The sequence below is a fragment of the Hemiscyllium ocellatum genome, chromosome 47, assembly GCF_020745735.1.
Source record: "Hemiscyllium ocellatum isolate sHemOce1 chromosome 47, sHemOce1.pat.X.cur, whole genome shotgun sequence".
In the NCBI taxonomy this organism is placed as follows: Eukaryota; Metazoa; Chordata; class Chondrichthyes; order Orectolobiformes; family Hemiscylliidae; genus Hemiscyllium; species Hemiscyllium ocellatum.
The window spans coordinates 17,177,601-17,410,190 of record NC_083447.1 but is presented as its reverse complement, the minus strand read 5'-3'; the positions used below and the strand labels follow the sequence as shown (position 1 = coordinate 17,410,190).

The 232,590-nt window shown below is 47.0% G+C and overlaps 1 protein-coding gene across 1 annotated transcript; it reads left to right on the top strand.

Moving 5' to 3' along the window:
- Nucleotides 1-16,383: 16,383 nt before the first annotated feature.
- On the top strand, nucleotides 16,384-213,462 carry LOC132836640 (spectrin beta chain, non-erythrocytic 4-like). Its single transcript, XM_060856031.1, has 35 exons — nucleotides 16,384-16,531; nucleotides 18,706-18,857; nucleotides 21,774-21,947; nucleotides 22,463-22,554; nucleotides 24,092-24,172; nucleotides 28,515-28,630; nucleotides 29,649-29,761; nucleotides 31,244-31,431; nucleotides 34,292-34,409; nucleotides 37,256-37,414; nucleotides 39,169-39,471; nucleotides 60,707-60,857; nucleotides 62,564-63,434; nucleotides 64,887-65,024; nucleotides 65,855-66,611; nucleotides 67,812-68,014; nucleotides 72,754-72,844; nucleotides 93,905-94,051; nucleotides 121,666-121,929; nucleotides 122,718-122,942; nucleotides 124,652-124,741; nucleotides 126,399-126,677; nucleotides 129,755-129,885; nucleotides 134,426-134,630; nucleotides 152,084-152,458; nucleotides 156,806-157,050; nucleotides 159,524-159,662; nucleotides 171,297-171,381; nucleotides 173,475-173,671; nucleotides 176,802-177,226; nucleotides 180,240-180,297; nucleotides 181,755-182,041; nucleotides 210,370-210,543; nucleotides 211,004-211,046; nucleotides 213,125-213,462. Exons 1-35 carry the CDS (start codon nucleotides 16,384-16,386, stop codon nucleotides 213,287-213,289), a joined length of 7,389 nt encoding a protein of 2,462 aa, XP_060712014.1. The 3' UTR covers nucleotides 213,290-213,462.
- The last annotated feature ends 19,128 nt before the right edge of the window (nucleotides 213,463-232,590 follow it).

Below are 232,590 nucleotides of genomic sequence, written 5' to 3'. Positions count from 1 at the left end.
CATTTTTTTAAATATAGAATCCCAGTGTGGAAACAGGCCCTTCGAACCAACAAGTCCATACTGACCCTCCGAAGAGTAACCCACCCAGACCCATTCCCCTACCCTATATTTGCCCCGGATAATATGTACTCTACATATCCCTGAACACTGGGCAATTTAGCATGGCCAATTTACCTAATCTGCACATCTTGGACTCTGGGAGGAAACTGGAGCACCCAGAGGAAACCCACACAGTCACAGGGTGAATGTACAAACTCCACACAGACAATCGCTCGAGCTGGAATCAAACCCAGATTCTTGGCGCTGTGAGACAGCAGTGCTAACCACTGAGCCACTGTGCCGCCCTGGTTTTAAGATGAATGGTTTGAGGAAAAGGTTTCCCACCCAAAGGGTGGTTGGTATTTGGAGCTCTTTGGCTGAAAGAGTGAAGGTGTCAGCCCTCAAGAAATTCAAATAGTATTTAGATGAATACTTGATACAATACAAGGCCATGGGCCAAGTGTTGGAAAACGGGATTAGGGCAGATAGATTCTTGATGACTGGGCCAAAGGTCTCTTCCTGTGTTGCAAGGACGCTATGCCTATGACTCCCAATGAACACAATTCACAGGCAGTCAGACACCCAGAACAACAACAACTTGCATTTCTGGAGCACCTCTCGTGTGACAAATATTGTCAAGAGGGTGGTGCTGGAAAAACATAGGTCATGCAGCATCTGAGGAGCAGATGTTTTGGGCAAAAGTCCTTCATCAGGACTGAGCCTCATTTCTGATGAAGGGCTTTTGCCCTAAACGTCGATTCTCCTGCTCCTCAGATGCTGCCTGACCTGCTGTGCTTTTCCAGCACCACACTCTCGACTCTAACCTCAGCATCTGCAGTCCTCACTTTTGCTCTGACAAGTATAGTCACCTGGTGCTTCCCAGGTGGATAATAAAACAAAATTTGACAAGATCACAATGCAATGTTAGAGATAAGAGGTCAGAAGATTGCTCGAAGAGGTGATACTACAGTTGGGCAGATGTTGCCGGGCATGGAACGTTTGAGTTATAAAGAAAGGCTGGATAGACTGGGACTTCTTTCACTGGAGTGTAGGAGGTTAAGAGGCGACCTTATAAATGTTTATAAAATAATGAGTGGTATGGATAAGGTTAATGGTAGCCACCTTTTCCCTAGGATGGGAGTTTTCAAGACTAGGCGACACATTTTTAAGGCGAAAGGAGAGAGATTTAAAAAAGACTAAAATATTTGCCTCAGAGATTGGTTTGCATGTGGAATGAACTTCCTGAGAAAGTGGTGGATGTGGGTAAAAATACAACATGTAAAATACATTTGGAGAGGTACATGGACAGGAAAGGTTTGGAGGGATATGGGCCAGGAGCAGGCAGGTGGAAAAGGTTTAGTTCGGGATTATGGTCAGCATGGACTGGGTGGACTGAAGGGTCTGTTTTTGTGCTGTATGACTCGATGTGCAAACATCGGTGGGTGAAACCTCCCTTTCTATTTAAACTCAGCACACAATTAGGTACAGGTCACAAGGTCACTTCTAGCTTGAGGCTGCTAGAGGGAATCATCTTTACTTAACTTGATGGCCAATCAGCTTTCCTCATGCAATATAAATTGTTATTCCCTTAGAGATTGGGCATTCTCGTGATTCTGTCCCGATGATTGCAAGTTCAAAAGCCCTTTCTTTTATATTTACTTGTTACATTCTCCATCACCATGTCCTCTCTCCCCTCCCACAACTTGTGGGACCATCGATCCTTTCCAGTCTGGCAGTTAGATACACCATTGTTCTACTGTTCTTACATTCTGATCACTTAATCTGAACTGTTAGCATCCTTTCTCCCCCAGCACTCCTCCCCCAACTATTGCATAAATGCGGTCCCCTCCACACTTCACGTCAGCTCTGAGGAAGAGTCATCTAGACTCGAAACATTGCTTGCCCTCTCTCCATAGATGCTGCCTTAGCGGCTGTGATCTCCAGCATTTGTGACTGCTATATAGATTTCAGCACCCGCTATTTGCTCCTAGCCCTGACAATAGTAATTCTTTCTTGATTAGTGGTGCTGGAAGAACACAGCAGTTCAGGCAGCATCCAAAGTGCAGCGAAATCAACGTTTGGGGCAAAAGCCCTTCATCAGGAATAAAGACAGAGAGCCTGAAGTGTGGAGAGATAAGCTAGAGGAGGGTGGGGGTGGGGAGAAAGTAGCATAGAGTACAATAGGTGAGTGGGGAAGAGGATGAAGGTGATAGGTCAGGGAGGAGAGGGTGGAGTGGATAGTTGGAAAAGGAGCTAGGCAGGTAGGACAAGTCCAGACAAGTCATGGGGACAGTGCTGGGCTGGAAGTTTGGAACTAGGGTGAGGTGGGGGAAGGGGAAAATGAGGAAACTGTTGAAGTCCACATTGATACCGTGGGGTTGAAGTGTTCTGAGACAGAAGATGAGGCGTTCTTCCTCCAGGCGTCTGGTGGGGAGGGAGCGGCGGTGAAGGAGGCCCAGGACCTCCATGTCCTCGGCAATGTGGGAGGGGGAGTTGAAATGTTGGGCCACGGGGCGGTGTGGTTGATTGGTGCGGGTGTCCCGGAGATGTTCCCTAAAGCGCTCTGCTAGGAGGCGCCCAGTCTCCCCAATATAGAGGGACTGCACCGGGAGCAACGGATACAATAAATGATATTAGGGGATGGGCAGGTAAAACTTTGATGGATGTGGAAGGCTCCTTTAGGGCCTTGGATAGAGGTGAGGGAGGTGGTGTGGGCACAGGTTTTACAGTTCCTGCGGTGGCAGAGGAAAGTGCCAGGATAGGAGGGTGGGTTGTAGGGGGGCGTGGACATGACCAGGTAGTCACGGAGGGAACGGTCTTTGCGGAAGGCGAAAGGTGTGGGGAGGGAAATATATCCCTGGTGGTGGGGTCTTTTTGGAGGTGGCGGAAATGTTGGCGGATGATTTGGTTTATGCAAAGGTTTGTAGGGTGGAAGGTGAGCACCAGGGGTATTCTGTCCTTGTTACGGTTGGAGGGGTGGGGTCTGAGGGCGGAGGTGCGGGATGTGTACGAGATGCGTTGGAGGGCATCTTTAACCATGTGGGAAGGGAAATTGCGGTCTCTAAAGAAGGAGGCCATCTGGTGTGTTCTATGGTGGAACTGGTCCTCCTGGGAGCAGATACGGCGGAGGCGGAGGAATTGGGAATACGGGATGGCATTTTTGCAAGAGATAGGGTGGGAAGAGATGTAGTCCAGGTAGCTGTGGGAGTCGGTGGGTTTGTAAAAAATGTCAGTGTCAAGTCGGTCGTCATTAATGGAGATGGAGAGGTCCAGGAATGGGAGGGAGGTGTCAGAGATGGTCCAGGTAAATTTAAGGTCAGGGTGGAATGTGTTGGTGAAGTTGATGAATTGCTCAACCTCCTCGCGGGAGTACGAGGTGGCGCCAATGCAGACATCAATGTAGTGGAGGAAGAGGTGGGGAGTGGTGCCGGTGTAATTACGGAAGATCAACTGTACTACGTAGCCAACAAAGAGACAGGCATAGCTGGGGCCCATACATGTGCCCATGGCTACCCCTTTGGTCTGGAGCAAGTGGGAGGATTCGAAGGAGAAATTGTTAAGGGCAAAGACCAGTTCGGCCAAACGAATGAGTGTGTCAGTGGAAGGGTACTGTTGGGGACGTCTGGAGAGGAAAAAACAGAGGACTTGGAGGTCCTGGTCATGGTGGATGGAGGTGTAGAGGGATTGGATATCCATGGTGAAGATGAGGCATTGGGGGCCAGGGAAACGGAAGTCTTGGAGGAGGTGGGTGGTGTCTCGAACGTATGTGGGGCATTCCTGGACTAGGGGGGATAGGACAGTGTCGAGGTAGGTAGAGATGAGTTCAGTGGGGCAGGAGCATGCTGAGACAATGGGTCGGCCAGAGTGGTCAGGCTTGTGGATCTTGGGAAGGAAGTAGAACCGGGCAGTGCAGGGCTCCCGGACTATGAGGTTGGAAGCTGTGGGTGGGAGATCTCCTGGGTGGGTGGTCCCTTAGATTCCAGCTTTGCAGTTTTCTGATTCTAAATGACACACACAAACAGAGCTGTGGTGGAGTGGGTAATACTCCTTATTCTCACTGAGAAGGCTCTTGGTTCAAGTCTCACTTCAGGAGCTTGGGCCCAGAGTCCAGGCTCTTGCAGGTCAGAGATGGTACTTTTCACCCTGATCTTAAACCGAGCACTCCCAGCATCCTCTGGGTGGGAGAGAGCATGTGACACCGAGCCAAGGGTGGAGGTGGATGGTAAATTCTCCATGACAACCAACACCTAACCAAACATCAGATAGCTGTAGCCAGGAGTGTGTAAACTGGCTGAGAGAACTCCCACCCTCCAAATAGTTCACTACGGTTCTGATGAAGGGTCTTAACTTGAAATGTTAACTGTTTCCCTCTTTCTCTCCTCTTTCCACTTAGCTGCCAGACTGTGGGGGTTTGGGTACAGACTGCCTGGAAACGTGCTGGAGGCAGGTTCAATTGAGGCGTTCAAAACTTAGAATTAGGTTTTATTACCATGTGTACTCAAGTACAGGAGTACAGTGAAAGGTTTACACACAGTACATCTCAGGTACAAAGTGCCTGGTTGCAAATCTTAGATGTCAAAACAGATGAGGTAGTAAAATTGAGAAATAAAGAAAAAAAGCTGAACGTTCTACATTATAATTCTTCATAACATGTTAGGAAAATATAAAAATAAAGTTAAAAGGTAGACATTACAGTCCTACAGCCACTCTACGTGGAGGGGCATTCGATGACTATGGGGCAAAAATCAGGAGATTGGTACTAAGTAACAATGGCGCAGATGCAATGGGCTGAATGGTCTCCTCTGTTGAAACAGATCTGGTGATTCTTGCATGATTTTATTTCAGATTTCCATCAGCATTTCACTGATTCTCTTCTTTTTAAAAATTCATTCACATCACTGACAGAACCAAAGTTAAACATCACACAACACCAGGTTATACTCGACAGGTTTATTTGGAAGCACTAGCTTTCAGAGGACTGTTCCACAACCACCTGATGAAGGAGCAGCGCTCCAAAAAGCTTGTGCTTCCAAATAAACCTATCGGACTATAACCTGGTGTTGCGTGATTTTTAAACTTTGTCCACCCCAGTCCAACACCGGCATCTCCAAGCCACCCTGACAGAGCCAGATATTTATTGCCCATTCCAAAGCCCTTTCTGCAGGGAATGGGGCAGGTGTAGGGACCCTGCAGTGCGCATCGGGAAGGAATTCCAGGATTTGGACCCAGTGATGGCGAAGGAACGGGCATGTACAGGATTTGAGGTTTGCTGGTGAGGCTAGGAAACTTATTACCTATCTCTGATTGAGACAGTGAGGGTGAACTGTGTTTGCATTTCGCCGACAACCTCTTTGTAAGTAATGTCTCTGCCTCTGAGCTAGGACATTCAGGTTCAAATCTCACCTGCTCCAGGGGTGTGTCATAACATCACCGAGAGGAAAAGAAATGATAAAAAATAACTAACACTTGAGAAGTCCGCACTGTGCAAAAGTGGATAAAACAAGGCAGATCAGTATGTGCCCATTGCAGGTTTCACTGGTTTTATTCTTTCCAGGGTGTCCAAACAGATCATTCTACACAATCTTCTCGAATTGCTGTAGTGCTTGGGGGCTGTAGGACTGAGATGAGGAAAAAAATGTCTTCACCCAGAGAGTGGGGAGCCTGCGGAATTCCCTGCCACAGGAAGTGGCTGAATCCAAAACAAATGTTTTGGAGAAGGACAGTAGGGCGACAGAGATCAAAGCGTATGGGGGGAGAACGCGAGAACAGCGTTGGATGGTCAGCCAGGATCGTATTGCATGGTGGAGCAGGTTTGAAGGGCCGAATGGCCAACTCTCGCTCCTTCTTTCTGTGTAGGAGGATCCACGTTGCTGTAAGGACAGGACTTACACACTTAATGGTAGGGCCCTGAGGAGTGTTGCCAAATAAAGAGACCTCGGGGTGTCGGTGCATAGCTCCTTGAAAGTGGAGTCGCAGGTAGATAGGGTGGTGAAGGTGGTATTTGATACACCTGCCTTTATTGGACAGTGCATTGAGTACAGGAGTTGGGAGGTCATGTTGAGGCTGTACAGGACATTGGTTAGGCCACTTTTGGAATACTATGTTCAATTCTGGTCTCCCTGTTATAGGAAAGGTGTTACAAAACTTGAAAAGGTTCAGATAAGATTTACGAGGATGTTGCCAGGGTTGGAGGGTTTGAGCTACAGGGAGAGGCTGAACAGGCTGGGGCTGTTTCCCCTGGACTGTGGGAGGCTGAGGGGTGACCTTATGGAGGTGACTAAAATAATCGAGGGACATGGATAAGGTAAACAGACAAGATCTTTATCCCCAGGGTGGGGGGAGTGCAAAACTAGAGGGTATAGGTTGAAGGTGAGAGGGGAAAGATTTAAAAGGGATCTGAGAGGGCAATGTTTTCACACAGAGGGTGGAACGAGCTGGCAGAGGCAGTGGTGAGGAGGCTGGTACAATTACAGCATTTAAAAAGGCATCTGGATGGGTAGATTGATAGGAAGGGTTTGAGGGGGGAACATGGGCCAAGTGCTGGCAACATGGGGACTTGTATAATTTAGAGCTGAAAATGTGTTGCTGGAAAAGTGCAGCAGGTCAGGCAGGCAGCATCCAAGGAACAGGAAATTCGACGTTTCGGGCATAAGCCCTTCATCAGGAAACGTCAAATTTCCTGTTCCTTGGATGCTGCCTGACCTGCTGCGCTTTTCCAGCAACACATTTTCAGTTCTGATACTCCAGCATCGGCAGACCTCACTTTCTTCACTTGTATAATTTAAGCAAGCTGGAACGAGATGGACTCGAGGGGGAAGATCGAGTTCCAAGAACTCCGGCCCGGCACAAGCTTCGGGAGGGGGTTTGGGGTGGCGCTACATCAATGCAAGTCCTGACCCGTTCCGCTGCGATTCCCACCCCCTTTTATTCCGACTCGGAGAGAGTGCTGCTGATGCTGCGGGAGGCGTGTCTCTGTCTCTCTCTCTCCCTCCATCCCGTGTCTGTCTGGATCCCTCAGCCACATCGCGCAGGGAGCAGCAGGAGCAGAAGCCCCACTACCCCCCCGGACACCAGGCACTACCACTACCCCCCCCTCTCTCTCCGGGTGAGTCCCTTCGCCGCTTGCAGCTCGATGTCCATTGCTGGTCAGTGCATATCCCGGCTCCTGTAGCAGCAATCCCCCTCCCAGACCCCTGCTCTAACAAACAAAAAAAATTCCTTTCCTTTGAATGAAGGCTGGGTCCATTCAGCCCCTCCAGCCTGAATCCACCCCAATATACAGCCACCCCCCCCCCGGTAAATCCCCATTGTAAAAACTTCAATCTCCCTGCTGCATTCGGAGATTTCAGATTTCCACAGTCTCTGCAGCCAAGGTTGTATTATGTTTTTCTTTTGGGGGTGCTGGGCGAAGGAGAGAGGGGACTGCAGGAATTATGAAAGCAGGCAAGTTGTGCTGACCCTTCAGACATCCCTGGATAGGCCTCAGCTGGTCTGTGGAGGTTTGTGGGCACCATACTTTACAAAGGATGACAGGCCCGAGGTCTGGTGCCAATGAGGTTTACTCAAACGGTGTGTCGATCAGCCCCTTATATAGCTGCTCAGAATGGCACGGCATGCCTTCCCTTTGTGTGTGTGTGTGTGTGTGTGTGTGTTAGACTGGGCTGCTGTCTCATACACCCGTGTGTTTCATTCCCAGATTTGCAAGCAGTAATAAAAAAAATCCACAACCTGGCAAACAGCAAGGACGATAGCATCAGACTTCAGGAGAGACAGGGCACCTGGGTGTCAGATCATCGACTAGTCACTGTGCAGAAAGAGGCCATTTGGCCCATTGTGCATATCTTGGCTCACTGTCAGAGTTACTCCATGACTGCCCACGACCCTCCTTTTCCCACTAACCCTGCATCTTTCCGCACAACTGCCTGCTCCCTGACTGAAGACAGTCACTGAACTTAAGTTTGCGAACAAAGTTTGCATCTTTTGTCAAAGAAAAAAACAAACCAAAGAATTGCAGATGCTGAAAATTAAACATAAATTGCTGGAAAAACTCAGAAGGTCTGGCAGCATCCGTGGAGAGAGAAACAGTTAACATTTTGAAGGGTCACGGGACCCAAAACATTAACTCTGCTCTCTCTCCACAGACCTGCAACGTTTTCCCAGCAACTTCTGTTTGGTTTTTTTTACATTTTCATCATTCACTTTAAAGCTGGTGCCCTCAGTTTTTCAGCATCTCCAGGGTCCAGGCCATTGATGATTTTGAGAATCTCAGCTACCACCCTCCCTTCTCCAATCTCACCCATGAAAGTGAGACTTCAGTGAGGATGAATGAAGATATTGAGGCTCTGGTCAAGGAGGAGGAGGCATGCATCAGGTATAGACAACTGGGATCAAGTGAATCACGTGGGTATAGGGACATTCTTAAGACAGAAATCAGGAAGGCAAAAAGGGGATTAGAAGACAACGAGGAATTAAGGGTTACGGGGAGAATGTGGGTAAGTGGAGTTGAAATGCCCATCAGCCATGATTGAATGGTGGAGTGGACTCGATGGGCCGAATGGCCTTACTTCCACTCCTATGTGTTATGGTCTTATGGGATTAAGATAGCCTTGGCAATATCAGGTTAAGATAGGCAAAAGTGAGGACTGCAGATGTTGACGCCTCCTAGCAGAGCGCTTCAGGGAACATCTCCAGGACACCCACACCAATCAACCCCACTGCCCTGTGGCCCAACATTTCAACTCCCACTCCCACTCTGCCGAGGACATGCAGGTCCTGGGTCTCCTCCATCGCCACTCCCTCACCACCCAACGCCTGGAGGAAGAACGCCTCATCATCCGCCTCGGAACACCTCAACCCCAGGGCATCAATGTGGGACTTCCCCAATTTCCTCATTTCCCCTCCCCCCACCTTACCCCAGTTCCAAACTTCCAGCTCAGCACTGTCCTCATGACTTGTCCTACCTGCCTACTCCCTTCCCACCTGTCCACTCCACCCTCCTCTCTGACCCATCATCTCCATCCCCACCCCCATTCACCTATTGTACTCTTTGCTACCTTCTCCCCAGCCCCATCCCTCCCCCCATTTATCTCTCCACCCTGGAGGTTTCCCGCCTCCATTCCTATGAAGGGTTTTTGCCCAAAACATTGATTTTCTTGCTCCTCGGATGCTGCCTGACCTGCTGTGCTTTTCCAGCACCACTCATAATCCAAAGATACTCTAGAAGTACATTCAGAGGAAAACTGCATTTAGGGCCCCTTAAAGATGAACGAGGTCAACTGTGTGTGGAACCACAGGAGATGGGAGAGATACTAAACAAATATTTTATGTATTTATTGTGGAGAAAGACATGGAGGCTAGGGACTCAGGGAAATAAATACTGATGTCTTGAAAACAGTCCACATTACAGAACAGGGCATACTGGAGGTCCTAAAAAACATTAAGCTGGATACATCTCCAGGACCTGATCAAGTGTACCCCAGGACCATGTGGGAAGCTAGGGAAGAAACTAAGGGGCCCAAACCAGAAATATTTATATCTACAGGCATGGTTGAGGTGCCAGAAGACTGGAGAGTGGCTAACATTGTGCCTTTATTTTAAAATGTCTGAGGAGGATCCTGGGAACTATAGACTGGTGAGTCTGACCTCAGTGGTGGGTAATTTGTTGTTAGTGATTCTGAGAGATAAGGTTTGCATGCATTTGGAGGGGCAAGGACTGATTAGCAATAGTCAGCATGGCCTTGTGTGTGGGAAGCCATGTCTCACAAACTTGACTGAGTTTTGAGGGTGTGACCAAAACGACAGATGAGGGCAGTGCTGCAGATGGTGTTTACATGGACATTAATAAAGCTTTTGATAAGGTTCCGCATGGTAAATTGGTTAGTGAAGTTAGATCACATGGGATCCAGAGACAGCTTGCCAATTGAATACAAAATTGGCTTGACGCGAGGAGACAGAGGTTGACGGGGTGGAGTGTTGTTTCTCAGATTGGAGGCCTGTGACCAGTGGGGTTCTGCAGGGATTGGTGCTGGATCCATTGTTGTGTGTCATTTATATAAACAATTTGGATGAGAATTTAGGAGGCCTGGTTAGTAAGTTTGCAGATGATGTCAAAATCGGCTGCATAGTGGAAAGTAAAGGTGGTTATTAAAGATTTTGAAGAGATCTTGATCAACTGGGCCAATGGGCTGAGGAGTGGCAGATGGAGTTCAGTTCAGTTCAAATGGGAAGTATTGCATTTTGGTAAAACGAACAAGGGCAGAACTTATACAGTTACTGGTAGGGCCCTTGGGAGTGTTGTTAAACAGAGACATCTCGGGGTTCAGGTACATAATTCTTTGAAATTGCGTCATAGGTAGACTGCTGGTTAAGGAGGTGTTTAGCACGCTTGCCTTCATTGGGCAGATCTTGAATCTGGGATTTGGGACTTATTGCTGGGGTTGTACAGGATGTTGGTGAGGCCTCTTCTGGAGTACCGTGTCCAGTTCTGGTCACCCTGCTATCGGAAGGGGATTAATAAATTGGCAAGTGTTCAGAAGAGATTTACAAGGATGTTGCCAGGATTGGAGTTAAGGGGATGCTGGGACATTTTTTTTACTGGAATGTAGGAGGTTGAGGGGTGACCTTAGAGATTTGTAAAATCATGTGGGGTATAGATAGGGTGAATAGCCAAGGTCTTTTCCCACAGTGTAGGGGAGTTCAAAACTAGAGGGCACGGGTTTAAGGTTAGAGCAGAAAGATTTAAAAAGGGACCTGAGGGGCAAATGTTTCACAGAGAGGGTGGTTAGTTTGTGAAATGAACTGCCAGAGGAAGTAGTAGATGCAGGTACAGTTACAACATTTAAAGGACATTTGGATAAGTTCACAGATTGGAGGGGTTTGGAGGGATACGGATCAGATGCAGGCAGGTGTAGTTTACTTTGGAGAAACATAGTTGGCGTGGACTGGTTGAACCGAAGGGTCGTATGACACTGTGACATGCCACCTTTCTTGTCACCAGGAGAGAGATTCAAACAGTACCTTTTGGGGTTCTGAGTTATTGAATGATTACAGGCAGGATATCAGGGTGTTATACCCTTTAGCTGTAAACAGTAAGTCATTGTATTACTGTCTGTTCTGAGAATATTTGAACGCTGCCATTTTACAATTTGTTACTGGTTCCAAAGTGGGTTTACCAACTTGTGGCTGGATGTGTTTCTCAATGTCTCTCCTGCCCTTTCTCACACACTTCCCATTCTCAGGGCCACACTCTGAAGAGATTTATCTCACGGGATGTCTTTTGACCATCAACTTCCCTCCCCCAGTTGGCAGCCTTCTTAGAACCAAAGGGTGCGGCAAAACTGAAGCAGTGTCCCCTGGAGATTAATTCACAACTCCAGGGCACTCCTGAGAAATTCACAACCAACATCACTAAGTTACCATTAGACACTGCAAAGTTAAATCATTGCATCTTCAATATTCTACCCTTCTTCTCCCCCCCCCATAAAATTTTCTGCCCTTACTCACAGGAACCTACCTTGTTCTGGAATTTAGTGTACAGCAATATGAAACCAGAAGTAAAGACTACCTATGAGTCAAACTTTCTTTGGGAAACACAAGTTGCAATTGTAAAAGTCATGTGTTCAGATGTCACATGACTAAGCATCACTTGCAAAGATGTCATGTGATTAAACTTTCAGGAATGTGCCCAATCAGAGTTGGTCATGGAGTTTGTTGGGTCTGGACTGCAACTTGTAGAACAGATTGTGGTAGCTCTGAGCATTGGTGAGAAATATCCTGCCTTAATATTTTATACTGGGTTTGTTCAGTATTGCTGGTGGAATTTATATTCAAGTAATTAATCAGAAAAGCAAATCTCAGTGATGGTAACCATGAACCTATCCTTGATTATTATAAAACCCCATTGAAGTCACTAATATCCTTTAGGGAAGGAAATTAGGAGTAGGAGTAGGCCATTTTGCCCATCGAACCTCTACCTCGATGCCATGTTCTTGTTCTCCTCATACATGTCGATGCTTTTAGCTTCTAGATATCTGTCTGTTTCATTCAGAAATTTATCGAGTAACCTGGCCTGTACAGCTTTCTGCAGTAGAGAATTCCACAGGGACACCACACTCTGAGTGATGATTTTTTTCCTCATCTCAGTCCAATATGGCTGATTATATGTTCTGAGTCTGTGACCCCTTGTTCTGGTCCCTCGGCCGGGGGGAGTATAGAACATAGAACAATACAGCGCAGAACAGACCCTTCGGCCCTCGATGTTGTGCCGACCTGTGAACTATTCTCAGCTCGTTCCCCCACACTATCCCATCATCATCCATGTGCTTGTCCAAGGATTGATTAATTCTCCCTAATTTGGCTGAGTTAACTACATTGGCAGGTAGGGCATTCCACACCCTTATTACTCTCCGAGTAAAGAACCTGCCTCTGACATCTGTCTTAAATCTATCACCCCTCAATTTGTAGTTATGCCCCCCTCGTACATGTTGACGTCATCATCCTAGGAAAAAGATTTTCACTGTCTACCCTATCTAATCCTCTGATCATCTTGTATGTCTCAATCAAATCCCCTCTTAGCCGCCTTCTTTCCAATGAGAACAGAAATCCATCCTCTCCTCATGGGACAAACCTGCCATCCCAGAAAGCACTCTGCTTTGCCATCTTTCACCAGTAGGAGCATTCCACCTCCTACTTATTGTTGCTTCTCCGGAAGGATTGAATACCCTTTCGATGCTCAGTTCTTAGTCTTTGCCTACATCTCTGTCTCTGTAATCGCAGTGATTTTGTACTCCTTTACAACCATTTGCACTGTCAATTTGCCAATGTTGTTGTGAATCCTCTGTGCATTCAAATTTAGTAGTTTCAGACTTGACTTTTTAAAAATGTTTACTCTTCCTTTGTACCATGTGCCCCTCTGCTGTTGTTTCCTCCATTTTCCACTTTTGCTTTCTCCTTTTCAATTCCATTCTTGTTTCCCTCACTCTCGCCTCCTGAGGACACTGTAGTTAAAACCTTGCCCCACTCCACAGTACAAACAAACACCCCTGCTAGGGTGCGACCCCTCCAGCTTGTACAGAATCTATCTTCCCCAGAATCCGTCCCATTGCCTCAAGAATTTAAAATGCCTGCCTTTTAAACCTTCCCTAAAGCCACACCTTCAACAAGACTATTCCTGATCATGCTAGAACGTGGCACTGGGAGTAACTCTGAGATGGTTACCTTTGAGGCCCTGCTTTGTAATTTATATGCAAGCTTTCTCTATTCTGTTTACAGCAGCTCATCCCTATATTTAGGTGTGTGCTGGTACCAACATGGGCCATGACCTCTGGCAGTACTTCCTCCTCCTTCAGAATGTCCTGTAGCTGCTCAATGATAGCTTTGACCCTGTCAGTCGTAACATAAAATAACCTGTGATCACAGAAACCTCTGTCTGTTCCCCTCACAAGTGAATCTCCTATCACTCCTGCTCTGTTTGACTGTGCTAGTAAGGGGGAATGGCCCCATGGGTCTTCCCGCCTGGTGATTCTTCGGTGTCTATTGATCACCTGTTTCATTTCTGCCTCTGCAGTCAGACCACCTCGCTGATTGTGCTATCCATGAAGATCTCAGCTTTGCCGATCCTCCCCAGTTTGACTGCACCGGATATCAGTACTGGATAAGCGCGTTGAGAGTACGGTGCTGGAAAAGCGCAGCAGGTCAAACGAGGAGCAGGAGAATCAATGTTTCAGGCATAAGCCCTCCATCAGGAATGAGGCTATCTATCAGGAATGGAAAAAGGATGACCAATTTCCTTCCCTATGGGGCGTTAGTGTGCCCAATGGGATTTTACAACAATTGATGAAACAAAGAACACAGAGCAGTGCAGCATGGGAACAGGCCTTTCGGCCCACCTAGCCTTTCTAAACTGAAAACCTCTTGACATTGTCATATCCCTCTATTCCCTCCCTGTTCATATATCTGTCAAGATGCCTCTGCTTCCACCACCTCCTCCGCAGATATCACTCTTTGTGTAAAAAATTTTGCTTCTTATGTCTCCATTAACCCCCCCCCCCCCTTTTTTAGTTAAATGTCAGTCCCCTATAATTGACATTTCCACCCTGGGGAAAAAGTTTTCAACTATCCATGCCTCTGATAATCTTGTAACCTTCCATCAGCTCGCCCCTCATCCTTCGATGTTTGAGTGATAACAAAAACCAGGTTTGTCCAATCTCTCCTCATAGTTAATATCCTCCAAACGGGCAACATCCTGGTAAACAGTTTCTGCGCCCTCTCCAAAGCCTCCACATCCTTCTGGTAGTATGGTGACTGGAACTGTACACAATACAGAGGAACCTCGATTATCTGAAAGACGCGGGTGAGCAGTATTTCATTCGGTTAACCGAATTCTGGATAACTGATAGCTGGATAACATAGTTTAGCCGAACATCGGGACCCTGTGATCTTGCCGGATAATCCGATATTCGGATAATTGAATGCCGGATAATTGAGGTTCCTCTATATTCCAAATGTGGCCTCACTAATGTTCTATACAAATGGAACATGACTTGCCAACTTTTATTCTCTGTGACCCAAACAAGAGGGCAAACATGCCTTATGCCTTCTTGACCAACTTACCCACTTGTGTTGCCACTTTTAGGGAACTGTAGACCTGTATGTTTAGATCCCACTGTATGTTAATGCTACTAAGGGTTCGGCCATTTACTGTACACTTCCCTCCTGCAATAAACCTTCCAAAAAACACCACCGTGCGTTTGTCCAGATTAAGTTTCATCTGCCATTTCGCTGCCCAAGATACTGGCCTAATTTTTATCCTGCTGTATCCTCCTCACTGTCCACTGCTTTCCCCAGTCTTCGTGTCATCCACAGATTTACTGATCAGGCCATCTACCTTCTCATCCAAATCATTTATATATATATTGTATACAAATATATTTATATACGATATGGATATAGAATCCCTACTTTGTGGAAACAGGCCCTTCGGTCCAACACTGACCCTCCAAAGAGTAACCCACTCAGACCCATTCCCCTACTGCTCTACATTTACCCCAGACTAATACATAGAACCGATTTATATATATTATAAACAAGGGCGGCACGGTGGCACAGTGGTTAGCACTGCTGCCTCACAGCGCCAGGGACCCGGGTTCAATTCCTGCCTCAGGCGACTGACTGTGTGGAGTTTGCATGTTCTCCCCGTGTCTGCGTGGGTTTACTCCGGGTGCTCCGGTTTCCTCCCACAGTCCAAAGATGTGCGGGTCAGGTGAATTGGCCATGCTAAATTGCCCGTAGTGTTAGGTAAGGTGTATATGTAGGGGTATGGGTGGGTTGCGCTTCAGCGGGTCGGTGTGGACTTGTTGGGCCGAAGGGCCTGTTTCCACACTGTAAGTAATCTAATCAAAAAAAAAAGGTGGATGGGTGGGGGGGGTGGTGGTGGTGTGTGTGTCCCGGCACTGATTCCTGCAGAGTACCACTGGTCACAGTTCTCCATTTTGAAAAAAAACACCCTTCTATCACTACTCTCAGTCTTTGATGACTGAATCCATCTTACCTACTCACTGTGGATCCCATCTGACTTCACCTTCTGTATCAGCCTGCCATGAAAGACCTTGTCAAAGGCCTTGCTAAAGTCCACGTAGATAACATCTGTCACCCTACCCTCATCAATCATTTGTCACTACTTCAACAAAAGGAGGAAGTGAGGACTGCAGCTGTTGGAGATCAGAGTCGAGAGTGTGACGCTGGAAAAGCAGGCAGCATCCGAGGAGCAGGAGAATCGACGTTTCAGGCACAAGCCCTTCATCAGGAATGTCTATTTCAAAAAAACCCAATCAAGTTTATGAGACATGACCTGCACAACACCATGCAGCGTATTGCTAATCAATCCATATATTTTCAAATGTAGTTGCCGTCACAGAGATTTTATGAATTGGATTTAAATTCCAGTAACTGACCTGATGGGATTTGAACTCATGGCCTGGGGCCTGTGGGGTCCTAGTCTCATGATGTTACCACTATACCACCAACCCTCAGCCATCATCAATGAGAAGCTGGGTTGTCTCAGGTATAGTGAGTTTGCTGTTATTGTTTTATTGTAGTTGTTCTTTTCTCATTTGTTACCATGGTTACAGAGCACAAGTGATGGGCCTTTTATGGTGCAGTGGTAATATCTCTAGCTCTGAGACAGGAATCCAGATTGAGTCCCATCAGTTGCAGATGTGTGGAATGACATCCCTGGACAGGTCGATATAGAAAATATCTACATGGCATAACAGTGCCTTCGTTTTCTTTTCAGATTTCAAGCTTCCCACTTTTACCCAAGACATCTGACCTCTGAACCTTGACACCATGTCATCTACGGCCACTGACCTCGACAACATGGAGGTGCAGCGACAATACAAAGTGAGCAGTCGATGGGAGACCTCAGACAGTCAATGGGAAGAGGAGCACAGCACCTCCAAATTGTTTGAATCATCCAGGATCAAAGCCCTCGCTGGTGAGTCTTAACCGACTTAAACCTCATCAACTCACTCAGTAGGGACCCTCCTCTCCACAGTAACTGCCCCACTCACTACATGAAATGCCTCCCTCACTGCTGTAAAAGCCTCCTCTCCACAGTCAATGCCCCACATTCTTGAGCTGTTTCATCAATGACCTTCCTGCCATTATAAGGTCAGAGGTGAGGGCGTTCATTGAGGACTGCACAATGTTCAGCGCTTCTTCAGAAACTGAAGCAATCCGTGTCCAAATGCAGCAATACCCAATGGCATTGTGGGTCAACCAGCTGTAGCGAGACAAGATGGTAGCTCACCACCACCTTCTCAAGACGCAGCTAGGGATAGCCAGTAAATACAGGGCCGAGCCAACGGTGCCTCCATGTAGGAAGTGAAAATTGTTTATAGTAAAACTTTAATGTTCATTTCAGTCACTTTTCTCATTTTGGGTTTGTGAGTGTCATACCTTTGCAAGCTGAACTGACCATGAAAACTGGAATTTGCTGTTGAAAATCTATCCTCAGCCAATGGTGCGCTCCGAGGAGGTGACGTATGTATTCTGGCTGAGGAACAGGCAGAATGTCAGTGCCCCCTGGGAGGTTGAGGTGGTGGGGGTGGGAGGGGAATTACAAGGGAAAGGTGGGATTGGGCAGCTCACTGCCACTGGTGGGGTGGTTGGGGTGGGGGGAGGGCGTTTGGGAGGTGTAAACATGCTGGCAAGCTGACCCTCGCAATTGCCGCAGCATCCATCGACCCTTGGTGTCTTCTGTTTGTCGCTACACCCTCGGTATGAGCTCCTTGACCTTTGACATGGCCTGGGCTGGAATTAGAAATGCTGGTCCCTTTCGCTCCAGAGTTGATTGGAAGTGGGTGACCTTTGTATTGTGCAGCTGGGGCCTTCCGCAATGGGGATGGGGTGTTGATTTCTGGACGGGGTAAGGTTGAAACTAGTGTTTGTGCTAAAGTGTAGATTTGCAACAAAATTCTTGCAAATCTTCAAAAATCTTTCTGTCAGCAGTGGTATTGCCGGATTGTTAATGCAGAGACCCAGGTCATGTTCTGGGGAACTGGATTTGAACTCTGCCACACAGCAAATTGTAGAAATTGCATTCAATTTTTTAAAAAAGTCAGGAATTAAAGATCTAATGATGACCTTGAATTATTAGGAAAAGCCTATCTGGTTCACTAATGTCCTTTGGGGAAGGAAAAAGCCATCCTTACCAGGTCTGGCCTACATGTGACTCCATGTGGTTGACTCTTAACTGCCCTCTAGGCAATTAGGAATGGCCAATAAATGCTGACCCACCCAGCAATGCCCTCATCCTGAATGAATTAAACAAACGACATTAGCACATGTATATCTCAATCAGATAACACCAGCTCTGATTTTTTGGAGATTCCGACAGTTTCTGTCTAACCTTGTTCTCTTTGTCAGCTTTACATGCTGTGGTTATATCCGGACCCATTCCAACATTCCCAGGCATTGCTTGGTTATATGGTGGAGTGAAGTTCCCAACAGGGGAATGGCTCCTTAAGGAGCCTCAGCTTAACAGTCTCTTTGCCCTAGAGAGGGTGCAGATTCGAGGTGAGCCTTGTATAATCACTGAGGGAGTTACTCTGTGCTAATGGTGTGTGGAGAGGTACTAGGCTGTGATTTAACACCTTCACCTCTCCCTCCCTCTCCCTGCAACTTTCTGCCTTCCTCTCCCTCTCATTCCCTTTCCCTCTCTCTCTCTCCCCCCCCATCTCTCCCTCTCTCTCTATCCCCTTCTATGTCTCTGTCCTTCTCCCTCCCTGTATCTCTACCCCCTCTTTCCTTCTCCATCCCTCTCCCCTTTTTCTCTTTCTCCCTTTTTCTATCTGTCTCTCCCTCTCTCTCTGTCCCTCTCTCCCTCCCTCTTCTTATCTCTCCCTTTCTCTCTATCTGTTTCTCTCCCTCTCTGCCTCCTCTTCCTCTCTCTCTCTGTCTACTCTTGACACCGTCCTTCTCCCTCTCCCTCCTTTCCCTCTCTCCCTTTCCTCTCTTCCCCTTCCTCTTCCCCTCCTTCTCTCCTCTCCCTCTCTCCTGCTCTCCCTCCATGCCTCTGACCCACTCTGTCCATCTCTCTCTCTCTTCCTCTCTCTCTATTTCTCCCTCCCTCCCCTTTCGCCCCTCCACCCCCCACCGCCCCACCAGATGAGCGGGATGCTGTACAGAAGAAGACCTTTACCAAGTGGATGAATTCTCACCTGGCGCGGGTGATGTGTCGGGTCACAGATCTGTACGTGGACTTGCGTGATGGCTGCATACTGACCAAACTGCTGGAGGTTCTGTCGGGAGAGCAGCTGGTAATAGATCCACCTTCAGTCTTCCTGCCATTTACCGGGGGCCTGGTAACACCATGCAATCCATGGCAATCTATTAACCGCCACATCCACCGATTCTCCCTTATCTATTCTATTTGTTACATCTTCAGAAGAACCTAGTGGATTTGTGAAGGGCCTTTCATAATCTCAGAGTTAAAAATCACACAACACCAGCTTATAGTCCAACAGGTTTATTTGGAAGCACTAGCTTTTGGAGCGCTGCTCCTTCATGAAGGAGCGTCACTCCGAAAGCTAGTGCCTCCAAGTAAACCTGTTGGACTATAACCTGGTGTTATGTGATTTTTAACTTTGTACATTCCAGTTCAACACTGGCATTTCCAAATCATTCATAACCTCGTGCTGACTAAATGCTCTGCAAGTGTTCTGTTATCATATATTTTATAATAGACACTAGCATTTTCCCCTGAGCCAATGTTAGACAAAGTGCTCTATATTTCTTCAATTTATTCCTTTTTGTTTTAAATAGTGAGGCTATACTTAGCACCCGCCAGTCTGGAGGAACCACTTTGGAGCCCATTGGAGTTTAGAACATGCCTACCAGCAAGTCCAATATTTCCAGGGCCACTTCCTTGAATACTGTGGGATGTAGATTTTTCAGGCCCTTGGGATTTGTCTGCCTTTAGCCTCATGAATTTCTCTTATATCATTTTGTTACTAATACTGATTTTATTCAATTCTTTCTTCTCAGTAGATCTTGGCATTCTAAGATTTTTGGGAAATTACTTCTGTTCTCTTTTGTGAAGACACAACCCGAAAATGTGTTCAGTTCTTCTACCATTGCTTTGTTCCCCATTACAGTCACGTCCATTTCTGAGGATCGACATTTGTCTTCACTGATTGTTTCTTTTCGCATATTTATAGAAGCTTTTACAGTCAGTTTTTATGTTCCTGCAAGTTCACTTTCATACTCTGCTGTATGCTCTGTACTTCTTGATCAAATCTATTGTCGTTTTTTTTTGCTGAATTCTAAACTCAGGTTTGCTGTTTTTTCAGGCAATTTTATTTGTCTCCACTTTGGACTTAATACCACCCTGAATTGATTTTGCAAGCCATGGTTGAACCAACCTTCCTATTTCATTTTTGGGTTAGATGGGAATGAATAATTGTTGTAATTCATACATACATTCTTAAAATATTAGCCATTGTGTACCCATTTATGGCAGGGCTTTTAGAAACATTCTCCATTCCATTATCGCCAATTTGTACTTCATAACCTTTAGTTAGATTCAAGATCTTAGTTTTGGATTTAACTTCTTCACTCTCCATCTTAATGAACAATTCTATAATTTTATGATCGCTCTTCCCTAATACAGCAGGATTGTTAGTTAATGCTTTTTCATTGCACACAATACCTGGTCTAGAACAGCCTGCTCTCTAATTGGTTTCTCAATGTATTAGTCTAAAAAAACCATGAGGTCTTCACGCCAGGAAATCCTGCTTCATGGTGGTTTGGATAGTCCGATGTATATGTAAATTAAACTCACCCATGATTACAGTTGTAACCTGATTAATTGCATTTCTAATCTCCAGGCAGCATCTTGGTAAACCTCTTCTGAACCCTCTCCAAAGCCTTGACATCCTTCCTACAATGTAGTGACCAAAATTGAATGCAATACAAATCTCCTGTTTAATGCATTCTCTTACATCACGACTACTGCTTGGGGGCCTACAAATAATCTCCTTTGAGTTTTGGACCTCCACCTGTACAGTTTCTACGTCAAGGTTTTCTGAGCCAGTATCCTTCCTCATTAAAAACCGAAAGGCCTGCGGATGCTGGAAATCAGAAACAAAAACAGAAGTTGCTGGAAAAGCTCAGCAGGCCTGGCAACATCTGTGGGGAGAAGTCAGAGTTAATAGTTCAGGTCCAGTAACCTTTCCTCAGAAACTTGAGACCACTAGACCCTTCGTTTCTGAGGAAGGGTCACTGAACCTGAAATGTTAACTGTGATTTCTCTGCACAGATGCTGCTGGACCTGCTGAGCTTTTTCAGCGATTTCTGTTTTCAATTATTGCTCCTTTACTAACAATGCTCCCCCACCTCCTCTCCCTATATTTCTGTCCTTTCTAAGTGTTAAATACCTGGCAGATGTTCAGATCCCATCCTTAGTCTCACCCTGCTGCCATTGAGTCCTACAGCAGGGAGACAGGCCCTTCAGCCCAAACTGGTCCATGCCGACCAAAATGATCATGTTTCTGTAATTGTTCTGGATCAGAACAGTGTATGCCCATTGGCCTTGCTTGAAGAGCAAAAGGAAATCTCACTTCCCTCTGCCCTTGGAGGATTGTTATTTGTTGTTCTCTCTCTCTCTCTCTCTCTAGTTTACAGCTCACACCTGGTTGGCTCCAGGCCTATCTCTTCTGACACACTCAAAGCTGGCCTCTCACATTCCACCTTCTATAAACTTGAGGTCACCCAAAGCTCCTGTTTTTCTGTATCCTTCCTCACAACAAATCCTGTTCTCCCATCAGCCCTGTGCTCGCTGACTTAGACTAGCTCGTGGGTAAACAACTTGGAGTCACACAGTGCAGAAACAGACCCCTCGGTCTAACCTGCTCATTATGACCAAGTTCCCAATATAAGCTTATGTCACCTGCCTTCCTTTGGGCCATATCCCTCCAAAACCGCTAACGCCATTTCCTCTGGAAGTTCATTCCTCACACCAGCCACCCTGTGGAAAAAATATTTATTCTTTTAAAATCTTCCTCCTCTCAGCTCTAAAACATGTCCCCTAGTCTTGAAATCCCCCACCCGAGGGACACAACACCCACCATTCAACTTATCTACACCCCTCATGCTTTTTAGAAATGTCTATACAAGTTGTTGTTGGCCGTGTGTTAGTTCTGACGATGGTGTGCGATGGTGTTCCCCAACTGTAGCCCAAGCCGACACGGGGCCGGATGCGAATCCATTCCCTGGAGAATGTGGACAAGGCTCTACAGTTCCTGAAGGAGCAGCGTGTTCACCTGGAGAATGTGGGCTCGCACGACATCGTCGACGGAAACCACCGGCTCACTCTTGGCCTCATCTGGACCATTATCCTCCGTTTTCAGGTAACGGCTTCCAGGCAGACCTTGACCAAGGACCATCCTGGGCTGTTCGAGTCAGTGCCTGCTCTCTCGGGGAAAGATCTCCGATTAGGGGCAAGAGGGTGAGGGACAGAGAAAGGGGAGAAAAAGATTCTGAGGGTTCGGGAGAGTTAGTGAGAGAGGAGGATGTTTGGGGAGGAGGAGGAACTGAGAACTCGACAGTGGAGAGGATGTGTTTATGGCTGGGAGGTGCAGGAGGGTAAGGGATACAAAACAGAGGGGGGAGGGGGAAGGGTATCTGAGAAAGGGGAAGAGGAGGGGAGAGTACTTGTAGAGACTGAGAGTTGAAGAGTCCGGCGTGGGGGCGGGTGCTGGGTGGCAGGAGGTTTGAATTGGAGGAGGAGCTGGAACTAGGAATGGGGGCGAAGCTGAGAGTCAGAATAAATTGAGTGATTGGTGGGAGAGGGTCTCTGAGTGGAGAAGGGTCTGGGGCGGCCAAATTGGTCTTTCAGGCTCTTTTGCAGGTGTCTCTGCTTCAGATTCAGGTGATTAAAATCAACACAGAAGATAACCGCGAGACTCGCTCGGCCAAAGACGCTCTCCTGCTGTGGTGTCAGATGAAGACAGCTGGGTGAGTGATCATACTGACGGGGGTGGAGGCTGGAGGTCAGAGTGCATCGGCTGGGGGTCAGAGGGCAGACCAAATCTCTCTGTTCTTATTCAGTACAGGGCTGGTATTAGCCAGGATTGCAGTGATCAACTGCACGCTAGGAGCCTTCTTACCATTGTCTAAGATCCTGGGAGAGCTAGTCGGAATGGGTGTGAAGAAGATATTTCACTCACTGTTCAGTACACAGTGCTGCAGAAATGGCTCTTCACCATCTTTGAGGGACCCATGTGAAGCAAATGGTTGATCCCATTGAAAACAGGAAAATGAAAACTTGAACAGAAATTTATTGAATGACAGCAATGTGCTCCAGTTCCCACCTCCCCCCTCCCCTGCTGCCCCTCAGTCTCTGGAAATCCTTGAGCGAGGCAGTAGAAATGGGCACCCCCTCTCTGGAGACAACTGGGCTCAGAGGGAGGGAGAAGCGTGCTCTCTTTATACACTGATGGCAAGAGCAACGAGAATAAGCAAACCCATTGTTACAATACAATCAAGATCTTTAATGGAATTTAAGTTATAGTGTCCTTCCCAGTGTGAACAATGCACTGCAGCTCGCCCTGTGATGCCCTTGGGTCAGGTGGCTCAAGTGTACCAGCGAACACCTCTTTCCCCTCCAAGGGTACCTGGTCATGGACAAGAGAAGGGAAGCAGTCTGGGTGAGTGACCCCCCAATACTGCCTGGAACTGTTAAGTCTCTCTTTATATGTGCTCAAGGTACTTAATCAGCCAGTACCCTTCACCTTCCTATTGGTTCCAAGCCTCATCCAAATGTTCCTCTTGTTGAGGAAGGCACAGGATTAGTTTCCCCATGGAGGTATTTTTAACCAACCTGCTCAGCGATGTTTTGACGCACCTCTGTAGCAGGCAGGGCTTGAAACTGGACCAGAGGTATGGACACTACCACCACACCATAGGAATTTTCTGTTTCACCCCCTCACCCTGCCTCACTGGTGTGTTCTTAATCTTAACAGTACGCTGGACAGCCTGGTTTTTTTCTAGCTCCCCATCGTGATTTGGAGGGGCCGGGGTTGGACTGGGGTGGACAGAGTTGAAAACCTGGACCATAACCTGGTGTTGTGTGATGTTTCACCAGATCCACATCAGCTGCGTCAGCTCTCCCAGCACCTGTTTAAACCACAGCATTCCTGCCCTTCACCTCAAGCGAATGTACACTGATCACAGCAAGGGGGGGTGGGGGTCACGATAGTGTCTCCCCTCTTGCGCAGTCCTAGCCGTGTGAGTTACACTGCCAGTTTCTTTCAATTAGTAGGAGGCTTAGTGACAGAACACAGCGTCATCTACCTCGTCCTGAACCAACACACAGTGCTGCAGAAGCACCTCTTCATAGTTTTCAAGAAGCACATGAACAATAAGTGACCGAACCCCTATTAAAAGCAGAAAGTTTGATGTCTGTCGCAAACAGGATAATTAAGCAGTCTGCGCAGATCTAGACAAGGCCCAGCTAAATTGTTAAACGTATCTGTTCGATTATTGTCCTCAGATATCCCGGTGTGAATGTGCAGAACTTCACCAGCAGCTGGAGTGACGGGCTTGCATTTAATGCTCTCATCCACAAACACAGGTACACGTCTTTGCTTTGGGGGGGGACAGGACTCAGGGCTGGAGGCTGCTGGGATTAGATGTCTTGCGTATTGCATTCAGTTCTGGCCACCACATTACAGGAAGGATGTGGAGGCTTTGGAGAGGCCTGCAAAAAAGGTTTACCAGGGTGCTGCCTGGATTAGAGGGTAGGAGTGATAAGGAGAGGCTGGAAAAACTCAAGTTGTTTTCTCTGGAGCGGCAGAGGCTGAGGGGAGACTTGGTTGAAGTCTATGAAATTATGAGGTGCAGAGATAGGGTTGACAGAACCTTTATCCAAAGGTGAAATGTCTAATACTAAGGGGGCATGCATTTAAGGTGATAGCGGGCAAGTTCAAAGGTGATGTGAGGGGCAAGTTTTTTATGCAGAGAGTGTAGGAGTTTGGAACGTAATGCCAGGGGTGCTGGTGGAGGCAAATACATAGATAGGGGGCTTTTAGATCAGCGTATGAATACTTAAGGAATGGACCAAGGACAGGCAAAAGGGATTCATTAAATTTGGCGTCATGTTCAGCACAACATGATGGGCTGAAGGGCCTGATCCTGTGCTGTACTGTTCTATGTCCTGTGTCTTGAATCAGCAACCAGTCTCAGACAGCACCAGTATTCCCCCCCCCCCCCCCCCCAAACAATCGTTTCCAATCCCTGGGATGGGACTGCCATGGGATCAAGTGTTGAAAGTAAAAGACTGCAGAAGGTCCGAATCTAGAAACAAAAAGTGCTGGAGAAGCTCAGCAGGTCGTGCAGAGAGAAACAGAGTTAATATTTTCAATCGGGCGTGACTTTTCTTCAGAACTGTAAGGACTAGGAAAGTTGGTATTTTTTACACTTTTGGTAGAGGGTGAGGAATAATGGGGGCAGATGGTGACGCGGTTCAGTACAAAAGACCAATGGGGCTGTTACCAGCTGTGGAAGACACAAAGATGTAAAGTGGGTGTAACTCAAGGTGTGGAAGGGGGAGAATACATGCTGTCTACGAAGAACAAAGTAAACAATTCATAGCTTTAAAGAAACAGCCATCAGCTGTGATTAAATGGCAGAGTGGACTCAATGGGCCGAATGGCCTTGCTTCCACTCCATGTCTTATGGTCTTATGGCTTTGGTGGGGGGGGGGTAGAGGAGAAGAGAATGTAAGAGAATGTTTTATAAGGTAGTGGCACAGAGAGGGTTAACGTTGGAGCCTGTGTTCAGCTACACCCAACCTGACGATGACGTGGAATGAAAAGCTACATCCACAGATTAACTCACCGTGTTCCCGACAACACCTAACTTAGCAGGTCCCAGGGCAGAGTTGGACACCTGATCCCAATAACCAGGGACTGGGACTCGCTGTGTTTGGGTTGGTTTGGGGAGGGGGAGTTTTGCAGGTTTTGAGGTCCTGTTTGTTAGGGTGAAGGGATTGTCTGGGTGAGGAACAGCCCACATGGCTGTGATTTCTGTCTCTATCACTTCCGAATGTAGACATTTCAAACAAGCTATCTCAATATGGAGTGACGCACTATTGGAGCAGATGGGAATTGTGCCCAAGCCTTCTGGCTCAGAGGTATGGATACTACCTCTGAACCTTAAGAGCCCTTGACGTACAAATGTACCATGGAGCTGATTGCTATCATGTAAATAAAGGACATCTTGTTTAAGATGAGAGCCCTTTCTTGCCAAGGATCACTGGTGAATCTCATTCAGTGTAAACCAAATAGGTTCCTAAGCCAGAGCAAGAAAGGCGATTAGTTCTTTTTAACCAAAGTTCACCTCACTATCTTTTTCTTCCAATCTTTCCTTCTTCCTTGGTATTCACAAAGGAGAAGGACGTGATGGATGGTGAGTCTCGGGGGAGGTATGCTGATATTCTTGGGCATGTTGATATAAAAAAGGAAATATTGGGTGTTTTAAAAAGCATTAAGATTCAACACGTCACCAAGACCTGATGGGATCAATCCCAGAATGCTGAGGGAGGCCTGTGAAGAAATTGCTGCGGCCTTGTGGGAAATTTTTGTGTTTTTATTCACAGGAGCGATCCCAGTGCACTGGAGAAGAGCTAACCTTGTTCCTTTGTTTAAGAAGGGCAACAAGGCCTTCTATCAGTGGTATGAAACTTACTGGAGAAGATTCTTGGGGATAGGATTTACTCACATTTGGAAAAATAAGGACTGGTTAGTGATAGGTAATATGTATGAGGAAGATTGTGTCTCATAAAGTTTTTTATGAAGCGACAAGGATGATAGATGAGGGTAGGGTGGTAGATGTTGTCTATGTGGACCTTAGCAAAGCCTTTGACAAGGCCCCTCATGGCAGGCTGGTTTCACAAGCTGAAGTGACATGGGAACCGAGGTGAGCGGGTAAGATGGATACAGAGCTGGCTGGTGGTAAGTGCCTGAAATGTGCTGCTGGATACAATAGCAATACTTAAGAGGCATTTTCACAGACATAGGCAGCGAATAGAGAGGTACACACTGCGTCAAGGCATAAGATGTTTATTTTAGTAAGGCATCATGTGTCTCGGTAGACTGAAGGGCCTGTTCCAGTCCTGCACTGTTCGTTGTTCTTCTGTGTTCTTTGTTCCCACTCTCTCCATTTCCCACTCTCTCCTTTAGCCTTCTTCCTTTGCTTGTCTTTCTCTCTACCCCCTCTTTCCTTCTCCTTACCGCTCCTTCTCTCTGTCTAGTTTTCCCCCTCTCTGCTCTCCCATCTCTCTCTCTCTCTGTATGTTAATCAGCACATGGGTGAGCAGAGCTCCTGATCCTGTGAGATATGCAATGGAGCAAGGCCAATCACCTTGGCATTGAGAATAGGCATGGTGCCTGGGTTGACAGCCCTGTTTACAGCAGAGTTTTCTGTCTCCCCAGGGGAATGCTGGGTAGGCCGTATCCCCTCAGGGGGCACGCAGCGTTTCCCTTCACACGTCATAGTTAGTGTCTCCATAAGGGCCCATGTTGATGGTTCAGGATTTCAACAGCCCTTAAGTGTCTTTACAGTATTTCATTTTGTTTTTCACAATATTGAGTATTGTTAACGAGCCCACAATCTAGCGAGTTTTGAGAAGCTCAGGTTGAGGTTCTGGATGTAGGTTTAATCGCTGAGCTGGAAGGTCATTTCCAGATGTTTTGTTACCATATTAGGTAACATCTTCAGTGGGCCTCTGGACGGCTTCATCCTACATCCAAGCCCAGTATCTATTGCCCATCCCTTGATGCCCCTTGAGAAGTTGGGGGGTGAGCTGCCTTCTTGAACCACTGCAGTCCACCTGCTGTGGGTAGACCCACAATGCCCTCACGGAGGAAATTTCAAGATTTTGACCCAGCGACACTGAAGGAATGGTGATATATTTCCAAGTCAGGATGGTGAGTGTCTTGGAGAGGAACTTGCAGGGGGTGGTGTTCCCATGTGTCTGCTGCCGTTGTCCTTCTAGATGGAAGTGATTGTGGATTTGGAAGGTGCTGTCTGAGGATCTTTGGTGAATTTCGTGTCGATGGTACGTCCTGCTGCTACTGAGCGTCGGTGGTGGAGGGAGGGGATGTTGAAAGTGGTGGATGGGGTGCCAGTCAAGTGGAATCTGGGAGGTACTGATGAAAGGACAGATGGAGATGTCAGGAACACTGCTCACTGAGATACATGTTTGTCAGGAATATCACAGAGTCAGGGTTTGGCCAGCTCCTGACCCTGTCATCTCCACCAGATCAATGCCCCTGCCCTGTCCTGTCCTGAGGCACTGTAAGGAACCACTGAACCAATATATGGCCAAAGTGACCACAGCCAGAGTAAAAAATGAGGTCTGCAGATGCTGGAGATCACAGCTGCAAATGTGTTGCTGGTCAAAGCAACACATTTGCAGCTGTGATCTCCAGCATCTGCAGACCTCATTTTTTACTCGAAGATTTTAACCTACTGCGAATCCTCTTACAAGGATGCCTTCCTTGAAGAAGCTCTCTTCCTCCCTCTACAAGGATTTCAGTGAGTCCCTCTCTCACTGCACCCCCCAGGTCATCTCCTCTGCACAGAAACTCTTCAGCCACGTTCTCAAACAGACTCGTTACACCTCTCCGCCCCCACCCCACTCCGGCCTATCACCCTCACCTTGACCTCCTTCCACCTATCCCACCTCCATCGCCCCTCCCCCTAGTCCCTCCTCCCTACCTTTTATCTTAGCCTGCTTGGCTCTCTCTCTCTTATTCCTGATGAAGGGCTTATGCTCGAAACGTCGAATTCTCTATTCCTGAGATGCTGCCTGGCCTGCTGTGCACTGACCACAGCCAGAGCCAAGGTCACTCAGAGGTCTCGGTGTTTCATCCCTCGTGGTGTAATCATTTGGATTTTTGCCATTTTTTCAGGAGTGACCTCATTGACTTCGCCAAACTGCAGAAATCCAACACGACCTTTAACCTCCAGCAGGCATTTAATGTGGCTGAGCAGCAGCTGGGCGTGGCCAAGCTCCTGGATCCCGAAGGTAGAACCATGAGCCTCTTCGTGTCAGAGGGCATCCTGGGACATTACCTTGCCATTTGCTGGTTTCAGCCCGGTGGGAAATTGGCACCACAAGGGATTGTGTTTACTCCATTTGATGTCACACAGCAGAGACACTGACTGTCCAGTGACCATCAAGGCTGCTACTGATGTATACAATCTCATCCCTGTCTTGGGAATATTAGGTGGCGAATGTATACAGGGACCTTTACTCTGTAGCTAACCCCATGCTGTCCCTGAGCTGGGAGTGTTTGATAGGGACAGTGTAGAGGGAGCTTCACTCTGTATCTAACCCCATGTTGACCCTGTCCTGGGAGTGTTTAATGGGAACAGTGTACAGGGAGCATCACTCTGTATCTAACTCTGTGCTATCCCTGTCCTGGGAGTGTTTGATGGGAACAGTGAAGAGGGAGCTTTACTCTGGATCTAACCCTGTGCTGTCCCTGTCCTGGGAGTGTTTGATGGGGACAGTGTAGAGGGGGGTTTACTCTGTATCTAACCCTGTGATTCCCTCGCCTGGGAGTGTTTGCTGGGAACAGTGTAGAGAGAGCTTTACTCTGTGTCTAACCCTGTGCTGTCCCTGTCCTGGGAGTGTTTAATGGGGACAGTGTAGAGGGGGGTTTACTCTATCTAACCCCCTACTGTCCCTGTCCTGGTAGTGTTTGATGGGGGACAGTGTAGAGAAACTTTACTCTGTATCTAACCCCGTGCTGTCCCTGTCCTGCGAGTATTTGGTGCAGGGACAGTGTAGAGGCAGCTTTACCTGTATCTAACCCCGTGCTGTCCCTGTCCTGGGAGTGTTTAATGGGTTCAGTTTCGAGGGAGCTTCACTCTGTATCTAACCCCATGCTGTCCCTGTCCTGGGAGTGTTTAATGGGTTCTGTATCTAACCCCGTGCTGTCCCTGTCCTGGGAGTATTTGATGGGGACAGTGTACAGAGTTGTTGTGGTTTTGTATAACCCTACATGTCTGATGTTGGAAATGTTGAATCGTTCTGTTAGATGTGAACATGGAGAATCCCGATGAGAAGTCTATTGTCACCTATGTGGTCTCCTATTACCATTACTTCTCCAAGATGAAGGCCCTTGCAGTGGAAGGGAAGAGGATTGGAAAGGTAAGAGATGACTTTGTGATAAAACAAGGCAGGCCAAAGAGTTATTTATTGAATCTTTATTTTATTTTTCTGTATTCCTTTCATGTGATGGAGCCTGATTGACTGTGTTAGCATTTATTTTCAATCCCTAATTGTCCAGAGAACAGTTAAGGTTCAATCCCATTGCTGTGGGTCTGGAGTCATGTGTAGGCCAGACAGGGTAAGGATGGCAGATATCCCTCCCTGCTGAAGGACATGACTGAATCAGTTGCGGGGTTGTGGCATCTCACTTTATCTCATGACGCCTCTTTGTCTGTCAACTGTATCTCTATGTGTACCTTGCTATCTCATCGTCTGTCACTGTATCCCATGCCTGTATCCTACTGCCTGTCTCCCACTGTCCCGCGCTGTCCCCTCGCTGTCCCACGCTGTCCCTCACTGTCTCCCACTATGCTTCACCGTCCCTCACCGTCCCTCACCGTCCCTCACCGTCCCCCACCGTCCCTCACCGTCCCCCACCGTCCCCCACTGCCCCTCACCTCCCCCTCACCTCTCCCCCACTGTCCCCCACTGTCCCCCACTGTACCTTATCATCCCTCACTGTTACACACTGTCTCCCCCTGTACCTTACCATCCCTCACTGTCTCCCATTTTCACCCACTGTCTCCCATTGTCCTTCACTGTCCCTTGCTGCCCCTCGCTGCCTCTCGCTGTCCCTCGCTGCCCTCCACTGTGTCTCACTGTCCTCTACTGTCTCCTGCTGTCATCCACTGTCCCTCACTGTCACTCATTGCCTACCATTATCCCTCACTATCTATGACTAGCCTTGACTGTCTCTCACAGTCTTGTAGAACCATAGAGTCCTTACATTGTGGATGCAGGCCATTTTGTCCATCGAGTCCACTTCGACTCTCCGAAGAGCATCTCCCCCAGACTCAGTCCCCTACCCTATCCCTGAAACCCTGCATTCCCCATAGCTAACCCATCTACCTGTACATCCCCGGACACAATGGGTAATTCCCCATGGCTGATCCACCCTAACCTGCACATCTTTGGACTGTGGTAGGGAACAGGAGCACTCGGAGTAAACCCACGCAGACACGTGGAGAATGTACAAGCTCTCCCTGTACGTGTTCCTCTGCCTGTCTGTATCGAACCCTGTGCTGTCCCTGTCCTGGAAGTGTTTGGGAACGATGTAGAAAACCAAGGTGCTCCTTCTAACCAGGCCACCTGGACACTCAGCCGTTCCCCACATCCTCCTAACATCTGCTTGTGGATTTGGCCATCCTGTAACTCACCTGCCCTGGTGAAAGTTTTGTGATTGGATATTCTTTGTGGCTCAAGTCCGGTCCCCTGTTTCTGTCTCTTTCTGCCTTTCGACCTCTCTTTGTTGCACTCACCCTCAAATCCTTCCTTCTGTGTCTCTCTCCCCGCCCCACCATTTCTCTCTTTCTCTTTCTTTCTCTCTCTCTCTCTCTCTCTCTCTCTTTCTTTCCCTGCCAGGTCCTGGACAAGGTACTGGAGATTGAACAGATTATCTCGAGATATGAAACGTTGGCATCTGAGCTGCTGGAATGGATTGAGCAAACCATCGCTCTGATCAGCAATCAACGCTTCGCAAACTCATTAACTGGTGTTCAACAGCAACTACAAGCCTTCACGAACTACTGCACTGTGGAGAAACCTCTAAAGTAGGCATTGAATGTGAGCCAAATGTGGGTGGCATGGTGGTTCAGTGGTTAGCACTGCTGCCTCACAGTGCCAGAGATCCGGGTTCAATTCCCACCTCAGGCATGTCTGTGTGGGTTTCCTCCCACAGTCCAAGGATGTGCAGGTCAGGTGGATTGGCCATGCTAAATTGCCTATAGGTACATTAGTCAGAGGGAAATGGGTCTAGGTGGGTCTCTCTTCAGAGGGTCGGTGTGGACTGGTTGGGCCGAAGGGCCTGTTTCCACACTAAGTAAGTAATCTAATCAAATACACTTACTGGGTCCTTCATAGGTACAGGTGATCTGTTAGTGTCAATAGAAAGAATGTTTCTTTATACGTTCAGGGCTGTTATTGATTAGAATCCCCATCTATTGCCCATCCCTAGTTGCCTTTGAGAAGGTGGTAATGGGAAGTCGTGAATGTGGTGCTGGAAAAGCACAGCAGGTCAGGTAGCATCCGAGGAGCAGGAGAATTGACGTTTCAGGCAAAAGCCCTTTTTGAACTATCGGTGTCTACACATTGTAGGTAGACCCTCAGTGCCCTCACAGGAAGAGTTCCAAGATTTTGACCTAGTAACAGTGGAAGGAACGGTGATACATTTCCAAGTCAGGGTGGTGAGTGGCTTGGAGGGACACTTGGAAGTGGCTGTGTTCCCAAGTATCTACTGCCCTTATCCTTTTAAGGGGTAGAGATTGTGGCTTTGGAAGATATTGTCAAGGAGCCTTAATTTCTGCATCTCTTGGATGGTACACGCTGCTGCCACTGAGTGTTATTGGTGGAGGGAGTGGAAGTTTGTGGATGTGGTGAAAGTGAGGACTGCAAATGCTGGAGATCAGAGCTGAAAATGTGTTGCTGGAAAAGCGCAGCAGGTCAGGCAGCATCCAAAGAGCAGGATAATCGACGTTTTGGGCATGAGCCCTTCTTCAGGAATTCCTGAGGAAGGGCTATGCCCGAAACATTGATTCTCCTGCTCTTTGGATGCTGCCTGACCTGCTGCACTTTTCCAGCAACACATTTTCAGCTTTGTGGATGTGGTGCCAATCAAGCGGGGGCTGCTTTGTCCTGGATGGTTTTGAGTTCTTGTGTGTTGTTGAAGCTGCCCCCATCTACCCTCCAAAGAGCATCCCATCCAGACCCACTTCTCGACCCTATCCTTGTAACTTTGCATTCCTCATGGCCAATCCACCTAACCTGTACATCTTTGGACTGTGAGGTGAAACCAGAGCATCCAGAGGAAACCCATACTGACTTGGGGAGAATGTGCAAACTCCAAACAGTTGCTCAAGGCTGGATTCAAACCCAGGTGCTTGACGCTGTGAGGCAGCAGTGCTAACCACTGAGCCACCATAAAACTCTCATTCCCTGCCTGAGATGGCAGACAGGCTTTGGGGAGTCAGGAGGGAAGTTAGTCACCACAGTATTCCTTGCCTCTGACCTGCTGTTGTAGACACTATGTTAATGTTGGTGGTCCCGTTCAGTTTCTGGTCAATAATAATCCTCAGGATGTTGAAAGTGGGGAATTTGTTATAATCCCAACTGATGTTAATATTGGACCAATCATATCCCAGAGTGAAAGCTAGCTAGATGGGCGATACATGTCACTTCCAGCTTTGTTTACTATGGGATTCAAATCACTGAACATATTCACAAGAGGCTCCAAATGTACTTTGAACAAAGAACATAAAATTGTATTACACAGGAGAAAACAATATTGGACAATATAAAAACTGTTTGAAATGATCTAATTACAAATAGCAGAGAGAAAGATCCAATCTTTCACCCCAATAACAACCCCACAGAAACCCGAACCTCGTTGAGTGGTCAACTCGGTATCCATGCTGAAGCTCTTTGTTCAGCTATCACGGTCAAAAATCAGTCCCTTTTTGGCAAATTAGTACATTCATCCTGCCTTTGGCCGGGTCCCCAACCTCTGATCCGAGTTTTCCCCCTGACCCCGTTCCAGGCCGCGATGGGAATTGAGTCCCGAGTCTTGGGCTCACCAGTGGTGATGCTGTCCCTACCTCCCCTTGCACTGTGACCAGGCGATCGGAATTGGTGCCATTACCTGGACAATCGGTGGCCCAAAGTCAATGAGATTCCAGCCGAGGTAATGGGTTCTTGGTTTGCACACCTGAATGCCCTGCCTTGTAACCCTGCCTCAGAGCCAGGACTGATTCCAGATTCTCAGCCCCAGCTCGGAACCGACCATACCCCTATCTTCGCAACAGTCTGAGATGAAGCCACACTGCTCGTAATATTTGTTCCCAAGAAGGTACACAAACCTGCATTGTAGCTAAGATTCTGTACTCACCTCCCTGACATCCCAGTCTCAGCTTGTCTGCTGCTGTAATCCTCGCCCTGTTGCCTCCAAATTATTGGAACACATTCCAGGCTGCTCTTCCACATCGAGGCATTCCAAACCTCCGCTCCCTGTGTTTTACTCACCGTGAGATCTGTTCCACAGTGCTCCCACGTTGACCAGTGTTGGATTCCTGTCAGACAACACATTGAATTTGAAATCCGCTTCTCGTTTATCCAAACCCACCCTGTCTCTGCAGCCCCATGTCCCTCTGAGACGTCCCCCAATTCAGGATGCATGCTCATTCTGAAGGCTGCGATTTCCTTTCCCGAGCTCTGGAACCCCGTCTCTCAATCTCTCCGACTTCCTGAGTTTTCAGACAAGCATCAAACCGTGTCCCTCTGCCGGAACGTTCGGACACCCTGCCTCGGAGCTGTTCAGGTGACTCGGCGTCAGACTGCAATTGAATGTCAGGTGCCTTGGGATGTTACATTGTGTAACAGGTGCAACATCACTGGGAGTTCTTGTTGATTTCCTTTCAGGTTTGAGGAGAAGGGGAATCTGGAGGTTCTCCTCTTCACCATCCAGAGTAAACTTCGAGCGAACAACCAAAAGCTGTACGTACCCCGTGAAGGCAAACTGATCTCTGATATCAACAGGGTGAGTGATCATTGAGGACACTCCGTTTCCTTTTCACAGCATTGACTGAGCAAGGGCTCACTGACTCGATCCCCGTTTCCCAAAGTAACACACGAGGTGTCCCTAACCCTGTTACTCACAGTCACACACGGGGTGTCCCTCTCATTGTTACCCACAGTAACACACGGGGTGTCCCTGTCACTGTAACCCACAGTAACATACAGGGTGTCCCTCTCCCTGTTACCCACAGTAACACACAGGGTGTCCCTCTCATTGTTACCCACAGTAACACACAGGGTGTCCCTGTCACTTACCCACAGTAACACACAGGGTGTCCCTGTCACTTACCCATAGTAACACATAGGGTGTCCCTATCCCTGTTACCCACAGTAACACTCGGGCCGTCCCTGTCACTGTTGCCCACAGTAACATACAGAGTGTCCCTGTGACTGTTACTCACAGTAATACACAGGGTGTCCCTGTCACTGTTACCCACAGTAATATACGAGATATCCCTGTCTCGGTTACCCACAGTAACAGGGGGGGTGTCCCTATTCCTGTTACCCACAGTAACACTCGGTGTGTCCCTTTCCCTGTTACCCTCAGTAACACTCGGTGTGTCCCTTTCCCTGTTACCCTCAGTAACACTCGGTGTGTCCCTGTCCCTATTACCCACAGTAACACACGGGGTGTCCATGTCACTGTTACCCACAGTAACACACGGGGTGTCCCTGTCACTGTTACCCATAGTCACACACGGGGTGACCCTGTCACTGTTACCCACAGTCACACACGGGGTGTCCCTCTCCCTGTTACCTACAGTAACACACGGGGTGTCCCTATCCCTGTTACCCACAGTAACACTCAGGGTGTCCCTTTCCCTGTTACCCACGGTAACACATGGGGTATCGCTGTCCCTGTTCCACAGTCACACACGGGGTGTCTCTGTCCCTGTTACCCACAGTCACACACGGGGTGTCTCTGTCCCTGTTACCCACAGTAACACACAGGGTGTCCCTATACCTTTTACCGACAGTTACACACGGGGTGACCCTGTCCCTATTACCCACAGTAACACACGGGGTGTCCATGTCACTGTTACCCACAGTAACACACGGGGTGTCCATGTCACTGTTACCCACAGTAACACACAGGGTGACCCTGTCACTGTTACCCACAGTCACACACGGGGTGACCCTGTCACAGTTACCCACGGTCACAAACGGGGTGTCCCTGTCACTGTTTCCCACAGTCACACACGTGGGTGACCCTGTCACAGTTACCCACAGTAACACACGGGGTGTACCTCTCCCTGTTACCCACAGTAACACATGGGGCATCCCTATCCCTGTTAGCCACAGTAACACACGGGATGACCCTGTCACTGTTATTCACAGTAACACACGTGCTGTAACTCTCCCTGTTACCCACAGTAACACACGGGGTGTCCCTGTCACTTTTACACACAGTAACACACGGGGTGTCCCTACCCCTGTTATCCACAGTAACGCACAGGGTGTCCCTGTCACTGTTACCCACAGTAACATTCGGGGTGTTGCTTTCCCTGTTACCCACAATAACACATGGGGTGTCCCTTTCCCTGTTACCCACAGTAACACACGTGGTGTCCCTGTCCCTGTTACCCACAGTATCACACGTGGTGTCCCTGTCCCTGTCCCTGTTACCCACAGTAACACACGTGGTGTCCCTGTCCCTGTTACCCACAGTAACACACGTGGTGTCCCTGTCCCTGTTACCCACAGTATCACACGTGGTGTCCCTGTCCCTGTCCCTGTTACCCACAGTAACACACGTGGTGTCCCTGTCCCTGTTACCCACAGTAACACACGGGGTGACCCTGTCACTGTTACCCACAGTAACACACGGGGTGACCCTGTCACGGTTACCCACAGTAACACACGGGGTGACCCTGTCACTGTTACCCACAGTAACACACGGGGTGACCCTGTCACGGTTACCCACAGTAACACACGGGGTGTCCCTGTCACGGTTACCCACAGTAACACACGGGGTGACCCTGTCACGGTTACCCACAGTAACACACGGGGTGTCCCTGTCACTGTTATCAATTTTTAGAAAATGGCTGACTGCAGACCCCACTGTTCTTGTGAATGATGTTTGTTCTGTTGAGTTTATGACTGTGTTTGTCGAGGCCACTAGCATTGTTCACCATATTGACAGATGAAAGACTGTGCAAGGTTTAATTTAGTTTATCCGAATTTTGTTCAGAACTAAATTCAATTCTCCCCTGAATGGAGTTCACAGCAGTTCCGGAAAGTTCTGGGATGTTCCGGGAAGCAGTCTCCTCACTGTTAGGGTTTTGTTTCTGAATTTCCAAACCAGCAGAGTCTGCTCCAAAAGCTGCTGTTGATGAGAACCGAGGGGGTTTCAGGTCTTGATCTGTGAGAATTTGAGCAGACTGTCACTCTCCCTTGGTCCATCACACTGTCTCTCTCTCTCTCTCTCTCTCTCTCTCACACACATTGTGTTTGTTATTGTCTCTCACTGTGTTTCTTACTCTCTCTCTCTCTCTCTCATTGTCTCTCTCACGCTCACCGTGTTTATCACCCTTACTATCCTCTCTTGTCTCTCTGTCTGTCTGTCTATCTCTCTCTCTGACTCTTTCACTGTGGCTGGCTCTTTCACTGTCTCTTTTTGTCTCTCTCTGACTGTATTTCTCATTATCTCTGTCCCATGCATTCTTTTTGTCTCTTTCCCTCACTATCTCTCTCGCTACCTATCATGACCAGTCCCACTGTTTCCCACTCCCTCTCGGCAGTAATAGCACCTCCTGCTGGTGCTGATCTCTGTCTCACTTGTGTCCTGTTGTTGTTCTTCCTCCTGAGGCCTGGGAGAGACTGGAGAAGGCGGAGCATGAGCGTGAGGTGGCGTTGCGGAATGAGCTAATTCGGCAGGAGAAGCTCGAGCAATTGGCTCATCGGTTTGACCACAAGGCTGCCATGCGGGAGACCTGGCTGAACGAGAACCAGCGGCTCATCTCCCAGGTGGGATTCCTTGCCCTTCGGACCACCCGAACCCCTGTCCCCTGCTCCTTCTCCATCACCCTGTAACAGTGCTCCCCCTTTCCGATCCTGACCTTAATCACTGTGGAAATATCATTGCTGGAGCTGACATCACCAACCTTCCAGCAGCACCTTTCCAATCGATGCGCTGTGACAGGAAGAAATTCTCCTCATCTCTCACATGAGGGTTTTCTAATGACCTTAAATCTCCGTTCACTGCTCCGTGCCCTTGCTGGAAGGTTACAAAACCCTTCATCATTCTGCATGACATTTACCAAAGCTACCCTTCTGGGCTTTAATGAGAACGTTCACCAGCCTCTCAACATTTATTTATATTCATTCATGGCATGTGGGCATCGCTGGCTGGGCCCAGTATTTATTACCCCATCCCTAGTTGCCCCCTTGACAAGGTGAGGGTGAGCTGCCTTCTTGAACCGCTGCAGTACTCCTGCTGTGGGTAGATCTTAGGGAAGGAATTCCAGGATTTTGACCCAGCGGCAGCGAAGGAATGGAGATGTATTTCCAAGTCAGGATGGTGAGTGGTTCGGAGGGGAACATTTACTTGATGAAGGTGACAGTGAGGTGGTAATGTCACTGGATTGGTAATCAAGGAATGATGCTCTGTGAACATGAGCTGTCATGACATATGGTGGAATTTGAATTCAGTAAAAATTAAAATGTTGGCCTAATGTTAACCAGTGTCAATTATCATTAGAAAAAAAAATCTGGTTCACTAACTCCCTTTAGGGAGGGAAACCTGCTTTACCTGGTCTGGTGTACGTGACTCCAGTCCCACAGCAATGAGGTTGCATCTTAACTGCGCCCTGGGCATTAAATGCTGGTCTGGCCATCCTGTGGGTAAGAACTAAAAGCAGGAGTAGGCCATTCAGCCCCTTGAGCCTGCTCTCCGATCATGGCTGATCTCAGCTTGGCTTCAGCTCCACTTTCCTGCCCTGCTCTCCATCACCCTTCAATCCCTAACTGATTTAAAATCTCCTCCTTGAATGTATTCTCTGTTCCAGATGATGTACATTAAAAAGAAACTGATCACCTATCATTCAAGTGAATCTTTTTGAAGGGTTCCTTGCTGATGTATTCTCCCTCTGTTTCTGATCTGTGTTCATCTAACCCAAACCCCAACCTGTCCTGTCCCTTGTAAAGTTTTGTACCATTACCACAGCCTCCCCCATCCCAAGACCTCTCTGCACCTGCACTCTCGTTCTGACTGGACCATCTGGTTAATAGTGGCCCTCCTCATCGAGACACTGAGGAATGTTCGAGAACGGCTCCCACTCACACCTTTCTAACTCTGCTACCCTGCAAGGATGGATCTGTTGGGAAGTCTTCTTTTCCTTCGCTATTCTTTCACGGGGTGTGGGTGTGGCTAGCTAGGCCCAGTATTTATTACCCATCCCTAATCGCCCTGAGGGCAGTTAAGTGTCAATCACGTTGCTATGGGCCTGTAGTCACATGTTGGCCAGACCAGGTATGATTTCCTTCCCTAAAGAATATTGATGGGTTTTTGCGACAATCACCAGTGATCATTATTAGTTAATTAATACTAATTTTTAAAAAAATTAAATTCATATTTCACCATTTGCCCTCATGAGATTTGAACCTGTGTCCCTCAAGGATTACCCTGGGGCTCTGGATTGCCAGCCCAGTGATATTACCACTTGCCCACGCGCTGCCCTTACAAAGCTGCTTTCTGTAATCCTCTTCAATTCTCCCCTCAGGATAATTTTGGTTACGATCTCCCTGCGGTTGAGGCAGCGATGAAGAAACACGAGGCGATTGAGGCGGATGTGTCGTCATACAAGGAGCGAGTGCAGGTCATCACTGAGCTGGCTCTGGAGCTGGACTCGGAGAATTACTACGACATCAGGCGCATCACTGCTCAGAAAGATAACATTCTGCGGCTGTGGGGCTTCCTGGAGGAGACGCTGGCCGCTCGCAGGGCTCGGCTCGAACTCAACCTCTCGCTGCAGAAGACCTTCCAGGAGATGGTTCACATGATTGACTGGATGGAGGAGATGCAGGTGAGGAGGGCACTGCGTATATTCCCGACCATTGACCTTGTCCCTCCCCTATTCTCACCCCAAATCCCATCACTCCCCTCCCTGTTTCTCAGCGTCCTGTTTACTGTTCCCGATGCCTCTCTCTCATCTCAGACTCCGCCCCTCCCCTCCCAAACTCCACCCTTACCCCATCGCCCGTCCACTCCCACTTCCTGTTTTCCTATGTCTTGTTTCCTGACACCCTCTCCCATCTCAGTTTCAGCCTCCCCCATCAAACTCCACTTTACCCTCATCTCCCAACCACACCCACTCCCTGTTTTCCAATGTCCTGTTTCCCATTCCCTCCCAACTCCCTGTTACCTCCCTCCTATCCCAAGCTCATCCCCCCCTCCACCCTCAGCCCTGCCACCCCCAATCCCAGCCCACAGCAGCCTGCATTTATAGAGTCATAGAGATGTACAACATGGAAACAGACCCTTTGGTCCAACCCGTCCATGCCGATCAGATATCCCAACCCAATCTAGCCCCACCTGCCAGCACCCAGCCAATATCCCTCCAAACTCTTCCTATTCATATACCCATCCAAATGCCTCTTAAATGTTGCAATTGTACTAGCCTCCACCACATCCTGTGGCAGCTCATTCCATACACGTCTCACCCTCTGTGTGAAAAAGTTGCCCCTGAGGTCTCTTTTATATCTTTCCCCTCTCACCCTAAACCTATGCTCTCTAGTTCTGGACTCCCCAACCCCAGGGAAAAGACTTTGTCTATTTATCCTGTCCATACCCCTCATAATTTTGTAAACCTCTATAAGGTCACCCCTCAGCCTCCGACGCTCCAGGGAAAACAGCCCCGGCCTGTTCAGCCTCTCCCTGTAGCTCAGGTCCTCCAATCCTGGCAACATCTTTGTAAATCTTTTCTGAACCCTTTCAAGTTTCACAACATCTTTCCGATAGGATGGAGACCAGAATTGCACGCAATATTCCAACAGTGGCCTAACCAATGTCCTGTACAGCTGCAACATGACCTTCCAACTCCTGTACTCAATACTCTGACCAATAAAGGAAAGCATACCAAACGCCTTCTTCACTATCCTATCTACCTGCGACTCCACTTTCAAGGAGCTATGAACCTGCGCTCCAAGGTCTCTTTGTTCATCAACACTCCCTAGGACCTTACCATTAAGTGTATAAGTCCTGCTAAGGTTTGCTTTCCCAAAATGCAGCACCTCGCATTTATCTGAATTAAACTCCATCTGCCACTTCTCAGCCCATTGGCTCATCTGGTCCAGATCCTGCTGTAATCTGAGGTAACCCTCTTCGTTGTCCACTACATCTCCAATTTTAGTGTCATCTGCAAACTTACTAACTGTACCCCTTATGCTCGCATCCAAATCATTGATGTAAATGACAAAAAGTAGAGGACCCAGCACCGATCCTTGTGGCACTCCACTGGTCACAGGCCTCCAGTCTGAAAAACAACTCTCCACCACCGCCCTCTGTCTTCTACCTTTGAACCAGTTCTGTATCCAAATGGCTAGTTCTCCCTGTATTCCATGAAATCTAACCTTGCTAATCAGTTTCCCATGGGGAACCTTGTCAAACACCTTACTGAAGTCCATATAGATCACATCTACTGCGCTGCCCTCATCAATCTTCTTTGTTACTTCTTCAAAAAACTCAATCAAGTTTGTGAGAAATGATTTCCCACGCACAAAGCCATGTTGACTATCCCTAATCAGTCCTTGCCTTTCCAAATACATGTACATCCTGTCCCTCAGGATTCCCTCCAACAACTTGCCCACCACCGAGGTCAGGCTCACCGGTCTGTAGTTTCCTGGCTTGTCTTTACTGCCCTTCTTAAACGGTGGCACCACGTTAGCCAAACTCCGGTCTTCCGGCACCTCACCTGTGACTATCGATGATACAAATATCTCAGCAAGAGGCCCAGCAATCACTTCTCTAGCTTCCCACAGAGTTCTTGGGTACACCTGATCAGGTCCTGGGGATTTATCCATCTTTAACCGTTTCAAGACATCCAGCACTTCCTCCTCTGTAACCTGGACATTTTGCAAGATGTCACCATCTATTTCCCTACAGTCTATATCTTCCATATCCTTTTCCACAGTAAATACTGATGCAAAATATTCATTTAGTATCTCCCCCATATTCTGTGGCTCCACACAAAGGCTGCCTTGCTGATTTTTGAGGGGCCCTATTCTCTTCCTAGTTACCCTTTTGTCCTTAATATATTTGTAAAAACCTTTTGGATTCTCCAAAATTCTATTTGCCAAAGCTATCTCGTGTCCCTGTTTTGCCCTCCTGATTTCCCTCTTAAGTATACTCCTACTTTCTTTATACTCTTCTAAGGATTCAATCGATCTATCCTGTCTGTACCTGACATATGCTTCCTTCTTTTTCTTAACCAAACCCTCAATTTCTTCAGTCATCCAGCATTCCCTATAGCTACCAGCCTTCCCTTTCACCTTGACAGGAATATACTTTCTCTGGATTCTTGTTATTTTCCAGCCGTCCCTTTACCTGCGAACATCTGCCTCCAATCAGTTTTCAAAAGTTCTTGCCTAATACCATCAAAATTGGTCTTTCTCCAATTTAGAACTTCAACCTTTAGATCTAGTCTATCCTTTTCCATCACTATTTTAAAATGAATAGAATTATGGTCGCTCGTTCCAAAGTGCTCCCTCACTGACACCTCAGTCACCTGCCCTGCCTTATTTCACAAGAGTAGGTCAAGTTTTGCACCTTCTCTAGTAGGTACATCCACATACTGAATCAGAAAATTGTCTTGCATTGAAATAAATGCAGTTTAATTTATTAGTCCTACCTTGTCCCAGCCTGCGCTGACTGTTTGACTCACTTCTGTTCTCAGCTGTATCTGTCTCAAATCGATCTCTTTCCTCACTATCTCCCTGGGTCCCACTCCTCCCCCCCCACCACCTTACTGGTTTAAATCCTCCCAAGCAGTTCTAGCAAATTTCCCTGCCAGTATATTAGTCCTCTTCCAATTTAGGTACAATCTGTCCTTCTTGTACATGTCACTTCTACCCCAAAAGAGATTCCAATGATCCAAAAATGTGAATCCTTCTCCCATACACCAGCTCCTTAGCCAAGCATTCATCTGCTCTATCCTCCTATTCCTGCCCTCACTAGCTCATAGCACTGGGAGTAATCCAGATATTACTACCCTTGAGGACCTCCTTTTAAAATTTCTGCCTAACTCTCTGTAATCTCCATTCAGAGTCTCGACCTTTTCCCTTCCAGTGTCGTTGTATCCAATGTGGACAATGACCTCCTGCTGGCTCCTCTCCCCCGTGAGAACATTCTGCACCCTCCCTGAGACATCCTTGACCCTGGCACCAGGGAAACAACACACCATTCTGCTTTTTCTCTGCTGGCCACAGAAACGTCTGTCTGTACCTCTGACTACAGAATCCCCTAACACAATTGATCTCTTGGGAAGCCGACGTACCCCTCATTGCATTAGAGCCAGTCTCAATACCTGAAACTTAGCTGTTTATGCTACATTCCCCTGAGAATCCATCACCCCTACATTTTCCAAAACAGCATATCTGTTTGAAATGGGTACATCCACAAAAGACTCCTGTCCTAGGTACCGACCTCTTTCACCCTTCCTGGAGTTAACCCATCTATGTGACTGTATCTGAGACTTTCCCCCCTTCCTATAACTGCCATCCATCACATACTGTTGCTGTTGCAAATTCCTCATCGCTTCTATCTGTCTCTCCAACCGATCCACTCGATCTGATAAGATTTGCATCCAACAGCATTTATGGCAGATATAATCTGCAGTAACCCTTAAACTCTCTTTAAACTCCCACATCTGACAAGAAGTACATATCACTGCAAAGGCCATTTTTGCTCCTTTACAATTTACAGACCCAGAAAATAACACCGTCACATTCCTCTAGAAATACTGCCCCAGATTAAATTAATAGCTATGGCTTATATTTTAAGTTTAATCAAGAGACTTATCTCCAAAAACATATAATCAAGAAAGAACCCACTGTTCTCACTACTGCAGCCTTTCTCTTGGACAGACTTAAAACAACAATGAACTTATCTGATTCTGTGCTGTGAACTTCGCCCAACAGTTCCTCCAAGATTAGTTGTGAATTTCACTGTTTGTTAATTTTCCCAGATGCACTCCGATGTCTAACGATACACGAAATCAAACAGCAAAGGCAGTAACTGTGCAGGTTCTCTTCTTTAGCACTTTTCTTTTAAAGCAACACACCAATGTATTCACTGGAGCAGTAATCACAGAAAGGGTGAAGGGACTCAGTCAGGTGACCAGGAGCCGGCCAAAGGCATGGGTTTAATGAGGAGAGACAGGCAAAGGGATTTAAAATCTGATTGAAGATTTGTAGCTCGGGTATCCGTTGTTGTGGTTCTGCTCGCCGAGCTGGAAGTTTTTGCAGCAAAAACTTCCAGCTCGGCAAGCAGAACCACAACAACAGGCAAAGGGAGATATGGAGGTCTAGGAAGACTATACCAGTGGAGTAGTGGGAAAGGCACCAGCCGAGTAATCCTGAGGGCCTCGCTCATACTCTGAGACCATGGTTTAAATCCATAATCGGATGCTGGTGGGATTTAAATTTGACATCAAAAGTGTAAAGTTAGTCTTGAAAATGGTGACCATGATGACTAAGTAAAAAATGAGGTCTGCAGATGCTGGAGATCACAGCTGAAAATGTGTTGCTGGTCAAAGCACAGCAGGCCAGGCAGCATCTCAGGAATAGAGAATTCGACGTTTCGAGCATAAGCCCTTCATCAGGAATGAGAGAGAGTAGCCAAGCAGGCTAAGATAAAAGGTAGGGAGGAGGGACTTGGGGGAGGGGCGATGGAGGTGGGATAGGTGGAAGGAGGTCAAGGTGAGGGTGATAGGCCGGAGTGGGGTGGGGGCGGAGAGGTCAGGAAGAGGATTGCAGGTTAGGAGGGCGGTGCTGAGTTGAGGGAACCGACTGAGACAAGGTGGGGGGAGGGGAAATGAGGAAACTGGAGAAATCTGAATTCATACCTTGTGGTTGGAGGGTTCCCAGGCGGAAGATGAGGCGCTCCTCCTCCAGCCGTCATGTTGTTATGTTCTGCCGGTGGAGGAGTCCAAGGACCTGCATGTCCTCGGTGGAGTGGGAGGGGGAGTTAAAGTGTTGAGCCACGGGGTGGTTGGGTTGGTTGGTCCGGGCGTCCCAGAGGTGTTCTCTGAAGTGTTCCGCAAGTAAGCGGCCTGTCTCACCAATATAGAGGAGGCCACATCGGGTGCAGCGGATGCAATAGATGATGTGTGTGGAGGTACAGGTGAACTTGTGGCAGATATGGAAGGATCCCTTGGGGCCTTGGAGGGAAGTGAGTGTGGAGGTGTGGGCGCAAGTTTTACATTTCCTGCGGTTGCAGGGGAAGGTGCCGGGGGTGGAGGTTGGGTTGGTGGGGGGTGTGGATCTGACGAGGGAGTCACGAAGGGAGTGGTCCTTGCGGAACGCTGATAGGGGAGGGGAGGGAAATATATCCTTGGTGGTGGAAATGACGGCGGATGATACGTTGTATGCGGAGGTTGGTGGGGTGGTAGGTGAGAACCAGTGGGGTTCTGTCTTGGTGGCGGTTGGAGGAGCGGGGCTCAAGGGCGGAGGAGCGGGAAGTGGAGGAGATGCGGTGGAGGGCATCGTCAATCACGTCTAGGGGGAATCTGCGGTCCTTGAAGAAGGAGGCCATCTGGGCTGTGCGGTGTTGGAACTGGTCCTCCTGGGAGCAGATGCGGCGGAGACGAAGGAATTGGGAATATGGGATGGCGTTTTTGCAGGGGGCAGGGTGGGAGGAGGTGTAGTCTAGGTAGCTGTGGGAGTCAGTCAGTTTATAATAGATGTCTGTGTTGAGTCGGTCGCCCGAGATAGAGATGGAAAGGTCTAGGAAGGGGAGGGAGGAGTCTGAGACAGTCCAGGTGAATTTCAGGTCGGGATGGAAGGTGTTAGTAAAGTTGATGAACTGTTCAACCTCCTCGTGGGAGCACGAGGCAGCGCCGGCCCTGCCCCGGCCGACCCATTGTCTCAGCCTGCTCCTGCCCCACCGAACTCATCTCCTAATACCTCGACACGGTCCTGTCCCCTTTAGTCCAAGAACTCCCCACCTACGTTCGGGACACCACCCAAGCCCTCCACCTCCTCCAGGATTTTCGCTTCCCCGGTCCCCAACGCCTTATTTTCCCTATGGACATCCAGTCCCTGTACACCTCCAACCCCCATCACAAAGGACTCAAAGCCCTCCGCTTCTTCCTTTCCCGCCGCACCAACCAGTACCCTTCCACTGACACCCTCCTTCGACTGACTGAACTGGTCCTTACCCTGAATAACTTCTCTTTTCAATCCTCCCACTTCCTCCAAACTAAAGGAGTTGCCATGGGCACCCGCATGGGCCCCAGCTATGCCTGCCTCTTCGTAGGATATGTGGAACAGTACATCTTCCGCAACTACACTGGCACCACCCCCCACCTTTTCCTCCGCTACATCGATGACTGTATCGGCGCTGCCTCGTGCTCCCACGAGGAGGTTGAACAGTTCATCAACTTTACTAACAACTTCCATCCTGACCTGAAATTCACCTGGACTGTCTCAGACTCCTCCCTCCCCTTCCTAGACCTTTCCATCTCTATCTCGGGCGACCGACTCAACACAGACATCTATTATAAACCGACTGACTCCCACAGCTACCTGGACTACACCTCCTCCCACCCTGCCCCCTGCAAAAACGCCATCCCATATTCCCAATTCCTTCGTCTCCGCCGCATCTGCACCCAGGAGGACCAATTCCAACACCGCACAGCCCAGATGGCCTCCTTCTTCAAAGACCGCAGATTCCCCCCAGACGTGATCGACGATGCCCTCCACCGCATCTCCTCCACTTCCCGCTCCTCCGCCCTTGAGCCCCGCTCCTCCAACCGCCACCAAGACAGAACCCCACTGGTTCTCACCTACCACCCCACCAATCTCCGCATACAATGTATCATCCGCCGTCATTTCCGCCACCTCCAAACGGACCCCACCACCAAGGATATATTTCCCTCCCCTCCCCTATCAGCGTTCCGCAAGGACCACTCCCTTCGTGACTCCCTCGTCAGATCCACACCCCCCACCAACCCAACCTCCACCCCCGGCACCTTCCCCTGCAACCGCAGGAAATGTAAAACTTGCGCCCACACCTCCACACTCACTTCCCTCCAAGGCCCCAAGGGATCCTTCCATATCCGCCACAAATTCACCTGCACCTCCACACACATCATCTATTGCATCCGCTGCACCCGATGTGGCCTCCTCTATATTGGTGAGACAGGCCGCTTACTTGCGGAACGCTTCAGAGAACACCTCAGGGACGCCCGGACCAACCAACCCAACCACCCCGTGGCTCAACACTTTAACTCTCCCTCCCACTCCACCGAGGACATGCAGGTCCTTGGACTCCTCCACCGGCAGAACATAACAACATGACGGCTGGAGGAGGAGCGCCTCATCTTCCGCCTGGGAACCCTCCAACCACAAGGTATGAATTCAGATTTCTCCAGTTTCCTCATTTCCCCTCCCCCCACCTTGTCTCAGTCGGTTCCCTCAACTCAGCACCGCCCTCCTAACCTGCAATCTTCTTCCTGACCTCTCCGCCCCCACCCCACTCCGGCCTATCACCCTCACCTTGACCTCCTTCCACCTATCCCACCTCCATCGCCCCTCCCCCAAGTCCCTCCTCCCTACCTTTTATCTTAGCCTGCTTGGCTACTCTCTCTCATTCCTGATGAAGGGCTTATGCTCAAAACGTCGAATTCTCTATTCCTGAGATGCTGCCTGGCCTGCTGTGCTTTGACCAGCAACACATTTTCAACCATGATGACTAACATGATTATTGTAATAAAACCACCTGGTTCACTGAGGGGAATCTACCATCTTGACCTGGGTCTGACCTCCTGACCTGCAGCAATATGGCTGACTCTTACCTTCCCTCTGAAAGGGCCCTGCCAAGCTATTTACTTATAAGTTGATTCAGGATGGGGGCACCAAATGCTGGCCTTGTCATGATTGGTGGGTACGTCATGATTGTGGGTATGTTTGCTGATTTGGGAAGTTGATTTGCAGACATTTTGTCCCCTGTCTAGGTGACAGCTTTAGTGCTTTAGAACCTCCTGTGAAGCGCTGTGTACTGTGTCTTCTGGGATTTATTTGGTTCCATTCCTGCTGCTTTCGGTTCCGGTTGTCTGTTGTAGTGGCCGGTATATTGGGTCGAGGTCAATGTGTTTGTTGATGGTGACCGTGGATGAGTGCCGTGCTTCTAGAAATTCTCTGGCTGTCCTCTGTTGAGTTGTCCCAGTCGAATTTGTGGTCCTTGTCACCTCCGTGTATGGCTACTAGGGGCAGCTGGCCATGGCGTTCAGTGGCTAGCCGGTGTTCATGGGTGCTGATTGCTAGTTTTCTGCCTATTTGCCAGATATGGTGTTGCCTGCAGTCTTTGCATGGAATCCTGGATATTACATTCATCTTGCACGTGATTGCCTTGCCAGCAACCTCCACGTCCTGCAAAAGGATAAAATTCCAGAGCTTATGGCGTAGCTGGCTGTGGGTGATTTAGAATCGGAGAGTTGGCGAGGTACAGAGACCTGGGCAGGTTGTAGGAAGTGGAGGAGATTACAGAAGTTGGGAGCAAGTGAGGCCACAGAGGGGTTTCAAAGTGAGACTGGGAATGTTAAAGTGCGATGGAGCGCGACCCAGAGGTCATTGTTGGGGTGGAGGAAGGGCACATTAGGGCGGGGGCAGTGGGATTTTAGATGTCCATAAGGTGACTCTCTCTGTGGAGTTGGCACATTCTCCCTGTCTCCAGTTTCCTCCTGCGATCCAAAGCCATGCAGGTTGGGGTTGGTTGGCCATGCTAAATTGCCCCTAGTGTTCTGGGGTGAGGAGGCTAGATGGGTGAGCCATGGGAAATGCAGGGTTACAGGGATAGGGTGGGGGGTTGAATCTGGGTCTTCGGAGGGTCAGTGTGTACTTGATGGGCTGAATGGCCTGCTTCTACACTATTGGGATTCTGTGATTCTACATTTGTAGGTATGGATGCCAAGTCATTGAATATTTTTAATGAAGGGGTCAGAGGTTATCATGGAGGTTGGAGGTTCTGTCATATTGACTGGTGAAGCAGGCCCAAAGGGCCAAATGGCCTCCTCCAGCTCTTACGCCTTGTGTTTGTATAAGATGGCTGCAGGCGTAGTGAACCAGTCAAGTGTGAGGGAACAAAGGCCTACAAGAGGGTCTCACCAAAGGCTGGCTTGAGGCTGGTGGAAGGATCCGACGATGTTTTGGAGGTGAAACAAACGGCCTCAGTGATAGGCCAGGCTGGCGTGGGATCTAGTGCCTGTGTCTGACAGTGAGGGTCACGATCAAACTGAATCAGCCATAGACTGAGTTCAGAGGACAGACTGAGGACAACGGCTTCAGCATTCCTGAATGGAGGACGTGCCTGCTTCTCCCGGACTGCATTCCAGACGGGCCGATGATGGATGTAGGTTTGTGCGCTGAGCTGGAAGGTCAGCGAGCAAACCTACATCCAGAACCTCAACCTGAGGTATAAATCTTCTCAAAACTCAGTCAGATGACATCCCTCAGCCCCTTCACCACCCCCCCCACCCCCCCGCCCACCTCCCGCACGATTAGAACCACTACCTCTGACTCTCTCTCTCAGCTTTTTGTCATTTGTTACACGCGCGTACACGCGCGTACACACACACACACACACACACACACACACACACACACACACACACACACACACACACACACCTGTTAATGACAGTGACCGTGGGAGGGATCACACACTGTCAAGACTGCTGACCGTAATATGAAACAATTCGCTCTGCAGTTTGAGAGGGAGAAACTGGAATCAGATGTAACGGTATTACAATTGAGTAAAGGTCACTGCAAAGACAATAAGGCAGGAGCTGGCTGGAACTGACTGGAAGGGAAGCCTCATGGGGAAGATGGCAGAACAGCAATGACAGGGGGGTTTCTGGGAGTCATTCAGGAGGCCCAGCAGAAATTCACCCCAAGGAAGAGGAAATATTCTAAAGGGAGGATGAGATAACTGTGACTGTCAAGCGTAAAAGCACAAGAGGAAGTAAATAATGTGGTAAAGATTAATGGGAAGGCAGAGGAATGGGAAACATTTAAAAACCAGCAGAGAGCAATTAGGAAAGCAATGGGAGGGGAGAGGATGAAATATGAGAGGAAACTAGCTACCAATATAAAACAAGGCTGGAAGAGCTTTTTCAATGTCCAAATGGTAAGAGAGAGGCAATAGTGAACATTGGACGACTGGAAAATGAGGCCGGAGAAGGAGTAATGGGGCATAAAGAAATGGTGGAGGAACTGAATATGTACTTTGCATCAGGTTTCACTTTGGAAGGCATCAGCAGCATTCCAGAACTTTGAGAGTCAGGGGACTAGAGGTGAGTGTAGTAGCCATGACTAAGGAGAAAGTGCTGGGGAAGCTGAAAGGTCTGAAGGTGGTTAAATCATCCGGATCAGATGGACTACACCCTCGAGTTCTGAAGAGATATCTGAGGAGGTTGTAGAGGCGTTGGTGATGATCTGTCAGGAATCATTGCAGTCCGGGAGGGTTCCAGAGGACAGGAAAATGGTGAATGTAACACCCCTATTTAAGAAGGGAGGGAGGTAAGGTGGTTGCTCAGATTTTGGAGTCCATGATTAAGGATGGGATTGCGGAGTAATTGGAAGTGCATGGTAAAATAGGGCTGAGTCAGCCCGGCTCCATCAAGGGGAGCTCATGTCTGACAAATCTGTTAGAATTCTTTGCAGAGGTAATGAGCAAGTTGGACTAAGGAGAAGTCAGTGGATGTGATCGATTTGGATTATCAGACGGTCTCTGACAAGTTGCTGCACGGGAGGCTGCTCAATAAGATCAGGGCCCAGGGTGTTAGGGGCAAGGCACTGGGCATGGATAGAGGATTGACTGACAGGCAGAAGGCAGAGAGTAGGGATAATGGCAACTGGTGACTCATGGAGTTTTGCAGGGGTCCATATTGGGACCACAACCCTATCCAGGTTAAACGTTAATGATCTGGATGAAGGAAGGGAGGGCATGATTGCTACGTTTGCAGATGACACAAACACAAGTGGAGGGACAGGTAGTGTAGAGGAAGCGGGGAGACTGCAGAAGGTCTTGGATGGGCTGGGAGAGTGGGTAAACAAGTAGCAGATGGAATACAGTGTAGGACAGTGTTAAGTTATACATTTTGGCAGGAAGAACAGGGGTGTAAACTATTTTCTGAAGTGGGAAGGGATTTGGAAATCTGAAGCTCTGAGGGACTTTGAAGTTCGATTTCAGGATTCTCTTAAAGTTACCATGCAGGTTCGGTTGGCAGTTAGGAAGGCAAATGCGATTTAGCATTCATCTCAAGAGGGCTAGAGCACAAGAGCAGAAACATACAGTTGAGACTATATCAGGCTTTGGTCAGACTGCATTTGGAATATTCTGAACCGTTTTGGACCCTGTACCTAAGGAAGGATGTGCTGGGGTTGGATGGGATATAGAAGAGCTTTATAAGAATGATCCTAGGGATCCTAGGAATGATCCTGATGAAGGGCTTATGCTCGAAACGTCGAATTCTCTATTCCTGAGATGCTGCCTGGCCTGCTGTGCTTTGACCAGCAACACATTTGCAGCTGTGATCTCCAGCATCTGCAGACCTCATTTTTTACCCTAGGGATAAAGGGCTTGTTATATGAGGAGCAGTTGAGCAGTCTGGGTCTGGACTTGATAGTAGTCATGATTTGGAGATGCTGGTGTTGGACTGGAGTGTACAAAGTTAAAAATCACAAAACACCAGGTTATAGTCCAACAGGTTTAATTGGAAGCACTAGCTTTCAGAGCGCTGCTCCTTCATCAGGTGATAGTGGAGGGCTCAATCCTAACACTCGGAATTTATAGCAAAAATTTACAGTGTGATGTCACTGAAATTATACATTGAAAAATTGATTGTCTGTTAAGCCTTTCATCTGTTAGAATACAGTGATAGTTTCACTGCTTTCATGTGTAAATCACAAAACCTTTTTTTAAAAAGTTGCATTCTCAGGTTAGCTGTTAACAATAGTGATAGCTAGACAATATGTTAAAAGGTGTTAGCCCCCTGTGTTCTCTGTCTATGCTATGATGTTTATGATTTGGAGATGCTGGTGTTGGACTGGGGTGTACAAAGTTAAAAACCACACAACACCAGGTTATAGTCCAACAGGTTTAATTGGAAGCACACTGGCTTTCGAAGCGTCACTCCTTCATCAGGTGATAGTGTTAGATTGGTGATAGCTAGACAATATGTTGAAGGTGTTGGCCCCCTGTGTTCTCTGTCTATACCATGATGTTTAGATTGATTCTAATCCAAAAAGTGAGATAACGGAGTTTTACATGAATTCATGCAGTTTTTGAGCTCAGAGTTCTACGTAAATGCATGCAGTTTTTGAGCAAAGTACGCTTGCATTGTACATTGTACTTTGCTCAAAAACTGCATGCATTCATGTAAAACTCCGTTATCTCACTTTTTAGATTAGAATCAATCTAAACATCATGGCATAGACAGAGGACACAGGGGGCTAACATCTTCAACATATCGTCTAGTTATCACCATTGTTAACAGCTAACCTGAGAATGCAACTTATTTTAAAAAAAGGTTTTGTGATTTACACATGAAAGCAGTGAAACTATCACTGTATTCTAACAGATGAAAGACTTAACAATCAATTTTTCAATGTATAATTTCAGTTACATCACACTGTAAATTTTTGCTATAAATTCTGTCTGTGGATAGTGAATTGAACCCTCCACTATCACCTGATGAAGGAGCGACACTTCGAAAGCTAGTTGCTTCCAATTAAACCTGTTGGACTATAACCTGGTGTTGTGTGATTTTTAACTTTGGACTTGATAGAGTTAGATGGATGAGGAGGAATCTGATTGAAACTTACAAAATACTGAGAGGCCTAGATAGAGTGAATGTGGAGGAGATTATTCCACGAGTAAGAAAGACGCGGACTCGAGGGCAGAGCCTCAGAGTAAAAGATGACCCTTTAGAATTGAAATGAGGAGGAATGGTTAATCTGTGGAACTCATTGTTGCAGAATGCTATGGAGGCCAAGTCACGAAGTGTAGTTAAGACAGGTTGTTGATTAATAAGGGGATCATGGGTGAGGGGGGGAAAAGTAAGAGGATGGGATTGAGAAACACAGTCATGATTGAATAGTGAAATGAGCTGAACAGCCTAATTCTTCTCCTATATCTTATGTTTTTGAGACCGGGGTGGCTCAGTTCAGTAGCATTGTCCAGACAAAGTAGATCACGCTGAGGAAATCATGACATAAAGGATCATTCTCAGCAGTACTGTCAAACCAAAGTCCTCAACAAGGAAACAGGAAACAAACTGGATCACTTGCTATTGGACAAAGCATGCTGCTTCTATAAGTAATTCACTTTGCCAACAGTGTGCCCTCAGGGTGATCCATTTAGCTACAACAGTGTAATCCACTTTGTCCTCACGATGTGACTGCAGGAAGTGGTGGAGGCTGGTGCAATTACAACATTTAAAACATTTGAACAGAAACATCGATAGGAAAGAGGGATATGGGCCAAACGCAGGCAATGGGACTAGTTCAGTTTAGGAAACTTGGTCAGCATTATCTAGTTGGGCCGAAGGGCCTGTTTCCATGCTGTGTGACTCTATAAGTGATATTGAAAGTGATCGAGTTGACATGACTGTGTCATTAGGAGTTAGATGAAAAGAGGGGAGTGGGCAGAGAGAGGAGACCTTCCTCAGGAGCTGAGGGTAATGAAATAGATTATTCTCATGGCAAATGAACAGTCTAATAGAACAGGAGCCAACAGCATGAGGTGGGGGCTGCGGGTGGGGAGGGATGTTGGAGAGAGACAGGATGAAGCTCACTGAGTGGGCGACAGGGTGGGGGAACAGGTTGATGAGATTGTGGTGAGGTGCACAAACTGTAGGTGTTGAGATGAGCCCAGGTTCAGGGAGAGTCAGGAATGGTGAGTGGGTAGGAAGGCAGACCAGGCACCTGCAGAGTTAGGTGTGGGGGAGGGGCGCTGGGCAGGCCTTGAGTATGATCATGTGTAAATGAGGTTTGAGTGCGGACGCTGAACGAATAGAACTAACTTTGAGAGGACAGTGAGTTTGAGGCCTTCACACCTGGAGAAGGATCTGGCTCCATGCCCATTGGGGAAGGAAGATTGAGAGTTACCATTGGAGACACAGATAATAAATGAGCATCTGTCATCATTTGACAACGCTGCCAGCCAATCAGTGGAGGAAAAGGCAGTGGAGAAATTGGAGAGACACAAATGGATAAAGAGGATGTTTCTCTCGGTGGTGAAGAATTTGAGTATTGCTGACAAAATAGACAGACCTTCAAAGCTTTTCATTGTGCACTTATCAGGACAGAATTGCAAGAATGGCAAAATTTGACAGGACAACAATTTGTATTGCATGGCAAAATGGTGCTGATTGGTTGACAAATTGACTGTGATGGGTAGAGGCGATTGCTCCAAGGAGCTATTGTTCCCCCATGTCCCCACTTACTCAAAGCTATATTTTGCTACACGCCAACTACTGCAGTAGAATTATTAAATTAACCGAAGCCATTACTTCCCTGGTGCCTTCGCCCGTTGACAGCTCAACCAATCAGAGTTGACTTGCCAACCAGTCAGGTTTCCTCATGCTGTGTAAATTGTTGTCCCCTTTGAGATTTGGCATTCTTGCCCCTGTCCTGGTCAGTGCGATGTCCGAAACAAAATGGGCACCCAATCCAGATTGGATGTATCCCGTATTACTGGGGATTGTCAGGGTGGGAATTCCAGAGAATCATTCCCAGGCAATCACTGTGCCTTACATATGGAGTGTATCCCTGGGAATGATATTTTTACCTGTTATTACACATCTCTGGAGCAGGTGGGACTTCAACTCTGGTCTCCTGGCCCAGAGGTATGGACACTACTGGGACATGATAAGAGGCTTCCGGTCCTAGAGGCCAGGAGGCTTATTGATGTCATTTCATTCTGCCTCAGGATTTTCTCATCTTCTGTTTGATTTTGGTTTCTGTCCTGAGAGCTGTTTCCAAACTAACACCACTTCATCATGTCGCACAACCTCTCCCTGAGGACTGAGGGGATACAGAGAACCCCAAAGCTGCAGAGTGACCCCGGTTTCAAAAGAAGAGAGACTGCGCAAAGGGAGAAAGAAAGAGATTGAAAATGAGAGTGCAGAATTGAAAAGGAGAGAGAGAATGCTAAAGGATCAAGAAACAGAGAGACACCAAGCCTTGAAAAGGAAAGAGATAGAGCCAGAATTGAAAAGAACAGAGAGAGACAGAGTGCAAAAAGAGAGAGAGAGAGACAGAGTGCAAAGAAAGAGAAAAAGAGACATAGAATTAAAAAGGAAAAGAGGGAGACAGAATTGAAAAGGACAGAAAGAGAGTACAAAGGGAGAAAGTCAGAGATACCTTAAATTGGAAAGGAGAGAGAAAGAGTAAGTCTGTGAGTTCAAAGGGATACAGAGAGAGAGAGAGAAAGACCTACAGGGAGCATAAGGAGAAAGAGAGTGAACGTGAGCCTCGAATGCCCAGCAGGTGGTGCCAGTGTGCCTCCTGCTGCAAAGTTATAAACCACACAACACCAGGTTATAGTCCAACAGGTTTATTTGGAAGCACTAGCTTTCGGAGCGCCACTCCTTTGTCAGGTAGCTACCTGATGAAGGAGCAGCACTCTGAGAACTTGCACTTCCAAATAAACCTGTTGGACTATAACCTGGTGTGGTGTAATTTTGAACTTTGTCCACCCCAGTCCAACACCGGCTCCTCCACCATCAGTCTATTGATTATATTTCTACTCCATTCAATTACTTATTTGAAGTGCACATTATTTCAGTGAGGAATTAAACCTGTATGTTGTTTTTCGAGGCAAGAAATTGTGCCAAGGGACCTATCCGTGACTCTAAAGGGGAAATGGTGGCCAGGCTAGAGCTCTGCGAACATTGGTGTGGATCCTATTGTTACTGGGTTCGACTGGGTCAGTGCGGGAAGGATGTGTCACCCTTGGCTGATGAGTCAAGACCCAGAAGGCAGACAGTCTCTGAATAAAGGGCAGGCCTTTTCACAAGGTTTGGCTTATGAGGAGAGATTGAGTATACTAGGACCATATTTATTGGAATTTAAAAAATGAAGGGCGATCTTATAGAAATATTTAAAATTATGAAAGGAATAGATAAGATAGAGGTCGTTACTACTGGCGGGTGAAACTAGAACTAGGGGCATAGTCTCAAAATAAAGGGGGAGCAGGACTGAGCTGAGGAGGAATGTCTTCACCCGAAGGGTTGTGAATCTGAGGAATCCCCTGCCCAGTTGAGGTTACCTCATTGAGTGTCTTTAAGGCAAAGATAGATTTTTGAACAGTAAAGGAATTAAGGGTTATGGTGAGTGGGTGGGTAACTGGAGATGAGTCCCCGAAAAGATCAGCCACTCTCTGGGTGAAGACATTTACTGTCATCTCAGTCTGAAAAGGTTTACCCTGCTGGCCTGGACTCCCCTGCACCCCCCCCCCCCCCACCCCCCTCCACCCCCCCAATCAGGGACATCCTTCCTGTATCTAACCTGCCCAGTCCGGTTAGAATTTTGTAGGTTTCTATGAGATCCCCCTCATCCTTCTAAACTCCAGTGACTACAATCCCAACCGACTCAACCTCTCCTCACACGTCAGGGCTGCCATCCCAGGATTCAGTCTGCTAAACCTTCACTGTAGTCCCTCCGTAGCAGGAACATCCTTCCTCAGATAAGGAGACCAGAACTGCACACAATACTCCAGGTGTGGACTCACCAAGGCCCTGTGTGTCATTGCAGTGAGACATCCCTGCTCCTGGACTCGGATCCTCTCGCTATGTAGGCCAACAGACCGTGTGTCTTCTCTACTGCCCGCTGCACTGCACACTGTCACAAAGTACACAATAACACTCAGGTCTCATCGAATATTCCCACCTTGCAATTTACAGCTTCTCAAATAATAATCTGCCTTCCTAATTTTGCTACTAGAGTGCATCACCTCACCTTTATCCACATCATACTGCATCTGCCGTGCATTTACCCACTGAATCAGGCTGTCCAACTCACACAGCAACATCCTCCTCACAGCTCACCCACCCACTCAGCTTTGTATCATCTGCCAATGTTGAGATATTACATTTACTTCCCTCATTGACATACATTGTGAATAGCTGGGGTCCTAGTATTGATCCTTGCAGTCCCCCACTAGTCATTCAGAAAAAGATCCACTTATTCCAACTTCCTGTTTCCTGTCTGGTAATCAATTTTCCATCTCGATATACTACCCTCTAATCCCAGCTGCTTTAATTTTATAATTTAGCTCTTGCTTTGTTGAAAATCTTCTGGAAGTCCGAATAAAACACATCGACTAGCTCCCCCTGATCAACAACACCGGTTACATTCAAGAAGAATTCCAGTAAATCTATTTTGCATCAGTGTTTACTGTGGAAAAGGATATGGAAGATATAGACTGTAGGGAAATAGATGGTGACATCTTGAAAAATATCCATATTACAGAGGAGGAAGTGCTGGATGTCTTGAAAGGCATAAAAGTGGATAAATCCCCAGGACCTGATCAGGTGTACCCAAGAACTTTGTGGGAAGCTAAGGAAGTGATTGCTGGGCCTCTTGCTGAGATATTTGTATCATCGATAGTCACAGGTGAGGTGCCAGAAGATTGGAGGTTGGCTCATGTGGTACTACTGTTTAAGAAAGGTGGTTAAGGGCAAACCAGGGAACTATAGACCAGTGAGCCTGATGTCGGTGGTGGGCAAGTTGTTGGAGGGAATTGTGAGGGACAGGATGTACATGTATTTGGAAAGGGCTCATGCCCGAAACGTCAATTCTCCTACTCTTTGGATGCTGCCTGACCTGCTGCGCTTTTCCAGCAACACATTTTTCAGCTCTGATCTCCAGCATCTGCAGTCCTCACTTTCTCCATATGTTTGGAAAGGCAAGGACTGATTAGGGATAATCAACATGGCTTTGTGTGTGGGAAATCGTGTCTCACAAACTTGATTGAGTTGTTTGAAGAAGTAACAAAGAGGATTGATGAGGGCAGAGCGGTAGATATGATCTATATGGACTTCAGTAAGGCGTTCGACAAGGTTCCCCATGGAAGACTGGTTAGCAAAGTTAGATCTTATGGAATACAGGGAGAATTAGCCATTTGGATACAGAACTGGCTCAAAGGTAGAAGACTGAGGGTGGTGGTGGAGGGTTGTTTTTCACACTGGAGGCCTGTGACCAGTGGAATGTCAGAAGGATTGGTGCTGGGTCCTCTACTTTTTGTCATTTACATAAATGATTTGGATGTGAGCAAAAGAGGGACAGTTAGTAAGTTTGCTGATGACACCAAAATTGGAGGTGTAGTGGACAACGAAGAGGGATACCTCAGATTACAACAGGATCTTGATCAGGTGGGCCAGTGGGCTGAGAAGTGGCGGATGGAGTTTAATTTAGATAAATGCGAGGTGCTGCATTTTGGAAAAGCAAACTTAGCAGGACTTTTTCACTTAATGGTAAGGTCCTAGGGAATGTTGCTGAACAAAGAGACCTTGGAGTGCAGGTTCATAGCTCCTTGAAAGTGGAGTCGCAGGTAGATAGGATAGTGAAGGTGGCGTTTGGTATGCTTTCCTTTATTGGTTGGAGTATTGAGTACAGGAGTTAGCCATGTTGCGGCTGTACAGGACATTGGTTAGGCCACTATTGGAATATTGCATGCAATTCTGGTCTCCATCCTATTGGAAAGATGTTGTGAAGCTTCAAAGGGTTCAGAAAAGATTTACAAGGATGTTGCCAGGGTCGGAGGATTTGAGCTACAGGGAGAGGCTGAACTGGCTGGGGCTGTTTTCCCTGGAGCATCGGAGGCTGAGGGGTGACCTTATGGAGGTTTACAAAATTATGAGGGGCATGGATAGAATAAATAGACAAAGTCTTTTCCCTGGGGTTGGGGAGTCCAGAACTAGAGAGCATAGGTTTAGGGTGAGAGGGGAAAGATATAAAAGAGACCTCAGGGGCAACTTTTTCACAAACAGGGTGGTACATGTATGGAATGAGCTGCCAGAGGAAGTGGTGGAGGCTGGTACAATTGCAACATTTAAGAGGCATTTGGATGGGTATATGAATAGGAAGGGTTTGGAAGGATATGGGCCGGGTGCTGGCAGGTGGGACTAGATTGGGTTGGGATATCTGGTCGGCATGGACGGGTTGGACTGAAGGGTCTGTTTCGAGCTGTACATCTCTATGACTGTATGAATGTCTCTGACTCTGTCTGATGCTGCGGCTGTTTCCAAGGCGTTGTGCTGTAAAACCTTTGATAATGGACTCTCTCAGCTTCCCCACTGCCAAAGTCAGACTCACTGCTCTATAATTCTCTGTGTTCTCTCTTGCCTTTTATATTGGCTACCCTCCAACCTTCACCCAGGGAGTAGTGGGTCTTTGGATTACTCTACTCCAGAGGACTATGGGGACACGGTCATGGAGATTGGTCAAGGCAGAGTTTGATAAATTTCTAGATATTAAAGATGTCAAGGGATATGGAGAAAGTGCAGGAAAATAGCTTTGAAGTAGATCAGCCAAAATCGCATTGAACAACAGAGCAGGCTTGAGGGGCAGAATGGCCTACTCCGATTCCTATGTTTGGCGGAGATGGTTGGCAAAACGACCAGAGGGCAGATGAACCCAGGGCGGCTGCAATGCGCAGAAGGGACAGTGGATAGATCATACCTAAAGGGAAAGGGTAAGCAGGGAAATGGAGCAGGAGCAAGTGTGATGGCCTGATAGGTCTTCTCGCCATTTTGAGATAGGTTTGTTTTACTGAATGGCCAGGGATTGTTCACAGACAGTGAAAGGAGAGAGAATAATATTGAAAATCGATGTGTGGGGAACACTGTGCAGTGGGAACAGAGTGCGAGGAATGAACCGTCAGATAGTCTCCACAAATAGGCAGATAACAGGGAGTCTCTGTGGAGAGGGGTGTTACAGGGAGTCTCCGTGGAGAGGGGTGTAACAGGGAGTCTCCGTGAAGAGGGGTGGTACAGGGAGTCTCCGTGGATAGGGGTGGTACAGGGAGTCTCAGTGGATAGGGGTGTAACAGGGAGTCTCCGTGGAGAGGGGTGTTACAGGGAGTCTCCGTGGATAGGGGTGGTACAGGGAGTCTCCGTGGAGAGGGGTGTAACAGGGAGTCTCCGTGGAGAGGGGTGTTACAGGGAGTCTCCGTGGAGAGGTGTGTTACAGGGAGTCTCCGTGGATAGGGGTGTAACAGGGAGTCTCCGTGGAGAGGTGTGTTACAGGGAGTCTCCGTGGAGAGGTGTGTTACAGGGAGTCTCCGTGGAGAGGGGTGTTACAGGGAGTCTCCGTGGAGAGGGGTGGTACAGGGAGTCTCAGTGGATAGGGGTGTAACAGGGAGTCTCCGTGGAGAGGTGTGTTACAGGGAGTCTCCGTGGAGAGGTGTGTAACAGGGAGTCTCCGTGGAGAGGTGTGTTACAGGGAGTCTCCGTGGAGAGGGGTGTAACAAGGAGTCTCCGTGGAGAGGTGTGTTACAGGGAGTCTCTGTGGAGAGGGGTGTAACGAGTCTCCGTGGAGAGGTGTGTTACAGGGAGTCTCCGTGGAGAGGGGTGTAACAGGGAGTCTCCGTGGAGAGGGGTGTAACAAGGAGTCTCCGTGGAGAGGGGTGTAACAGGGAGTCTCTGTGGAGAGGGGTGTTACAGGGAGTCTCTGTGGAGAGGGGTGTTACAGGGAGTCTCATGGAATGGGGTGTTACAGGGAGTCTCATGGAATGGGGTGTTACAGGGAGTCCCTGTGGGGAGGGGTGTTACAGGGAGTCTCCGTGGGGAGGGGTGTAACAGGGAGTCTCCGTGGAGAGGGGTGTAACAGGGAGTCTCCGTGGAGAGGGGTGTAACAGGGAGTCTCCGTGGAGAGGGACGTAACAGGGAGTCTCCGTGGAGAGGGGTTAACAGGGAGTCTCTCTGGATAGAGGTGCTAACCAGGAGTCTCCATGGAGAGGTGTTAACAGGGAGTCTCCGTGGATGACTCCATGACAAATGTCATCTCTTGTTCAAGTCTTTTCTACTGTCTCCACAGATGCTGTTGTGTTGGAAAGATTTGGGGAAGCACTTGCTGGAGGCTGAGGACCTACTTCAGAAACACTGCCTCCTAGAGGCAGATATCTCGGTGCAGGCTGAGCGAGTGAAGAGCCTCAATATGGCCGCCCTGGAGTTTACTGAATTGGAAGGTTTGTATGTAACTCAGAACTAGAAGTGGAGGAGGTTAGGCACACCAATTGCCCTGTGTTTGTCGTCTTTGTTTCCGGTTTCGACAATTAACTCAGTGCTAAGTTTATTGTTAGGCTCCATTAACTCACCAGATGTGAGTCAGTATCCACACCCTGTGTTTTTACATCACCTGTAGGCTGTTTGTATCTTGCCCTGTACATTTAAATTATTAATAGATGTTACAAACAAAAACAAGTTGGGATTTTTGTTATCCTCATATTAAATGGGATACAGTCAGTGTAAGTGGTAGAGGGGTCACAGGATTACTGAATGACATGCAGGAGAGGCTGTTTATCAGTCTGTAGCTAATCACTAGCTGGAGCTGTGACTAGTTCAAGATGTTAAATGGCCTCTTCATGTGCTGTATTCATGACTAATTTGCACCAAGTGTCAAGTTGGGGCTGGCCAAGGGCAGGAAGCAGGAAGTGAATCCCGGTCTTCCGGAAGTGAATCCCAATGGTCAGGAACCATGTGGGCTTCAGGGACTCACTCTGGGAGTGGGGGTGGGGGGGGGGGGGAGCGGGGAGGTGATTGGGAGATGGTGGGTGGAGGCAGGGTTGGTTGTAGATTCTCCAAAATCTTTCCCATCAGGATGCTGTGACGGTCATAGAGTCGTACTGCGTGGAAACAGGCCCTTTGGCCCACTATGTGAATGCTGACCAACAAACATCAAGCTATACTGATCCCATTTATCTGCAGCCAGTCCATAACTGTCCAGGCCCTGGCAGTTTAAGTGCTTGACCATATTATAAAAGATATTGGTGAGGTCCCTCCTGGAGCTCTGTGTTCAGTTCTGGTCATCCTGTTATGGGAAGGATATTATTAAGAGGGTTCAGAAGAGATTTAGCAAGATGTTGCCGGGTCTGGAGGCTTTGAGTTACAAGGAGAGGCTGGATAGGTTGGGACTATTTTCATTGGAGCTTAAGAGGTTGAGGGGTGACCTTATGGAGGTTTTTAAAATCATGAGGGGTATAGATAAGGTATCTTTTCCCTCGGGTGAGGAATTTCAATACTGGGGGGCATGTTTTTAAGGTGAGAGGAAAAAGATTTTAAGAAAGATAAAAGGAGCAATTTTGTTTATACGCAGAAGGTGGTTCTTGTGTGGAATGAACTTCCTGAGGAAGTAGTGGATGCAGGTACAGTTACAACATTTAAAAGACATTTGGATAGATAGATGAATGGGAAAGGTTTGGAGGGACATGGGCCAAGAGGAGGGAGGTGGGACTAGTTTGGTTTGGGATTATGGTCAGCATGGACTGGTTGGACCGAAGGTTATATTTCTGTGCTGTATGACACTATGACTCGAAAACAACTCTGAGCCAATCTTCCTTCTGATCATTGTAGTCAGCCAATGTAACTCACTCAATAGTGCAGTCGATTGGCGAGGACTGTCTACGGTGCACTGGACTCTGGCTGGCCAATCCCAACCCTTGCTGTGTTTTTCGCTGTCATGGTGACATGAGGTGATGCTGAAGTTATCTCTCCCACCAGGTGGAGCCACTGAGAGTGTGCTGTGAGGTTCTGGGGGTGACGGCCTGGCGGGGTGGTCAGTGCGACATGGTGGCAGTGTCCGGGCTGGGTTGGCGCGCTTGGGTTCGAACTCTTGGCCTTCGCCCTCACACCGCCCCCTCCCCCCTTCTCAGCCAATCCCTTGCATCGTCCACAGGTTACCAGCCGTGCGACCCGCAGGTCATCCGCAACCGGGTCCAGCACGTCAGCAGCTGCCTGGAGGAGCTGCAGCGGCTGGCGTCGTGTCGGAGGGCGGAGCTGGAGGGCTGGCGCCGCCTCTGGGAGTTCTTCCAGGAGATGGAGGAGGCGGAGGGTTGGATCCACGAGAAAGAGCAGGTCATCTCCTCGGCCCACTGCGGCAAGGACGTGGACAGCGCCACCCGGCTGCTGACCAAGCACGAGGCGCTGATGGGGGAGTTGGTGGCTCGGTGTGGCCTCCTCACCCAGACCATCACCAAGGGCGAGCAGATCCTGGCGCAGAAACACTTCGGCACCGGCAACATCCAGGAGCGGATCCTGGAGGTGCGGCTCCAGTGGAAAATGCTGGACGAGTTGGTGACTCTGCGGCAGCGGCGGATCCAGGAGGCCCTCAGCTTCTTCCAGTTCAAGGCTGAGGCGGACGACCTGGAGCTGTGGCTGCACGACGCCTACCGCCTGGCCTCCAGCGACGACTTTGGGCACGACGAGTACTCCACCCAGTCGCTGGCCAAGAAGCACCGGGGCCTGTCCGAGGAGATCGAGCAGCACCGGCAGACGGTCCACACCCTGCGCACTCAGGCCGGTGGCCTGGCCCCCGAGTACCTGGAGTCGGGCGAGGTGCAGAGCCGGGTGTCAGAGCTGGAGACCCTCTACGCTGAAGTGAAGGAGGTGGCAGGCCTACGCAGGCAGTGGCTGCAGGACGCCCTGGCGGTTTACCGCATGTTCACCGAGGTCAACGCCTGTGAGCTCTGGATCGACGAGAAGGAGCAATGGTTTAACAACATGGAGGTCCCTGGGACACTGGAGGACCTCGAGCTGGTCCAGCAGAGGTACAGGCCTGAACCCTGACAGGGCATCATCACCACTGGGGTGGGGGGAGGAGAGTGGAGAGGGGGGGGATAGCACCACCCCCAGGGGGAGAGAGGGGAGAGAGAGCACCAACCCAGGGGGAGAGAGAGAGGGACAGCACCACCCCCAGGGGGAGAGAGGGGAGAGACAGCACCAACCCAGGGGGAGAGAGAGAGGGACAGCACCACCCCCAGGGGGAGAGAGGGGAGGGACAGCACCACCCCCAGGGGGAGAGAGAGAGGGACAGCACCACTCCCAGGGAGAGAGGGGAGAGAGAGCACCTCACCTAAGGGAAAAGGGGAGAGAGAGCACTACCCACAGGGGGAGAGATAGAGAGAGAGAGAGGGGGACAGCACCACCCCCAGGGGAAGAGAGAGGGGGGGAGAGAGAGAGAGAGAGAGTCGGGGGGCGGGGGTTGTGATAGGGAGAGAGAGAGACAGCACCACCCCGGTGGGGGGGGGGGAGAGAGAGGGAGGGAGGGACAGCACCACTCCCGGGGGGAAGGGGGGGGGGAGAGAGAGTACCACTCCCAGGGGAAGAGAGAGAGAGAGCCCACTGCCCCGGGGTGGTGGGGGGTAGAGAGGGGAGGGGAGACACAGAACCACCCCAGTGGGGGAGGGGGAGAGAGAGAGCACCACCCCGGGAGGGAGGTGGGGGAAAGATAGGAGGGAGAGAGAGAGAGAGAGACAGCACTGCCAGAGGGAGATTTATCCATAGGGAGATCAAGTCCATTCCCATCATACATTTATTAAAGATTACCCTTCAATGTTTAAATTAAAGCTGCACCCTCCCCCGATATTGTGCAGGAGTAATACTGGAGGAAAGTGTACTGGTCCTGACTGTCCAGGGTCTGACTGGGACAGGGAGTATATACTGGTTCTGACTGGGACAGAGAGCATACTGGTCCTGACTGTCCAGGGTCTAACTGGGACAGAGAGAGCATACTGGTCCTGACTGTCCAGGGTCTAACTGGGACAGAGAGAGTATACTGGTCCTGACTGTCCAGGGTCTGACTGGGACAGAGAGAGTATACTGGTCCTGACTGGGACAGAGAGAGTATACTGGTCCTGACTGTTCAGGGTCTGACTGGGGCAGAGAGTATACTGGTCTTGACTGTCCAGGGTCTGACTGGGACAGAGAGTATACTGGTCTTGACTGTCCAGGGTCTGACTGGGACAGAGAGTATACTGGTCCTGACTGTCCAGGGTCTGACTGGGACACAGAGAGTATACTGGTCTTGACTGTCCAGGGTCTGACTGGGACAGAGAGTATACTGGTCCTGACTGTCCAGGGTCTGACTAGGGTACGGGTGCATGGATATGCCCAGAAAATGAATTTTCCATGTTTGTGTTGGGAGTTATATGGAGGAGTCTCCCCTTCTCAGGGCTGATGTTCTGGTCTGAAAGTGTCTCTCTCTGGTTCTCTGTCTGTAGGTTTGAGAGTCTGGAACAGGAGATGAACAGTATGTTGGTCCGGGTGGTGGAGGTGAATGAAATTGTTCAGCAGCTGGTGGAAAATGGGCATCCCAGTGCCACAGAGGTCATGGGCTGTCAGGACCACCTCAACAGCAGGTACTGCCCCTTCCCACAGTCAGACTGTGTCTGTGTATATACATGTGTATGTATGTGTGTGTGCGCCTGTCTCTATCTGTGTGTGTGTGTGTGTGTGTGTGTGTGTGTGTGTATCTCTATCTGAGTGTGTGTGTGTGCAAATCTCTCTCTCTTTCTCTGTGTATGTGAGGGTCTGTGTGTCTCTTTGTGTGTGTGAGTGTGAGTCTTGGTGTGCTTGTGTGTTTGTGTCAATCTCTATCTGAGTGTGTGTGTGTGTGTCTCTCTATCTGTGTGTGTGCGGGTCTGTGTGTCTCTCTATCTGTGTGTGAATATGGGTCTGTGTGTGTGCACGTGTGTGTGTGTCAATCTCTATCCGTGTGTGTGCACGCCTGTCTCTATTTGAGTGTGTCTGTATGTGTGTGTGTATCTATCTGAGTGTGTGTGTCTCTATCTGTGTGTGTGGGGGTCTGTGTCTCTGTGTGAGTGTGTAAATCTGTGTGTGAGTGTGGGTCTGTGTATGTGTCTCTATCTGTGTGTGTCTGTTTGAGTATGGGTGTGTGTGTGCGTGTATGTGTGTCTCTATCTGTGTGTGAGTGCGGGTCTGTATGTGTGTATCTATCTGTGTAAGAGTGTGGGTCTGTGTATGTCTCTATGTGAGTGCGGGTCTGTGTGTGTCTGTATCTGTGTGTGTGGGTCTGTGTATGTCTCTAGATGTGTGTGAGTGTGGAGGGGGCCAACAAAGCCCTCCTTGTCCTTGGTGGGACATTGTGCTGGTGTGTGTGGATTGCGCAGGGAGCTGGCTCCGAGAGGCAGGAATATTGAGCTGGCGTTCACTGTGCTCCGTCCTGCAGGTGGGCACAGATCGTGCAGCTGGTTGAAAGCAAAAAGGAGAGCATCGACTCCCTGCTGCGCATCCAGAACTATTCGCTGGAGTGCAACGAGATCAAGTCGCAGATCAGTGAGAAACGGAGGGCCATCGAGTCCACGCAGTACCTCGGTAACGACCTCGGGGGAGTGATTGCGCTGCAGAGGAAGCTGTCCACCATGGAGGGAGCCCTGACCGTGATCGAGCCCAAGCTGATTGGTCTGCAGCTGGAGGCGGAGAGTTTAGCTGCTACACACCCTGAGCAGGCGATGGATATCCTCATCCGATTCGAGGAGATCAGTGAGGAATGGGAGCAGCTGAAGCAGGCGCTACAAGGCTGCGAGGATTCCCTGAGTGTGGCTGGCAGGCTGCAGCAGTTCATCCAGGACCTGGACAGCTTCCTGTCGTGGCTGGCCCGTACGCAGGGAGCCACTGTGTCTGAGGAGCTGCCCAACACGCTGGCAGAGGCGGAGGCTCTCCTCAGGAGCCACGAGGCGCTGAGGGAGGAGATCAGCCAACACGAGGAGGACTACCGCAAGATCCTGGCGGTGAACGAGCTGCTGTCGCTGGGTGAGATGGAGCTGCCGCTGCTCTCCATCCAGCAGTGGCTGCACAAACTCCAGAACGGCTGGGTCAAGCTGCACCAGGCCTGGCAGGTCCGCCATGAAACGCTGCTGCAGGCTCACATTTACCAGCTCTTCCTGCGTGACGTCAGGCAGGCCGAAGGCTTCCTCAACAGCCAGGTGAGCGAACTATTGTCCACCAGCCCTTTGTGGGACCTCCCCTCCCCAACCCCTCACTGGGACCTCCCCCTCCCCAACCCCTCACTGGGACTTCCCCTCCTCTACCCTCACTATGACCTCCCCTCCCCTACCCCTCACAGAGACCTTCCCTCCCCTTTACCTCACAGAGACCTGCCCTCCCTTACCCCTCACTGGGACCTCCCTCCCCTACTCCTCACGGTGACCTCTCTCTCCCCTACCCCTCACTGGGACCTGCCCTCCCCTACCCCTCCCTGGGACCTCCCCTCCCTTACCCCTCACTGGGACCTCCTCTCCCCTACCCCTCAATGGCCCCTCCCCTCCCTTACCCCTCACAGTGACCCCCCTCCCCTACCCATCACAGTGACCTCCCATCCCCTATCCCTCACTGACCTCCCCTCCACTACCCCTATGACCAACCTCCTACCTCCCCTCCATTATCCCACCCCCTTCTGACCTCCCTCCAACCTGCCCTCCACTCCCCTCTGTGTCACCCTCTGACCTCCCTTCCAGCTGACCTGTGACCTGCCTTCTGACCTCCTCACCTCCCACACTCTGGTCACGTTTATGGGGAGATGGTGACGCACTGCTGGCCAGTAGATAGTGAGCTCCAAGCTACTGTCCCCACGGTGACCCAGGGCTCTTGAATGACATCAATAGCCCCACTATGAAACTGAGACAGCCTGCTGTGCAGTGATGGTCTTCGTTGTTTTTTTCCTGAGTAGCTCAGGGATAAAGATGGGCAGAGCTTTTTGCTAGTTTGATGTGGCTGACTCCTAACTGCCCTCTGGGATGGATAAGGAAGAGTCAGTTTTTAAGACACCCACATCCCATGAACAACATCCCAGAGGGCAGTAAAGAATCGGCCACATCGCTGTGGGTCTGGCGTCACATGAAGGCCAGCCCAGGTGAGGATGGGCGTTAGGTCGATGATAGCAGTCACTGGCACTTGAGGCTGCCTTTGAATTCCAGATTTATTCATTGGTTCCTGTGGGAGGGATTCAAACCCATGGCCCCAGACTGTTACCAATCCAGCGGTACTGTCACTGCGTCACCATCCCCCCCCCCCCCCCCATAAACCTGAGCTACTGGGATCACTGTTCATGTTTGTGGAGGGGGGCGGGCTCAGTGAATGGTGGGGTGCTCCGACTTCACTCTTCCTGTTGTCCATCCTGTGCCCAGGAGTCGGTGTTGGCCCAACTCGAAGTGCCAGTGTCGCTGGAGGCAGCGGAGAGGGCGATCAAGAGGCACCGGGACTTCCTGGTGACTCTGGAGATTAACCTGCAGAAGATCAACACGGTGGTGGAGGCAGGAGGGCAGCTAGTGAAGGCTGGCAGCATCTACCAGGAGAAGATTGACGATCAAACCAAGTCCATCACCACCAGGTATGGCACCTCACCACCTGTACCACCCTACGTTCTCCTAATCACAAAGAAGGCTGAGTTCCCTGCCTACCTGGGTGGACCAGAAGGGTTTTTGTAACGATGAAACCTCCCTGGCTATGATCACTGTAATTAATCTTCAATTCCAGATTTATGAATTGGTAGGATTTGAACTTGTGACCCTAGACTGTGAGCTGGGCCTCCTGATTACAAGTCCACTGGCATTACCACTATGCCACTACTTCCCTTTAAATGGTAGTGGTTGAGATTGACTGTAATGATAAAATCTTCATACAGAGTCTCTCAAACTGTAGCTCCCAATGCTTGGAGTCACAGAGTTATTACAGGGCAGAAGGAGGCCATTTGGCCCATCATGTCTACATCGGCTCTCCCAACAGGCATTGCGATTTAGTGCCCATTCCCCTGCCTTTTTCCTGTGGCCCTGCTCATTATTCCTATTAAGATAACCTATTAAGGTGGCACTGTGGCTCAGTGTTTAGCACTACTGCCTCACAGCACCAGGGTCCCAGGTTCAATTCCAGCCTCGGGCGATTGTCTGTGTGGAATTTGCATGTTCTCTCCATGCTCTGGTTTCCTCCCACAGTCCAAAGATGTGTAGGTCAGTTGAATCGGCCACGCTAAATTGCCCACAGTGCATTAGTCAGAGGGTAGCTGTTCGGAGGGTCGGTGTAGACCTGTTGGGCCGAAGGGCCCGTTTCCACACTGTTGGGAATCTGATGATAACCATCCAATGGCCCCTCTTGAATGCCTCAGTCGAACCTGCCTCCATCGATAGTTCCACACCCTAACCAATCGCGATGTGAGGAAGCCTGCCCTCACATTTGCTCCATTTACAAATGATCCTTTTATAATCAGAAGCAGTTTTCTTTCCCCAAATACTCTGACTGTAAACTCGAAAACTTGCATGAGATGTCCTCTGAGCGGCCTTCTCGGCAAGGGGAACAGTCTCCAATTGTTCTCCATGCCTAGAGTTACATATGTCCAGAACCATTCTTCTGCACTCTCTTCAGCGTGTTTACATGATTTCTGTAATGCAGCACCAACTGGACACACTACTGCAGCTGACATCGAACGACTGTCTAGTGTGAGAGGAGTGTAGGCTCAGTACTCTGGTACCTGTGAGCTGAGAGGGTGGAGTGGTCAGCTTTTGGATAGCAAGGTCTATGGTTATACCCCTAATGAGTGACACCATCTGCAAGGTTCCTTTAAATCCTTGCTGGTGATGTCTAACAGCAACTGTGACCTAACTGGTCAGTCATTGAAACTGGCTGCTGTTTCAAGGTAGCCAGTTTAAAGGGGGGTTCTTTAAAATGCCTTGAAACATTTTGCCTCCCCCTCCCCCCACCTTCCTCTCAGCTTCTGCTCCTCCCCTGCACAGCTTCCTAACCCAGTAAAAAAAAGTAATACTTAGAAGTGAATGGTTCTGGTTGTACCGGAGCTGAGGGAGACGAGACCAAGCAGACCAGTGGGTGTCATTTGCAACTCTTACGCCCACAGTATGGATCGATTGCATTTTTTAACCTTGAAATGTGAGTCAAAGTAAGATAAAAATTGGGTTGCTTTGTCTTAATGTTATTGAACACTGGGCAGTTAATGTAAGCTAAACTGTGCAATTTATGGGGACAGTGCTCCCTTAGAATCATAGAATTCCTACAGTGTGGAATCAGGCCATGTGGCCCATTGAGTCCACACGGTCTCTCCAAAGACCCATGGCCCCCCCACCCTTTACCTGTAACATTGCATTTCCCACAGCTAACAATTGTCTAGTGTGAGAGCAGTGTAAGCTCGGTACTCTGGTACCTGTGAGCTGAGAGGGTGGAGTGACCAGCTCTTGGACAGCAATGTCCGTGGTTAAGCTCCTAACGAGTGCCAACATCTGCACATCCTTGGACATTAGGGACAATTTAACATGGTCAATTCACACTAACCTGCACATCCCTGGGCACTATGGGATAATTTAACATGGTCAATCCATTCTAACCTGCACATCCCTGGGCACTATGGGGTAATTTAATATGGCCAATCCACTCTAGCCTGCACATCCCTGGGCACTATGGGATAATTTAGCATGGCCAATCCACTCTAGCCTGCACATCCCTGGGCACTACGGGATAATTTATCATGGCCAATCCACCCTAACCTGCACATCCCTGGGCACTATGGGATCATTTAGCATAGCCAATCCATCCTAACCTGCACATCTTTGGACTGAGGGTGGAAATTGAGAGCCCCTTTTCCCATATTGTCTGGATCTCGCCGTACGGTTCTGGTTGCCTTTCGATAAGGAAGAATACTATTAAATTGGAGAGGGTTCAGAAAAGTTTTACAAGGACGTTGTCGGGAATGAAGGATTTGAGTTAATAAGGGGATTGTGGGACTTTTTTTTCCCCAGTAGCATAGCCTCAAAATAAAGGGGAGCAGATTCAGGACTGAGCTGAGGAGGAACGTCTTCCCCCACAAAGGGTTGTGAATCTGAGGAATCCCCTGCCCAGTGAAGCAGTGAAGGCTACCTCATTGAATGTTTTGAAGGCAAAGTTAGATAGATGTTTTGAACAGTAAAGGAATTGAGGGTTATGGTGAGTGGGCGGGTAAGTGCACCTGAGTTCAGGAGAGGATTGGCCATGATCTTTCTGAATGGTGGAACAGGCCCGAGGGACTGGATGGCCTACTGCTGCTATTTTTATGTCCTTATGATCTTACAAAGGGCTCATACGCTGAGTGGCAGGATGTCCTAAATGGACAGGACCTGGACTGGGGACCTCAGTTTTCACTGTATTTATTAATAATGCAGATGAAGATTCACTTTAATAATGCCAGGCCTATCTAAGGGGATTATGAGTGTACCATTATACAAATTAGTGTAGAATTCCCTGCTTATTACAGATTAAAGGGCGATTTAATGAAGATGGTTAAAGGAGTCACTCGGGGATGTAGAGGGAAGCTAACTCCTCTGTCATGCAGCTATTTAGGATTAGATGGCAGGAAACACATCTCCACGTAAAGACAAGTTAAATTCTCTCACTGAAATAACTGAGAGTTAATTTACAACTTCCATGATTAGGAGTTATAATGTTGCTGCAATTAAGCAGGCAGGTGGCAAAAAAGGCAAATGTTACGTTGGCATTCATAGTGAGAGAATTCGAGTACAGGAACCGAGGGTGTTGTCCTGCAATTGTACAGGGCCTTGCGGAGATCAGGCCTGTGTGCAAGTTAGGTCTCCTCACCTGAGGAAGGATATTCTGGCTATGTTAAGAGTATAACAAAGATTTACCAAACTGGTTCCTGAGATATGAAAAGAAATTGGATTGGTGAGGCCTATTTTCAGTGGAGTTCAGAAGAATGAAGCGGGATAGAAACCTGTAAGATTCCACCAAGACTAGACAGGGTGATCACTGGGTTGATGTTCCGATGGATTGGGGGGTGTTCAAAAATAAGTTAGGGATATGAAGTTGGCCATTTAGGACTGAGGTGAGGAGTAATGTCTTCACCCAGAGAGCGGTGAGCCTGTGGAATTCTCTGCCACAGAAAGCGTTTGAAACCAAAACATTGAATGTTTTCAAGAAGGAGTTAGATATAGTTTCTGGGACTAAAAGGATCAAAATGTATGGGGAGAAAGTGGGAACATGGTATTGAGTTGGATGATCGGCCATGATCATATTGAATGGTGAAGCAGGCCTGAAGTGCCAAGTGGGCCAACTCTAGCTCCTATTTTCTGTGTTTCGATGTTAATTTTTATATTAGATCGAAGGATATTCTGAGGTGTGGAGCTAAGGTACAAATGGGTTGTGACCTCATTGAATGGCTGGTGGTGTTGCTTTTTGCCCATGTTTGACAAAAGCAAATGATTCTGATCCCAGGGTTAACGTGACCTAGAGGGAGCTTCATGTCAACGACAGTGGGCAGGTCAACAGCGGAGTGTGAAGTGTATTCTGGGCCAGACCAGACCCCCTCAAAATATTTTAACATGGTAGCCTAGACCCTCACGTTTTCTTATTTCATAGTTAAATGTGTTCCAGGTGTGATGCAACTAGTCAAAGTACTCGACATTAACTAAACAATTTATTTAAACACTATTGTTAAAATACAAATAAAAGTAAGAGGAATTTAAAATAACTCAACTATTGGAAAACTGAACTGAATGATACTAATTAACCTATAGCTAATTAACTGTTCCAATATTGTAACAGCCCATAGACACACCCCTTGCAAAAAGGCAAATTCAGATATAGATTCTGTTATGCAGTTCTCCAATCCAGGAGGAAACAACATCAAGAGAGATTTCAGAAAGAGTAACAGCTAGGAATTAATTTGCTGAAGCTCCCACTGTTCTGGGACCCAAAAAGCTTCTGGCTGCTATGGTTTAAAAAAAAGTCTAGAAAGCTTGATTTGTGAGAACTGGCTACTCCCCTTCCATTGTTACAACTGTTTTAAAAAAACCTAAAGGCCTCCTCTGATTGTTGACTTAGGCCGTCTTCCGTAGCCACTGCGGCACCTCTGCTTTACAACCTCTCAAAAAAAAACCCCAGGACAAAATAACCCTTTTAAAGTGACAGCATTGTCACAAGTATCTGTCAGGAGTTTCTGAGTGTGCTGTTTCTGCTGTTTTTTTTAACGACAGTTGCACTTTCTGGAGCTGCGTTCTGTGCTGAGTCACGCTGATGATTTTTGAAGGTTACCCCTCCCCTGAGGCCAGGACTGACCATCCTTCATTTTGTTTGCAGGAGCCAACAGAATTACAAGCTGGCTCATGATTGGCTGGAGCGCCTGGCTGTCCAATGGGAGCTACAGCGGTTCCTCCAGAGCTGTCAGGAGGTGGGTAACAGGGACTTTCATGGGCTGGGGGTTGGTGTGGGGAAGGGAAGTGGTGCAGAGTGGACTATGTCCAGAGGAGAGGGAAGGAGGGAGAGCGGGAATGACTAAACATTCAACTCACTGCTCGAATGTATACGATGTGATTGTTGTCGAAATGGAAGGTATTTTTCAAAGAACCATTCAGCTGCTGTCCTTTTATTGCCCTTAAGTAACTGTGCAAATTGTGAACTTTTCTGTTGTATTTATAAAATGAGAAATCCTTTTGAAGCTTTTTGTATTGCATTCATCAGGATGGATGAATGTCATATTTTGAAGGGGGCAAGAATGTCACATTTTGAAGGGGGCAATAATTTATAATGTTTGAAGAAAGGATGCAGACTGGTTGAGTCACAGAGTCATGGAGTCAGACAGCATGGAAACAGACCCTTCAGTCCAACTAGTCCATGGTGACCAGGCTTCCCCTTACTAAGCTCATCCCACTTGGCTGCATTTGGCCCATATCCCTCTAAAAGTTTCCTATTCGTGTAGTTATCTAAATGTCTTTTAACTGTTGAAACTGTATCTGCATGTACCACTTCTGTCGGCAGTTCATTCTATATACCCTCTGTGTGAAAAAGTTACACCCCCTCCACCCACACCCCTTTTAAATCTTGCCCATCTCACCTTAAAAATTATCTCCTCTAGTTTTGAAATCCCCCACCCCAGTAAATAGACCTTTGATGTTCCCTTTATCTATATCCCTCATGATTTTATAAACCTCTACGAGGTTCTCTCCCCAACCTCCTACACTCCAGTGCAAAATAATCCCAGCCTCTCCTTATAACTGAAGCCCTCCAGCCCTGGCAACAGCCTGGTAAATCTTTTCTGCACCCTCTCCAATTAAACAATAGAACTGTATAACAATTTATTGTCCGTTGTATTTGTAGAAGTGGCCACAATTCAGCGCTATTTTAAATTAACTCAAATTATAAGAAGAAATAATTGGGAGGAAGTTAGGTCAAAGTTCACCTCCTGTTCCCTCCATGGCGATGTCGCACCACTGCTGACCACCACCACCTTTCCTGATTCAAACCGCCTTGAACCCCTTGATTCGTTCCAGATTCTAACTCACTCCTGGGTATCTGTTGTTCTCGATAAACCACCCTTGAAACTCCCCATTAAATCCCAACCCCTGCGGCTGCCAAAGCAAGGAATTCAGGACCAGGCCCACCACACCGCCAAAGCCCACATCAAAGCCTCACCATGGCTGCCACAGCAAGAAGGAACAGACCGGACCCACCAAGACTCTGCACGAAGTTGCCAAGTTGCCACCATAGCTGCGATGGATGAACCGGAATGACCATGCTTTCACTGGTGAGAGCGCCTCACTGTTCCGGGGGGGAATGACCACACCCACCGACCACCAAGCCTTCGATAAAGCCACGGCCACCTCTGGCCACGAGGCCTGGCATCCGGATCCACCGCACTGCCGCCGCCGCTGCCATCACCGCATGCCCTCACAACCGCCTTCCTCCACCACAGCCACAGGAAAGAAAAAAGGTGAACTTTGACACAAAAGAGAAATGAAGAAACAAACAAAAAAACAAGAACAAAGAAGTATGCAGCTGGCCAGATGAGCAGGAATATATAGGCATTGAGCCCGGACACGTCTTACCCTGCCGCTGCCGCCATCTTGGAAAATAATATCCTTCTTATAAAGGGGCGACCAGAATTGCACACAGTGTTCTAGAAGTGGCTTCACCAACGTCCTCTACCACCTCAGCATGACATCCTAACTCCTAGACTCAAAGGACTGAGCAGTGAAGGCAAGCATGCCAAATGCCTCCTTAACCACTCTCCCTACTGTGACACAAATTTAAAAGAACAATGTACCTGCACCCCTAGGTCTCTGTTCCACAAAGCTGCCTTGGGCCTGACCATTAGCTGTGTACGCCCTGCCCTCGTTTGTTTTACCAAACTGCAGCACCTCGCCTTTCTCCAAATCAAACTCCATCTGCCACTCCTCAGCCCATTGGCCCAATTGACCAATCCCCCTTTGTAATTGACCAATCACAGTCGACTTGCCAGTTAATCAGAACCGTTTTCTCATGCAAGATGTAAAGCCAGCCTTTGTTGCTGCCCCTAATTGCCCTTGAATTGAACAGCGTGCCCGGCCCATTTCAAAGGTCAGTCAGGAGTAAACTGCATCATTGTGGGTCTGGGGTTACATATAGGCTGGACGGGGCAAGGATGGCAGATTTCCTTTCCTAAGGGGATATTAGCGATTCAGATGGGATTTTACAGCAATCAATGATAGTTTCATGACCATTGTCACTGAGATTAGCTTTTGATCTGATTTATTAATTGAATATATATTCCACCAGCCCAGGTGAACGGATTTGAACCCATGTCCCCAGCACATTAGCATGGGCTAATAAATGACCAGCCCAATGACATAGCAATGATACCACCACCTTTCCTGATTTAAGCTAACTCGATGAAATTCCAGATTCTGTCTAACTCTTGGGTATGTGTTGTTCTCGATAAACCGCCCAGAAACCCCCATTTAGATTGCAACCTGTGATCCCCTTCAGCCTGTCAGTTTTCTGTACAGAGATGTGTTAAAATCCAGGCTTTCGGAATGTGGAACAACAGAGAGATGAGAGTAAGTTGTAGACTGGGATTTGACCCAGAAGCTTTAAGTTTAGATCAGAGTGGTGCTGGAAAAGCACAGCATGTCAGGCAGTATCCGAGGAGCAGGAAAATTGACGTTTCGGGCAAACCCCCCCCATTTATCTCTCCACCCTGGAGGCTTCCTGCCTCTATTCCTATGAAGGGCTTTTGCCTGTGGTTTCCAGCATCTACAGTCCTCACTTTTGCCCAGAAGCATTAAAACAAGTGAAATAGAAATGAGTGGGATAAGTTATTAATTGTGCTTTGGGGGCTAACAAAAAGGAGAAACTAAGCGATACAGAAACGGATTTAAGAAAAGTTGGAATCTTGTTTAGGTTCTCTGGTAGCAGTTCGGAGTGGCATAAATGCAGAAATTTAGATGAATGTGCAGTACTGCGTGCTAAATTACTCTGTCAACAGAGGCAGAGAACTGCTCTGTCTTACTACATTGGAAAGACAGAGAGTCTGCTGAATTATTCTGCAAATAGAGGAGATAATGTTGATTTTAACTTCCACATAAATTCTGGTAAGCAGCTGAACACATTCCAAAAGCAGCAGATTTCTTGCTTGTGTTTAGGACAGTTTTCATGCAAAATCCGTTCCGAAACAACAAGGGGTTAATGCTATATTAGATTTAATAAAGAACAATAGTCAGATATAACTAATGTATCAATATTGATCCAATGGATTAAGTCCATAGTCATGTTCATAATATGATTGAGTTCATTGTTTTTTTTTGTTAGGGCGCAATTAAGATGATAGATTCAGGCAAGGACATTTTCAAAGGAATGAGAGTGTCCACGATAAACTTTAGACAAATCTGTTCATAAGTAAAGTAGCATAAGATCAGAGGTGTGAAACCTATGTGATGCAGAAACAGTTTCTAACCGCAAGGGCTTATGAATGAAACTCAAAAAAGATATTGTGTGAGGGTGTCCAAGTCAACGTGATATTTCAGTTGTATGGAATGTGCTTCCTCAAAGTGTGGTGGAGACAAGTTCAATTGAGGCAATTCAAAAGAGGGGCATTGGATGATTATCTGGCTAGGAATAACAGACAAGGACATGGGGAGAAAGCAGGAGATTGGCACTGGGTAGTGGCTCTCGTTTTAACGAGCCAGTGCAGGCACATTGGACCAAATGGCCTCTTTCAGTGATTCAGTGATATTCAGGTGTCCCGAACCGTGGACAATGAGTGAAGACCAGTGAAGGAAAATAGAGACTTTTAAGAGGCAAAATTTCCACAAGAGGAGTGTAGAATTGTTGGAAATTACAAGGGCAGACTGAACTGGAAAGAAGTGAAATGCAGAAAAATATGTTGACTTTTCAGTCAGAGCTGGAAGCTACAGAGATCTCTTCTTGAGGACAAAGTGGAGAGCACCAGAAAGAGGAGTCACTTTAGGTGTACGTAGAACAGTACAGCACAGGAACAAACCTTTTGGCTCACCATGTCTATGCTGACCATGATACTATTCTTAACTCATCCCATCTGCCTGCACACAGACCTTCTATTCCCTGTCTGTTCATACGTCTGTCAAAATGGTGCCCCAGCGTTGCGATCATATCTGCTGCTGTCACCTCCCCAGCAGCATTTTCCAGGCACCTACCACCCTCTTGTAAAAAATCTTTCCTCGCACATCTCCTTTAAACTTTCTCCCTCACCTTAAATCTATTCCCTTTTAGTATTTGACATTTCCACCCTGGGAAAAAGACTCCCAAGTATCCATGTCCCTTATAATTGTATATGCAGTACATCTATCAGGTTACCCCTCAGCCTCTGATGCTCAAGTGAAAACAATCCAAGTTTGTCCAACCTCTCCTTATAGCTACTACACTCCAATCTGGGCAACATCCTGGTAAACCCCTTTTGCACCCTCTCCAAAGCATCCACGTCCTTCCTATAGTGTGGTGACCAGAACTGCACATAATAATCTGAATGTGGCCTAAATATAGTTTTATACAGCTGCAACATGATTTGGCAACTTTTATATTCAATGCTCTGACTGATGAAAGCAAGTCTGTCCTATTCCTTCTTTACCACCTTATCCACTCATGTTGCCACTTCCAGGCAGCTACCAACTTGGATCCCAAGATCTCTCTGTATATTGAAGTGACTGTATATTTTCCTCTGGCATTTGACCTTCAAAATTCATCACCTCACACTTGTTGAGATTAAACTCTATCTGCTATTTCTCCACCTAATTTTCCAACTGAAGCTTTGACACTTGCCTCACTTTCCACAACACCTCCAATTTTTGTGTTGTCTACCAACTTACTAGTCAGATCACCGACATTTCCATCTAAATCTTTTTATATGAGGACAGTGCAGGAGAAAGAGAGAGAGAACCTGCACAGTTACCGCCTTTGCTGTTTGAATTCGTGTATCGCTGGACATCGGAGTGCATCTGGGAAAATTAACAAACAGTGAAATTCACAACTAATCTTGGAGGAACTGTTGGGTGAAGTTCACAGCACAGAATCAGATAAGTTAATTGTTGTTTTAAGTCTGTCCAAGAGAAAGGCTGCAGTAGTGAGTATAGTGGGTTCTTTCTTGATTATATGTTTTTGGAGATAAGTCTCTTGATTAAACTTAAAATATAAGCCATAGCTATTAATTTAACCTGGGGCAGTGTTTGTAGAGGAATAAGACGGTGTTATTTTCTGGGTCTGTAGATTGTGAAGGTGCAGAAATGGCCTTTGCAGTGATATGTACTACTTGTCAGATGTGGGAGTTTAAGGGTTACTGCGGATTATATCTGCCATAAATGCCATTGGTTGCGAATCTTATCAGATCGAGTGGATCGGTTGGAGAGACAGATAGAAGCGATGAGGAATTTGCAACAGCAACAGTATGTGATGGATGGCAGTTATAGGAAGAGGGGAAAGTCTCAGATACAGTCACATAGATGGGTTAACTCCAGGAAGGGTGAGAGAGCTAGGCACCTAGGACAGGAGTCTTTTGTGGATATACCCATTTCAAACAGGTATGCTGTTTTGGAAAATGTAGGGGGTGATGGATTCTCAGGAGAACGCAGCACGAACAGCCAAGTTTCTGGTACTGAGACTGGCTCTAATGCAACGAGGGGTACGTCGGCTTCCAAGAGATCAATTGTGTTAGGGGATTCTGGAGTCAGAGGTATAGACAGACGTTTCTGTGGCCAGCAGAGGAAAAGCGGAATGGTGTATTGTTTCCCTGGTGCCAGGATCAAGGATGTCTCAGGGAGGGTGCAGAATGTTCTCACGGGGGAGAGGGGCCAGCAGGAGGTCATTGTCCACATTGGAACTAACGATATTGGAAGGGAAAAGGTTGAGACTCTGAAGGGAAATTACAGAGAATTAGGCAGAAATTTAAAAAGGAGGTCCTCAAGGGTAGTAATATCTGGATTACTCCCAGTGCTACGAGCTAGTGAGGGCAGGAATAGGAGGATAGAGCAGATGAATGCATGGCTGAGGAGCTGGTGTATGGGAGAGGGATTCACATTTTTGCATCATTGGAATATCTTTTGGGGTAGAAGTGACTTGTACAAGAACGACGGATTGCACCTAAATTGGAAAGGGACTAATATACTGGCAGGGAAATTTTCTAGAACTAGAGGAATTAAACTAGTAAGGTGGGGTGGGGGCACCCACGGAGATAATGAGGAAAGAGATCGATCTGATATGGGTACAGCGGAGAACAGAAGTGAGTTAAACAGTCAGGGTAGGCAGGGACAAGGTAGGACTAATAAATTAAACTGCATTTATTTCAATGCAAGGGGCCTAACAGGGAAGGCAGATGAACTCAGGGCATTGTTAGGAATATGGGACTGGGATATCATAGCAATTATGAAAACATGGCTCAGGGATGGGCAAGACTGGCAGCTTAATGTTCCAGGATACAAATGCTACAGGAAGGATAGAAAGGGAGGCAAGAGAGGAGGGGGAGTGGCATTTTTGATAAGGGATAGCATTACAACTGTGTGAGGGAGGATACTCCCGGAAATACATCCAGGGGAGTTATTTGGGTGGAACTGAGAAATAAAAAAGGGATGATCACCTTTTTGGGATTGTATTATAGACCCCCCCCAATAGTCAGAGGGAAATTGAGAAACAAACTTGTAAGGAGATCTCAGCTATCTGTAAGAATAATAGGATAGTTATGGAGGGATTTTAACTTTCCAAACATCGACTGGGACTGCCATAGTGTTAAAGGTTTAGATGGAGAGGAATTTCTTAAGTGTGTGTACAAGACAATTTTCTGATTCAGTTTGTGGATATTGGGAAATAAGGCAGGGCAGGTGACTGAAGTGTCAGTGTGGGAGCACTTTGGGAACATAATTCTATTTGTTTTAAAATAGTGATGGAAAAGGATAGACTAATCTAAAAGTTGAAGTTCTAAATTGGAGAAAGGCCAATTTTGACGGTATTAGGCAAGAACTTTCGAAAGCTGATTGGAGGCAGATATTCGCAGGTAAAGGGACGGCTGGAAAATGGGAAGTCTTCAGAAATGAGATAAGAATCCTGAGAAAGTATATTTCTGTCAGGGTGAAAGGGAAGGCTGGTAGCTATAGGGAATGCTGGATGACTAAAGAAATTGAGGGTTTGGTTAAGAAAAAGAAGGAAGCACATGTCAGGTACAGACAGGATAGATCGATTGAATCCTTAGAAACGTAGGAGTATACTTAAGAGGGAAATCAGGAGGGCAAAACGGGGACATGAGATAGCTTTGGCAAATAGAATTAATTAGAATCCAAAGGGGTTTTTACAAATATGTTAAGGACAAAAGGGTAACTAGGGAGAGAATAGGGCCCCTCAAAGATCAGCAAGGCAGCCTTTGTGTGGAGCCACAGAAAATGGGGGAGATACTAAATGAATATTTTGCGTCAGTATTTACTGTGGAAAAGGATGTGGAAGATATAGACTGTAGGGAAATAGATGGTGACATCTTGCAAAATGTCCAGATTAGAGAGGAGGAAGTGCTGGATTTCTTGAAATGGTTAAAGCTGGATAAATCCCCAGGACCTGATCAGGTGTACCCGAGAACTCTGTGGGAAGCTAGAGAAGTGATTGCTGGGCCTCTTGCTGAGATATTTGCATCATCGATAGTCACAGGTGAGGTGCCGGAAGACTGGAGGTTGGCAAACGTGGTGCCACTGTTTAAGAAGGGTGGTAAAGACAAGCCAGGGAACTACAGACCGGGTGAGCCTGACCTTGGTGGTGGGCAAGTTGTTGGAGGGAATCCTAAGGGACAGGATGTACATGTATTTGGAAGGGCAAGGACTGATTCAGGATGGTCAACGTGGCTTTGTGCATGGGAAATCATGCCCCACAAACTTGACTGAGTTTTTTGAAGAAGTAACAAAGAAGATTGACGAGGGCAGCGCAGTAGATGTGATCTATATGGACTTCAGTAAGGCGTTCGACAAGGTTCCCCATGGGAGACTGATTAGCAAGGTTAGATCTCACAAAATACAGGGAAAACTAGCCATTTGGATACAGAACTGGCTCAAAGATAGAAGACAGAGGGTGGTGATAGAGGGTTGTTTTTCAGACTAGAGGCTTGTGACCAGTGGAGTGCCACAAGGATCGGTGCTGGGTCCTCTACTTTTTGTCATTTACATAAATGATTTGGATGCGAGCATAAGAGGTACAGTTAGTAGGCACCAAAATTGGAGGTGTAGTGGACAGCAAAGAGGGTTACCTCCGATTACAACAGGATCTGGACCATGTGGGCCAATGGGCTGAGAAGTAGCAGATGGAGTTTAGTTTAGATAAATGCAAGGTGCTACATTTTGGGAAAGCAAACTTAGCAGGGCTTATACACTTAATGGTCAGGTCCTAGGGAATGTTGCTGAACAAAGAGACTTTGGAGTGCAGGTTCATAGCTCCTTGAAAGTGGAGTCGCAGGTAGATAGGATAGTGAAGAAGGCGTTTGGTATGCTTTCCTTTATTGGTCAGAGTGTTGAGTACAGGAGTTGGCAGGTCATATTGCAGCTGTACAGGACATTGGTTAGACCACTGTTGGAATATTACGTGTAATTTTGGTGTCCTTCCTATCGGAAAGATGTTGTGAAACTTGAAAGGGTTCAGAAAAGATTTACAAGGACGTTGCCAGGGTCGGAGGATCTGAGCTACAGGGAGAGGCTGAACAGGCTGGGGCTGTTTTCCCTGGAGAGTCGGAGGCTGAGGGGTGACCTTATGGAGGTTTCCAAAATTATGAGGGGCATGGATAGGATAAATAGACAAAGCCTTTTCCCTGAGGTCGGGGAGTCCAGTACAAGAGGGCATAGGTTTAGGGTGAGAGGGGAAAGATATGAAAGAGACCTAAGGGGTAACTTTTTCACACAGAGGGTGGTACGTGTATGGAATGAGCTGCCAGAGGATGTGGTGGAGGCTGGTACAATTGCAACATTTAAAAGGCATTTGGATGGGTATATGAATAGGAAGGGTTTGGAGGGACATGGGCCAGGTGCTGGCAGGTGGGACTAGATTGGGTTGGGGTATCAGGTCAGCATGGATGGGTTGGATGGGTTGGACCGAAGGGTCTGTTTCCATGCTGTACATCTCTATGACTCTCTTTCTCTCTTTTTCTATATGTATTTTTAATATATATATATCTGCAAATGTGTTGCTGGTCAAAGCACAGCAGGTTAGGCAGCATCTCAGGAATAGAGAATTCGACGTTTCGAGCATAAGCCCTTCATCAGGAATAAGAGAGAGAGAGCCAAGCAGGCTGAGATAAAAGGTAGGGAGGAGGGACTAGGGGGAGGGGCGATGGAGGTGGGATAGGTGGAAGGAGGTCAAGGCGAGGGTGATAGGCCGGAGTGGGGTGGGGGCGGAGAGGTCAGGAAGAGGATTGCAGGTTAGGAGGGCGGTGCTGAGTTGAGGGCCGGAGTTGTGTCATAGACCTCTAGTCACAAAAACACCCCTCCATAATTACTCTCTGTCTTCTATGACTAAGCCAACTTTGTATCCAACTTACCTACTCACTGTGCATTCCATGTGAATTAATCTTCGGAACCAACTTCCCATGAGGAACCTTGTTAAATGCTTTAGTAAAGTCTGTGTAGATAGAATGCTCTGCCCTACACTATCCTTATCGATCATCTTCATGACTTACTCTTCCTCAAAATTCAACCAAATTTGAGAGACAGGACATCCCTCACAGAAAGCCACGCTGACTATCCCTAATAAATCGTGCTTTATCCAAGCGAGTAAGCCCTGTCCCTAAGAATGTTCTAAAATAATTTCCCTGCCACTGATATATGGCTCATCGGACAGTAATATCTTGGATTATCTATCTGTGTGGGTTTTCTCTGGGTGCTCCAGTTTCCTCCCGCAGTCCCGAGATGCGCAGGTTAGGCAGACTGGCCAAGGGAAATTATCCATAGTATCCAGCGATGTGCACTGGATAAGTGGACTGGTCATGGGAAATGTAGGGTTACAGGGATAGGGAAGGGGGTAGGATGCTCTGCAGAGGGTCAGTGTGGACTCGATGGGCTGAATGGCCTGCTTCCACACCGCAGGGATTCTATGATTCGAACACGAAGGAGGGTATTGTCAATGTGAAGGCAGGAGTTCTTTTCCACAAGGACTGCGTGGGTCACTCTTACTGCTACTGTCATGAGCAGGTGCATCTGCTGACAGCAGATTGGTAAGGATGAGGTCAAGTATGTTTTTCCCTCCTGTTGATTCCCTGCCGCAGACCCAATCCAGCAACTATGTCCTTTGGGATCAACCAGCTTGATCAGTGGTGCTGCTGCTGAGCTTGTCTTTGATGATGGGAATTGGAGTCCCTCAGCCAGAGTACATGCTGTGCCTTTGTCACCCTCACAACGTTACCCAAATCTTATTCAACACGGAGCAGCACTTATTTGTCAGCTGAGGAGCTGAGGTAACTGGCAATCAGCCAGAGGTTTCCTAGCCCGTGTTTGACTGAATGACATGAGACTTCATGGGGTCTGGACTCAATATTGAGGACTCCGAATGCAGATTGTACATCACTGTGGGACAGGACATAATCTAGGGACAGTGATGGTGGTGTCCATAATGTATGATATCGTGAGTATGACTGTGTCAGGCTGTTACTCGATTAGTCTGTGGGACAGCTCTCCCAGTTTGGCATAGGTCCCCAGAAGTTGGTCTGAGAACTTCACAGGGTTGGAGGAGCTGTATTTACTGTTGTCATTCCTGATATCTAGATTGGTGCAGTTATTTATTCTCATTCCTTGTAGCAGTTACATATAACCAGACCAGTCCAGAAGGCAGTTAAGAGTCAGTCACATAGCAGTGGGTGTGGAGTCACTTAGAGTCCACTAGGTAAGAATGGCAGATCTCCTTTCCTGATGGACTTCAGTGACCCAGACAGTATTTTACAACAATGATAACATGGTTACCGCTGGATTAGCTTGTAATTCTATACTTTATTGAATTCCTTCTGCAAAACCTGCCAGGACATTAGCCTGAGGCTCTGGAATCCTAGTTTGGTAATAGTACCACTTGGCTACAATGGAGGAAGAGGATAGCATACCAGAGATCCAGCATGAAGGCATCACAGTCATCAAGGGAGAGACTCCCTAGCAAAGATTTTTCTCTTGCGACGTCAGGACAAATGCAAGAATGCCAAATTTCAAATGGTCACAACAATTTATACACTGAGGGAAAGGGGTATGGGAATTGATTTGCACGTCCATTCTGATTAGTCAGGTAGAAAGCAGGATTCTAGGTAGTTCAGAAAAGGCGTGAGATTTGAATGTAATCATAGAACATTACAGCACAGTGCAGGCCCTTCGGCCCTCGATGTTGCGCTGACCTGTCATAATAATCTGAAACCCATCTAACCTACACTATTCCACATACGTCCATATGCCTGTCCAATGATGACTTGAATGCACTTAAAGTTGGCGAATCTACTACCGTTGCAGGCAAAGCATTCTCTGAGTAAAGAAACAACCTCTGACATCTGTCCTTTTTCTATCACCCCTCAATTTAAAGCTATGCCCCCTCGTGCTCGCTGTCACCATTCTTGGAAAAAGGCTCTCCCTGTCCACCCTATCTAACCCTCTGATTATCTTATATGTCTCTATTAAGTCACCTCTCAACTTTCTTCTCTGTAATGATCCTTTTGTTTGTGGAGAATGGACCTGTGTGTTGAAATGTCACTTCCTAGTAACCAATCAGCATCCTTTTGCTCCTGTAGCTCCATTATCGGGATCATCTTGTTTGTTTAATTCACTCATGGGATGAGGGCATTGCTGGCTGGACCAGCATTTATTGCCCATCCCTAATTGCCGACAGGGCAATTAAGAGTCACATGTAAGTCAGACCAATTAAGGATGGTAGTTTCCCTAAAGGACATTAGTGAACCAGAGGGGATTTTCCTCACAATTGATTCATCGTTATCATTAAACTTGTTCATTCCATTTTTAAAAAATGAATTCACATTCCACCATCTGCCATGGCGGGATTCAAACCCAGATCCCCAGAACGTTGCCCGAGTCTCTGGATTAACAGCCCAGTGATAATGCCGCTAAGCCATCACCTGCCCCAGGTCCTGGGTGAGTGCAAGATGAAGCACTTCAGCAACAAATCTCTCTTTTGTCACACAGATGGCAGTAATGGAGCCTAAAGACTTTCAGATCCCCAGGCCTGATTGGTTTTTATCCCATGGCGTTAAAGAAACTAGGCGAGATTGTTTCAAATGGCCTGACTGGGATCTTATGACATTTTCTTAGATTATGGAGACATTTGGACAATTGTGCATATTACATTGCAATTCAAGAAAAGGCTGGTGAGAACCCAGAGAATTATAGACCATGCAGCCTGATGCCTGCAGCTGGGGAATGACTAGAGTGTACAGTTAAGTTCAGGATGACTGAAGTTTTTCAGCTGGTCAGAGAGAGTCAACCTGGATTTGGAACATGCCTGATGAATTTGACCTTTCTCTGTAGAGATGACTGTACTGGTGGACAAGGGGATAACCATAGGCATTATTTTTATGGATTTCCAGTGAGTTCTTGGTAAAGACCCTTGTAAGTGACTGCTTTCTAAAGCAGAAGCTCATGGAGGAGAGGGTCTTATTGACCTGCTTAGGACATTAACTGTGTCAGGAGAGTGGAGGTTAATTGACAGGATATGATGAGTGGGATCCCTTAAGGCGCAGGGGTCCCACTCATCGATGGGTGCCACCAATTAGAGGCTGCCAGCTCACTTGACCATCATCGTCATCGGCGGGGGGAGGAGGCCATGGATGCTGTCAGGGTAACATCCACCTGCCCCGGACCCCAGGCTAGACGTGAGTGATGACAAGAGGGTGAGGGGGGGAGGGTGGGTTGTGGCAACAACGGTAAGGGGATGTGACTTTCAATGGGCTCCCTTTTTCAATGTCAACCCTCCATCAGCCGCTCAGTGTTTTCAAGCGAGGAACAGTCACTGGACCCTACACTCAGCTCCCCCCTCACCAGGTTCTGTTGTCCATGTCCTCCCCCCCGCCCCCCCACCCCCATTCCCAGCACTATTGAGACAAGGCTCTGGATGATCAGTCATTGACCTGTCAGTTGACAGGGAAGGCTGCCCATGTGGAGGTTAAAGGTGACGAGGTCAACACATGTTGGCAAAATCCTCCCCAACCCTTATGGGGAAAGGCCACCAGTCTCTGCTTACAGACAAGTGTCTCATCTCAACTTCTCCAGAGTGAATTTCGGAAACTCGTCTGCACGAGCAGGATCATTTGGGGCGGGCAATGCTGCTGGGACAGTCTCTAATTTTGAATCTGTGATGGGTTAGATCTCCAAAAGCCAAGGAATGAGAGGCGAGAGTGAGGTTATTGAGGGATGAAGGGCTTTTGCTCGAAAACTCATTTTTCCTGCTCCTCGGTGCTGCCTGACCTGCTGTGCTTTTCCAACACCACTCTAATCTAACTCCGATCTCCAGCATCTGCAGTACTCACTTTCACCACATAGATGAGCCATGTGCTTGGCAAATGGTGGGACAGGCTCAAAGGATTAAAGCAACTATTTCTACATTTGTGTTCTTATGTTATTCCAACTTCACTACCCCTTCGATTAGATTCCCTACAGTGTGGAAACAGGCCCTTCGGCCCAACAAGTCCACATCAACCCTCTGAAGAGTAACCCACCCAGACCCAGTTCCCTCTGACTAATGCACCTAACACTGCGGGCAATTTCCCATGGCCAATTCTCATCTTTGGACTGTGGAGGAAACCCACACAGACACAGGGAGAGCGTGCAAACTCCACACAGACCGTCGCCCGAGGCTGGATTTGAACCCGGATCCTTGGCGCTGTGAGGCTGCAGTGCTAACCACAGAGCCACCGTGCCACCCCAATTCCAGCCTATATTGCATTCTCCAGCTCCTGATATCTCTAGAGCTAAATCTCAAGTACGGCTGACAAACGAAAGACTTTGTTGTAGCATTCTTTAATCTTGCACTCATCTGGATGATTCCCAAGAATACCCAACATACTGAGGAGACAACATCGATACAGTAGGAGAGAAGAGTGCTGATTGGTCGGCATTTAGACTCTGGCTAGGCATTGTCCTGGAGAATGCACCGGTTAGATGATGACTGACAGTTAACCGAGCTTTGTTTAAATTTTAAACCAGGCATCTTCCACTGATTGGTCAAGGCGTTGCTATGAGAAAGTAATTGGAGATTGGCTGTCATATAGTTGTTGAGTTGCAACAAGTACAGTGTGTGGACATGGCCCTTCTGTCTGCACAGACCAGGTCCCAGCGTGTTAATACATGAAGCTTCCAGTACGTACATGAGCACCACACTGTGATTCTGAATGACAATCCCGGATTGGTTATCAGAGTAATTCTTTGCATGTTAACAAGTTCTGTGTTACCAAATGGCATCTACATAAATCCCCTGAAACCCTCAATTAAATTGTAACTCATTACTCGCTGTCTAAGTAGAAACCCCCCACCGAAATCATCAATTAGATTCTAGCCTGTAGTTAATCCCAGGTATCTTTTGTTCTGTATATAAATTTTATGAACCGTGATTAGATTCCAACCTGCAACCTATTTTTGGCTATCCACTAATTTGTATATAACCAGCTAAATCCCTTGACTAGATTCCCATCTGAATCCCTCTGTTGTTTTATATATCAACAATTCATGCTGCTCAATTAGATGTCAGTCTGTAACTCTTTCTTGGGGATTTGTCTTTCTATCTATAACCTTTGATTAGACTTCAGCCTGAACTCATTCTCAGATCTCCCATTATCCTGTATAAATCAGGATGAAATTCCAGAATCAAATTACTTGTTTATTTCTCATTGAATGAAGCTTCAGAGAGAGATGGGAACTGTTCCATTTATGATCCTCATTAACTGTCCGACAAGAGTTCCTTCAGTAACTCATTCACAAGTAAATCCCCAAACTATTCATGGCAGTCTGTAATTCATCCGTGTTAGTTTTGTTGTTAGAATCATAGAATCTGTACAGTCCAGAGACCTGCCATTCGGCCCACTGAGTCCACAATGGCCCTCCCAGGGCTAACCCACCTAGTCTGCACATCACTGGATACTATGGGTATTTTCCCATGGCCAATCCACCCTCACCTGCACATCTTTGGATTGTGGGAGGAAACCAGAGTACCCGGAGGAAACCCACACAGACACAGGGAGAACGTGTAAACTCCACACAAACAGTCACCCAAGAGTGGAATCGAACCTGGGTTCTTGGTGCTGTGAGGCAGCAATGCTAACCACTGAGCTCTGTGCTAGCCATGTTCTATATATAAATTCCTGAACCCCTTGCTTTGATTATACTCTGCATCTCGCTCCCTTGGTGTCTATCCATCTATATAGAAGCCTTTTGAAGTCCTTGATTAGATTCCAGCCTCTCTCTTTTTTCCATGTTTTTGTGCTTCTCCCTTAAATTCCCTGGGTTAGGTCCCAGCCTGTATCTCAACCCCAGCTGCCTGTTGGTTAGTGAGTAACTGTCTGTGTGCTTTCCCTTCTGTCTGCTGCCTGTTGTGTTCTGCTTCCAATATCCAGCAGGAGAAACATGGCTTGTTTTACCGCTCTCCGTCAGTCAGAACAATAAGCTTACCAAGATGGTTTGCCAGGATATTTGCCGGGAAGTGTGTTGCTGGGAAGTGTTGTGTGGTAGCCAGGCTATGATTAATGGTGACTGGAAGCATTTCGAAGATATGTTCAGTTGCTGCGAACAAGGCTTGCTCAGTGATTGCCGGGGACATGTACAGCCATTGTTGGGATGTCGTTAGCGGATGCTGAGATGGAGATTTAGTTAAATAGAAACATGGAAGAAGCCATTTAGCCCCTCAATCCTGTTCTGCCATTTAATGAGTTTGTAGCCAACCTCTGAACTAACTCCACTTTGCTGTACAGGTGCTGGTGTTGGACTGGGGTGGACAAAGTTAAAAATCACACAACACCAGGTTATAGTCCAACAGGTTTATATGGAAGCACTAGCTTTCGGAGCGCTGCTGCTTCATCAGGTAGCTAGTGGAGCAGGATCATCGGACACAAGATCTATAGGAAAAGATCATAGTGTTATACAACTGATGCGATATATTGAACAAACCTAGCTTGCAGTTAAGTCTTTCATCTTTTAGAATGGATTGCAGGTTTCGATTCATTAATATGTAAATCCTAGAACTTCTTTCAAGTCACATTCCTGAGATAATTTAACTTAAGGTTAAAAAGTGACATCTCAGCTCAGACAATGCAGACTCGAACCTCACACCTTTAATACATTGTTTGAGCTGAGATGTCACCTTTTTTTGGTAAAACCTTAAATTATCTTGAAAATGTGACTTGAAAGAAATACTGGGATTTACATGTTAATGAATCGAAACCTGCAATCCATTCTAAAAGATCAAAGACTTAGCAGCAATCTAGGTTTGTTCAATATATTGCATCAGTTGTATGACACTGATCTTTTGCAATAAATTCAGTGTCCTATGATCCTACTTCACCAGATATCTGGCAAAGCAGTGGTGCTCTGAAAGCTTGTATTTCCAAAGAAACTTGTTGGACTATAACCTTGTGTTGTGTGATTTTTAACTTCATTTTAACCATTGTTACTTCATTTCCCTTAATCCTTTGTTTGTTAGAAATATGAATGCCAGAATTAATATTTACAATTGATCTCACCTTGGCTGCTATTTGAGAGGGTTCCAAATTTGCGACACCCTCTGTAATGTTTTGAAGTGTTCCCTAGTTCCATCCCTGAAAGGTCTGACTGTGGTTTTTACTGTTTGTTCCTTTGTCCTATACTCCCCGACCAGCAACAGTAGATTCACTCGATCTGCCTCTGTTGTCTTCCTTCATATTTTCAAAATATCAATTAACTCATCCCTTACCTTGCTAAATTTCAGGCTGTACCACCAGAGTATTTTAACCCTCAGAGTGCAGGCATAGTTCTGGTAAATCTGCCCTGCACTCTCTGCAAGGCCAGTGGTTGATGCAGTGTTCTGAAGTACTCACAGTATTTCAGGGGTGGTCTAACTGTGCAGCTATATTCAGATTCCAACTCCTGTGTATTCCAGTCCTGCATCTAGAAAGGCCTGTATTCCATTCATCCTTTTTTTGACTCTTCATGTACCTGCCTTATGACCTCTCTTAGTGATTCACATATCTGCATCAGGAATGTTTATGGGAATGAGCTCAGTGCTTGCGGGGATGTGTTAATTGTTTGCTGAGCTTATTCCTGGAAGGTGAGAGGTGGTTGCAGGGATACTTCCAGAGGTTACCATGATAGGTTTGGTAGTTGCCAGGTTAGTTTCTGGGACGTGTTCATTGGTTGCCATGATGGATTTGGTGGTTGCTGGGCTGGTTGCTAGGATGCGTTCAGGGTTGCTGGGATGTGTTCATTGGTTACCAGAATGGGTTTGGTGGTTGCCGGGATGGTGTCCGGGATGTGTTCAGTAATTGGTTATTGGGAGACTGGTTGCCAAGATGATTTAGTGGTTGGCAGGGCACGTTCATTGGTTGCCAGGATGTATTCATTGGCTGCTGGGCTGGTTGCCAGGTTGAGCGCAGTGTTTGCCAGTTTGTTGTTGGAATATGTTCAGAGGTTACCAGGATGAGTTCAGAGGTTGCCAGGTGGTTACCAGGATGAGCTAATGGTTGTTAGGATGAGTTAGTGGTTGCTGAGCTGGTTGCCAGGCTGTGTTTGATGGTTGTTGAGTTGGTTTAGTGGTTTCCAGGCTGAATACTAGGATGAGTTCAGAGGTTAGGCAAAAGTGAGGACTGCAGATGCTGGAGATCAGAGTCTAGATTAGAGTGGTGCTGGAAAAGCACAGCAGGTCAGGCAGCATCCGAGGAACAGGAAAATCGATGTTTTGGGCCTAGGCCATTCCTGATGAAGGGCTTTTGCCCAAAACGTCGAGTTTCTTGCTCTTCGGATGCTGCCTGACCTGCTGTGCTTTTCCAGCACCACTCTAATCTAGACTGAGTTCAGAGGTTGCCAGGTGGTTGCTGGGATGAGTTCAGAGGTCACTGGAATGAGTTCACAGGTCGCCAGGATGAGTTCAGAGGTTGCCAGGTGGTTGTCTGGATAAGTTCAGAGGTTGTCAGGTGGTTGCCAGGATGTGTTCAGAGGTCAAAACTGAAAATGTGTTGCTGGAAAAGCGCAGCAGGTCAGGCAGCATCCAAGGAGAAGGAGAGTAGACGTTTCGGGCATGAACCCTTCTTCAGGAATGAGGAATGTGTGCCAAGCAGGCTAAGATAAAAGGTAGGGAGGAGGGACTTGGGGGAGGGGCGTTGGAAATGCGATAGGTGGAAGCAGGTAAAAGTGAGGGTCTGAGGCCGGAGTGGGGATGGGGACGGAGAGGTCAGGAAGAAGATTGCACTGGAGAAACCTGAGCTCATCCCTTGTGGTTGGAGGGTTCCTAGGCGGAAGATGAGGCACTCTTTCTCCAGCCGTCATGTTGCTTCTTCCTTTCCCGCTATACCAACCAGTACCCTTTCACTGACCCCCTCCTTCGACTGACTGAACTGGTCCTCACTCTGAACAACTTCTCTTTCCAATCCTCCCACTTCCTCCAAACCAAAGGAGTAGCCATGGGCACCCACATGGGCCCCAGCTATGCCTGCCTCTTCGTTGGATATGTGGAACAGTCCATCTTCCGCAACTACACTGGCACCATCCCCCACCTTTTCCTCCGCTACATCGATGATTGTATCGGCGCTGCCTCGTGCTCCCACAAGGAGGTTGAACAGTTCATCCGTTTCACCAACACCTTCCACCCAACCTCAAATTTACCTGGACCGTCTCAGACTCCTCCCTCCCTTTCCTAGACCTTTCCATTTCTCTCTCGGGTGACTAAATCAACACGGACATTTACTATAAACCGACCGACTCCCACAGCTACCTAGACGACACCTCCTCCCACCCTGCCCCCTGTAAAAACACCATCCCATATTCCCAATTCCTTCATCTCTGCAGCATCTGCTCCCAGGAGGACCAGTTCCAATACCATACAACCCAGATGACCTCCTTCAAAGACCGCAATTTCCCCCCAGACGTGATCGAAGATGCTTTCCACCGCATCTCCTCCACTTCCTGCTCCTCCGCCCTTGAGCCCCGCCCCTCCAATCGCCACCAGGACAGAACCCCACTGGTCCTCACCTACCACCCCACCAACCTCCCACATCGTATCATCCGTCGACATTTCCGCCACCTCCAAACGGACCCCACCACCAGGGAAATATTTCCCTCCCCTCTCCTATCAGCGTTCCGAAAAGACCACTCCCTCTGTGACTCCCTCGTCAGATCCACACCCCCCACCAACCCAACCTCCACTCCCGGCACATTCCCCTGCAACCGCAAGAAATGCAAAATTTGCGCCCACACCTCCCCCCTTACTTCCCTCCAAGGCCCCAAGGGATCCTTCCATATCCGCCACAAATTCACTTGCACCTCCACACACATCATTTACTGCATCTGCTGCACCCGATGTGGCCTCCTCTATATTGGGGAGACAGGTTGCCTACTTGTGGAACGTTTCAGAGAACACCTCGGGACACCCGGACCAACCAACCCAACCACCCCATGGCTCAACACTTCAACTCCCCCTCCCACTCCACCAAGGACATGCAGGTCCTTGGACTCCTCCATCGCCAGACCATAGCAACACGACGGTTGGAGGAAGAGCGCCTCATCTTCTGCCTAGGAACCCTCTGACCACAAGGGATGAACTCAGATTTCTCCAGTTTCCTCATTTCCCCTCCCCCACCTTGTCTCAGTCGAATCCCTCAAACTCAGCACCACCTTCCTAACCTGCAATCTTCTTCCTGACCTCTCCGCCCGCATCCCCACTCTGGCCTATCACCCTCACCTTGACCTCCTTCCACCTATCGCATTTCCAACGCCCCTCCCCCAAGTCTCTCCTCCCTACCTTTTATCTTAGCCTGCTTGGCACACCTTCCTCATTCCTGAAGAAGTGCTCATGCCCGAAATGTCGATTCTCCTGCTCCTTGGATGCTGCCTGACCTGCTGCGCTTTTCCAGCAACAGATTTTCAGCTCTGATCTCCAGCATCTGCAGTCCTCACTTTCTCCGTGTTCAGAGGTCACCAGGATAAGTTCAGAGGTTGTCAGGTGGTTGCCAGGATGTGTTCAGAGGTCGCTGGAGTGAGTTCAGAGGTTGCCAGGATGAGTTTAGAGGTTGCCAGGATGAGTTCAGAGGTCGCCGGGATGTGTTCAGCGGTCACTGGGATGAGTTCAGAGGTTGCCATGTCGTTGCCGGGATAAGTTCAGAGTTGCCAGGTGATAGCAAAGATGAATTCAGAGGTTGCCGGGATGTATTCGGAGGTTGCCGGGTTGGTAGCCAGTAGCCAATATACTTTCAGACGTTGCCAAGAGGTGTTGGGTGCTGAGCCGGCTTGTCTCGGTGCTGTGATTGACCTGCTGTGTGAAGTGTGTCAGTGCCTCTTGTATAATGTTGCTTCTGAAAGCTGGTGCTCCCTTCCCAGTCTCCCCCCCTCCCCCCACCTCGCTCAGGCTGTTGCTGCTGCTTCATGCTGCTATGACAAATCCTGCCTGACTCTCCCTCACAGTGAAGCATTCTCCGATTAAAACCCCTTGCTTCTAACTGCTCGGGTTTGAAAAGATGCCCATTCTCTGTGTAACCTGGGGCCTGAGCTGGGGCCTGAGCTAGTGCCTGTTCAGTTCTTGGGTCCAGCTGGTGCTGTTCAAGCTGGTTGCAGTGCAGTGCCTCGTGACGTGTGTGTGTGTGAGTGTGTGTGTGTGTTTGTGTGTGTGTGAGAGAGAGAGTAGGATGTAGGTACACTGCAGCATTCCACATTCACTGAATGTGCTGAGGTCAGACAAGGAGATGGGAGAGTGGGACTGCAGCACTCTCAATCCAGGATGTTTTGGAGGAGGAGCGGGGGGAACTGAATGATCTCAGAGTCTCCTCTCTTACTTGCAGTTGGGCGACTGGATTAATGAGAAGATGCTGACAGTCCGGACCACGTCACACGACGATGTTCAGAAGCTGCACAAAAAATGGCTGAAGCACCAGGCGTTTATGGCAGAACTGGCGTTGAACCGGGAATGGCTGGCTAAGATTGAGAAGGTAAGGGAGTGTGGGGGTGACGGTGACGAAGGGAAGGGGGAGAATGTGTGACCCAGACTGAGAGGCTGTCTCCCGTGGGAAGCCGAACTCGATTATCCCTGCTTTATTTTTATAATATGTTCTGCTCGAATTTTCTGTAACGATTTCATCCCATTCTAAGTGACTCTAAACATCAACATAAATTCGGGGGGGGAGGGGTGGCTGAGATATCAGGCAGTCTGGGTTATCGGGAAAGCATCTTGAGTTATTTAGGGCAATGGGTTATCTGGGGGTTCTGGGTTACCTGGAGGGTCACAGGTTATCGGGAGGTGCACGTTATTTAGGGGCCTTTGATTATTTGGGGGTGGAGGTGGGTATTTGGGGGGTGGGGGGCTGGGTATTTGAGGAGTGGAGGCTGGGTGTTGGGGGGGTGGGGGGCTGGGTATTTGGGGGGTGGGGGCTGGGTATTTGGGGAGGGGAGGCTGGGTATTTGGGGGGTGGGGGGCTGGGTATTTGGGGAGTGGAGGCTGGGTATTTGGGGGGTGGGGGGCTGGGTATTTGGGGGGTGGAGGCTGGGTATTTGGGAGTGGAGGCTGGGTTTTTGGGGTGCAGGATTATTTGGGGAGTGGGCTATTTGGGGGAGTGGGCTGTTTGGGGGAGTGGGCTGTTTGGGGGCGTTGGATTATTTGGGGATGGGTTATTTGGGGTTTGGGTTATTTGGGGGTTGGGTTATTTGGGGGGGTTGGGGGAGTGGGTTATTTGGGGGTTGGGGGAGTGGGTTATTTGGGGGTTGGGTTATTTGGGGGGAGTGGGTTATTTGGGGGAGTTAGGGGAGTGGGTTATTTGGGGGTTGGGTTATTCGGGGGATTGGGAGATTTAGGGGGTGTGGGTTATTTGGGAGTTGGGTTATTTGGGGGGTTTGGGGAGTGGGCTATTTGGGGGTTGGGTTATTTGGGGGGAGTGGGTTATTGGGGGTGGGATTTGGGGGAGTGGGTTATTGGGGGGTGGGATTTGGGGGAGTGGGTTATTGGGGGGGTGGGATTTGGGGGAGTGGGTTATTGGGGGGTGGGATTTGGGGGAGTGGGTTATTGGGGGTGGGATTTGGGGGGAGTGGGTTATTGGGGGTGGGATTTGGGGGGAGTGGGTTATTGGGGGTGGGATTTGGGGGAGTGGGTTATTGGGGGGTGGGATTTGGGGGAGTGGGTTATTGGGGGTGGGATTTGGGGGAGTGGGTTATTGGGGGGTGGGATTTGGGGGAGTGGGTTATTGGGGGGTGGGATTTGGGGGAGTGGGTTATTGGGGGTGGGATTTGGGGGGAGTGGGTTATTGGGGGTGGGATTTGGGGGGTGGGTTATTGGGGGGAGTGGTCTATTGGGGGAGTGGATTATTTGGGGAGAGTTGGCTATTTGGCGGGTGGGTTATTTGGGGGGGCGTAGGCTATTTGGCGGGTGGGTTATTTGGGGGGTAGCTTAGTTTGGGGGTAGTTGGGTTATTTGTCGGGGGGCAGGGTTATTTGGGGGGAGTGGGTAATTTGGGGAGAGTGGGTCATTTGTGGGGAGAGTGGGTTATTTGTGGGGGGAGTGGGTTATTTGGGTTGGGTTATTTGTGGGGTGTGGGTTATTTGGGTGGAATGGGTTATTTGGGGGAAGTGGGTTATTTGTGGGGGATGGGTTATTTGGGGGGTTGGTTTTGGGGGTTGGGTAATTTGGGGGGGTTGGTTATTTGGGGGGTGAGTTATTTGAGGGGAGTGGGTTACTTGGGGGTTTGGGTTATTTGGGGCGTGGGTTATTTGAGGGGAGTGGGTTATTTGGGGTTTGGGTTATTTGGGGGGTTGGGTATTTGAGGGGTGTAGGTTATTTGAGGCGTGAGTTATTTGAGGGGAGTGGGTTATTTGGGGGTAGTTGGGTTATTTGGGGAGGGGGGGGTGCTATCTGGGGGTGGACCAGGGTTACTTGGGGTACTGTGTTAGTTTGAAAGTCCTGGATTACTTTGGGGTTTGAGGTTATTTGCAGGTGTTGTCAGTATCTGTGGTTGCACACATCATCGTTTCATGTTAGTATGGCTATTTATGAAACTATCACTCTGTGAAATATCTGTAAAGGATTTAAGATGTGAAAGGGTTGATTTTAGAAGGTTCTTGACTGGCTCTGGTTGTGTAAGTAGGTCAGTGTTGTGTTGTATGAAATAAATAATATGGCAGTGGGCCTATATGATACACTTGCATCCTAACTCAAGGATGGCTTCAGGATGATCAAATTTATAATGTAATGTGCTGGGCTGGACTGAAATTTGCAAGGTACAATATGTAATAACATGTATAACATAGGTGTAAGGTAGAATATGTAAGGTATATATACTATCGTTGACTGGATTGTATATATTATTTATGTTGCATGGAAACAAATGTTAGCATGTAATGCATATATAATATGTAGGTTACTACTGACAGGACGGATCTAAGTTCCACTGATACAGGTATTGGTGGCTGGCCAGCATTTATTGCCTGTTCCTAATTGCCCTTGAGAAGTTAGTGGTGAGCTGCCATCTTGAACTGCATCAGTCTACATTCTGTAGGTAGACCCATAATTCCCTGAAGGAGGGAATTCCAGGTTTTTAACCCAGTGACAGTGAAGGAATGGTGGTATATTTCCAAGTCAGGATGGTGAGTGGTTTGATTAGATTAGACTTACAGTGTGGAAACAGGCCCTTCGGCCCAACAAGTCCACACCAACCCGCCGAAGCGCAACCCACCCATACCCCTACATTTACCCCTTACCTAACACTACGGGCAATTTAGCATGGCCAATTCACCTGACCCGCACATCTTTGGACTGTGGGAGGAAACCGGAGCACCCGGAGGAAACCCACGCAGACACGGGGAGAACGTGCAAACTCCACACAGTCTGTCGCCTGAGTCGGGAATTGAACCCGGGTCTCAGGCGCTGTGAGGCAGCAGTGCTAACCACTGTGCCACCGTGCCGCCCAAAAATTTGGATTGGAGCTTGCAGGGGGTAGTGTTCCCATGTATCTGCTGCCCTTGTTCTCCTCAATGGAAGTGGTTGTGAGTTTGGAAGATGCTGCCTCAGCATCTTTGGTGAATTTCTGCAGTGCTAATTGTAGATAAATGGAGATGGTAGGTGTATGATGGAGACTATGCTGGACACTACCCTGAGGAACTCCTGCAGAGATGTTCTGGAGTTGAGATAACTGACCTCCAACAACCACAACCATCTTCCTATGTGCCCAGGTATGATTCTAATCTGTGGAGAGTTTGCCCCGATACCCATTGATTCCAGTTTTGCTCAGACTCTGTGGATGCGACACTCAGTCAGATGTGGCCTTGATGTCAAAGGCTGTCACAATCACCTCACCCTCTGGAATTCAGCTCTTTTGTCCATGTTTGTCCCAAGGGTGTAATGAGGTCAGGAGCTGAGTGGCCCTGGCAGAACCCAAACTGGGCATCACTCAGCAGGTTATTGCTGAGTAGGTGCTGCTTAATAACATTGTTGATGACCCCTGATGATCACTTTATTGATGAACGAGAGTCGACTGATGGGGCAGTAATTGGCTGGGTTGGATTTATCCTGCTTTTTATGTATGCGACATAACTGGGCAATTTTTCCACACTGTTGAGTCGATGTCAATATTGTAACTGTGCTGGAACAGCTTAGCTAGGGGAGCAGGAAGGTGTGGAGCACAAGTTGTCAGTACTACTGCTGAAATGTTGTCAGGGCCTGTAGCCTTTGCAGTATCCAGTGCCTCCAACCGTTTCTTGATATCTAGTGGAGTGAATCGAATTGGCTGAAGACAGATATCCGTGAGGCTGGGGACTACTGGGGGAGGCCGAGATGGATCATCCACTCAGCACTTCTGGCTGAAGATTGCGCCAATTGCTTCAGCCTTCTCTTGTGCACTGACATGCTGGGCTCGTCCATCATTGAGGATGGGGATATTTGTACCTCTTCCAGTAAGTTGCTTAATTGTCCACCATTATTCACAACTGGATGTAAGCAGGACTGCAGAGTTTAGATCTGTTTCGTTGGTTGTGGGATCTCTTAGCTCTGTCTATCACTTGCTGTTTATGTTCATTGGCACGCAAGTAGCCTCGGGCAACTGCCTGTGTGGAGTTTGCACATTCTCCCCGTGTCTGCGTGGGTTTCCTCCGGGTGCTCCGGTTTCCCCCCACAGTCCAAAGATGTGCAGGTCAGGTGAATTGGCCATTCTAAACTGCCCATAGTGTTTGGTGGATTAGTCAGGGGTAAATCTAGAGGGGTGGGTTTCTCTTTGGAGGGTCAGTGTGGACTTGTTGGACCTAGGGGCCTGTTTCCACACTGTAGGTAATCTAATCTAGTCCTGTTTTGTAGCTCCACTAGGTTGAGGCCTCATCTTTAGGTATATGTGATGCTGCTCCTGACATGCCCTCCTGCACTTTCCCTTGAACCAAGGTTGATCCCCTGGCTTGATGGTGATGGTTGAGTGGGGGATATGTAGGGCCATGAGGTCACAGATTGTGCTGGAGTACAATACTGCTGCTGTTGATGGCCCACTGCGCCTCATGGATGCCCAGTTTTGAGTTGCTAAATCTGTTCGAAGTCTGTCCCATTTAGCACGGTGACAGTGCCACACAACATGATAGAGGTTATTCTCAATGTGAAGGCGTGAGTTTGACTCCACAAAGACTGTGCGGTGGACACTCTTACTGATACTGTCATGGACAGATCCATTTGTAGCCGGCAGATTGGTCAGGATGAGGTCAAGTATGCTTTTCCTGTTATTGCTTCCCTCACGCCCTGCCACAGACCCAGTCTAGTAGCTCTGCCCTTCAGGACCTGGCCAGCTTCATCAGTAATGCTGCTGCCGAGCCACTCTTCATGGTGGACATTGAAATCCCCCTCCCAGAGTACAGTTTGCAGCCTTGATACCCTCAGTGCTTCCCCTCAGTGTTGTTCAACATGGAGGAGATTTGATTCATTAGCTGCGGGAGGGTGGTACGCATAAGCAGGAGGTTTCCATGCCCATGTATAGGACTATGTGCTGAAACTGTGAGATTTCCTGGGGTCCGGAGTCAATGCTGAGGACTCCCAGGGCAACTCCCTCCCGACTGTACACCGCTGTGCAGCAAGCCAGGACACAGGGAAGGTGATGGTGGTGCCTGGGACTGTGTCAGGATGTTGCTTGGCTAGTCTGTGAGACGGCTCTCCCAATTTTGGCACAAACCCCCAGATGTTAGTACGGAGGGGTTTGCAGGATTGTCGGGGCTGTTTCTACTGTTGTCTTTACCAGCGCCTAGGCTGATGCCAAGTGTTCAATTTGCTTTAATTTCTTTATTCAGACTTTGAAGCGATTGATACAACTGAGTGGCTTGCTAGACCATTTCACAGGGAGGTTGGGGGTCAACTACATTGCTGTGGTCTGGAGTCACGTGTAGGCTAGACCAGGTGGGGAAAGCTGATTTCCTTCCCTGAAGGGTATTAGTGAGCTAGATGGGTTTTTTTCCCAAAATGATTTCACAGTCACCGATCCATTCTTAATTCCAGATTTTTTTTTGTTGAATTCAGATTCTACATTCGCAATAGTAGGACTTGAACCTGCATCCCCGGAACATTAAGCTACATTTCTTGAGTAATAGTCTAACAGTAATATCACTAGGCCTTTCATAGAACATTACGGCACAGTACAGGCCCTTCGGCCCTTGATGTTGCGCCACCCTGTCATACTAATCTGAAGCCCATCCCACCTACACTATTCCATGTACGTCCATATGCCTGTCCAATGGCGACTTAAATGCACTTAAACTTGGCGAATCTACCACCGTTGCAGGCAAAGCATTCCATACCCTTACTACTCTCAGTTCCCCCATAAGTAAAATCAAACAAATCTTGCCTCTGTCGTCGGCTGGAGATCTCTTGTTAATTTCACAATGACTCAACTGCAGTCATTGGGGTTACACGGGTGACTATAGCAGCTAACCTGCACGCAGCAAGATCCCACAAAAGGAAATGACGTGAACAAAACATGATTTGATGTTGTTGGTTGAGAGATAAACATTGACAGGAAAGCAGGGAGAGCTTGTCTGTGCAATTTCAAAATCGTGGCATGGAACTTTTGCTTCCAGTCATGAGAGGACAGATTAATGTTTAATGAAAAGCAGCACTTCTGACAGAACGGCACTCCCTCAGCACTGACCTTCTGGCATTGCCGCACTCCCTCAGCACTGACTTCCCAGCATTATAACACTCCCTTAGTACTGACCCTCAGACAGTGCTGCACTCCCTCAGCACTGACACTCAGACAGTGCAACAGTCCCTCTGTATTAACCAACAGTACAATACTCCCTCAGTAGTTACTCTCTAATAGTGCAGCACTCCCTCAGTACTGACCCTCTGACAGTGCAGCACTCCCTCAGCGCTGACCCTCTGACAGTGCAGCACTCCCTCAGCGCTGACCCTCAGACAGTGCAGCAACGACTCAGCACTGACTCTAGACAGTACAACAGTCCCTTAGCGCTGACCCTCAGACAGTGCAGCACCCGCTCAGCGCTGACCCTCCGACAGTACAGCTGTCCCTCAGTATTGTCTTTCCAATAAATGGCACTCCTTCAGTACTGACCCTACAACAGTGCAGTGTTCCCTCAAAATTAACTCTCAGATAGTGTAGCACTCCCTCAGCACTTACCCTCCAAACAGTACAACACTCTCTCAGCATTGACCTCTGACAGTATAACACTTGCATCTTTTTGATGGAAATCTGCCATTCTTACTTTGTCTGCTCTACATGTGACTCTAGACCCATAATATTGCATTTAAGATAATGATAGAGGGGCAATAACTGATCTATCCAACAATACCTACATTCCAGAATGATAAACAAAACACCCGTAGAGAGCACCAGTACAGGCTGGTGGCTGCTTTTTACAGGCCAGAGGCTTTTTCTTTGTAGCCAGGAATTAGGGATGGTGATTATTAACAGGAGATATTGTATGGATCAGTGCTGACCCTGAAACTGTCTGTTATTTCAAGGTGGTATTGTTTTAAAAAACAGGCAGTCATGTTCAATACTGTGGGAGTGGTGTACCCAAGCCTCCTGCAGGAGCCACAGTTCCAAACAAGGCAAAGGACAAATGACTCTCTACAGCCTATTCCATAACATTGAGTGGAAAGTCATTCCCAACCCTTCTTGTAAAATAGGTGTAACTTAGAGTCATAGAGTCATACAGCATGGAAACAGATCCTTAGTCCAACCAGTCTATGCTGACCCATTTCCAAAATTAATTAGTCCTACCTACCTGCAATTGGCCCATATCGCTTCAAACATTTCCTATTCATGTACTTATCCAAATGTCTTTTAAGTGTTATAACTGTACCCATATCCACCACTTGCTCTGGCTGTTCGTTCCCCAGATGAACCACTCTCGTTGTAAAAGAAAATTGACCCTCGTGTATTTTTTTAAATCCTTCTCCTCTCACCTTAAAAATTTGCCCCCTAGTCTGGAAATACCCCACCCTAGGGAAAAGGCACCTGTCATTCATCTTATCCATACCCCTCATTTTATAAACCTCTATAAATTTTATAAATCTATTCTGTAGAGATGTTTCTCTCAGAGGCTCTCATCTCTGTCGCGACTTATATCACCGAAGTTCAGCGTCATAAAGAACGTGAGGTGTTGATTGTCTGGCTGATGCTGATTCTGCAGAAGCTTCTGGAAGGTTACTGTTTAGTTCAGTCACCCAGTTACAGCAGTCAGCTTTGCGGAGGGTTTTGATGCGTTTTACCAGCAGCTGAATACAGGTGCGTATTAAGAATAATTGTTTACTCCACTCGTAACAGGAATTTTACAATTTATGGAGCACACAAAACTTGGAAGTATGAGTGATTCTGAGGCGAATAGTGTTTAAAAAAAACTTCAGAAGGATGTTGACACATGGTGGAGTGGGCGGATAGGTGATGGCAGATGACGTTCAGTATCAGAGAAGTGCGAGGTAATATACATTGCTGGGAAGATCATGGGCAGACTGTGTACAAAATAAAGCTTCCACCTCTACAGAGTGTGCAAGAGCAGAGGGGCCTGAATGTATATAAGTAGAAGTCATTAAGTGTGACTGCACATGTTGAAAGATTAATTAATAAAGCATACAGTATCCTAGGCTTTATTGCTGGGACCTAGAGTACGAGAACTCTAGGAGGTTATGTTGAAGTCGGACTGAGTGCATGCATTGCTGGATAAGAAAGTCTAAATCTTTCCTTTGTACAAACCCGACCAAGCCTAATTTAGTTTGTTGGTATTGAACTGAAATCTATAGTTTACACTCTACAGGTGCTAGCTTTCAGCAGGGTTTTTATTCAAGAGTTACAGTGAACGAGCAGATTAATTCAGGGACAGCTGAAACTGAATCCTCATTAAGTGACTCAAATAGTTGGGAGCATGTAAAAATAGCCAACTTGGGGTGACTTAGCATGTGAACACAACTTCCAGTGGAATGCTGGGGTTGAGAAGACTCAAAGAGGTCAGGGGGTAAAGAGCAAAGCTTTTCCCTCAACAAAGTAGTTGTTTGTTCAGTATACTAGTCAAAACAAAAATGAAGTGCTTTAGTTTATGTTTCAAACTCTAATCTTTTGTTGTTAGGTAGAAGATAGCTACAGTTGTTAAAAAAAATGTAAGAAAGGGTAAAGAGCAGGGAAAAAAAATGTGAGCGAGGTGGCAGGTTGTGCGATGTTTCCTCTTAGAGTTTTCATGCTGCTTCATGGATATCTGTGAAAGTGTGTGGAACCTCCCAGCACAGCCATATATCTTAGAGGGAATGCTGTTTAGGTTGATAAATTGCTGCTGAAGTACATGGGTGCTGCTGGACACCAAGGTGATGCAGTGTGAACAGTCTGTGGCAAGTGTTTGATCTTAATGACTGGCGTAGTGTTCTGTTCTGTTATTCTTTACCATGGCCCATATGCAAGATTCTGAAGGGACTAGATTTGGTGGATATCCAGAGGATGTTTGTTCTTTTGGGAGGACTAAATCAAGGTGACACTGTTGTAGAGTAAGGTGTTTCCCATTCAAAAGGGATGGCAATCTTTTTCTCTTAATGCGGTATTTGCGTGTGGAATTTTCTACTGTGGAAGCTCGTGGAGACTAGGTTTTTAAATTTATTCAACTCTCAGTGGTTCGCACTGCTGCCTCACAGCACCAGGGACCCGGGTTCGATTTCAGCCTCGGGCAATGTCTGTGTGGAGTTTGCACATTCTCCCCGTGTCTGCGTGGGTTTCCTCCGGGTGCTCCAGTTTCCTCCCACAATCCAAAGATATGCAGGCCAGGTGAATTGGCCATGCTAAATTGCCCGGAGTGTTAGGTGCATTAGTCAGAGGGAAATGGGTCTGGGTAGGTTACTCTTCAGAGGGTTGGTGTGGACTTGTTGGGCCAAAGGGCCTGTTTCCACACTGTAGGGAATCTAATCTAATCTAAACTTCAGTTAGATAGATGTTTCGTAGATAAAAGAATCAAAGATTATAGGCAGCAGACAGGAAAGTGGAGCTGAGACCATAGCTTGATCAGCCACGTTCTTATGGATGATGGACCAAGGGGCCAAATGGTCTCTTCCTCATCCTTAGTCCTATATGCCATGTTCTCTGTATATTCCTCATCCTAATGTACCTGCTTTTGTAATCAGCTTCCACTGCCTTCTATTTATTGACCCATTTGCCAGACAGATTTCAAATCTCTCACCACCTTAGGTATCTGTAATCCTTCACTGCCGTAAGGACAACCGTCCGAAGTATTACAGCACTTCCTCAGGATGGAAGTAGCTCACTGCGGAAACCTTCCTGAGAAACCCCCTTTTGCTCATGTCTTTTATTTTTGTTCTGAAACGTGGGGCCCTGATTGTCCTCAGCCGAGGACTGACCTGTGATTTTAAAGTTCCAGCCTTGCTTTTATATTCTGTACTTGCTTCTATAAATCCAAGTTACCCACTTTTTAATACACCTTAACAAGTTTCCCTGCTGCTTTTAAGCAATGCATATATACAGTATATGCATTCTTTTCATCCGCATTATGTATAATTGTACCATGTAATTTCACAACATGTTAGTGACTGCAAGCCCATCACCTCATACCTCTCCACATTGACGTCCAAATACTGTACAAACTCCCAATGCACCATCCTGTTTACAACGTCCAAGAGGGCAAACGTGATGCTGGAGATCAGAGTCGAGAGTGTGGTGCTGGAAAAGCACAGCAGGCCAGGCAGCATCCGAGGAGCAGGAGAATCGACGTTTCAGGCATAAGCCCGTTGAAGGGTTGATTCTCCTGCTCCTCGGATACTGCCTGGCCTGCTGTGCTTTTCCAGCATCACACTCGACTACAACGTCCAAAAGCCATCTTCATAATTCTCTGGAGCCTCATCTAGGTCAAACATCAAATTGAAAATGTCAGAGTTAAAAATCCAGGACCCTGTAAGGCATGACCAGGCCATCTCCAGAGTGGAGTGAGAGAAGATGGTGCTCTTTGGCTTTTGCATTCAAGGTTTGGGTTCCAATGTGTAATAACATTCCTGAATGGGTTGACTAGGAAACCAGATTAAATAAAAAAGAAGTGATAGAAGAGCCTCCTTGTGTGGCGTGGTGGTAGCATCCCTACCTCTGGACCGAGAGGCGTGGTTTCAAGTCCTTCCTGCTCCAAAAATGTGTAATAATATCTCTGAGCAGGTTGATTTGAAAACAAAAGATAGGTCAAACACAGTTTTTAACTTGGAGTATATTGATCCTTAAGGATCAGGAAAAGGCAAGAAGGTCATAGAATCATAGAATTCCTGCAGTGTGGAAGCAGGCCATTTGGCCCATTGAGTCCACACTGACCCTCTGAAGAGCATCCCACCCAAATGTGGCCCCAAATTACCCTATCCCTGTAACCCTGCATTTCTCATGGCTAATCCATCTAATCCACATATCCCTGGACATGGAGTCTAATAGAGTCAGGGAGTATTGGAGGGGTCATGATCTCATTGAAAGGAAAAAAAAAGAGTTGAGTTCCTCTCCTCCCAATTCCATGTTGCTTGAGCCTCTCCCTGTCTCCCTACCTTGCCCTCACCTTTGGTGGTCTGCATTGGCCTTGCCAGGCATTGCACATAATTTGATGAATTGGAAACGTGGGTGATTTAGGGTGATGGAGGGTAATGCGTAGAAAATGCCATGGGTGATTTGGTGATAGAAAAGAAAGGAGCTGGGTTCTTCCCCAAAGGGAGTTGGCATCTGGACAGGGAAAGGATCCAGGTTGCATATAACATATATGACAACATGGACTGATATAACACGTATTAAACCGTAGACTGTTGATAATTTATATTAAAGTACACACTGCACTTTCTATATGGACTGTACAATATATAATACAATATGGATTACAACACAGACTGTGAAGATGGTTTATCATAACACATGATTAATGTATATTACAACAAGCATTGAGCTCTGTATAATATTACAGCACGGATTGTTGATTTTATACATTACAAGGAATAACATATATTGTAACATAGATAATGTAGATTATAGCACAAACTATTCATAATGCATATTACAGCATAGACTGTGAACGATTATATTATAAGACAAACTGTGTAATGTATTGCAGCTTGTGCTCCGTATCTTATTACAACACGGACTGAATATAGTAAATATTACAGCAGGGATTTATTATAATAGGAATTGCAGTCTGGACTGAACTGAGCATAAAATATTAGTGTGGTTTGTGAATGATAGAACAGACTGGGAGCAGCACAAGTTACAGCATGTGCTGGGCTGTTCATAATATATGTTACTGCATAGTGGGTACATAAAATATTTGGCATGGACTGTGTTTAATACATATAATACAATACGGAGTTTCGTATATTGCTGTAAGTGCAGGATTGCATAGAATTAGAATTAGAATTTATTGTCATATGTATTTTATGTCATTATTACAGCATGGACTATGTCTAATATGCATTACAGCATGTGCTGTATGTAATATGTATTACTGCCAGAACTGTATGTGTTATGAATCAGACCAGAGCAGACCCCCTCAAAATATTTTAAGAAGGTAGCCTGGACCCTAATGTTTTTCTTATTTTAAAGGTAAATGGGAAGTACCGTGTTCCAGATGTGAAGTGACTGGTCAAACTACTCGACATTAAGCAAAACACAATTTATTCGAACACTATCGTTAGAATACAAACAAAAGAAAGAGGAATTTAGAATATCTTAAGTATTGGAAAACTAACTGAATGATAGATATAGCACCTATTACTGATGAACTGTTCCAACACAGTAACATCCCATAAACACACCCCTTGGTAAAGAGGCAAATTCAGACACAGATTCTTACATGCATCTCTCCAGTACAAAAGAGGAAGCAACATCAAGGGAAGATTCAGAGAGATTAGTAGTGAGGGGATGTTCACTGATGCTTCCAACTCTTTTGCAACCTCAAAGGCTTCAGCTTAAAACTAAATTTAAAACTGAAAAAAACAAGGAAGTCAGGTCTGTGGGAACTGGCCACTCCCGAGGCTGCTGTTCCAATTTTAAAAAAACCAAGGCCCCAAACTTGTTTACTTTCTTCGAGACAGCTCGTTACCTCTGCCTTACAACCTCTCTTCAAAGAAAACCTGAATAGAATCACCTCTTAAAGTGACAGCATCATCACAAACATAATGTGCAGCATGCACTGTATGTAATTGGTAATACTGCAAGGACTAGTCTGTGTAAAAGGATTGTGTATAATGTGTATTACAGCATGGACTGTACTGCTGTAAATATATTGCATCTTGGAATGGGCATAATAGATAAATTGCGATTAGCTGGAACGTGCAGAAATTAATTCTGCAGCATGACTTGGGATTGAATCGCAAACACTTTCAACCCCCAGCCCTTTGGTGAGGTTCATTGACACAGGTCCAGACTCTTACGTTTGACAAGGAGTGAGCTCTTTCCCTGTGAGGCTATCATTGCTCTGTTTGGGCTGCTGATGGAGATATATGTTTGCTGAGGCCAGCACAGTTAGTGAGGAAATGGAAGCTTATTGCTGGCAGAAGGAGACAGCAGCCCAGGCCCAGTGACAGAGCTCAGAGGTGCTAAATGTAGGTTATAGCTACAACTTGTTGGAACATGTGCAAGCTTTGGCAATGTCTTTGTTTACTCACCAGCTTGTGAATGAAACCAAGCAAACAAGTCACATTGAGTGCCATGTTACTCCATGTTTCTCATTTGAAAACTGCAGTGGAACACGAGTGAGAAATTCCTGCTTAGGTCCGTGTTAATGTTTCCTAGAATTAGCTGTTGGGCATTCAGGTCTCTTTCAGTGTTGCCTGATCTCCATTTTAACAAATCGTTCACAGGATGTGGGCATCAATGGCAATGCCAGCATTTACTGCCCATCCCTAATTGCCTTTCAACTCGGTGATGGATGAGGCTAATTAAGAGTCAACCACACTACTATGAGTCTGGAGTTACATATAGGACAAACTGGGTGCGGATGGTAGATATCCTGCCCCAAAGTCAGTAAGCCAGATGAGTTTTAGCAGTAATTGATGGTTGTCATGGTCACCATCATTGAGATGAGGTTACAATTGCAGATGTCATGCGTCGATTATAAATGCTACGATCTGTTATGGTGAGATTTAAACCCATTAGCGTGGGACCTCTGGTTTATTAACGCTGCACCATCGCCTCCTCACTATGAAGGGCCTGTCTCCTGGAGCATGCCATTACATCAGGGGTGTTGGATGAATCCTTGAGGTGGGAGGAGGATACAGTGTCACTTGACAACCAGCAATCTCCACATGCAATGAGAGCATTGAGTTATGAGCAGCACAAACGTGGTGGGGGTACCATTATTATTAGGGAAGTGGCAGCAGTCCCAACACTATTGGAGGTGGCACTGTTTAGCAGACCCTCACAGGGGGACAGATATCAGTTAATAAGATTGAGGTAAAATTCCTAAAGGGTCCTGGTGATGGGATGTGTTCCCTCTTGTGCAGGTCTTCAGAAGAGGTAGGGAGGGAAGGGGAGGGTTGCGCATGGCGACTAAAGTACGGACACGAATGAATTCCTTTTTGCACAGGCTTGTTGGTGTTTGGAGTACTCTCCCCAGGAGAACAGTGGAGTTTGTGTCGTTGAATGCACTGGAGGCTGACTACGTTAGATCTTTGCCCGATACGAAGGAGTCATGGGGCAGCACGGTGGCTCAGTGGTTAGCACCACTGCCTCACAGTGCCAGGGACCCAAGTTCGATTCCACCCTCGGGTGACTGTCTGTGTGGAGTTTGCATATTCTCCCAGTGTCTACGTGGGTTTCCTTCGGGTGCTCCGGTTTCCTCCCACAGGCAAAGATGTGCAGGTCAGGTGAATTGACCATGCTAAATTGCCCGTATTGTTAGTTGCATTAGTCAGAGGGAAATCGTGGGTTACTCTTTGGTGGGTCAGTGTGGACTTGTTGGGCCAAAGGGCCTGTTTCCACACTGGAGGGGAATCTAATCATCATCATTAGAGTTGAGCTTTATGGGGCTCGGGCAAGGAGATTGGCCACAATGAGATCAACCACGATACTGTTGACCAGCAGAGCATTCTAGAATGGCCCAGTGGCAATCTCCTGCTTTGAATTTGGATGTCCTCATGTTCCATTTCATATGGACCCACGAATTAGGAACAAGTTTAGGCCATTTGGCCCCTTGAGCCTGCTATTTATGATTTACAAAGATTGTGGCTGATTTGATTGGGGACTTGACTCCACATTCCTGATAACCTTTGATTCATTGCTAATGAAGAATTTGTCGACCTCTGTCTTGGAGATATTCAATGATTCCTCCCCACCGTGCCGCAGAGGTTCCAAAGACCCATGACTCTCTCCCAGAGAAAATATTTTTCCTCATTTCCATCTTCCATGGGACACCCCTTACTTTTAAATAGTGCCCTGCCCCAGTTCTCGTCTGTCCCACACAGAACAATCTTCTTGGCATCTACCCTGTGAAATCCTCTCAGAGTCTTGTGTGTCAACATTTCCACCTCCCATTTTTCCAAACTCCAGTGGATACAGGCTCAGCCTAACCAGCCTTTCCTTATAGGCCCTCATCCCAGGTATAAATCGAATGTGATTTCTCCTGAATTGTGTCTAGTGCATTTACATTGTGGGCGGCACGGTGGCACAGTGGTTAGCACTGTTGCCTCACAGCGCTAGAGACCCGGGTTCAATTCCCGCCTCAGGCGACTGACTGTGTGGAGTTTGCACATTCTTCCCGTGTCTACGTGGGTTTCCTCCAGGTGCTCCGGTTTCCTCCCACAATCTAAAAAATGTGCAGGTTAGGCGAATTGGCCATGCTAAATTACCCGTAGTGTTAGGTGAAGGGGTAAATGTAGGGGAATGGGTTTGGGTGGGTTATGCTTTGGCGGGTCGGTGTGGACTTGTTGGGCCGAAGGGCCTGTTTCCACACTGTAAGTAATCTAATCTAATCCTTTCTTAAGTTTGGCGACCAAAACTGTACACAGTATGTCAGATATGACACTACCAGTTTTTTTTATAGCTGTAGCAAAACACCTCTACTTTTATATTCCATTCTGTCACTTACATTAATCAACAGCATTCAGTTTGCCTTCCTAATCAGTTGCTGTTGCCTGTGAACTAACTATTTATTGTGATGCTCGCTTAATAAGCTGCTGCAGGTTCTATTGGCCAAATGGTCCCTCTCTGCACTGTAACAATTCTGAGATGGTCCATGTATCAGGACGCTCAGATCCCTCTGCACCTCTGAGTTCTATAATGAAATAATACTAACATGACATCTTGATTTTCTATTCTTCTTGCCAAATTGGGCAAGTTTGCAGATTATACTCTGCATGCCCCTCCCCCAGACATACCTGTCCAATTCCGCGTTAGCTTCAGGTGGAGTCTGGCAGACTCTGATTACTCTGTGTGAAAATATTCCCTTCGCCTGTACTGGAAAGCCGTCATCTCTGTTTATTAACGCATTTACCAGCAGATTCACTCTATTCCTAACGCTCATCAAGATGAAAGTCTTGATTATGGAGCCAAGGGTCATCAGTGTGGAGCAGGCAGTAAAGTGGAATTAAGGTCAGAATCGGATCCACTCAGATATTATTGAATGGCAGAGCAGGTTCGATGGACTGCAGCGTCTCCTTCTGCTCCTGTTTCCAATGATCCTCTGATTATTTCTTCACGATGAACGAGAGGTCATAGTTTTAGGATAAAGGGGTGGCAGATTTAAAACTGCCATGTGCAGGAATTAATTTTTTTTTAGATTAGATTCCCTATTGTGTGGAAACAGGCCCTTTGGCCCAACAAGTCCACACCGACCCTCTGAAGAATAACCCACCCACTCCCATTTCCCTCTGACTAATGCACCTAACACTATGGGCAATTTAGCATAGCCAATTCACTTGACCTGCACATCTTTGGATTGTGGGAGGAAACCAGAGCACCCGGAGGAAACCCACACAGACACTGGGAGAATGTGCAAACTCCACACACACAGTTGCCCAAGGCTGGAATCAAACCTGGGACCCTGGTGCTGTGAGGCAGCAGTGCTAACCACTGAGCCACCGTGCCGCCAATGTCTCTCAAAGGATTGTGAATCTGTGCAATTCACTACCCCAGGTAGGCGCCAGATCACTGAATAAATTTAAGGTGGAGATAGATTTTCAATTAGTAATGGGTTCAAGAATATGGGGAGCGAGCAGGAAAGTGGAGTTGAAGCTGAGATGAGATTAGAGTAGGTCAGGCAGCATCCGAGGAGCAGGAGAATCGATGTTTCGGGCATAAGCCCTTCATCAGGAATGGAACCCTTCATCCGGAATTTTATGCCCGAAATGTCGATTCTCCTGCTCCTCGGGTATTGCCTGAGTTGCTGTGCTTTTCCAGCACCACACTCTCGACTCTGATCTCCAGCATCTGCGGTCCTCACTTTCTCCTCCCCGAGATGAGATTAGCCATGATTGTATTAAATGACAGAGCAGGCTGGAAGGGAAAGCCTTCCTGTTTCTCTGACCTCCACTTCCTTTATGTTGCTGACGTAGTGGAGGCTCCCCTTGTCTGGTGCTGCAGAGTTGAGCAGCTGAAAGTTGACCTGGTAACCAATACAGCAGGTATTTGCTAAGATACTACGCCAAAGGTCAATGCAGAAAATAGAGCTGACGTGGTGTAGAAGCTGACATGGTGCAGTGAATAAATGATTAACTCGCCAATGTCAACCAGAGTATATGCATATTTGCTAATTTTCTGGCTGGCAAGTTGTAGCAAATGGTGGATGACTGCTGGGACCTCAATTGTTTCCAATTTATATGACTGATTAGGAAGAAGGGATGGACGATATGATTATCACCTCCACTGCTGACACAGTCTTAGCCAGGAAAGTTATAAAGAGGTTACAAAAAGATCTGAACTGGCAAAGATCTGGTAAATCCAGCTTAGCGTGGGAAAATGTGAAATTAGAACATAGAACATTACAGCACAGTACAGGCCCTTCGGCCCTCGATGTTATGCCGACCTGTCATACCAATCTGAAGCTCATCAAACCTACACTATTGTTGAGGTCCTGTTCGCTGAGCTGGGAATTTGTGTTGCAGACGTTTCATCCCCTGTCTAGGTGACATCCTCAGTGCTTGGGAGCCTCCTGTGAAGCACTTCTGTGATCTTTCCTCCGGCATTTATAGTGGTTTGTCTCTGCCACTTCCAGTTGTCAGTTCCAGCTGTCCGCTGCAATGGCCGGTATATTGGGTCCAGGTCGATGTGCTTATTGATTGAATCTGTGGATGAGTGCCATGCCTCTAGGAATTCCCTGGCTGTTCCCTGTTTGGCTTGTCCTACACTGGAAGTGGCAGATTCAAATCACTATAAATGTCAGAGGAAACATCACAGAAGCACTTCACAGGAGGCTCCCAAGCACTGAGGATGTCACCTAGACAGGGGACGAAACGTCTGCTACACAAATTCCCAGCTCGGCGAACAGAACCACAACAATGAGCACCTGAGCTACAAATCTTCTCCCAAACTTTGAACACCTACACTATTCCATATACGTCCATATGCTTGTCCAATGATGACTTGAATGTACTTAAAGTTGGCGAATCTTCTACCGTTGCAGGAAAAGCATTCCATACCCTTACTACCTCTGCCATCTGTCCTATATCTATCACCCCTCAATTTAAAGCTATTCCCCCTTGTGCTCGCCGTCACCATACTTGGAAAAAGGCTCTCCCTGTACACCCTGTGTAACCCTCTGATTATCTTATATATCTCTATTAAGTCACCTCTCAACCTTCTCCTCTCTAACGAAAACAGCCTCCAGTCCCTCAGCCTTTCCTCGTAAGACCTTCTCTCCATGCCAGGCAACATCCTAGTAAATCTTCATTTTGGCAGGCAGACTAATAAAAAAAAGCATATTGTCTCAATGGCGAGAGATGACAGAGCTCTGAGATGCAGAGAGATTTGAGTGCCCTTGTGCATGCATGACAAATAGGTTAGTTTGCAGGTACAGCAAGTAATTGGGAAAGCTGATGCCATGCTGGGGATGGCATTCTGTTCCCATTTATCGCTGGGGAACAGAATTCAAAAGGAGACAGCCTTTGCTGAGTTATACAGGGCATTGGGAAGCTGCATCTGGAGTCCCTCCTCCCTACCCTTTATCTTAGCCTGCTTGGCTCTCTCTCTCTCTTATTCCTGATGAAGGGCTCATGCTCGAAACAGAATTCTCTATTCCTGAGATGCTGCCTGGCCTGCTGTGCTTTGACCAGCAACACATTTGCAGTCTGGAGTACCGTGAGCAGTATTGGTCACCTTATCTCAGGATTGATGCAAATGCATTGGAGGCCATTCAGGGAAGGTGTACCAGAATAATGCAAAAACAATGCAACCCTTCATCAGTTTTCCAATGTCCTTCTGGATGGTGGGCATCTGGGGTTGGAAGATGCTGTCAAAGGGAGTGTTGGTGATTTGCTGCAGTGCATTTATAGAAGGCACACACCTCCGCTACTATGCATCATTGGTACAGGAGGTGGATGGGGTGCCAGTACTGAGAGTTGATTTGACCTGGATGGTGGTGTTATCGGGGAAGTCAAATCAGACCATTGACCGAAGTCCATCAGTTCCAAGAAAGCATGTAATTGCAGTAGAGTGCCAGGGAGTAACCTTGTGGTGTTAGGAATAAAATGTTTCTGCCGTTGGCTTTATGAAATGCAGAATAAACATGTTAAAGTAATTAGTTTAATGTTGAAGTCCGGACGGAACATTCAGCATTTTAGGGCTTTTGCCTGAAACGTCGATTTCGCTGCACTTTGGATGCTGCCTGAACTGCTGTGCTCTTCCAGCACCACTGATCCAGAATTTTAGTTGGCGTTCAGTTCAGAAAGTGGAACACGTTTTCCTCACAGGGCAATCCAGTCAGTTCTGGGGAACCAGTCACCTCAGCAGAATTGGTTTCTAGTCTGTTGAGCCTCCAAGCCAGGGGATTTTGGACAGAAATCCCCAGGATGTCAGAACTGACCCAATTTAAGGCATCAGAATTCTGAGAGGTTCATGCCAGCAGGCTCCGAAGGAATTTTTTTTAAAAAAAGAAACATGTCAGCTATTCAAGAGAAAGAAACTAAGGTGTGTCAGTTCAAAAAAGATTCAAAAAGCTGAGCTCAAAGTGATGATTCTCTGGGATTGAGTTTCTGTAATGGATGATGCTGGGAACTTTGGGTTGAAACTTTTGTGTTAAGATCTTTCTAATTCTTCTAAAATTATAAAACATATAAAGTGTTTGTGTAAAGAATTCTGATTTCAAAAGCTCATGGTCCAATCAAACGCAGAAATTAAATTTTTGATCTATCAAGCCAAGCTTCATTGTGGGTTCTGACTTGTCCTTTATTATCATTAGCTGAGATCATCACACATTCCTGACTTGTGCCTTGTAGATAGTGGATAGACTTTGAGGAATCAGGAGGTGATTTACTTGCTGCAGCATTCCTGTGTTCTGACCTGCTCTTGTAGCCTCTGTATTTACATGAATTGTCCAGTTTCTGGTCAGTGGTAAGCCCCAGGATGTTGATAGTCAGGGGATTTAGTGATGGTGATGTCAAGGAGGAGATGGCTAGATTATCTTTTGGTTAGAGATGGCCATTGCCTAGCACCTTTCTGGTCCAAATGTTATTTGCCACTTTACAACCCAAGCTTAGATATTGTCCAGGTCGTGCTGCATATGGTCAGAGATTGCTTCAGTACTTAAGGAGTAGCAAATGCTGCTGAACATTGTGCAATCATCAGAAAACATCCCACTTCTGATCTTCTGATGGAAGGGAGGTCTTTGATCAAGCAGCTGAAGATGTATAGGCCTAGGCCTCTACTCCAGTTGATGCACTGATGTCCTGGGATTCATAAATTTTAAAAAGATTTGTCCATGGGATGTGGGTGTCGCTGGCAAGGCCCAGTACGTAACACGGAACCCTAATTGCCCAGAGGACAGTTAAGGGTTAACCACAAACCTATGGGTTTGTAGTCCCACGTGGGCCAGACCAGGAAAGGTCAGCAGATTTCCTTTCCTGAAAGAAGCTTCAGTGAACCAGATGAGTTTTTGCAACAATCAATAAGCTTTTACATGGTTGCCAATGGACCAACGTTTAATTCCAGATTTTTAATTCCAGGTTAGATTTCCATCTGCCATAGTGGGATTTGAACCCCATGTTAAGACCATAAGACATAGGAGCAGAAATTAGGCCATTCAGCCCTTTGAATCTGCTCCATCATTCAATCATGGCTGATAAGTTTCTCAACCCCATTTTCCTGCTTTCTCCCTGTAACCCTTGATCCCCTTGATACTCAAGAATCTATCTCAATCTTAAATATACTCAATGACCCAGCCTCCACAGCCTTTTATGGCAGTGAATTCTATAGATTCCCCACTCTCTGGCTGAAGAAGTTTCTCCTGACCTCCATTCTAAAAGATCTTCCCTTTATTCTAAGGCTGTGCTCTCAGGTCCTAGTCTCTCTGCCCAATGGAAACATTATCCCAAATCTACCTTATCCAGGCATTCAATAAAATGTAAGTTTCTACTAAATCCCCCCCTCATCCTTCTAAACTCCATTGAGTATCAACCCAGAGACCTCAAACATTCCTCGTATGTTAAGCTTTTCATTCCAGAGACCATTCCCGTGAACCTCCTCTGAACATGCTCCAGTATATCCTGAGATATGTGGCCCAAAACTGCACACAATATTCCAAATCTGGTCTGACCAGAGTCTTATAGAGCCTCAGAAGTACATTTCTGCTTTTATATTCAAGACCACTCAAAATAAATGCCATCATTTGCCTTCCTAACTACAGATATAACCTGCATGTATACGTTGAGAGAATCCTGGACTAGAATTCCGAAGTCCCTTTGCAGTTCAGATTTCTGAATTTTCTCCCCATTTCGAAAATAGTCCATGCCTCTATTCTTCCTCCCAAAGTGCATGACCTCTCACTTTCCCACTTTGTACTCCATCTGCCAAGTCATTGCCCACTCCGCTAACCTGTCCAATTCCTTCTGCAGACTCGATGGTTGTTCTACCACATGTTGTTGCTGTAGCAGGTGTTGTTGATGTAGCAGGTGTTGATGTAGCAGGTGTTGTTGATGTAGCAGGTGTTGTTGTAGCAGGTGTTGTTGTAGCAGGTGTTGTTGTTGTAGCAGGTGTTGTTGATGTAGCAGGTGTTGTTGTAGCAGGTGTTGTTGCTGTAGCAGGTGTTGTTGTTGTAGCAGGTGTTGTAGCAGGTGTTGTTGTTGTAGGAGGTGTTGTTGCTGTAGCAGGTGTTGTTGTAGCAGGTGTTGTTGCTGTAGCAGGTGTTGCTGTAGCAGGTGCTGTTGCTGTAGCAGGTGTTGTTGTTGTAGCAGGTGTTGTTGTAGCAGGTGTTGATGTAGCAGGTGTTGTTGTAGCAGGTGTTGTTGCTGTAGCAGGTGTTGTTGCTGTAGCAGGTGTTGTTGCTGTAGCAGGTGTTGTTGCTGTAGCAGGTGTTGTTGATGTAGCAGGTGTTGTTGTTGTAGCAGGTGTTGATGTAGCAGGTGGTGTTGATGTAGCAGGTGCTGTTGCTGTAGCAGGTGTTGTTGATGTAGCAGGTGTTGTTGATGTAGCAGGTGTTGTTGTAGCAGGTGGTGTTGCTGTAGCAGGTGTTGTTGCTGTAGCAGGTGTTGTTGATGTAGCAGGTGTTGTTGTTGTAGCAGGTGTTGTTGTAGCAGGTGTTGTTGTTGTAGCAGGTGTTGTTGTTGTAGCAGGTGTTGTTATGTAGCAGGTGTTGTTGCTGTAGCAGGTGTTGTTGCTGTAGCGGGTGTTGCTGTAGCAGGTGTTGTTGCTGTAGCAGGTGTTGTTGATGTAGCAGGTGTTGTAGCAGGTGTTGTTGCTGTAGCAGGTGTTGTAGCAGGTGTTGTTGCTGTAGCAGGTGTTGATGTAGCAGGTGTTGATGTAGCAGGTGTTGTTGCTGTAGCAGGTGTTGTAGCAGGTGTTGTTGCTGTAGCAGGTGTTGATGTAGCAGGTGTTGTTGCTGTAGCAGGTGTTGATGTAGCAGGTGTTGTAGCAGGTGTTGTTGCTGTAGCAGGTGTTGTTGATGTAGCAGGTGTTGTAGCAGGTGTTGTTGCTGTAGCAGGTGTTGTAGCAGGTGTTGTTGTTGTAGCAGGTGTTGTTGATGTAGCAGGTGTTGTTATGTAGCAGGTGTTGTTGCTGTAGCAGGTGTTGTTGCTGTAGCGGGTGTTGCTGTAGCAGGTGTTGTTGCTGTAGCAGGTGTTGTTGATGTAGCAGGTGTTGTAGCAGGTGTTGTTGCTGTAGCAGGTGTTGTAGCAGGTGTTGATGTAGCAGGTGTTGTAGCAGGTGTTGTTGCTGTAGCAGGTGTTGTAGCAGGTGTTGTTGCTGTAGCAGGTGTTGTTGCTGTAGCAGGTGTTGTAGCAGGTGTTGTTGATGTAGCAGGTGTTGTTGCTGTAGCAGGTGTTGTTGATGTAGCAGGTGTTGTTGATGTAGCAGGTGTTGTTGCTGTAGCAGGTGTTGTAGCAGGTGTTGCTGTAGCAGGTGTTGTTGCTGTAGCAGGTGTTGTTGCTGTAGCAGGTGTTGTTGATGTAGCAGGTGTTGTTGATGTAGCAGGTGTTGTTGCTGTAGCGGGTGTTGTTGCTGTAGCGGGTGTTGTTGTTGTAGCAGGTGTTGTTGATGTAGCAGGTGTTGTTGATGTAGCAGGTGTTGTAGCAGGTGTTGTTGCTGTAGCGGGTGTTGTTGATGTAGCGGGTGTTGTAGCAGGTGTTGTTGCTGTAGCAGGTGTTGTTGTAGCAGGTGTTGTTGATGTAGCAGGTGTTGTTGATGTAGCAGGTGTTGTTGCTGTAGCAGGTGTTGTTGCTGTAGCAGGTATTGTTGATGTAGCAGGTGTTGTTGTTGTAGCAGGTGTTGCTGTAGCAGGTGTTGTTGATGTAGCGGGTGTTGTTGCTGTAGCAGGTGTTGCTGTAGCAGGTGTTGTTGATGTAGCGGGTGTTGTTGCTGTAGCAGGTGTTGTTGATGTAGCAGGTGTTGTTGCTGTAGCAGGTGTTGTTGATGTAGCAGGTGTTGTTGATGTAGCAGGTGTTGTTGCTGTAGCAGGTGTTGTTGCTGTAGCAGGTATTGTTGATGTAGCAGGTGTTGTTGCTGTAGCAGGTGTTGCTGTAGCAGGTGTTGTTGATGTAGCGGGTGTTGTTGCTGTAGCAGGTGTTGTTGATGTAGCAGGTGTTGTTGCTGTAGCAGGTGTTGTTGATGTAGCAGGTGTTGTTGCTGTAGCAGGTGTTGTTGATGTAGCAGGTGTTGTTGCTGTAGCAGGTGTTGTTGATGTTTTGTGGACTCGACATACTTGGGCAGTTTTCCGCATTGCCAGGCTGATGCCAGTGACTGTATTGGAACAGCTTGGGCAGAGACATAGGTAGGACTGGGCTAACCTGCTGGACTGCACCATCACGGAGGATGGGGGAGGCGTGTTTACTGAGCCTCATCATCCTGTTGGCTTTTTATTCCAAATTATTTAATTAGGTGAATCTAAATTTCTTAACTAGCATAGTGGGATTTGAACTCCTGTTTCCAGACCATCATTCCAGGTCCATTAATACTTGGGACAGAAACCATGGGCCCTGTGGCTACTCCTGGCCCCACATACAGGCTTTAACCTGAGGGTGGGCAGGACCCTTCAACACACCCCCTGACCCTTACACAGACCCCCCACTCCTATTCCCGGCCTGGACTCACACATGGCCCCCTGACCTTCGCACAGTCCCCTGTCCCTGAGCCTTACATTGCCCCTTGCCCCTTTGACCCTTGCACTGCCTCGTGCCCCATGATCCTCTCACAGCTCCCTGACTGTAGCCCTGTCCCCTTCTCCTAGCAGGCCTCTTGCTCCCTGATCGCCTGATCGTTGCACAGTCCCTGCTTTCTGATGCTCACTCAGTCCCCTGCCCCCAACCCTAGCATGGCCCCAACTGCTCCTGAACTCTCGCACAGCCTCCCTGCCCCTCGACTCTTATCACATGACCTGCCCCTGAATCCTTGTACAGCCCCTTGGCCCCTGCCCCTGACTCTACCGCATGACCTGCCATCTTACTCTGACACAGCCCCCTGATCCTGGCACTGCACCCTGACCCTGATCCGGGCACAATGCGTCTTCTCAAGTGTTGGACTTCAATGACTGAGCCCTGAGCGTGAACATGGTCAGCTGGGCTCTCATTACCTCTTTCTGTGACGGAGACCAATCACAAGGATCTGTTGGTTAAGGCCGCATTTGCTGATTGGCACTGGATGATGACAGGTATGCCAGTTTAAGGAATATTCCGGTGGCAGTTATATCACATCTGGGTTTTGCTGCTTTCTGTGTGCAGGGGAGGAAGGAGCAGGGGCTCTCTGACTCCATAAACCCTGGGACCACTGTTGCTCAACCCTTTTGCCACCTTGCACCCATCCTCTTCCCTCGTCCAGTTGCCACATTCCTGGGCTTGCAGGTTAAGGCTCATTAAGCCCCCATCATGGGATACTTGTTTGTTGCCCACAGTTTGTCTGATTAATGTCCAAGAACATTAACTTTTCGGTTCTGATGTATCTGGATGCCAAGGGCACACTTGACGCATCAGGGATCATTTCCATTTGAGATGCAAGAGACATCAGGCCACAACAAAATTTATCCTTTACCCTCCCACTTCTGTCACCCACTTCCCAACTTTTGATCTTCTACATAACAGGCTCCTCTTCCGTTTCACTTTCTGCCCTTTGTCTCTTGTCTTTTCCAATTCAGTCAATCTGAATCCTGCCCTCCTTACCCTGCCCTCTTACCTCCCTTTCATTTGCCCCCTGCCCTTTTCTGCCTCACCCTTATGGGCGCCACGGTGGTACAGTGGTTAGCACTGCGGCCTCACAGCGCCAGAGACCTGGATTTGATTCCCGCCTCAGGTGTCTGACTGTGTGGAGTTTACACGTTCTCCCCGTGTCTGCGTGGGTTTCCTCCGGGTGCTCTGGTTTCCTCCCACAGTCCAAAGATGTGCGGGTCAGGTGAATTGGCCATGCTAAATTGCCCGTAGTGTTAGGTAAGGGGTAAATGTAGGGGTATGGGTCGGTGTGGACTTGTTGGGCCGAAGGGCCTGTTTTCACACTGTAAGTAATCTAATCTAATGAAAGCTGATCTTCTGGTAATCACAGGAGCACCAGATTGGGTCAGCGGATCACAAGGTCAACATAAGGTGACCCAGATGGTCGCTCGTCACATGGAACAGGCTGCTGTCCACATGAACCTAGAATTTGCTGGGTGAGCTGACATGAAGTGAAATGGTTTTAAATTAATTGAAATGAGAAGGAAAAGAAATCTATGAAGTTTGCCTGATTGAAAAACTCAATGGCTCTGGTGATGACCTAATGATTCGAAACAATCACTGGATTTAATGTGTTTGTGTCTGACGGAATGTCTGTGTGTTTAGAATAAGGGATGTAAACTACAGCAATGATAACTAAATTGTCACAGTAACTCTGAAAGGCTGGAGTCTTGTTTTAAAATGGATCCAGTGAATCAGATGTGATAATGAGGATTGTTTAGCAGCTAAACAGAGAGTGCTTGGTCACATTATTGTGCTATGTAAATATTTTACTCTTGTTTAGATAACATAAAGGCGGCAAGTTTATAACCAAGTTGGCAACATTGTGATCAAGTTAACGTCAATGCAAATTAGCAACGACACGAGCAAGTTAGTGACAACATGAACAAGTTAGCGATAATGCCAGCAAGTTAGCTGAGATCAAAATTTGCTCAGACCAAGAGATAATCCTCTTGTAGGGAGGGGCAAGTAATGTGGGATGGCTGGTGGCTCTGTGGTTAGCACTGCTGCCTCACAGCACCAGGGACCCAGGTTCGGTTCCAGCCTTGGGTGGCTGTCTGTGTGGATGGAGTTTGCATCTTTTGCCCGTGTCTGCATGGGTTTCCCCTGGTTTGCTCTCACAGTCCAAAGATGTGCAGGTCAAGTGGATTGGCCACCCTGAGTTGCCCTGTTGTGTCCAGAGATGTGCAGGCTGGATGGGTTAGCAGATGGAAAATACCGTATTACAGGGATCGGGTGGAACGCTCTTCGGAGGGTCAGTGTGGACTCGATGGGCTGAATGGCCTGCTTACACACTGTAGGGATTATATATTTTTATACTTTTAACTACTAATGAGTTAATTTGTCAAAGTGATGGTTTCCAATGGTCAAACAGCCATTTGCCAGAGGCTGGGTAGGTGCATCTGTTTGAACAAACCGTTTGTGTGAAAGGGAAGGAGTTTCAGAAAGTCTGCTTCAGGCTAAAAGTTAGCTCAGGAGGGATCACCTGGTTAGAGGCTGGAGGTTCAGACAAATTGGCTGATCCTCACTCAAAAGTTCTCTCAGAGGGTTCACTTGTGATTGTAAGTGTTGTATGGGTAAAATGTTCGCAGTACACTGCCTTAATAATAAAGATCATTGGGTATATCGTGCTGTTTGGACTGCTGTGGGTTAGCAGTCACCAGATGGACTGGGGAAAGTGGGAATAAAAGCCAACACTGCTCTGGCTGTCTGTAAGAACCGAAAGACCTGTGGATGCTGTAGATCAGAAACAAAAACCGAAATTGCTGGAAATGCTCAGCAGGTCTGGCGGCAGCATCTGTACTGAGGAAGGGCCATCGCACTTGAACGTGAACTTTGATTTCTCTTCACAGATGCTAAGCTTTTCCAACAACTTCTATTTTTGTTTCTGACTTTCTGTAGTCTTGACACCTCTCCTAACCATATCTGGAGTGCTGTGTACAGTTTTGGTCTTCTTCCTTAAGAAAGGATAATTGTATTAGAAGCAGTTCAGAGGAGATTCAATCAACTAATTCCTAGACCAAGGGATCATGCTATTAACCAAGTTGGGTCGATACCCATTAGAGCAGGGAGATGCTGCAGGGACGTGACAAGGTGGATGTTGTGAGGAAACTTCCCCTCGAAGAGCAGTCTAAAATTTGGGGCACAGATTAAGAACAATGGATCTCCCATTTAAGATGGAGATGAGGAAGAATCTTCTCCCCCAGAGGGTCACGAGACTGTGGAATTCTCTTGCCCAGTGAACGGTGTTTACACTTGATGCTCACTGAATTGCTTGGTCTGTTTTGTTTACAGGAAGGGCAACAGCTGATCAAGGAGAAGCCCGAACTCGCCTCAGATGTGAGGAAGAAACTGGAGGAGATTCACGACTGCTGGACTGTTCTGGAGAGCACAACACAGGCCAAGGCGAGGCACCTGTTTGATGCCAACAAGGCAGAGCTGCTGGTGCAGAGCTATGGCGAGCTGGACAAGAGGCTTTCCCAACTGGAGGGGCAGCTGCAGGGGGTAGACGGAGCGAGAGACATTGTCAGCGTCAACTCTCAGCTCCAGAAATTGCAGGTGAGGCGGCCGGGAGTCCCCACAACACTTGCTGCCTAGATCCCCATGGCTCAAACTGCATTTCCCAGCCTTACAGGAGCACGTGAGTCAACAGAGCAGCAGAGAGTGGGGTCAAAGGTCAGAGGTTGATAATTTCAGTGTTTGCAGGGTCAAGGTTGAGGGGTTGATATTGTCTATGAATGGGGTCAAAGGTCAGGTTGATAAAGTTAGCAGGATTAGAGGTTAATATTGTCATTGAGCAGGTCAGGGGTTGATTTTGTCAGTGTGAATGGGATTAAAGGTCAGGGGTTGATTTTGTCAGTGAATGGGGTTAAAGGTCAGGGGTTGATTTTGTCAGTGTGAATGATGTCGAAGGTTAGGGGTTGATATTGTCAGTGTTGGGGATTAAAGGTCAGGGATTGATTTTGTCAGTGGGATTGGGGTTAAAGATTAGGGGTTGATTTTGTCAATGTGAGTGGTGTTGAAGTTAGGGGTTGATATTGTCAATGGGGGCGGTTAAAGGTCAGGGATTGATCTTGTCAGTGTGAGCAGGGTTAAAGGTCAGGGGTTGATATTATCAGTGTGAGCAGGGTTGGCTGGTGTCAAAGGGGTGGGTGTTGGGGTGGTGGTGGACTGTGCTATGAAGGGATGGGGTTCAGGTTTGGGAGGGGTCTGGGTCTATGATGGTGTGGGAGAGGTGTGAGAGTGAGTCGGTGGATGTGGTGGGGCCTGGGAGTGGTTTGGGAAGGGAATGAGAGTGCACTTTTATTTATGTACGGGATTTGTCCATGACCTTGGCTGACCTGCAGGTGCTGGAGAATCAGATGGAGGGCTGGTACAAGGAGGTCGGTGAGTTACAGGCCCAGGCTGCGACCCTGAACCACGATGGGGCGGGAAAAGAAGAGGTCACCGAGAAACAGAACGTGGTCGAGGCACGAATTGTGCGCCTGATTGAACCATTGAAGCAGCGACGGAGAGTTCTGCTCGCATCGAAAGAGGTTCACCAGGTGACGAGGGACATGGAGGATGAGACTGTAAGTATCACACAGAGAAACTGTGCCTCTCGATCAAACAGAAACCATCTCACCAGCCTAAATATTCTCCCTCAGGCCGAGGGTACCTCTCCTTTTCTGAGAGATGGATGTGAGGGATCCTTTCCACAAAACACTGGGAAGACCAAAACCTTCAGTTACTGCCATGGGCCCCTTCCCCTGATTCCTGTCACCAGCCGCTGCCTCATGAATGATGATTAAAATACAAACAAAAATAAAACTGGCATAATTTTAATTCTATTGAAATGCTTAATAAAATAATAGATTATTTAACTCCTAATCATCAACTTGGCAGCATGGCGGCTCAGTGGTTAGTACTGCTGTCTCACAGCACCAAGGTCCCAGGTTCATTCCAGCCTCGGGCTACTGTCTGTGTCAAGTTCGCACACTGTCTGCGTGGGTTTCCTCTGGGTGCTCGGGTTTCCTCCCACAGTCCAAAGATGTGCAGGTTAGGTGAATTGGTCATTCTAAATTGTCCATAGTGTTAGGTGCATTAGTCAGAGGGAAATGGGTCTGGGCGGGTTACTCTTCGGAGGGTCGGTGTGGACTTGTTGGGCTGAAGGGCCTATTTCCACACTGTAGGGAATCTAATCTAATCTAACTGTTCCAATATAACAACATCCTATTAACACATCCTTGGCAAAGGCAAATTCAGTAAAACAGATTTTCCTCACAGGCTATCTCCAGTCCAGGAGAAAGGAACACCAAAAGAAACAGTTGAGCAGCAGAGAGAGAACATGAGCTTTCTGCTGCAGCAGAGAGAGAGCTGTATCTATCAGCTTCAACCGCTAACTCCAAACCCCAACTGAAAGCAGAACTAAAACCCTGGGTGTGTGTGAGCCGAACTCCACCCAATCATGCACCTTTTGTCTAAGGGAGCTCAAAGTTGTTTACTCACTTCTTCTGAAGCAGGCATTCTGACACCACTGTGGCATCACCCCTCTGCAAGAGAAACGACATGGAACAAGTCTCTCTTAAAGGCACAGTACTGTCACAGTAAGCACCTCCAGATCCCTGCATACGTCCAGTTCTGGCCTCTTGTGTCTCCCCAGCATGGTGATTATGCTGCCTGGGCCCTTCGGTCTGGGATTTCATGGTTAAATCTCTCTTCCTCTTCATACCATCTTTTAAGACTCTACTTTCACCAAGCGTTTGGTCACTTATCTTAATGTAGTTACTCAGTAGCAAAGATGATTTGATATAGTCCTTTCCATGAAGCGAATGATTAAGGTCTGCGATGTGCTGCCTGACAGTGCTGCAGGCAGATTTAATCAGACCTTTACCTAAAGTGGAAGGTTGCCATGAGACTGGGGGATGATAGGAGAGTGGCACTTGGTGAATTTCTCAATGGGAGCAACAGTGCAGATAGGATGGGCCGAATGACCTCCTTCTGCATTGTAACAATTCAGTGTAATCGTATAGATAGGCTGGGCCAAATGGTCTCTTGTACTGTAACAGTTCTGACAATACTCCTGCCAAGCCCCTTTGGATGTTTTATTACATTCAGATACAATGCAATGTCGTCTTGTTATGCCATCGCTCCACTGTTGTGTCATATCGTGATGGGTGGTAGCATTAACACTGTTAATGCATTGAATACTTTTACAGTAATGCAGGCAGTGCCTGTGTATGTAGCTCCCGTATGTATCTTTGACTGGACAGGAAGCTGACCATTCTGTGTGTTCCCGCAGCTTTGGATTCAGGAACGCTTGCCACTGGCAAAATCCAAGGATCATGGGAATAACCTGCAAACAGTGCAACTCCTTCAGAAAAAACTGCAGGTGAGTGTCAGGAATGGGACAGAATTGGGAAAGGGAGCCTGAGATATAAGGTTAGATTGGTCAAATACTGTGATTGTCCGTATCATGTACTGCAGCAAGTTGCTAAGGCCCCAGCAGTATCTTCCTCCATACCCCCCCCATGTAGCCGCTCCCTATCTTGACTTGGAAATATCTCGTTCTTTCAATGTCACTGGGTCAAAATCCTGGAATTCCCCCCACCCCTACAGCTTACCACCACCTCCTCAAGGATGAGTGGAGATAAACAATTATCACTGACCTAGTCAGTGAAGCCCTGTGAGGGAGTTTTAAGAAAGTGGACTGGATCAGAATGGGGGGGATATGACAGACTGTCTGCTCAGCATGAGCGAAGCTGTTCTCAGCAGACTGGTGTTATTCAGGTACATCTCCAAGTGCATCAAAGTAAATCTAACTTAAGTGTGACTGTGCACGCACACAGTCACACACGTACACACACACTCATACTTACAGATGTGTGCTGTCAAAGACACTTACACGCACGCACTTGCATATACATATTCATTGTCTTAGACGCATGCAGTGTTACAGATATGCACATACACACTCAGCCACTCTTCACATCAATCACTTTTGCATACATGCTCACTTATTCACTCTTTCACATGTGCATCCATTCCCTAACTCACTCACCCAGTCAATTAATCACTCGTACAATCGCTCACGCACCCACTTGTCCACCTACGTGGTCAATCAAACTCATACACTCACTCCCAGCCTCATACAGACACATCCACACTCTCATTCTCCACACACATGCACACTGTCACATACGTGTACACACATTTGCTTATTGACACACACATTTACTCACTCGGTCTCCCTCAAGCAGATACTCACTCATGTAAACACGCATACACATTTATTCACTTTGACACAGTCTGAAGTACACTGGCAATTTCTCAAACACTCAATGTTAGTGTTGGCCTTGGGAAGATCGTGGGTTAGTGGGGCAGCACAAAGGCTCAGTGGTTAGCACTGCTGCTTCACAGCGCTGGGGACCCGAGTTTGATTCCACCCTTGGGCAACTGCTTGCGTGAAGTTTGCAAATATTCCCCATGTTTGTGTGGGCTTCCTCCCACTGTCCAAAGATGTGCAGATTAGGTGGATTGGCCATGCTAAATTACCCTTTAGTGTCCAGGGATGTGCAGGCTAGGTGGATTGGCCATGAGAAATACAGGGTTATGGGGATAGGGTGGGGGGTGCGTCCATGTGTACTCAATGGGCCAAGTGGCCTGTTTCTACATTGTAGGGATCCTATGATGGTGGCCTCCTTGAACTAACATAGACTGTGTGCAATGTTGTTATTCTCACAGAGCTGTTTGAGATGGAATAGTGTAATTTCCACCCAGTAATGGTGAACAAACAGTGATACCTTTCCAAGTCAGCTAGCAGCTGTGTGATTGGCCAAAGAACTTCGAGGAATATGCAAATAAACCTTAGCGACTTTCACTAACAAGCAATCAAACAGGCCCGCCCACATAACACTCCTTCAGGCAACCGCTCATCCACGCTCACATAGAGTCTTAGAAACTCATTCGAGCACGGTGAGTGAGCTAGGGCCATACCCGAGGCCGCTCCCTTGTCTCCCTTCGGCTCTCACTCTGCTTGCTGTTCACAGACTCTTCAGCGGGAGATCCAGGGCCACCAGCCGCGGATCAGTGATGTGATGGAGCGGGCAGGGCACATCGCCTCCATCCAGAGCCCGGAGACAGAAGCCGTGCGCCTGAGCCTGGACCGGCTGCGGGAGCTCTGGGCCGAGCTCCAAGAGGAGACGCAGCAACGGCAGCAGAGACTGACAGCGATGCAGCAGGTCCAGCAGTATTACTTCGACGCGTCAGAGGTGGAGTCGTGGCTGAGCGAGCAAGAACTGCACATGATGACGGACGAGAAAGGAAAGGTAACAGTCAGAGGCGCGGGCTGCTGTTCCTCACTGTGTCTGTGCAGATCTCTCTGCTTCATAACAGCAAACATGTGGGTGGATGTAAATAATGTAATAAGAGGAGTCAGTGACTTGGAGGGGGGAATATAGTATGTAGGGTTAATGTGAATATGCACAGATTACCCTTAAGCATTTGATGGTATGTTGGGATGGCACAGTGGCTCAGCGGTTAGCACTGCTACCTCACAGTACCAGGGTCCCAGGTTCGATTCCACCCTTGGATGACTGTCTGTGTGGGGTTTGCACATTCTCCCTGTGTCTGCGTGGGTTTCCTCCGGGTGCTCCAGTTTCCTCCCACAGTCCAAAGATGTGCAGGTTAGGTGAATTGACCATGCTAAATTGCCCATAGTGTTAGGTGCATGAGTCAGAGGGAAGTAGGTCTGGGTGGGTTAATCTTCGGAGGGTCGGTGTGGACTTGTTGGGCTGAAGGGCTTGTTTCCACTCTGTAAGGAATCTAATCATCAGCTGCCTGTACTGCAGGCAAAGCAAAATGTTTCACTGTGCCTAGGTACATGTGACAATAATAAATAAAAAAAATTCATGATATGATGTTGAATCATCAGACTAGGGGTAATCCTCGTGTGCTACCTTGTCGTGTACATGGTTATTATGAAGAGTGGTATTATGCATGGTTAGTATTAAGTCTAGTTCTGTCCAAGGTTAACATGAAGTTATCTGTTAGTATTTACCATTTTAATTAGCAATGGTTTTGACCAATAATGGAACTTCTTGCAACCTTTATCAGCCCAACCCCCAGATACAGCCAAACGAGAATAGCAGAATAGCCTTGCTAACCTTCATCAAACCTGATAGTGATTGTGTATCTGATTTCAATGACAAATTCAATTCTGTTTGCAAATGCATAGTTTGCTTTTGCCAACTTCTTGTGACAGTTATTTATTAATCAAAGCTCTTCCAGTGATGATGAATTTTCTCCTGTAAGATGGTCTCCAAGCATTTTCCCACTTTTGATGTCAGTCTGATGTTTAAAATTCATTTATGGATATGAGTGTCATCTTATCCTTCCTAATTGTCTTTGAGAAGGTGGGGGTGAGCCACCTTCTTAAATCACTGTGGTTTGTCTAGAGCCCCAGGGCTGTTGAAGAGAGTTCCAGGGTTTAGACCCAGTGACACTGGAGGACTGGTGATATATTTCCAATTCAGGATGCTGTGGTACCTTTAAGGGGAACTTGCAGGTGGTTGGTTTTCCCATGTATCTGCTGTTCTTGTCCTTCTAGATGGTAGAGGTGGTCTGGAAGGTGCTGTCCAAGGAGCCTCGGAGGGTTGCTGTAAACGGTTTGTAGATAGTACACACTGTTGCTACTGTGCATGGGCGATGAAGGGACTAAATGTTGAAAGTAGTGGATGAGATGCCAATCAAATGGGCTGCTTTGACCTGGATGGTGTTGAGCTTCTTGAGTGTCATTGGAGCTGCACCCATTCAAGCAGCAGTGTTTATATGGCTGGTTCAGTTCTGTTTCTGCTGAAAATGTGTTGCTGGTTAAAGCGCAGCAGGTCAGGCAGCATCCAATGAACAGGAAATTCGACGTTTCGGGCATAAGCCCTTCATCAGGAATGAGGAAAGTGTGTCCAGCAGGCTAACATAAAAGGTAGGGAGGAGGGACTTGGGGGAGGGGCGATGGAGATGTGATGGGTGAAAGGAGGTCAAGGTGAGGGTGACACCCATCACATCTCCATCGCCCCTCCCCCAAGTCCCTCCTCCCTACCTTTTATATTAGCCTGCTGGACACACTTTCCTCATTCCTGATGAAGGGCTTATGCCCGAAACGTCGAATTTCCTGTTCCTTGGATGCTGCCTGACCTGCTGAGCTTTAACCAGCAACACATTTTCAGCTCTGATCTCCAGCATCTGCAGACCTCACTTTTTCCTCAGTTCTGTTTCTGGTCAATAGTGACTCCCAGAATGTAGATAATGGGGGTTTTAATCATGGTCACGCCATTGATTATCAAGAGGTGGTGGTTAGGTTCCGTCATATGAGCCATTTCCTAGCATTTGTGAAGCTAGCGGGTGTTGGGTCATGAAGATGGAGCCTTTACAGTTACAGCCAAAGTCACAGCCTTTAGAACCCAACATTGAGATGAACAATTCCAGAAGGTGATCACCCTCATCCAAGATGGTAACTGTCCGTCCCCACACCCTTAAGTCCTGCATTGTGTGGATTTCTCCCTGCACAGCCAACTCATTTTCAAATCTTCACAGCAGCTCCCTACCTAATATTTATCTCTCTCTCTTACCATTGGCCATCTTTTTGTTTGCGTATTCCCTTTATTCCCTGGGCTCTATCTCCATGGACTCTATTCATTCTCGTCCCTCACTCTCTCATCAGTGTGAGAGCTAGAATAAATACATATCAGCAGTTCTTGTCAGTTCTGAGCAAGGGTCATTGACTTGAAACATTTTTCTCTCGACAGGTCCTGCCAGACCTGCTGAGTTTGTAACTAACTCTTAACTATTCCTCTGAAATGGCCTCACATGCCACTCAGTTCAAGGGCAATTAGGGATGGGCAGTACATGCTGGTCAAGCCAACAACACCGCCATCCCACGAACGAATGAAACAGCTCTTTGTGTCTGATAAGTACGAGCAGCGATATGATGATTCCCAGTGGAAGCTCGGGGATTGGGTAATGTTAAACATGTGAGAAGGTTCACTCGAGTCATTCAACCTTTGAGGAAAGGCCTGACCTTAAAACCTCCAATATCAACGTTCTGGGGATTACTATTGGCCAAAATCTGAACTGGACCAGTTATATATAAGTACGGTGGCTACAGAAGCAGGAATCTCACAGCCAGGAAGTTATCCTCCCGACTCCCCCAAAGCCAACATGAATCAAAAGTGTGTTGGGCGACTTCCCAGTTGCCTGGGTGGGTGCAGCTCCAAAGACACTCAGAACGTTCGCTTTATGTTATCTGGGGATGGTCCAGCTCCCCCTCCTGTGAATCTGTGCCACCAAGTGTGAATGTATTCCGTGTTAGATACCCTGACCGTGAGTGTTTCCTGTCTGACCCGTGTAGGACGAACAGAGCTCCCTCCAGATGTTGAAGAAACACCTCGTTCTCGAGCAGACAATTGATGATTACGCAGAGAACATCTGTGAACTCTCGAAGACGTGTCGAACGTTGTTGGACACGGGCCACCCAGAAAGGTAAAATAACCGTGAAACGGTGCAGCTTGTGATGCGGTGACTTCAATCCAGTTTAAGCAGGAGGTGAAAGTTGAATAGCTGTCACTGGAGAACAATCGAATAATATCGTGACACCAAGGTCACTGGGCAGTTTGGCGTGTAGTGATACTACTTTCAAATCCCATCCAGCACTCAGGAATGTTGGCATGGTGACCCTCCCATTGGGTGTTTTCAGGGGATTCGAGTGGTTTAACTTGCTGCGATGAAAACAGTGAAATGCCCTGAGGACATGAGAATGTTTTGGTTCCCTTGAGTATCTGTTGCCATGGCATCATAAATGGGATAAAGACAGGCTGGATGGGGAATTGTTCCCATTCATAAAACGGTGACTTTAAAACTCGCAAATTCAACCTCCCCCACCTCTCTCCCATCTCTGTAATCTCCAAACACCGTACTCTCTGAGATATTTACGGATCTCTGATTCTGGCCTCATGTTGGGGATGTACATGCTGCATCTTGGTGTATAGATGTTTTTAAAAGTTATCTCTATGAAAATGCTCAGAGGGGAATAATATTGACCCAATATTAACCAAGATTGAATTGAAACAGTCCATGGGTGTTTCTCCGTTCTCTGTCTAGTTTCTCCGAGAGTGTAGTGAGAGAACAAACTAATGATGTTTTCAGTTGAACTGTGCAAACAAAAGAAATGCCTTTTTGAGAGAACCTGGAGTGATCTGACTGTCTGAAACATCAGGAGTGTACATGATGGTCCCACTGCCACTCAATGTTTCCATTTCTGTCTCTCTCTTGCTCACTCATAGAAACACCCTCTCACTCACACATGCAAAACATCCACACACACATCACATTAGACAAAATAGCCACACACAAAGCACACACATTCATATCTCTCTCTCTCTCTCTCTCGCACACACACACACACACACACACACACACACACACACACATACATACATACATATGCACCACACACAGGTGACACACACTCACTCACATACATATACGCACAAAATCAGAGTATCAGACACAATCTCTTTGTCTCACTTTATCACACAGAAACACAGTTACACTGTCATTCTCACTTGCACATGCACAGTCACAATATCTTAGTCATGGCATCTCTGTATTTCATTCTTTCTCTCTCTCTCTCTCTCTCTGTCTCTCTCTCTCTCTCACACACACTCACACTCACACACACACACACTAACGCAGTCACATGCTGCGATACATGTAGGGAGCATGTTGTGATGGGAGCAAGCAGTGGATGGTACCATTTAGGGAACTGGATATAGGTGGTTCTTCTATAACTTGATGGTTACGTTCTTGTGCAACTCCCCCATTATAGAAAAATCATACTTTAGAAACAGCGTTTAAAGTGTTGTCGATGAAATCAGGTTACAGCCAACACACGTTTTAGAAGTCCATGCTTCGGAAACAGTGTCCCCAATTTGCCAATCATGTTGCAGTCAATTTGTGTTGACGAAACGTGCGTTATAGCAGAACGACCTGTATTACAATAGTTGCAAGAAAGCTGCATTAAAACTTGCTTAAGGACAATGCTGGGGCCTGGTGTGAAATTTTCGATACCTCCTTCACAAGCGTTCAAAGATCAATGAAGAGCACTTCAGTATGCAGGTGGTTGGGATTGGACAGCAAGGCTTGGTATGGAAGACAGGCAGATGTAAATTGGTTCCAAGTTTCAGCGTGTTCTGCTGTTTAGCTGGACACTGCTGAGAAGGTAACTGAACTGGACTAGTCCAGTGTGTTGGTTTTCAGGAGGAAGTCCTAAGGGTAATTACCTTGTTCTGGTGTGACAGCTCAGAAAGGCGTTTTAGGAGTTGCTTGATGCACATGAGCTAAAATGGAGCTCAGGGAAAACCCGAGGGGCAGTGCAGGTTTTGTGAAGCTAGCTATCAGTGAAAAGCCAGAGCTGTGCCTTTGAGTAAGTGCTGGACTGTAGTTCCAGAATCCAGTGAAGTGTAGACACAGGAAAGGCTGGAGTTTGATCAGTCTTTGTGGAAGTCCATAGTGAAATAACAGGGTTCCAAGGGCAGGTCGTCAAAAGAGAAATTTAAGTGAAGTTGGATGACTCAGTGCATCATTAACGCCTGATGGGGATTGATGCTAAATCCATGACATATGCTTTGATGTGCTCTATGAGGTGTTCAATTACACTTTGTTACCCATAATTGCCTCATGTCAAGTCTGGATGTTAGACTATAAGTGATTTAGACCTGTTCTAACTTTGTATGGCAGAGTTAATTTCCACTTGTTAAAACATCCTGTGAGATGTTCTCTTCGTAAATCTCTGGCCTCACTTTGTCTACTCAGAGCAAACAGGTTACCAGCCCTTAGCCTGGTAACATAAGTTTGGCACTCTCAAATAGCATCATTTAAAACTTCTGTTGTCAGCTAATCTAGTAAACCTGTTAATATGGATTTGTGGAAAACACTGTGAGAGCACAGGCTTTATTAACTGAGGTATTGAAAACAGGAACAAGGAGGTTACAATGGAGTCGTGGAGACGTTATTTAGACCACAACTTGAGTACTGTATGCAGTACTGGTCACCATTCTATAGGAAGGATGTGTTTGCACTGGAGGTTTGCAGAGGAGATTGACCAGGATGTTACCTTGAGTGATTCAGCTTTGAGGAGAGACCAGATAAATATGGGTTGTCTCTTCTGAGCAGAGAAAACTGAGGGGGGACTTGACTGAGATGTACTAAGTTCTGAAGGCCATAGATAGGGAGAAATGTTTCCCAATCAGAGAGAAGTCAGTAACCGGGGGTCTAGATTTAAGGTGGCTGGGAGGTTTAGAGAGGATTTAAGGAAATAAGTTTCCATCCAGAGGGTGGTGGGTATCTGGAACTCACTGGCTGAAAGGGTAGTAAAGGCAGGAACCATTACAATATTTAAAAAGTTAAAAATCACACAACACCAGGTTATAGTCCAACAGGTTTAATTGGAAGCACACTAGCTTTCGGAGCGACGCTCCTTCATCGGGTGATTGTCTGATGCCAGTCCAACACCGGCATCTCTCAATCATGAATATTTAAGAAGTATTTTGATGAATACTTGACATGTCATCGTGTACAAAGCTACAGGCCAAGTGCTGGAAAATGGAGTTAGTGGCGAGCACAGATACACTGGACTGAAAGGCCTCTTGCTGTGCTATAATACTCTGTGATTCTATAACTCTCAGTGGATAGATTCTTGTTAGGATCTAAGTTGATGGATCAGGATGCTGGCCCGACTTGCTCAGAGATTGGGGAGGAGAGTACCACTGCACCACGGTACGCATGCAGGTGGCTGAAGGAGGCGGATTAACTTCGGATGGCTCAAGCAAAGAGTGACGATGGGTAAAATGGTGTCTATCTGTAGGAATTTCTCTGGCAATTCTGTCGCCGTGGGTGAACAGGTAGAAGACCACAGCTAGTTGGAAATGTGGAATGTGTAGCACAAACAGATCAGCTGTGATTTAACATGAGGTGGAAACAAAGCAAGGGTAATGTGAGAAAAAAAAACAGTGAACCGTTAGAATGCCCTGACTGGAAAAGTGGTGGAGGAGACTTCCGTTGAGCCATTCAAGAGGGCATTGGTTGGTTTGCTTTTGATAGAATTAGTGTGCGGAGAATTGGGGAAAGGGCAGAAGATTATAGATAACAGAGGTGGTCTAGATAATAGAGCTGTTGCAGCATGATGGGTCAAATTACCTCCTCCTACACCATAATGATCCACTGATCTTATTGCATGGTAGAGCAGGTTCTAGGGGCTGAATGGTCTACTTCGGCTCCTATTTCTTGGGACTGTTGTTTGACAGTAAGCTCTATGTTGATGAGACTTAGAGAATTGTAGAATTTTACAGTACAGAAGGAGGCTGTTTGACCCATCGTGTCTGTACTGGCCCCTGAAAAAGCAACAGAGCTAGTCCCGTTGCCCAGCCCTCTAAATTAATCACTTACAAATTACATTCAGCTCTTTGTTTTGGAACTTCCTATGGAATGCACCTCCAGACAGCACGTTCCAAATGCTAACACCACTCTGAGTAAAAAGGTTTCTCCTCATCTCGCTCCTACGTTTCTTGCTGACAAGCCTAAGATTGTGACCCCGAGTTACTGACATACCAAAATATCCTTCTTTACCCTGTCAAAATTAGTCATAATTTTGATCACCTCAATAAGGTCACCTCTTAATCTTCAAGAACAAGTCCAATTTCTCGAATATTTACTTGTATCTAAAATCCCTCATTCCTGGTATCATTTTAGTAAATCTCCTTTTAGGTGCCCAGACTGAACACAATACTCGAAACGTGGTCTGACCAATGATCTGTTGAGGTGAGGCATCACTTCCTTGCTTTTATAGTCTGTGTCTCTGTTTATAAACCCAAGGTTCCTATAAACCTTGAAACAACTATTTGAACGTTCCTGGCCACCTGCATGTGAACCTCGAGGTCCCAAGATGAGAAGGTGTTTTGTCTGGTTTTGCTTTGGCCATGACATGACAGACTGGTGTCAAACTAACTGTGTGTTTCTGCTACAGTGAGCAGATCAGCAAACAGCAATCTCAAATTGACCGCCTCTACGTGAGCCTGAAGGACCTCGCTGAGGAACGGAAAAGCAAGCTGGAGCAATATTACTGGCTCTTCCAGTTAAACCGAGAGGTTGATGAGCTGGAGCAGTGGATTGCAGAGCGAGAGGTAATAGCGGCATCACCAGAACTTGGACAAGACTTCGAACACGTCACTGTAAGTAAGCAGTTGTAGCATGAAATTGGTGTGAACTGCATTGCCTTGATATTGACAAGGGGAGATTGGAGGTGTTGAACTTTAGAAAGCTCCTGAAAGCTAAATGATGGAGGATGCAACTGAAACCAATTTTTGCAAGCTTTTATAAGCAATTATTTACAGAGTTACACAAGACAAGCGTCCGATGCCTTACAATCCCAATTATAGTCTGTTGCTATTTATAAGACCGTGTACCAACAAACACTTTGTTTTTACATAAAAGCAGAATTTAGGAAGTTAATAAGTAAGTTTAAAAGTTGGACCTAATATCTCAGGATTGCTACCAGTGCCACGTGCTGGTCAGAGTAGAAAGAGTCTCTATTCCTGATGAAGGGCTTTTGCCCGAAACGTCGATTTTCCTGCTCCTCAGATGCTGCCTGAACTGCTGTGCTTTTCCAGTACCACTCTAATCCAGAGTAGAAAGAGCACGTGACTGGAGAGATGGTATGAGGGAGATCAGATTCCTGGGCCACTGGGACTGTTCTGGGGATGGTGGGACTGGTTGCATCTGAGCAGGACTGGAACTGAGGTCTGAGGGACAGTGTTTGCTTGTGAGAGTATTCAAACGAAAATGTAGGAGAATGTGAATTTTTTTTTTAGATATTTTTATTAGAAATTTAACATTTTTGCAAGTTTATAAAAATAAACAAAACTCTCAAATACAAACATTGATGTACAATTAAATCAAATATACAATAGTCAAAATTTAACAAAGGAAAGAAAAAAAAACAAAAACCAAAATAAAATAAAAAAAAACCAAAACTCAACATTCTACTAATCTAACCTATAACTAACCAGAGTGTATACTTAAGTCTCTTACATGCTCGAAATGTATTAACATCAAATATAATAAAACCCATATTCGTGCAGGATTCCTCTCCCAAGGGGCCCCGGAGCAGCCAGGTTTGTAGTCCTCACTAAATAAAGGCCCTTGTTAGGATGGCCGAAATATCTGCATTTATGTAATTCAAAAAGGGCTGCCATATTTTATAAAATAATTCAATCTTTCGGTGCACCATATTTGTGAGGAAGTCAAGGGGAATATATTCCATAATTAATCTGTGCCAATTTGAAAGTCCAGGGGGCCCTCAGCCACCCAGTTCATCAAAATATTTTTCCTTGCACAGAAAGAGAGAATAGAAAATAGTCTCTTCCCATGCGTATCCAGGGAGGAAAAGTTCGAAAAGCCCAAAAGGAGAGATACAGGGTCCACTCTAATTTCCATTCCTAAAATATCTGTCAGGGTACTTGCTACTTTAGTCCAATATCTACGGATCTTATGACAAGTCCATAGGCAATGTACCAGAGTGCCCACCTCTATTTTGCATTTGGGACACATTGGAGATGCTCCTGCCTTAAATTTTGCCAATCGAGCCGGTGCTATATGGGCCCTATGAAGTATCTTCAGCTGGATAGCCTGGGTTCTGTTACAGATAGTAATTCTTCTAGCATTTTCCCAAATATCATTCCACGTTTCTATAGAGATTTCTAATCCCAAATCCTGATCCTATGTTTTAAGCAGATTGTCCATATTAGATTAGATTACTTACAGTGTGGAAACAGGCCCTTCGGCCCAACAAGTCCACACCGACCCGCCGAAGCGCAACCCACCCATACCCCTACATTTGACCCCTTACCTAACACTAGGGGCAATTTAGCATGGCCAATTCACCTGACCCGCACATCTTTGGACTGTGGGAGGAAACCGGAGCACCCGGAGGAAACCCACGCAGACACAGGGAGAACGTGCAAACTCCACACAGTCTGTCGCCTGAGTCGGGAATTGAACCCGGGTCTCAGGCGCTGTGAGGCAGCAGTGCTAACCACTGTGCCACCGTGCCGCCCACTAAATCACTAAGATCCCCAGCCAGGATTTGAAGGTATGAGGCTGACTTTCACAACCCATTCCTTTACCACTCTGCCACCAGCACTTCCACTCTCCCGACACTTCATCATGTAGTAAATGATAAATAGTACTAACGGAGGATACCCCTACTGGTCGTAGGACATTACATTCTCTATCTGATTTATAAAGACTATCTATTAACGTAGTCTTCTTCTGTATATAATCTCGAATTTGGAAGTATCGAAAGAGGTCTCCATTGGGTAACCCGAATTTCTGACAGCTGTTCAAAGGACATCAGGACCCCATCTTTAAATAGGTCCCCTAAACATGAGATACCCCTGGATCTCCAGAGTTTAAAAGTGGCATCTGTAAACCCCGGTTGGAATCCCCATGCCCCTACTATCGGTGCATGGGGGATGTTTTATGTAAATTACCCTCATTTTGCCGCATTATATTCCAGGCCTTAATTGTGTTTAGTATTATGGGGTTTTTACAGTGATCTGTAATGATTTTCCTCTTGTCTGAAAATAAGAGGTTAGTAAGTGGGTATTTTACTTGAGAGGCCTCGATGTCCAGCCAGATTGATTGTGGATCAAACAAGACCCAGTCAGTTATGTAACTTAATAGGGAACTTAACTGATATTTTCTAAAGTCTGGGAAGTCCAGTCCTCCCCTTGCCTGTGGAAGCTGTAGCTTCTTCAGCTTAATAGGGGGCCGTCTATGATTCCAAATAAAGGAACCCAGCCAGCCATATAATTTACATAGGGCTATCCTTGGCAGCATCACCGGGAGCATTCTCATAGGATATAAGAGACAGGGCAGAACATTCATTTTAATTAGTGCTATTCTACCCAACCAGGAAATTGGAAGGTCTCCCCATCACTGGAGGTCCTGCCTTTTCCTTTCCAGTAATTGCACAAAATTAGCCCTATACAACTGACCAAATACTGGAGTAATAAAAATACCTAAATATAAGAAGCCCTCCAGGGACCAATGAAAGGGAAAGAGGGATCCGTCCACTAAGTGGGGTGTCATAACCAGGCCACCCATTGGCATAGCCTCCAATTTTGAAAAATTAATTTTATAGCCTGAGAATGCACTAAATGTATTAATAACTTGAATTAGATGAGGTACTGACATCAAAGGATTATTGAGGAATAAAAGAACATCATCTGCATAAAGGGTAATTTTGTGTTTACCTGTACCAATCCTCGGGGCCGTTATATTAGGATCAGTCCGTATAGCTTCTGCTAGTGGTTCAATTATTAGTGTAAATAACAATGGCGAGAGAGGACATCCTTGACGGCAGCCCTTACCCACACTGAAGCTATCCGATCTTAATCCATTGGTAATAACAACTGCTTTGGGATCACTATACAATGTTGAGACCCATTTGGTAAACACCTGTCCAACGCCAAACCTTTCCAATGTGTAAAACAAATATGACCATTCAACCCTATCGAATGCCTTTTCCGCGTCTAATGAAATTACTACTCCTGGTATCTTTCCCTGATGGCAGGCTTGGATCATATTCAAGACCCTTCTAATATTATTGGATGATCTACGGCCTTTAATAAATCCCGTCTGATCCTCCTTTATAATATATGGCAGTATCCTTTCTAGTCTCAGTGCTAACATTTTAGAGTGGATTTTAAAATCTACATTTAGCAAGGATATTGGTCTATATGATGTACAGTCTTCTGGATCTTTTCCTTTTTTGAGGATAAGATAGATATTTGCCTCTTTCAGCGAAGGCGGGAGACAGACCTGACTATATGCAGAGTTATACATGTCCATAAGTGGATCAGCCAATATTTCTGTAAATTCTTTATAGAATTCAGCTTGAAAACCATCTGGGCCCGGTGCCTTTCCGTTCTGGAGTTGCCTAATTGCATCAAGTATTTCTTGGACTGTTAGAGGAGCATTTAAGGCCGATACCTGTTCCGGAGTCAAGCCCGGAAAGGTCATATTTTTAAAAAATGACTGCATCCTCCTAGTCCTATCTTCACAATCCTGCGATTTATATAGCTCAGAATAAAATTCTCTAAAGATCGCATTAATCTTTTTATGATGGAGAATGTGAATTTATACAGGGAAACAGAAGAGAAGAAACTAGGGCAAAACAAAAAACAGAATGGGAAATAAGAAAAGTGACAGGCAGAGAATTCGAGGGGAAGAATCAAACAGGGCCAAAGCTCAAACTAATGTGAATGGGACTGAGAAAGTTAAAAAGATAAGTCCTATTGACTCGTGTCTCAATGTATGGAGTTTGCTCAATCAGTGAATGAACTGTTCACAAAAATATGATATTATTGGGATTGTAGAGACATAGCTGCAGGGTTACAAAGCATGGGAACTGAATATCCGGGGCAATCAGTTTTTAGGAAGATGAGATTTTAGGGGAGATGATGGCCTCATGGTATTACCGCTGGACTGTTTTTCCAGAGACCCTGGTAATGTTCTGGGGATCCAGGTTCAAATCCTGTGACGGCAAATACTAGAATTTGAATTCAGTGAAAATGTAGAATTAAGCATGTAATGGTGACCTTGAAGTGATTGTTGGGGAAAACACATCTGTTTAACTAATGAATTTAGGGAAGGAAACTGCCACCCTTACCTGGTCTGGCCTACATATGACTCCAGCTGAAAAATGTGTTGCTGGGAAGTGCAGCAGATCAGGCAGCATCCAAGGAGCAGGAGAATCGATGTTTCGGGCATAAACCCTTCTTCAGGAATGGCTTCCTGAAGAAGGGCTTATGCCCAAAACGTCGATTCTCCTGCTGCTTGGATGCTGCCTGACCTGCTGCGCTTTTCCAGCAACACATTTTTCAGCTCTGATCTCCAGCATCTCACTTTCTCCTACATATGACTCCAGATCCACAGTGATGTGGTTGGCTCTTAACTGCCCTCTGGGCAATTAGAGATGGATGATAACTGCTGGCCTAGCCAACGATGCCCTTAACACCATGAATGAATTAGAGAAAAAGAGATAGATAGCACTCCTTGCTAAAGAGGAGATTAACACAATAGTGAGGAAAGACATTAGATCTGGTGAAATGGAATCTGTATGAGTAGAGCTTAAAAACTCCAACTGACAACACACAATAGTGGTTGTATCCAGGCTCTGAAAGTGTAGTAATGTTGGGGAATGAGTTAAATAGGAAACGTGAGACAAAATTAATAAAGAGAGTGATGTAACTATGGGTGATTTTAATCTGCATACAGATTGGACAAATCAAATCAGGTAATCTGAAGAGGAATATGCATGGGATTGTTTTCAGGATCAATATATTGAGGAACTAGGCTATCCTAGACTGAGTATTGTGTAATCAGAAAGGAACAACTGTCAATCTATCTGTGTGAGGCCCCTGGGGGAAGACTGACCATAATATGATAGAGCTTTTCAATAAAATAGAGATTGACATAATTTATTCTGAGACAAGGGTCATGAATTGAAATAAAAGAAACCACGATGGTGCAAGGCACAAGCTGGGCATAATAAGTTGGGAAACATTACTTAAAGGAATGCTGATGGACAGGCAACGGCAAACATTTAAAAAGTGCATAATGGAACTACAGCAATTATTCATGCCTCACTGAGAGTGTGGTGCTGGCGAAGCAGGTCAGGCAGCATCCGAGGAGCAGGAGAATCGACGTTTCGGGCATAAGCTCTTTATCAGGAAATTATTCATTCTTCTCCATCACAAAACTAAAAAGGTGGCCCGACAGTGGCTGACAAGGTAAGTTAAGGATTCTATTATACCCAAAGAAGGGGCATAAAAATTGGCCAAGGGGAAAGCAGCAGACCAGAGGATTGGGTGCCATTTAGATTTCAGTAAAGGAGGACAAATGGGTTGATTAAGACAGGGACAACAGCCCACATAAGTAAGCTTGTAAACAACATACAAACTGATTGTCAAACTTCTACAGCTTTGTGAGGAAAAAAAAATTAATGAAGCAGGGAAAAGACTTTGCCTATTTACCCTATCCATGCCCCTCATAATTTTGTAAACCTCAGCCTCCGACGCTCCAGGGAAAACAGCTCCAGCTTGTTCAGCCTCTCCCTATAGCTCAAATCCTCCAACCCTGACAACATCCTTGTGAATCTTTTCTGAACCCTTTCAAGTTTCACAACATCTTTCCAATAGGAAAGAGACCAGAATTGCACACAATATTTCAACAGTGGCCTAATCAACATCCTGTACAGTCGCAACATGACCTCCCAACTCCTGTACTCAATACTCTGACCGATAAAGGAAAGTATACCAAACACTGGTTGGATCGAAGGGTCTGTTTCCATGCTGTACATCTCTATGACTCTATGACAACTGTAAGCCCCTTTGCAGTCAGAAATGGGGAATATATAATGGGGAACAAAGAAATATCAGACTAACTAAATATATACTTTGCTTCTTTGTTCACAAGGGGGTACATAAATAATGTCATAAACACTTTGGCAAACACAGAGTCTAGTGAGAATGTTACGACACGTGGTAAACCCTCCTGCTTAATTTAAAACCAGCCACGCAGAAAAGATTTATCCTGCGCAGTTATCTATAAAAATCCGAGATGCCAAGGACTATTTAAAGTAAAATTAACAACTTTATTTCTTAAAATATAACACACAATAATTAACTAACCACTACTTACAATTTTTTTCTCAAACCTATCATTTACCTTTCCTTCTATAATACTAGTCTGATAAAACTCACAATTAAGATTTACAAAACAACGCTTCTTATTCAAAACCAGGCAGCTTGTCTTCGGATCTTCTTTTCCCGTTGTTAGGAATTTCTGCGTCACAGATTACTGATCGAAAAGGTACTTTTAAGAGAGATTTTTTTCAAGCTGTTTGTTTACATGCTGGGCTTGTTAGTTCTCCTCTCAACTGTATAGTAAAAAATCCTCTTCCTGACCTCTCCGCCCCCACCCCACTCCGGCCTATCACCCTCACCTTGACCTCCTTCCACCTATCCCACCTCCATCGCCCCTTCCCCAAGTCCCTCCTCCCTACCTTTTATCTTAGCCTGCCTGGCTACTCTCTCTCATTCCTGATGAAGGGCTTATGCTCGAAACGTCGAATTCTCTATTCCTGAGATGCTGCCTGGCCTGCTGTGCTTTGACCAGCAACACATTTGCAGCTCTCCTCTCAACTGTTCAACTTTCCCTCGGTCTTATGCCCCAGAGCATCAGATTGTGTCATTGTCAATATACTCAATTCCAACTGAATTGGAACTTTTTTTCTGGGTATAATTTAAACTGATTGGCTGAATTCGAATTTGTTTTTGTCTCCAGGCAATGAGTTAATCGAGTTGTTCGACCCAGTGTTACATTGTTACTTTTTTGAGTACACTTGGTGCTGTGTCCGGTAGTTCTGCTGCTTTTAACTCTCTTAAGGGCCCATTCTCTTCATGACAAGAGGAAAGAAGTGAAGGAAATCAATATTAGTTAAGAAATGGTGTTGGGGAAATTGATGGGATTAAAGGCCGATAAATCCCCAGATTCTGATAGTTTTAGAGCATTTAAGGAGGTGGCCCTAGAAACAGTGGTTGCATTGGGGGTCATCCTCCAGGATTCTATAGACTTTGAAACAGTTTTGAAGATTGGATAGTTGCTGATGTAACCCCTCAATTTAAAAAGGAGATAGAGAGAAAACTGAATTATGGACCAGTCAGCCTGACATCGGTATTGGGGTAAATGTTAGACTCCATCATGAAAGATTAATAGCTGAACACTTGGAAACCAGTGACCAGACTGGACAAAATCGGCATGGGTTTACAAAAGGAATTATGTTTGACAAATCTACTGGAATTGTTTGAGGATGGACTCATAGAGGTGATCAGGGAAGCCAGCGGATGTAGTTTATTTGGACTTTCAGAAGGCTTTTGATGAGGTCCCACAATAAGAGATTAGCAAGTAAAATCAAAGTGATTGGGGGTAGTGATGTGGTTGTGAAGGTAATTGATTGGTAGGCAGGAAACAAAGGTAGGAATAAACAGGTCTTTTTCCTACTGGCAGCCAGTGACTACTGGGATACCGCTGGGATCAGTGCTTGCATTCCAGCTGTTCACAATGTATATTCATGATTTAGATGAAGGATAATATCTCCAAGTTTGCTTGGACGTAAAGTAGGTGGGAGGGTGGACTGTGAAGATGCAGAGATGACTGGTGTGATTTGGACAAATTGAGTGGGAGAGCAAATGCATGGAAGATGGAGTATAATGTGGGTAAATATGGGTTACCTGTTTGGTAGCAAAAACAGGAAGGTTATTATTAACTGAATGGTGATAGATTAGGAAAGGGGAAGATGCAATAAAACCTGGGTGTCCTTGTACACAAGTCACTGAAGGTAACCATGCAGTTGCAAACTGTACATGTTACCCTTCACAGGGAAAGGATTCAAGTACAGGAGCAGGGATGTCCTGCTGCAATTAAACAGGGCCTTGGTGAGACCACAGCTGGAAAGCTGTGTGTAGGTTTGATTTCCTCATCTGAGGAAGGATGTTCTGGCTATAGAGGGAGTGTAACAAAAGTTTACCAGATTGATTCTGGAATGTCAAGACCGTGAGGAGTGATTGGACTGGTTAGGACTATCGTCACTAGAAGAATGAGGGGGATCTCATAGAAACCTATTTCGACCAGAACTGAACAAGGTAAACGCAGGAAGGATGTTCTGATGACTGGGCAGTCCAGAACCCGGCGTCATAATTGAAATGATAGGGTAGGCCATTCAGGTCTGAGATGAGGAGAATTGTCTTCATTTAGAGAGCACTGAGCCCACGCAATTCTCTGCAGCAAGTGGTCGAAGCCAAAATGTTTACAAGAAGCAGTTAGACATCATCCTTTGAGAATGAGGAGAAACCAGGAACAGGGTAAAGAGATGGATGGATGATCAGCCATGATCATATTGAAAGATGGAGAAGGCTCAAAGGGCTGAATGGTCTATTCCTGCTTCTATTCTCTATGTTTCTATAGATACACAAGTGAAACCCCACTTGTAAACACAATTCCATCTACAATTAGGAGAGGGGTGTTTATTCCTTAAAACATATAAAATGTGACCACCAATACAGCACACTCTCCTATCACCATTTTTATCATGAGGGATTTTGAGAAAAGGCAGAGTTTCATTGAGACGTTTGAAGCAAACTCCACATTGCAATTGTGAGTTGGATTAATATTTAACATTTGTGTTCATAAATGGAGGAGCTATGTCACTCATCAGGAGGAATGTCACATCTGCACTCAGAGGACATACTGGAGGGCCCATTCACTGAGGCAATATGGGGAGAGCTCAAAAATAACATGAGTGCAATCACTCTGATGGGAATACCCTATAGGGTCCCCCACCCCCCACCAACAGCAGCGAGACATTGAGGATAAAATATGTCAGCAGATTATGGAAAGATGCAACAATAACAGGGTTGTCATAGTGGGTTACTTTGACTTTCCCAATATTGACTGGGACTTCCTGAGAGCAAGAGGCTTAGCTGGGGCAGAATCAGTTAGTGCATCCAAGAGGTTTTCTTGAAACAGTATGTAATGAGAGGAGGCCATACTGGACCTTGTATTGGCCAATGAGCCTGGCCAGGTGACTGACCTTTCAGTGGGAGAGCAACAGTGATCACAACTCTTTAAGTTTCAAGATAAGGATAAGTTAGGATCTTGGGGGAAGGAACGAGAACGCGAGGAAGGTGAATTATATCAGTATTAGGCAAGAGCTAGGGAGTATTAATTGGGTGGAGATGTTATCAGGCAAGTCCACGTTTGACATGTGAAAATTGTTTCAAGACCTACTGATGAGAGTTCAGGACCAACATCCTCTAGTATGGAAGAATGGCAAGGATATCAAGATAAGGGATGAAAATGTGTTGCTGGAAAAGTGAAGCAGGTCTGGCAGCATCCAAGGAGCAGGAGAATCGACGTTTCGGGCATGAGCCCTTCTTCAGGAATGAGGAAAGTGTGTCTAGCAGGCTAAGATAAAAGGTAGGGAGGAGGGACTTGGGGGAGGGGCGTTGGAAATGCGATAGGTGGAAGGAGGTCAAGGTGAGGGTGATAGGCCAGAGTGGGGGTGGGGCAGAGAGGTCAGGAAGAAGATTGCAGGTTAGGAGGGTGGTGCTGAGTTCGAGGGATTTGACTGAGACGAGGTGGGGGGAGGGGAAATGAGGAAACTGGAGAAATAGGGATCCATGGATAATGAGGGAGGTTGTAAATTTAGTCAAATTTGTAAGATTTAGTAAGCTAAAATCTGACAGGGCCTGTGAAGAATATAAAGAAAGCAGGAAAGAGCTCAAGCAGGGAATTAGGAGATCAAGAAGGGCCCATGAAATGTCCTTGGCAAGTATGGTTAAAGAAAATCCCAAGGCATTCTATACATACATTAAGGGACCAAGAAGGGAACTTGTGCTTGGAGGCAGAGGATGTGGGTGAGATCCTAAATGAGTACTTTCTATCGATATTTACGTAGGAGAAGGACTTGGAAGGTGGTGAGATTAGTGTGGAGTGTGCGAATAAGCCAGGGCTTTTTGAGATCAAGAAAGAAGTGGTGTTGGATCTCTTGAAGAACATTAAGGTGGATATATCCCCAGGGCCCGATGGTATCTACTCTAGCTTATTGAGAGAGGCAGGAGAAGAGATTGCTTGAGCCTTGACCAAGATCAGGTTAAAGATCTTTGTAGCCTTGCTACCCACTGGAGAGGTCCCAGAGGACTGGCAAGTAGCTAATGTTGTTCCTCTATTCAAGAAGAGAAATAGGGATAATCCAGGAAACCATAGACCAGTGAGTCTCACATCGATGGTTGGGAACCAATCTTAGTGATAGGATTTACATGCCTTTGGAAAGGCATGGCTTAATTAGGGACAGTCAGCGTGGCTTTGTGCAGGGCAGGTCATGTCTTACTAACTTGATTGAATTTTTTGAAGAGGAGATGAAGGTGATTGATGAGGGTAGAGCAGCAGATATTGTTTACATGGATTTTAGTAAGGCTTTCGACAAGGCTCCCCCAAGGTAGCCTTATCCAGAAGGTTAAGAAGCATGCAATCCATGGTGAGTTGATCGCTTCGATTCAGAATTGGCTTGCCCACAGAAGGCAGAGGGTAGTGGTGGAAGGGTGTTTTTCAGGCTGGAGGTCCATAATTAGTGCTGTTCTGTAGGGATCTATACTGGGACTTCTGCTGTTTGTGATATATATGAACGACTTGGATAAAAACACGGAGAGGTGGGTTGGTAAGTTTGCAGAAGACACAAAAATTGGTGGAGTTGTGGTTAGTGTAGAATGTTGTCAAAGGATGTAGCAGGATAGAGAGCAGTTGCAAGTACGGGCAGAGAAATGGCAGGTGGGCAAGTATGAGATGCTGCACTTTGGGGCATCAAATGTAAGGAAATGTATACAGTTAATGGCAGGATCCTAAAGAGTACTGATGGATCTTGGAGTTCAAGTCCATAGCTCCCTGCAAGTGGCCATGCAGCGAGATAGAGTGGTAAAGAAGGCGTATGGCATGCTCACCTTTATTGGTTGGGACATTGAGTACAAGAGTCAGGATGTCATCTTTATGAGACTTTGGTTGGGCCACTTTTAAAGTATTGTGTTCAGTGCTGGTCGCCACATTACAGGAAACATGTGGAGGGTGCAGAAAAGGTTTACCAGGATGCTGCCTGGATTAGCGGGTAGGAGCTAAAGGGAGAGGCAGGAAAAATTAGGATTGTTTTCTTTGGAGAGGTGAAGTATGAGAGATACTTGATAGAAATCTATAAAATTATGAGATGCATAGATAGGGTTGACAGTCAGAATCTTTTTCCCAGATTCTGGGAAATGTCTAATGCCATGCATTTAAGGTGAGAGAGGGAACGATCAAAGGAGATGTGAAGGAAAAGTTTTTTACACAGAGAGTGGTAGGAGTCTGGAACACACTGGCTGAATAGTAATGGAGGTAGATACATTAGGAGCGTTTAAGGGGCTTTTAGATAAGCCCATGAATAGGCAAGGAATAGAGGAAGCAGGAAAATCGACGTTTCAGGCAAAAGCCCTTCATCAGGAATAGAGGCAGGGAGCCTGCAGTGGAGACATAAAGGGGGTGGGAGTGGGGAGCAAGTAGCATAGAGTACAATAGGTGAATGGGGGTGGGGATGGAGGTGATAGGTCAGGGAGAGGGTGGGGGAAGGTAGCAAAGAGTATAATGAGTGAATGGGGGTGGTGATGAAGGTGATAGGTCAGAGACGAGGATGGAGTGGATAGGTGGAAAGGAAGATAAGCAGGTAGGACAGGTCATGAGCGTGGTGCTGAGCTGGAAGGTTGGAACTGGGATGAGGTGGGGGAAGGGGAAATGAGGAAACTGGTGAAATCCACATTGATGCCATGGGTTTGAAGTATTCCGAGGCGGAAGATGAGGCGTTCTTCCTCCAGGCGTCGAGTGGTGAGGGAGCGGCGGTGAAGGAGGCCCAGGATCTGCATGTCCTCGGCAGATTGGGAGGGGGAGTTGAAATGTTGGGCCACAGGGCGGTGTGGTTGATTGGTGCGGGTGTCCTGGAGATGTTCCCTAAAGTGCTTTGCTAGAAGGTGTCCTGTCTCCCCAATGTAGAGGAGACCGCATCGGGAGCAACGGATACAATAAATGATATTAGTGGATGTGCAGGTAAAACTTTGATGGATGTGGAAGGCTCCTTTAGGGCCTTGGATGGAGGTGAGGGAGGAGGTGTGGGCGCAGGTTTTGCAATTTCTGCAGTGGCAGGGGAAGGTGCCAGGATGGGAGGGTGGGTTGTACGGGGGGCGCGGACCTGACCAGGTAGTCACGGAGGGAACGTTTTTTGCGGAAAGCGGAAATGGGTGGGGAGGGAAGTATAATCCTGTTGGTGGGGTCCGTTTGGAGGTGGTGGAAATGTTGTCGGATGATATGGTTTATGTGAAGGTTGGTAGAGTGGAAGGTGTGCACCAGGGGCGTTCTTGTTACGGTGGAAGGGGTGGGTTCTGAGGGCGGAGGTGCAGGATGTGGACGAGATGCATTGGAGGGCATCTTTAACCATGTGGGAAGGGAAATTGCAGTCTCTAAAGAAGGAGGCTATTTGGTGTGTTCTGTGGTGTAACTGGTCCTCCTGGGAGCAGATACTACAGAGGCGGAGATATTGGGAATACGAGATGGCATTTTTGCAGGAGGTAGGGTGGGAACAGGTGTATGCCAGGTAGCTGTGGGAGTCTGTGGGTTTGTAAAAAATGTCAGTGTCAAGTCGGTCATCGTTAGGCACTCTGCAGGCACCCTGCCTCTATTCTTGATGAAGGGCTTTTGCCCAAAATGTCAATTTTCCTGCTCCTCAGATGCTGCCTGACCTGCTGTGCTTTTCCAGCACCACTCTGATGTGGACTTTGGTTTCCAGCATCTACAGTCCTTGTTTTTAACGAAGGAACAGAGGAATCTGAACCATGGGCAGGCAGAAGTCATTAATTTACTTTGGCGTCATGTTGGGTGTAACATGTTAGGCCGAATGGCCCATTACTGTACTGTACTGTTCTATGCTATAATAGTGACTGTGTTCCAAGGGTAGGATTAGTGAAAAGAAAACAGACATAAAGGAGGTGTCAGGAGGAATATGATCCTCACTCCTACCCATTGGTCGGTCCCTCCCATATGGCTTTCCCATCCGAGAGCTCAGTCTCCCATGACCCTGACCTCTTCCCAGTCCCTCCAGCCCCACATTCCTGCCCCTTCTCTATACCAACACCCCACTCCTTCCTGGTTTGAGTTGGTACTCACTCTGACATCAAAGACGTGACAAAGCTCACGGGATCCAATCTTTTCGTCCCCACAGAGAACGGAGTTGACGGAAGCATTTAGAGGACACGAGTGGACACAGTCCTGCTGCAGAGTATAGAAACCATCTTTGTCATGTGTTACATGCATGAACACACACATGACAGACATACGCACATGAACACTGACGGACACGTGCATGAACACATGACATAGACACACATGACCACAAACATGCATGAACATTCATGACACATACACCTGCGTGAATAACACGGACACATGCAGACACGGTGTTGGGTATTGGACATTGTTGCCTGTAATTTTTAGATTTGAATTGTTCCAAGTTTGGGGTTTGCAGGGCTTTACAAATTTGTAGATTTGGGGTTTTTGTGGGTTTGGTGTTTTCATGGGCATGGGAGTTTTGTAGGTTTGGGATTTTTGAGGATGCTTAGATGCTTTGGGGTCTTTTAGTTTATTTGGGAGTGGGTTTTGAGAAGATTTGTAGCTCGGATTGAGCTTCTGGATGTAGGTTTACTCGCTGAGCTGGAAGGTTCATTTTCAGATGTTTTGTCACCATACCAGGTAACATCATCAGTGAGCCTCCAGTGAAGCACTGGTGTTAGTGACCCACTTTCTATTTATGTGTTTAGGGTTCCTTGGGTCTGTGATATCATGTCCTGTGGTGATGTAACTTGCTGTGGTGATGTCATTTCCTGTTATTTTGTTAAATGGAGTCCAAGTTGATGTGTTTGCTGATAGAGTTCCGGTTGGAATGCCATGCTTCTCGGAATTCGTGTGTGTGTCTCTGTTTGGCTTGTTCTAGGATGGTACCTTGCAAGAACTGTAACAAACACAACTTTGGACAAATGGGCAAAAAACTAGCCCCTAGGATACATGAACATTAACTAGCCACAAAAAGACGTGACCCTTTCTCACTAGTATCCTTACATACAAATGAGGAAGGACACCACTTCGACTGGGACAACACATCCATCCTAGGACAAGCCAAACAGACATATGCACGAGAATTCCTAGAATGTCTGAAAATGAAACTTCTAGCTCAGCGAGCAAACTTACATCCAGTTTTTTTGGGATTTTTGTGGCAGTTCAGTGTTCTTATGGGGGATCAGGGTTTGTATGGAGGTTTGGGGCTTTTGGAGAGGATTGGGATTTTTGTGGGGGATTGGGGTTTTGGGAATTGGGGTTTTTAGAGTCAGAGTCATAGAGATCTACAGTACAGAAACAGACCCTTCAGTCCAACTTGTCCATGCCGACCAGATATCATATGATATCATCAGATATCATACCTAATCTAGTCCCTCTAAATCCTTCCAATTAATACACAACCTTTGTAATTGTGGCAGCCTTCCACCACTTCCTCTGGCAGCTCATTCCATACATGCACCACCATGTTTTCCCTTAGGCCCCTTTTATATTTCTCACCCAAAACCTATACCTCTAGTTCTGGACTTCTCCCATGCCAGTGAAAAGACTTTGTCTACTTATCCTATCCATGCCCCTCATGATTTAATAAACCTCTATAAGGTCATCCCTCAGCTACCGACGCTCCAGGGAAAACAGCCTATTCAGCCTCTCACTATAGCTCAAATCCACAAACCCTGGCAATGTTCTTGTAAATCCTTTATGAACCCTTTCACATTTCACAACATTCTTCTGAGAGGAGGGAGACCAGAATTGCACACTGTATTACAAAAATGGCCAAACTAGTGTCCTGTACAGCCGCAACATGACCTCCCAATTCCCGTACTCAATGCACTTACCAATAAAGGAAAGCGTACCAAACACCTTCTTCACTATCCTAGCTATCTACAACTCCACTTCCAAGGAACTATGAAGCTGCACTCCAACGTCTCTTTGTTCAGCAACATCCCCCAGGATCTTACCATTAAGTGTATAAGTTCTGCTAAGATTTGCTTTCCAAAAATGCAGCACCTCGCGTTTATCTAAATTAAACTCCATCTGCCATTCCTCAGCCCATTGGTCCATCTGCTCAAAATGCCGTTGTACTCTGAGGTAACCTTCCCTGTCCACTATACCTCCAATTTTGGTGGGGGATTTGGGTTTTTGTGGGGAATTGGGGTTTTTGTGGGGCATTGGGATTTTTATGGAGGATTTGGAGCATCAGAGGCTGAGGTTTATAAAACCAGGAGAGGCGTAGATAGGCTAAATAGCCAAAGTCGGGGAGTTCAGAACTAGAGGGCATAGGTTTAGGGTGAGAGAGGAAAGATATAAAAGAGACTTAAGGGGCAACTTTTTCATGCAGAGGGTGGTACGTGTATGGAATAAGCTGCCAGAGGATGTGGTGAAGGCTGGTACTACTGCAACATTTAAAAGGCATTTGGAGGGTATATGAATAGGAAGGGTTTGGAGGGTTATGGGCCAAGTGCTGGCAGGTGGGACTAGATTGGGTTGGGATATCTGGTCGGCATGGACGGGTTGGACCGAAGGGTCTGTTCCGTGCTGTACATCTCTATGACTCTATAATCTAAATTCTCTTTAAACCTTTTTATTCACTTACTACATTGGTAGAGGGGTACTTCAATCATATGGATGCTGTATGAAAGAGGAGTGAAGCAGATGGAAAATGGGTGGCCCTGTGGGTAGAAAGGTGTCTGATGGAAAGTTTGGTCCCCAGTGCTGTAACCTTCACCACGGTTGAGGCAAATGGTTCGAATCTATCCCGACCGGCACAACCATACGGTTGGAACCCATCCACTTTGGCTGTGCAGCCAACTGTGTCAGAGTGTCCACATGGCTGTGATAACCTGCCTGTTATAATCCAGAGCTCTGTATGGGGAGCCTCCAGCTTGCCTTCCATCCCATGGTTGGGAATCTCTCCCACTCTTACCACAAGCCATTGTCGCCTGTTGGAAGGCTTTACAGGCTGATAACCAACCTTCCTTAACACACCTCTCTGGGCCTTCAAGTCCCAAGAGTGGGACCTGTTGACACGGGCAATGATGCTACCCACTGCCTCACACGATGTGCTAGACAACACATTAGAATGAATACTTGTGGGAGAAACCGAAATGAGCTTCCATTTCACCAGCAGCTCCCATGAACCTGTGCCTGGGACTAGTGCTGTAGCAGCAGGGGAGCAGTCCTTAACTAGGCTGGAGGGGGGAGCAGGGAACTGTCCTGGTCTCAGTCTGAGGGGGGAGTAGGGAACAGTCTTGGTCCCAGTGTGAGGGGGGAGCAGGGAACAGTCCTGGTCCCAGACTGAGGGCGGAGCAGGGAATAGTCCTGGTCCCAGTGTGAGTGTGGAGCAGGGAACAGTCCTGGTCCTGGTCTGACGGGCGAGCAGGGAACAGTCCTGGTCCCGGTCTGAGGGGGGAGCAGGGTACAGTCCTAGTCCTGGTCTGAAGGGGGGAGCAGGGATCAATCCTGGCCCCAGTCTGAAGGGGGAGCAGGGAATAGTCCTGGTGCCAGTCTGAGGGGGGAGCAAGGAACAGTCCTGGTCCTGGTCTGAGGGGGGAGCAGGGAACAGTCCTGGTCCTGGTCTGAGGGGAGAGAAGGGATCAATCCTGGTGCCAGTCTGAGGTGGGAGCAGGGAACAGTCCTGGTCCCAGTCTGAGGGCGGAGCAGGGATCAATCCTGGTCCCAGTCTGAGAGGGGTGCAAGGAACAGTCGTGGACCAGGCTGAGGGGGAACCGTCCTGGACCAGGCCGAGGGGGTTCAGGGAACAATCCTGGAGCAGGTCTGTAAGTGCAAGGTGAGATCCTGTTGGGGAGGGTGGAATAAGATAAGTGCATGTCTGTTAATGGGATGGATCTGATGGGACTGTCCTCGTTTGGTTCCTCAGCTGCTGCTAGAGAAGTTCACTGAGTTTGCCCACGAGACTGGGGTGATCGGGCAGGAGCGGGTGAACACGGTCAACCAGATGATCGATGAGCTGATTGACTACGGCCACATGGACGCAGCTACCATTGCGGAGTGGAAGGACGGTGTGAGCGAGGCCTGGGCTGACCTGTTGGAACTGATCGAGACCCGAGCCCAGATGCTGTCAGCCTCCCAGGAGCTGCACAAATTCTTCAGTGACTGCAAGGAGGTGGCCGGCCACATCGAGGAGAAACACAAACAGCTTCCGGAAGTTTCCGTCGGAGACTCCAGCAGCACTTTCACTCTGCAGAGGATGCTGAGTTCGTTTGAGCATGACATTCAGGTCCTGGTTACACAGGTACTAGCTCGTTCGCTTTCAGTATTCCAAACTCTTGGCCTAACATTCACAGAAAAGACCGAAGTGTTGGTTTGGATGTTAGCCAGGGAGTGAGACCTTGGTGTGTTGCTTTCACCTCACCTTTGCACTCGGCATGCTGCAATCTTTGGTACTGAGTTTGACAGTTTGGATCATCTGCTTCTATTTAATCACATTTTTTTTATTCTTGCTGTTTAGTTTTGATTCTTTTTTCTTTTCACCTTTATTCCCTAATACTGTTGTTAAACACCAGCTAGGCATCCATTCACATCTCTTACAAATGTGCATCACAATTTAAAAACCCCCCACCCCTTCACTGGGCCCCTGGCCAATCAGAGGCTTGTGCTCACTGAGACCATGGAGGAAGTGGTGACCGCTCCTGGAAGTTCATGCCTGGGATCTCCTGGACCGCGGAGGACCCAGGATCTATATGAGTGGGGGTGGGGGGTGATGTTTTTGGGTGTTATGGACCAGGCCAGACTCCCTCAAACCATTTCAAGAAAGTAGCCACACCCTAACTTTGCTCGTTGTTTTAAGTCGGTGTAAGAGTGGATATTCTAGAAGAGAATCAGCTGTCAAACCACTTGGTTTTAAACAAAACAATTTATGTACAAGATTACTGAATGAAACAGAAAACAGAATACCGAATAACTTATCCTGTCCGAAAACCCAACTTCATGATGGTGTTCCAAATACATGCAACAATCCCCATAAACACCCCTTGGCACAAAAGGAAACATCAAACACAGGTTCTCTCAGGATAGAAATCAGAGAGCGAGAGAGTACCAGCTTGCACCTGCTTCTTTGGGTCCATCAGCCTTTCTTTTCATGCTCTTACTTGGGAAAAAAAAACCAAACCAGTGAAAAGCTGAGCTGGCAGAACTGGCCACTCCCCTTTCATTGTACAAGTGTTGTTTTTAAACTTGAAAGCCTTCTGTCTGAGGCAGTATCTGTTAGCTATGACCAAATTGACCCTAAAACCTACAACCCCAGACTTTTTGGAGTCTGTGTTGTATATGACCTCTCTGAAAAGAAAAGCCAAGGACTGTATAACCTTGGTAAAGGAGCAACTTTGTCACACCTCCTCCATTTAAAAAAAAATGAACCATCAAGATTCAAAGATGGCTTAATTTTAAAACCCCCTAACAATGTGTTAGTACTCTAAAACACACATATAGGTGACATTGACTAGAACTGTGCAAACATGCACAACTACATTCTGTTTCAGTCTGTTGTACTCCTGTCACTGAACGCCTCTGTTTTTCATTCGAGTCTTGACAATGTGTTGGCAGTCACATTTTCTCGTCCTGCCACACACACACTTTTCAAATTGAATGGCTGTAACATAAGAACATAGGAACTAGGAGCAGGAGTAGGCCGTCTGGCCCTTCGAGCCTGCTCCACCATTCAATAAGATCATGGCTGATCTTTTCATGGCCTCAGCTCCACTTACCCGCGTTTTCACCACATCCTTTAATTCCTTTATTTTTCAAAAAAGTATCCATCTTAGCTTTAAAAGCGATTGCTGAAGTAGCTTCAACTGCTTTCCTGGGCAAGGACTTCCATAGATTAACAACCCTCTGGGTGCAGAAGTTCCTTCTTAGTTCAGTTCTAAACCTGCTCCCTCTAATCTTGAGGCCATACCCTCTTGTCCTGGTTCATTGCCAAGTACCAGATCCAGTGGGGCCTCCCTTCTTGTCAGTCCCTCAACATACTGTGTCAGGAAACCCTCCTGCACACGTTGGACAAAAACGGATCCATCTGACGTACTAGAGTTATAGCATTTCCAGTCAATATTGGGGAAGTGTAAGTCCCCCATAATGACCACCCTGTTCCTTTCACTCCTGCTCAGAATCATTTTGCCAATCCTCTCCTCCACATCCCTGGAACTCTGCGGAGGCCTATAAAAACCTCCCAATAGTGTGACCTCTCCTCTCCTGTTTCTAACCTCAGCTCATACCAACTCAGTAGAAGAGTCCTCGTCAAACGTTCTTTCAGCCACCATTATACAGTCTTGACTAACAAAGTCACATCTCACCTTCTTTTATCGCCTTCCCTGATCTTAATGAAAGATCAAAACCCTGGAACCTGCAACATCCATTCCTGATCCTGCTGTATCCATGTCTCCGAAATGGCGACAACATCGAAATTCCAGTACCTGTCCATGCTGCCAGCTCACATACCTTACTCTGGATAGTCCTGGCGTTGAAGTAGACACACTTCAAACCAGCTTGCTGTCTGCCAGCACACTCCTGTGACCGTGAAATCCTGTCCCTGTCCTCCCTACTCTCATCCTCCTGGAACTACACCACAGGTTCCCATCCCACCCGAATAGCACGAGCAAATTTCCCACTCAGGGTTGTCCTGCTTGTAGAGGTCCAACCTTCCCCAGAATGAGCTCCAATTATCCATATACCTGAAACCCTCCCTCCTGCACCATTCCTGCAGCCACATCTTCAGCTGATATCTCTCCCTGTTCTTCGTCTTGCTATCACGTGGCACTGCTTCCACCCTAACTTCCTGAAATCCTGCCTTTTCTCCCTATCCGACTTTCTTCCTATGTCATTGGTAGCTATGTGGACTACAGCTTGGGGCTGATCACCCTCTCCCTTAAGGACCCCAAAGACACGATCCGAGACACCATGGACACTGGCACTTAGGAGGCAACACACCAACCGTGAGTCTCTTTTGTTCCCAACAAACCTTCTAACTGACCCTCTAACTATTGAGTCCTCAATGACTACCACTCTCCTCCTTTACCCACTTCCCTTCTGTGTACCAGGGACAGGCTCTGGGCCAGAGAGCTGCACCACAGTCCATGCCCCTGGTAAGTTGCATCTCCCAACAGTCTCCAAAACGGTATACTTGCTTTTCAGGGGAATGACCACAGAGGATCCCTCCACTGACTGTTTTCTCCCCCTTTGAACAGTCACCCAGCTTTCTTCCCAGGGAGTAACTACTTTAGATTAGATTACTTACAGTGTGGAAACAGGCCCTTCAGCCCAACAAGTCCATACCGACCCTCCGAAGAGCAACCCACCCAGACCCATTCCCCTACATTTACCCCTTCACCTAACACGATGGGCAATTTAACATGGCCAATTCACCTAACCTGCACACCTTTAGATTGTGGGAGGAAACCGGAGCACCCGGAGGAAACCCACGCAGACACGGGGAGAATGTGCAAACTCCACGCAGTCAGTCGCCTGAGGTGGGAATTGAACCCAGGTCTCTAGCGTTATGAGGCAGCAGTGCTAACCACTATGCCACCGTGCCACCCTACTTCCCTGCCATCGTACTTCCCTGTAAATCTTATCTATCACAGTCTCTGCCTCCCGAATGATCCAAAGTTCATCCAACTCCCGCTCCAGTTGCCTAACGCGGTCTTGGAGGAACGAGAGTTGGGTGCACTTCCTGCAGACGTACTTGGATGGGATCCTAATGGTATCCCTCACCTCAAACATCATGCAGGAGGAACATTCCTCTCCCTGCAATGCCATCCCTGCTCATCCCCTTATCAGAAAGTAAAAAAGAAGAGAAGCTTACCTGATATGTCCCTGGTGTTTAAGGTTAGAGGAGGTGGATGGGTGGAAGACAAGATTAGAGCAGTACTGGAAAAGCTCAGTAGATCAGACAGCATCCGAGGAGCAGGAACATGGATGCTTCGGGCAGGAGCCCTGCATCAGGTCTCGAATCTCCAGCATCTGCGGTCCTCACTTTAGTCTTTTCCTCATGGAAGAAGGCAGCTCCAACTCCAGCTTGTCTGCTCATTCCAGCAGCTTGGCCTTAAGCACCTTTCCTAAAACACCCAACGTCACTTCTTCCAAACCCTACAAGAGTAGGGTCTAGGGTTTAGAAAACACTCGCTCGTATAACTGAGGGGAAAAGAAAGTCCCTCCTTTCCCAGAAACCTCTATTCTCTGAGGTAAGCTTTTAAAGATTTAAGTTAGTGACTCACCTTTCCCGCCCCATGTCCAAGTTCCCACTCTTCCTGTTGGAGAAATACCCGATAGGTCTTTCTATTTTCTCGTTGTCTTCTTGCAAGAGTACAGCACCAGAACCCGTTACTTGCACCCATAGCCACCATGAATAGGTTTTTAACTTCAGAAATTGGCACTTAGACGGGAGTTCAAAAGTTCACTTTCTGAAGGGGTTGGGGGGAACCTGGAGGGGTTGGCATTCCCAGGTATCTGCTGCCCTTGTCCTTCTGCCGAGTGTGGAAGGTGAATTTTTTTTATTGACAACAAAGAACAATATTTTGCCTTTTCTCTCCCCACTAGACTGATGTTCAGTGTTTGATCTAACGCATTCTGTGTCCTCGGTTGCTAGGTCAGGCAGCTCCAGGAAAATGCGGCCCAGTTGCGGACGGTGTACGCTGGCGAGAATGCAGAGGCCATCCTTGAGCAGGAGCAGGGAGTCATGCAGGCTTGGAAGGAGCTACTGAGCAGTTGTGACCAGCGGAAGCTCCAGCTTACCACGACCAGCGACAGAATCCGCTTCTTCAGCATGGTCCGTGACTTGGTCAGCTGGATGGACAGCATCATCTGTCAGATCGGGACGGGAGAGAAACCTCGGTATGTGGCAGAGTGCAGCCCAGCGTCGCCTCAGTAGCTTTCAGAATCAAATCTGCGCAATGTGTTGTTAACAGCATAAGCTTTAGCAGTTGGTGTGCTTGGTTTATTCTTGTGTTGTTGTTGCTGCTACCAAACTGCACGTGCCTGTTGTGCAGTTTTAGAATTAGAATTAGAATTCCGACAGTGTGGAAACAGGCCCTTCGGCCCATCAAGTCCACACCGACCCTCCCAAGAGTAACCCACCCAGACCCATTCCCTTATCCTATATATTTGCCCCCACTAATGCACCTAACCTATACATTCCTGTGGGCAATTTAGCATGGCCGATTGACCTAACCTGCACATCTTTGGACTGTGGGAGGAAACCAGAGCACCTGGACACGGGGAGAATGTGCAAACTCCACACAGACAGTGGCCCGAGGCTGGAATCAAACCTGAGTCCCTGGCGCTGTGAGGCAGCAGTGCTAACCACTGAGCCACTGTGCCACCCATTGTACGCTGTTGTCACCTCTGGCTGTAACTCCGAAACCAGGAGCCTAGTGTCCTTTGTCACCACCTCACTTGCAAAGAATGCGGGAAAGACTTGCAGTGAGTGCAACAGTTTGCCCTTCCCATACAGCTTGCTGACGCCTGACCCAAACCTGATTACAGTGCCTCACGCATGCAGGTATTATAGTCCAGCCACATTGGCTTCATGTTTTCTGCCACCTTTCAGCAGAACGTCAATGTCTTTTTATTTTATCGAGTTTTGGGAAGATTTGTAGCTCAGGTTGAGGTTCTGGATGTAGGTTTGCTCGCTGAGTTGGAAGGTTCATCCCTAGATGTTTCACCACCTTACTAGGTAACATCTTCAGTGGGCCAAGTACTGCTGATGATTCCTGCTTTCTAGTTATATGTTTGAGTTTCTTTGGATTGGTGATGTCATTTCCTGTGGCGACGTCATTTCCGGTTTTTTTTTTCTCAGGTGGTGGTAAATGGGGTCTTTTTCTTTATGTTTAGCACCCAAGAGGTCATTTTGGAAAGTTTCAATGTGAGTTGAAGCCATGACCAGCTCCGTTATCTGCTGAGATACCTCAGCGTCCTTCTGTGCTGTAAATAGCTCTAAAATGCACATATTGTGTCATCCACAACAGCATCTAACCTCCAGGTCACTTTGATTGGCACGCTGCTACGTTGCCCAGCCCATTTTTGGATGTTGCTTACAGACTTACTTGGAGTCAGTGCCTCAGATCTCAAAATTAATATCCTTCTGACCATTTAAAATAGAAACCTAGAAACGTGGGAAACAGCATGGAGCCCAGCCATAAGGATCATTCCATATGGCAGTGGGAGCCGTGCTATTCGCTGGACACAGCGTTTTAATTCTTTTCCAGACCTGAGTTGCATCAAACTATTTGAACTATTCCTTCTTTCAAAAAACGTCTAGAGTGTGGTGCTGGAAAAGCACAGCAGGTCAGGCAGCATCTGAGGAGCAGGAGAATCAACGTTTCAGGCATAAGCTCTTTATCAGAAAAGTAGCTCTGTAGCTTTGATGAAGGACTTATGCCTGAAACGTTGATTCTCCTGCTTCTCGGATGCTGCCTGACCTGCTGTGCTTTTCCAGCACCACACTCTCGGCTCTGATCTCCAGTATCTGTAGTCCTCACTTTCTCTTAGCTCTTTCAAAAAAGACTGTTACTGAAGGTGAAGAGATCAGGGTAGTCTTTCCTTCAGCTGGCTGTCGCTGACAAGGTCAGCACCTATTGTCCGTCCCTAGTTGCCCTAGGTGGTGGGCTGCCTTCTTGAACCACTGCAGTCCATGTCCTCTAGGTAGACCCACAGTGCCCTGAGGGAGGGAGTTTCAGGATTTTGACCCAATGACCCAAAGGGAACAACAACGTATTTCCAAGTCAGGACAGTGAATAGCTTGGATGGGAGCCTGCAAGTCGTGGTGTTTCCGTGTACAGGTTTTTCTGCTATAACATGACAGCTGTATTCCTCTGCAACTCCGTGCAACAGAAAACGACGCTATGGAAAACCGCTACAGAAAATCACACTGTGGCAGATCACTATAGAAAGTCACTATACCCATTCAGTAGAATGTTTGTGTTAAGCCAAACAGCATCCACAGTTCGTCAATCAGTTTACAGCCAATTCATGTTAACGAAACCCATGTTAAAGCAGAATGACCTGAATCTGCTGACCTTCCCTTTTTAGATAGTAAAGGTCATGGGTTTGGAAAATGCAATGAAAGGAGCCTTTGTGAGATGCTGCAGCACAGCTTGTAGACAGGATAGGTTCTTCTGCTCTTATGCAACAGTTGTGTTTCTCTGCAGTAGAAAATCACTCAGTAGAAGATCGCTTCTTCAGTAATGTTGGAGTATTGTAGCAGTGTGAATAATATTGCTGTACCAGCCATATTCATCCACAGCTTTTCCTCAATGCCTGGTGCAGTGCAATGTGTCAGACAATGATCGCTCTGCTCTCTCTCCAGGGATGTCTCGTCAGTGGAGGTGCTGATGAATTACCACCAAGGTCTCCGAGGGGAAATTGAAGCCAGGCACAAGAAGCTTTCGGCTTGTATCGAATTGGGCAAAACGTTACTCACCAGTACCAACCAGTCTTCCGATGAGGTAATACACCGCCACACTGACTATCTGCTAATGGCGCCAACACTGTAGGTGTTCAGCTTCACTCCCTGCACTTCAAAGCCTTTATTAAAGAGAGTATGATTGTATTAGAAACAGTTGAAAGAACATTCACTCTACTGTTTCTTGGAATGAGGGGTTATCATATGAGGAAAGGTCAGATAGATTGTGCCGGGAGATCCAAGATGGCGGCGATCCAGTAGGTCTGCCCTGCTAGGCTCTGCCCAGAAATCCAGACAAAGTGGTGCGTTCACCCTCCCTTTTCTCTCATTATGATGTAAATCACTGGTTTCAGACCTCTGGAATGTTATTTATTAGTTTCAGTGCTTTTTATAAAGAAACAAAAATGTCTAAGGGAAAAAGACTGTGAGGATTGCAACAAGGAGGGCACTCTCCAGCAGTACCGGACAGGCCTGCAGCCGTGGTATCGGTTCTGCAAACGCCCCTGGGGACTTATCTGTGGAGCACAGCCTGGTCACGGAGTTCATAAAACTCCGAGGGTAGATCAGTGATGGAGGAGACCCGGACCACGCTGGAACCGATCTCGGCCATGCTGCAAGAGCAGGTCCAGGAGATCCAGTGACTCGGACGGCACGTCGTGGAAGTGGAGCAGCAGGCCGCGGCTTCCGAAACTGCGATAGAATCCTCAGAAGGACAGATCCAGGCCCTGGAAAGGCAAGTATGGGCCTTAGTCAAACAGGTTGACGATCTCGGAAATTGGGGCCGTCAGAAGAACATCCGCCCGATCGGCTGCCGGAACGGGAAGAGGGAGGCCAGCTGATCAGCTTCTTGGAGAAATGGCTCCCACATTTTCTGAAGCTGAAAGTTGGGGCAGGCCGGGTGCGGACCGAGCGGGCCCACCAGGTCGCAGTGTGCAGGCCCGGGTCGGACCAGCGCCCCTGCCCGATCCTAATGCGACTCCAGTGTTACAGAGACAAACAAATGATGCTGGAAGCTGGTAGAGCACTGGGGAAGGATCCACAGGCTCTGATATATAAAGGATCAAGAATTATGTTCTTTCAAGACTTTTCTGTGGCCATGATCCATAAGAGAAAGGCCTTTGATGAGGTCAAATGGAGGCTGAGGGACTTGAATATTTAGTATTCTGTAAGATATCCGGCAATATTACATTTCAGCCACGAAGGGTCCGTGTTTAGTTTTGACTCATTGGAAAAGGCAAAGGACTTCCTGGATAACTTAAGTTAGACTGGCTGGCTCAAATAATATGGACAATCGTGTTCACTTTGTTTTTCTGTAGTTTGACTGGTTTGCCTGGTTTTGTCTTTTTAATATGTGGGGGTCTTCCCTTTTCTTTCTCTCTCTCCCCTCTCGTTATCCTTTGATTTTCTATCATTCCCTGCTCATTTCTCTTTTTTTTGGTATGGTATGGGGGGGCTGGTTTTCATTTCTTTTTTCCCAGGACTGCCTAGGGTCAACCTATGGTTTGGATGGGTTGAATGCCCTCTTTTAATTTTCTTGTTGTAAGATGCGTGTGACTGTTATATACTTTGTTTTGTCTGGGTTTGGGGCGTGGCTTCAGCTAGAAAGAGCTAGAGCTATGGAGGGGTTTTGGATACTGCTGGGGGGGGGGGGAATGACCTACCAGAGGAAAGCCATAGTGGTCAGGTCTCTGGCACTGAGCCTGTCACTGTGGCCCAGAAGGGAAGGGGGCAGAATAGAAAAGCACTATTAGTAGGAGACTCGGTTGTTGGGAGAATTGACAGGATATTTTGTGGTCAGGATCGGGATTCCCTGAAGGTATGTTGCCTCCCTGGTGCCAGGGTCCGGGATGTCTCCGATTGGGTGTACAAGATTATGAAAGGGGAGGGTGAACAGCCAGAAATCGTGTTACATATTGGCACCAATGATATAGCCAGGAAAAGGATCGAGGATATAAAACGTGATTTCAGGGAGTTAGGGTGGAAGCTGCAGAGCAGGACGTACAGAGTAGTGTTCTCGGGTTTACTACCGGTGCCACGAGATAGCGAGGTGAGGAACAGGGAGTGGGTGCAGCTTAATACGTGGTGTAGGAGGGAGGGCTTCAGAAATGTAGGTAATTGGGATGCCTTCTGGGGAGGGTGGGACCTGTACATGAAGGATGGGTTACACCTGAACTGGAAAGGGACCAATGTCCTGGGTGGAAGGTTTGCTCAAGTGGTTCAGGAGGGTTTAAACTAGTTTGGCAGGGGGGTGGGAACCTGAGCTATGTACCGGTGGTGAGAGTTGATGGAGATGAGGCAATAGCAAGAGGTAGCGCAGCCAGTGGGAAGGAATTTCCTGGGAAAGAACCAAGGGATTGGTTAAAGTGTGTTTGCTTTAATGCAAGGAGTATCAGGAATAGAAGTGATGAGCTTAGAGCATGGATCAGTACCTGGTGCTATGATGTTGTGGCCATATCAGAGACATGGGTTTCTCAGGGGCAGGAATGGTTGCTGGATGTTCCAGGGTTTAGAACATTTAAAAAGAATAGGGAGGGGGGAAAAGGAGAGGAGGTGTAGCACTGCTAATCAGAGAGGGTATCACAGCTACAGAAGTTACCATTGCTGAGGAGGGTCTGCCTACTGAGTCAGTATGAGTGGAAATTAGGAACAGTAAGGGAGCAGTCACCTCATTAGGGGGTTACTACAGGCCCCCCAATAACAGCAGGGAGATTGAAGAAAGCATAGGTTGGCAGATGTTGGAAAAGTGTGAATGTAGTAGGGTCGTTGTAATGGGTGACTTTAACTTTCCCAATTTTGATTGGAACCTCCTCTGAGCAGATGGTTTGGAAGGAGCTGTTTTTGTACGGTGTGTTCAGGAGGGTTTCCTAACTCAGTACGTTGACAGGCCGACGAGGGGAGAGGCCATTTTGGATTTGGTGCTCGGCAATGAGCCAGGGCAGGTGTCAGATCTTGTGGTGGGAGAGCATTTTGGTGATAGTGGCCACAACTGCCTCACGTTCTACATGAAGAAGGAGAGAAGCAGGCACAATGGGAAGATATTTAATTGGGGAAAAAGAAACTACGATGCTATCAGGCATGAGTTGGGAAGCATGGGCTGGGAGCAACTTCTCCATGGAAAGGGCACTATAGACATGTGGAGACTGTTTAAGGAACAGTTGTTGCGAGTGATGCATAAATGTGTTCCTCTGAGACAGGCAAGAACTTCTCGTCAAAAGAAAGAAGATAGCTTATGTAAGGTGGAGGAAGCAAGGTTCTTGCTCAGCTCTAGAGGATTGAGGAGAGCCAGGAGGAGGCACAAAAAAGGCTTGGCAGGAAGGATTAGGGAGAATCCAAAGGCATTTTACACGTATGTGAGGAATAAGAGAATGATCAAAGAAAGTGTAGGGCCGATCAGGGATAGCATAGGGAACTTGTGTGGAGAGTCTGAGGAAGTAGGGGAAGCCCTAAATGAGTTTTTTGCTTCTGTCTTTACGAAAGAAAAGGACCTTGTAGTGAATGAAACCATTGAGGAGCAGGTAAGCATGCTGGAACGGATAGAGATTGAGGAAGCTGATGTGCTGAAAACTTTGACAAACATTAAGATTGACAAGTCGCCAGGCCAGACCAGATTTGTTCTCTGCTGCTTTGGGAAGCGAGAAATGTGATTGCTTCACCGCTTGCGAAGATCTTTGCATCCTCGCTCTCCACCGGAGTCATACCTGAGGACTGGAGGGAGGCAAATGTAATTCCTCTCTTCAAGAAAGGAAATAGGGAAATCCCCAGCAATTACAGACCAGTAAGTCTCACGTCTGTCATCTGCAAGGTGTTAGAAAGGATTCTGGGGGATAGGATTTGTGACCATCTGGAAGAGCATGGCTTGATTAAATGCAGTCAGCACGGCTTTGTGAGGGGCAGGTCATGCCTCACAAATCTTATAGAATTCTTTGAGGATGTTACTAGACACGTTGATGAGGGTCGAGTAGTGGATGTGGTGTATGTGAACTTCAGCAAGGCATTTGATAAGGTTCCCCATGGTAGGCTCATTCAGAAGGTCAGGAAGAATGGAATACAGGGAAATTTAGCTGTCTGGGTACAGAATTGGCTGGTCGACAGAAGACAGCGAGTGGAAGGAAAATATTCAGCCTGGAAGTCAGTGGTGAGTGGTGTTCCACAGGGCTCGGTTCTTGGGCCTCTACCCCTTGTAATTTTTATTAATGGCTTGGAAGAGGAGATTGAAGGATGGGTCAGCAAGTTTGCAGACGACACAAAGGTTGGAGGTGTCGTTGACAGTATAGAGGACTGTTGTAGGCTACAGCGGGACATTGACAGGATGCAGAGATGGGCTGAGAGGTGGCAGATGGAGTTCAATGGAGTGGGCGGCACGGTGGCACAGTGGTTAGCACTGCTGCCTCACAGCGCTAGAGACCCGGGTTCAATTCCCGACTCAGGCGACTGACTGTGTGGAGTTTGCACATTCTCCCCATGTCTGCGTGGGTTTCCTCCGGGTGCTCCGGTTTCCTCCCACAGTCCAAAGATGTGCAGGTCAGGTGAATTGGCCATGCTAAATTGTCCATAGTGTTAGGTAAAGGGGTAAATGTAGGGGTATGGGTGGGTAGCGCTTCGGCGGGTCGGTGTGGACTTGTTGGGCTGAAGGGCCTGTTTCCACACTGTAAGTAATCTAATCTAATCTAATCTAAACGTGAAATGATGCATTTTGGAAGGTCAAACTTGAAAGTTGATTACAGGAGTAAAGACAGGATTCTTGGCAGTGTGGAGGAACAGAGGGATCTTGGTGTGCAGGTACATAGATCCCTTAAAATTGCCACCCAAGTGGACAGGGTTGTTAAGAAAGCATATGGTGGTTTGGCTTTCATTAACAGGGGGATTGAGTTTAAGAGCCGTGAGATCTTGTGGCAACTCTGTAAAACTTTGGTTAGACCGCACTTGGAATACTGTGTCCAGTTCTGGTCACCCTATTATAGGGAAGATGTGGATGCTTTGGAGAGGGTTCAGAGGAGATTTACCAGGATGCTGCCTGGAATGGAGGGCTTATCTTACGAAGAGAGGTTGACTGAGCTCAGACTTTTTTCATTGGAAAACATAAGGAAGGGAGGGGACCTAATTGAGGTGTACAAGATAATGAGAGGCATAAATAGAGTTGATAGCCAGAGACTTTTTCCCAGGGCAGAAATTGTTAACACGAGAGGTCATAGTTTTAAGCTGTTTTGCGGAAAGTATAGAGGGGATGTCAGAGGTGGGTTCTTTACGCAGAGAGTTGTGAGAGCATGGAATGTGTTGCCAGCAGCAGTTGTGAAACGAGGTCATTGAGGATGTTTAAGAGACTGCTGGACATGCATATGGTCACAGAAATTTAAGGGTTCATACATTAGCTTTACCTTACATGAGGATCAATGGTTGGTACAACATCGCGGGCTGAAGGGCCTGTTCTGTGCTGTACTGTTCTATGTTCTAGGGGTTGGTAGGTAGTATGGGCGCTCCCTGTGGGGAAGGGGAGAGTCTCCTTTTATTTGTGTTCGAGGTTGGTTCATTGTAGAGGTAGTTTTAGAAGTTTTGATTTGGTAGTTTTTGTAGTTGTATTTTCAAACAGTTTATACAGACTGTTTACTGTTTTCACTCAGTGTGCTATAAATGGGCTTTTTCCTCCGGGGGATCATGGGCTGCTTTGGATGGCTAAGGCTAATCGCTCGTTTAAATGGTGCACCTGGAACATTAAGGGGAGTCATTCACCAGTTAAGGGAAAGAAAAGGGTCAATGTAGTAGTTCTGTTCGCCGAGCTGGAAGTTTTAGTTGCAAACGTTTCGTCCCCTGGCTAGGAGACATCATCAGTGCTGTGGAGCCTCCTGCGAAGCGCTTCTTTGATGTTTCTTCTGGTATTTATAGTGGTATGTCCTTGCCGCTTCCGGGTGTCAGTTTCAGCTGTCCGCTGTAGTGGTTGGTATATTGGGTCCAGGTCGATGTGTTTGTTGATGGAGTTTGTGGATTAATGCAATGCCTCTAGGAATTCCCTGGCTGTTCTCTGTCTGGCTTGCCCTATGATAGTAGTGTTTTCCCAGTTGAATTCATGTTGCTTGTTGTCTGCGTGTGTGGCTACTAGGGATAGCTGGTCGTGTCGTTTCGTGGCTAGTTGGTGTTCATGTATGCGGATTGTTAGCTGTCTTCCTGTTTGTCCTATATAGTGTTTTGTGCAGTCCTTGCATGGTATTTTATAAACTACATTAGTTTTGCTCATGTTGGGTATTGGCTCCTTTGTTCTAGTAAGTTGTTGTCTGAGCGTGGCTGTTGGTTTGTGTGCCGTTATGAGTCCTAAGGGTCGCAGCAGTCTGGCTGTCAGTTCTGAAACGCTCCTGATGCACAAAACACTATATAGGACAAACAGGAAGACAGCTAACAATCCGCATACATGAACACCAACTAGCCACGAAACGACACGACCAGCTATCCCTAGTAGCCACACACTCAGACAACAAGCAACATGAATTCGACTGGGAAAACACTACTATCATAGGGCAAGCCAGACAGAGAACAGCCAGGGAATTCCTAGAGGCATGGCATTCATCCACAAACTCCATCAACAAACACATCGACCTGGACCCAATATACCAACCACTACAGCGGACAGCTGAAACTGACACCCGGAAGCGGCAAGGACATACCACTATAAATACCGGAAGAAACATCAAAGAAGCGCTTCGCAGGAGGCTCCACAGCACTGACAAATCTTCGCACAAACTTTGAAGGGTCAATGTAGCCTTGCTGCAAGAAACATATCTAACCGATAAGGAGTACTTAAAGTTACAGCAGGGAGGGTTCAGCTGGGTGTTTTTTCCATCCTTTAATTCGAAAAGTCGAGGAGTAGCTACACTCATTCAGAAGAAACTACCATTTCAGTTGTTAGACCAAATTAAGGATGAATGTGGGCGGTTTCTGATCCTTAAAGCTTTAATACATGGAGAGGAATAAGGGATCTTGAATATATATTGCCCCCCGCCACACCCTCTCAAATTCTTAACAGATGCGCTCTCCAGGTTGGTGGCCCTTGGGGCGCTTCATACAATTATACGGGGAGACTTTAACCGACTTATGGACCCTGAGGTGGATAGAATACCGAGGGGTCTCGTTGGCATATCCCTGCAATCCAGGCAGCTGGTGGACCTGAACAGGGAGCTGGGCTTGGTGGATGTGTGGAGATGTCTTCACCCTGAGGGTAGGGATGTCACCATTTTTTCTGAACCCACACAAGTGGTTCACTAGGATTGGCATGTTTTTGAACTCGGTGCTGTCCTGCAGAATTGGGAACATAGCCATTTCTCATCATGCGGCAGTGTATATGGAGGCCAAGGCCGTGACGATCGGACAGACCCACGGCATTAGTGCATGGATCTTTTTCTCCTGAAGGATAGCAAGTTCGTTGAGTATTTCTAATGGGAATTTAAAATTTTCTGGGACATTAATTTGGGTAAGGTCAGTAATCCGTCGGTGCTCTGGGAGATTGCCAAGGCCTATGCAAGGGGTTTGATTAGTTCTTCCTCGGTGACTCGGAAGCGGCAGAAGGGAGAGCACCAACGTATGCTCGAAGCCTAGCTGAAGGCAGCCGAGACACTATAGCTTGACAGACTGTCTGTAACTAAGTTGCAACAGATTATAGCCCTCAGGGCTGCTCTGAATGCTGCGCTCACCCAGACAGCAAAGAGGGAGATTTCCTTTGCAAAACAGAGATTATTCGAGTGTGGTGATAAACTGCGTAAGTATCTGGCGTACTAGGCCAGAAAGAAGAGTGCCCCCTCCCAATCTATCACTTCATTAGAGAGTGCGCTGGTACTATCACCAGTGATCTCAAAAAGATTAACACAGCAAACAGGGAGTTATACTCTGGGTTGTACCGGGCGGAGGGCTGTGAGGACAGATTGGTGAAGATGGAATTGTTTTTTAAGACCTTGGACCTCCCAGGTGTAACCTCAGAACAGGCATCGCTTTTGAATGTCCCTCTGACATTGCAAGAGATAAGGGAGGCAGTGAGGTGGCTCCAGAGTGGTCAAGTGCCTGGCCCAGATGGATTTCAGATGGAGTTTTATGAGGAGTCCATAGACATGCTGGCAGGGCCAATGTTGGCTATGTACAGTTATTCGTACAGTCAGGGCTGCCTCCCATCCTCTCTGAGAGAAGCAAATATTCCTCTTATTCTGAAGAGAGGGAAAGCCCCAGAGGATTGTCCTTCGTACAGGCCCATATTGTTATTAAATGTGGACTTTAAAATTTTGTCAAAAATGCTGGCTTTGAGGCTGAGAAGGTCTTGCCCTTCATTGTAAAGGAGGCCCAGACAGGTTTTATTAGGGATCGCAGGTCCTCTAATAATATTAGGAGAGTACTAAATATGATTCAGGTATGCCAGTAAGGTTCATATTCCAGACTTGGTAGTCTCCCTGGACGCAGAGAAAGTGTTTGACCGGGTGGAGTGGCCATACCTCTTTTATGTCTTGAAACGGTTTGGTCACGTCTTTGCCAGGTGGGTGGCAATGTTATATAGTGACGCTAAAGCAGCAGTTCTCACTAATGGTGTAAGGTCTGGTAATTTTAGCACTGACAGAGGCTGCCGACAAAGGTGCCCCTCTCACCGTTATTATTTACATTGGTGATTGAGCCATTGGCAGAGGCCACACAGAGGGATTCCAATATAACTGCCCCAGAGGTAGGGTCAGGAGGGCATAAGATCACCCTTTACACAGATGATGTTCTTCTCTTTCTAACTAACCTGATGACATCTGTGCCCCGTTTAATATAAGTGATTAATTTATTTGGCTCGTCCTTGGGGTATAAAATCAATTTTATGAAGTCGGAGGCATTGCCTGTGGTGGGGGGATCTTATTGGAGTACCTGAAATTGGGGGTGGAATCCGATTCCCTATCTGGTGATCACAGGGAGGTTTCGTGTGTTTAGGCATTTTTTTCATCCGGCCTTTGATGAATTGTTTAGTGCAGTTGCTAGAGAAAATAAGACAGGACCTTCGGCACTGGGAGGATCTTCCGATATCCTGGTTGTGTAGATTATCTCTGGTCAAAATGAATTTTCTTCCTTGTTTATTTTGTCCCATGGGAATGCTCCCTGTGATGTTGCCCAGGCAGGTGCTACGGAGGCTCTACAGTTGGCTGGGCTCTATTATCTGGCCTCACAGGGGGCTGTTATGAAGCTCACTCAATTGCAGCTTCCGCAGGGAATGGAGATGTGGGTTTTCTAGACTTTAAGAACTAAGTTCCCTGCTAGCCTATGCGGGTGATTGGGTTTGCCAGGGCTCGCGGTCAATTTGGCTGGAAATCGAGGCCTCCCAGGCAAAATGTCCCCTCATTAACCAGTTGTTCATGGACAAGATGTGGACTATTATTGAGCATTGCAGAAATCTTATTGTCCTTAACATGGTTAAAGCATGGAGAATGGTGTGACAAAGTGAGGGCAATTTACCAAAACACCTCCCCTTTCACTCCCATAATAGAAATGCCAGGGTTCTGATCGGGATCAAAGGATTCTGGCTTTAGGATCTGGGAGTCCAGAGGAGTCTCCTGTTTGGGAGATTTATTTGACGGGGAGGTCATGATGTCTTTCGAGTAGCTGAGCCAGAAATATGAGCTATCTAGGCGGGACCTTTTTTGTTACTTGCAGATTAGGGACTTTAAACAGAAAAAGACTACATTGATGGTTAGTCCCTAAAAGTTGGTTATGGAGAGGAGAGTGCTTTTGTCCACGGGCATTCTCTCGGTCAGCACCCTCTGTCATTTATTAGGAAGTAGTGTCTCGCGGGACATCAAGTGGCTGTGTGGAATCTGGGCTCAGGAATAGGAGGTAGAGATCTCACCAGAGGGAGTGGAAGGATATTTGGAGAATGTAAAGAAGATTTTGATTTGTAATAGGATGTCGGCTATGGAGTTAAAGGTGCTGCACAGAGTTTATTTGGGACTGGACCGGCTTCTGAAATTTAAGACAGTCCCCAGTGTGCCCCAAATGTAAAATAGATGTTGGTGCTCTTACTCACTGCTTGTGGTCATGCCACAAGCTTTGTAGGTATTGGAGTGCTATAGCGAGTATTTTCCAAGGGGTCTTGAGCACTGAGGTTAAAGTAGATCTGGTGTCCCTCCTCTTGGCTTTGCCGTATCTCCCCTCTTTGGGTGCGCATGGGAAGAGATTGTTTAGTGTTGTTTCATTTTGGGGGAGGAAGAACATGCTGATGAGCTGGGTGTTGGAAAACCCATCCTGGACTCTCGGGAGGCGTAGGTTAGTCATGGAGCACGTCCCCCATGACATCCTCAGAAGTATGGTGCACCAGAAAACGGAACTTTCTAATAGAATGTGACAGCCCTTTTTGAATCATGTAGACGTGGACTTATGAAGGTTGTGTCTGGCAGCCTGGTTGGCCCGGGAGGATGAATTCTGAACAAATACGGGTTTGCCAACTGATGCTCCCGACGATGGGGAGCTTTGGTAGGATCGTATTGAGTGTTGTAACTTAACATAATTTAATGTAATTTGCCTTGGTTCAACTCGGCTTAATTCAGTTTCTTTTTGTTTTGATTTAGTTATTTGTTAAATTGTAGTTTGTGTGGGAGGAGAAAGTGAGGACTGCAGATGCTGGAGATCAGAGCTGAAAATGTGTTGCTGGAAAAGCACAGCAGGTCAGGCAGCATCCAAAGAGCAGGAGAATCGACGTTTTGGGCATGAACCCTTCTTCAGGAGTCAGGAATGTAGTTTGTGCAGTTTATTTTCTCCTAGATTGTTTGTGCTGTAGAGTAGCAGGTTTTTTTTTAACAGTTATTGTTGTTATATTGCAAGATTGTCATATTATTTTGTAGTCATTTTATATTTTTGTAAAAACTTCAAAGTCCTTTTCTCAATAAAAATATTTAATAAAAAAAAGACATCGCACCTTTACCCTTTGGAGTTGAGGAGGATGAGAGGTGACCTTATTGAGACACATGAGATTCGGAGGAACTTGGACAGGATGGATGCTGAGAGGCCGTTTCCATCTCATGGAGGAGTCCAGAACCATGGGACACAGTTTAAAAAGTAGGAAACTCCCATTTCAAACTGAGATGAGGACGCAGAATCCTGTGGAATTCTGTTCTCTGAAAGGGAGGGGTGTGTGTCTGTGTGTGTCTGTGTGTGTGTGTGTGTGTGTGTGTGTGTGGGGGGGGGTGGGGGTGGGGCCGGGGGCGGGGGAGGAGACGGGGGCGGGGTGGTGTGTGTGTGTGTGTGTGTGTGTGTGTGTGTGTGTGTGTGTGTGTGTGTGTGTGTGTGTGTGTGTGTGTGTGTAAAGGTTTGTCATTGACAAGAGAGTTAGGGGATTGGAGATTATGCAGCTCAAACAGCCCATCCCTGCTCCAGTTCATGTCTGCTCACGGTACCTAAACTCTCACTGCTTCCTTTCCCAAACACAAGTCATGCTTCACCCAGCTCCTCCTTCATCATTTACCCTCCTTTTATCTTCCCTGTCCTTGCTGCTTCTCTTCACTCTCTCTCTCCTATCCTGCTCAGTCCTTCCACTCCCCATCTCTCATTCTCAATCCCTCCACATCTCTGCTGGGAATTAAGGTCTGGTTGTGCAAAGTTAAAATCAGCTTTTCTTATCTTTGTGTCATGTTTAAGTAGTGTCAACATTTTTATCCTGGTAATTGTGACTCGAATGTTTTTGTAGATTAAGGAGAAACTGGACAAGGTGCTGAAGAAGCAACATGAAATGATGGAGAAATGGGAGCAGTATTGGGAGTGGCTACAACAGAGTGAGTATTGGGATTGCTGGTTAATGCAGATCTACCTTCCTACCACGTGTTAGTCTCCTGACTATGGGACTGGTTAGTCTCCTGACTGTGAGACAGGTTAGTCTCCTGCCCATGGGACTGGTTAGTGTCCTGCCCATGGGACTGGTTAGTCTCCTGCCTGTGGGACTGGTTAGTCTCCTGCCCGTGGGACTGGTTAGTCTCCTGCCCGTGGGACTGGTTAGTCTCCTGCCCGTGGGACTGGTTAGTCTCCTGCCCGTGGGACTGGTTAGTCTCCTGCCCGTGAGACTGGTTAGTGTCCTGCCCGTGGGACTGGTTAGTCTCCTGCCCATGGGACTGGTTAGTCTCCTGCCCGTGAGACTGGTTAGTCTCCTGCCCGTGAGACTGGTTAGTCTCCTGCCCGTGGGACTGGTTAGTCTCCTGCCCGTGGGACTGGTTAGTCTCCTGCCCGTGAGACTGGTTAGTCTCCTGCCCGTGAGACTGGTTAGTCTCCTGCCCGTGGGACTGGTTAGTCTCCTGCCCGTGGGACTGGTTAGTCTCCTGCCCGTGAGACTGGTTAGTCTCCTGCCCGTGAGACTGGTTAGTCTCCTGCCCGTGGGACTGGTTAGTCTCCTGCCCGTGAGACTGGTTAGTCTCCTGCCCGTGAGACTGGTTAGTGTCCTGCCCGTGAGACTGGTTAGTCACACACACGTGCACTCTCTCGCTCTAACACACACGCATTCTCTCACACAGTCACACTCGCTCACACTTAAACACATCCAAAATCACAGTCATTTTCTGTGACATACACGTGCACACATGCACACAATCCCAATCTTTCTCACGCTCCCTCACTCACTTAAATACACTGACATTCTGTCTCAATCACTCTCATACACAAACTTATTCAAACATACAAACTGTTCCTCACACAACGGCTCACACACTCACTCAAATACACAAACACACTCATTCACACTCACTCACACACTCTCTTCACTGTCTCTGTGTCTCTCACACACTTCCCCACACACACACTGTCACACGCATACACACTCTCTATTGCACCCAGTCAGAAACATTCACTGTCTGTCTCTTTCTCCCTCACCCTCTCACTCACTGACGTATGTGCCCTCTTGTTTCCACAGCTATGATATCCTTCCCACAAAACTGTGTCCAGGATTCCGGCCTGCAATGAATATCCCAGTTATGGTCACTGCTCACCATCCCTCAGATCTGTCTGTTCTCTCTGCTATCCTCTGGCCCAATGTCTTTCTGTGTTCCTGCCCTCCTCTCACACTGTTCTCAGGAAATAACAACCTCATCCTTTTCGCTGCAGTATGTTGCTATGAGGTGGAATGCCCTATTTGAAAGGGCAGCAAAAGCAGATAGGTAACTTTCAAAAGGGAAATGGATAAATATTTAAAGTAGGAAAGGGCAGGGGTGTAGGAATGATTGGACAGCTCTGTCAAAGAGTTAGCACAGACATCGTGGGCTGAATGGTCACCATCTGTGCCCTGTCATTCTGTAAGTCATGCTGGAAAAGGGGACATACTGTTGAAAAATGTTATCTTGTGCTCATCTGGACAGATGCAAGAATACCAAATTTTAAAAGGAACAATAATTTATACTGCATGAGAAGAGGGTGTTGGTTCATTAGCATGTTGACTCTGATTGGTCAAGGTATTGTCATAGAGGACACACCAAGAAAATATTTTCCCCCACATCTTTGTGTAATTCATAAAAGGCATAATTCCCACAATGCATTCTGGCTTCTGAGGACAAGTCCCTCCATGTAAATACATGCAGCTTCCAGCGGGTATGAGGGAGTTACATACTGAGTCTGACTGACCAGCCTGATTAGCGCACTCAGAATTATTCAGCAAGTGTTGTTCAATCATGGAATCGCATCTAATGTTAGACCTGCTGGAATTCTGTGGTAATATTCTGTCATTGTATGCGACGAGGCGTGATGCAGATCCCTCGAGTGTCTAACTGGGGGCCAACAGGGTGCCCGCCGTGTTTGTATCCTTGCGGTTTTGCTTTGTGTTCTGCTCTGCTGGGCCAGCCTTCATTGGCGGGACGATGCCTGATGCCGGCTGTGGCCTTTTCCCCAGTGCTGGAGGTGCACCAGTTTGCACAGGAGGCGGTGGTGGCCGAATCGTGGCTGAGTGCCCAGGAGCGCCTGGTCAACAGTAACCAGCTGGGGAACAGTGTGGACGAGGTGGAACAGCTGATCAAGCGGCACGAGGCCTTCCGCAAGGCGGCAGCAGCCTGGGAGGAGAGGTTCAGCTCATTGAGGAGGCTCACCACGGTAGGTCCAAACTAACAGGGAACCTTCCCAAACATGACTGAGTTTGCTTTTCAGACAGTAGCGGGACGGGAGCCAGCAGTGATGGGGCCCTGGATTGGGTGGATACCCAGAATGGCACCTCTTTTTGTGGGCAAGAGTAAAACTAGGGGACACGGTTTCAGGAGAAAGTGAGGCCTGCAGACGCTGGAGGTCAGAGTTGAGAGTGTGGCGCTGGAAAAGCACAGCAGGTCAGGCAGCATCCGAGGAGCAGGAGAATTGATGTTTCGGGCAAGAGCCCTTCAACAGGAGTGAGGCCTGATGAAGGGCCAAATGACCAAAACTTCGATTCTCCTACCCCTCAGATGCTGCCTGACCTGCTGTGCTTTTCCAGCACCACACTCTTGATACAGTTTAGGAGAGATTTCTTGTCTCAGAAGGTCACTTGACTGTGGAAATCGAGCTGAGTTAGATGGGGAAGGCAGTACAGGATAATGTCGGTGGGTGCGGGGGCTGCGTAGATAGAAATGTGGAGTTGAGACCATCACCAGATGATCTTCCCAAATGGTGGATCAGACACGAAGGGCCAAATAGCCTACTCTTGCAGGTTCTGGAGTAAACTGAGCAACGTGATGGTTCATTTAGTTTGCTCCATCATTAGATTACGTCTTTGAGTCCTCTTTTACATTGTCTCTTGAATAGCTGTAATATTATTCCTGATGAATGCTGCCATCCTGCTTTTCTCTCTCCTTTACCTTCCCTGCGTCTCCTGAATACATTTTATTGAAAAGTGTGTCGGCACAGTTTACCTTAACACCATGTGGCAGCTTACACAGGAATCGCACACATCTTATTTTAGTGGGGCATCACAAATAAGGCCAGCGTTTGTCACCCATCCCTCATTGTCCCTGAACTGAGTGGCTTGCTTGGCCATTTCAGAATCGACCCCATTGCTGTGGGTCTGGAGTCACATAGAGGCCAGACCAGGTAGAGCCAACAGATTTCCTTCCCTAAGGAATATGAGCAAGTCAGATTCTTGTTACAATTGTCGGTTGTCATGGTCACCGAAACTGAGGCGAGGTTTGTGTTCTGCGTTTGTATTAATTCAATTTAAATTCCACCGGCTGCTGTCATGGGAATCAAACATTTGAATGTTATGTTTTATTGTAATAGGAATTGAGTACACGAGTAGAGAGATTATACTACAGCTACACAGAGCATTGGTGGGACCACATCTGGAGAACTGTGTACGGTGCTGGCCTCCTTACAGAAGGAAGAAGTTCAGAGAAGGTTTACCAGACCTAGGACCTGGAATGGACAGGTTGTCTTGTGAGGAAAGGCCAGACAGGTTGGACTTGTATCCATGGCAGGTCAGAAGAGTAAGATGTGGGATGATTTAAACACGTAAGATGCAGAAAGGTCTTGACCTGGTGAATGTCACAAGGTTTCCTCTTGTGGGAACGAGCGGTCATAGTTTAAAAATCAAAGGTTGCTTTTGAAGCACGTGAATTTTATTTTGCTTCCCTTGTGGGATATGTGTGCTGCTGGCTGGGCCCAGCATTTACTCCCTGTCCCGAGTTGCCCCTTGAGAAGGTGGAAGTGGGCTGCCTTTTTGAACTGCTGCAGTCCACCTGTTGTAGGTGGACCCTCAATGTCCTTAGGGAGGGAATTCCAGGAATTTGATCCAGTGACAGTGAAGGATATATTTCCAAGTCAGGATGGCGAGTGGCTTGGAGGGGAACTGACAGATGGGTTAGAGGAATTTCCTCACTCAGAGAATGTGAATAGTTCAAGTTCTGCTGCTTAGAGGTCAATGGAGGCTCATCCGTTGTTTTTATTTAAGACAGAGACTCCCTGCACAGCAGAAATCCTTACAATTGCTTGTCCCAACAATTTGATGGTGACAGGATGGGATTCTTCCATCTTTTCGCTTACTGAGGGGATGACGTACTCTGTGTGTGTGTGTGTGTGTGTGTGTGTGTGTGTGTGTGTCTCGGCAGTTGCTGATCCACCTGAGCTTCTCTCCTCCTCAACAACAGTCCCTGGGGTTCAGTATCTGTACCTAGTGGGTGTCACGGTGGCACAGTGGTTAACACTGCTGCCTCAAAGCACCAGAGACCCGGGTTCAGTTCCTGACTCAGGCGACTGACTGTGTGGAGTTTGCACATTCTCCCCGTGTCTGTGTGGGTTTCCTCCGGGTGCTCCGGTTTCCTCCCACAGTCCAAAGATGTGCAGGTTAGGTGGATTGTCATGATAAATTGTCCGTAGTGTTAGGTGAAGGGGTGAATGTAGGGGTATAGGTGGGTTGCAGGTCAGTGTAGACTTGTTGGACCGGAGGACCTGTTTCCACACTGTAAGTAATCTAATCTAATCTAATCTGCAAACCATGAATAGGAGTTAGCTATTCCCTGATTATCTAAGGAGTGGGAATCACCAGGTCAACTAACTCACCAAGTGAAGCCACTTAAGTGTTGCAGTAGGTTCGAATGTGTGTTTGTGTGATGGTGCAGCCTCTGAATAAACACCCACATGGATATCTTTTGGTGCTTGCTGTGGGGGGAACGGTAGTGTAGTTGTACTGTTATTAGACCAGTAATCCAGAAGGCCAGACGAATGCACTGGGGACATGGGTTCAGTTCCTACCACAGCTGCAGCCGTTGGTAAAATTTAAACTTGATTAATACATTGGGAATTGGAAGTCAGTCATGGAGATGGTTACCATCAAACTCTCACAGATTGGTGTAAAAACCTGTTTGGTTTACCATCAGGGAGGGAGATCTGTCATCCCTGCTTCCTGTTTAGGCTCTAGGCCCACAGCAATGTGGGTTGACTCTTAACAATTAGTGATAACAGTTATACTTTGTCAGTGACAAAGTGTGAAAGAATAAAGGATTTAAAAAAAAACTTGTGCAGGTTCTGGCAGATAAACCTAGGGGTTGCTAAGGAGGCCTCACTCAGATCAGTCATGGTTCAGGAGGGCCGAATGGCCTACTCTCGCTCCCCTTGTTTTTGAAGTCTTGTGTTTGCAGCTCTCCATTTTCCAGTAGCTGCCCTGTACCCGAGCTAAAGTCAATGTCCAACACACTGGGGGTGTCTCTGCTCTATAGCAATACTTGTCTACATTTATATATATACTGCTTCCTCTTTTGTTTAGCTGGAGCGAATGGAGAGCAGAGCAGCTGTCCTGGGGCAGACGCCACGACTGCAGCCTGCCACTCCCGTGCTGAGTCGCAGAATGCTGCCGGAGCCGAGGGTCGCTCTGCCCGAACAGTCGGTGGCAGTGCCGGAGACGCGGCCCGTCAAGCAGCAAGCGGTGTACGAGATCGTCGACGGGCCCCTGGAGACCCGAGCCGAGAGACCCGAGCTCCGAGCGGCCAAGCAAGGCACCAGGAAGGAGCTGGCCTCGGCACCGTCCGACCCGAAAGCAGCCAGCTTGCCGAGGCCGGAGAAGCCGGACGGGAGGCACGAGCAGGCGAAGGTGGAGCGAAGCGAAGGGGTGAAGCAGGAGCAGTGGAGGGAACACCGCGAGTCTCTGAGCGAGCACCGGGACTTGGAGCAGGACGATGCAGGGGCTGCTGGGTAAGGAATCAAGGTCACGTGACCCCAACCCCCATGTTCCTTGTGTGGCTGAGGGTTTAGCTGCAGCCTCATGGAGCTCAACACTTTTGAACTGAAAGGAAGGTTCCCTCGATACGATCCCAATTAAAGACTCCCAGGACAGGGACAGCATGGATTTGACTACAGATGGAAAATCCTCTCTATTCTCTAAACTCAAAGTAAAGTTCCTTCAACTCCATCCCCATCAAACACCCAGGACAGGGGCAACAACAAGTTAAAATATAGAGTAAGGGTTCCTCTACTCTTTTAAACTCAAAGTCAACCGAATATAAAATCCCCTTGACACCGTCCCCATCAAACACTCCCGGGATAGGGACGACCACAGTTTAATGTACAGAATAAATCTTCCACAATTCTTTGAGGCAGTCCAGAGATAAATAACAGTGAAGCAGCCCCGGCAAGGGAACTATATCAAAATCAAACATAAACAAAAACGTCAAACAGAAATGGAGCTCATTCCTCTGGGGGAAGCTGCCACTGTATTCCTCACCAATGTGTCAGGATATAAAGGGCAATGTATTGTTTATGCGGGAGATGATAATCAGTCACTCCCCTCTCTATGCAAACATTTCTACCCTTTTAAACAAAAAGTAAATATCCCTCAACACTATCTCCATCACACTGTCCCAAGGCTAAGTCCAGCACAGGGTTAAATACTGAGCAAGGTTCCCTCCCCCCCTTCTCTTCCAAAATTTTTTTAACACTCAAAATAATGCCCACCTGACACTGTCCCCATCAAATACTCCCAGGACAGAGGCAGCACAGGGTTAGGTACAGAGTAAAGCTCTCTCTGCACTATCCCCATTGATACTCCCAGGACAGGGACAGCACATGTTTAGATACAGAATAAAGTTCCCTCTACACTGTCCCCATCAAACACTCTCAGGACAGGGACAGCACAGGGTTAGGTACAGAGTAAAGCTCCCTCTACACTGTCCCCATTGACGCTCCCAGGACAGGGACAACACAGAGTTAGATACAGAATAAAGCTTCCTCTACACTATTCCCATCAAACACTCCCAGGATAGGGACAGCACAGAGTTAGATTCAGAGTAAAGCTCTCTCTACACTGTCCCCATCAAACACTCCCAGGACAGGGATAGCACAGGGTTAGATACAGAGTAAAGCTCACTCTGCACTGTCCCCATCAAACACTCCCAGGACTGGTACAGTACAGGACCAGGAACAGCCCAAGCAATTCACAACTGACTGTTTACAATGCCCCTGGTACACCTTAGAATTGACAGGGTAAATTGAGGAAGTTGATTTTTAAAATAGAACGCAAGGAATTCCCATGATGTGCAATCAGTTGTTACAGCACCGATGGAGTATTTTGGGTCTAACAAGCCCCTTTGAGTTACTGTACAGTCATCTCCATACCCAAAGCTTGTCCCACTCCATACCCAAAGCCTTGAAACTTGATTTCCCTGAAGAGCCTGTCCAATTTATTTTTGAAATCATTCATAATCTCTGTCTCCACCTCCCCTGTAGGCAGAGAATTCCAGGTTATTCTCACTTGTTGTCGTAACATCTTCTGATGCCCCTGAATCGCTTGTAGAAAACTTTAAATCTGTGACTCCCCTGGTAAACCTTGCGCCATTAGCTAATGGGAGCAATGCCTCTTCCTTCTCCCCCATCTACCTTGTGTAAACCTCCCTGCTCCCATCTACTTTGATTAGACCTGGTACACTCGAGTCCACCTCCATCAATCATCTCCTCCACTCCAAGGGAAACAACCCCAGCTCCTTCCATCAAAACCCTTCGCCCCTGGCACTGTTCTGGTACATTTCCTTTTCACTCTGACATCCATCCTAAGCTGTGGAGACCAGACCTACATGTGCTGTTCTAGTTGGGGTGAACTGTAGTGTCCTGTAAAAGTTCATCTTTAATCACTTGAATATATTCATTAGAAAGGGGGGTCCTGGAGACAGCCAATGCTCAGTTGCATCCCCATAGCAACACCCTGACCAATCAGAATCCACCTGCCTGGGTCGGAGAATTATGATTGGTAGTTGACCGTTCCTGCTGCCTATGACGGCCCAGCCAATCAGCACCCACTCCTCAGGCTCTGTAAAATGGTGCACCTTTCTCCAAGTTTGATCCTTGTGTCCTGGTTTGGGTGAACGCAAGACGAACAAAGTTGATGCTATGTTTCCTTTTCGCAAAGCTTCAGCTCTGTACAACGTAGCGATCACTGCATTAGTACTCGGTGCCTCCATTTAGCAAGCTCAAAATCATCTAAGCTTTGCTAATGACTCTTCTCAACCTGTCCGTTCATCTTCTTAAACCCTTAGGTCACTCTATTCCTGAAGAAGCAACTGGATAATGGGTGGGTTTCTTGAGGAAGAGGTGAGGGTGGTTGTTTTAAGAAGTGACAAAGCAAGACAGTTCCTGAGAACAACTGTTTCTAATGTAAGCAGACCTGAGCGCCCACAACCTACATGGGGTGGCTCAGCGGTTAACACTGCTGCCCCACAACACTAGGGACCCGGGTTTAATTCCAGCCTCGGGTGACTGTCTGTGTGGAGTTTGCACATCCTCCCCGTGTCTGTGTGGGTTTCCTCCGGGTGCTCCGGTTTCCTCCCACAGTCCGAGGATGTGCAGGTTAGACGGATTGTCCATGGGAAATGAAAGCTTACAGCTACAGGGTGGGGGGCATGGGTCTGGGTGGGATGCTCTTCAGAGGGCTCGTGCAGATTTGATGGGCCGAATGGCCTCTTTCTGCATTGTAGGGATTCAAATAAACTGAGCGAGTGAGGCTCGGGGATTCCCAGTGAGGGCCAGGAACCTTGCAAAGGAAACAGTCGTAAAACTGGTTCAGAGCCATACTTGTCTAACCAATCTCCTGTCTTCAGAATGAGATCTGGCATGACCTGTACATTGATTTCCAGCTATGACTGGACTTCTTACTCCTAGTTCCTTGACAGATTCTGAGGGTTTCGCCACTTGATCCATGTTGTCTTATTCTTTGAAGGGACAGGAGGACCACTCTGGCTGACATTGTGGAGCAACTTCAGGAGAAGGAAGCCCAGGTGAGTGACAGCAGATTATTGCCTGTGCAGGGATCACATGAATGGCGTGAGTTAGGAGTTGAAGATTGAAGTGCACAAGGACTATCATTGGGCTGGTAACTCAGAGGCCCTGACTAATGCTCAGTCAGTAGAATTTACATTCAGTGAATACATCTGGAAAATAAAGCTGTTGTCACTAATGTTGACTATTGGCAATTGTTGTTAAAACCATCTGGTTCAGTAATAATCTTCAGGGAAGGAAATCTGCTTTACCCGGTTTGGCCTACATGTGACTCTAGACCCACAGCAAAGTGATTGACACCTATCTGTCCTCTGAAATGGCCGAGTAAGCTACTTAGTTGGACGTTGATCAGGGATGGGCAACAAACGCTGGCCTTCCCAATGACACCCACCTCTTAGTGCAGGCTATGGCCTAGTGGGGGTATTATAGCTTGACTATTAATCCAGAGACCCAGGGTGTGTTCTGGGGACCTGGGTTCCAAACCTGCATCGGCAGATGGTGGGATCGGAATTCAATTAAAAAAAACCTAATGGTCATCAAGATTGTTGTGGGAAACCCATCTGGTTCAATAATGTCCTTCAGGGAGGGAAATCTGCCATCCTTAGCTGGTCTGGCCTACTTGGGACTCCAGACCCACGCAACGCAATTGACTCATAATTGCCCTCTGGGCGATAAATGCAGCCAGTGAAGCCCATAGCCCATAAATGAACATGAACCAAACTTGTAAAGTATTCAGTTTTTCTTCTTCTCTCTTCATTTCACTTTCTGCAAACTTAATTTAACTCAGATTCATCATTCTTCTAATCTGTTGTTAGTTTATCAATCTGTAAGTCCCATTGGTTAAGAGGAAGACAGGATTTATCTGGTGCCCACTGATTTCCTGGATAGTGTGGGGCCCTGTCCTTGCTGCCCCATGAACGGTTTGTATTCCCGGCATGTTATAGAACATCGAACAGTACAGCACAGTGCAGGCCCTTCGGCCCTCGATGTTGTACCGGCCTTTTATCCTACTCTGAGATCAGACTAACTTACATACCTGTCGTTGTACTATCCTCCGTGTGCTCATCCAAGAGTTGCTTAAATGTCCCTTTGTATCTGACTCTATTACCACCACTGGCGTTCCTGATTCCTGATGAAGGGCCTTTGCCTGTAACATGGATTCTCTTGCTCCTCAGATTCCTGCTGTGCTTTCCCAGCACCCCATTCTTAACTACCACCACATTCCCACACACCCACCACTCTCTTGTGTAAGGAACCTACCTCTGACATCTCCCCTAAACCTTCCTCCCATCACCTTAAAATGATGGGCTGGCAATGATCGGAGTGGGAGTGGGGTTTGGAAGGGACAGGTTAAATGGCAGACGCGTAACAGCGTGCTCCGGGATGCTCTTGCTTAGTGAAAGTGCTTTTGGTGAGCCGTGAGTGATGGACACTGAGATGCTGTCTTTCCACACAGGTTCGGGACGAGTCACTGTCTGTCGGCCTGCCGAACGGAATTGAGAAACTGCCAGAGAGAACCCCTCGGCCGGACAGACCGAGGGCGAGGGACAGACCCAAGCCCAGGAGGAGACCTCGGCAGAAGGACCCGAACCAGCCGATTGGAGAACCGCGACGGTCCCGTTCCGCACCGTCTCCCCAGAACAGCGCTGCAGCCCCACCACCGGTCACACACACAGCAGAGCAGGAAGGGATCCTCGCTCGCAAACATGAACTGGAGGCTCCCAATAAAAAATCATCCAGCAGGTATTACCTCGTATCAGAGAGGACCGTACGAATGGGCTATTCGGCCCAACCAGTCCATGCTAGTGTTTATACTTCATTTGTGCCTCCTCCCATTATTCCTTGTCTGAATCTGTTAATCTAACCCTCTATTCCCTTCTCGCTAATGTGCGTGAGCCCCTGCTTCAGTGCACCGATACGATTTGTTTCAGTCAGTCCGTAGTGAGTTCCAATTTCTCAGCCTCCTCTGGGTGAGGATATTTCTCCCGACTTCCTGATTGGAATGTTTGGGGACTATCTCATTTCAACACTCCTTCCCAAAAGAGGACATGTCCTCTCTGTATCCCCTCGATCCGCAACCTTTAGTTGTTTTAAACGCCTTGATTAGTTCACTGCTCAGTCTGCTTTCTTCAAAAGACTAGCCAATCCTTTCCTGACAGGTACATCCATATATTTCTGGGCTTGTCCTTGTAAAAGTTCTTTGTATCCTCTCCAGTGCCTCAGTCTTTATGTAAGCTGATAGCGAGAACTGCACACAGTAGTCCGTGTTATCTCAACTAGTTTCTCTACTATTCAGCACTGGTGCTCTAGAACTGAAGCTAAGATTAGTGGCTTGTATTCTATATGTACCTGAAAACATCTGGCACAACTGTCAGTGATTGATGTCTTTGACCAAGAACTCTTGGCTCCTCCATCCCTCCTGGACCTCGACCTTCTGAATGAAAAGGGATCTCGCTATTCTGACTGAGTGTACGGCTTCGCCTTTATCCCTCTCGTGCGTCCTTTGCGAATTATTTGCCTGTTCTGCAAGTTTATTGAGATCCTCCTGTAACTTGTTGCAGTCCTCCTCTGTATCGTCTGTTCTCCTCAGTTTGGTGTCGTCTGCAAATTATGTTTCTGACTCTGAAGTCCAAGTCATTGATGTAAATAGGAATGAGCCCTGGTCACAACACTGACCCTAATGGAGCACCATATCAATCCAAGATGTTTATATGTCACACACTGGATATATACACTACCCCTACACTTTATGTAGCACGCACTTGTGGATGGATTTTTTTAGAAATAATCGATAGAATACACATTCAATTCCAGATTTATTGTGGAAACAGGCCTTCGGCCCAGCAAGTCCACACCGACCCTCTGAAGAGCCACCCACCCGTCCCATTCCCCTACATTTACCCCTTCACCTAACAATTTAGAACGGCCAATTCACCTAACCTGCAGATTTTTTGACTATGGGAGGAAACTGGAGCACCCGGAGGAAACCCACGCACACGGGGAGAATGAGCAAACTCCACACAGACAGTTGCCCGAGGCGGTAATTGAACCCAGGTCTCTGGTGCTGTGAGGCTGCAATGCTAACCACTGTGCCACCGTGCCGATTGAATTGAAATTCTGCTAGCTGCTGTGTTCAGATTTCAACAGCTGGCGCTGGGCTGCTGTGGACTTGGATCTTGGGATCTCTAGCCCAATGCTAACGTCTCCCCTAATGGGGGAACAGGAGGAGCCAGGTCAGAAGTTACTTATCACAACCATTAGGTTAGCCAACTGAGCTAACCTCTTCCGCTACTAGCAGTGACTTCTATATTTATGTTCCCAGATCCCTTTGTTCCTTTAGATTTTTTAACTAGTATGCAACCTCCTTATTTTTCTTGCCAAATGTAATACTATACTTTCTAATATTGACAGTAATTTACCAGTTATATACATATTCTGTAATTGTAATTCAGTTTGATTATGGATGTATAAAACATAACATGCCTCTTTGATGTTCTGCAGCTGACAGTAGTGTAGCGGTAATATCATGAGTAATCCAGAGGCACAGACTAACACTTTGGAGACATGGGGTTCAACTCCCATCCTGGTGGAGTTAAATGTAATTAATAAGTGCTGGGAAATTGGAAGCTACTCTGTGATGGTGATCACGGAGCAATCAATTGTTTGGATCCCATTTGGTTCTCTAAAGTTCCTTCGGGAAGGATATCTGCTCTCCTTACTCGGCCTGGGCCTACCTGTGACTCCACACCCACAGCAATGGGGTTGACTCGGAAATGCTGGAGTAAGCTGCTCAAATCAGGCACAATCCGGGATGGGCAACAAATGCTGGCCTTGCCAGCGATGTCATGGAAGAATTAAATTGAAATCTGTTATATATGTTAGTATGCTTTGTATTTGCAGGGATGTACATTATCAGATACACAGGTTGGTGCGTAGTGTGCTCACCATTGTATATGTTACTGTGCAGTATAAGTATTAGTGAGAAAGCAAAATACTGTGGATGCTAGAAATCTGAAACAAACCCAGAAAGCTGGAGAAACTCAGCATAATATTTGTTAGTGTGCTGTGTGTTAGCAGGTGAATATGATAGTGTTTGCAAATCAAGATGAGTTTGTAAGTTAACATGGGTATGGATATTATTGGGTATGGATATTATCAGCTATGTGTGTCAATGTGTGGTATTTGAGTGGGGGTATACATTAGGGTTACGAGGTTTGACATGATGTATAGTATTTTGACAGAGATGTATTTTCTTCAGTTACAGAGTCATAGAGATGTACAGTAAAAGGTCTTAAGAACATAAGACCATAAGACATAGGAGTGAGAGTAAGACCATTTGGCCCATCGAGTCCGCTCCGCCATTCAATCATGGCTGATGAGCATTTCAACACCACTTACCTGCACTCTCCGAGTAGCCCTTAATTCCTTGCGAGATCAAGAATTTATTGAAAACATTTAATGTCCCGGCCTCCACCTCACCCCATGGCAATGAATTCCATAGGCCCATCACTCTCTGGCTGAAGAAATGTTAACTCATTTTCATTCTAAATTGACCCTCTCTAATTCTAAGGCTGTGCCCAAGGGCCCTAGTCTCCCTGCCTAGCAGAAACAACTTCCCAGTGTCCACCCTTTCTGAGCCATGCATTATCCTGCAAGTTTCTATTAGATCTCCCCTCAACTTTCTAAACTTTAATGAATGCAATCCCAGGATCCTCAGCCGTTCATGGTATGTTAGGCCTACCATTCCAGGGATCATCCGTGTGAATCTCTGCTGGACAAGCTCCAATGCCAGTATGTCCTTCCTGAGGTGTGGGTCCCAAAATTGGATACAGTACACTAAATGAGGCCTAACCAGAGCTTTATAAAGTCTCAGTAGCATATCGCTGCTTTTACATTCCAACCCTCTTGAGATAAATGACAACATTACATTCACTTTCTTAACTACGGACTCAACCTGCAAGTCAACCTTCAGAGAATCCTGGACTAGCACTCCCATATCCCTTTGCACTTTGGTTTTATGAATTTTCTCCCAATTTAGAAAATAGTCCATGCCTGTATTCTTTTTTCCAAAGTGCAAGACCTTGCATTTGCTCACGTTGAATTTCATCAGCCATTTCCTGGACCACTCTCCTAAACTGTCTAAATCTTTCTGCAGCTTCCCCACCTCCTCAGTCCAACCTGCCTGTCCACCTAACTCTGTATCATTGGCAAACTTTACCAGAATGTCCCCTGTCCCTCATCCAGATCATTAATGTATAAAGTGAACAGCTGCGGCCCCAACACTGAACTCTGCGGAACACCACTTGTCACTACCTGCCATTCCGAAAAAGAACCTTTTATCCTAACTCTCTGTCTTCTGTCAGACAGCCAATCCTCAGTCCATGCCAGTAGCTCACCTCCAACACCATGGGCCCTCACCTTACACAGCAGCCTTCCATGAGTCTTTTAGAAGCCTAGATAGATAACATCCACCGGGTTTCCGTGGTCTAACCTACTTGTTACCTCTTCAAAGAATTCTAACAGGTTTGTCAGACGCGACCTCCCCTTAATAAATCCATGCTGACTTGTTCTAATCTGACCCTGCACTTCCAAGAATTTAGAAATCTCATCCTTAGCAATTCATTCTAGAATTTTACCTACAACCAAGGTTAGGCTAACCGGCCTATAATTTTCCATCTCTTGTCTTGATCCTTTCTTGAACAAGGGGGTCACAACAGTGATTTTCCAATCATCTGGGACTTTCCCTAACTCCAGTGACTTTTGAAAGATCACAACCAATGACTCCGCTATTTCCTCAGCCACCTCCCTCAGAACTCAAGATGTAGCACATCGGGGCCAGGAGATTTATCAATGTTTAGACCTTTCAGCTTTTCTAGAATTTTCTCTTTTGTAATGGTGACCATGCTCAACTCTGCCCCTGTCATAAGCAGGTATGTAAGATTATGTACTATGTTAGTGGCTAAATCGTATAGTGCAGGGTGTTAGCGGGTGTGTATGTCAGTGGCTGTACAATTTAGTGCAGAAGATTAGCAGGTGCATAGGTTAGAGCAGTGCATTACTGGGAGTGTAGGTTAGAGCAGTGCGTTATTGGGTGTGTAGGTAAGAGCAGTACTTTAGCAGGGGAGTATGTAAGAGCAGTGCATTCGTGGGTGTGTATGTTAGAGCAGTGCATCACTGGGAGTGTAGGCTAGAGCAGTGCGTTAGCGGGTGTGCAGGTTAGAGCAGTGCGATAGTGGGTGTGTAGGTTAGAGATGTGCGTTACTGGGTGTATAGCTTAGGTCAGTGCATCACTGGGTGTGTAGGTTCGAGCAGTGTGTTAGGTGGTGTGTAGGTTAGAACAGTGCGTTGGCTGGTGTGTCGGTGAGAGCAGTGTGATAGCGGGTGTGTAGGTTCGAGCAGTGCATTGGTGGGTGTGTAGGTTAGAGCAGTGCATTACTGGGAGTGTAGGTTAGAGCAGTGCGTTAGCGGGTGTGCAGGTTAGAGCAGTACGATAGTGGGTGTGCAGGTTAGAGCAGTGCATTACTGGGATTGTCGGTTATAGCAGTGCGTTAGTGCATGTGTAGGTTACAGCAGTGTGTTAGTGGGTGTGTAGGTTACAGCAGTGTATTAGTGTGTGTGTTGGTTAGAACAGTGTGTTGGTGGGTGTGCAGGTTCAAGCAGTGCGTTAGCGGGTGTAGGTTAGAGCAGTGCGTTAGTGGGTGTGTAGGTTAGAGCAGTGCGTTGGCGGTTGTGTAGGTTAGATCAGTGCATCACTGGGTGTGTAGGTTAGAGCAGTGCGTTGGCGGTTGTGTAGGTTAAAGCAGTGCATTACTGGGTGTGTAGGTTAGAGCAATGCATTAGTGGGTGTTTAGTTTAGAGCAGTATGTAAACGACTGGGTGAGTTAAAGCTGTGCGTTAGTGCATGTGTAGGTTAGAGCAGTATGTGAGCGGGTGTGTAGCTTAGAGTAGTGCGATACTGGGTGGGTTGGTTAGAGCAGTTCATTAGCGCTTGGGTAGGTTAGTGCAGTGCATTAGCGGGTGTGTGGGTTCGAGCAGTGTGTCAGTGGGTGTGTAGGCTTGAGCAGTGCGTTAGTGGGTTTGTAGGTTCGAGCAGTGCATTACTGGGTCTGTAGGTTAGAGCAGTGTGCTAGTGGGTGTGTAGGTTAGAGCAGTGCGTTAGCGGGTGTGTAGGTTAGAGCAGTGCGTTAGCGGGTGTGTAGGTTAGAGCAGTGCGTTAGCGGGTGTGTAGGTTAGAGCAGTGCGTTAGCGGGTGTGTAGATTACAGCAGTGCAGTTGTGGGTGTGTAGGTTAGAGCAGTGCATTACTGGGTGTGTCGGTTAGAGCAGAGCGTTACTAGGTGTGTCGGTTAGAGCAGTGCGTGAGCGAGTGGGTGGGTTAGAGCAGTGCATTACTGGGAGTGTAGGTTAGAGCAGTGCATTAGTGGGTGTGTAGGTTAGAGCAGTGCTGTACTGGGTGTGTCGGTTAGAGCTGTGCATTACTGGGTGTGTCAGTTATAGCAACGCGTTAGCGGGTGTGTAGGTTAGAGCAGTACGATAGTGGGTGTGTAGTTTTGAGCTGTGCATTACTGGGTGTGTAGGGTAGAGCAGTGTGTTAGTGGGTGTGTAGGTTAGAGCAGTGCATTCATTACTGGGGGTGTAGGTTAGAGCAGTGCGTTAGTGCATGCGTAGGTTAAAGCAATACGTTAGCGGGTGTGTCGGTTAGAGCAGTGCATTAGCGGGTGTGTCGGTTAGAGCAGTGCTTTAGTGCGTGTGTAGGTTAGAGCAGTGCGTTAGCGAGTGTGTAGGTTAGATCAGTGCATTACTGGGTATGTAGGTTAGAATAGTGTGTTAGTGGGTGTGTAGGTTACATCAGTGCGTTACTGGGAGTGTAGGTTAAAGCAGTGCATTACTGGCTGTGTAGGTTAGAGCAGCGCGTTAGCGAGTGTGTAGGTTAGAGCAATACGTTATTGGGTGTGTAGGTAAGAGCAGTACTTTAGCAGGGGTGTATGTTAGAGCAGTGCATTACTGGGTGAGTAGGTTAGAGCAGTGCGTTAGCGGGTGTGCAGGTTAGAGCAGTGCGATAGTGGGTGTGTAGGTTAGAGATGTGCGTTACTGGGTGTATAGCTTAGATCAGTGCATCACTGGGTGTGTAGGTTAGAGCAGTGTGTTAGGTGGCGTGTAGGTTAGAACAGTGCGTTGGCTGGTGTGTCGGTGAGAGCAGTGCTTTGGCACGTGGGTAGGTTAGAGCAGTGTGATAGCGGGTGTGTAGGTTAGAGCAGTGCCGTACTGGGTGTGTTGGTTAGAGCAGTGCATAACTGAGTGTGTAGGTTAGAGCTGTACATAACTGGGTGTGTAGGTTAGAGCAGTGCCGTACTGGGTGTGTAGGTTAGAACAGTGCGTTGGCTGGTGTGTAGGTTACAGCAATGTGTTAGTGGGTGTGTGGGTGAGAACAGTGATTTGACTGGTGTGTCGTTTATAGCAGTGCGTTAGTGGGTGGGTCAGTTAGTGCAGTGCGTGAGCGGGTGGGTAGGTTAGAGCAGTACAGTAGTGGGTGTGTAGGTTAGAGCTGTGCGTTGCTGCGTGTGTCGGTTAGAGCAGTGCGTGAGCAGGTGTGTAGATTAGAACAGTGCATTAGTGTGTGTGTAGGTTAGAGCAGTGTGTTAGTGGGTGTGTAGGTTAGAGCAGTGTGTTAGTGGGTGTGTAGGTGAGAACAGTGAGTTGACTGGTGTGTCATTTATAGCAGTGCGTTTAGTGGGTGGGTGTTTAGAGCAGTGCGTTGGCGGGTGTGTAGGTTGGAGTAGTACGTTAGCGGGTGTGTCGGTTAGATCAATGCATTACTGGGTATGTAGGTTAGAGTTGTGCATTAGTGGGTGTGTAGGTTAGAGCAGTGTGATACTGGGTGTGTGGGTTAGAGCAGTGCATTAGCGGGTGTGTAGGTTAGAGCAGTGCTTTAGCGGGTGTGTAGGGTAGAGCAGTGCGTTAGTGGGTGTGTAGGGTAGAGCAGTGCATTAGCGGGTGTGTAGGTTAGAGCAGTGCGTTAGCGGGTGTGTAGGTTAGAGCAGTGCGTTGGCGGGTGTGTAGTTTAGAGCAGTACGTTAGCAGGTGTGTAGATTAGAGCAGTGCATTTGTGGGTGTGTACGTTAAAGCAGTACTTTAGTGCGTGTGTAGGTTAGAGCAGTGCGTTAGCGGGTGTGTAGGTTAGATCAGTGCATTACTGGGTATGTAGGTTAGAATAGTGTGTTAGTGGGTGTGTAGGTTAGACCAGTGCGTTACTGGGAGTGTAGGTTATATCAGTGCATTACTGGGAGTGTAGGTTATATCAGTGCATTACTGGGTGTGTAGGTTAGAGCAGAGCATTACTGGGTGTGTAGGTTAGAGCAGTGCGTTGGCGGGTGTGTAGGTTAGAGCAGTGCATTGGTGGGTGTGTCGGTTAGAGCAGTGCATTAGTGTGTGTGTAGGTTAGAGCAGTGTGTTAGTGGATGTGTAGGTTAGAGCAGTGTGTTAGTGGGTGTGTAGGTGAGAACAGTGAGTTGACTGGTGTGGCGTTTATAGCAGTGCGTTAGTGGGTGGGTGGTTAGAGCAGTGTGTTAGCGGGTGTGTAGGTTGGAGCAGTACGTTAGCGGGTGTTTCGGTTAGATCAATGCATTACTGGGTGCGTAGGTTAGAGTTGTGCATTAGTGGGTGTGTAGGTTAGAGTAGTGCATTAGTGGGTGTGTAGGTGAGAACAGTGAGTTGACTGGTGTGGCGTTTATAGCAGTGCGTTAGTGGGTGGGTGGTTAGAGCAGTGCGTTAGCGGGTGTGTAGGTTGGAGCAGTACATTAGCGGGTGTTTCGGTTAGATCAATGCATTACTGGGTGCGTAGGTTAAAGTTGTGCATTAGTGGGTGTGTAGGTTAGAGTAGTGCATTAGTGGGTGTGTCAGTTAGAGCAGTACGTTAGTGAGTGTGTAGGTTAGAGCAGTACGTTAGCGAGTGTGTAGGTTAGAGCAGTGCGTTGGCGTGTGTGTAGTTTAGAGCAATATGTTAGCAGGTGTGTAGATTAGAGCAGTGCGTTGGCGGGTGTGTAGGTTAGAGCGAAACGTTAGCGACTGCGTGAGTTAAAACTGTGCGTTAGTGGGTCTGTAGGTTAGATTAGTGCATTAGTGGGCATGTAGGTTAGAGCACTGCGTTAGCGGATGTGTAGGTGAGAGCACTGCGATAGTGTGTGTGTGTAGGTTAGACCAGTGCGTTACTGGGTGTGTAGGTTAGAGCAGTGCATTAGTGTATGTGTAGGTTAGATCAGTGCATTACTGGGTATGTAGGTTAGAATGGTGTGTTAGTGGGTGTGTAGGTTAGAGCAGTGCGATACTGGGTGTGTAGGTTAGAGCTGTGTGTTAGTGGGTGGGTAGGGTAGTGCAGTACGTTTGTGGGTGGGTAGGGTAGTGCAGTGTGTTAGTGGATGTGTAGGTTAGAGCAGTGTGTTAGTGGGGGTGTAGGTTCAACCAGTGCATTACTAGGCGTGTAGGTTAGACCAGTGCATTACTGGGTGTGTAGGTTAGATTGGTGTATTATGGGTGTGTAGGTTAGATCAGTGTATTATGGGTGTGTAGGTTAGAGTAGTGTGTTAGTGGGTGTGTAGGTTAAACCAGTGCGTTACTGGGTGTGTAGGTTAGAGTGGTGTTTTAGTGCGTGTGTAGTTTAGAGTAGTGCGTTTGCGGGTGTGTAGGTTAGAGCAGTACGTTAGCGAGTGGGTGAGTAGGTTAGAGCAGTACATTAGCGGGTGTGTAGGTTAGAGCAATGTATTTGTGGGTGGGTAGGTTAGTGCAGTGTGTTAGCAAGTGTGTCGGTTGAAGCAGTGCGTTGATGGGAGTGTAGGTTAGAGCACTGTGTTAGTGGGTGTGTAGGTTTGAGCTGTCTGTTAGCGGGTGTGTAGGTTAGATTAGTGCATAACTGGGTGTGTTGGTTAGAGCAGTGCGTTGGCGGGTGTGTAGGTTAGGTCTGTGCATTAGTCGGCATGTAGGTTAGCGCAGTGCGTTAGCGGATGTGTAGGTTAGAGCACTGCAATAGTGTGTGTGTGTGTGTGTGTGTGTGTGTGTGTGTGTGTGTGTAGGTTAGATCAGTGCATTACTGGGTATGTAGGTTAGAATAGTGTGTTAGTGGGTGTGTAGATTAGACCAGTGCGTTACTGGGTGTGTAGGTTACATCAGTGCATTACTGGGTGTGTAGGTTAGAGCAGTGTGTTAGTGGGCGTGTGGGATAGAGCAGTACGTTTGTGGGTCTGTAGGTTAGAGAAGTGTTTGTGGGTGGCTAGGGTAGTGCATTGTGTTAGTGGGTGTGTAGGTTAGAGAAGTGTTTGTGGGTGGCTAGGTTAGAGCAGTGTGTTAGTGGGTGTGTAGGTTAGAGCAGTGTGTTAATGGGTGTGTAGGTTAGAGCAGTGCGTTAGTGGGTGTGGAGGTTAGACCAGTGCATTACTGGGTGTGTAGGTTAGATCAGTGTATTACTGGGTGTGTAGGTTAGAGCTGTGCATTAGTGGGTGTGTAGGTTAGAGCAGTGCATTACTGGGTGTGTCGGTGAGAGCAGTGCGTTACTGGGTGTGTCGGTTAGAGCAGTGAGTGAGTGGGTGGGTAGGTTAGAGCAGTACGTTAGTGGGTGTGTAGGTTAGAGCAGTGCAATATTGGGTGCATTGGTTGGAGCAGTGCGTTTGTGCGTGTGTAGGTTAAAGCAGTACATTAGCGGGTGTGTAGGTTAGAGCACTGCGATAGTGTGTGAGTAGCTTAGATCAGTGCATTACTGGCTGTGTAGGTTAGAGCAGTACGTTAGTGGGTGGATAGGTTAGTTTAGTGTGTTAGCGGGTGTGTAGGTTCGAGCAGAGCGTTGGTGGGTGTGTAGGTTAGAGCAGTGCGTTGGTGGGTGTGTAGGTTAGAGCAGCGCGTTAGTGAGTGTGTAGGTTAGAGCAGTGCATTAGTGAGTGTGTAGGTTAGAGCAGTGCATTAGTGGGTGTGTAGGTTAGAGTTGTGCATTAATGGGTGTGTAGGTTAGAGCAGTGCATTAGGGGGTGTGTAGGTTAGAGCAGTACATTAGTGGGTGTGTAGGTTAGAGCAGTACATTAGTGGGTATGTAGGTTAGAGCAGTGCATTAGTGGGTGTGTAGGTTTGAACAGTGCATTAGTGGGCGTGTAGGTTAGAGCAGTGCGTTAGCGGGTGTGTAGGTTAGAGCAGTGCAATACTGGGTGTGTCGGTTAGAGCTGTGCATTAGTGGGTGTGAAGGTTAGAGCTGTGTGTTAGTGGGTGTGTAGGTTAGAACAGTGCGTTGGCTGGTGTGTAGGTTACAGCAATGTGTTTGTGGGTGAGAACAGTGAGTTGACTGGTGTGTCGTTTATAGCAATGCGTTAGTGGGTGGGTCAGTTAGTGCAGTGCATGAGCGGGTGGGTAGGTTAGAGCAGTACAGTAGTGGGTGTGTAGGTTAGAGCTGTGCGTTGCTGCGTGTGTTGGTTAGAGCAGTGCGTGAGCGGGTGTGTAGATTAGAACAGTGCATTAGTGTGTGTGTAGGTTAGAGCAGTGTGTTAGTGGATGTGTAGGTTAGAGCAGTGTGTTAGTGGGTGTGTAGGTGAGAACAGTGAGTTGACTGGTGTGGCGTTTATAGCAGTGCGTTAGTGGGTGGGTGGTTAGAGCAGTGTGTTAGCGGGTGTGTAGGTTGGAGCAGTACGTTAGCGGGTGTTTCGGTTAGATCAATGCATTACTGGGTGCGTAGGTTAGAGTTGTGCATTAGTGGGTGTGTAGGTTAGAGTAGTGCATTAGTGGGTGTGTCAGTTAGAGCAGTACGTTAGTGAGTGTGTAGGGTAGAGCAGTGCATTAGTGGGTGTGTAGGTTAGAGCAGTACGTTAGCGAGTGTGTAGGTTAGAGCAGTGCGTTAGCGGGTGTGTCGGTTAGAGCAGTGCGTTAGTGAGTGCGTAGGTTAGAGCAGTACGTTAGCGGGTGTGAAGGTTAAAGCAGTGCGTTAGTGAGTACGTAGGTTAGAGCAGTACGTTAGCGAGTGTGTAGGTTAGAGCAGTGCATTGGCGTGTGTGTAGTTTAGAGCAATATGTTAGCAGGTGTGTAGATTAGAGCAGTGCGTTGGCGGGTGTGTAGGTTAGAGCGAAACGTTAGCGACTGCGTGAGTTAAAACTGTGCGTTAGTGGGTCCGTAAGTTAGATTAGTGCATTAGTGGGCATGTAGGTTAGAGCACTGCGTTAGCGGATGTGTAGGTGAGAGCACTGCGATAGTGTGTGTGTGTAGGTTAGACCAGTGCGTTACTGGGTGTGTAGGTTAGAGCAGTGCATTAGTGTATGTGTAGGTTAGATCAGTGCATTACTGGGTATGTAGGTTAGAATGGTGTGTTAGTGGGTGTGTAGGTTTGACCAGTGCGTTACTGGGTGTGTAGGTTACATCAGTGAATTACTGGGTGTGTAGGTTGGAGCTGTGCATTAGTGGGTGTGTAGGTTAGAGCAGTGCGTTAGTGGGTGTGTAGGTTAGAGCTGTGTGTTAGTGGGTGGGTAGGGTAGTGCAGTACGTTTGTGGGTGGGTAGGGTAGTGCAGTGTGTTAGTGGATGTGTAGGTTAGAGCAGTGTGTTAGTGGGGGTGTAGGTTCAACCAGTGCATTACTAGGCGTGTAGGTTAGACCAGTGCATTACTGGGTGTGTAGGTTAGATCAGTGTATTATGGGTGTGTAGGTTAGATCAGTGTATTATGGGTGTGTAGGTTAGAGTAGTGTGTTAGTGGGTGTGTAGGTTAAACCTGTGCGTTACTGGGTGTGTAGGTTAGAGTGGTGTTTTAGTGCGTGTGTAGTTTAGAGTAGTGCGTTTGCGGGTGTGTAGGTTAGAGCAGTACGTTAGCGAGTGGGTGAGTAGGTTAGGGCAGTACATTAGCGGGTGTGTAGGTTAGAGCAATGTATTTGTGGGTGGGTAGGTTAGTGCAGTGTGTTAGCAATTGTGTAGGTTCAAGCAGTGCGTTGATGGGAGTGTAGGTTAGAGCACTGTGTTAGTGGGTGTGTAGGTTTGAGCTGTCTGTTAGCGGGTGTGTAGGTTAGATTAGTGCATAACTGGGTGTGTTGGTTAGAGCAGTGCGTTGGCGGGTGTGTAGGTTAGGTCTGTGCATTACTGGGTATGTAGGTTAGAATAGTGTGTTAGTGGGTGTGTAGATTAGACCAGTGCGTTACTGGGTGTGTAGGTTACATCAGTGCATTACTGGGTGTGTTGGTTAGAGCAGTGCATTAGTGAGTGTGTAGGTTAGAGCAGTGTGTTAGTGGGCGTGTGGGATAGAGCAGTACGTTTGTGGGTCTGTAGGTTAGAGAAGTGTTTGTGGGTGGCTAGGGTAGTGCATTGTGTTAGTGGGTGTGTAGCTTAGAGCAGTGTGTTAGTGGGTGTGTAGCTTAGAGCAGTGTGTTAATGGGTGTGTAGCTTAGAGCAGTGTGTTAATGGGTGTGTAGGTTAGAGCAGTGTGTTAGTGGGTGTGTACGTTAGAGCAGTGCGTTAGCGGGTGTGTAGGTTAGAGCAGTGCGTTAGCGGGGGTGTAGGTTAGAGCAGTGCATTACTGGGTGTGTAGGTTAGTGCAGTGCGTTAGTGGGTGTGGAGGTTAGACCAGTGCATTACTGGGTGTGTAGGTTAGAGCAGTGCGTTGGCGGGTGTGTAGGTTAGATCAGTGCATTACTGGGTATGTGGGTTAGAGCAGTACGTTAGCGGGTGTGTCGGTTAGAGCAGTGAGTGAGTGGGTGGGTGGGTTAGAGCAGTATGTTAGCGGGTGTGTAGGTTAGAGCAGTGCAATATTGGGTGCATTGGTTGGAGCTGTGCGTGTGTAGGTTAAAGCAGTACATTAGCAGGTGTGTAGGTTAGAGCACTGCGATAGTGGGTGTGTAGCTTAGATCAGTGCATTACTGGCTGTGTAGGTTAGAGCAGTACGTTAGTGGGTGGGTAGGTTAGTGCAGTCCGTTAGCGGGTGGGTTGGTTAGAGCAGTGCATTACTGGGTGTGTCGGTTAGAGCAGTGCGTGAGCGGGTTGGTAGGTAAGAGCAGTACGTTAGCGGGTGTGTAGGTTAGAGCAGTGCATTAGTGGGTGTTTAGGTTAGAGCTGTGCGTTGCTGGGTGTGTCGGTTAGAGCAGTGCGTGAGCAGGTGGGTAGGTTAGAGTACGTGAATTAGTGGGTGTGTAGGTTAGAGCAGTGCGATACTGGGTGTGTAGGTTAGATTAGTACGTTAGCGGGTGTGTAGGTTAGAGCAGTGCGTTAGCGGGTGTGTAGGGTTGAGCAGTGCGTTAGTGCGTGTGTAGGTTAGAGCAGTACGTTAGCGGGTGTGTAGGTTAGAGCAGTGCATTTGTGGGTGTGTAGGTTAGAGCAGTGCATTACTGGGTGTGTCGGTTAGAGCAGTGCGTTAGTGTGTGTGTAGGTTAGAGCAGTACGTTAGCGGGTGTGTAGGTTAGAGCAGTGCGTTAGCGGGTGTGTAGTGTTGAGCAGTGCATTAGTGCGTGTGTAGGTTAGAGCAGTACGTTAGCGGGTGTGTAGATTAAAGCAGTGTGTTAGTGGGTGTGTAGGTTAGATTAGTGCATTATTGGGTGCGTTGGTTAGACCAGTGCATTACTGGGTGTGTAGGTTAGAGCTGTGTGTTGGCGGATGTGTAGGTTAGAGCAGTGCCATAGTGGGTGTGTAGGTTAGAGCAGTATGTTAGTGCTTGTGTAGGTTAGAGCAGTGCGTTAGCGGGTGGGTTGGTTAGAGCAGTGCGATACTGGATGTGTAGGTTACAGCTGTGCATTTCTGGGTGTGCCAGTTAGAGCAGTGCGTGAGCGGGTTGGTAGTTAGGAGCAATACGTTAGCGGGTGTGTAGGTTAGAGCAGTGCGATACTGGGTGTGTAGGTTAGAGCTGTGCGTTGCTGGGTGTGTCGGTTAGATCAGTACGTAAGTGGGTGGGTAGGTTATAGCAGTACGTCAGCGGGTGTGTAGGTTAGAGCAGTGCGTTAGCGGATGTGTAGGGTTGAGCAATACATTAGTGCGTGTGTAGGTTAGAGCAGTACGTTAGCGGGTGTGTAGGTTAGAGCAGTGCATTTGTGGATGTGTAGGTTAGAGCAGTGCATTACTGGGCGTGGAGGTTAGACCAGTGCATTACTGGGTGTGTAGGTTAGGGTAGTGTGTTAGTGGGTGTGTAGGTTAAACCAGTGCGTTACTGGGTGTTTAGGTTAGAGCAGTGCGTTGGCGGGTGTGTAGGTTAGATCAGTGCATTACAGGGTATGTGGGTTAGAGCAGTACGTTAGCGGGTGTGTCGGTTAGAGCTGTGCGTTAGCGGGTGTGTAGGTTAGAGCTGTGCGTTAGTGGGTGTGTAGGTTAGAGCAGTACGTTAGCGGGTGTGTAGGTTAGAGCTGTGCATTAGCGGGTGTGTAGGTTAGAGCAGTGCATTACTGGGTGTGTCGGTGAGAGCTGTGCGTTACTGGGTGTGTCGGTTAGAGCTGTGAGTGAGTGGGTAGGTAGGTTAGAGCAGTACGTTAGCGGGTGTGTAGGTTAGAGCAGTGCAATATTGGGTGCATTGGTTGGAGCAGTGCGTTTGTGCGTGTGTAGGTTAAAGCAGTACATTAGCGGGTGTGTAGGTTAGAGCACTGCGATAGTGGGTGTGTATCTTAGATCAGTGCATTACTGGCTGTGTAGGTTAGAGCAGTAAGTTAGTGGGTGGGTAGGTTAGTGCAGTCCGTTAGCGGGTGGGTTGGTTAGGGCAATGCATTAGTGGGTGTGTAGGTTAGAGCAGTGCATTACTGGGTGTGTCGGTTATAGAAGTGCGTGAGCGGGTTGGTAGGTAAGAGCAGTACGTCAGCGGGTGTGTAGGTTAGAGCAGTGCATTAGTGGGTGTTTAGGTTAGAGCTGTGCGTTGCTGGGTGTGTCGGTTAGAGCAGTGCGTGAGCGGGTGGGTAGGTTAGAGTACGTGAATTAGTGGGTGTGTAGGTTAGAGCAGTGCGATACTGGGTGTGTAGGTTAGAGCAGTGCGATACTGGGTGTGTAGGTTAGATTAGTACGTAAGCGGGTGTGTAGGTTAGAGCAGTGCATTTGTGGGTGTGTAGGTTAGAGCAGTGCATTACTGGGTGTGTAGGTTAGAGCAGTGCGATACTGGGTGTGTAGGTTAGAGCAGTGTGTTAGTGGGCGTGTGGGATAGAGCAGTACGTTTGTGGGTGTGTAGGTTAGAGAAGTGTTAGTGGGTGTGTAGCTTAGAGCAGTGTGTTAATGGGTGTGTAGGTTAGAGCAGTGTGTTAGTGGGTGTGTACGTTAGAGCAGTGCGTTAGCGGGTGTGGAGGTTAGATCAGTGCAATACTGGGTGTGCAGGTTAGACCAGTGCATTACTGGGTGTGTAGGTTAGGCCAGTGCATTACTGGGTCTGTAGGCTAGATCAGTGTATTACTGGGTGTGTAGGTTAGAGTAGTGTGTTAGTGGGTGTGTAGGTTAAACCAGTGCGTTACTGGGTGTTTAGGTTAGAGCAGTGCGTTGGCGGGTGTGTAGGTTAGATCAGTGCATTACTGGGTATGTGGGTTAGAGCAGTACGTTAGCGGGTGTGTCGGTTAGAGCTTTGCGTTAGCGGGTGTGTAGGTTAGAGCTGTGCGTTAGTGGGTGTGTAGGGTAGAGCAGTATGTTAGCGGGTGTGTAGGTTAGAGCTGTGCATTAGCGGGTGTGTAGGTTAGAGCAGTGCATTACTGGGTGTGTCGGTGAGAGCTGTGCGTTACTGGGTGTGTCGGTTAGAGCAGTGAGTGAGTGGGTGGGTAGGTTAGAGCAGTGCAATATTGGGTGCATTGGTTGGAGGAGTGCGTTTGTGCGTGTGTAGGTTAAAGCAGTACACTAGCGGGTGTGTAGGTTAGAGCACTGCGATCGTGGGTGTGTAGCTTAGATCAGTGCATTACTGGCTGTGTAGGTTAGAGCAGTACGTTAGTGGGTGGGTAGGTTAGAGTAGTGCCTTACAGTGTGTGTAGGTTAGAGCAGTGCATTAGTGAGTGTGTAGGTTAGAGCAGTGCATTACTGGCTGTGTAGGTTAGAGCAGTACGTTAGTGGGTGGGTAGGTTAGAGTAGTGCCTTACAGTGTGTGTAGGTTAGAGCAGTGCATTAGTGAGTGTGTAGGTTAGAGCAGTGCATTAGTGGGTGTGTAGGTTAGAGCAGTGCGATAGTGGGTGTGTAGGTTAGAGCAGTGCGTTAGCGGGTGTGTAGGTTAGAGCAGTGTGTTAGCGGGTGTGTAGGTTAAACCAGTGCGTTACTCGGTGTGTAGGTTAGAGCAGTGCGTTAGTAGGTGTGAAGGTTAGATCAGTGCATTACTGGGCGTCTAGGATAGACCTGTGCATTACTGGGTGTGTTGGTTAGATCAGTGCATTACTGGGTGTGTAGGTTAGAGTAGTGTATTAGTGGATGTGTAAGTTAAACTAGTGCGTTACTGGGTGTGTAGGTTAGAGCAGTGCGTTGGCGGGTGTGTAGGTTAGAGCAGTGCATTAGTGGGTGTGTAAGTTAGAGCGGTACGTTCGTGACTGTGTGAGTAAAAGCTGTGCATTAGTTGGTGTGTAGGTTAGTTCAGTGCGTTACTGGGTATGTAGGTTAGAGCAGTACATTAGCGGATGTGTAGGTTAGAGCTGTGCATTAGTGGGTGTGTAGGTTAGAGCAGTGCATTACTGGGTGTGTCGGTGAGAGCTGTGCGTTAACTGGGTGTGTCGGTTAGAGCAGTACATTAGCGGGTGTGTAGGTTAGAGCAGTACGTTAGCGGGTGTGTAGGTTAGAGCACTGCGATAGTGGGTGTGTAGCTTAGATCAGTGCATTACTGGCTGTGTAGGTTAGAGCAGTACGTTAGTGGGTGGGTAGGTTAGTGCAGTGCGTTAGTGGGTGTGTAGGTTCAACCAGAGCGTTGGTGGGTGTGTAAGTTAGAGCAGTGTGTTAGTGGGTGTGTAGGTTAGAGCAGTGTGTTAGTGGGCGTGTGGGATAGAGCAGTACGTTTGTGGGTGTGTAGGTTAGAGAAGTGTTTGTGGGTGGGTAGGGTAGTGCATTGTGTTAGTGGGTGTGTAGGTTAGAGCAGTGTGTTAGTGGGTGTGTAGGTTAGAGCAGTGCGTTAGCGGGTGTGTAGGTTAGAGCAGTGCGTTAGCGGGTGTATAGGTTAGATCAGTGCATTTGTGGGTGTGTAGGTTAGAGCAGTGCATTACTGGGTGTGTAGGTTAGAGCAGTGTGTTAGTGGGCGTGTGGGATAGAGCAGTACGTTTGTGGGTGTGTAGGTTAGAGAAGTGTTTGTGGGTGGGTAGGGTAGTGCATTGTGTTAGTGGGTGTGTAGCTTAGAGCAGTGTGTTAATGGGTGTGTAGGTTAGAGCTGTGCATTAGTGGGTGTTTAGATTAGAGCTGTGCGTTGCTGGGTGTGTCGGTTAGAGCAGTGCGTGAGCGGGTGTGTAGGTTAGAGTACGTGAATTAGTGGGTGTGTAGGTTAGAGCAGTGCGATACTGGGTGTGTAGGTTAGATTAGTACGTAAGCGGGTGGGTAGGTTATAGCAGTGCGTTAGTGGGTGTGTAGGTTAGAGCAGTACGTTAGCGGGTGTGTAGGTTAGAGCAGTGCATTTGTGGGTGTGTAGGTTAGAGCAGTGCGATACTGGGTGTGTAGGTTAGATCTGTGCATTACTGGGTATGTGGGTTAGAGCAGTACGTTAGCGGGTGTGTCGGTTAGAGCTTTGCGTTAGCGGGGGTGTAGGGTAGAGCAGTGCATTACTGGGTGTGTCGGTGAGAGCTGTGCGTTACTGGGTGTGTCGGTTAGAGCAGTGAGTGAGTGGGTGGGTAGGTTAGAGCAGTGCAATATTGGGTGCATTGGTTGGAGGAGTGCGTTTGTGCGTGTGTAGGTTAAAGCAGTACACTAGCGGGTGTGTCGGTTAGAGCTTTGCGTTAGTGGGTGTGTAGGTTAGAGCAGTGCATTACTGGGTGTGTCGGTGAGAGCTGTGCGTTAGTGGGTGTGTAGGGTAGAGCAGTATGTTAGCGGCGGGTGTGTAGGTTAGAGCGGTGCATTAGTGGGTGTGTAGGTTAGAGCAGTGCATTACTGGGTGTGTCGGTGAGAGCTGTGCGTTGCTGGGTGTGTCGGTTAGAGCAGTGCGTGAGCGGGTGGGTAGGTTAGAGTACGTGAATTAGTGGGTGTGTAGGTTAGAGCAGTGCGATACTGGGTGTGTAGGTTAGATTAGTACGTAAGCGGGTGGGTAGGTTATAGCAGTACGTTAGCGGGTGTGTAGGTTAGAGCAGTACGTTCGCGGGTGTGTAGGTTAGAGCAGTGCATTTGTGGGTGTGTAGGTTAGAGCAGTGCATTACTGGGTGTGTAGGTTAGAGCAGTGCGATACTGGGTGTGTAGGTTAGAGCAGTGTGTTAGTGGGCGTGTGGGATAGAGCAGTACGTTTGTGGGTGTGTAGGTTAGAGAAGTGTTTGTGGGTGGGTAGGGTAGTGCATTGTGTTAGTGGGTGTGTAGCTTAGAGCAGTGTGTTAGTGGGTGGGTAGGTTAGAGCAGTGTGTTAGTGGGTGTGGAGGTTAGATCAGTGCGTTACTGTGTGTGTAGGTTAGACCAGTGCATTACTGGGTGTGTAGGTTAGGCCAGTGCATTACTGGGTGTGTAGGTTAGATCTGTGTATTACTGGGTGTGTAGGTTAGAGTAGGGTGTTAGTGGGTGTGTAGGTTAAACCAGTGCGTTACTGGGTGTGTAGGTTAGAGCAGTGCGTTGGCGGGTGTGTAGGTTAGATCTGTGCATTACTGGGTATGTGGGTTAGAGCAGTACGTTAGCGGGTGTGTCGGTTAGAGCTTTGCGTTAGTGGGTGTGTAGGTTAGAGCTGTGCGTTAATGGGTGTGTAGGTTAGAGCAGTGAGTGAGTGGGTGGGTGGGTTAGAGCAGTACGTTAGCGGGTGTGTAGGTTAGACCAGTACGTTAGCGGGAGTGTAGGTTAGAGCAGTGCAATATTGGGTGCATTGGTTGGAGCAGTGCATTTGTGTGTGTGTAGGTTAAAGCAGTACAATAGGGTGTGTAAGTTAGAGCACTGCGATAGTGGGTGTGTAGCTTAGATCAGTGCATTACTGGCTGTGTAGGTTAGAGCAGTACGTTAGTGGGTGGGTAGGTTAGTGCAGTGTGTTAGTGGGTGTGTTGGTTAGACCAGTGCGTTGGTGGGTGTGTAGGTTAGAGAAGTGTTTGTGGGTGGGTAGGGTAGTGCATTGTGTTAGTGGGTGTGTAGGTTAGAGCAGTGTGTTAGTGGGTGTGTAGGTTAGAGCAGTGCGTTAGCGGGTGTGTAGGTTAGAGCAGTGCGTTAGCGGGTGTATAGGTTAGATCAGTGCATTACTGGGTGTGTAGGTTAGAGTAGTGTGTTAGCGGGTGTGTAGGTTAAACCAGTGCGTTACTGGGTGTGTAGGTTAGAGCAGTGTGTTAGTGGGCGTGTGGGATAGAGCAGTACGTTTGTGGGTGTGTAGGTTAGAGAAGTGTTTGTGGGTGGGTAGGGTAGTGCATTGTGTTAGTGGGTGTGTAGGTTAGAGCAGTGCGTGAGCGGGTGGATAGGTGAGAGCAGTGCGTTCGTGGGTGGGTTGGTTAGAGCAGTGCATTAGCGAGTGTGTAGGTTAGAGCAGTGCGATTCTGGGTGTGTAGGTTACAGCTGTGCATTACTGGGTGTGTCGGTTAGAGCAGTCTGTGTGTGGGTTGGTAGGTAAGAGCAGTACGTTAGCGGGTGTGTAGGTTAGAGCAGTACGTTAGCGGGTATGTAGGTGAGAGCAGTGTATTAGTAGGTGTTTAGGTTAGAGCTGTGCGTTGCTGGGTGTGTCGGTTAGAGCAGTGCGTGAGCGGGTGGGTAGGTTAGAGGACGTGAATTAGTGGGTGTGTGGGTTAGAGCAGTGCGATACTGGGTGCGTAGGTTAGAGCAGTGCATTGCTGGGTGTGTCGGTTAGATCAGTACGTAAGCGGGTGGGAAGGTTATAGCAGTATGTTAGCGGGTGTGTAGGTTAGAGCAGTGCGTGAGCGGCTGTGTAGGTTAGAGTAGAATGTTAGCGGGTGTGTTGGGTTGAGCAGTGCGTTAGTGCGTGTGTAGGTTAGAGCAGTACGTTAGCGGGTCTGTAGGTTAGAACACTACGATTGGAAGTGTGTAGGTTTGAGCAGTGTGTTAGTGCGTGTGGAGGTTAGACCAGTGCATTAGCTGGTGTGTATGTTAGAGCAGTGCATTTGTGGGTGTGTAGGTTAGAGCAGTGCATTACTGGGTGTGTCGGTTAGAGCAGTGCGTTAGTGCGTGTGTAGGTTAGAGCAGTACGTTAACAGGTGTGTAGATTAAAGCAGTGCGTTAGTGGGTGTGTAGGTTAGATCAGTGCATTATTGGGTGTGTTGGTTAGACCAGTGCGTTACTGGGTGTGTAGGTTAGAGCTGTGCGTTGGCAGATGTGTAGGTTAGAGCAGTGCCATGGTGGGTGTAGAGGTTACAGCAGTACGTTAGTGCGTGTGTAGGTTAGAGCAGTAGGCTAGAGGGTGTGTAGGTTAGTGCAGTAGGTTAGTGCAGTACGTTAGCGCTTGGGTAGGTTAGTGCAGTGCGTTAGCGGGTGTGTAGGTTCAAGCAGTGTGTTGGTGGGTGTGTAGGTTAGAGCAGTACATTACTGGGTGTGTAGGTTAGAGCAGTGCATTAGTGGGTGTGTAGGTTAGAGCAGTGCATTAGCGTGTGTGTGGGTTAGAGCAGTGCGTTGGCCTATGTGTAGGTTAGATCAGTGCATTAGCGGGTGTGTAGGTTAGAGCAGTGCATTAGTGGGAGTTTAGGTTAGAGCGGAACCTTAGCGACTGGGTGAGTTAAAGCAGTGCGTTAGTGCGTGTGTAGGTTAGAGCAGTAGGTTAGCGGGTGTATGGTTAGAGAAGTGTGATACTGGGTGTGTAGGTTAGAGCTGTGTCTTAGTGGGTGGCTAGGTTAGAACAGTTCGTTAGCGCTTGGGTAGGTTAGTGCAGTGTGTTAGCGAGTGTGTAGGTTAGAGCCGTTTGTTGGTGGGTGTGTAGGTTAGAGCAGTATGTTAGTGGGCATGTAGGTTAGAGCATTGCATTAGTGCGTGTATAGGTTTGAGCAGTGCGTTAGTGGGTGTGTAGGTTAGACCAGTGCATTACTGGGTGTGTTGGTTAGACCAGTGCGTTACTGAGTGTGCAGGTTAGAGCAGTGCATTAGTGGGAGTTTAGGTTAGAGCGGTACCTTAGCGACTGGGTGAGTTAAAGCAGTGCGTTAATGCATGTGTATGTTAGAGCAGTAGGTTAGTGGGTGTGTAGGTTAGAGAAGTGCGATACTGGGTGTGTAGCCTTGAGCTGTGCCTTAGTGGGTGGCTAGGTTAGAACAGTTCGTTAGTGCTTGGGTAGGTTAGTGCAGTGTGTTAGTGAGTGTATAGGTTAGAGGAGTATGTTGTTGGGTGTGTAGCTTAGATCAGTGCATTACTGGGTGTGTAGGTTAGAGCAGTGCGATTCTGGGTGTGTCGGTTAGAGCAGTACGTTAGTGGGTGTGTAGGTTAGAGCAGTACGTTAGCGGGTGTGTAGGTTAGAGCAGTAGGCTAGAGGGTGTGTAGGTTAGTGCAGTAGGTTAGTGCAGTACGTTAGCGCTTGGGTAGGTTAGTGCAGTGCGTTAGCGGGTGTGTAGGTTCAAGCAGTGTGTTGGTGGGTGTGTAGGTTAGAGCAGTGCATTAGTTGGTGTGTAGGTTAGATCAGTACATTACTGGGTGTGTAGGTTAGAGCATTGCATTAGTGCGTGTATAGGTTTGAGCAGTGCGTTAGTGGGTGTGTAGGTTAGACCAGTGCATTACTGGGTGTGTTGGTTAGACCAGTGCGTTACTGAGTGTGCAGGTTAGAGCAGTGCATTAGTGGGAGTTTAGGTTAGAGTGGTACCTTAGCGACTGGGTGAGTTAAAGCAGTGCGTTAATGCATGTGTATGTTAGAGCAGTAGGTTAGTGGGTGTGTAGGTTAGAGAAGTGCGATACTGGGTGTGTAGCCTTGAGCTGTGCCTTAGTGGGTGGCTAGGTTAGAACAGTTCGTTAGTGCTTGGGTAGGTTAGTGCAGTGTGTTAGTGAGTGTATAGGTTAGAGGAGTATGTTGTTGGGTGTGTAGCTTAGATCAGTGCATTACTGGGTGTGTCGGTTAGAGCAGTACGTTAGTGGGTGTGTAGGTTAGAGCAGTACGTTAGCGGGTGTGTAGGTTAGAGCAGTGCATTAGTGGGTGTGTAGGTTAGAGCAGTGCGATTCTGGGTGTGTCGGTTAGAGCAGTACGTTAGTGGGTGTGTAGGTTAGAGCAGTACGTTAGCGGGTGTGTAGGTTAGAGCAGTGCATTAGTGGGTATGTAGGTGAGAGCAGTGCGATACTAGGTGTGTACTTTAGAGCAGTGCGATACTGGGTGTGTAGGTTAGAGTTGTGCATTAGTGGGAGTGTAGGTTAGAGCATTGCATTAGTGGGTGTGTAGGTTAGAGCAATGCATTAGTAGGTGCATAGGTTAGAGCAGTGCGATACTGAGTGAGTAGGTTTGAGCTGTGCGTTACTAGGTGTGTCGGTTAGAGCAGTACGTTAGCGAGAGTGTAGGTTAGAGCAGTGCATTAGTGAGTGTGTAGTTTAGAGCAGTACGTTAGCGGCTGTGCAGGTTAGAGCATTGCGTTAGTGCGGGTGTAGGTTAGAGCAGTGTGTTAGTGGGTGTGTCGGTTAGAACAGTGTGATACTGGGTGTGTAGGTTAGAGCTGTGCGTTACTGGGTGTGTCGATTAGAGCAGTGCGTGAGTGGCTGTGTAGGTTAGATCAGTGCATTACTGGGTGTGTTGGTTAGACCAGTGCGTTACTGGGTGTGTAGGTTAGAGCAGTGCGTTGGTGGGTATGTAGGTTACAGCTGTGCGTTGGCGGGTGTGCAGGTTAGAGCAGTGCATTAGTGGGTGTGTAGGTTAGAGCGGTACGTTATCGACTGGGTGAGTTAAAGCTGTGCGTTAGTGCGTGTGTAGATTAGAGCAGTAGGTTAGCGGGTGTGTAGGTTAGAGAAGTGCAATACTGGGTGGGTAGGTTAGAACAGTTCGTTAGTGCTTGGGTAGGTTAGTGCAGTGTGTTAGAGGGTTTGTAGGTTCGAGCAGTGTGTTGGTGGGTGTGTAGGTTAGATCTGTGCATTACTGGGTATGTAGGTTAGAGCAGTACGTTAGTGGGTGTGTAGGTTAGAGCAGTGCATTAGTGGGTATGTAGGTGAGAGCAGTGCGATACTAGGTGTGTACTTTAGAGCAGTGCGATACTGGGTGTGTAGGTTAGAGTTGTGCACTAGTGGGAGTGTAGGTTAGAGCATTGCATTAGTGGGTGTGTAGGTTAGAGCAATGCATTAGTAGGTGCATAGGTTAGAGCAGTGCGATACTGAGTGAGTAGGTTTGAGCTGTGCGTTACTAGGTGTGTCGGTTAGAGCAGTACGTTAGCGAGAGTGTAGGTTAGAGCAGTGCATTAGTGAGTGTGTAGTTTAGAGCAGTACGTTAGCGGCTGTGCAGGTTAGAGCATTGCGTTAGTGCGGGTGTAGGTTAGAGCAGTGTGTTAGTGGGTGTGTCGGTTAGAACAGTGTGATACTGGGTGTGTAGGTTAGAGCTGTGCGTTACTGGGTGTGTCGATTAGAGCAGTGCGTGAGTGGCTGTGTAGGTTAGATCAGTGCATTACTGGGTGTGTTGGTTAGACCAGTGCGTTACTGGGTGTGTAGGTTAGAGCAGTGCGTTGGTGGGTATGTAGGTTACAGCTGTGCGTTGGCGGGTGTGCAGGTTAGAGCAGTGCATTAGTGGGTGTGTAGGTTAGAGCGGTACGTTATCGACTGGGTGAGTTAAAGCTGTGCGTTAGTGCGTGTGTAGATTAGAGCAGTAGGTTAGCGGGTGTGTAGGTTAGAGAAGTGCAATACTGGGTGGGTAGGTTAGAACAGTTCGTTAGTGCTTGGGTAGGTTAGTGCAGTGTGTTAGAGGGTTTGTAGGTTCGAGCAGTGTGTTGGTGGGTGTGTAGGTTAGATCTGTGCATTACTGGGTATGTAGGTTAGAGCAGTACGTTAGTGGGTGTGTAGGTTAGAGCAGTGCATTAGTGGGTGTGTAGGTTAGGGAATTGCGTTGGTGGGTGTGTTGGCTTGAGCAGTGACCTAGCGGGTGTGTAGGTTAGATCAGTGCAATATTGGGTGTGTAGGTTAGAGCAGTGCGTGAGCGGGTGGGTAGGTTTCGGCAGTGCATTGCTGGGTGTGTAGGTTAGAGCAGTGCGATACTGGGAGTTTAGGTTAGAGTTGTGCATTAGTGGGTGTGTAGGTTAGAGCAATGCATTAGTGGGTGTGTAGGTTAGAGCAGTGCGATACTGAGTGTGTAGGTTAGAGCTGTGCATTACTAGGTGTGTCGATTAGAGCAGTACGTTAGCGAGAGTGTAGGTTAGGGCAGTGCATTAGTGGGTGTATAGGTTTAGAGCAGTGCGTTAGTGGGTGTGTAGGTTAGAGCTGTGCATTAGCCGGTGTGTAGGTTTGAGCAGTGCATTAGTGAGTGTGTAGGTTAGAGCGGTACGTTAACGACTGGGTGAGTTAAAGCTTTGCGTTAGTGCGTGTGTAGGTTAGAGCAGTGTGTTAACGGGTGTGTAGGTTAGTGTAGTGTGATACTGGGTGTGTAGGTTAGAGCTGTGCGTCAGTGGGTGGGTAGGTTATAGGAGTTTGTTAGTGCTTGGGTAGGTTAGTGCAGTGCGTTAGCGGGTGTGTCGGTTCGAGCAGTGTGCTAGCTGGTGTGTAGGTTCGATCAGTGCATTACTGGGTGTGTAGGTTAGAGCAGTGCATTAGCGGGTGTGTTGGTTAGAGCAGTGCGTTAGTGGCTGTGTAGGTTAGAGTAGTATGTTAGCAGGTGTGAGGGTTTGAGCAGGGCGTTAGTGCGTGTGTATGTTAGAGCAGTGCGATAGTAGGTGTGTAGGTTAGAGCAAGTGTTAGTGGGTGTGTAGGTTAGAGCAGTGCATTAGTGGGTGTGTAGGTTAGCGCAGCACGTTGCTGGGTGTGTAGGTTAGAGCACTGCGTTAGTGGGTGTGTAGGTTAGAGCAGTGTGTAGTGGGTGTGTAGGTTTGAGAAGTGCGTTACTAGGTGTGTAAGTTAGAGCAGTGCATTAGCGGGCGTGCAGGTTAGAGCTGTGCGTTGGTGGGTGTGTAGGTTAGAGCAGTGCATTAGCGGGTGTATAGTTAGTGCAGTGCATTGGTGGGTGTGTAGTTTAGTGCAGTGCGTTAGTGGGCGTGTTGGTTAGTGCAGTCCTTTAGTGGGTGTGTAGTTTAGTGCAGTGCATTTGTGAGTGTGTTGTTTAGTGCAGTGCGTTAGTAGGGGTGTTGGTTAGTGCAGTGCATTAGTGGGTGTTTGGTTAGTGCAGTGCGTTAGTGGGTGTTTGGTTAGTGCAGTATGTTAGTGGGTGTTTGATTAGTGCAGTACGTTAGTGGGTGTTTGGTTAGTGCAGCACGTTAGTGGGTGTTTGGTTAGTGCAGCGCGTTAGTGGGTGTTTGGTTAGTGCAGTACGTTAGTGGGTGTTTAGTTAGTGCAGTACGTTAGTGTGTGTTTGGTTAGTGCAGTTCGTTAGTGGGTGTTTGATTAGTGCAGCACGTTAGTGGGTGTTTGGTTAGTGCAGTACGTTAGTGGGTGTTTGGTTAGTGCAGCGCGTTAGTGGGTGTTTGGTTAGTGCAGTGCATTAGTGGGTGTTTGGTTAGTGCAGTATGTTAGTGGATGTTTGGTTAGTGCAGCGTGTTAGTGGGTGTTTGATTAGTGCAGCGTGTTAGTGGGTGTTTGGTTAGTGCAGTACGTTAGTGGGTGTTTGGTTAGTGCAGCGCGTTAGTGGGTGTTTGGTTAGTGCAGTACGTTAGTGGGTGTTTGGTTAGTGCAGCGTGTTAGTGGGTGTTTGGTTAGTGCAGTACGTTAGTGGGTGTTTGATTAGTGCTGCGTGTCAGTGGGTGTTTGGTTAGTGCAGTGCGTTAGTGGGTGTTTGATTAGTGCAGCGCGTTAGTGGGTGTTTGGTTAGTGCAGCGTGTTAGTGGGTGTTTGGTTAGTGCAGTACGTTAGTGGGTGTTTGGTTAGTGCAGCGCGTTAGTGGGTGTTTGGTTAGTGCAGTACGTTAGTGGGTGTTTGGTTAGTGCAGCGTGTTAGTGGGTGTTTGGTTAGTGCAGTACGTTAGTGGGTGTTTGGTTAGTGCAGTACGTTAGTGGGTGTTTGATTAGTGCTGCGTGTCAGTGGGTGTTTGGTTAGTGCAGTGCGTTAGTGGGTGTTTGATTAGTGCAGCGCGTTAGTGGGTGTTTGGTTAGTGCAGCGTGTTAGTGGGTGTTTGGTTAGTGCAGTACGTTAGTGGATGTTTGGTTAGTGCTGCGTGTCAGTGGGTGTTTGGTTAGTGCAGTGCGTTAGTGGGTGTTTGATTAGTGCAGCGCGTTAATGGGTGTTTGGTTAGTGCAGTACGTTAGTGGATGTTTGGTTAGTGCAATGCGTTAGTGGGTGTTTGGTTAGTGCTGCGTGTTAGTGGGTGTTTGGTTAGTGCCGTGCGTTAGTGGGTGTTTGATTAATGCAGTACGTTAGTGGGTGTTTGATTAGTGCAGTATGTTAGTGTGTGTTTGGTTAGTGCAGTGTGTTAGTGGGTGTTTGGTTAGTGCAGTATGTTAGTGGGTGTTTGGTTAGTGCAGTGCGTTAGTGGGTGTTTGATTAGTGCAGCGCGTTAGTGGGTGTTTGGTTAGTGCAGTACGTTAGTGGGTGTTTGGTTAGTGCAGCGTGTTAGTGGGTGTTTGGTTAGTGCAGTGCGTTAGTGGGTGTTTGGTTAGTGCCGCGTGTTAGTGAGTGTTTGGTTAGTGCAGTGCGTTAGTGGGTGTTTGGTTAGTGTAGCGTGTTAGTGTGTGTTTGGTTAGTGCAGTACGTTAGTGGGTGTTTGGTTAGTGCAGTACGTTAGTGGGTGTTTGATTAGTGCTGCGTGTCAGTGGGTGTTTGGTTAGTGCAGTACGTTAGTGGGTGTTTGGTTAGTGCAATGCGTTAGTGGGTGTTTGGTTAGTGCAGTGCGTTAGTGGGTGTTTGATTAGTGCAGCGTGTCAGTGGGTGTTTGGTTAGTGCAGTACGTTAGTGGGTGTTTGGTTAGTGCAATGCGTTAGTGGGTGTTTGGTTAGTGCAGTGCGTTAGTGGGTGTTTGATTAGTGCAGCGTGTTAGTGGGTGTTTGGTTAGTGCAGTACGTTAGTGTGTGTTTGGTTAGTGCAGCGCGTTAGTGGGTGTTTGGTTAGTGCAGCGTGTTAGTGGGTGTTTGGTTAGTGCAGTACGTTAGTGTGTGTTTGGTTAGTGCAGCGCGTTAGTGGGTGTTTGGTTAGTGCAGTACGTTAGTGGGTGTTTGGTTAGTGCAGCGTGTTAGTGGGTGTTTGGTTAGTGCAGTACGTTAATGGGTGTTTGATTATTGCAGTGCGTTAGTGGGTGTTTGGTTAGTGCAGTACGTTAGTGGGTGTTTGATTAGTGCACCGCGTTAGTGGGTGTTTGGTTAGTGCAGTTCGTTAGTGGGTGTTTGATTAGTGCAGTACGTTAGTGGGTGTTTGGTTAGTGCAGCACGTTAGTGGGTGTTTGGTTAGTGCAGTACGTTAGTGGGTGTTTGGTCAGTGCAGTGCGTTAGTGGGTGTTTGGTTAGTGCATTACGTTAGTGGGTGTTTGGTTAGTGCAGTGCGTTAGTGGGTGTTTGGTTAGTGCAGTGCGTTAGTGGGTGTTTGGTTAGTGCATTATGTTAGTGGGTGTTTGGTTAGTGCAGTGCGTTAGTGGGTGTTTGGTTAGTGCAGTGTGTTAGTGGGTGTTTGGTTAGTGCAGTACGTTAGTGTGTGTTTGATTAGTGCAGTGTGTTAGTGTGTGTTTGATTAGTGCAGCGTGTTAGTGTGTGTGTACTTTATTGCAATATGTTATTCGGTGTGTAGTACAGTGCAGAATGTTCGGGGGTGTGCAGTTTAATGCAGTGTGTTCATCGGTATGAGTGTTTGTGTTTGTCCATGTTTGGGTTGACATGTGTTTCCTGTATTTGAAAAATAATTTTTAAGCCAGTCTTCCAACATTGTGAAAGTTTGCCGTCCAGGCGAACTTTTCTCGGACCTGCCTGAGTGACAGTGTCTTAGGGACATTCTTTCCAAGCGATTTAAAGACCTGCTCCTTCTCTGTTTCCTTCAGGTCCTGGGTTAATGTATACTGCGTGGTTAGCAAAGGAGACTTGGGCTTTTATAAAGATGCCAAGGGATATAAATCAGCGGTAACCTACAACGGAGAGCCTCTCATCACCCTGAGCGAGTCGACCTGTGAAATCGCCAGCAATTACAAGAAGAAGAAGTTTGTCTTTAAAGTCCGGTGAGTGTGATGGAGAACTGGGGCTGAGTTTGCTCAGATTCAGTTTAAAATTGTCTTTGTAACATGGACAGCTGCTAGCACCCTGGGGTTCAAAGAATCACAGTGGATTGGTGAAGGTGAGTGAAGATCCATTCAGCAGCTAACCGGGACTGACAGAACATGGACACAGCTTGGCTGTTCCGTTATCCTCTGCAACAATGCATTTTCACTTCTGTTACTACATACTGTCTGATTTTGTGTTTACTCACTGGTTCCCCCATTGTCGAATATAAAACGTTCAGGAAAACACATCTGAATGAGAGGGTAAATATTCCCCCCCCCCCCCCACCGATGAACTGCAGTGATAACAGCGAACAGCAGCAGGGCAGACAGTCAAGTGTTTCATGGAATAGTTTTATTCCCTACTAATTGTGAATCATTTCTCGCACTTTCTCACTATGTTTCCTTCTCGTTGTGACAGGATGAACGACGGTAGTGAGTACCTATTCCAGGCTAAGGACGAGGTGAGCTTCGCTAGTGTGCGTGTTTGTTGTCTCCTTATGAGTAACACAAGGTACTGACCACGAAAGGGCAGCAGCCAGGGCTCCCCTGCCTGAGGATGACAGGGTGACCTTGTGAGGAGCAGTCAGGTTGACTGAGCCTTCCGGGGAAATGATGGGGAGTCTCACTTAGACGTGAAACATTCTGACAGGGCTGGACAGACTGGGTGCAAGAACACTGTTTCTCCAGGCTGGGGAGGGAAGGGGATGTGTGCAGAACAAGGTGTTACAGTCTCAGGATACACAGTAGGCCGTTTCGGACTGAGAAAGAGTCATAGAGATGTACAGCACGGAAACAGACCCTTCGGTCCAACCCGTCCATGCCCACCAGATATCCCAACCCAATCTAGTCCCACCTGCCAGCACCTGGCCCATATCCTTCCAAACCTTTCCTATTCATATACCCATCCAAATGCCTCTTAAATGTTGCAATTGTACCAGCCTCCACCACTTCCTCTGGCAGCTCATTCCATACATGTACCACCCTCTGTGTGAAAAAGTTGCCTCTTAGGTCTTTTTTATATCTTTCTCCTCTCACCCTAAACCTATGCCCTCTAGTTCTAGACTCCCCTAACCCCAGGGAAAAGACTTGGTCTATTTATCCTATTCATGCCCCTCATAATTTTGTAAACCTCTATAAGGTCACCCCTCAGCCTCCGACACTCCAGGGAAAACAGCCCCAGCCTGTTCAGCCTCTCCCTGTAGCTCAAATCCTCCAACCCTGGCAACATCCTTGTAAATCTTTTCTGAACCCTTTCAAATTTCACAACATCTTTCCATTAGGAAGGAGACCAGAATTGCACGCAATATTCCAACAGTGGCCTAACCAATGTCCTGTAAAGCTGCAACATGATGTCCCAACCCCTGTATCAATAAAGGAAAGCATACCAAACACCACCTTCACTATCCTATCTACCTGCGACTTCACTTTCAAGGAGCTATGAATCTGCACTCCAAGGTCTCTTTGTTCAGCAACACTCCCGATGACCTTACCATTAAGTGTATAAGTCCTGCTAAGATTTGCTTTCCCAAAATGCAGCACCTCACATTTATCTGAATTAAACTCCATCTGCCACCTCTTAGCCCATTGGCCCATCTGATCAAGATCCTGTTGTAATCTGATATATCCCTCTTTGCTGTCCACCACCCTAACAATTTTGGTGTCATCTGCAAACTTACTAACTGTATCTCTTATGCTCGCATCCAAATCATTTATCTAAATGATGAAAAGTAGAGGGCCCAGCACCAATCCTTGTGGCACTCCACGGTCACAGGCCTCCAGTCTGAAAAACAACCCTCCACCACCACCCTCTGTCTTCTACCCTTGAGCCAGTTCTGTATCCAAATGGCTAGTTCTCCCTGTATTCTGAGAGATCTAACCTTGCTAATCAGTCTCCCATGGGGAACCTTGTCGAACGCCTTGCTGAAGTCCATATAGATCACATCTACTGCTCTGCCCTCTTTGTTACTTCAAAAAACTCAATCAAGTTTGTGTGACATGATTTCCCACGCACAAAGCCATGTTGACTATCCCCAATCAGTCCTTGCCTTTCCAAATACATGTACATCCTGTCCTTCAGGATTCCCTCCAACAACTTGCCCACCACCGACATCAGGCCCACTGGTCTGTAGTTTCCTGGCTTGTCATTACCATCCTTCTAAAACAGTGACACCACGTTAGCCAGCCTCCAGTCTTCCGGCACCTCACCTGTAACTATCGATGATACAAATATCTCAGCAAAAGGCCCAGCAATCACTTCTCTAGCTTCCCACAGAGTTCTAGGGAACAACTGATCAGGTCCTGAGGATTTATCTACCTTTAACCGTTTCAAGACATCCAGCACTTCCTCCTCTGTAATCTGGACATTTTCCAAGGTATCACCATCTATTTTCCTGCATTCTATATCATTGGGTTTTGGACAACTCAGTAGTGGAAAGTATGTATACATTGCGTTAAAAAAAATGATGTTAAGTGATGATGGTTGTATCAAATGCATTCACATGGTTTTATTTTGTTGCTTCTTCAATGTCCCCCATTTTAGGAGGAGATGAACAATTGGATCAAGACTATTTCTACAGCCATCACAGAACACGCACAAATCGCTCAGCAAAGTGGTCAGATGCCTCTTACTACCTCCTCCACTGATGAAGGCAATCCTAAACGGGACAGTGACCGAAGATTCAGTCTCTTTGGAAAGAAGAAGTGAGGGCAAAAAAGACGCCATTGCCTTTATGTCGCGCAGATTGGATCCTTACAATCGCTTACAGGGACGGAGTCTCACTTGGTGACGTAGAAATTGTTTCATCTTGAACCTGAGCAACTAATGTTTTTAATTTGACAATTTAAACAGGAGTTGGACAATTGCAGGTGCGTCTTTTGGATGGGTCTGTGACAATTTTCTATTAAAATCCCGTTCTGCTTTTGGTGCACGTTTGTGGATCCAGCTGGCTGCTGACTGGGACTCTCTGACCAAAGGGTGTGGGATCTCGTCTTGGTTGGACCTTTCAGACCCGGTACATGATCAGATTGTTGGCTTTGGGACCAAGTTGTCTCTGAATGCGCCGGTTCCAAATGTTCAGCTGCATTTCGATTTGAGAATAAGTGATTGTGAGAAATGTCCAAACTCATTTTCTGTTCATTAAAGAAAGGGCACTATCAAATTCTTTAGTTTTAATTTTCTTTCCAGATTTGTACCTTCTAAGACTTGATGCTTATTTGACATCTCATTATGTGTTGATGGAGATTGGTGTGTTCTAATAGATTCTGCTGTTAATTTGAATCTTAGCCCAGTGTCTGAAATGTGACACACTCCAAATATGGTTTCTAGTGTTGTGACAGCTCATATCCCATCACAGGACAGTCAGAATTCCTAACATTTTACCAAAATGCCTTTGGTCTTCCTGAAAAGCTTCAAGTTGGAAATACCATATTGAGGAGCTCTGGCAGAATCCAGAAAATGAAGCTGCCCACTCATTTCAAGCCACAGAGTTCCTGCTTGTGGATCAGCGCTGCAGCAGGGTTTGTCAAGACTTTAATTTTTTGTTGAAACGTAGAAGGAAAAGTAAGAAATATGTGCTTGACAAAGCAGTGGCATGGCATCTGATTGCTTGGAAATTACAAAAGGGAAACGGGCCTCCCAGGGTTTGTGTTGGCATTTACTGTTTGTGAGTAATTGGTCCAATTACGTGTCCTCCTCTTTGCTCACCTTGTGGCGCTAATTAAATTGGAGGCAGCAGAGAGGATGAAAAACTGTAAAAGCATTTAAACTAATCGACCCAATGTTTGCCCATGCCCGTTGTAATGATTTTAGTTTGGTAGTAATGGGTAATAGTGACCTCGGACTCATCTCCGTCAGTGGGAAAGTAATTGGGGAAAATGACTGTGAGCAAGGGGTTAATTTACTTTTGGTGTGCACCTCGTTGAAGGTGAATGAGGGAGAAAGAGCTCACACCCCTGCAGCCTGGTGTTTACTCCATTTGTGTGGCCCTTTCTGCAGCGCAAGTTCCATTTGCTAAGTCTGGCCTAAAAAGGGGAGAACCTGCCTCCCGAGATGTCCTATCTCGCTCTCCTTGAAGAGATAGACGCCAGTGTCAGCATTTGGAGCTAGATTAGATTAGATTCCCTACAGTGTGGAAACAAGTCCACACCGACCCTCAAACCACCCAGACCCATTTCCCTCTGACTAATACACCTAACACTATGAGCAATTTAGCATGGCCAATTCACCTGACCTGCACATCTTTGGACTGTGGGAGGAAACTGGAGCACCCAGAGGAAACCCACGCAGAAACGGGGAGAATGTGCATACAGTCGCCCGAGGCTGGAATTGAACCTGGGACCCTGGTGCTGTGAGGCGGCAGTGCTAACCACTGAGTCACTGTGCTGCCTCAGCTATGTCTGGCTGCAGAGATGGCAGATGTTTTAATGCCTCTCAGTGCAGTAGAGTAAGAACTGAAGATTCACTTCAGACCAAAGACAATCCTTGGTTAGAGGATGAAGACATCCAATTGGATTCTGTGGAACTGAACAGGAGTAGAGCGCTCGTCATCATGACTCCCCAGACAAGCACCGGACCCCTCACCAACTGAATAGATTGGTCTTGACTGAACTCTCTATAGCTCTCAGAGTGCGAATTGTACCCCATTCATTTGTTAGGTGGGCAACAGTGGAGCCATGCACACCATGTCAGAGGGTCTGCGTCTATCTATGGAGCAGCAATGGGCCTGTCCATCAAGCTGTTGGAGTGTCAGTACAGCTGGCAACATCACCTTGAACATTTGAGGGAATCAGCATCCTGGGTTTGCAGGATGGAAGGGCTGATCTCCCTCAAAACAGATGCTGACTTCACCTTGTCTGGGGATCACCAGATCTGAACCTCAATCACTGAGTTCCCAAGAGGCCTAAGCTGTTCATTGCGAATTTCACTGTCATGTCCCCACAGGTGGGAATGATCTACCCAAGAGCTTTCACTCAGTTGACATTTATCGCCTGCATCTGTAGAGGTCAGATTTCTGGCATGATCCAGTTATTTTGCACTTCCTAGATTGCCGCAATTGTTTGTGGTTTCCAATAGTTGTGGTATTGACTTCTGTCTCTCGGGAAAGTGTCTTGGCACATGAGCTTTCACTCTCACTGTCCACACATCAACCCAGTCCAGGTGGGATCAAGCCCACAACTCCTTGGCATGGGGGTCGGATGGGGACCAGGATCAGCACCGGCTGTTCTGTCAGGCCTGTGAGAAGGAGGGCACCATGTTATTGGGAGTCTTCAACCGTATATAAAGCGGAGGAGACTCGGGGTTAGTGAGTTTAATAGGAACTTTGTTGTTTCCTGTTGCTCTAGTACTCCAAACTGACCTGGACCTTAGAACTGTTGAGATAAGCCCAGATTCAGAAGAACCAAAGGTAGAGACAAGATTGATTATTCGTCTGAAATTCATCTCCATTTCAGCCTTTCTGGACTTTGAGGAAAAACGACAGAAAAACCAATTTCTGAGGGTTATTTTTCAGATGAATGTCATTCCACCAACTTACTGATTAACGGCTTGATCTTTCTGTGATTCCCCAGGAGATTCATTGAGATACATCCATGTTATGATGAGTTTGTTTCGCTGAGATTTAGTCCCACTTACACAGTATGTGAACACTTTGATCACTGGGTAGGAGCAAGTGGCTGTGAAGTTTGGAATGGAAGTTTGCTTTCCTGGACAGTACCAGACATGCCCATGAGACCGTGATGCCCACAGTGCATGGAGAGCAGAGTAAGGAATTGTCAATGGGTAGAAGCTGCAAGCTGCAGACTACTAGCAAAATAATCTCTCCATCAATCAACAACAGCAATTTGCATTTATATAGTGCCTTTAACCTAATAAAAGCTGAACAGGTGGAAACTCTACAGTCCTGCTATATTCAGCCGCAAGTTAAGCAACCCATGGAAAGAGGAGGTGCCACAACCATTAGCAACAACCAGACTCCATATTTGAACGCAAATGACCAGGGCTGGAGTGTTGGCTGTCAGAAGTGGCTATTGAGGCTCATTTTTTATCTTCTCCTGATGTCCCCATAACTTGACAGATAACAGTCCTCAGCCAATTTTGATTGTCACCACATTTTTGGCAAGGACTGGCTGAACAGACTGGATCCAATAAAGGCCCTCATAAGTATCCCAGCTGTAGTGCAGACGATTTATGCTCCAGGAGTGACCATACCTATGGCTAAACTAAGCTGTTCCATTACATCGATAACACTGTCATCTACTCAACAAATAAATATCCTGAACACAAAAGCAGGACAATGCTGTTACCTCCACATCAGTTTGTGTCCAATTCAAAAGTGATCCACAATGTTGAAATGACTGGTATCAAGTTGTACAGCCTGTTACACCTTGATCCACGTATGGACAAAGAACTGAATTTCAGAGATGCAGTGCAAGTGACTACACTGGAAAGCATGACAATATTTGAGAGCATATGGCATCAAGGAGCCCTAGTAGGTCTGAAGTCAGTGGAACCGGAAGAAATCTCTTCACTACTTGGAGCCAAAGTTAACACCAAGGTTATGGATTTTGGAGACCAACTGTCTCCAACCGAGGACATTGTTCAGGAGTTCTGCCAGGTAGTGTCCGAGGTCTGACTGTCTTTAACTACTTCAACCATGTAAAGAACTCCAGAGAGACTTTTGAAAAGAGATTCAAACTTCTAGTTGATAACTGAAAGAATGACACAAGATTTGATGTTTTAAAGACTTTACTTTAACAAATGACTAAAAGCACTATTGATTAAATACTACTTTTTTATGTAGGCAGTTTTTACTTTAAACTTCAGAGGTGAACATTCCCTTTTTGCTTATTACTCATTTCACTCCTGTTGGAGTTGCACTCCTGTTAGCAAACAGGCCATAATTGCTCCCCGTTTCCATTTGGCTCCCCTATCCCTGTTCCGCTCAGTAATGACTTTGAGTGACTGTCTTCAGGTATTTGGAGTGTTTCCTGAATTTACTATCAGCCATGAAGCCTGACTCAATTACTTTTCCTGTCAGACCACATCAGGACACCCCTTCCTGAAATCCACAGAGGGCTGCAAGATGCTTTTCTTCAGCTCGAGATTGTTTGCCTCTGACATCCAGCTCTGATAGTTTGCAAAGCTAAGCAGCCTGTTCTCACTGATCACCACACAAAACGGCTATCTGTCTGTCAGATTCCAGGGAAATCTGTAATCCGGTCTTTATGCTGGTATTCTCCACATCCTTCCTCATGATTGTGAATCACATGGGTCTTTGATCTAGGTAGAAAACCTAATTAACTATACCTGGGAAAGCAAATCTCTCTCACCTTAGAGCTAAATGGACAATATAAAGCACAAGTGTTTACATCCCAGTTCTGAACACTTTTGTGGGATTTCTCCAGTGTTAACACACAGGCTGCTGCCATTGTCTCTATGCATAGATGTGTGGCACCTCCTTCCAGTAAAACAAACCTGACCCTTCCTTTGATTTTTAATAATTGAACCACCCAGCCTCACCATCAGGCAAACTTCAGAATAGGCCACATGACCCTTACCATTTTACATTCAAGACAAGTTCAAATCTTACAAACCTCAAAATTGTAACAATGACCTAGTCTCCATCATAAAGTAGTTGAAAATGTGTTGCTGGTTAAAACACAGCAGGTCAGGCAGCATCCAAGGAATAGGAAATTCGACGTTTCGGGCATAAGCCCTTCATCAGGAACCTGATGAAGGGCTTATGCCCGAAACGTCGAATTTCCTATTCCTTGGATGCTGCCTGACCTGCTGTGCTTTAACCAGCAACACATTTTCAACTGTGATCTCCAGCATCTGCAGACCTCATTTTTTACTCCATCATAAAGTATATTGCTGATGATTGCAGAATGTGTGGGTCCACTCGCAAACTCGGATATTGAAGCAGTCAGTACCCACTTGTGACCGAAACCTGGACAATATCCACTCTTGGCTGACATGTCCCAAGTACTATTCACACTGCAAGTGTCAGGCAAAAAGAGAAATCATGACTACCTCCCTATGGCATTACCATTACCAAATCGCCTGCCATCAATCTTCTGGCACCAGTTATCGAGAGATCAATGAGTCAGCCATAGGAAGCATGGACACGTATAGGATTGTTAAGGGATTGGCAGGACAAATGCCGAGAAGATGTTTCTCCTTATGAGAGAATCTAGGACCAGAGAGCATACTCTCAGAATAAAGGAGCATCAATTTGAAATGAGGAGGAATTTTGTTTCAGAGCTTTGAGAGCCTTTGGAACTTCTTGCTACAGTGAGTTGTGGGAGCTGAGTCCTTGTGTATGTTGAAAGCTGAGATAGATTTGTGCCCAGTAGGGGTATTGGGGAAACGCAGGGAAGTGGATATGAGGAATGTCGGATCTGCCATTACGAACCTATTGAGTGCTGGAGCAGGCTCAAGCAGCTTACTCCGGTTCCTATTCCTTATAGTCTTAAAGAATTACTCAGCAGGTCAGGCTGAATCTGTGGGGAAAGAAGCAGAGTTAAGGTCTCAGGTTGATAGCCATTTATCTTGGACACTGTGACTACAAGAGCAGCTCAGAGACTGCACATCACCTAACTCTGCAAAGCTTTTCAGAGAAATATAGGAGCATGAGTAGGCCATTTGGCCCTTCAACTTGGCAAAAGTGAGGACTGCAGATGCTGGAAATCAGAGTTTAGATCAGAGTGATGCTGGAAAAGCACAGCAGGTCAGGCAGCATCTGAGGAGCAGGCAAATCGACATTTTGGGCAAAAGCCCTTCATCAGGAATACAGGCAGGAAGCCTCCAAGGTGAAGAGATAAATTTGGGGGGGGGGCAGGAGAAGGTAGCAAAGAGTATAGTAGGTGAATGGGGGTGGGGATGGAGGTGATAGGTCAGAGGGGATGGTGGAGCTGATAGGTGGGAAGGGAGATTGGCAGGTAGGACAGGTCATGGGGACAGTGCTGAGCTGGAAGGTTGGAACTGGGGTGAGGTGGGGCAAGGGGAAATGAGGAAACTAGTGAAATCCACATTGATGCCCTGGGGTTGAGGTGTTCCAAGGCGGAAGATGAGGCGTTATTCCTCCAGGTGTCGGGTGGTGAGGGAGTGGCGATGGAGGAGGCCAGGACCTCCATGTCCTCGGCAGAGGGGGAGTTGAAATGTTGGGCCACGGGGCGGTGGGGTTGATTGGTGTGGGTGTCCCGGAGATGTTCCCTGGAGCGCTCTGCGAGGAGGCTCCTTTCCGCAAAGACCGTTCCCTCCGTGACTACCCGGTCAGGTCCACGCCCCCCAACAAACCACCCATCCATCCTGGCACCCTCTCCTGCCCACTGCAGGAATTGCAAAACCTGTGCCCACACCTCCTCTCTCACCTCCATCCAAGGCCCCAAAGGAGCTTTCCACATCCATCAAAGTTTTACCTGCACGTCCACCATGTCATTTATTGTATCCATTGCTCCTGATGCGGTCTCCTCTACATTGGGGAGACTGGATGCCTCCTAGCAGAGCGCTTCAGGAAACATCTGCGGGACACAGTCATTGAATTTACCTTGGTGCCTTTGAACAGACAATCCGTTCCTCTTTCCCCACATTCTCAGAATTGTCTTCTCCCTTAAGTAGTCAGTCAAACTTCTTTTGAAGCCGACAGTTGAATCAGAGCATTAGCATTGGTCTGATTTGTAGCTCTTTTGTCTTTTGGAAACAGTAGCTTGCGTGGCCAGTGTAGATCAAATCACTGCCAACCAAGCACAAGGGTTCAATCCGGTTTGAAATAGGGTGGATCCAGGTCCTGTCTGTTCACGTCCCTGTGGGGGACGTCGCGATGCATTAGGAAAGGACAGGCCGCCCTTTGGGTGGAGAACGCGAGAAGGACAAGGCCCCAGCTGAGTTTTATACCCAACTCTGGAGGCCTTGCTTTAGGGGGGATCTAAAGGTCTCAGAGAGGAGGTTTATTTAAATCATGGAGAAGGTTAAAAGATGATCTCATAAAAGTTGGTCAAAGTCATGAGGGGTCTGGAGAGAGCAGTTAGGCCTCCCATTGATCGAAAGGTTGGAAACGTGAGAGTATGGTTTAAGGTGAATGGTACAAAAAAGCAATGGTGACATGTGGGAAAACCTTTTCACGCAGTGAGTGTTAGGATTCAGTTTGCACTGCCTGAGAATGTGATGGAGCAGTTTAATTGAGGCTTTCAAAAGGGATCATTTCCTGAAAAGGAAGAAAGGCAAGGAAACAGCACTAGGGGAATTGCTCCAATGCAGAGTTAGAAGCAGACAGGGTGGCCTGAATGGTCATAGCACAGGAGGAGGCCGTTCTGTATTAACCCTTTCAGTGGAGGAAGACTCAGGAACCAGGACAAGATCTTGAAGGGGGAAACGCTCTGTAGTTATGGGCAAGTGCAGTGGAATGCGATGAATTGCAAAGTTTGAGCAAAGAGCTAGCAGTGCATACAATGGGCTGAATAACCCCTTTACATTGTGTATCATTGTATAGTTCCTTGAATATATGACTGATCCCAAAAGGACAAAAACCGAATTGATCAGTTCTGTGGCAAACACTATAAATCAGTGGAAGTAATTTAATTTGTTTATCATTGCAGTCTCTCTGTTACAATCTGAAAGGGAGTTCAGTTCCTGCAAATGAATATTGGCAATGCCGGGGGCCAGGGCTTAAAAGCTGTGTCTTGGAGCAGAGTTTATTTCTGCTGTTCTTGTTATGTTCCAACATTACAATACTGACCCACAGTCACATTCACACAACAATATCTTGTCTTTGCAACTTCAAATCCTCTCAAGAAGCAAGTACCAGAAAAAAAACTTTTCTATATTTTTCAAGTAAACGCTATATATGCCCATACATTTGAAAGTACTTAGACACTGTTGTTCTTGTACTTGTAAAATCCATACATGTCTAGGCCATCCACTTTGCCAGAAGGGCAATTAACTGTCAGCATATTCCTGTTGGTCTGGAGTCACTTTTAGGCAGACCTGACCAGCATTTTCCTTCCCTGAAGGATATTGGTGAATTAGATGCTATGGTAGAAATTGAACCTGGGTATCCACAGTGTGATGTGGGTCTCTGTTTTGATGGTCTAGTAATCATACCATTAAGCATGCACCTTCCCCTGTATGCTTATTGATATCATCAATTTGGCTGGATCCACAACAGGAATGATATTAAATTAGAATTAAATCGAACCAAGGAAGATTCCAGAACACAGGTTGAAGAAAGCCAGTTGAAGGATTCCGTGGAATATATGAAGTTCGATTTATGACAGAAACTTGGAGTAGTTGTGACACAAGGTAGCATCCTTTCCTTTGGGATAGAAGCTGTGGGGTTGTTTTCCTGTGTGAGACAGAGAAAATGAGCAAAATGTATCATAAGACCAGAAGACATAGGAATGGAAGCAAGGCCATTCAGCCCATTGAGTCCACTCTGCCATTTAATCATGGCTGATGGGTGTTTCAACTCCAATTATCCACACTCTTCTTGTAGCCCTTAATTCCTTGCGAGATCAAGAATTTATCAATCTCTGCCTTGAAGACATTTAAGGTCCCGGCCTCCACTGCGCTCCGTGGTAATGAATTCCATGTGAGATTCTTGAAATGAAGATATAGAAGATGCCAGTGGGTCAGCTGTGTTCCCAGGTGGGGAAAGCAAGCAAGGTGCATAAAAATGACCAATACAATTCTGTATGTCAGAAATAAGCACTGAATTTAAAAGGAGGTGAGGGTAAATTCACACAAGACACGAATGGCACTCATGGAAAGCTAGAGGGAATTCCATTGTTATGGAAAGAAACGTACTCAAAAACATTGACTGTTTTTACTGGAATGTAAAAGGTTAAGAGGGAATTAATTCTGAAAGGTTTTAAGTGAGCAAATACTGAATGTTTCTAATATTTCACAAAGAGGATTAGTACAACATAACATGCTTTGCCACAGGCTCTACTAACCAATGTAATTGAAAAAACACAGGGAGATAGTTGAACATCAATAGCTTGGGTTAAAGAGTATTATAACAGTAATGCAGAAGCTAAAGGCCTCGCTGAAATAGAACAGTAATTTTCAACAAGGGAACAATGTGCAATTTATCACGATTATCCAAAATTGACCAAGTATCACCGTTGTGGGAATGGTATCTTGCTGCCTGTCTCAGCATTGCACTAAATGGTGTGTAGTTCTTCTGTTGGCATCAAGAAGATAGTCTAAACTTGTGCCAATATCTGAATTTTGTCGCAATCAGCCCAATATCCTTTCCAATAGTATGACGAGTCTTAGTTGCTCCAAGGCAACCTTTCTGACGCCAAGAATTAGCTTTTACGTGTGTGGAGCCTCATATGAAAAACTGTTTTTTTCCTTTTGTCTGACCTCTGTCAGTCCTTCTCGCACACTTTCTCCCCCTCTCTCTCTCATACATTCTCTTTGCTTTCTCAACCTTTGACATTGAATTACCAAATTTTGCTTTGACAATTTTTGCTTCAAACTTCATTTCCTGTTTTGGACACAGTTCTTCATTAACTTGCACCAAATTTGTTAACGATATGCTAATTATTTCATCCTCTTCACTCAGCTTTCAGATGCCCTGTGGTGAGCTGCGTTTTCCATCTCCCACTTACAGCGCTGCTCTTTGTAGACAAATTACAGGAATTCAGCCCAAAGCATGTACATGATACAATTCTCTGATTCAATGCAATGTCTATCCACACACAGTCACAATTATAACTATAATAAGATACTAAATTTCATCTTTGGTTACCTTTGAGTTTGTTTTAAAAGAATATTTTATTGCTCAGAGCAAGTCCACACTATTTTCAGACTGGGAGTGTACTGGGCTCACACTGGACACTCACATAGGGTTCACAAGGCCCGAGACTATATTAGGCTCGCACCACATGCCACTCTGGCTGGTCATACATAGAGCCTGCACCACACTAGGCTGAAACTGCGCTGGATCCACACTGGGCCAACACTACACTGGCCTCTTGCTCAAATCAGATCCACTCTGGGATGGCATTGCCTACACTGGTACAAGTACAGGGTGGAATTTATTGTGTTGTTTGACTTGTAGTCTTTTATTCATCACTAAAGTGAAAAGACAGCTTGAATAATGGAATAAGTAACAGCTGAGAACATTCTTTTGATAAGGAAGAGTTTTAAAACTTTCTTTTTCCAGAGATGGGACTGATCTTTTTTGAATGGTCATTATTGGTATTGTATCGTGTGACCAGATTAATTAATGACCTGATGGGATGTGTCATAGGATATTCAAGGAACTAGCAAAAGAGAGAGTGAATGCACTAGTACTAATCTTGCCAGAATCCTTAGATTGTGGACAAGTTCCAGAGGATTGGAAAATTGCAAATGTAACATCTTCTTTAAAAAGGAGGGAGACAAAAAAAAGGTGCCTCTAGGCTAGGTAGCTTAACATTGGTTATTGGGAAAATGTTAGAGTTTGTTAGAAAGGATGTAATAGCAGAGCATTTGGAAATGTATAATGTGATGAAACAGAGACTGCGTGGCTTTATGAAGGGGAAATCATGGCTGGCAAATCTACTAGAATTCTGTGAGGAGGTAAAAGATAGAATCGATAAAGGGGAAGCAGTGGATGTAATATATTTGGATTTCCAAAAGGAGTTTGATAAGATACCAAACACAATAGGCTATTTAACAAGAGCCCAAGGTGTTGGAGGTAATCTATTAGGGTGGACAGAGTATTGACTGTCTAATAGAAAGGCAGAGTTGGGAAGGGGGCATTTTCAGGATGGCGAGAGTGTGGTGCTGCAAAAGCACAGCAGGTTAGGTTACAACTGAGGAGCAGGAGAATCGACGTTTCAGGCATAAGCCCTTCATCAGGCAGTTCTCACTTCCTCCCATTTTCAGGATGGCAACCTGAAATGAATGGAATGCCAAAGGGTAAAAACTGAGGTCTGCAGATGCTGGAGATCACAGCTGCAAATGTGTTGCTGGTCAAAGCACAGCAGGTTAGGCAGCATCTCAGGAATAGAGAATTCGACGTTTCGAGCATAAGCCCTTCATCAGGAATCGGCTTATGCTCGAAACGTCGAATTCTCTATTCCTGAGATGCTGCCTAACCTGCTGTGCTTTGACCAGCAACACATTTGCAGGAATGCCAAAGGGGTCAGTGTTGAGGCCACAATTATTCACAATATACATTAATACCTTTGGACAAGGAAAATACTATAGCCAAGTTTGCAGATGACGCAAAAACCGGTGGGAAGGGAAGTGGTGAGGATGATGCAAACTGTTTTTCGAGGGATATAGACAGGTTAAGCAAGTGGGTAAAAACTTTGCAGATGGAGTATAATACGAGAAAATGCGAGGTTATATAATTTAGCAGAAAAGATAGAGAAACTGAATATTGTACCTCGATTGGAGAAAGACTGCAGAAGGCTGCAGCACCGAGGGATTTGGGAGTGTTTGTCTATGAATTACAAAAAAGCTAACATCCAATTTCAGTGGGTAATAGAGAAGGAAAATGGAATGCTGGCGTTTATAGCAAAGAGAAGGAAGAATAAACATGGAGAAGTCTTGCTATACAGGGCACAACTAGAATACTGTGAACAGTTTTAGTCTCCTTTATCTAAGGAAAGATATATTGGCATTGGAGGCACTCCAGAGAAGGTTCACAAGGTTGATCTGGACTGGCTTAGGAACAGGTGAGTAGTTTGGACTTATAGTCATTGAAGTTTTGCAGAATGAGAGGCAACTTTTCAAGAGCTGACAAGATTGTAGAGGATTTGACAGGGTAGGTGTGGGGAGGCTGTTTCCCCTTGTGGGAAAAGACTAGGACCAGAGGAAGTGGAAGTGGAAGTGGCTACCCATTTAAGACAGATACAGGGACGAATTTCTCTCTCAGAGGGTAATGAGTCTGTGGAATGCTTTACTGTCGGAGTTTGCTAAAGCTGGGTATTTAAATATATTCAGGGCTGAGATGGGCACCTTTTAGTCAGTAAGGGAACCAAGGGTTATGGGGTAAAGGTAGGAAAGTGGAGTTGAGGGTTATTATGATCTCATTGAATGGTGGAGCAGACTAAATGGGCTGAATGGCCTATTTCTGGTCCTATATTTACAGTTGTACGGACCTCGGAGTAAAGGCACCTTTTGGCAGCAGCAACCACAAAATGGTTTGAATTTTACATCCAGTTTGAAATATATTCCTCTTACAAAATTTCTGAGGGGAATGGAGAGCTTTGAATCCAGCTATGTGGGTGATGTGTCAGGAGGCATAGTAAATTGAGTAGTTGAGTGGGGGGAGTTGCGATGAGACATTAATAGCTGAAGCGTGTGGGCCAAGCTGTAGCAGAAGAAGCTCAGTTTGGGGAAATGTCAGGTCATCCTCTCTACACTGAAGAGAAAAATGGATCAGAATATTTACTATTTAACGTGAAATTTGGAATGGGGTAAGAACTCAGAGATTTAAAGGTTCAAGATCGGAAATCACAACAAACTAGTGAACAGACACAAAAAATAATTTGCAAGTCTTTCCAATGTTGCCCTTTATCTTGAGAGAACAGAACTGCAAAGGGTTTCATGCTACACCAACCTCTGGTACAACCCAAGCTTAAGTACTGGACACCACCTCTGAAGAAAGTGCAGCAAAGATTTTGGAAAATGGAGCTGAGGTGAAAGGATTAAACTACAAGGTCAAGTTGCATATACCGTAGGATGATACTTCCTTGAATGTAGACAACGAAGTGATAATTAGATGCGATACAGAACCAGTTTACATCCCTTAGGAGAAAGAATATAACTTGCCCAAACAAACCCACTAGAAAGGTAAAGAGCAAATTTACAGCATCAGCCATGTAGCCTGGGTGCTAATGGTACTCCCATATTTTGGTTAAGCGATGTAGTTCCAGGATTTTCACCCAATAACAGTGAAGGAACGGTGTTGTACCTCTCAGCTGGGCTGCTGCCCATCTTGGAGGGTGATGATGTGCTTTTGCTCCCTTGAAGAACAATGGCGTCTTCTGTCTTTTCCCATCCAGCATCCAGTTGGTTTCTGTTGGAATTTTCCAGTTACCTATATTTTTGTTCTCTCAGCTTTCAAACTTGAAAATGTTCAAATCTGCAGCTACTGTACTTCAAACCACACAGTGGATAATTTACTGAAACCCTATTGGAGGTCAGGCAGCATCCGAGGAGCAGGAGCATTGATGTTTTGGGCATAAGTCCTTCATCGGAAACATCGATTCTCCTGCTTCTCAGATGCTACCTAACCTGCGGTGCTTTTCCAACACCATAATCTCAACTCTGATCTCCAGCATCTGCAATCCTCACTTTCTCCTCCCTGAAACCCTATTGGGACTCATAGCTGCTGATGCTATTGGAAACCATTGAGTAGATCTGTTGTTATTATGAAACAACACTCAGTTATGAAATGCAATTGGTGAATGGAGCCTATGGCCTTTCTTAAGACCCACAATTGTATCCTGGTGCATTTTGCAAAACCTTCAATTGAATTTGAATAAACATGTCGGTTAAGAGATGTTCTTCTGTGTGCTTTGTATCAGACTGAAACATACTGCAAGCAACTTGGAAACTTATTTGCTGCAGCTAATAACATACAACAACTCCAACTTGCATTTATATAGCATCTAAAGTGCAATGCTGACTCTCAAAATATAACACTGAGCCACAGATGAAATTAGGACAGCTGACCAAAAGCTTGTTTCAGGAGGTATAAATCCCAGAGGATAGATCCCAAGTCACTGATGACATGGCCATCAATGATGGGATGATGAAAATCAGGATGAGTAAAAGGGGCATAATTAAAGGAACACTGAGAGCTGAAAGCTCGTAAAACTGGAAGATATTCCAGCTGGAGGAAAGGGGAGAAATCGAGGGTGAGGGAAACAAGGATGAGGATGCTAAAATCATGTTGGACCAGGAACCAGTGCAGATCCATGTGATAGTGATACGTGAATGGGATTTAGTATGAGTTGGGATACAAACCAGAGTTTTAATGACCTTCAATTTTATGCAAGGTGTTGTAAGAGAGGCCACAAAGGCAATATTGTAATCAGTAACTATGTACCATACCTTACCAGACCATCCGACATTGGAGCATCCATACGCTAGATTACACTCTCAACCCATGCTATATATTAGTCTCATCCCATTCCATGCCATACATTACAATCTCATTCCATTCCATATGATACATTACAATCTGATCCCGCACCATAAATTACCATCCCATTCCATGCCATACATTACAATCTCATCCCATTGCATACGATACATTACAATCTGATCCCATACCATAAATTACCGTCCCATGCCATGCCATTGCATAGTATCTCATGCTATTCCATCCCTATATCTTTCTTACCATCATAAATGTGACAATGTGCAACACAGGGCTCAGAAAAAGTAGTGAACAGCTACGAAACAATCAAAACTATGAACGTTGGCGAAATGAGCACTAAGTAAGCAGATTTGAGCGTGTATACCTTTGTGCAGTGGGCAGTTGACGGAATGTTGCTACCTACACCACCATATTCTCGAATGAGAAGCTATGTTTTGTTGGTGAGAGTAGGGGATGGGGTTGTCGGATCGGGAGGTCCTTTCCTTTTTCCGCTTTATCACACCAATATTCACACTCCAGTGCCTATAGTGACCCAACTCTTGGGAATTATGCTTCAAAGATCCTGATCCTGCCTTGACATGTCACTGGTACCAGGCTGCTTGCTCATGTCCATTGGAACAAACTTGTATAAAGTTGAAGTGCTATAAATAATTCCAGTCCAGGGCCTGTAGTGCTTTATTTTTGCTGCAAACATCATGTAGTTTGAAAATCATGTTATAATAATTTACAAAATGCATGAGAATCACTTGCAATCTCAGACTGTATATTATAAATCTATGCATGTTTTAGTACCCAACTGGAACTCAATGTAAATGACCTATTGGGTTGGGGATGTAAGTAATTGTATAGTTTGAAGGGAATACAATGTAGAATTATATAGAGAATGAATAATAAGCAGAGCTCTGAACTCCCTGCTTCTGTACAGTATTCGTAGCAGAATTCATTGCACAAATGTCAAACTGCAAAGATATATATTAATAAAACTTTTGAAAGATTAGTTTCGGTTATTGTCATTGTCTACAAGGTGTGATATTTGAAGATGATGTTTGTAATGTGACTGTAGGTGATAAATTGTTGTTATTGTCAATCTTTTCTACTTGAATATAAATCAATAGGCAGAATTCCATATGCAATAAATCACAATTTTAATTCCTTCAAATAAAAACACCCACAAAGTTTGATCTGCACTTACTGTGTGCATGTTTATTTGATGCTCATGGGTCAACACTCAGGAACGCTTGTGATAGTCACACATTCCATGTCCAAGCCCAGATTTTCACCAAGTTGGAAAGCTTTTATAAACAATGGCTTTATGCCAACTTCCACCCCATTCCCATTTTTGTCAGTTTTCTCTGCTGTGGGGTAAGGGCTTAGGTAGGGGCCCGCATGCAGTGTAATCTGGAATAAAACGCAGGCCTAGTTGCAGTGTTTTATTTAAAACTCCAACGATTATAGGGTTTGGAAGAAAGCCATTAGCATGTGCCATGTTTCATTGTCACCAAAACATTATACAATTTCAACAAGGAGTTGAATGTAGCACTTGGAGCGAAAAGGATCAAAAGACAGGGGGAAAAGTGGGAACAGACTATTGAATTGGATGACCATAATGGTGAAGCAGACATGAAGGACGGACTGGCCCACTCCTGCTCTTTCTTTATATGTTATTTATAACAATGTAGCCTCTGCTGATTGTTGTAAAAACCCAACTTCACTAACGTCGCTTACATAATGAAAACTGATGTCCTGGTCAGTCTAGTCTACATGTGAGTCGAGATCTACAGAAAATGTGGTTGACTCTTAACTGTCCTCTGGGTAGTTAGGGATGGGCAATAAAGACTTGTCTAGCAAGTCCCATGAAAAAATATTACAAAAGCAATTCAGACTTCCTGTAATTTTGATCAATTTGAGTCAATTTTGTTCCCACTCAGAGTAGTTGAGCTATTGGGGATAGCCCTGGTCCCATTTAATATTGTAATTGAAATATATGTTGCCTCTCAACTCCTCGTGATGCTGTCAATCAAACACTGCCACTTGTTGTGTCAATTTAAAATAGACATTCTATCTGCTTAAGATCTTTAACCTTGTATAAACAGACAGGCATTGAAAATGCAAGATCAGTTTTGTCAATCAAACAAAGCTCGCATTCCACTACCAGTTGTCTAAACATGAAGTTACGTAGATTAATCATTTGCAGCTTGGCCGAGCATTTTTTTTTAATGCTTGGATAAAACCATTGAAACAGAAGGTGGAGGAGTTGTGAATCAGCATATCCCTTCACCCCAGAGGATGTTGTTCATTAAGCCACTGAAACCACACAAGTGGCCAGCCCCCCACTCGGTGATGAGAGGCCAAAGAGAGGCCTGTTCTATTTTATCAGCAAAATCTTCAGCCTTTGGTGGAGCCCAGCCAATCAGCTTTGCCTAATCTGGGAGCCAGTCGAGGGTGGAAAACATTGGGTTGAGTCTGTGAAACGCTCGTTCCCAGAGAACGGTGGAAGCTGGGTCATGTTGAGGGCTGAAATTCTTGACTAAGTCAAGAGATGTGGAAGACTGGCAGAAAGGTGGAGTTGGAGCTGGAGATCAGCCATGGTCTTCTGGTGTAGTGCAGCAGTCCCAAGGGTCTGAATGGCTCACTCCTGCTTCTGATTTGTGTTTACATATAATCACTCACTTTCCGATTAGTTGCTGATTTGTTTGCTGGCTGTTGATCATGAGATCATAACATATAGCTGACTTAGGCCATACAGACCATCGCATCTGCTCTGCCATTTGATCATGGCTGATGTTTCTGTACCCTATGATCTGGCCTTCTCCCCCGTAACCCTTAATTCCCTTTCCAATCAAGAACCTATCTATCTCTGTCTTAAATGACTTAAACTCATTGACTTGGCCTCCACAGCCTCTTGCAGCAAGGAGTTCCACAGATCTGGTTGAAGAAATTCTCCCTCATTTCAGTTCTAAAGAGTCGTCCTTTCATTCTGAGGCTCTGCCCTCGGATCCTAGCCTCTCCACGAGTGGAAACATCTTCTCCATGTTCACTCTATCCAGGCCCCTCAGTATTCTGTAAGTTTCAGATTCCTCCCTCATCCTTCTAAACTCCATTGAGTAGAGTCCTCATATAAACAAGCCCTTCATGCCTGGGATCATTCTTGTAAACCTTCTCTGTAACCCCTTCCAATGCCAGCACATCCTTCCCTAAATACAGGGCCCAAAACTGCTCTCAATGTTCCAAATGTAGTCTGCTGAAAGCCTCAACAATACATCCCTGCTCTTGTACTCTAGTCCGCTTGAGATGAATGCCAACATTGCATTTGCCTTCCTAACTGCCAACTGAATCTGACTGTTAACTTTAAGAGAATCCTGAACTAGGACTTCCTAGTCCCTTTGAGCTTCAGATTTCCAAAGCCTTTCCCCATTTAGAAAATAGTATATGCCTCTATTCTTCCAACTAAAGTGCATAACGTTTACTCACATGTTCCCATGTTGTATTCATCTGCCACTTTTTTGCCCACTCCTATCTTGTCCAAGTCCATCTGCAATCTCCAAGCACTCTGAATACTATTTGTCCTTCCAACTATCTTTGTGTCACCTGCAAACTTAGGAACAATGTCCTCAAGTTCCTTTGTCTAGCTTGTCAATGTATAATCTGAACAGTTGTGGTCCCAACACTGACTCATCTGGACCTTCAGTCGTCACCAGCTAGCATCCTTTATCTCCACTTCTGTCAGTTTGACAACTGTCTGTCCAAGCTAGTACCTTGCCCCTAACAGCGTGTGCTCTTATTTAGTGGCCTCCTGTGCGGTACCTTGTCAGAGGCCTTCTTGAAATCCAAATAGATCATATCCACAGGCTCTTTGTCAAAATAGATTGTTACCTCCTCAAAGAATTAAGATATTTGTCTGGCACGACCTCCTCTTGACAAATCTGAGTTCACTCAGCCCTATTTTACCATGCACTTCCAATCTTATTCTTAATAATACTCTAAAACCTTACCAATGACTGAGGTCAGGCAAACCGATTTATAATTTCCTATCTTCTGCCTCTTGCCTTTAAATAGGGGTGTTACGTTAGCAAGTTCAGTGAGTGAGTGTGTGTGTGTGTGTGTGTGTGTGTGTGTGTGTGTGTGTGGCACCTTGCATTGCATTTAAACAACATTCTCAATTCTGGTTTTAATGTTCATGCCATTTCACTCACTCCCAGGCATGAGTGCCATCATTTCTATCATCTTTGGTCTGTTGCATACACAGAAGAATAAGCAGTGACAGCACAAAGAAGATCTAGTTCCGGAAGAGGAGGAAAAGGAGGAGAATAGCAGGTAGAAAACTGCCACATTGGGCCCATGATTTTCAAGAAGACCTTTCCTCCGCAGGAAAAAGGAACGCCCAGAAATTGATGTTTCTTTGAATTAAACAAATGCATGAGAGACAATCGTTGCCTGGTACACACTCCATAGCAACAATTTGGCCAATCAGAGTCAAGTTTCTAATCAATCAGCACCCTTTACTGACACAATATAAATTGTTGTTCCCTTTTTAAATTTGGTGTTCTTACAAGTAAAAAATGTATCTCTTTTCACACCAATAGTTAAATTTTCCCCTTGAACCTCAGTGAAGGGCAATGAGCCCACTTCATTAAAGCTCTTTGTCTGTGAAATCTGTCACATTCCACAGGCAGATCTCCTGCAGCAGGGCTGAGTGAGGACAGGCTTTGCCTGTGACTGCAAACAAGATCATGCTCTTGAACGTTGCCATGTTAAACTCCATCTAGGCTAAAGTACACACAGAATGCTCTTGTGAACTAGCCTCTAAAGTGTCCAAATGCAGAGTTATGTTTTTGCTTCTTCATAGAATCATAGTCATAGAGTCATACAGCAAGATCATTTTCTTTCTCCTCCTCTT

Excerpts from the sequence above, each read along its gene's own strand:
- LOC132836640 (XM_060856031.1), top strand. The coding sequence starts at position 16,384 with ATGTCATCTACGGCCACTGACCTCGACAACATGGAGGTGCAGCGACAA. Across the intron at positions 39,472-60,706 it reads ACTGGATGGAGGAGATGCAG|ATGCTGTTGTGTTGGAAAGA; the intron begins GTGAGGAGGGCA and ends CTGTCTCCACAG. Across the intron at positions 180,298-181,754 it reads TTCAGGAGAAGGAAGCCCAG|GTTCGGGACGAGTCACTGTC; the intron begins GTGAGTGACAGC and ends CTTTCCACACAG.